This window comes from Nipponia nippon, unplaced genomic scaffold (genome assembly GCF_047370975.1).
Source record: "Nipponia nippon isolate SJK-2023a ecotype South Korea unplaced genomic scaffold, ASM4737097v1 scaffold_5, whole genome shotgun sequence".
NCBI classification, from domain to species: domain Eukaryota; kingdom Metazoa; phylum Chordata; class Aves; order Pelecaniformes; family Threskiornithidae; genus Nipponia; species Nipponia nippon.
The window spans coordinates 12259363-12480000 of NW_028262369.1; the positions used below are offsets into that span (position 1 = coordinate 12259363).

General features: G+C 41.2%; 8 protein-coding genes and 1 long non-coding RNA gene across 25 annotated transcripts; 5 read left to right on the top strand and 4 right to left on the bottom strand.

Annotated features, from left to right (window-relative positions):
• Positions 1 to 6669: 6669 nt before the first annotated feature.
• Positions 6670 to 14105, top strand: LOC104015209 (cytochrome P450 2K4). Its single transcript, XM_087734747.1, has 9 exons — positions 6670 to 6867; positions 9077 to 9239; positions 9437 to 9586; positions 9873 to 10033; positions 11292 to 11465; positions 12002 to 12140; positions 12696 to 12883; positions 13385 to 13526; positions 13918 to 14105. The coding sequence occupies exons 1-9, from the start codon at positions 6670 to 6672 to the stop codon at positions 14103 to 14105; spliced, it is 1503 nt and encodes a 500-aa protein (XP_087590873.1).
• Positions 14106 to 19704: 5599 nt separating this feature from the next.
• On the top strand, positions 19705 to 33040 carry LOC148052036 (cytochrome P450 2W1-like). Of its 2 annotated transcripts, XM_087730454.1 has the most exons (9): positions 19705 to 19981; positions 22450 to 22612; positions 24490 to 24639; positions 24733 to 24890; positions 25689 to 25862; positions 28466 to 28607; positions 28992 to 29176; positions 29668 to 29809; positions 31333 to 33040. In XM_087730454.1, the coding sequence occupies exons 1-9, from the start codon at positions 19784 to 19786 to the stop codon at positions 31521 to 31523; spliced, it is 1503 nt and encodes a 500-aa protein (XP_087586580.1). In that variant the 5' UTR covers positions 19705 to 19783; the 3' UTR covers positions 31524 to 33040. The 2 variants fall into 2 exon arrangements, with proteins under 2 accessions (XP_087586580.1, XP_087586579.1); XM_087730453.1 differs by having other exon boundaries at positions 24490 to 24890.
• On the bottom strand, positions 19812 to 24532 carry LOC148052037 (uncharacterized). The gene is made up of 4 exons (XR_015698589.1): positions 24213 to 24532; positions 23466 to 23637; positions 20571 to 20691; positions 19812 to 19951 (listed from the first exon to the last, which is right to left on the bottom strand). It is a non-coding gene; the product is annotated as an uncharacterized LOC148052037 (long non-coding RNA).
• On the bottom strand, positions 24826 to 46940 carry LOC104015074 (cytochrome P450 2W1). The gene is made up of 10 exons (XM_087730455.1): positions 45153 to 46940; positions 42663 to 42825; positions 41247 to 41396; positions 40981 to 41138; positions 38849 to 39019; positions 37671 to 37812; positions 37173 to 37357; positions 36414 to 36555; positions 34691 to 35923; positions 24826 to 24899 (listed from the first exon to the last, which is right to left on the bottom strand). The coding sequence occupies exons 1-9, from the start codon at positions 45333 to 45335 to the stop codon at positions 35736 to 35738; spliced, it is 1482 nt and encodes a 493-aa protein (XP_087586581.1). The 5' UTR covers positions 45336 to 46940; the 3' UTR covers positions 24826 to 24899; positions 34691 to 35735.
• Positions 46941 to 54940: 8000 nt separating this feature from the next.
• Positions 54941 to 196318, bottom strand: CHLSN (cholesin). Of its 12 annotated transcripts, none has more exons than XR_015698587.1 (7): positions 196205 to 196318; positions 194404 to 194549; positions 88248 to 88423; positions 68148 to 68229; positions 63559 to 63743; positions 56947 to 57046; positions 54941 to 54976 (listed from the first exon to the last, which is right to left on the bottom strand). XR_015698587.1 is itself a non-coding variant. In XM_087730465.1 (6 exons), the coding sequence occupies exons 2-5, from the start codon at positions 194530 to 194532 to the stop codon at positions 63561 to 63563; spliced, it is 570 nt and encodes a 189-aa protein (XP_087586591.1). In that variant the 5' UTR covers positions 194533 to 194549; positions 196205 to 196318; the 3' UTR covers positions 61418 to 61665; positions 63559 to 63560. The 12 variants fall into 12 exon arrangements, 10 of the variants coding, with proteins under 10 accessions (XP_087586591.1, XP_087586587.1, XP_087586588.1 ...); XR_015698588.1 differs by lacking the exon at positions 54941 to 54976 and adding an exon at positions 55031 to 55264; XM_087730465.1 differs by lacking the exons at positions 54941 to 54976; positions 56947 to 57046 and adding an exon at positions 61418 to 61665.
• GPR146 (G protein-coupled receptor 146) lies at positions 134324 to 148804 on the top strand. Of its 3 annotated transcripts, none has more exons than XM_087730460.1 (2): positions 134324 to 134455; positions 146857 to 148804. In XM_087730460.1, the coding sequence occupies exon 2, from the start codon at positions 146901 to 146903 to the stop codon at positions 147903 to 147905; it is 1005 nt and encodes a 334-aa protein (XP_087586586.1). In that variant the 5' UTR covers positions 134324 to 134455; positions 146857 to 146900; the 3' UTR covers positions 147906 to 148804. The 3 variants fall into 3 exon arrangements, with proteins under 3 accessions (XP_087586586.1, XP_009466048.1, XP_087586585.1); XM_009467773.2 differs by lacking the exon at positions 134324 to 134455 and adding an exon at positions 143920 to 144096; XM_087730459.1 differs by lacking the exon at positions 134324 to 134455 and adding an exon at positions 144248 to 144532.
• On the top strand, positions 151918 to 171995 carry LOC148052038 (uncharacterized). Its single transcript, XM_087730458.1, has 3 exons — positions 151918 to 154733; positions 160790 to 160834; positions 168529 to 171995. The coding sequence occupies exon 3, from the start codon at positions 168571 to 168573 to the stop codon at positions 169588 to 169590; it is 1020 nt and encodes a 339-aa protein (XP_087586584.1). The 5' UTR covers positions 151918 to 154733; positions 160790 to 160834; positions 168529 to 168570; the 3' UTR covers positions 169591 to 171995.
• Positions 179044 to 182365, top strand: GPER1 (G protein-coupled estrogen receptor 1). The gene has a single exon (XM_087730457.1). It carries the CDS (start codon positions 179044 to 179046, stop codon positions 180115 to 180117), a length of 1074 nt encoding a protein of 357 aa, XP_087586583.1. The 3' UTR covers positions 180118 to 182365.
• A 2769-nt stretch (positions 196319 to 199087) lies between the features above and the next one.
• On the bottom strand, positions 199088 to 202319 carry ZFAND2A (zinc finger AN1-type containing 2A). Of its 3 annotated transcripts, XM_009467775.2 has the most exons (6): positions 202153 to 202317; positions 201448 to 201542; positions 200670 to 200801; positions 200317 to 200468; positions 199676 to 199765; positions 199088 to 199238 (listed from the first exon to the last, which is right to left on the bottom strand). In XM_009467775.2, the coding sequence occupies exons 1-6, from the start codon at positions 202205 to 202207 to the stop codon at positions 199229 to 199231; spliced, it is 534 nt and encodes a 177-aa protein (XP_009466050.1). In that variant the 5' UTR covers positions 202208 to 202317; the 3' UTR covers positions 199088 to 199228. The 3 variants fall into 3 exon arrangements, with proteins under 3 accessions (XP_009466050.1, XP_087588366.1, XP_087588367.1); XM_087732240.1 differs by lacking the exon at positions 199088 to 199238 and having other exon boundaries at positions 199765 to 199902; positions 202153 to 202319; XM_087732241.1 differs by lacking the exons at positions 199088 to 199238; positions 199676 to 199765 and having other exon boundaries at positions 200313 to 200468; positions 202153 to 202318.
• Between the last annotated feature and the right edge of the window lie 18319 nt (positions 202320 to 220638).

Consider the following 220638-nt stretch of genomic DNA (forward strand, 5'->3'; position numbering starts at 1 on the left):
CAGGGAAAAATGGTTTGTCCTCTTGCGTTTGTTCGTTTGGAAAGGAAGGGAAAAAGAGCCAAACTCAGAGCCTGGTGTCAGCAAATCCGTGCGTACGGGATCCCGCCTCCCCCCGGTCTCCCCAGGAGCCGGCGATCAGGGCCCGGGCTGAGGCCGGGCTCCTCCATCCCCTTTGCCGCCAAGCAGAAGTTCCTCACCCGCCACAGCCGAGCGCCGCGTCTTGACTTAAAACCACATTTTTCAGGACGCGGCTCTGGCGGGTGGTGTGATCCGAGAGCCCTGGGGTCAGGCGGCAGAGCTGAGGCACCCCCGGCAGGCACTTCTCTGAGAAATCCAGCGGGATTTCGGAAGAGCCATCCCTGTCCCGCTGCAGTGACGTGAGTTCAGCCATCAGCTGCCCGCGGCGGCAGCGACGCGTTGCTCGTCCCTCGTTAATCCTCACGGTTTAATGCCCAAACCTGACGGACAGCACTGAGTTATTTTATGCCTCCTACAAGCGATGGGCAAGCGGGCGGCTTCCCGCCACGCGGCGCGAACGCCGATGAGGCCAGTAAAACCACGCGGTCGTCAGCAGATGCTTGGGCAATGGTGAACTTCCAGATCCTAAAGACAGCTAACCAAGGCAAGCAGCCCTTTTGCCCACGGGTTTACAGCACGCTCCCTGCAGCGCCTCAGATCTCATCCTGAAAGGAGGATGAGAAATGGCGTTAATTTAACCCACCCGAGTGTTAACCATGGATTATGCTGTTAGTCTTTTTTCTGCTTTGCCCATAGCTGCAATTGGTTTAAGATGGTCTTTCATCTGTTTTAAGTTGATTTTCTTTTAATTAAATGACTGAGATAAGTAGAAAGAATTCGAGACTGGGGAAAAAAAAAGGAAACAGCTGTAATTGTTAAGGACAGCCATTATGGAAATATTACCTGCAGCTCCATTTAAAGTGCGTTTTGTTTATGCTTTGATTGCTTTCTTATTACAGTATTGAAATTGTAAATGGAAAATTACACCATGTTCTATTACATAAGCAACTGGTTCACATAGCCTGAAATATAAGGTTTTATTTATTATTATGTTTTCAGGGCTATGAACAATAGATGTTTTTTATTACATGGCAAGTAACACTTTTCCACTTGACTTCATTATAACACTTAACAGTAAAAGGGAGATACTCCCCTTTCATAAATACATGGCAGCAAATTGTCTCCCAGATCTCGGAGGACTGAGCAGCAGAGAAGCAGCTTTGGTTTATCTGGACAAGTTTAACTGAAGTGTCAAGGCACTTGTTTTTAGCAGCTGCCCAAATTACGTTCCTTAGTTTCTGGCACAGTGGTTGACTTGCTGATTCCCCATGTGATGAAGGAAGAAATCAAAGGAAGAAGATATGCAGGAATCCCACAGTGGAATTATTCCCAAACAGACAGCCTATGCAAAGGCTATATCAACTTGCTGTATTATATTATATCCAAATGTTTTGATTGTTTATTAATTAACTCAGTGTCTTTTTTTGGAGTCTTAAATTTTGTAGTTACCCAAATTCAGGTCAGTAGCAGGTGTTTGGTTATGCTTAATGTTTTTATTGCAATTGCCAGTTGTATCTTCTAGAGTTTCCTTTAAAGGTACAGTTTGCCTTAGAATCTAATACACGTGCTTTAGCAGTTTACTATGTATTTTTCCCAAGGAGATCAAATGAAACCCCCATTAGATAATCAGTGTGAAGAAAAAAAAAAAATCTCATTTGCAGATTAAGCCAACCAGTTCCAAAAGAATTCAATAAAAACAGCACCACGAAGAGCAGTGCTGCTAACAGAGAATTAAATGCTTTTGACGTATTATCTTTCAAAGGAGTGAGAGACTTTCATGGCACCAGGGAAATCTGAAATAGCTGTTTCAGTAAAAAGATGCCCATTGTACAAAACAGATCAGATAATTTGTAAAGCATCCAGTGTTTTACAGTATCTCTAGTCTGGAGTCCTGAGCCCTTTCCAAAAATTAGAAGGCTGAAATTAGAAGGCTCCCCAAACTAGGGAAAATCTTGGACCTTCCCCTTTCAAAAGTTACACAACTTGACAGAGTAAAAACAAAAATTCCTTTGCTTGAGTCAGAGCTGTTAGTCATTAATTATGGACTTAAGAGTCATTAATTATGGACTAAAGGAATATTTGAAAAATGTTTGCTCTTTTACAGTGTTGTCAGATCACACTGAAAACTTACTCCACTATTGATGCTTATCTGTCAGTTGTACAAACGTACCTTCAGAAGGGTTTTTACACACTTAGTATTACTTATGGAAGGACCAAATTGAAGTACGACATCAGAGCAGAACCTTTATTCCTTGTTATGGGCAGGGTAAAGTCCAAGAATTTCATTATTTTCTATCTTTCACCATACTGCAATCTGAGCCTACAGATTCAAATTATCAGGTAGCTAATTTGAAAATAATTCATCGACAAGCCATGAAACGCTTTGAGTAAAGTACTAGGGGATTTTGTAGCTTGACTTGGGATAACTGTAAGAAATTAATCAGTTGAACAAGACCAAGCACATTCAGACGCTTGGAATTTGTGCCCTTGAGACTGCTGTTCCCAGCCCAGGCACAGAACACACCTCAGAGAAACATCCTTCCAGGATCACTCATTCCTATGCCTCACCCTCGCGCTGCGAGCACGCCGCCAGCTCTTACATAAGGTCTCTTGCTACATCACTGCCACAGGCTGTTGTAAACCATTTTTCTACCTTTTAATTCAGGTTCCTAGACAAGCAAAAATGCAGAATATTGCCAGAATAGTCTGGGGAACGGGGATTTCTGTTGTGGATGATTAATGAAATATTATTGTTTTGCACTTACAGGGAAATCATAGTTTCATGCCAGTAAGGTCAGGGCCTTAATACGTTATATGCTCTACAAAGATGTACAGAATGATAGCTCGTTTTCTGTTATGACTGAGGCAAAACCTCATCAGGTTACAGGGGAACGTGGTAGAAATAGCAACACTGTGCTGAAAGGCAAAGCAAACTTTTTTCTTACCTTGCTAGTTGCAGTTCTGGTCTATCTAAATCCACATTTCTATCTGCATCAAGATGGGGGTGGGGGGCAAAAGTAAGATGCTGGGACCCTGTCTCTGTAGATACCTACCATCCTTCGTGATTTGCCCCAAATTGCCCTTGGATTAATATAATTTCTGCAATACTGTGTGGAGATAGACTGAAGCTAGAGACCCAGAACAAAAAGATCCTTGGAGCTATGTTGAGGCATTTGATCTGTTCAGTCGTATTTTGAAAATAAATTCTTCATAACCTGACGTCCTTAATACTAACTTCCCAGGTCAGGCTGCCTTGGCTTGTTGGCATAAGTGTGGGGTCTGGAAGACCATGCTTCTGGTTATAGTCACAATGGATTTTTCTGCAAATATTTTTATAGCTATGCATATTATAAAGTACATTACCAGCACCAAATCCCAGGATCTCCCATGTATTTTGTCACTGAGTGAGACTGATGAGGGAATGACATCTATTCGGTCCAAGAACAAGGCTTTTAAAAGCAACAAAGTTCCTGAGAACGGTTAGTTGCTAGAAGGGGTAAATGCCTAACACGAGTGGGAAATACTGTCACCTTAGGCTCTGCACAGAGACAATGCACTAACCCCATGCACAGATTTTTTTTGTTTTCTTCTTCCAGTGACCAGACCCATCATATACAATCCTTCAGCTCAGAGTATGGGAAAAAAGCCAAGAATCTTTCATTGAAATTTTGCAGTAAAATAATGATTTGTAAAAGTATTTTTCAGGAGCCTTTCTTCCCGAAGTAGATGTGCAACACAGACTGATTTGAAAGATAAATGAAAAGAAATTCAGTACAAGTTAGTTGTATCAAAATGAGCATAGGGAACACTTGAGATACTAATCACTAGCCTGTACTGATCCTATAGAAATACCGATCTGCAGGATGGGAAGAAGCAGATGTAGTCCAATAAAACAATGCAGTAATTATGAAAAATGGAAAGAGGTCGAAGTGAGAAAGCTTTTGATTTCTTTTTTTCACTGGCATTTTTCAAGGTGAGCGAAATCCCTTAGCAAGGAGCAGCCTGCATTTTAACACATCTGAGTCTTTAAAAATGTTAATGTTTAATAGGGTGTGCTCATGCTTTATACATCCCTGATAACAATGCGTGGGCTGATAGACATCTCTTGAGGTTGTAAATCAGTTGCAGAGCCTTGCAAGGCACACTTGATGTTCACTCTCATGGTTTATTATGTTATCAGAACTCATTGACTGAATTATGGCCTTATAACAGCTCTTTCTCTGCATTATGCTACTGTTACTGTAGCATTATTAACCTATGTCCCATTAGAAGATTATATGTCCCTCTCCAGACGAGCACACAGAAGTTAGATGACTCTGTGGCTGTTTAATGTACAGGGTCATTTTCTAGGAGGAACTGATTATTTCCCTGAGCTATGCCCACAAAGTCTGCTTACCTGAAGATGGTATCGGTTCTGGCTTGGGCCGGTAGACAAAGACACATGAGCAGGGACCAGTGTTTTCTCCCCGGTCCTGTGTGGGATGCCTCACCTGCAAGCCAACAACTCAGTTGTAGGCTGTGTTCAGGATTGCATACTGTAAGCCAAGGTATGTGAGGAAGAAATGGAGGTGAGGACATCACGTTAGTTGTATTTTAAAACTGCAATGGTTCCCTCCCACTGGAGAACTTATCCGCCGTTTCCCACAGTGCATGCATCAGTCCAGCAGGTTGCAAGTTCATGGGCTCACTGCTCGAGAAAGGATTTCACCCTATATTATCACCAGGTCCAACTTGAAGCTTTAAACAGTGTGAAAGCCCTTGAGAAGGTGCTCTTGCTGTCTATGGCAGTAGCCAGCTCTACTCTAACAGAGCAGTAAATTCCCTCCATCGGTACCTAACTGCACCCATGTATGATTTTTTTCCTCCTTCTTACTGTATCTTATAAAGTCTCAACAGTCCCAGTGGTCACACCATTTGCTCAGAGAAGAATCTGGCAGAACAGGATATTCTTGGAAATGCCTGAGAGAAGAGGACACAGACCGAGACCCTCATAGCTGTGCAGCAAATCTTGAGATGGACATGGCCATCCATTGCCCTCCTTTCTTTGCCCGCCCTGCCTAGTCCTCTTCTGCACAGGGTAATTCCCCCTTGTGAAAAACTCCACTCCTGATTACAAGCCTTGGAGAACAGGCAGATGTGCGGGCATCTTTTTCATGTCAATCTAGTTAGAGTTTATTGATTCCCCTTGCCTTCAGCTAATGTACTTTTATTATTATTATTAATAAATAATCATCATTTTTCCATCAGTGGAGCCTGCACCTGGAAGCCTTGGAGGATTCTAGCAAACGTATTATTAAAACTAAAGGTTTCTAAAGGGTTGAACAGCAGCACAGCGCAGTAATCTGACAGAATCTGCAACTGGGGAACGAAATATCCCCACTTGAGACTATGTGATAGAGCATCAAATTGGCTCCTTCCCCCAGAGCCACCATTTAAAACTGTGGCCTCCTGTTCATGATCACTTCTGCTTTGTTGTCAGCCCCCAAGGATGCAAAGGGTGCAGGTGGCTCTTGGGGAGCTGTCGCCCGGGCACGCAGGCTCATGCAGGACCCTGCCCTGGCATGGTGCGTGACTCACTGCACCCGGAGTGCCAAAGCTGCTGCTGCGTGCTCCTCCTGGCTGGCACCCCCTTTGCAACAGCTGCCCAGGCAGCCTCCATCCTCTGCTTGGCCAGCTGCAGAGCTTGGTCCTCGCTCCTCCCAGGTTACAAAGATCCAGGATCTCTTTCCCACTCTAGGCAGAAGCATTGCCTGGAGGGGACGGTTTCTCCTAGAGGATTGCATGCATCTGCTCATAAACAGGCAGGACAGCCGGGAAGGAGCCATCACCAAACTCAGAGACGGAGATGGACATCCAGGCACACAGTCCTCTGGACAGTAAACTGCAAAACAGTGACTGAAGGGGTTTCAGGGGCATTTTGGGATTGCTGGTAGATTTTGGGGACAAAGATCAATAACGGTGTCAGGAATTAAAACACTGTGTTGCTCAAGGAGGCGATTTTACTGGGGTGGCAGGAAAGCAAAGAGAATCAGAGCTGTCACCTGTTAGTGGACCTACTCCCATCTGCAATCCTGAATTAGCACATCCTCATGCCACCACCATTCCAACTCTTCCTTGGTCAGCCTTGCCTTCCATGAGGACTTCCTTGCCAGCTGCACCATAGGCCATGCTTTATTGTGGGCTTTCCCTCCTGCGTCCTGCTTCCTCCATTGCATCACCCGTGGTCCAGCTGAGTCCTGTGACCTGGCACTATGACAGCAATCCAGCACATGTCCTGTCCCTCAATTCTGCCCCTGAAAAACACGTGGACCACAACATGCCCATAACAGAGATTTTCACTGGAAAACAAACACCTTGCCCCAGTGTTGTAGATGAAATAGGAGCTCCAGATTAAGATAATCCATGGTTCAGAATAAAATAGGGTGCTTTATTTGGTAGAAAAAAAAAATACATCTGGTCTAAATGGAAGTAAACAAGACCTCAGAGTCCTTTGCTCTGTGTAAAGCCACTTGCCCAGAAGGTGTGTTCAGGCAATGACAGAAGGGCTATAAAGGGACCCCAGGATGCTCATACCCACACTTTGATCTAGACATGGCCATGCAGAGTTTGCTGCAGTACATGGGCTCTAGCTCGCTGCTCTGTTGGGCAGCAGGGCTGGTCGCTCTCCTTTATTTCCTTACCAGCTTGAAGAAGCCGGTTTGCAGTTTGCCTCCTGGGCCACGACCTCTTCCTCTGATCGGAAACTTGAATGTGGTGGACCTGAAAAAGCCGTTCCAGTCGCTGACAGAGGTAGGGTCTGAAAATGTGCAATTCCTGAAGCGAGAAATGCAGCTAGGGAGATGGAGATGCAATTGTGTTTGCATTGTGTGGAGGGCAGAAATGAGATATTTGGCATATAGGCAGACTGGCAGAGTGACTTTACCTTCAGAGCTATACACACATATACATGTATTTATATAGATGAATATAATACACACACTCATTCCTTCATACACACACAAGCGTAGACCCCCACCCCTTGCAATGAGCAATATTGTTGGTATTTCAAGCCCCTCAGAGGCCGCAGGTAGAAGACTTGAGCTGGGCCAGTCTGCTGACAGATCAGTGCCATTTGCCATCAAGCCATGTCTCACTGCAGACAGACCTCTCCCACTGACAGTACAGAAGAAAGGACGGAAGGAAGAAGGAAGGAAGGAAGGAAGGAAGGAACGAACGAACGAACGAACGAAGGGTATCAGCCCCACAGCAGAGGAAATGGGGTCATATGCACATTTATTTCCAAAGCTAATTATATCCCTGCAATGGAAAGCTCAGCTCTGCCTCCCCAACCCTTCCCCTGCACACACACTGACCAGGGTTACTTAAGACTTGATGCATGGCTTTTATATGTCTAGGTAAACAGTTTTTTCTATGCAGCTCCATGGATAATTTTATTTCTAAAAGAGAGAAAAAAGACTTAAATATTCTAAAGCCAGGTGCAATGTTTGTTTCAGAAAGTATCTGCTGTGCTCCCGTAGGGAGGTGGGGACAATTCAGTGTGAATTCAGATTTCTTCTGGTTGCTGTAGAGATGGTTGAGGTGCCGTGAGTGACCTGTCCATACCCTGTGTGTGTGTTTACTGGACACTATGACAGGGGAAGCCCAGTCCCCAGTGAATTCCATCAGCCCACCTGAAAGGGCAGGGCGGACACCAAAATTCTCCAGTTAGTCGCAGAAGAAGGGCATCATGCACTGCAAAAGTACAGAATTCCTATGGCAGTGACACAGTGTTCATCTGGCTTGACTTACGGTGCAGAGGATTGTGCAGAGCACAGTTTTGATGGGCTTCTGGTCCTGAGCTCCCATCTGATCATAGGTATGTTTGAGGGTGCCAGTATGGAAGATCCACTGTTTTTGGTGGTACTGGGGCATTTTGTGATACAAATGTCACGCGAAGGCACGAGACTCATTTCCTATAAGCTGCCAAACAGCTTTCTTCAGGCTTTCAGGCCTGCCACATCCAATACTTGTGTTGCTGAGAAAAAACAGCATTGATGCCAAGAAGTACCAATGCAAACAAATGACCAAAGGAAGGCTGGGAGGAGGCTGTGATTCCCTGCCCCTGGCTCTGCCACGCACTCTGTGAGCTGCCAGGGAGGGAAGAACCAGTGTTAATGTTATCTCCCAAGCCGTCAAACCACCATTTGATGAAAACAAATTCAATTTGTCTGGTGTAATAACAGGAGCTGCTTCTAATCTGAAATTCAATTTTCGGTATGTATCTAATGCATAGCAAATGGTAACCCAGGCACATCGGAAACAAGAAGACATTTGGAGCGGATGGCTTGCAGTGTGTTTAAACGAAGTCTAAAACACCGAGTGAATGATTACATTGTCAAAGCCACCCTTCTGTGTAACAGATGATTCATACTTTATTTGCTATAAAAGCCTAGAGCTCCAGTGACATTATCTACAAGAATATGCTTCCTAGTTGGATTCAAGTTTCTGGTGGCCAACAAATAATTTTGCAATGACTGCAACACTACCCACCTTGCCGTAATTAGAGACAAGTGCTGTCCTGAAAGAAAGAGTTATTGTTGAGCTTTGTTTTTGTAGTGTTTGTGGCTTCAGCCTCAAAGATGTGTGCACGCGTGCTTGCCTCAGGTCAACAGCATTAAAATAAACAGGCCTGCCTGCTACAGCATTTTCTAAGCAGCCTCCGAATGGTGGTATCGCTACACTGACCTGTTACTGCAGAACACCACAGGAATGCAATGGAATTTTATTGACTTCTCCTCTGATAGGAGCAGTGATAGCAGACACCTTGTTGTGCAAACAGGGTGCAAGCAGAGATGCTGGCAGTTGATAGCTGTTGCTCATTAGTTGCATTACAGCAGCACCTGGGGACTTCAGGCAGGGCTGTGAGGCTCCTTTCGGGCTAGAAACCACCCAGGGTGGTTAGTGCTAGCATTTGGGTCCAGATCTGGTCTTGAATGAACATACTCATTCACCTTGACAGCTCTCCAAGATATATGGCAACGTCTTCACTGTGCATTTTGGACCCAGGAAAGCTGTGGTACTGGCTGGATATGAAACCATCAAAGAAGCTCTTTTAAATCACGCTGAAGAATTTGGAGAGAGGGCAGAAATACCCATATTTAGGAAAATGACACAAGGAAATGGTAAGTGGCCTTTTGGTTGGTTAGTTTTTGGAGTTTGTCTATGGTCATTATATTCTTACAGCAGGAGAATATCCTCTTACAGATTGCTTTTTGTTTATATAACAGCATATCAAGCAGCTTTGGTACCAGTGTGTAAGAAGGCCTTACAAACGTTTATTAACCACAGGTAACATAAGGATGTTACACCTTTATTTTAGGCATAGCATTCAGCCATGGAGAGCTATGGAAAACTATGAGAAGATTCACCTTGTCCACACTGCGAGATTTTGGAATGGGAAAGAGAACCATTGAGATCCGAATCCTGGAGGAAGTAAATTCCCTTATCAAATATTTTGAATCCTATCATGGTGAGTGTCAAGACTTTCATCCAGAGACGGAAAACATGTCTAGTGGAACAATAAAGATTAATGAAAGTTTAACTCTGAGCAAATGATATCTCATGGTTAAAGTTCAGCATATGCTGAAGTAGGTTATTAAACTGAGACCTTAAAACATTGAACCTAAGTTCCCTGCTATGCATTTTGGGTGGTGAATAAGTTTTGTCTTTGGGAGCTCAGGACTACATTTCCATAGGAAACCAGACCGACAGGGGCATACTCACATTATCATTTGTTTTCATTGCTTGAAATACAGGGAAACCATTTGATACAAAGATGATACTCAACAATGCTGTATCCAATGTCATCTGCTCGATATTGTTTGGAGAGAGGTTTGAATATGATGACCCTGTATTTCTAACTTTGCTGAAGCTGTTAAATGAAAATACTAAGCTGTTGGGCTCCCCTATGGTGCTGGTAAGAGCTTGATTTTACGTTTTGTCTTTTAGCTTTTTTGAGGATATCCGGTTCCCCGTGTTTGTCCTCCAGGCCTCCCACATCTTGCTTCTTGAGGCGAGAACATCAACATTATCAGCCAGCCAGCCTGTACGGAACACATCTGCGGTTCTGTATCCACAATGCACAGATTCCCAGGCCCCTGGGCTTAATCTGTGAAGCTTATTAACAAAGGAAAAAACCCAAAGTCTTTACAAAAGGAACCATTTTACCCTCTTTGAAGAGCAGAAGCACGATACATCTCTCATATCAGAGACTGGCCCTGAAATGCCATCTCAAATCTGCCTCCATGTATTATGCATTCAGTAACTATCTTAGTTCTGCCTCCCTAGAACCAGGTTTGACAAACTTCTTTTTCTTTTGTTTTGGCTGCTGAAACTCAATCTTAGCAAACTAACAGCTGATATAAGCCCATTCCTTCCTGACACAAAGCTTCTGCTTTGAATACCAGTGGAGTCATCTTTCTGAGCCGCACTGAGGTCTGTGGCTGGCTGTAATTCCAGACTAGCTAAACCCAAAAAACACCACCTGAGCACAGGTCAGAGTTACACACTGCGTACAGACAGTCTCCCAGGACGAGGCACCAGCTAACAGCTAACAGTGGGTGTTTGTTTAATTGTCTGGCAGGGCAGCTAGTGGTCTCCTTGAAGATGTGCACACCTCCCGTGGGATGATGGGGGTTAGACCCCTCCTTTCTCCTGGCAGCACATGTGTCCATATGACATACTGCAATGCTGTGCTCAGTCCAGCTCCTAAGAACAGGGTAGTTGGGTTAGCTCAGTGCTGTGCCTGAGATAATTGGCTTGGAAAGCACCGTGTTGACACAGCAATATTGTCTGTCTGTGGAGGTGGCCAGTTCAAGTCCCTTCTGCTGCCATAAGATGTGACACACGTGAGGGCTTTCCCTGCAATAAGTACAATGCTCACATTCCCATCTTTCACATTTGAGACCTTCTGTCCGACCACCTACACAGCTGGAAGCTCTGGAAGATTAAGCTGGTGAGTCTCCCAAAAGTCGTGGCAAGGACTCATGCAGGGGTATAACAGAGAGAATAGTCTATTTCTGCAGCAATTCATAGCTGCTTGGACTGTATGGGCGAATGTGGGGGAATTACAGCCTGAAATGTCAGGGCATGGGACAACGGACCAGCAGTGTGATTTGAGATACCAGTATGTGTTCAAAATGACAATTATCAGTAAGACTTCTCTTGCTCCACAGTTATATAATTTCTACCCATCCCTTGGATTTCTCTCTGGAGCTTCCAAGACTGTGCTACAAAATGTCAGTGAACTGAATGCATTTCTCCAGAAGCTCTTCCAGGAACACAAAGAAGAGTTTAATGAAAATAACTTAACAGGCTTTGTTGACGCCTTTCTGATGAAGCAACAACAGGTACTCTAAAGCTGAGTCTCAGAGTCTTTCTATTCTCTTAGCTCTGACTTATTATTAGGACTGACCATCTGTCAGGGACTGGGAGTGAATGGAAACAGAACTGCAGTGAGCAGAATGTATCAAAGCTCATACTCACAGTGAGCTGAGCTGTACTCATTCCATAGCTCCACTGAAACTGCTGGTTAGAGGGATCTAGTTGTCAAGATGTCCCATGCGGGTGAAGTAAGTTACCATCCAGCACACATAAGGTGGAGATCATCCCAAACCTTCCTGCAAGAATGGTAGAGTGATAAACTTCATTGCAGTAACTAAATTCCAACTAACCTAATATCTGGACCTGGGGATTGCACATACGCTTGGGACCAAACAAATTCCATATAGCTTAGGCCCTAATGCTAAAATACTAAACATGTAGTTTCCCAGAGCATATAGAGTCACAAAAAGCTAAAATGCAGATAAAAGTGGTGGCAACACAGTCACATATTGGTATCACTTGCTGTGGAACTTATGGCCATTACCTATATGTTTTGAAGGAGTCAAAGAAACCCCACACTATGTTCAACAATGAAAGCCTGTTGTTTTCAACCCTGGACCTCTTTGCCGCTGGGACTGAGACTACTTCTACAACTGTGCGCTGGGGTCTTCTTCTGATGATGAAATACCCAGAAATTCAGAGTAAGGCTGAGAAGTTCTCTTGTACAGTACGCTGTTGCATGCTTAAGGCTTTAGTTGTGGAAGGGAGTGGAACTCATTCAGTGTTGTCTAGAGTAATTATTCTGAGTACTCTGAGAGAGATAACAACCGTTGACTTTACAAAGGAATTTTATTCAGCTGGATTGCAATAAACCAGCCCAGCCAAGTGGGACAGGCTAAGGGCCAGGCTACAGTTACACTAAAGCTCCCCCATCGTTATTCTCCTGCAGGCTATGGGCTTACGTCAGTAAAGGTCTCCTCAGGAGCTGATTCTGATCTGGTTTCTGTTGAAGGCTATGGGGTTACAACAGTGTGTAATCAGAATCAGGCATGGGATGTACTGTAGTGACTCTGTTCAAGCTCCCTTGGCTCAACAACAAACCTGAAAGAACCATGCCATGCCCTGACTTACCCACTTCTGCTCTTCCCAAATACCCCCTCAAAGTTTTCCCTTTTCTTCATCCTGGCCAAACTGCAGGCCATTTCAATTGCAAGATAAGAGGGATATCAGCTTCTTAATCCTTTCCTCCCTCCAAGGAAAGATTCAGGAAGAAATGAACCAGGTCATTGAACCAGGAGAGCTGCCTAAGTTGGAGGACCGGAAAAAAATGCCTTATACAGATGCAGTGATACATGAAATACAAAGGTTTGCCAACATTGTCCCAATGGGTGTATCACGATCAACTCCTACTGATGTGAATTTCCAAGGCTATGTGATTCCTAAGGTGAGCTTTGAGGCTAGCAGCTTACACTGCGCGGATTCCTTACACTTTTGTTTAAAGCAGGCAAGAAGAAAAATATAAAAATCTGAAGACACCATGAGTGTGGTTTAATCTATGATGCAATCCTTTTTCTTGGATCCAGGATAGCTGTTATAAACATGTACTGGCCTGTGGTTTGTTACAGCTGTTTGAATCCAGAATAACCAGACAGTTTAATTAAATCACACTGGTTTGAATCTCTTATGCCAAATGTGGAACCTCTACTTCAGCATCTTTCTTGAAAGATCTGGTTCTGTAAGAAAGGAATGTTTTGTGGTCCAAAAAGAGAGCAGCAGCCATGGATAACAGGCAGAGCCACAGTGAGGCAGGGAAGCATCCCCCAGCTCTGTTTACCGTGGCTCAGTCTTACTTGCCTCTTCACATTAGAAAAAAGAAAGCAGCCCAGCTCAACTAGGAAGGTGGTCTGCTCCAAACACCTCCATGGCTTTCTTTGATCCCTTTCAGGGTACAGAGATTATTCCGCTGCTGACCTCCGCTCTGAATGACGAGTTACACTGGAAAACCCCGTATCAGTTCAACCCTTCGCACTTCCTGGATGCTGATGGGAACTTCATTAGGAGAGAGGCATTTATTCCATTCTCCATAGGTGAGAGGGGGGTGTGTGCGCCACCTGGGGCTAGGCTAATGGCACAGTTCCCCCTGATTCCAGGAAAGTATGAAAGTCAGGCACACAGAATACAGGAGAAGGGATTTCTGGTCATTTCTCCTGTCCACCATTGCTTTAGGAACCACCTCTTCTTTGGGAGATCTGGGAGACACTGATTTACCCACAGTCACTGAATAATTTCACATACCTGCAGGCTTCTGTGTGGCTTGAGACAAGTCAGTAGCACCTCTAATATACAGAGAGAAGGAAGGAAAAATTTTCTACCTCAGCAGCCTGCTCTTACAGACTGTACATCCAGTTTAGACGATCTCAGACATCAACAATAACAGTTACAATGCTGATCATTTACTTCTCTCCTGGTTGTTTTCAGGACGAAGGGCTTGTGTTGGAGAAGGACTGGCCAGAATGGAGCTGTTCCTCTTCTTTGCAGGCTTGCTCCGCAAATTTATTTTCCAAACCCCTCCAGGAGTGGACAAGTCAGACCTAGATCTCACTGCTGATGTTGGCTTTACCTTGAACCCCATGCCTCACCTGGTTTGTGCTGTGCCCTATGAATGATCAAGTGATGTAGAGTTAGAGTAGTGAACACTTCAAGCTTGAAAGCAAGTCTAGTTACAGGGGAAAAAAGCTGTCTATACCTGAGCTTTAGGGGAAGGAAGACACTGGATATTGCTATTTTTCTCTCGTTCATGCAATTCTTTCCAAGAGCTCTTGCGGTGTCTGCATAATGCAAACCCTTCAGTCACCCCTGAGTACTGCTCTCAGAAACAGTGTGCTTCATTCCTGGAACAGCACATCAGAGATGCAGCTTTCAGGGCTGTTTGAAAGCATGAAATGGTTTCAAGCCTCCTCTATAGACGTAACCCATCAGAGGCTCTCCTCTGAGAGCCTCCATGGAGAATTTCTCAGCCCAAAGTCCAAGCTCTATAGCAGAATTGATTAGCAATGGCCCAGCTGGAGACAACAGACACTTCATGGATCTAGAAATCTCCCCAGGACGGTTGTTGAGCTGAGCCTCAGACTGAGCTTCCATTGTGCGATACAACCTGCCTTATCTTTATTACAGAGTCCCAGACACTAGGGTGTAACATGGGCTGATGCCAAGAGTCAGGCATGGGACAGTTATCAGAAAACATCTAAGTGGTTTGGGAAGTGGGTTCATTCCAACTCACACTAGGCACTTTATGCTGAAAAGCCTATTTATGACAGGGCCAATCTAGCAGCTTCCTGCTGCTGCTAAGAAAGGCATTTCTACCACTCCCTCACCTCTCCTGGCTTCATGCTGGCTCTGGCACTTGTCCGATCCCTTACTGGGCCAGCTTAGACCCCTAAACTGGCAGAAAATGACCAGCCACAGAAAGTGAACAGTTTCTGAATCAGCGTGGCTAAAGCTGGAGACAAGCCTGAGGCAGCATGAGGGCGATGCAGCATGGGGCCAGGCAGCAGGACTGCCATGCTCCCATCAGAGAGCTGAGAGAGGCTCAGCCCTCTTCGCTTGCACCTTAGGAGCTGTAGTTGCTCTCTAGATCCTCTCTACCCTCCACAGAGAGAGAGAGGATCCTTCAGTGGATGATGATTCAACAGCCGTAAGGTCTGAATTGCTCACTCCCTCCATTGACTGCAGGGTGAACAGGCTCCTAATTCAAACTTCAGTCTCATGTATCAGGTGTGTTGGGATGAATAGGGACAATATTTTCCATTTGACTGAAAATGGGGCTTAAACTCTTTAGAAAATGTTTCTGTCTGTCTTCAGCTCTACACCAGATACATAGCCACTGGCATTTCAAACTGCCTTCCTCTCCAGACGTTCCTTGTGTCAGGGATAGGCAGCAAGGTCTCCTGGCAGGGTAACAGATCAGCCTGCACTGCTGAGCAAATACCACTGCCACCGCCTCCCATGGAAGTTGTATGTGCTCAGTACACAGCAGGCATAGGGCCATCACAGTAAGAACTGCAAGCAAAATTTTGGTGCTTGCAGAATTGCTTTGGCCACTTAGGTAGGAACTGAAGTTACAAATTCAGAGCTGATAATGCTCATGTTCTGCCGGCAGAGATCCTGCATCACTGTCAAGGCTAATAGGATTTTGAATGTAGTCGCTGTGAAAATAGATGTAAAACTGGTAATAGAGTCTGGAAGGAGAAGCAGGTTAGACTTTATTACCAAGTCGCTCACCTGTACCATTAACTTGTCATATGGGGGTCTCTGTAGAAAGCTGGTGACACCCCAGAGACTGCGGCTGTCCTAGAGCAGCTGTTTGATTACTACAAATAATGATTTATTTCATGTAGCAGCCATTTAGGAGTAGGAACAACTAACTGTACCTGCAAGGCTACACTCATTGAGGGAAGCGTGATACATGTGTGAAATCTGAATGGTGGTGCAGGTACAAGAGAGGAGGCTTCTTCATGTGCTGTGAAACAGGCAGTAAACCACATGTGACTTAGGGAGCAGTGAGTCACTGAAGATGCTTTTGTGTTGGGTTGGAGGCAGGAAAGGCAGGTTAGGATGAAGAAAAAAGGGAGAAACAGAAAATTACAGAGGCTGAGGGAGAGGTTATGGTAAATCTATAGCATAAAACTAAAGTTGGTGTCTTCTAAAGCTGATCTGTGCTGCAAATGGAAGGAAAGAAAGGAGGAAGAGAATACAAAGGGATGACAAAGTAGGGCAGTCTTTGTTTGGCCAAGACACCAGCTCTTCTCACTAGCTTTAGTTCATGCGACTAAAGGCAACACTCTAATAGTTGTACTGTGCCTTGTATTTGTACCAGTATTGCACTTGTATGCGCATTGTACCATGGGGCCAGCTCCAGCTTCTGGATATACCTCAAGGAGTCTGCTTAACAAGCTATGTAACAAGAAAGCCTTTGCTGCTACACTTGCTTACATTTGGTTCGCTGTTAATCTATTTGCAGTCTAACTACTGCAAGCCTGATATAAATAAATATTTTGCTCTGTTGCTGTTGATCTGGTGTTGCAGGATGAAACTGATTTTGGGTCAAAATTATAAAGTTGGGCTGCATCACCTTTAATACACCCACATTAGAGAGGTGAGCACAGGGATCCCTGGGCAACACGTGGCCTGAAGATGTTTAACAATGCAAAGAGTGAGCAATACTCATAGCCACAAACAGCTCAAAGGAAATGATTGAATTTCTAACTCCACAAAATCACAACTGAAAAGGTCTTTTTAATACTTAAATAATTGTCCCCTTCAGAAGTATCTCCTATCAAAATCATATGCACAGTCCATGTGTTGATGCGCGTTAATTTAATTATATAAGAAACCTGGGACCTTGGAGCTTTGTTAGCAAGTCTACACTTGGGGTTGTATCCTTGCTGACTTACAGGTCTTAGAGGAACAATTTTCAGAACTCACTATTTGGTGAATTAGGGATTCCCAGATTCCCAAAGCACTTAAGACATCATGCAAGGCTTTTTCTTGCATTGGTCCCAGGGAGACAGACAAGCAGTTGAGACAGTATTATGCTCCAGATACCACATTTCCAAAAGGATATGCTGACTTTAGGAGAAGTTAGGACAGGAGGAGAAAAAAATGATGATGGAGAAGGAAAACCCTTCACATGCATACTGGCTTGGAAGATTTGGTTATTTGCCTTAAAGTGGAGATGGAGAAAAGAAGTAGGAAGAGTAAGGCCATGCAATGTCCTTACATAGAAAATGAGTCATCTGTTTCCATCAACCTTTTCTCATCACAGAGGCAAAATGGAAAATTAAAGTGAATGGCAGTAAATTTAAACTAATAGAAGGAAATAGATTTTTATGCCTGCTACAGCCTTTTAACACTGGAGAAGGGATGCAACTCCATGTACTTCAACATAAACACTAGACTCCAAACAAGACCAGGAAAAAACATTTTCTTGGCCATGGAATACATTATCTTACAGTGCCCTCGGAGTTCCCATGGCACCTGGGTCTGGCTGCTGTCTGAGACAGGACGTGGCTCTGGATGCCTCTTTAATGTGGCCTCTTACAGTGATTCCTGTGGCTCCTGTCCTTGCTTAAAAGGAACTTGTCACAGTAAATGCCAGCAGGAGTTATCTGAGGCTGCAGTCCTGGATGTACTGCTGGTCAAGAATGGGACTGGCAGGGAAGGCACCGAGATTTTGGGGGATTTAAGTTCATTTAAAGGATGCAGGGCTGGTGCTTTACTGGCTGGCTCTCCCCAGGCTGGCTAACTGGCAGCACAGTGGCTGTGCTTGGGGGTTGTTGGATGATGCCCATGCTCCACATCCTCACCAACACCACCTGGTTCACATGCTGTGGCAGGGGATTGCCTCGTGGCCACGAGGGACCGAGGACAACCCGGCTGCACCCTGAGGAGCCTGGCTGCCCTAGGAATGCACCCGGAGCAGTGTCAGTGCCTGGCAGGTGTTTTGTGCTCAGCTCTGTGTGCTCAGGCAGGGGATCACGTAGCAGCGCGGCTCCGGAGCGAAACACGTACCAGACACATTACTGAGACAGGAATTTCTTGTCATCGCAAGAGGTTGACTTACCTTTGTCATTTTAATGCATTGCACTCAGAGCCTGGTTTAAAAAAACCCCATACACTCCCCCCCAGCTTTTCAGAGATAAATTAAGTCTTTTTCTGAAAGGCCTTTTTATGATTTCAGCAGCTCCCAGGGCAAGGATGAAATAAAAGGTGAGCGGCAGCAACATGTAACTGTTGCGCTGCAGGGTGCTGCCAGTCAAACAAAACCCTGCAGGAACAAACATTTTACACAGGGCACAGAGCACGTGCCATCACAAGTTCTCATCGCAGTGCCCACATTCGGCACCCTGTGCCAGCCCTCATCCTTCTTGCCTGTCTTTACAGCCCTTCTGCCTCTTTGCTCACTTGAGCAGGCAGGGTTGAGTCATCCTGGGCATGCTCTGGAGGAAACCGTTGCCTCCAGCCCATTTCTTGGAAACTAATAAAAAAAAATAATCCCAGAAATGTTGCAACACACTTGCTTCTGCTTCTGGGCAGCTGCTGTGCTGTAACATCTCCACACCACGCAGGCAGCTCCAGCATGCAACCAAGCAGCCATTTGCTTTGGGACCGTGCTAACCATAGCTGTGCCCTCCTTCACATTAGGTCCACTTCCTTCCCTGCCTTCTTTACATTTGCCAGGCTGAGGACCTATATTTGCTGACTAATAGCCTGTATATGATCTCACCTTTGGATAAATGTACCTTTAGCCTTGTGCTTCCTGATCATTTAAGACAGCTCTTTCTTCCCTGAACAATCTGATTCCATTGGCTGTTTATTCCCAATATCCTCCTGAAAGCCAGTATTCAACCAGGTAGATCTCAATTCCTTCTGTACAAGGTTTAAACCTTTGTGAGGGATGCAAGCTCCAGGTGTTTCATATCTTTGACTTAATTCATTCTCCTGTCTTGTTCCCCTTCTGAAGCCTGCCAGGTCAGCTGACTTCATTAACTTCATTAACTTCTTCCCTCTATCTCTTAGAAGCTGCTCTTGCAAAATGAAGAAAACTCCCAGAAGTTTCAAATCTAATTTTGTCTTTCCACTCCACCTATGAATCCACTCATGATCACTTGATCCAAGCTAATTTTCCATGGCTAGCTATTGCATGTCCTCTACTTCAGACACAAAGTCTGAAATCACATCCCTTCTGGGCAGTTCCGAGCCGACTTTATGAAGAAGTTTATGGGCTACAACCCCCAGGGATACATGGGCTTTACCATTATTAACAACCTTTGATCTCCGCTTGACATCAAGAAAGCTAAAGTCTCCCGTAGCAATACTATTTGTCTCTCTAGTAACACGGAGATCTCAAACCCTATCAAAATCTGAATCTGGAGCTTTCTAATAGGATTCAGAGAAATGTTTCTATTTCCCCGTGTCAGCAGAGTGTTTGGAGGGTCACAGTACTGCTAATAAAGGACCTTGAGGTCTCAGGGGGAGGAGGAGGTTATAGAGGAATGCCAAGCACCTTTTCCCATGTGTAAGTTCTTGCACACACATGCATGGGTTTGTAATTTGAAACTCTCTTTACTTCTGGACAGGCTTTGCAAACTGCTTAGACCACATTCTCTGAGGTGTTTAAAGAGGGTGGAGTATGCAATATTTATTTAGGTACTCTACAAACCTTAATAAGAATCGAGTGCTTGTAGCAGTCGCAGAGAGCAAACAGCCAGCTGGCAGAAACGGAACAGTGCCACTGCATTTTTATTGCTTCTAATCCCCCGAAAAATAGATTATTACTAAAAAAATGTCTTTTTTAATTTCATTTATTTCTGATCCTGCATTAATTTGTCTGCTATGTGCAGCAGTATTATTAGCTGGACTCTATTTTTCAACTGGCTATAAAAATTCAGCTTTTAAATTTCCTCCTGGTCCAACTCCTCTTCCGATCATTGGTAACCTGCACTTGGTGGATCTTAGAAGGCAAGATAAATCAATAATGAAGGTAGGACAAAAACCCCCAAACCCAGACCCTCACGCATTTTAAAGCTGCCTGGGGTATATCAGTGAGAACTTTTTGTCTTTTTTAATTCAAACTAAATTGTAAAGGTGTGAAAATTGCTTTATAATACTTTTCTGGGCTCCTTCTAGCCAATGTCTGTGTCGATGCAATGTCATTTATAAGCGATCGACCATTAAAAAAAGACCTGTGGGTAATATGGGATTTCTTCATGTAATTGTAATGATGTACATGAAGCATATAATGCTTGTGGGATTTGAAATATTAATTTGACAGTTCGGACACCCAGAAATCTTTTAAAGTAGTAGGACATAACTAACATGGAATGAAATTGCTTCCCTCCCCTCCGCCCTGGAGAACTGGCAAGGGGAATTCTACGATGCAGTGACCCCAAAACTGCTTCGAAGAGGGCCAAATCCAGATGCCCCACTGCAAAATCCACTTCCCTCTTGATGAATTGGATACGCATTAAAATCTAGACACCAGTACAAGAGAGGGTTGGAAAAGTTGCACTAAGGCACCAGAATGAATAGGCTGTAAGATATTCTATTAACCTGTAATTAAGAGAGCTTACCCCGCTTATGGTGGTAAACTGTTCTTCAGTGCAAGACGAGGCTGGCACAGCCCCGGGTGTTTATGTCAGGCTGCTGCGTGCTCACTCCTCCCCTTAGCAGACAGCACCCTCGAGGATCAACCTGCGCCAGGGTCAGGGACCAAGTGAGCAAACAGACAGCGGCAGTTCACAACCAGGCGTCGACACAGCTCCCGTAACACCGGTGCTCAGCAAACACCGGTGGTTCTCTGGGAGCAGCCGAGTGGTGGGTTAGCACCACCGTGGGGTGAGGCTCCCAGCACCTGGTGTTGTTATGGGCAGTGTCAGGGTTGGGGTCAGTTTACCCAGCAGGGCTGGGCAGATGTTGCTGCGGTCTCTGAACGGCAGTTTGGAATTACCCCCGCATGCTCTCATCACCTGCTGGGCTATATTTGGTGTTGCCTATGTTTGCCTTTACTTTGGGATTACTCCAGAGGGGTTATCCCTCCATCTCACCCCACAGAGAGCAAAAAATGGTGATTGCATTCAGCAGCAGGCACCAGCGTTTGCTGGCTGGGCACCCTGATGGGGGTGTTTGCAGGGCACGGGGGGATGCCCCCCTCTCCTCTGCAAAAGCTGCTGGTGGACCCGGCGCAGGTGAGGCTGCGCGCATACACCGTGTGTTTGCTTAGGGAGCAGATTTGGACTGTGGCTTCCCATCACCTTGCTCCAGCCCAGCCCACGCTCCTCTCGGCTGTCCCCGAGTGCTGTTTCCAAGCTGCTGGGGAGCAAGATGCAGCTGCAGCAGTGGGGCGGAGGTAGGCAGGAGTAGTCAGCCTCCCACGGTCCCCAATGCAGCGCCGAGGAGATATGTGGGCGGGGGGGGGCATGACAGTCTCACCCTTGTAAAATGCAGGGATGTAGCAGCAGGCACACACACGACAGTCCTTATAGAGCGTGGATTTCCCTGTCAGCCTGCCTTGCTCTGCACAGACCCCTTTCCTTGGCAAAGAGGAGCGGGGATCTGCGCAGAGCACAGCAGCTCCGGAGACATGTAATAGGACATGCCAGCAGGACTGCACGCTCCTGGAGGGATTTTCAGCCCCCTGAGGCACTGTGTTGCCTTTGTAAGCTGCCGGCAAGGCACAGCTTTGGCAGGGAGCTGTGAAGAATTTATCCTGGGGCATGTGGCAGTGAAAGAGTCTCTTTGCATCCTGGCAAAGATACCTCCAGAGCCTTCTCAGTGCAAAGTGAGCATGACTTTATGTACAAGCATGGGGACAGCCAGCAGTTCAGGCAGCCTTCTGCTCCTGCCATGGGTTTCCCTGCTGTGCCTGGCTGAGCTCTAGGTACCAAAGCCAGGTCTGAGCAGAGGGGCACGGATTTGCAATTTGTCGTCATCCAGGGCAAACTAAATGCCTGGTGCGGGAAAAACAGCTCCTCTGATCTAGTAGCAGGGATGCAGGAGTGCTTTGGTATGAGAGGAGCACCGTACCAAAGCTTTCCTGTGTGACAGCATCATTTTTTGCACTGAAATGTCTTCTCTGTTTTCATCTTTCACCAATTTGCCAACTTGTGTTGCCGTTTGAGGTCCGGTCCTTAACTCTAGGTGTTTTTTTTTTGTTTTTCATTTACTTTCTCCTTAACAACAAAACCAGATTAGTAATGCACTGATGGGGGTGGGGGTTCTTTTGTGGCAAGAAGCCTAAAATCCATACGGATGCCAGCCAGGCATCTGTACAAATTGCCTCGTGTTTGCCCGTGATGAGCTCTGGCTCACAGGCGCCGTTCTGCAGGTAGCGGCTCCACAGCCGTTCCCAGCAGGGCACCAGGAGGTAATATGTCCTTTCAGAAAGCGGCGGGCGCTTGCCCTGGGCACACTCCCTCTCTTCCTGACCATCACAGCTCGCCTCTTTTTCAGCTTGCGGAAAAATACGGCCCCATCTTCACCCTCCACTTTGGGTTCCAGAAAGTTGTGGTCCTGACCGGGTACGAAGTTGTGCGGGAGGCGCTTGTGAACTACACAGAGGAGTTTGTAGACAGACCATCCATCCCAATATTTGACCAAATTCAGAATGGAAACGGTACTAGAGAAATGAGCGGGAGCGGGCGGGAGGGGCGACACCGTCACTTAGTGCCAGCCTAACTGTACTTCCCCAGAGCCTGGCTTTTAAACATCCCCCTTGAACCCTTCTGAAGCCAAGCCAACGGAAAATATTTGGCTTTCCTCGCTTTCATGCAATGCATCCTGGCTTTTCACTACCATTATTTTTGGTAATGCACTTGCAGCCGATCCATATCCTAAACGTTCGAGGGTGAAGAGTGGGATTTTTAAAGGCACCGTGGTAATTCTGGGGTTAATTTCTGTAAGACATCAATGAGAGCGGCTCTCCACCACCACCACATTTACAAACCTTCCCCACGGTTTCAGGGGACTTTGAACTAACTGGTTTGGCTGTTTGGAGCTGTAGGGTTTTTCCCTTTCTCCCACTGCCAGGTGCCACAATTTTGGACATCATCAGCCCCCCCCCCCCCCATGACTTGCCTCCCCACAAAAGCTCTTGGGTGGACCACGTGAAACAGGTTCAGGCAGAAGCAATAGGCTGAGGCTGGAAATTTGCCCCCACAAACCACCTCATGGTTTTTCCAGGGCAACTGAATATTTCAGAGGACTTTTTGCCTTGTTTTTCCATCCTCTGCTTCAGCTGAGGCTTTAGCTCTGAGCATCCAAAAGGCAGCTTTATATGCTGGTCACAGGCTGAAGTTGGGATCACAATTAGGAATTAAATTACCCAGCCATAATATCAATAGATGAATTTATCGCTACATAAGGAAAAGGAATCGATGGGGAGAAAAGCATTTTTCAGAGCTAATTTACATGTAAAATATCCCTGTGGGAGACTGTCAGTATTGCACTATAAGTCCTTTCACACTTACCTTCTCAGCCCAAGTCTGAGCCACTTAGAGGTGACCCAAAGCTGCAAATTCACAGGGGCTATTAAGTAACAATGGTCACAAGTTTTCCAATGAAACATTTTTTTCTTCAGAAAATGCCAATTTGTTGACTCCGAAGCTGTTTGCAGAAAATGAATTATCCAGATGAAAGTACCTGAATTAAAGAAAAATTAAAGTTTAGAAATTTGCTTTGACATTTTTAGAGAAAGAAGTTTTGCTTTCCAAATTAAAACTACATGGCTCTAAAACACTGTTTATTCTAGAAAAAGCAAACACATTTTAAAAACCTTGCAGTGCTGGAATCCAGTTTTTCAATTGACACAATCTGAAATAGTCTTTGGATTACTGACAAATTTTTTTTTTCGCTGTTTCCAACACTCTGACAGGATGAAATACCCATCCCTGCTTGGTGGTGTTAGTGATCATCAAGGCATGAGCTCAGTGACCTCTACAAAATGACAGTATTTTTGCCACTGCTGAAAATACAGTGTTGTCATAAAACAATTCAGCACTGGCCAGGGTTGAGGAGATGATTGAATTATCCCATCTCACATAGATAAAATATCTTTATGACTGGAAGAGGACAAAGGGAGAAGCTTCAAAGACACAAGGTTGTTGCTTGAGGCCCTAGACTTGCAAGCAAACAGGGTCAGAAAGGTCGCGTGATTAACTTAGACCAACATCTCTCCCCAGCTCTACAGCCAACCAGTACTGGTCTGAAAGCCATACCTGCTTATCTTCCACTCAGGAGAGCACTGGGGCAGACAGGGTTGGGTGGGAGCTTGTTTTTCCCACACTACAGGCTCAGTGAGACTGGGAGAAAGGAGCTGAGAGGATACAGGGATGGGGCACACAAAAATGGGAGACCCATAGTCCCCAAATCCGTGGGAAACTGGGCAGCAGAAACACTTGTGGAGACCCCTCTTCATCCAGTCCCCTGTTTTGTTTCGCGTGGTGGGGCTCCTCCGTGCATGAGCCCAGCAGTGATGTCTCACGGCCTCCCCAGGTTTGTTCTTCTCTATTGGGGACCTGTGGAGAACAACTCGGAGGTTCACTGTATCCAGCATGCGCAACCTTGGCATGGGGAAAAAAATGATAGAAGGGAGAATTTTCGAGGAGCTTCACTTCCTTATTGAGATGATCAAATCCTTCAAAGGTGAGCTGGAGACCATCACGGTGCTGTACAGCCTCATATGTGTCACTGCTGCTGCAACATCTCACTCACATTTCCATCCTCCTCCCGTTGCAGGGGAACCTTTTAGCCTGACGTCCTTCAACTGTGCTCCAATCAACATCACCTTCATCATGCTGTTTGGGGACAGGTTTGACTATACGGACCCAACATTTCTCACTCTCTTAAGACTCATAGATGAAATTATGATTCTTCTGGGATCTCCATATTTGAGTGTAAGTAACCTGTTGACAGATTAACATTTTTTTTTACACTGGCACATTACATTTGTGAGCCACACAAACCACAGAATTTAGTTCAGCATTTTTCAAATATTCAGAACCAGCCATTACACCTAAAATGTGACAGTCTCCTGTCATACCACCTTGGTCACTACAAGTCTGCAGCCAGAATGACCTTTGCTACTCTCCTTTTGAACCACCTTGCACATCTCTGTGGAGCTAAAATGAGGACCGAACTATGGTTATTTTAGTTCCACACACATTTTTTTGTCTTCTTCAACATAATTGCACCATCTAGGCTTTCTTTGCCTTTGTTGCATTTTCTAAAAAGGGACATTCAGTGTTGATGTCCAGGTGAATAAGATTTTACAGACTGCATTAAAAATGCTTACTTGCAGAGTACCAGGAAAACTCTGCTTATCTTCAAACTATCACACCCTGTTCTTCATAACTGATGTTGGAAAAAACCAGCCTGTCTCATACTGATCTAAACAGACTGGTGGCCTGGCACACTGGAGCCCCAACTCTGTTGAGAGGCTGACCAGGCTGTCACTGGTAGAGGATCTGTCCCCACAGAACAGCATAAATGCTTAAAATTAGGTAGTACTAAAAAGAGGCTCAAAGGTTGCAAAGCACTCCCTTATGAAAACCTGCCCAGGAAGTCCCTGGGATGCTAAGATACTACTACAACAAGACAAAACTCAACTGATATGTCATGCCTTAGGAAGAAGCTGTTTCAGCATGCTGATATTTCTGCAGACTTAATGCTTCTCTTTTTTAATTCCTCATTAGTATTTCAATTTCTACCCGTTCCTTGGATTTCTTTTCAAAACCCACAAGATTATGCTTGGGAAAATAGAAGATGTGCGTGTCATTTTAAGGCAATACATGAAGGCAAGCAGGGAGGATATCAACGAGAACAGCGTGAGGAGCTACATTGATGCACTGATATTCAGGCAACAAGAGGTATTTAACTGCTTAGCTCTGTTGACTGTTTGCAATGTCTCCTTTGAATTTTCTAGCTAAAAGTGTTGCTAAGTCTTGATTTCAGTCATGTCATGTAAACCTATTGAACTCCATACTGTTATTCTAGTGGTATTGAAATCAGATGCCAGTCTCTTACAGTTGGTGTAATGTACTGCAGGGAATTTTCTATCAAAATTAAGATATGAAAGGCACTGTCTCAGTCCACTCCTGAAATAGCAGCGCTAATAATGCGAGATCAACTCCTTGTTCCTAGTAGAAAATGCATGAATTCACGTGAAAGCTGACTCTGCCTTTCTTTTTACAACAAATCAATTAATCATTGATAGTGTTGCTCCAAGATGAATGATACACTTAAAGTACTTGAATGATAAATCATCAGTACAAGTCCTAGCCCTGCCCTGCATCTTACTTTAGTAGAGACTCTGCAGTTTCACACATCAGTTGATTTCATTCAACACAAAATATGTGGGCCCTGAGTTTTTTCTTCTTTCCAACTGGATCTGGGCCAACTTTAGGCACTAAGTATTCTACATAGCTATGTGAAGGAAGGGTCAGTACAGTCCTAAAGCCCAGCAGAAATGGTCTGAAAGGTCATTTTGAACATTGTTGGGGATTGAAACCTGCCCTTGGGCAGGAAGAGTCCCTCGGAGCTAGGATTAGCTGAATCTCCTTCTGTACAGGGGAGAGACCAGGCAAGGAAGGAGAGGCGGTGGGGTAGCCCTGTATGTTAGGGAGTGTTTTGACTGTCTAGGTCTTGATGATGGTGATAATAGAGTCGAGTGTTTATGGGTAAGAATCAGTGGGAAGGCCAACAAGGCAGATATTATGGTGGGAGTCTGTTACAGACCACCCGACCAGGATGAAGAGGCAGATGAAATATTCTACAAGCAGCTGGGAGAAGTATCACAATTGCTAGCCCTTGTTCTTGTGGGAGACTTCAACTTGCCAGACGTCTCCTGGAAATACAATACAACCAAGATGAAACAGTCCAGGAGGTTCCTGGAGTGTGTGGAAGAGAACTTCCTGACACAGCTGGTGAGGGAGCCAGCTAGGGAAGGTGCCCGCTGGACCTGCTGTTTGTGAACAGAGGAGGACTGGTGGGTGATGTGATGGCTGGAGGCTGTCTTGGGCATAGTGATCATGAAACGATAAGAGTTTTTGATTCTTGGAGAAGTAAGGAGGGGTGTCAGCAGAACTGCCACCTTGGACTTTTGGAGGGCAGACTTTGGCCTGTTTAAGAGAGTCCCTTGGGAGGTAGGTCCTGCTTGACTAACCTGATCTCCTTCTATGACAAGGTGACCCACTTAGTGGATGAGGGAAAGGCTGTTGTCTACCTAGACTTTGACAGTGTTTCTGACAGCATTTTCCTGGAGAAACTGGCTGCTCATGGCTTGGATGGGTGTATGCTTCACTGTGTTAAAAACTGGCTGGCTGGCTGGGCCCAAAGAGTTCTGGTGAATGGAGTTAAATCCAGTTCGTGGCCGGTCACAAGTGGTGTTCCCCAGGGCTCAGTACTGGGGCCAGTTCTGTTTAATATCTTTATCGGTGATCTGGATGAGGGGATCGAGTGCACCCTCAGTAAGTTTGCAGATGACACCAAGTTGGGTGGGAGTGTTGATCTGCTGGAGGGTAGGAAGGCCCTGCAGAGGGATCTGGACAGGCTGGATGGATGGGCCGGGGCCAACTGCATGAGGTTCAACAAGGCTCAATGCCAGGTCACAACACTCCCCAGGATCCACTTGGGTCACAACAACCCCAGGCAATGCTACAGGCTTGGGGAGGACTGGCTGGAGAGCTGCCCGGTGGAAAAGGAATAGTGCGGCCAGCAGGACTAGGGAAGTGATCGTCCCCCTTGTACTCGGCACTGGTGAGGCCGCACCTTGAGTACTGTGCTCAGCTTTGGGCCCTTCACTACAAAGAAGATATTGAGGTGCTGGTGCTGGAGCATGTCCAAAGAAGGGCAACGAAGCTGGTGAAGGGTCTAGAGCACAAGTCCTATGAAGAGCAGCTGAGGGAACTGGGGTTGTTTAGTCTGGAGAAGAGGAGGCTGAGGAGAGACCTTCTTGCTCTCTACAACTACCTGAAAGGAGGCTGTAGCGAGGTGGGGGTTGGTCTCTTCTCCTCAGTAACAAGCGACAGGACGAGAGGGAATGGCCTCAAGTTGCACCAGAGGAAGTTTAGGTTGGATATTAGGAAAAACTTCTTCACCGAAAGGGTAGTCAGGCATTGGAACAGGCTGCCCAGAGAAGTGGTTGAGTCTCCATCCCTGGAGGTGTTGAAAAGACATGTAGATGTGGTGCTTGAGGACATGGTTTAGTGGTGGACTTGGCAGTGTTAGGTTAATGGTTGGAGTCGATGATCTTAAAGGTCCTTTCCAACCTAAATGAGTCTATGATTCTATGATTTTTTCTGAACCTGTGAGGCTGAGTCTGTGAACAGCATCTGGCTCTGGGCTTCAGCCTGCTATTTCACAAGCACAAGATTATAGCCAACAGTGTCGTAGGCTATGCAGTATTTCCCAAGCTTACTGAATACTAAGACTGATGGTTTTAAGACATTTCTTACCATTTGTGTTTTTCAAGGAGAAAAACAAGAAAGACAGCCTCTTCCATGATGACAACTTAATAGCATCCATACTCGACCTGGTCATGGCAGGAACAGAGACCATAGCCACAACACTCCAGTGGGCCATCCTGCTGATGATGAAATACCCAGAGATTCAAAGTGAGCTCCTTTCACCTACGCTCCATCCGTGGTGTGGCAGATACGGGGAGGGGAGAGGCCTGGCCTCACATCCACAGGAGCTCTTTTGCCTTAATAGCTAAATCCCATCTGTTTATTATTATGAACTCCTGATGTAATTAGATGCTGATCTAAGTCACAACCAAATAGTCCCCACACCTTGCTGGGAGAGAGGATGAGTGGAGATCAAAGTATGATGCTGGGGAAACAACCCATCCATGTGCCTGAACTAGAAATAGAGCGGGGAAACCCAGGCTGGCATTTTAAGAATCCTCTCCCTCCAGACTCTGGAAAAATATGTTTTTCCCAAAACTAGATCAGGAACTGGCTTCCTTGCTGGAATCCAACAGTGTTTGTTCCTTCCAGAAAAGGTGCAGGAGGAGATTGGGAGAACCGTCAAAGTTGGAAGCTGGGCTACATATGAGGATCGGAAGAACATGCCATTTACAAATGCAGTGCTACACGAAGTGCAGAGGTTTATCACCCTCCTGCCCCACGTTCCCCGTTGCACTGCTGTTGACACCCACTTCAGGGGCTACTTCCTTCCTAAGGTAGGTAACTGCACCACCTCGTTTTTGCCAGTGCCATTAAAGACTGGTTTCTTTAGAGGGAATTATAGGACTGAAGCCCAAAGTAAGCATCCAAACTCACCCCCAGAAGAGTTTCTTCCTCTCCAGTGACTATGTTGAGTCCAGAGAGACTGGCATTGTAGGATTCAACTCAGTCACTCTCATGCTCAGGTTTTGCTCACTGCACAAGTGACCCTGTTTTACCTCCTTGATGCCATCTGCCAGGGAATTTACAGGACCTGACCCTCTGCTTGAGGTTTTCACAGCACCCTGTGGGGCTTGGCTTCAATCCTTAGCACTGCTGGGAAAATCTCACTGACTTCTCTCTCTATTGGCTGATGGGATAAAACCCTCAGGGTCTCCAGTTACCCCAGGTGGAGCAAATCTCCTGGGACACCAAAGTCTGTGTCACAAAATTAAGCAAAACAGAGCACTTTTGCTATCTTTTGTGCCTTCATGTACTTTTCTTTCAGGGTATAATTGTAATCCCGTCGCTCACCTCAGTGCTGCTGGATAAGACGCAATGGGAGACACCACATCAGTTCAACCCCAACCACTTCCTTGATGCTGAAGGGAATTTTGTAAAGAGAGAAGCTTTCCTGCCCTTCTCCACAGGTAACTAAAGGGCTGGTCTGGACAGAGCTGAGGCTGTGGCAGGACCGTTTTATTACAGTATACACCAATGGGGTCTTCATGGCTGCCAGCATAGCTCAGCACGGGGTTTCGTGAGCTCTCCTGGAAGTGAGGGTACAATCCAGGTACCCTCAAGTCCTGTCTCGAGGCAAGTCCCACGTGTCAATGGGTCTCGACAAGGCCTCATCCATTGCTCACAGGGCCAAGGAAGAGAGTCCCAATAAACCCTGCACCTTGGCTGGGTATTGCAGCCAGCAGAGACCCAATATAGGACAGAGTACACCAAACCGTGTTACTCTCTCTGTGAAATCTTAAATCCAAGGCCCTGGATTGTTCCCAAAAATCACCTTGGACAGTGATTCTTCCAGTGGCACTTTTAAGAGCTCCCAAGGATTCCCAGCAAGACCTGTTCTTTTAGAGGAAGAAGCACAGGCCCGTGGTTAGGGGAGGTGATAGAGCACTTGGCATCCTGACACTACCTCCATCTGTCATTTTGGTCAAGTCACAGACTTTTTTTTATCTCAATTTCATCTGCAAAATATGATTAACATCCTTTCCCTGGAGTCTCATAAACCCAGCCCCCTTGGGACTTAAACTGACCTAATGGTAGGAACAGTTGTTAGATATCAGAAACTTTCCCCTGAGCCATCCTAAAAGAAGAAATATCACTTATGCATTGCCTTCCTGACAGCCATAAATGCTTCCAAAGGTTGTGCATTTCCAGAAATGCCTGCCCCCAACCCGTGCCCTCCATGGCTGCAGCAGCGTGCATTATGAGAGAGCACAGCTGGATGGAGCAGTCTTGGTGGGAGTTTAACAAATCCCAGCACTGCAGGAGCCCGTCAGTACTATAAAGGGAGATTTCCTGCAGAATCCTGCAAATCCTCCCATGCAACCTTACACTTTCCAGCTGTTCCTCTGAAAGGATGGCTTGAAGGGATTCCAGAACGTGCTCCAACCACAGCCCCGCAGCAGTGACTTCTGACGTTAGGTAGTCAGTTCTCACTGTCCACCAAGTGCTTCACCTGCACAGGGACCATCATGCAAGGGATGGGAATCTAACACAAAGAGGGGGCAGGAAAGAAGAAACGCAGTCTTTTGTAAAAGTGGGATGTTAGGATAAATTCCACAGGAAAAGTGAGTTTCAAACCATTCCGCTTTGGGAGGAGGTGACATTTTTCTATCAGGCTGCTTTTTAAAGAGAAAGGGTTATAGATGCTGAGAGGGTTGGAAGAGCTAAGGAGAGGAGAGGGTACATCATAAATGCATAATAACCCTGTAACATGGCAGGTAGCTGTGGGATAAAAGAGACCAGGCAGGCACGTTGGGCCAGTGTGACTGGGACAGCTACCTTTAGCAGCACAGGCTCCTCTGCTCTCAAACATTCTGGTGCATTTCAAGGTTTCACTCCTGCTTTCACTGCAACATCTCAGATGCTAACATGTTGATGGCAAATATTCTAGTTTGATCTTTCCATCAAGTAAACAGACTGCTTTCTTCTTCAGGGCGAAGGAACTGCATTGGAGAAAGCCTCGCCAAGATGGAACTGTTCGTCTTTTTCGTAGGGTTGCTGCAGACATTTACTTTTCAACCCCAGCCAGGAGTTTCAGAGTCTGACTTGGACCTTACCGTCCCCCAAACAACTTTCACATTAAGGCCTCAGCCTCAGGCAACCTGTGCTGTCCCGCGTGAATAACCACAGCCTCGCTGAAGAGCAACTCAACAAGTGGGGAAGCTGCTTAGACCAAACTTATCTATGCTAGGCCTCGCCACCCCCCATCCTGCCACATCACCCTCTTTCACATCCCCTTCCCACTGTCTCCATCCACTCCCACTCCACTGCTTTCCACCGCTACATCTGCCCCATAGTTTGCTGACCCCCTCTTTGCTCCCGTGCTGTGAGGAGGTGCATATGATCAATTAGAAACCATGATCGTGGTTGACAAACACACACTTCTTAAGACAGACTGTGCATGGAGCCAATGGAGGGGCCAAGGAGGTGGTCTGGTGAAGGGGGTGCAGCCCATGAGTAGGAGGTGTGACACCCTGGCTCCCATGGCAAAGCAGTGAGGTTCATAAAGTCACAGAAATCGGCCCAAAATGCTGAGGAAAGATGCACTGCTGCTTGCTGGAAGCCACAGAAATACACTGTGGGCCACACACTTGAACCATCCATAGGTACCTCCCAAACTTTTCCAAGTTCTCCAATTACCCATAGCTTCTAGCAAAATCCTACCAGCCTAGGCAGCCAAGTCAAACACTGAGAGTGAAAAAACAGATCGATTCATGTGATATGAGGACAAAGTTATTTCTGCCTTGGAACAGTGTCCTGAAAGATGCCCCAGAGTCTGCAAACCTGTTTAGATAAGCAAGTGCTGCTACCACCAAGTTCAACACTGCATCACAGTCCGAATGAAACAAGATCTACATTTCTAAGTTTGCAGTCTAAATCATAAGGCCACGTGAGATTTGTACCAGCAACCGATCATGAAAGGCTAATAAACTAGACCCATTTCTAGGTTTATGGATCTCTGTCTTTCCTGACCTTGTTAAATAGGAGCAAACACTGTTCCTCTCTTCAGACTTCCTAGATAATGCTAAGAGCCAACATCAGCAGTCAATCTGGTATTTGGGATGGTATGGCCATTGGAACCAGCCATGCAATTTCCTTGCAAATGATGTCAAATTTCACAGTGCTTGAATTGCACACACACACACACACACAGAACTGGGATCAGGGATTAGATGACACCTGGTTTTGGTTGTTTTTCTTTCCTCTGTAGCTTTGTCTGGCTGTTGTGCCTGTCTGTAGCACTCTTATCTGCCATCATATTCTGCAATCTTATTCCAGTTGATGTATAGCTGAGGCAATTTTTTATCCACTTATCTGCCTGTGAATTGCCACTTCTCCATATGCATTATCTCATCATGTGCTTTATCGTATTCTTTGTTTCCCCCTTCATGGGAACCCAATAAAGTTTTAATCCCATGTCTTCATTATATTTCATATACCTGCCACCCAACTTTGCATTACACAGAAATGCAAATGCCATGAAAGGTTGATCCTGAGCCCAGAGTGACAACGAATATTGTTAAGTTTTACTTGTATCTCACAGGTTCTGCATACCCTGATCCTACTTAAAAAACAGCTCAACAGGAGACCGTCCATATCTGCAGAGTGGTTTCTCCAGGGCAAAGAGCTTTCCCTTTGTGCTCAGCTCTGGGGATAGCCTTGGGTTTTCACTTTTTTTGTCTTTGCCTCTTGCCTGCAGAGGCTGAATGAAAGGTTCCCATCACAGCTTCACTGATGCTGTCCCTCTGCTTAGTGCCTTGGACCCTGAGCCTCTCACCTCTTGTTCTCCCAAAGCATCACCTGCTGGCAATGTCACTCTTGAGGAGTGGTGGCAGCAGATGGGGTCGTCTTCAGGGAAGGCAGAGAGAGACAGGTAAAACAACTGAGGAGCAAGCCACGTATCAACTCAATGAAGGAAGTCTTGGCCTGGCTGAAATAAGAAAAGACTTGCCTCTGGCTTCAGAAAGGCCAGGACTGTTCTTGCTCTAGCCCCCTCTAAAAGGAATATGAACTCAAAAGACAGATATGGCAACAATCTAGTGCTCCAGGGGACAAAACTGGGCTGGGTTCAAATCTGCATAAATTCATTGGTGGAGCCTCAGACCTGACCCCTTGCCATGGGCTTTCTGGGTCTTGACTTCAAAGGTGAGAGATGGATCCCTTCCTGCATGGCATAGCAGCCTTCAGAGCCTGTTCTTTTTGGACATCAACTTCTGCACTGGCACTCCCCGGCAGGCAGAGCAGGGCCTGCGGCAGTGCTGGCCGTGTACAGAAATCCAGCAGACTGCGCAATACCTGTGCCTTAACAAGAGCCATGAGCTGCCAGGTGCAAACATCAAAGGAAAACAGGTTTCTCTGATTCCTTTGAAAAGTGCATCCTACTTGTGCTTGTGTTAGCAGATAGATGGAAGTGATCACTCCCCAGCACACTGAATTAGACAGCTGAATATACCTCCGCAAAAGAAAGTGTCTGCCTCCCATTTATTTGTTCAGCCAAATGGTGGCAGAACATAGATTATGACTCAGCTACAGATTTATCTAGCAGAAAACATTGGCTCTCAGGGGTGGAAATACCATTTCCACATTCCTCAGTGGCCCTGAGGGTCTTCTCTCTAGCTGCAAAACATGTTTGTGCCTTGCAACACACTGACCTGAATTGCAGGCAAACATCTCGGGGCAGGACAGGTGGCTTGATTTTTAAAGTAAGATCTGAACAAGTCCAACTCACACCGTGTCTGTGGCTCATGCCACACACAGCTGGCTGGGCAGCATGTCCATAGCCCAGCCTGCCATCCCTAGCGCTGCATGATGCTGGGACCAGGGGCTTCTGCTCTCAGAGGAGCAATGATCAGGTGCAAGGATTGCAGCAACTGTAAAGATTTGTAAAACGAGGGCTGCCTTGTATCTGCAGCCCCTCTGCGCACTGGCGAGAGCAATAAGCATTGTACAGAATATAATTTCTGTTTTCTTTTTGCCACGAGATGGCACCACGATCCCTCGGAGTCACAAACAGCCCAGCCCTGCAGTCCTTACTGGGGTAAAACGCCCTGCCAGCCACAAATTAGGGTTGTATAAGGAGGGTTTCTGAACCCCCAGTCCAACTGCATTCACCTGCGAGCAAGGCTGGGAGCAAGGCTGGGACATACACACTATGTATTTACTATTAACCTGGAAGAATCAGGTAGTATGCAGGGAGCAGGAGGAGTCTTCTCCCCCATCCTGCAGCAGACTAAGATCCCTCCCGGGGGTTAACCAGCTCAAACACCTTGTGGACCAATGGCTCAACCCACCTCCCATTGCAGTCCTACCAGCTCCTTCACTCAGCATTTCAGACCAAGGAAGAAACCAGCTGCTGTAGAAGAGTCCTGTTGCCTTCACTGGCGAGGGGATGTGATGAGGCTCCATCTCTAGTCATCTCAGAAGAGGAGGAGAAGAGATGGGAATGCCGGGAAAAGACAGGGTCCTGAAAAATCTCACAGAAACCTGGGAGAAGTAAGAAAAGGGGAGATGGACAGGTTTCCTGTCACTTGCCCGGATCTGCCCAGCTTCTGTGCTGCTTAAGGAAAGAGCATTTTAGAAGCACCTTTTCAATGTTTGCGTGCTTGCTTGTTCACACATGGTGCTCTGAAAAGAAGTTGTGCTTATGTGTCTGAGCTACCCTTGTAAAAATGTAGTGGGGGGAATGTCTTCACTTGTCTGGGGAGAGGTGTTAAGTCCCACATCAGTGCAGACATAGCAGAGCCTGTACACAGAAGGGGCCAAAGACTCCCAAGGAGCTGTGCTGAGGTCCCTCAGAGCAAGGGGAACCTAAAAAGTCCAGGGTTTGGCATCTGGAATTCAAAACCAGAAGTCTGGAAAGTGTTGGAAGAGCATCCATCAGACACAGAAAGAGCAGGTATCTGGGAATAATTTATCCCGTCTGCATCAGGGAATGGGAAAAGAGCACTGATGAGACAATGATCAACATTTGTATCTAATATTGCTCTCCAAGTGCAGAAATGATCCACTTTGGCGAAGCGTCCTCTCCCAGAAGCTCAGAACTAGAATAACTTTCTTATGTTGTCTATTTGATGTGTAACGTAGTGGCTGTCCTGTCATTTCCAGTCATGTATCTGGCTGGGATTTTCCAGGTAACCTTACCCACTAGTCCTCCTCTGCTTCTTAGAAAAATATTTGTTCAACAGATATTTTAAGCATATAGCCAGTACTTGCAAGGCTTTGAGTAAGAAGACACAACTTATATCTACTGCATAAGGATCTGGTTTCTCCTTTGCGCATCTGCTAGGCTCCACACAAAACAATTACGTAGATTTTTCTCAGTTCAGAGCCTAGGGCTTATTGGCGTAGCACAGCACAGGCACACTGTGGATGGGGTCTCATGGTGAATCCAGCCTCTGCAGTCGTGTCCAGCTCAGATTCTAGGACCCCAGGTGGAGGCTTAAAAGTAAATTTCTGGATCAAGCCTGTGAAGAAGATGAAGAGCTCCATCGTGGCAAGACTTTCTCCAATGCAGTTTCTCCGCCCTGAAATGTCAAAAGCATGGCTGTTGGTGGAGTGATTGGGTAAGTGGTGGCTCAGCTCGACACCTCTTCCCTACTGCTTGGTAGCAATAGCCTGAGGGACAGTATAGGTCTCAGAAATGCAAAATAGCATGGCGTGATATTCAGCAGCCTTCACTGTTGGTCTCCTATAGGCATTTGAACAGGGCTGTTTCAGTCAGAGCCTGCAAGGAATTGATCTGGGACACCCTAGAAACTGGCCTTCCCAAGGCAGAGGGAAGGCTGAACTCTTGCTTGAAGGCATTGAGTCTTCTGTAGGTCCCAGTGGTGTCTTCAAACACCAGGACCCGCTGTGCCTCCCAGTGTGGGCTGAGGGGCTGTTTCTAAGTCATCAAAACCCAGGGCGGGTATTTCTAAACCATCCCCACCACTGATGGCTGTGGTGTTCCCAACAGAGGCTCGGATCCTGCACTGGGAACTTGGTGCCCTGTGCAGGATCAAACACTTCCATTACCTGTGGAGAAGGGCAGGAACGCTTTTTTCTTTATGAAGTTCCCATCCGCATCAAGGAAATGGCTGGGGTTGAACTCATCTGGTGTCTCCCATTGTGTTTTATCCAGCAGCACGGAGGTGAGCAGAGGAATCACTGTTGTTCCCTGCAGCACAACCACTCTCTGCTTTAGCATGTGCAGATGTAGCAAACTTCTGGCTTTGACGATTCAGCCACATAACCATTTCTCCCTTTGGGCTCTGTCTGCAAGCAAACTTCTACCTCTGAAGAACTAATTTCTGGGCTTGTACATGACCATATGACCCTTAGTTAGTGTGGATACCCAGTTCACTGGAATTACTGACTAATATGTGATTAAACAACAATGGATTTTGGCTACTCCTGAGTTCCGAAGCAGAAGACAGACATGGGCCAGGCTTCCTTTTCTGCCCAGCTGCTCTCTGCTTGGCTCAAGCAAGGCAATGAGACAATGTCATGGTACTCCGGAGGCAGAACTGCTCTAAAGGGCACGAATGGCAATGGGGAGTGATTAGAATAAAGAACAGACTCCAGATTACAAAGATGGAGTTATGGGAAATGGGAAGATGCGTGCATAACCCTGAAGTCGCACTGCCATCGGACGCGGAGCAGTCTGGCTATTAGGGAACTGGTTCTTCCCCACCAAAAGCCCTGTGCTTCAAGCTCCCCCACTCCTTGTGACATTTTGCCCTGTGGGTCACTGGTGTGCTGCACCCCACTCTTCATCTGGAGAGCAGCAAGTACCTTGGGGATGAAGTAGCCTTTAAAGTGGGTGTCAACAGAGGTGCACCGTGGAACATGTGGCAGGAGGGTGACAAATCTCTGCACCTCGTGGATCACCGCGTTGGTAAATGGCATGTTTTTCCGGTCCTCAAAGGTAGGCAAGGAGCCAGGGCCAAGAACTCGCTCAATCTCTGCGTGCACCTTTTCTGCAGGGCAAAGGAAAGGCATGAAGTGAGTTTCTCTCAGTGGTAAGGCACCTCCAAATCCCAGCCCGTGCTGACTGTTGGTTGGACTACCCCAGGGCAGGAGGTTGCCCAGCCCCTGGGAGCAGAGAGGGAACAACCCCTCAGATCCTTTGGTCCTGAATGGCAGCATACAACCCTTGGACAAGTTCCGGATGCTCAGATTTTGGATACATGAGAGGCTACGAAGGTTTTACAGGTGAGCAGCACTTATGAAGTCACTGCAGAGTACTTCAGTATCCTACATAAAAAAAGCAAAACCATAAAGGTGTCTTACCTTGAATCTCGGGGTATTTCAGCAGCAGCAGGATGGCCCATTGCAATGTTGTGGATGTGGTCTCAGTGCCAGCCATGAGCAGGTCAAGCACAGAGGCCAATACATTTGCATCATGAAAAACTGTATTGCTTTTATTTTCCTCCTTCAGGGAAATAAAAAGAAAAAAATCACTGCTGTTAGCATAGAAAGAGAGAACTAGGACAGGTAACCTAGTCTTCAGAGACATTACAGTGTGATGCACGTGAATTACAAATGCCAAGGTGCACCGCACTGACATACCATTACAGAAATTCTTCAGTTTTCAGCAGAAATATTTTCACACTTGAGATTTTTCCCCCCCAAAATGAACTAACTGGACAAATTCATTGGTTTTCCAACATCACATGACATTTATCTGCTCTGGGCAGTGGTTATGTGATGGACTCAGCACTTCCATCCCCTGCCTGTAGATCCTGAGAAGGTGGATAATTGTTGAGAGGTGCAGGACAGAGCCTTCCCGAGCCGGGGAGCTGGGGTTTGTCCGTGTGTGCACCAGCCCCTCTAGGAGCCGCAGGAAAGCCCAGGACACCACTGGTGCATCAACTCTGCTGCCCCTGCTTCATGCTTGCTGATGGGAAACACTTTGCCCACTCCTGTGTGCAATAGCTGAGGCACTCGCACAAGGCGTCAAGCCCAAGTGCCTGTCCTGCCCACCACCCATCTCAAGTATGAGGATACAAATGCTTGGAGAAAAAGGGCAAATACAGACTAATCCTTCCTTGCTATACTCCCACACTATCATTCCTGTTGGTAAATCCACTACGTGGGAGCTGGTGATACGTTTGCACAAACACAACAGGAACTTCTGCATCTCTGCAACTTGGAATCTGTCACCTCTTCCCATGCCCGCCTGGAGTGCGTTGGAAAAATGACATTACCTCTCTCTCTCTCACTCCAGCAAGGAAGGGACTGTAGCTGACACCTGAGGACAAGCTTTAGACATTCATGTGATATGGTCTAATTATTTATTTCTTGCTTTTCCTTCAGTAAGCAGTATTTAGCATACTAAAATAGGAGGATGTTTACCCAAAATTTAAATATTTTCATATAGACCATAGTAGAGCGTGTTCACTAGACAAGCAACACAGAGCATCTCTGTATAAGACACCACACTAGGAATCGTCATATTGTTAAAATACCTCTTGTTTGAATACCAATGCATCAATGTAGCTCGTCAGGTTTGTTTCATTAATACTTTCTTTGCTTTCCTTGATGCACTTCCTTAAGATCATACACACCTCTTCTACTTTTCTCAGTATCATCTTGTGAGGTTTGAGGAGAAATCCAAGGAATGGGTAGAAATTAAATAACTAAAAAGAAAAGAAAGGGGAAAAAAATCACAGGAAAAAAATTAAATTCACCCATTACCTTGTAAAACTGAAGTATCATAATGGAGAAATAATTTATGTGAGGAACCAAATGACATGTGATTGGAGTCTCTCTTTTTTGGTAACTAAAAAATTTTAAAGTATAAAAATGCTTCCTCTTATTAAAAATTCTCTACGGAAATGAATGGAGCCTCTCAGACTTGTCTAGACGGAGCCTATAAACATGAATTTAAAAAAAATACAATTAAGGGAAAGTGATAATAAACTCATGAAACAATGAAATTACATTTTTAAAGAGGTAATAAAACAAAAAGATAAAGCATTATGCATTACACAAAGAAAACTCCAAATGTTTAGCGAGACAAAATACTTATGTTTTAAAGTTGTTAGATCATCAATTTTAACTTTCACATGAATTATAAATCAATTACACTCAGTTCTCAGCATCGTTAAATTTCACAGCACAATAAACAGTTGCATTTTATGTGCAGGGGGGTTACTTACACCATTTCTCAATGTTATAAATAAACCAGCTGCAGAATAAGATTCACAAAGCTCTTGCTCTTGCTAACTGGTTATAATTTTTGCTGGTTTCTGCAAAAACTAAACCTGCCACAGAGATTAAAAGAAAAGGGATGTTGTACTATTGTAAATAGTTCTCATTCAGGTAATAAATCTATCAGCATCTTTTTTCACAGCTTTTGGATGACTGTTTCAATATTACCTTAAATAACTAGTAGTCTATTCTTTGTGATGGAGGATTAAGTTTAACAGGAGCTCTTGGCTTAGATGAGAGCCTCTTAGTTGGAATACTCTTTTCATGCAGTTCTGTTAAGCAAGTATTGATTTAATGCCACAATAGGAGGTATGAGAGGTCCGTATATAATGTCTGCAGCTCTGTACTTTGTACTACTACTCTGTAACTTCACTAGTTTCTTAAACTGTAGCAAGAGACCAAAACCTAGTAGCCCCTAAATACACATGCAATTGTCCTTAAGACAAGAGGTTACTTTTGGGGTGTTCACACAGCATCCAGCAGAAAATAACTGGAATGAGCCTGGGTATTTTTCTTTGTACATGTAAAAATAAAGTAATTATTTCAATAGTTTTATCACCAGTGTGTTTTTAAAGAAATAAACTCTGGCCATGCCCTCTAAGAGGCATCTGATTCCCTCCTGTCTCTTCCACCTGAGCCTTCTTTGGACCAAAAATACTAGGGAGTAGGAGATGCTGGCATTTTGTGTTTTATTCTGGGTACTGCTGGACAAATACTGACAAAAAAGCAAAAAATATCAAAAAACAGGTAAGCAGAGTCCTTCTGAACTCTCTGTCAAAAGTGGTACAAACATTTTTGAGACACACTCCAGGAACATTTTCCTGCAGTTATTGTGAAACACCGAAGACAGAAAGTCGCCCAGATCCCAGTCCTACATTAGGGTCTGTTTCCTCATGGGAGACTACAATTCACCATAAACCGTAAAGTTCACAAAATAATGTGACTAAAAATAATAACATAAAGGGCAGAGTCTATAGCGCTTCTGTGGATTTCCACTGATGCTCCTGGACACTTCCCGCCCCAGGTCCCACCACACTGGAAGCCTCAGTTATTGCACCTTCTGACTGTAGAATAATCAAGCACATCCCTTCTGCTGGCAAGGTCACATCAGCATCTCAGCCTAGTACCACCATGTGATGTTAGACCTCCTTTGCAAGAGGAGATTTCATAAAGGAAGAAAAACCCAAAACAAAGAATCTTGTCCCTGCCCATGGCAGGGGGGTTGGACCAGATGGTTGTTAAAGGTCCCCTTCCAACCCAAACCATTCTATGATTCTTATGTTTCAGTACCCTAAAGATTCTCCAGAACCATCCAGTAATAGTAAGTTGGCTTGATCTACCAACTCTGATGAGATACTGGAGCATCTCGGCACAGAGGGTAACTTACATGCAAGAATGGAGAGCCAAGAAGGTGCATAACTTCATCTATGAGTCTTAACAGAGTGAGAAACGTTGGGTCTTCATAATGAAACCTTCTCCCAAAGAGAACAGCAAAAGTGATGTTGGCGGGAGCCATGTTCAAAAATCGTAATTGGAAAGGTCTGCCTAGAAATGAACAAAATCATAACTGTATTGGTCATTTCTGGAGCAACCCAGAGGTCTTCACGGTGGCTTTGTAAAGTAGCATGAAACACTCGTCCATCTCCAGCTCACCTTTGAAGGATTTGATCAACTCAATGAGAAAGTGAAGCTCCTCAAGTATCATTTCTTCTCCAAGATGCTTCCCCATGCCGAGATCCCGCATGGTGGCTATGGTGAACCGCCGTGTCGTTTTCCAGAGCTCTTGAGAAGAAAAGAACACACCTACGGAGGGATTGCATGCCCTGTTTGCCAAGGCAGTACGGGATTTTCTCAGAAACACCAAAAGCACAGCCGGGGAGTGCAGGTATTTTGCAACCTGGTGGAGCCTGCTTGGGAGAGGACTGGGGTCTCTGTGGGGGGCTGGCTTGGAAAAGCACCACCCTAGGTAGGTTCAGGAGGGCATGAGGCAGTATTTTAAAGTTGGGTGCTGTTCACACCAATGGTCTGGGTTTGGCTTGTTTATAGCTTTGTCTCTTTGCAGCCATACACAGTAAAAAGCTCTATGCATGGTATTTGTCTAAGGCTGACTTGTTTTTTCTTAGAAAAATGACCCAGCTGTTTCAGAGAGCAAGGCTAGGAGCAGATGACACCGCTCCATCCCTGTCATGAACAGGACAAACGATTTCACTGAGCAGCTTGCGTTTTAGAGGATGAACTGTATACCGTGCAGGGGGACAAGGAGGCACCTTTGCTTACGGGTGGGGAATACCCTCTAGCTGGCTAAACCATTGGCCAAAAAAGGTGCTCAGCCAAGAGGGCACAGAGGTGTTTGGGTACAATTCAGAAGTCCTCCCTTCCCAGGAGGGCTTCCAGGGCTGAACATAGTCTACATCTTCATATGGTGGTTGGGAAAGTAGCGTTGTGTACCCTTCCTCACCCTGGGCCTCACTTTTAAAACAAGATGAAAAAAAACCCCACATGCTGTATGCATTATATACATATTAGGTCATCAAATCTTTTCCTTTCAGCCCTGGATTATTCCCTTCATTGTTTTTCAATGTCTAGTCTTGGGCAATGTATTACTTTATAACATGCAATTCAGAAACATGCCAAAAATCTGTTTACAGAAGTAATTGTTTGAGGTACAAACAGCCCGTGCTATTGCACTCTTGCCAGTTCTTGCAGTCTTTATCATGAGTCATGCATGATCCACGCTTTGTCTGAACTCCCAGTAACTGTAGAAAAGAGATTGCATAAGGGCCTCAGCCTTCATATTGTGAAAAATAATTTCCTTTCCTCTGTGCTGCAAAAAAAAAACACCTTGAAATGTGACCCAAGTGCCACTAAAAGCAAAAAACTGATAAGGCAAATAAGAAGATCTCCAGAAGTATTTTTCTTAAGAAAACAAATACTGTCCTCAAGCCCCACAAAATGTAGCCTGCAATGATAAGGACACAGCTCAAGACTCTTAAATAATGTTGCAATTGAAACAACACATTTGAGAAACAGCATAGCAAGCGCATCCTTATCTTTTCAACCTGCCAGTACCGTTTCCATGTTGGATGTGATGGAATATGGGTATAGCTGGTCTGTCCTCAAACACACCCGCCGTGTTCAGAAGGGCATCCTTTACTGCCTCGTAGCCAGTCAGCACCACCACCCTCTGAAACCCCAACTGGACAGTGAACACGGGGCCATATTTCTCTGAAATCTAGAAGGAGAGAAAAATCAGAGTGAGGAGGTCATCAGTGGTAGCGGTATGTCCTCTGGGGTGGATGAAGAGTTGCCTTCCCTCCTCCTTCTGTGGCCAGAAGGGCTGGAGGGATGCCAGAGATAAAGCTCTGAGACGCGTAAATGGAAGAGGAATCAAAACAAATAAACACTGGTCTGTTTAACCCAACAGCTTTCATAAAACCACTGTTTTTCTGAGCTGGTTGGGATCAGTTTGGTGCAGTGGATTAAAAGAGGCAGAAGGTAACAAGACATTTTGAGCATCACCAGCAGCATAAAATCATCACCAAGATCTGCCAGACAGCTACAGAGCAACTGCTGACCGGGCAGGCTGCAACGCTACCATCCACCACAAGAGGATGAAAGAGCAGAGGTGTCCTTATTTACTATAAAAAGTTAAATAAAAGCTTTGTTGCAATTAATGCGAAGAGGTATGTAATATGATTCACTAAGGATGGACATATTGAAGGCCTAAGAAACCATTGCTCTTTCAACTTGCCTTAGAAAATTACCACAATACCACACTCTACTTTTTATTTCTGCAGTTTCAAGCCAATGCACAGCAGGACTTTATCATGAGATCTGCGATACCGAGTAGCAGGAGCTTTCTGGGGGCTCACAAACATGGTCTTGCCAGGCCTTACAAGGAATTAAGACTTGACTGAGAGCAACGGACTTGAAACTGCATAAAGCTATCTTGAGATCAAGCCTGGTGTACCATAAAAGGAGACCCGTTCTGGCAATGTAAACCAGAGGAGGCTACAAAGCTTAGCAACCCCTCCTGCTGTAGCAAAGCAAACAGGTAGCCCAGGCAGAGTCTAATCAGTGCTTCAGCAATATAGCCAGACTCGTTGAATTTATGCAAAAAAAATAGTTCACAGGACATTGATTTCAATCATTTGTTCAAAACAATGTTTTGGTTGCTGCATCACCTACTGTGCACCTTTTATGGGGAAATCCTTTAGGGATTCTCCTTTCAGGGAGGATTTTCTACTCCAGGTCATTTTTTTGCTAATACCTTAAGTCTTCTGGCAAGCTTTCAGGTCATTACTGCAGGTCCACAAGCCCAATATAAAATCTCATCCCACCCGCAGCTGCAGTCTGGAGGACCCTCTTGCTGTCCTCTGCCCTTTGCAGTCAGGGCAGAGCAGACTGCAAAGGGCAGAGGACGGTGAGAGGGTCCCCCAAGCTGCAACCATAGACCCCTTTCCCAGTTGGCTTCTTGATGCTATAGTTCAATGGGGGAAAGAAGGCATCGGTGTGGCCAATATGCCCAATACCTTCCCCTGAGTCTGTGCTTCACCAAGATGCCATCACCTTGCTCCTGGGTCCTCAGGTCACCTCCTTTCCAGGCTCTGCTTTGCTTATTCTTCCCAGCACATCCATGCACCACCCCAAAACCCCTTCTCCCCTACCCTCCTCTGCAGAAGGATTTCTGGTCTTGCCAGAAACAGGAACCACAGTCCAAACCGTTTCCCACCTCTCAAGCTCTGGGTGTTGAGCCCACTGTAAGCTGGCTGGTGTAAGATGAAGATGCATCTCCACAGACATCTTGGAGGCCCCTCGCGTGGCATGGTGATGGGAATGAGACAGGGAAAGCCAGCTCCTCTTCCCTACCTAATGCTAAGCAGGTCAGAGGGCTGCTGGCAACCTGATGTTAAAAGGCTTGGTGCAAGGTGCAGGATATTCACACCCGATGTCCTGACATGGGGAATGCCTGCTGAGCCACATTTTCGCTCTGAGAGACTAAATACATTGAAATTTTCCCTTTTTTTCTGGAAGACAGATGCGAGGCAACTGTGACTCCTACAGAGAACCTTGTCTTGCATAAGTCCAAGTAATTCACTGTTTCAAATGATTTCTCCTACATCTCTTCTTCGGGCTGTGCTATATTAATTCCCATTCTCTTGAAAAACTGATAATACAAATAAGAAATACAAGCTATTTTGGCAACCACAATTAAGCATCCATCTTTCAATTTGGCTATGTGGACACTCAAAAGATTTTAAAGTATTTCACGACACAAGGAAGATGCCAACATTTAGGTCCACTGGTCTGATCTGATGCAGATACTCAGAGTTTTCAATGTGTGAGTAGTTCTCACGTAAGCACTGCTCATATTTAACATCACCCTCTGCAGATCTGGGATTTAATAGTTTCCTTGGTCATCCTGAAACCTTTAAAACGCCAGTTTTTTAAAAACGCATTGGGCACCAAAAATCATCTCAGAACTGTCACCAGAGGAGAATTTTAAATAGGTACGTGCTGACGTTCAACACCCTAGAAGCAAAGGACACTTGTTCTTACCTTCATTAATGACTTGTCTTGCCTTCTCAGGTCTAGCAAATGCAGGTTGCTGATGATCGGAAGAGGAAATGGACCAGGAGGCAAATTTAAAGCTGACTGCTTAAAAACTTTTAAAATATAGAGTGCAGCTGATAAAAGCAATGCGCAGACTCCATAGATGAAGAGGAGTGTGAAGGGAGCCATGTTTTGATGGAGCTTGCCTTTCTGGAAAGCCACTGAGACACCTTTATTAGAATGCTTGCATTATCACATTATATTTATTCAGAGTAAACGATGTCAAGGTTTTTGCTGCACTTTGCACCATCTTCCCCTCCACCCCCGCTCTCCACAAAAACTGGAATTTATGTCTGCAAAAGGCAAAGTCCAAGCACAACTTGTGGAGGTGCAGGCTTGCAGGCTCTCCGCTGAGTGCAGTGCAGCAGGTTTGCTTCATTTCCACAGCCTAGCTCAGATTCTTCTGCCTGCAATAATTTCCCAGCACCTGAGAGTCCCTTATCTGCTTTATTATTAGACATCGACCATGAAATTTCTCTTTAGATTTCCTCTTCATCCCTCTCTTCCATCCTTTTCATCTAACCTCTTCTCTGAACACAGACAGCTCTTTGCCTTCTGCTGTCAGCTCTTTACCTTACAAATGCCAATCCCAAAATAATCCTTCAGGGTAGACGAGCATTGCTCATCCCACGGTACAGTGAAGGAGATGCAGGTCCTGCAGGCAAAGAGACTTGCTCCAGGCCATGTGTGAAGCTGGGTGGACAGCATCCTCCCTCCTCTTCCACCTTCTTGTGTCCTTGCAGTGAAGCATTTTCTCCCAGTGATGGGAAACAAAACTGAGCAATCTTCATGTGCAAAAAAATCAGGATCCATTTGTTGCCTCTGCAGATTGCGAGTTCTGTTGCTTATCTGTGCACTCTTCCTATTTATTGACGCTTTGAATCTAGGCTGTCCTAAAGACCTATACGGTGTGCAGAGAGAAAGCTACTCCTCCTTACATTGTGTAGCCCTACAGCCTGGCTTGAATGATTCTCCAGCCCTGTGTAAAACACCTAACAAGGCACTTTTACAGTTCTTACTCTTCCTTACTGTGAGCTACATTATAGAAAGCTCAATAAAATGCAGAGTTGCTGACCTCCTCTTGTTTATTTCCCCATCAGAGGCCGGTGAAAAACTAATTCACTGCTGCAAACTCCAAAGTCATAATTCAGTCTCATGCCTCCCTCTCTCATGAGTGGGTCTTTTACTGAGGGGCATTTCTTCCTGCTCCCCATCCAGTGTTAACTGGTACCACTCTCACTCTATGCACAACAAAAGGAATACAGAAATCATGTCTTGGAGAGCTGGATTATTGAATCAATATGAATGTGGAGGTCTTTGTAAAAGATCTGCTGTTCCCACTGGTTTCTGGCAGCGTCTAACAGAGTGAGACCCATCAGACATTAGTGGAAACACTCATTACTTTTGTAAAATCACCTCAATCTCACAAACAATGCAATGGTCCTGTAGGCAGGAAAACAGCATTTGGTATCTTTTTTTTTTTTTTTTTTTTTGAGCGCTTTTAGGTCACAAGGATTTTGTACTGCTCCATAATGTGATATGAGATGGTATCAGCCTTGAGGATGCTTTGGGACTGTTCCAAGGTGCAGCAAGGTTCACACTTACACTGGACTCAACAGGCATTCAAACCTGGACTCTCCCATCCATCTCAGGCAGGCCATGGATGGACTGGAAAGGACGCGATCTCAGCTCATACCCAGTCCTCTCTCAAACTGCGCACCGCCCAGGAACCATCCATCCATCCCAAACCCACTTGTGTTACAAACAACAGCATCTGTGGTAAGAGCAGGAGACTGGGAGTCTGGATATGCGCGTTTGCGTCCTTGCTGGGACGATGACTTGCCTATGTGGCTTTGAGGAGTGCAGCACAGGGCTGTGCCCCGGGACGGCCCAGGAGCCTGTGTCAGGGCTGGGCTGTGAATGCAGCCCTTGTGCCCGCAGCCCCGCTCCCCTGGGGCTGAGTCAGCTCCTACCCTTTCTCTGTAGTCATTTCTGGGAGGTCTTTTGGGCTCCCTGCAGAAAGGAGGTAAGCAGGACACAGTGTAGGAAGACATTGTCTCACACTGTAAGAATTACCAAAAGCAAGAGGCAGAGAGATGTCACTCTGACATTAAAAATGTCTTTATGATTCCCAAAGAGAAGGGAGCAAGGAAGCAATCAGCCTACCTCTCCACGCACCCCCAGCCTGCCTGCCCAGGGGGAGAAAAGGTTACTTATTACCTGTGGGGTGAAGCAGTCCGTGAAAGAGGCAAAGCTGGGCAAAGATAACAGCATCTTAGATGGCCTGAAAAAACATTTTCACCTAAGAGATTTAAGTTAAAAATTAAAATGAAAATTAACCTTTCTCTAGGAGTAAATGATCTCTCTGAAAAAAATCAAACCTCCCCAGTCAGGGCAGGGTCATGTCACAAGTCACAGGAGAAATTACGGGAAGGAAAGCACAGAAAGAAAAGCCCTTACACAGAGTGCCCTGGGACCGAACCACCCATGGATTTGTAGTTGGGAAAGGAAGTCGTTCCTTGGGCCGTGTATAATTATTTGGAGGTCAAGCCCCTCCACATCAGCCACTCTTGGGCAGAGAGGACTAAAAAGCAGAAACGGAGGTCTCCTTCTTTGCATCTACCCTTGGAGTCAGCAATGGGCAGGTGGGGTTAAAATTCAGACTGTGATAATCACTATTTCTGGATGTGTCCTACTGTAACTTTGCACAGCAAAGTGCCTCAGGAATACCATGCTGCTCGAGTCCCACTCCTGCAGGAATCAGAAGCCGAGAGAGCCTTCAAAATCTTGCGCTGTGGTATTCAGGACTACATTTACGAGGCGGATAAATCTGTCTCTCAGAGCATCATCTGGCAATTTTGAGAAGCATCGTGTTATTCACCAGCACATACAGCAGTTGCACACAGAGGGCGTTGGGATGTGCTCTCCAGCCCTGCAGCAAAGTCCCTGTCACACGCAACTGTGTCCCCAGCCTCTCCCGTAGGTGGGCAGCACTAATGAATTAACGTCCCTTCTGGGCATCTGGTGCTTTGTGCAACAAACAGGAAAGAATTAAATTTCTGCTTTAGAGAAAAGGCCTCAGTCCCAAAGCAGGTTGCCCAATTCCTTTATTCTAGTATATTTTTCAAGGTGATTACAATGAAGTAACCTTGCAGCAGAGGCGAATGCTCTGTCCCCTCCTCTAGCACACTTGGCAGCTCCAGTCTGAAGCTGTTTTACCTGATGAGCACTGGGCCGAGACATTTAGTCTCTCCAGGGGCCAGCCTGGCAGAAACTCTGCTCTCAGACCTTTTACTTTTTTCTGAGGCTTCAAGGTTTGCTCTTCATTCTCACACGGGGCTCCTCCTTCCCCAGCACCACTGGAAAACCCAGCTGCAGCAAAGGATGATTTGCCATGTTTTTTAAGTTCTCCTTCCCTGGCATTCTCATCCCATCTGGCCGGTCTCTGATCCTTGAAGCTTCAATCCCGGGTTTTAGCTGGTGCTTAATTATGCATAAATGGGACATGTTTAAGATAAACACTTTTTCGCTCCTCTCTTTCAGCATGAAGTTTTCATGCATTTCTCCCCCTCCCTTTTCTCTCTGCAAAAAACTGCTTGCTGCCTGGGTCTGCTCCCTGATGGCACCCACGGGCAGCCCTGCCCTGCCTGCACTGCATTTGCCTGCACAGGTAGCTCTGCACATCCGAGCCTGTGCCTGGGTGGCAAAGCCACGCTGCCCTCCCCGGCGCTGCGGGAACAGCCACCTCTGCTGCCCACATCGTCCTGTGCCATCCCGGGACGCATCTTCACACCACCGCTTTCCTCCTGGCATTGACAGAGCCTGAGACCGGCAGCTCTTCCAAAGCAAACACGGAATCACGGGCAGGCAAAGCCTCCCACCTCCACAGTCCCACAGTGCTACACACCAAACAATAGCCAGCCTTGCCAAGACAAATAGGTCAGGCCTCCAGGTTGGGATTTCAGGTTGCAACTGTGAAAACACCATTCCCCCTCTCTCTTTCCTGCCCTGCCCACGAGTGGGCTTTTCCTCCCCATCTCCACGCAGCCCCCCTCAAGCAAGCACGAGAAGACCAGGGGGCTGGGCCCTGGGGTGCCGGTGGGATCAGCGGGAGGCAGCAGGACCCGCGCAGAGAGCAGATCAGCCGGGAAGGAGCCAGCAGCCCTCCGGCGTGGGTGGCCTCGGCAGCACTTTCTGTGCTCCACGGCCACAGCTTGCAGGCGGCCACAGGAAAAAACTAAGCCCTTCTCCATTTATTTTTCTTGCGAGCTCTGTTTTAAATGTTACCCTGAATGGCCCTTTGAAGCAGCACGAGCTGCCTCAGACCTTTCTCTTCAGCTAATTAACACGTGCCGACAACCGTGACAGCCAGGCGCAGCAAAGCCGGGACAGCCCCGAGCAAGCTGTGGCCCAAACCCCTCTGCGCCGTGCACAGCCAAAACGCTGTTGACCCTGAAACCAGCAAGTGCCTTTAAGTCATTAATCCACGCACAAGCGTTGTCTTCTAGGTTGGAGCTGCCTACCATGAACTTGTGTCTTCTAACAGAGCTCGGGAGCACCAGCTCTTACTGGGTTTGGAGCGGTTTGGGGTTTTCTGTTCAGAGCTGCAGGCCAGGCATTTGTCAGAGGAAGGCTAAAGTGCTTAAATGGTGTTAAGTGGAATACAAGCTTCTCCAGTCCTGTGTAGGTTGTCTGTTAAAAAGCCCCATCATATTTCTGCTGCACTCTCGGTTCCCGGGGTCCATCACTCATTTCAGGGATGTTAGCTGTTCTCCAGCGGCAGCACTTTACCCGTCACTTGAATGTGAAGTGCACTCCAGCAAAAGAATTGCCATTATCCCTGGTCTATAGAAGGAAAATCCAAATGGGAAAGGGAGAGAATTAGTTCAAAGGCCACATGAGACAGTGATAGAAACAAAAGCAGAATCGCAGTCACTAACCGGTGTACCCAAAAGGGTGACACAGTAAAGGTGCCCCCAGCAGATAACGAAGTAACTCAATCTATCACAATTAGGATATTTTATCACCCATGAAGCACTTGAAACATGATTTGCAGTTGTAAAATCCAGCCTGCGGTTTTCAACCTGTAGTCCCAGAAGTGGCAATACTTGAGAAATGAGCCCATCTCCATTTGGTCGAGAGCTGTTTTAAAGGAACCCAGACCTCCCATGGAAGCATTTTAGGGATTTGCAAATTGTGGGGTTCAGAAATGCTAATGTATCGCTGCACTGCACCACCAGCCAAAGGGGCACCGCGCTGCTTTGGAGGTTACAGATTAATATTTAATCCAATCAGTAATTTTAAGTTAAAATGTAGCAGCATTATCTGACCAGGTTAACCGTGTGGACGGTTATCAACCTGCAGTAAGGGAATGAGGCACTTAACCATTTTGAAGGAGGATTACAGCGCTAGCCAGCTTCATTTCCCTCTTGCTAGCGATTCTTCAGGAGCCAGGCAATAAATCCTTACAGGTTTGCTCCATAAACCGTTAGCCAGTAAAAGCCTAATTAGGTCAGAGACACAGGTCTTGAACCAGTAAAAAAATTCAACATTGGTGGCTACAATGTTATTAACCTCACAAAATGTGGCCGTATTTCAGAAGCTGCTGGCTGAGCACTGAAAATTGCATCACGTTCAGGCTTCATCAGTGAAACTTTTGCTCTCCTAAGCCAGTAAAAAAGGGAAAAGGCAACAGTTTTGCTAATGAAAACTGCTTTTTTCTTGCTATCATATCAACTATGAGCAAGAAGACGACACAAAAGATATTTTCTGAACAGGCTTTTCCCAGCCATTAAAATAGTCTTAGAGCTCCAAAGCCTTAGTGAAACAGGAAAGGTGGGAAGTAAAGCCAGAAATAGTCAGTACACCTTATGCATTGCAACTTTATAGTTATGATAATGTAAATCTAGTTGTTGAAATAAGATCTTCTAAATCACTGTGAAGTACTCGTAAGTATTCTCCTTTTTATAAAGAAGAGCCCACTGTAATCTCAAAAAATATTGCAAGAAGAAATTGCTAGGTCTTTATCTCAGCTGTTGACTAACACCACAACCAAAGCTGAGCACATCTGTGCAGGTTAGCTGGGCTGTTATCCCAGACCAGTGAACCATGAGGTGTCAATCCCACATCCCCCCATGTCCCCACTCTCTGGGCAGGTGAGTGGCCTGCAGGAAGCACCACTTGGTCCCAGAACTTGTTAGATCAAGGAGCTTCAGATTCAAGTTCCCTCCAGAGAACAGGGGATGTCCTCAAGCTTGCCACCATGGTTTAAATTTCGCCTCATCTCATTTACTTTGTGCTTCTGCCGAGTGGAAAGGGGTTCAGAAGGAGCTGAGCTCTGGGGTGAGATGTCTTAGGGAAGATGCATCAACTTCACCAAGGCCAACTCTTGTCCCTCTGACATCAGCTGAGTTTTAGCATTAGTTGATATTACAGCTTGCCATTAACAACAGCAGGAATTCGGGATGCACTGCAGGGGGGCTCAATCTCCTCCACAGGCTCCAGCAACACTCGCTTTCTGTTTCAGATGTCCCGATGACGATGTGTCCGTGATCCCTCTGTTCCATGTTCACAGTTTTGCTGGACACAATGGCGAGTCATGCACTACTGTCACCAGCTCCATGGGGGATTTCCGAACAAGTGCAGCTACATCTCACACCCTTCCCATACAAAGACATGTGCAAGAGTGACCCTGGCAGAATTTAGCCCTGATTTGCAGCATTATGGCCCTGTAATGAGTACAGGGAAGTGTCTTTAAAAGGAGACTGCTTTCAAATTGCTTCTTAAAAAAGCCTTTAACATGGACTCTCTTTGGCATGACTCAGGGATGCATTTCTAAATTCAGTTTCTCCCATGAAGTTTACTCTGTCTGTTTGGTTGGGTTGCATCCACATGATCAAAAAAATAAAAATAGCATCAAGCCTGTTTACAGCATAGAGGAACAATATGGGAACAGAAATAAAGCTGGGACAAACCCAAAGGAATGAGACCATTAATGGTATTGCCAGCATCTCTGGCTTGAAGAGCAAGAGGCCCTGCAGCTGTGCAGTACCTCAGTGAGACTCAGTTCACTACTCCCTTCTGGTTACGTATTGCAAACCTCAGTTGTGTTTGATTTACCCATCATCTGCAAACTTAATACCAAACAGTTAAAATGTCTCCATGTCCTTAAGCTGCCAGCTTCATATCTGCAGTACATTATAAGAGAGAATATTTTCTAGAATACAAAGGCTGAGGGACTGACTGTCACCACAGTATCACTTTTGGCTTCCTTAAATACAGTAATCAAAGTATTTTGAACAGTAGCCTACAGCTACTGAATACTTTTCTGTCTCAAAATAGACACAAGCCTCCTCCCACCTTCTGCCATGAGCTTTTTGGTCACTCTGAGGTTTTGGTGGTTCAGTCCAGCTTCCTTTGCTATACGCAGTGAGCGTAGCCCATCTGGTTGCTGAGTCTTTGATCCAAGTGCTACCAGCTTATTCTGTGAAGTAGAGACTCAAAAGGACACGAAATGTTAGCGGGGAAGGTTTCAAAAAGGAAATATTTTCTATATTTGCATTTACATTTTTAATATAGTCATGTTGTCTAGAGGCCAGATTTGGGGAATGGAAACCAGGAGCCTGGTTTCTATTTTCAGCACAGCCACTGATTGCTCTGTGTTGCTGGCAAATCTTTTAATCTCTTTCCCTCTGTTTTTCCCTTCTGTAATAAAGGAATGATCAGACCTCCCCAGCTATGCCTTGTGTGGCAGCATCCTCTGATGAAACACGGCAAGGACGGAGTATTAATAATCATCCCATATAGAAAAGCCAAGGGGTCACAGGTATTTAAGTACAGTTTAGCTATTCAGTGCTCCTTTATGCATGCACCATGCCTTGATGTTAATAGAAGTTATATATTAATATGGAATGGAAAAGTAGGCCCTTCAGGGCACAAAAATAACTATATCCAGAGCATCACTGAATAAATACAATATAAAGATGAAATCACTCCAAATACTGAACAAATTGAAAGGCAAGGAGATATTAAAGAGGAAAAACAAAGTCATCCAGCTCTCCTCCCAGCTGGCATCTAACCGCCCTCAGCACAAAAACATGCATGAAAAGGCCAGGCACCAAGAGGGGACCCAAGAAGTGGTCCCATAAAAGGTTAAGTGCTCCCAGCCCTCCGTTTCTTTACCCCTCTGGCATCTTTCTGAGGCGGTATCAAGGAGGTGGGTAAAGGACTGAGCTCCCTAATTGCGATATAGCAAAGCATGTGCTCAATCTCATGTGCAATCGACCCTATAAATTATCCCATCGGTCCATGCCTGCATCCTCCAGGTCTGCCACATTGCCACTTGTCCTTTCCTCCCACAAAACTACCCCGGGGCTCCTTCCACGCAGCCATCCTGCACCGCCAGGTACCAAACCCACTTTCTGAGCTGCTCTGCAAAGCCTTCTCCTTTCGGATCCCTACAAGTTCGTCACAGCTGGGCTACGGTTGCCTTGAATCTGCCAGATCTTCTCAGCCCCCTGCCTGCTTAATGGTACCTGCACCTCTGGCCAGATGTTACCCTCTCCTCACACCCACCGTCCCCATCACTTGTGTGAACGTTGTCTTGTATGAATGATCTCTGATGCTGCTGTCAGGACCAGGGGATGAGCAAAGCCCTGCTGTTCCTATCATCTAAGTCACCTTTGCTCATTTTATGTGCTTGAGCAGCTGCACAGGCAGATTTTGGGGAGGATTTGGGAGATCTTGGTGATGAGCAGTCTGCAGTAGATATCTCTCCACTGGACCATTGCAGCCACAGGAGTGTGTGTCTTTAAAACCTTGAACATCCTCATCTATTCCTTCAGTCCAGTTATTAAAATAATTTCCAAAAACATCAGTATTGCATGACGTTGTGGAACAGTCAAGCTGCTTATTCTTTGCACAGCCTCTTGGATCACGCTGAAACAACGTGCATATGCTTTTGGGGCAGAGACTAGTGTTTATTTTAAGAGGCGCTTTAGGACCAAGACAGTCACCACTAGCTCGTCACATTTACTATTCAGGATTATTGGACCACAAGTGACCTTTCAGATTCTTAAGACTTGGATTATGAAGGGCTTTATATACTAAGCCTAATGACTTGAATTATAGCTTTAGCATCCTGACAATCAGAACAGGACTATAAGCATTTTACTTTCTTCTATCCGCAAAACAGCTTGGGCTGGATTGTGAATCCATTTCAAGGGTATGTCAAGCTGGTGCCCATTATGATGATCTAGTTGAGTTGCAAGAAAGATAAGATGACCTAGGTAAAGGTCATGTCTGAAAGAAATGGCAGGATTTTCTAGATAAGCCAACTGAGACATCTGCCTTCCTTCCTCCGAGACAATTACTTTATCATTTCCAGATATTAAAAAATCACTCTGAAATGCTACAGCACATTTTAATCCACGAGGCTGCCGTAGCAGGACATGGTATTTTGTAATTTTCAAATCTCTGCAGCAAAAAGTTTCGTGGGACCGATAATTATCTTCCTGTAACTGGCTGAACTGGAAATACCTTTCAGCTCTCAAAAAAAAACCAAACCCAAGTATCAGCAACTTATATGGCACCTGATATCAAGGCACACATGCTGTAGTTGCCATTTTCAATCAGCATTTACACAGTTCCACGTTACAGTGAAATTAGCTTCCTGTTTAAACTGTCTGGAGCCTGTGTTCTCCATTACCTGCGTTCAGTTGCCCTTTGCCAGGACCGCCGCTGGAGTCCACAGAGCATCCTCCGACGCGTTCCTGCAGACAATTCAAAACACCAGTGGCTTGCAGCCATATAGCAGGTCGAAAGTTTAATTTGACTATTAAAGCAATTTTATGAGGTATACAAGACCCACAGCCATAGCAATGATGCAAATAAAGGTTGACCGATACATTCTACTGCTGAAACGCCATTCTATTAAGAAGGAAGGGGAACATCGGCACAAGCAGAGCAGAAAAGCATGCAGGACGTGCTGTTTGCAGAAGGACAGCATTTGTCACATTCCCTTCGTTCTTCTCTTGGAGTAGCAACCATCTGTAACACTCCTGTAGGGAACAGCATAAACCAAGACTCACCTGCCGTGCTTTCATCCTCTACTGGCACCCCCCCAGAAAAACCCAAACAAAATGAACTGAGACACTCTGTCTGCTCTGCATTTACAGGGTAATTCAACAAGAGTCAGTATTTTCTCATTAAACAACGTCAAATATGTACTCTTGATCTCTCTGTGGTCACTTTTTTTTCCCTCCCTTTGTCCAAAGACAGCTGAAATAATAAAAAAAGGATTTCGAAAACAAAGGGGGAACCCCTGGGTTTTTTTTAGAGAGCCAATGAATATTTTGTAGGACTGAACCAACCTCTGGAAGTAATTGTCAAGCTTGCTGTAGTTTTCCTTCCACATACTGTGTTCTACAGTTGGCAGTCTTGGCTGTTCAAAAGAAAACTAATACAATATCATAAAGTGCAGAGAGCTATTTCATGCCATATTGCTGCACAGGTGATCATTTTTGAATGAGTTTTATTTAAATATCACAGACTCAGAATCCAGATAGCTGTACCTGGCCTGTTTTGAAATAAAAGTTAACTTCTGCATTTCTTAACTTTGATGAGCTGTTTTCCTCCTCCTCTTCTTTGCTAATTCACTCAGCTGAACTTTTCCACGTATAAGTTAGTGCGAGTTATAATCTGCTCAGGAGCTCGTACAGGAAGGAAAGAAGGATGCTGGTGCAATATCCATAATGCAACCGTCTGCTCACTGCAGATTTTCCATCTCTGAGGAATTTCCATCACTGGTAATTAAAATTATCTAAAGGTTTTTCTTCTTTTTGACAATAGGCTGAGTTCTGGCTGAGGTGTGTGCCCTATACAAACTGTATGAGGAGATCATAATTTCAAAGAGCAGCATTTCACTGTGACTGTACCTTCACCCTGTTTATCCTTCAAACCGCTGTAGCCGATTGTACAAGGGGTGGAGCAGTCTCATCAGCAACTCAGTAATTTGGCCAGTAAGTGTTCATTTATATGAAGGGACAGCCTAGAGAACGGTCCTCCTGAAGGTGGTACTGCCTGGAAACCCGAATCAAGGAGCAAGGGGAAGTAAATGCATGGACTGAATGCTGGAAAGACCGACACATATTTCTCTACCCAAACAAAAGGCAGATGCTCACAAGCGTTATCAGAGCACTGATAACCTTTTGTTTGAAGGTTTCTTTTTAGTCATCTATGGCAGTTTTAAAAGTGCTTAAATAATCTCTGCCATCTCCCCCATTTCCTACGAGTCACACACAATCTGGGATGAGGCTCAGACTGGCATCATCTCTTCCAAGTAAAAGCACACTACACATCCAGATGTAAGGTCTGAATTTGCTTGATGGGACATCTCCCCAGGGAAGAGCTGATGGAGATTGAAATCCAGAGCCATCCTGGGAAAGAACCTGGGGTGAATTTTAAGGATAATTCAGTTCTTACAGACCATGATATATTGAGACCTTTAAACCCCAGTGACTTCTGCTATCCTAGCTGAAGTGACAAGCACCAGAGAGCACTTTCCCACAAAAAGATGGATAGTGGAAGCAGATCGCTGGGTGGACAGAGATGGTGTAGGTAGAGCTGAGGGCCTAGAAGGGAAGCATGAGGACCACCTGCTGATGAATGCTCCTGCTTACAACAGGCACTGGAAGCTTCCAAAAAATTTTGGTAAGGGTTACCAAGTAACAGATGTACTGACCTGAAAGGCATCATAGCCGACCAAGAGATGATGGGTACAGGCAGAGCTGTGCAGCTGAACTGGAAATAAGTGTTGCCTTCTGCAGTCCTCAAAGCTGCCACTGAAAAGGGAGAATTTGGCTTGGACACAGGCTGCAGATTCATCACAGACAGCATCTCACATTGAGCGTGAACAGAAGGAGGAGAAGGCGATTTGTAGGACTCAAAGGAAAACCTGAGCATTAGTATAATTTCTGATTAATTCTTTAACTGAAACCAAAGCAGGTGTTTCTGTCGTGGGACTGGAAGTGACCTGCACGCAGACGAGGTGGGGTGAAAACTGTACTTCTGGAGCGAATTTCAATTTCATCTGCAGTAACTTCAACAGCTTCTCCGTTATCCATTTTATTGCAATAAGCAGCAGATCGTGGCCAATGCACTGCAGCCATCCAGAGGGTTTGTAGGCTAGTTTGAATACAGAACTCTGTATTTGTGTTACAGTAACATGATCATCACAAGAAGGAACTAGAAGTCCTTCCCGAGGCTGTCACCAGTGCGGTGAACTGGTTTGACACTCAGACACTGGAATTTCACCCAGATTTCGCCTGTTTAACACTAGCAGCTTGTACGCAGGGCCCTCCTTACAATCAGCCCTGGTATTTTCAGCTCTTTTGGCCCCAAGCAGTAACCGCAAATAAGAGTTCAGAGAAGCTCCATGTTTAATCTTTCCGGTGTATCATAGTGCCCCATTAAACAAGAACAAAAGATTTCCTTATGTAATAGGGATACTATTTGTTATTTTTAACCTTATGGCAGCCAGGATACGTGCCAGGTGGCACTTTGCCTTAACCAAGCAACTTCAGGAGGTTACATTCCCGCCTGTCATCCTTGCCCTCTGGCATGTTTGATGCCCATACATGGTTTCTTGGCTGTCTGTCGTCGCGTCTATCTGCTAGCATGTATTTGTGACAGCTCACAGAAATATCGGTCTTATTTAACAAGGTAAATCAGGGTGCTGGGCAGTCATTTCCAGGATCCTGCAAGAGCTTCTCCTTCTAATAAAGGGTACTCTCTTTGTGGAATCCATAAAGTCTATTTATATGCGTCTATGCTACCAGAGAAACACTATGGCTGTAGCTTAAGCTTTCAATATGCCAAAATAGCTTTAAAAAAGTTTGTTTAGTCAAATTAAGCCCACAGAAAGTAGACAAATAAAATGGTTGTGACTCTCAGCAGCCCGAGACTGAAAACGGGCAGCAAGGCCAAGGAAGGCATTAAGCTGTGTGCTGAGCATCCCGAGCAGCTGAGATCCTGCAGCTTCACGTCTCAAAGCGCTCCACAGATGAACGCTGCTGCTCACTTGGCAAATTCCATAAGCAGCATCACTGTACCACATTCGGGCAATTTCATGGAGCTTAAGAAAGCCTGGTGGATACAAAGGATGGTGCCAAAGCCTGTTGTACCTCTAGACCAGTCCAAGGAAACACAGTGTCAACATCCTCCTTTGGGTCCAAAGGAGCTCAACAGCAAATGATGATTTTCACAGTGCCGTAGCTAGGTCTAGCTACTTATAAGCAAATGAGAGTGACAGATCCTGTGTCCCAGGGCTTTATAAAATACACGTAGGACCATGAGGAGAACAGATTTAAGTTGTCACAGCAAAATGCTACATGATATTTCAATTAGCAGCAAACCTTCTTTAAAAAATCTGAATAACTAAAGCTAATAGGAAATGCAATTCCACCTTCCTATGAATAGAAGGGTATCTGGTAATCTTTAACTATGTGCTCACATAATTTAGGGGGTTTTGCTTGTTTGCTTCTAACACAATCCTCCTTCATTCAGTCTCCAGGCTGGAGGCGCAGAGAGGTAGAATTTGAATTCTTCTGGCCATTCATATACATGTGGCATTTCTTGGCCTTTAAGTATTTGATTTTGAAACCTATTCAACTTTTTGACGTAGGTGTTTTCGTGGGTTTTGTTGGGGAATGCCAAAAATTTTCTGCAGGGCGGGGGGAGGAATCAATAGGAGCAACTGTATGACTGTTCTGTTTTTAACCGAAGGTCTCTCCCTCTGTGTCGGTAACACCAGCCAAACTTTCTTAGTAGCACAAGCTTCTTATTCAGCTTTGTTTTGACAAAGAAAGATAAACCACTGTTTTGCTTTGCCCTTCCCCCACCATCTACTCATTAGTTTTATTTAGTTTGGTATTCCCTGCTCCTTGTAGGGAAAAAAACATATTTTAAAAAAATTATTATTTTTTTACCATATTAAGTTGTTGACTATGAATTCTTATGAAGAATTTGAAATAGAATGTAATTATAAATCACTGCTAAAATGAGCTTGTCCTGCAAAGGCAAGGACATTTAGTTGTGTCCTTTTATGACTGGAATTACTGTAAACAACTAATATTCCTATTTGCAGGGACAGAAATAACCAGCTCATTCAGCTGTACAGAAAGGAAGACATAAAAGGAAACCAAAGACTAAACCAGAATAAGCCACTGGAAAATTTTATGTCAACAAAATTGGATTTAAATTAAGTAACATCAATTTAGTATTTTGACTGTAAATGAATCAGAACGTTAAAACATGTTTTAAAGGGAACATTTGTGATGAAACATCTATGACTAGTTCCTATACTAAATGAATAGGAAAGTTCCCACTTATTTCTTCTGTGCAGGACCATATCCACAGAGCAAAGTTCTTTCTCTAGCTTTAGTACTACTTCATAGACCTAAATTTTGAAAATGAGAATAGCAGCAGAACTTCAAGGAAAACACTGAATAAATGACTTATCAGTTATACACAACTGATGCCATAGAGGTTGCATCATACTACAAATGCATGAAGGAGTGAAATTAAAATTACACAGACGATTTCCATTCTTATGTTTTCTAATTTTCTGAGTGCTTGACTTTGCAACTTAAATCTCTTTTATGATTGTTTTTTCTGACACTGATTTGCAGAAATGTGAGTAGATTTTAACGTTCATTACTCAGTGGCAAAAAAAACCCAACAAACCCACAAACAGAAAAACTGAGCTCAAACCAAAGAAGTGCATTTCTAAGCTATTTGAAATGATGGGAGATGAGTCAAGAGTCACCTTGCTTTAAAATCAACAGAAACACAGCAGAGCTATTCTCCAGTGAGAGGAAACAAGGAAATAAACTACACATTCAACAGCTACGATACACCCTTTCCAAATAAGAACAGAGAATTAATTTACCCAGCAATTTTACAATGCTGATAACAAATTAAAATTGTGGGCAGACAGCAGAGAACCAAGAAGATATACAATCCATAGCAAGGATCAGCCAAATTAAAGGGAACTTTTTACATTGTCAAATTTTGAGTAATTAGTACTTCCATTAGAGGCACAGTTCCAGCTTTAAGCAATTCTAAGTAATTAATGTTCCTTTATTTTGCCTAGAAGTCCTGACTTCAGCATTCTCTTAGGATACAAATTCTTCTAGCCAGAGCTACGCAATACAGATTAACTCAACTAGAAGACAATTAGAGTAGGCAGATGAAGATGTAATTTGTCAGTCTGTACACGCTGTTACTTCTAGCCTTGGATGCAATTTTTATTAACACAGCAGTCCGATTTAAACAGAGGCAGAGACACGATTTTGTCCTATCTGTATCCATACCATTGCCTAAGCTACAAGCAATGTTGAGATTTGAAAATTCTATGTGACCAAATGACAAAACAAAGTGAATGAAGTGCCAGATTATATCTCCTGTACAGCTTTGACCAGCTACAGGAATTCAATAACTGATTATACACTTAATAATTTAAAATACATCATTCAAAATACATGATGGAGAAAATCTTGCTATACTTATTCATCATGCAATGTAAATCCCTAAATTAAAACACCAAGCTGAGCAGGAAGCAGAAGCTGGCCTGGTGGCTAGCATATGGAAAAAATGGAATTTGATTGCCAGAGGTGTTATTGCATTTGCACGCTGTGTTGGGTAAGTTGTCTGGGTCCTCATAATCTTGTCTTTAAAACGGGCCTAGCGATACATATCTCCCAAAAATGTGTTTGCTTTTGCATTTCCTGGGTGTTTTGAAGATTAGTTGTTTGCCAACCAGTTGAAGATTCTTTAAGAAAAGGGGCAAAGTAAAAAAGCAAAATGCAATTAAGTACAAATTTCCTATTTGTACTACAACATCAAGTATAAGACAACCCTTTCATACTGAGCTTTGAAACCCAAGACATATACAGTAACAATACAAAGCAGAAGTTTTACAAGCCTTTTACCCACTTTCCAGACACCACTGACCATTGAACAGCACCATACACCAAGAGACAGGTGGCAGAAAACATCATACTTCACTTTCTCTACCAAACCCAACCATAGCAACAATTACCTTAGTTTTTAGCTTCTGAATTTTCCATAACTGCAAGAAGTGGAGGCCAAAGACCATGTCCTTCACCCAGTAATTGGTAGCACTGAAGGGAAAGTTGGAACTGCAGCTGAGGAAGAGGAGTGCAGAGCAGGACCTCACTTGCAGAGGGCTATTACTGTACTGGTGAGAGGCTCTAGCTGTTCTTTTCCAAATGTTATTGTTCACATGGACTCCAGATTGGCAGGCCTTATGTGCTTTTAATATTAATTGATATAAAAAGAAATATGACATTCTTCATCTACAAAGCCTGTCTTCTCACAGAGTTGTCAACATCTGCATATGGCCAGAACCAAGGTCCAAGAAATACAAATCTTGCCAAATCTGTCAAAATCATCAAAGGTTCACATCTTTTTGCCTGGATCTTACCTTTGCAATCCTTTTTACAAGTCTCTTCCAAAATATGGTTGCAATGTGTTTGTGCTTTTAAGCTACAAGGTATATGAAGTACACAGTGAGGACCCACATTTTTGTGTGATAGAGTAATCAAAAGTGGTGATTTTCAAATATTTAAAGGAGAACACAAAATCTTCTCTGACACCTCAAATGCAACCATAAAGGTCACAAAAAGACACTGAAAATTTCATCCCTGAGAAATTGTTATTTTTCCCAATGGAAAGAAAAAAGTATCAACTTCTGCTTGGAGTCACAGTAGTTTTTCTCAGCTGCATATTCTCAGACATAAAATAGAAGATCCAAAGGTCTTTCACTAGTTCACTTAATGTCAGTATTACTTTTTATTACAGACTCTTTTCACCAACTTTTGCACTGGAAGTTCAGTTTTATATAGCTTTGGGCCTCAGAAAGGCTTCAACACTGCATGCATCTTCTGCAGCCCCCATCCAACTGTCACCCCATGGTATAGGACCAGCACCTGAGCTGCTGACGAACCATCGGCAGCTCAACAGAGAGCCTGCTGCTGTATTCTGCTCCCTGTTGTGTTAAACTCCATCACAGTTATTCTGTTAGAGCAGGGCATACTGGTCTCGAGTCTTTTTTGGCTGAAAACATCATCTTCAAGAAGTCAGAAAGCATAAGTTATTTGTTACTAGTAACATATTTCATACTTTTAAAGATTTTAGTAATCCATGACTGTGAAGGCTGTCAAATCCACTCAAATGCTTCTTATTGAAAAATTAGGCCTGCATATGCATAGATCCTCCCCTCCTTCACCCATCCAAATTAAAGCCGTAATTCTCAAAGACAGATACTCTTCTAAAACACCACACATTTCATATAGTTGTTATTAATAAAGCATGACCGATGTTCGCAGAAACATTAAAGAATCAGGTCAAGAACGCTATCTGAACACAAGTGTTATTATATAAGCCAATCATCCAACTTTTGAGTAATTAATGTCCTTGGTTTTTACTTGAAAGCCTCATTTTCAGCACATTCATAGGAGACAAATGTCCCATGTCAAAGCGAATGAACACAAATTAACTCTTTTGGATGCCAATTACAAGAGAAAGATGAAAATGCAGTATTGGCAGGCTAGATACAGCACTTCTCATCGTAGGGTTACTTTAGGTACCATCAGATGATTTCACTACATATGGTCAAAGGATTTGATTTGTTCCCATCTGTGCATTCTCTGAATATCTAAACAATTGCCATATAACATTTGAAAACCTTAAAACATAAAAGGAAAACTAACAAAGCTGATGGTATCTCCAGATCACCGCGTGAAGTACTAATAAGCAACTGTGTTATACAACCCATGTTCAACAGACTGAAAACGATCTCTCCCAAATCCAAATTACATACTTCTAAAGCTGAAAGTGATAGATTACAGCTGGCTAAGCAAGCACTGTACTGTATGCTCATTTTAAAAGTTGCCATTGTAAAAGAGCCTCCAGGCTTTTTGTTGGTTCCTTTGCTCTTCTTATTAAGAACTGCAAAGCTCTTCTTATTTAACAGTAATTACATGGGGAGGTAGAGAAAAACTAACAAGAAAGAGAGGTTTATTTTTCTAAAGATATGCAGTAAGATTACTTTCAATCAAAATAGCACATCTATGGAACAAATATGGTATTTTTATTTCATCATCTCAAAACATGATAAATATTTGCAATTGGAAACAATTATGAGTACAAAACCTGCAAATTTAATGTAAGGATTCTTATTAGAAAATATGTCTTTGCAACTAATTTGTAGTCTCTATATAACACATCCTATCCTTCTCTCCACCAGACAATCATTAAGACACAAAAATACCCTCAGGACAGCAGTTGCAGAACTTGTCGTATGCGCTCACACTTCTCCAGCAGGTTTGGGTCTTCTGCATCAGAACCATCAAATTCCTTCATAAAAGCTTCAGCTTTCTGCACAGTTATGTCTCGTGCACCACCTTGAAGCCCTTGCAGATAATCCAGTAGAATGGTGAAATACTTGTCTGGAACCTTTAAAGAAAAAAACAAGGAAGGAAAAAAAACCTGCTGTATTTTCTTCTCTCTCAATACTCATTCACAATTGTGTCAAACCATCACCTGAAAGATAATTAGGAGAACTGCACGGGCTTTTGTGTTTGCAAATGCCCACCTCTGAGTGTTTCTTGCCAAGCTTCAAGCTGCCAGGAGGGATGGACCGTGGTGAGAGGACCATCATGTGCTCAGATGGGCAAAGCATCTGAGAGGAAATTCTAAGCAGATGCGGAAATGCTGATCAGCAAACGCAAACACTCCCTGACAGTGAGCTCAAAGCTGTGAGGGTTGTTGGAAGAACAAAAACCACTAGCCAAATCCTACTTTTGGAAACATGTATGCAAACCTTACTAAATTCAGTGAGAATTGCATGCATGTCTGAGGAAAGAATTTTGCTGGAATTACCCTCGCCCCTACCCAAAACTATTTGTTTGCTGAGATGAGATACCACCCACTAGCAAGCACTTTGACAGAATGCTTATACAAAGGAATACAATTTAATTTGAAAAACAAATTGGATTCAGACATATGGAAATAATTTTTAAATCATGCTGACTAAAACTGATAGGCTCTACTAACATGTCTATCATTAAAAGCAGTTTAGTCATCTACAGTTGCATTACCCCCATTTCACTCCCTAACTAACTAGTCATAGGTTAAATTTTAGCTTATCTGGTATAATATACAATTTAAATTATCATTACGTTAAACAATCTTGGCAATAACCTAGCAAAGACTTTTGAATTATTTATTTAGTATTCCAAACCAATGTATTTTCAAAAGTCTTAGGTGAACAGACCTATGTTGAAGCATACCTTAACTTTATGTTGTGTATCTGTGGAACAGGTTTCAGCCAATAAAAAATATTTTTGCTGTGAATCAGGAGATGTTAAAATGACCTAATCCTGCAAATATTTTTCTCCATGTTTAACTTTACACGTATAACTTTAAAAGGCATAGTTGACATGATTCAAGTTAAACACATACGTAAGTATTTAAAGGATTGGAGACTAATTATTCGAGGGCTGTTTCAATTCTGCAAAGTATCAACATTTCAGAGAAGACAGAGCTTCAACAGATACTTAATTTACAACTTATTTCGCCATCGACATTTGGCAGCATAACTTTGATCACTAAAACTTCTATCACTCCAAAAGAAGAGGAAGAAAGAATATTCCAACACTGCCTTCATCAATCAGGGATATTACAAAGTAATAAATCAAAACTAAAGTCTGCATTCAGCCTCATAACTTACACGCTATGGAAAACCTTCTAATTCTTCACACAAACACTTGTGTTAAAGAAACAATACAGATACAAAAAAGTATTAATTTTACAGTGACTAACACTGAAATGGATGATATATGAAGTGTTGCTATAATATACAAATCAAACATATTTAAACATAATAATAAATGTCTGTATTTTTCAAACCTTTTTACTCACAGTAAACTGGTACTGATAACAGACAAAAACATTCAGACACAAACAATTTCAGCATGATAGTGCTCCTTTAATGCAGATGCTCAGTACTGGGTTTTTAAAGCTCAACAACATTTCTGTTTCAAACCTTAGCCAAATTATCGACATAATTTATACCTCTTGTTCTCAGACCTTGTGGTATAGTCATACCTCACTCTCTGGAATTACAGTTATTATTATATCATTTAAGCAAAGTGCTTGAAGGGGCAATTAAAAGCCTGCTCTAAACTTAAAAATACTAAGTGTGCAGACAGACACGTGGCTGCCTGAAGCCTAGAAAGCATTTAGCATTTGGCCCTAAAGAGAAGTGCTCGAGTGTGCAAAAAGTCTGATTTTTTTTTTTCTTTAACACAGCTATTAGGTTTATTTCAGCAAGAGCTTACAATACAGTACCATGTAGGCAAGATAATATATTTTTTCCTCCTAAGTTACACATACAATAGAGCCATAGCAATGACTGGACAAGAGAACATGGAAAGTGCCAGCAGAAAGTTAATGAAATCCAAATTTTAATTCTTAAAATACAGTAGTACAAGAGCTGAAATTTCAGAGGCTCTTGGCAAGGTTTTAGGGAAGGATCGTGTTCCTTCTTGTAAGATCAGCTTTTGGTCAGGCTTGAAATTGGATATCAAGATCTCCCACCACAGCTGTAGCAAGTGGAAGTGATGCTTATGGGATTTTATTATTATTCTTTTCTAAAACTGTTTTGACCTTTTTCTTGATTCTTATTCTCTTTCACACACCAACCTTGCCTGTGTTTTAACTAGCTAATATGCACTGGAGCTGACTAATATGGAAATATCCCAAAGTGAAATAATTACCGTCATCGGGAAAAGGGGAGAAACACTACAAAAATAGTAGCAGGAAAAGAACAGTTATCACTTTTAAATTATACTATGTAACTCAAGAGTTTCCAGACTTTTTATTGCAGATGCCCACAAATTTACAAAGCAAATACAGATATCTGCAGAGTGAACTTCAGCTTACTACTGCCAAGCTTGCTTTTCTTAGTTACCTTCTGAGGAAGCTTCAGAAACCTCTCCACAGGGCCTTGCAGTCCAGAAGCTGAAGACAGCTGATATAGTTACTTTCTAAAAATGCTTTGCCAGATTTCAAAGAGCAACAAATGATCTAGTGTTTATTTTATACTGGATCCTGAAGAAGTATATATACACCGTAGGTATACAGGCTTGGGTTGGAAGCTGTCAGCCAACCACCAGATGGATTTTAAAGAGACTTAAAAAAAACTCATGCTGTAAAAGACTTTAAAACATCTGCTTATTTCTTACAGAAAGAGGCCTATCAGTACAGGAAACTCAATTCACTCCTTTGCATGGCTGTTCAGTAGGCATCCAAGTGATACCATGAGATCAAAGATGTTGCTTAGGAAGGAAGGCAACTTATGTCTCCTTTTGTATTTTAGTCATGCTTGGATATCCAACGGATTTTATTCTGTAATGGACAGGAAGTTGAATTTGGGTATAAAAAAATATTCAGAAGAAGCTGGTCTGGCCTCCCTACAGTCCTGATGAAGAAAGAGACTTCATCACGTGTTTAATTATAAGCACTTGAGCAGTTCTACTAACTTTACCGAATCTGGATGTAGATGTTAATCATTACCTAAAGCTCATATTCAATGCATCTCTGATTATTAAACTACAAAATCTGTGAATTTAAATAAATCATAGCACTTTAATCAGATTAAAAAAAATAGAAAGGAAGTTTCATTTCAGTGTTGAGAAATAAGGAGTTAAGCTGTGTTTTGATACATAAAACAAATGTTACTTAGAGTTAATTATTTCCCAGTATATTTCAACACAAAACCCAAAGTAAACAGGTAAAAAAGTAAAAACATCATTTTGCTTGTAAAACAATTGCTAGGTAGCTTTAAAGAGCATACCTTGATTTTGAAAGGTTGATAAAGACTTTTAAAGGAGAAACTTAAAAATAGAAGACAGTGTAAACAACGTAGATACCTACAATCAAATTTGTATTCTGAAACTAATCTTTTTAAAGTATTACACTGTGTGCACATTTTTGCCTTTATGAAAATCTGCTTTTAATTATCTGGTTCTCTAAAAGTATTTTTAATCATAAAGGTAATACCCTATGTCAGGTGATTGGCTTCAGAGCTGCTGAGTAATTTGGGTCAGGAAGACTGGTATGCTTAAACGTTTAAGTGCACACAAAAAATCAGCAAAACCTAACTGAATGTGAACTAAATGAATCAATAAGTAAGGCACTGTGCAAGTGGCTAGATGTTTGTTCTACTGCACAACAAGATAAATGACCTGAAACCCCCATTCAATATCACGATGGTCAGATGCTTATTGGAAATTCATTCTATGTTGTTTTTTAAGTTATGAAATGAATGGATTTCAGTAATGATGCAAGCCTAGCTTCTGGTTATACTTTATGCTTTTTACAATCAACATCAGGTTTCACTTATATTTTAATGAGAAAGCTATTTTAACATCTTGGCAATATGGCTGTACATCTTATATGGAGCCAGAGATATCTGAAGCAATATGAGAATCGTGGTTTATGGTACTGGGTTCCACATTCAGAAATTCAAATTAAGGGTATGACTCAAATTCTCAGTAAGCTCCAGATTAATGTAAAACATGAACCTGCTCTAGTTATGCTTGACATATATCAAGTATAAAAATCTAGCATACACAGGAGAACGATCACCAACAAAATAAAAAGATTCATTACAAGCAATTAAAATGATTCAGCATTTTGGTTAAAAACAAAGTAATTGATTTATAAATTATTAAAAGATTATTGGAAAAGTGCATGTCTAGTACTAGCAACTTTTGGTTAATAAAGAATAGCTATAACTAATGTATAAAACTTTGTATCATATTTGTTCTGAGAAAAAGCAGCATTAATACAAACCTTCTCTTTATCATACATGTGCAAGAGAAGCCAGGTTTGTCTTGTCTTTTGAAACTTCCATTCTTCTGGGTTTTCAGACCAGCTGTAGTAAATTAAAAAAAAAAAAAAAATTGCTTAAATGAAATACTGTGTCATCAAAACATTCATTATTCATAAAATATTTCCTACAATGACTCCAAGTGACTTTGTATGCAGAGAGACTCATGCTACAACGGTCACCTCAGCAATGGCTGAAGCCCATCACAGATGACTGTTCTAGAACTGAGAAAATTAATTTTGCAGGGGCATATGTTTTAAGACTTGGATTTGTCTAAAGGTGTGACTTAAATATTGATGTTTACAGGATAGGAAAATGCTTTTTATGTCTCGCCCTCCCCAGGAATTCTGATTCCAATATTTAGTTCAAAACTTCAGACCGCTTTAATACTGTTAAAAGTGAGTGGGTAAAACAAATTATTAACATCTGCAAACGTTCTTTGACTGTTTAGCAAACACATTTTAAATAAACAAAATTTTAGCTAGGTTAAAACAGCACATTTACGTACATCTTGAACACGTTGTAAAGCTAGTATATTATATTTTAGATGAAGAAAGAGACATTTAAATGAGCAAATGAGCAAACTAGCAAATCTCACTATAAAACGAAGACTGCTTTTTAAAAGTATGTGCTTGAAAATTAGCATCTTAACATGTACAAAATCTGTCAGTACACTGAAATATCATTTAAAGATCCAGAAGAAAATATATGAGGAGAAAAACCAGAAAATTTTACACTTATCTGATTTTTCTCTAAAGAAAAACAAGTCTCCAGAGGGTAGCATGCAAGATGTCTTTAATGTTCCAGCTTGTTTTACACAGCAACAGAGAGCACAGAAATCAATAGAAAAGCCAGCTGGGTATGAGAATTAGTATTGTTTAAACACTGTCAAGTCTAATAAAGCAAAAGAGCCCTCATATTCGGTGAATGCTGCACCAGCAAATACATTGCTCAGTCAATTCAATGAAATAGAAAAAAACCAAGACCACAAATTTGCACAGAAGGGTTTCATGGAAGCTTCTGCAGAAAACCCAAAAGAAAAAAAATATTGTCTTGACTTTCAAATTCAGGATAAAGAAAAAGCAGGAACAACTCATTAGGGTTATCACTAGCTAAATTCAATAAAAATGTCTGTAACCAACATATACGGTAAAAATCAGACAAATAACAGTAAACTAGGAAGGACAGACAAAACACCAATAACCACAATATATCATGTTTTACATGCTCAAAATTAAATCCACAAATGAACTGATTTAGAGGTCTCTTTTGGGAAATTGTCACTAAACAGGCAAAAGTCTGCAGAACAAATACTGCACGTGCTCAGGAACCCAAAGGCTGACTGCCAAAAGTTATAGAATCAAATTAAAACATATTATTATGGGGAAACCATCCTTCTCCCATCATCACCAACCTAGAAACCAAAGTACTTGCAATATAAAGATCATTCAACCCTTGGTGTCACTTGCCTTCACAGCAAGGTGCTCAACAGGACGATGCCTGTCAGAACTACGACACCTGTGATGCAAGGAGCCAACAGAGAATGAAGGAAAAAAGGCTTTTCTTGTGGGTGTACTTTGTGGGGCAAGCTACTTGCTCATTTGTACCCAATTTCTCTGTTTACCAGACAAACACAGTAGCTTCTAACTGAGAAACTGGAACTTCGGCAGGAAGTGACTTAACTTCTGTTAGTCCTCTAAAAAAAAGACGACAATAATGGTGCTTGCTGTTAAAGAAACCCATTCTTTTATGAAATTCATCCTTCTGAACAATTACATGGAAGATGTTACAGGAAATATTGTGTATTTGCACAGCACGAAGAAGGAGGTAAGTTTAAAATTCTTTTTTAAATAAGCCTGGAAACAGTTTACGTTATAAGCTTTGCAAGGTGACAAGAACAAGCTGAATGACAGATCTGTGACCGCATCCTGTGAAAACAGTCCCTCTTCTAACGAAAACCTTTAACACATGTTTTTATTTCTTTAAACTATACTATGTATTTATACATTTGCGATTATATTCCTTGGTTAGACACACTACATAGTACTCTGAATATTTTATTCTCTGCTAATTTTATGTTTCTGTCGCTCACACTATCACCTGAGTAGTGTTAGGCATTATCTTGAAAAACACAGACTGATTTCACTAACCTTCTAAAGCTATAGGATGTTAAAATATCTTTATTACCTAGTTTATAAACAACTGAGACCAACAAATAAGTGCACTATAAGGTTAATTGCTCTTATTAGCCTATTACCAAAACCATATGCTCTCTTCTACATGCTAAGGCAAGCCATTATACTCCTGCATCTAAGATCCCACATTGACTTTCACTCTAGTAAATTCTCTTGTAGAAACAAACAAAAGTTTCAGTTAGTCTTCCTGAAAGGTTTCACTCTATATACACCATAATAATTCATATAAACAACAAATACTTTAACATAATCAACCACAGAAAGTACGTTTGTGCCCATTATAGCACCGGAGCCTTGCAAACTGTTTCTTTTGGTTTGCACTCTGTCCTATTAGAATCAAATGCTAAATGAGCATGGTAAAAAAAGTAGTATTTTCCTTAATAGACTATGGGTGTATTCCTATTTTCAGAAAATGCTCCCGTTTTTAACTGGTACTCTATCCATGGTTGCATCAATTCCTGCTTTGCCCCTTCAGGAAAACGGTCCTTCTCTTGACCTTAATCCCTATCAAACTGCAGGCAAAACACTCATGATAATGGATGCACAATCTTTAAGACAGATAACATGGCAGTTGCTCCCTATAATTGGACCCCCCCAAAAGTTATTAAAATAAAACTTTTCCACTGATTCCTATGATGGCTTTTTTCCTACTCCTATGACAGCTTTAAAACCTATGGAAAGTACCGCTTTGTGACAAAGTGAGAGGGGTATCTTCTTTTATTAGGATGACATAATTAGTACATTTTTAGAAATGCTCAGCTTCTAAACTACAAAAGTTAAAGTTTGTAACACAAGAGGTCTCATTTTGCTGTTTATACACAGATAAGCTTCCTTGACATACTACAGCAGTAGAAAAGGCTTTTCCTTTGAGTGATTAAATATACAGAGTAAGACCAACTACATTATAGTTTAAAAAACCCTTTTTATAGACAACCACAACCTCTTTCACAGTTTGAATTAATTTGGTAGCCTTTAGGAGTATCTATGTCCAGATCTAATACAAACTATGGAATTGAATGAAAAATATACATGCATAAAACACGTATTTTTCCAGTATGCCTAGGGCTAATTTTCAATATATTGTACAAACACTAATTGCCTTCTTTACACAGTTAATGTTTGAGGCTTTCTTATGAGCTCTAGCTCATTGAAAAAACACATTGGTTGACTTTAGTTAAAGAGAACTTTTATGTTTGTGCAAATGATCTTCCTAAATGCCTTTGAAATTGAAGATACAGAGGAAATGAATCAAATCAATCAAGCGGCTTAGGGAGTTTTACATTTGGGCTTTTGGTTTTTAGCATGAGAGTCTCATGCAGAAAAGCTGCCCAAGATTCTCACTGGTCTATCTCATAAATGACTTTTAGTCTCTACATTAAAGTAATCTCACACAAATCTATTCCCAAAACATGGCTGAGCTGTACCTTCCCAGCTGCTCATCACAGATGTAATTTGCCTTTAAAATGCTTAACCACGTCCCTTCTCAACACTGTGACAGAAAAATAGGGCATTTTCTGAGTATGGGCAACATAAATAGGCAAATAGAAGAAACAGGCAGGATGCAGGACAGAGCGCTCTCTGGGATGTCCTAACAGAAAGAGAAGGGGAAGGGAAAGTAGTCAAATTGCTTCCAGAAACACAGTAAGAGAAAAACATTATTGTTACAAATTGGATTCGGGAAGATAACACAATGCATCTCCTTAGACTACTGGCCAGGACAAAGAACTACAAAGCTGTCACAATTCCTAAATAATCTCCTATGTGTAGAAAAACACTACGCTGAGAACCAACCATTTTACTCATTCAACTGAAAAGATTATTGGGTAGGAGACAAGTCTTAAGAAACCAGGAAGAAATAAAGATATGTGACTGCTGATAACCTTCCAGAAGACAGGAGAGCACTGCTGCATATGAAATGCAAGGGCATCTGCACATAACTTTGGGCCATTGACTGTCCAGCCTACCTCTGATACACCTTCCAGCCTTGATATCTACCCATGGCAAAGCAGACTGTCACCAAATTTAGATTTCTCTAGCATACAGCCCAGGCTTAGCATCAGGGAATTAATTAGAGTGGTTTATCCAGCCCTGAGGACCAGGTCAACGTGGAGCCTCTTCTTGCTCTCCTGTGATTTACCCATGGGCACCCTTATGTCTTACTCTCTCAAGCTTCACTGAATCTCAAAAGAGGGACAGATCAACAGATCTGGTTGATTACACCATATTCAAGGCTACACTGAAAAGATCTATTGAAAACGCTAAATGCAGTGTACTGCCAACACTATATAGAAATTGTCACATTCTTCTCACCCCATTTAACTGAGTACTTTTCTGTTTTGATACACTCGGTTATTCATCACCCTGAAACCTGTCTTTAAGGATCACCTGTGTTCTTCTACATGCCCCACACAAAAGGCTGAACAGAAGTTACAGCACATGATTAAGGCTTGCAGGAATCAAGTTAAGCACTTTATTCCCCAAGCCCTCTGCAACCAGTGCAAAAGGTACCATTTCGGCACTCGCTGCCCTATCTGTAAAATGTGGATAACAGGTGCTTCCTCAATAAAGAACAACCATACTCTAAAAAATTCACTTAAAGATATTTAAAGCCTTGCTGAAACACTTGGCACTCAAGTGATTTGCTGTCATATTTCACAATGCAATACCTGCAATAGCAGCAACTTTAAAATACCACGCACTTATGTTTAAGGCAAGCTCACTGCCCTTATAAGGCCTGAATTTGGAAACTCCGAATACTGTTACCAAGTCAGTTCAGCGGCGACTGTAACACTACATATGGCCAACAGGTGAGCATGGGAACCCGGCACCTCAAAGAGGCTCCCTGGAACCACTGGAAGCAGCATGGAGGGAGCAGAAATTTGGCATAAGCTCGTTCCTGAGGGAGAAGAGCCATTTTATGGATGGAGGTTTTATATGAATATATAAAAAATCTATGGATGTGGATGGAAGTTTTATATATGCCCTATAGTGCACATAGTGAAGTAGGAATAATAATTTTTTGTCCAGTCATAACACATACAATTATTTAAAGGGAAGCGTAAAAGTCTTTATTTTTATTGGGGGTATTCAGAATTTCTTCTATTTCTCTCAGGGGCATTTAAAACAAATTTACTTTTTAAAAGACAGTTTTTTAATGTCTGTCTTTGTCAACACCTGCATGCCCAGAAAGCCACCTTGCGGTGCGCTTCAGTGCTCAATGCAAGATAAGTGGAAATCTCATTTCAAATGCGTGTGATGCTGATTTTCCTCATTTGGAAAAAATATCCAAAATTTAAATTCTAAACAGATTTTTCAAAGACTTGACCGGAATGGCTGTAGTTAAAATCTTAGATACACTGATCTGTGACAGGACTCAAGATATAGACGTAAGAGAGAGCCATAGCCTGTATTTTTAACTGGTTTTCTTGCATTATGGATGACTGTTTATCTCCCAACTCCAATTCCTGGAGATATTTAATATATTTATACCGATATTCTCAAATCCAGTTTGGAAGCTAATTAAATTATGACTGAGATAAAGGTTTTCTTTATTTTCCTGGAAGAGAAGAAGAGATGCTAATGGAGCTCTTTTGCTAGAAGAAAACTTTCTAAAATTGTCAACAGATTTTAGAATCAGTGCCATGTTTTAGGTTGAAAATCCTGGCACCATTTCTCAATCTGTGGTTTAAAAACAATTTTTAATATATTCTTCCATCTGGTTTAGACGCAGCATAATGACTAAAGACTTGTGAAAAGGCGAGGGGAGGAAGCTTTTTTTTTAATTTAGGAATCACACATGCAGGAAGAAACAAACATGCTTTTTACTGTCCCATTTTTGTCCTGATGTCCAATATAAAGACAGACTGTATCTGATTGTATCTGTACAGCAAACTACACAGGTCACACAATTTTCTTAGATAGTATTTATAAAGCCAAAGGTAAGGGCCTTTGTGCCTTAAAGCAAAACTTTGATTTAATCTACATAAAATGTTTATCACAGCATATCTTTTTATTGTACGCATTTTTATCACTTGCCATTATTTGTAACGTTTTATATTATGTTTGCATCCTGAAGCTTCAGCCAAGCTAGAAAACCCCTTCCTCCCTCACTGTAGGCACTGTTCAAACACAACATGAGACATTCCCTTGAAGAGCTTCGAGTATAAACAGATGAGACAGATGATAAGTGGAAAGGAGAGTTGACCCAGAAAATTGTAACAATGCCTCAAAATCATACAGCAGGTCATCAGCAGAGCTCACATCTCTCATATATGGTACAATACACGTAGGGTATCTTACTGTGATTCAACTTGTCAACTTTTCATAGACACCAACCTACCTGCAAATGCCACCAGCATTCCACGGGGGAAAAAACCTTTTCAATTTTTTTTTTTTTTTAATTCTTTTGCTAGTACAGTTATTTAGTTGCTGGTATCTGTATTAGCCTGCCTGCAGCAAAATTGCATTTTGATCTGAAAATATATATAGCAGTAATAATATGCTGAGAACCTTCTGTTGTTTTCAGTAATAACAAAAAGGTCAGCAGTAGGCTTGAAAGACGACAGCTAATATTACTATATTACTAAGCTAAATATGTTTTTTATTTTACATACACTCATAAAAAGAAAACAAAGCAGGAGTTGAATTATCACAGAAAAAGAATATAAACCAGAATTTGAGCCCTTCACAGCCAATCTGTTCTGCTCCTGCAAGGAATATACAACTACGTGCTATCCCAATGCTGTGCTGAAGTCCCATCTCCTCTCCAGATGTCCATCTTTCCTTGCACTTAATTATGGTCACACTGATGCCCAGACCAGAAATAAGGGAAAGGAAAAATGAAAACAACTGTTATGCTTCCCTCCCATGAAGAACATCCTGGGGGGTATGAGGAGATAAAGAGGGCCCCATAGTCTGTATGAAAATCATGTAAGAAACCAGCTGTGAGTAAAATCATTTTCAGAAGTTGGCAACAATCCATTTATATAAATGCTTTCTGATGATCAGATGATGGATGTGCTACCAGACCCAGGAAAAACAAATATGGTCACTTCTTTTCTGTCATACCATTACACCACATAACGTCCAACTGTGGTAGAGAACACTCCTGCCAAGGCACGGATTCAAGCTTAGCTGCAACCAGTAGCTCATTTTCATTGCTTTATAAACTTTAAATCAGCTTTTATAACTTTTAAAGATTTCTACCTTTGCAAAGACGTGATGGACTTCCATAGCCAACAAGATCAGAAGTGCTCTTCTGCAATTCCAAACTCCAGAGTAACATTCGACTATAATATCAAAAAGCAATGCTCTCTCATTATGTTAATGAGATGCCCTCATGCCAAATGCGTGCCTGCGCCAAGTTCCAGCACCATGCACGTTCTTCCTTTCTGACTCTCAGCATCCAAGACATCTAGCCCCAGTTGCAGGGAGCCCGACTGGCCTCCTTTCCTCTCCACAAGATTCAAATACTGTTCCTGCAGAATTCCCAAGAGGGCTTCCTCACATCCTTGAGGAACAGGAGCTGCTTAGACCATGGAGTGCGGTCTCAGTGAACTTGAGGGGTACAAGGGGTGCAACGCACTCTCTGCAATCTGGAGGGTGGCCAGGCAGGCTAGGTGCCAGTAGCATCTGTGAAGAAGTAGTTCCTGTGTCCTCTCCTTGCTTGACAAGCAGAGATACTCACACTGACCAATAGCTGGACTCAAATCAGTCCCATCTGTTGTGATGTCCAGGGGCTCTAGCTGAAGCCTCCAGGAAAGGAGAAATCCCCCCCTCAAAGGGAAGCTGAACCTTGAGCCTATGCTGTAGGACTGGCCCCTCACCTCTTCTGCAGTGCTGGCCCATTCTGGTGGTGACATTCTGTAGGCATATAGAAGCCATCCCGGGTTGTCAAATTCTTCCCTAGCCCCTTTACTTAACTGAGTTCTCTTAGGACAGTATTAAAGAACAGATAATTATTAATTTGGATGCCAGCCCTAGATGCACTGTTGCAGAAATTACATTTGCAGGCTTTTGTTTTTTAAATAAAATCCAAGTATTTTTATTGCTGGCTAATTAGACATAGCTCATCTTTGTTACAGGAAGCCCTGCGCAGCTCTTTTCAAATAACCCATCACACAGATGGCTTTTACAGTGCATCTGAGAGGACACCACATTTGGGGTTATTCTGGACCAACAGCACAAACATGTATAGAAGCTCTCAAAAAAAATGACCTGTCAACCACCATCGTCATTTTTTACACCCAAATTTGGACATCCCACGGCTGCATTCATTAGGAAGTACAGCAGAGGCGGAAGGAGTGACAGTGTTGTAGACCCGTGGCCATTTGAATCTTATAAGTTGTAACCTTACAGGATGATTTACTCTTCTTCTTGCAGAAGAGTTCTAAAAAGGGACAAGCCAATGAAAATATCAAGATCAACCTAAAACTGTACAGCAGTAGACAGCCCACTCACATTTTCTTGATTTAGCTGACATGTTCAGGTATCTCTCACTGCATAATAAAATCTGCCACTGCCTTTACGGTATCCAGGACAGTATCAGATTCTCCTCTTCTAATATCCTGTGATGTGCATTGCACTACTAAGATTAAGTAATCTACGCTTAGAGAAACTGATCTGCCAATTACTGCTTCCTGCAGATGGCTCTCATTCCAATTCAATTTTATTCATATAAAAGTAATTACTGATACATTTTTGGGCATCATCATATTAATAAATGTGTGAATCAGGAGATGAGTTTTATTAAGGATCCAGTTTTATTATTTCAAAAATATTGCTTGTTATTCTAACTCTGGCTAGGAAGCCTTGACGACTCCCTGGAGCTAATTGATTAATAATCATTGCCAACTGCATTTTAAATTTTAATTTTGGCTTTGGCTGACTAGACTAAATGATTCCCTAGAGCTACGAAACTACTCTCCACTGTTTTGAGTATTTGGGCATTGGATGAATAGTTTAAATGTGTTTGAGGAAGTGAGCAGCAGTGTTAATTCCCCCAGATCTAAATTTTATGACACAAAGAAAACATAAAACCTTCCTTTTGCATTTCTGCCATGTCAAGAACGTAGTGTGAATGGAAGAAGATGGGAGAGTAGAAAATGCCTTTCCTTGAATGCAGAAGACGGGTTAAGGATGGGATGCCTGGGCTCAGAGCCAGGCGCTAGGCAAGGGGTTCGGAGAGCCAGGGGAGAGCAGACTTCAGAGGCTGAGAAGAAGGAGCTATGCTTCATACTCCTTGAACAAACACTCACTGCAAATGGCATTTTGTTCAAATAAAGTAAATAATCCCTGCAACCTGCTTTTAGTTTAAAAATATCACGAGGTAGTTTGTTGTAATGCTTATATGTGAAATGGGTAATTTTAATTATTCTGGTTTTATTTGGCCTGAATAGTGCACAAGTTTTCCTCAAGACAAATGGAAAAGGTCAAAGTGATTGTGTGAAGGGTTGAGCACTCACAGCTTCAGTGGGCAATGAAGGTGTCTAGTTACTGTCAGGATACGGTCCTGAAGCAGACTGGCCTGTTATTACAGGTTTCTACTTCTGAATCTCCCTAATATATCTTACAAGGTTTCTGAAAGTTATTTCAGATTAAATAATATATTAAAGCTGCTTGGTTGTTCAATTAGATGCAACCTTTTTTGTATAATACCACGGACAGATGAAAGCTGGATCTGCACGAGAAATATCTAATGACTACATTTAATAAACTGTTAAGAAAATTAATTTATACTAAATTTTATTTTACTGGAAATGAGAGTAATTAAGAAAGGATGCATTAAATTTTCTTAACTAGGTTTGGAAATAAAGACGCTGTTTTACAGGAAAGAGAATCAGGCAAAGAAACCTTAACTATTTTTGCCCCAATATTTAACACACGTAATCTAGTTTTTCCCATCTGAGGAAGCTCTTTACAGCACAACGGTTAATTACTGCTAATACAATTTATAGCTGCAACAATATATGTGAAAATTTATGAGGAATCTTAAAAATCCTACTGAAAAAATTATAAATAAATAAAAGCAAGCTAAACTTTGAAAAAAATCAATTCACCAAGAATGCATGGGAAGCCTCCTTAGACACATGAGAACGAGCCACCATTCTCATCTGACACAAGATTGTATGCAGGAGAAAAATCTTGTATATGTGACTGAGAATAAAAATGCTGTCTGTAACCTCCAGCTGGCTAACTTAGGAATTTTTGTTCCTAGTTTTATCAGCAGCAATAAAGTGGAATAAAGCTGCTCTGGTCATTTGCAGCAATACTGCAAAGGACGACAACGACAAGGAGACCCCACCCATAGAAGACAGAAACCTCTCCCAAAGTAGCTAGAAGGATTTGGAATATTAATCCATGCATTGCATGCCCACCCAGAGATTAGTATAGGTGCTAGTGGCCTTTAGGATTGTCTTGAGACACCAGTACAGAAAAAAAAAAATCCATGCAAACTCCTCTTTCAAAATAAGGAATTGAGAAAAATCCTACAGGTCTGTTGGGACCAGACATTGGTATAGGGCCAAAGAAAACAGAGCCTGTGTTCAGATGAGAAGAAAGTTATGTTTAGTTTCCCTTGTGTCACTTGCTTGAAAGGAGACCTTTGGATAGTACAAGGACTTTGGTGAGTCACAAACTTCATCACTGTTTAATTTATCCATCTGAGAAATGGGGTAATATAACAATTTCTCAAAAGCTGTCATAACAAGAGTGAATAAATTAGTATCAAAATATTTTTCATTTATTTTGTCAAAATACAGTTATGATACGCTATCAGGAAAGGTATTATGGAAAAGCAAATTACCATTACTACGACAGCGAGAAGACAGAGAAAAAATTTAAAAAAAAACCAAAATAAAAATCCCTTTAAAGATGGGGATGGTTAGTTGGTAACATATTTTTCAGCTGATCCTGTAAATGATAGATGTCAGACGAAAGGATTTGTGAATTCATGTTAATGACACTATTAAACACAGTACTTCCCTATGAGAATGTTTGAACCAAATGCCCAAGTAAATATTTTGACAGCTTTGTTTCACACTGAAAAAATGGTAGAAGTGCAAAGAGACAGAAGGTTTCAAAGTAAATCACTCTGCAGCTTTTACTGAAATATGCTTTGAGATGTCTGCTTGTGACCTTCCATAAAATTAATTCAAAGATTTAGAAAGATGAATTATTTGATTTGGAGCTGTAAGGCAGGATTAGAGCTTCCTAATCTATTTCTCCATTTTGTTAAATTTAGTGACCATTTATGGTTATGGAAATTACAAGAAGAAATCTCCTTCCTCTGCCATAAACTAAATAGGACAATGAGCAGATTTAGAAAGACAGAACAGCTACCGACTCTGACCAAGAAAAATTTAGCATGGACATAAGCCTCCCTTGCTTCCTCCTCTTAAGCCATACATTAGCGCTAAGCAAAGGGGTAAGAAAGCTACTCCAAAACCATTCCCTATAGAAAGGAGTTTACCCAGAAAAATATTAATAGCTAACCCGGAAGAGGTTTGGTTCAGGGAAAGTAGCGTTAGTCCGGCGGCTTTTCCAAAGCTCAGTGGAATTAGTTGCATCACAAGCATTTACTAATTTGGCTGGAAAATCATGCAATCATTGATGTTTCTGCAACTTCCTACTTCTGAATGAGCTGAAAATACGACAGAAATATCTGCAACATCTGAGAACTTCCATGTATAACTAAGCTTAAAAGTCTTAAAACCCGACACAATCTTCAAAGCAATCATCTGTTTTCCCTCTAGAAACCAGAGTTGCTTACCCCGCAAGCTAGAAATGGCAAAATACACCAAAAAATATTTGTAAGTACCTAGGTTCTTCAAAACTTGATACACCAGTATGGAGAGGACTTGCTAGAAACAACTGAAATCATAAAAAAAAGTAATTCTGTCCATCTAGAACATTTCCAGGATAGTATTACAGATACTCAGAATGTATTACTATGGTTCATTTTCTTCCCAGAAATTCTTGGTAAAAATAGCAGAGATTGGCTCCAAGCTACTTAAAGTTGGTTTTTATCTTGTTGTTTCTTTTGGTCGCTGTTTTTAGAATTATGTAGTAAATAATACCATTATTTGTCAGCATTAGCTTAAACTGACAACAAGTTTACCTTCAGTAACAGCTAAAGAAGCCTCAGTGCCTGCTCTGGCACATAACTTATAAATCAGCTCCGTGCAGTGCCTGAGCATATTTGCCGAGAGCCATGACTTCTTAATTCAGGCTCATCTGGGTGTTAACCTGGTTACTCAGCTTCCAGACGCGAGCCAGTATTTCTGCACAGCACTGTGTCATGCAGGCACCTTCCTCTGTTCAGCGCCGGCGCAGGCATCTCTTTAACCAACTGCATTGCAAAGCTGGACTCGTGTGGAAGAGCTGCGGAGCAAAATTGTTGCCTTTGGTTTTTTGGTGAGCTTTCTTCAAGCAAAGCCTGGATCTCAGTCTGGATAGCTGTAATATGTATAGATGGGAAAAGAGACGAGATATGCGTAAGGGACAGTAAATTAAAAGTAAGATGTTAACGTGCTTCTTGCAAAGCAGCAAATTCTTGTATTAGAACCATAAAAAGCAGCCAACCCACCAAGAAGTTAATAACGGTTTAAAAGCAATTCCTGCACAATATGACATCCTGTGGGGGTTAGAAAAACACTGGCATGGCTCCAACGCAGTTCTGCGTATCACTTGCCACCAAGATACAGAGAAGTGAATCCAGAAGTCAATGAGTGTATCATAGGGACTGAAAATCATCAAGTCGGGCTGCTGTCAGACATCTTGATTAAACAGGCAAAAGTTGTATGGTGCTATTACCAAGAGTGTAACGTGACATTCACAGAATCCTAAATGCATAGTTTGAATAATCAGATGATAATGAGAACACTAACATCTGGAAATGTGTATCATAAAGCCAACTGTGAAATGGCAGGCTATCTGACTTGCTGCAGCACGGCTGAAGTAGCATGAGAAGCACTGTCCCTTTTACAGTCAGTGAAAAATTTATTATGGCTATAGTTGGCATGTTTGTACCAACACTGTCATTAACACAAAACTGAATAATATTTTGGGGGGAGGAAAAAAGCAAAGATTTTCAGTGTGCAGCAAATAAAATGTGAAATCTCAATGTGCTATGGCTCAAAGGTGAACACACCATTGTTGCCCATAAACCAAAGCCAGAGTGACAGGGAGCAGAAAGGAATCGGACGCTCAGTCCCTTCTGCGTGAAGCTGGAAGGCGGCTCCAGTAAAACAGCATGTTTGCTTCCAGGCCTTGCATTTCCAGGACAATCACAGACACAGAAGTTCAGAGAAGAGCAACAGAGCATATCAGTGTCTGGAAGGACTAGCAACAGATGAAGGATTACGGACGTGCTGCTTCACTGAAGGGGCAGTGAGATTGAGAAAACCGATACAGCCGTGTGAAGGATGTAAACACCAGGAAAGGGAGAAGTTATTCACAAAATGTGGGGCAATACAATGATTTAGAAAGCCTTGCTCAATAACAGGTCCAACACAGCAGAACAATTTTTCTGCTTCATACAGGCTAACAGCAAGCTTTGCCTTCTGCAGAATATAATATGCTTGAGTATGTTTACAGAATAGCCATAAGCAGCACCAAATCTGCAGAGTGAACATGCCCTCTCCACCTACCCCCACAAGAATAACTACCAGCATACCAGCACCCTAAAAATAGGAAAGGTGTGGGCATTGCAACAGAGAGCTTTGTAGAGTTTCTGAGTAATGCCGGGGCTGCTAGGGAACTGCAAACAAACTGAGGTGGTTTCATCAGATGCCATGGTGTACTTATCATTATCCTACACTCCCTTGTGTAATTCGCTCTTAATAAGATGAGACTATTTTTCTCTGCCCTGAACAGAGACAGTGGCTTCCTTTAAAACGAGGAAAATCTGTCCAACTATTAGCATCAATTGGAAAACACTCAGTTTTACAGACATGCTGATTTAGGCCAAGGAGAGGAATCTCACTTAAGAGGCAGGTCAGGCCCTGGTAGAAATTAAAAGTCAAGCAATATAGAAAGTTGGAGAAGTGCTTAAACAAATTCACTGATCTCTAGCGTATTAGGAAAAGTGCAAGCCTTTGAAATCAGATAGTAGCAAGTGCCTGCCCAAGTTCACATAAAACATAGGCACAGAACAGCGCCAAATGCAAATTTATCCTGTATCTGACTCTCTGGATTCATGAGGCTTCTTATGGAACTAATGAATGTGACAAAACGACTAAAAGCATGTATGAATAGATTAATTACATCTATAGTTAATGCTTGCCCCAGAACCTTTAAAAAATAGCCCTATGATTATTAAAGCAAAACTAGCTTCCATCGCTATTCCCCTAATCTCTGAGGAAAAGCTGCTCTTTCAAGACACCTTAAAGCCCCAGTTGTTGAAAGGAATTCAGCAACATTGCTGTGTCTAATTACAATAGCTTCTTTTAAGTTCACATACTATTTTTTCTACTGGCTAATTGAGATTCATCACTTGAGCAGTTCTCCAATAGTTTATGAAATCCAAGATGACGGGCGAGCTTCTACATATGCTGCACCTCCCTATCAGGAAGGAAACTCATTCTCTGTCCTGGAGGGTGGAGGAATGAGAAATGACACTAAACGCTCATGTTAGTTGCTATCAAACCCAAAGCGTCAGTCCCTGTGGGGAGAAAAAAAAATCTCTGTATATTTAGATTTCTAGTGCATCAGTTACTCTTAATATCTAAAAGCTTAAGCCATCAATGGTGAAACATCAACACCAGTGCCAAGTTTGAAATTAAGAAACATTAAGGCCAGCAGCAATGAGAACGACTTAAATAAGTTCAGAATCAAACATCAAAAGCCATCACTGACCGCAGCTAAAAAAAGTACTTAAACTGTGAAAAGAAAATCAGTTTCAAAATGTTACGGATCAACGAAGCAAATTAAATCTGACACAAGCCCACTCAATATAAATGTAGAAACTACTTTTCAACATTAGTGAGTGTGGTTGTATTTGTGCAGAAGCTCTCTCAATACAGTCACCTGGTCCCAAATGTGGTAGGATGAATGGTTTTGTGATTTCCTGAAGGGCCACCTTCATCTCAGCTGTTTGGCCACAAATCTCAAATGCTGCTGCCTTCTTTACAGCCCAGGACAAGCATCCACTGGTTCCTTCAAAAATCAGAAACTTCCCAGATGCTAACACTGAATGAACACTAAGCCACCTATTAATTCACTTCTTCAGATGGCGTCTGCTCCAGCAGGAGCAAACATCAACTTGATATAATTTACACATAAAATATATATAAACAAATAAATATATAAAAATATATATGATATATGATATATATGATGCTTACAGCAATGCCCCTCAGATTTCTATGTTCTTTGACAGGAAGAGCAATGTTTCAGCTTCAAAATCTCCCATGCTTGGCACTGTTTGTAATAAAGTTTGACCGAGGACTGGGATGTTTCCATTTTGCAAACACAGCAGATAAACAACCGCCCTGGGTTGTACACTGCTTTCAGCAGTATTGCCACTGTGCTCAGCAAAAACCACCTTGTGTTCTGCAGAGTCAGACTATTTGCCCAGTCGGTGGGAAATTCTGTGTCTCACTGTTGTGTTTCTGTAATGTGTCCTTGCTTTGTATTATTCTTATAAGCATCTTTTTTTTTTTCCCTAAAGAAGTCTCTGACATTCTCTGAATCTCACCTAAATTTAAGTTAGGGATGAGAAAAGTGATCTATAAAGGAAACTGAAAAGACAATGCCTTGGGAAACATTCTGGTGACACATATTACTAGTATAACATAAATCACTACAGAGAGAAAAGAAATATACTCCAGCAGCTTATTTTTGAAATTTTAACACATGATAAATAATATTGCAAGGCTTAGGTAATTCGCAGCAATATCCAGATAACGATATTATCTATTTCTCCTACTTCAGATGATATCAATCTTGTAATTCCACATACTTCTAGTGACAACTTTTCAGATCTCTGTCTATTCCTTTGATGGGTGATGGAGAAAACCATATGGGCAGATCCATACAGCAGTGAACTTTCTAAGCCAAACACAAGAACAGAAACATTTCTAGGAGAGAGCGGCTTGCCAAGACAAACAAGTTCTGCCAACATTTTAACACCACAGAAGGTCAGTTAGGTTATAATTAAGTCTAATTACCATTCTCATGAATTGCAACATCTTTTCACTTGAAGGCATTTAATACTCAGAAAAGGATGAATTTTTATTTTATATTTTCCAAGAATCAGAGTAAGGAGATATTCTAATCTTGGCTTTAAACTTGAATCATCACTTACCATCATAAAGAAAAAAGGCCTGTCATCATTAAAGGAAGAAATTTCTGCAGTTTATTCAACCACTGATATTTCCTTACTCTTGCTCTTCCCTATTCCTCTGCAGTAATTTTACAGGGTTTTTTTGTCTTCTGTTCAGTACCACTCTGGGTTTTTTTCATTATTCCACATTTTGTTTTTTCCTTCTCATAGTTTTATAACCTTTCTGCTTCCTTTTTCACTGTAGCTCCCTATTTTTAATCCTCTATATATCTTATATCTCTATATATCTCCCAGCAAGCTGGAGAATCTGACAGGGGTGACTTTCTTCCGTTTCCACAGGCATGCTGTGATTGCTGCGTTAGACAGAACTGTGCTGGGAAACCGCCTGAGCTTATCTCATCGAGGGAAAAGGTGAGATAAAAAAAATGGTGAAGCAAAGACATTTTTTCTCCCCCTTTCCTTTTCCCACAAGCAAACACAAAGTGAGAGAAGAAAAAAACCAGGAGCCATTTGGCTGCTTCTCCTCTATCAGGAGTGCAAAACCTGGTGAATGCCCGTCCTGGTCTCATTCAAATGAGAAAGCAGCTGAAAAGCCTGGGCTATCAATGTCACCCAGCTCACAGGGGAAACCCTTCAGCACCCTCAGGTCTAGCTAGGGACTGCAGTTTGCTAGTTGGCATCAGCTGCTGTTGCATGTGGCCATCCCATACGCATGGGGGAAAAAAGCCTCTCAATTGCTAGGATGGTTGTCCAATAAAACGATAATTTGACCTCTCTGGAGGCTGGTAAAGCATCAAGAATTATTTGTTTCTAGACTCTAATAACAAACCTGGAAAACGGGAAGAACTGGTCAGCTTGCAGTACACTGTACCCAGCAGTGCGGAGGTTTACAAAGACCCCCAGCAGCGGGGGCACATGGCAGCAGTGCTGTCACGGATGGCCACATGCCTTGGTCTAGCACTGCTCTTCGTGCGAAGCATCGCCGTGAATCTAGCCCCGTTGCTGCAGTGCTGGTCTCAAAGCCGTCAGGAAGGACAGGAGGAGATTAATGGTCCTGCCCCCTGCATGCTGCATGCCTCACTCCCTCTCATCAATGCTCTCTTCATTAACTCATTTTGACTAAAAGGATGAGGCACGTCCTTGTGAAAGTCACCTCACGCCTCAGAGGAGAGGAGCGCTGCCTGTCGGCTCCCTGCTACTTCCATTTTATTTTTAAAACGGAACATACAAAGCCATTGCAGAGGCAGGGCTTCCTAAGCACAGGACCCGCCACAAACAGTAACTGTTATTAACTATGTTTCATCTCCTCCAAGTAAAATTTTGCTACTTCTTCCTGACCTTACTGCTTGAAACAGAAATTTATTCTCCTGGTGAAGAATCCCGCATACCAGAAAAGATGATTGCACTCTGAGGGAACTACTACCTCTTAAAATATGTATGACCTACAAAATAAGTTGAATTTTCCCTTGCATGTCAAAAGTCTAGATGTGTAACAAGAATCTTTCACTGAATGCTTTCTAACATTTTTCTTTTAAACTTATCAAACAAAATTTCACTAAAACAAAGTCAGTATTTTCCTGTCATGGGCTAAAGCTTCACATGGTTGTGCTCTCATGCTGCGGATAGTCTCTTAGTAAATAAAAATGACAGTTTTAGTTATCATATGGTATTCAAGTTCCACCTGTCCTACAGGAGATTCACATTTCATCAGGGAATTAAGATGCCACTTCACTTAGCAACCCTTATGCCATGTAAGGCTTTTTATTGCAGGTGGGGCAAAACATAAATCCATAGCACCCTCTTGTTTAATTATATTAATCTCTTGCATCTATAAGATTAACTTATCCTCCCACATATTATTCACGTCTGTAGCCCTACAAGAACACGTAGACTGAAATCCTTGACCCACTGAAGTTGCTGGGGGTTTTTACAATGGACTTCCAGAGCTCAGATTTTAGTTTCCCTCCCCAGCTAATATATTACTTCTCCGATTACTTCAAATCTAGTTGTTTCTTTTTCCAGTCTTGCTGGGTTGAAAAAACATCTAAGGTGTAAAAGGATTAAGCTTTTTCTGCAATTTACAACGGTGCAAGATGGTCCTGGGACATTTGGGTCTTGAACACTGTCTATGGTTATGTTTGCTTGGCAGTTCAGCATCTTATGACTGTGCTTGTTAAGTCTAGAAAATGCAAATTGTCTGTTGCTGAAATAATCTCACACAACCTACTGCTGTACATATAGCCCTTGGACTCTGTGTATGACAAGACCAAATGACGTAGCAGGTTTACTATTTCAAGGTAATTTGGTACAGGTTAAGTGAAACTCTAGAGTCAAATTGGCTCAAGTATTAGTTCAAATATAGTTTCATATTCTCTCACCTAACAAGGCAAAAATCCATACAGATAACAGTGGAATATCAAACAAAAACCCATGGCTTGTTTCTTTGCTTTCCAAACCTGAAAACCATTATCTCTAGATCCACCACTTACTAGCACACATACCAGAGTATAGCCTGAGCAGATGGTTCAAAGCTAACTGTCAATCCGTTTGCAGTTCAAAACAGTGAACTACTCCAGCTGTTTTCCAGATCAAAAATATTATTGTCATTTTGCTATCGCTGCGTGCTGACGGTTATGTAACAAAAATGCACAAGTCCCTCTGCCTGGAATGCAATTAATTTCCTCCCGCCCCACTGAGAGTGGTAAGTAACAATGCAGACAGTCTGGATGCTTCAGTTTTGAGCATGGCCAGAGATGCAACCCTGGAATTATTCCATGTGGTAACCCACTATTTGTAACACGCCAGTCTTCTGGAGGTCTTACAGACAGGGTATATTTTGCAGTTTGGAAAAAAATAAACACTATCGTCCTGTTTATACATGACCTCTTACTGTCTGTAGGGTACTTTGAAAGCTTTGTTGTAGTTCTTTATTTCAACCATAGACTTTGCTTTATGTTGGAATTTTAAGTATTCTAAAAAAGCGCACTAACTAGATGAAGTAATTGCTTCTGATCTGAAATCAGCCACTATACTTGCTATATACTTTGGTACGCAAAAATAAGGCATTGTACACTATTAACTTTAAAATAGTGGCATAATCGCATCTTAATTTACAAATATCCAAATATTATGCAGGCAGTTAAATTCAGACTCCATGCTTAACCACTTCATGCAGTTTGCTTATACAAAGAGATTAACTGAAACTCCTCTGCTTAAAGCAGTGCACTCAAGAAACAAAACTAGTTTCCTCTATGCAATCTTTTCTGCAATATGCCTTTCATCTTTTTAAGCGCAGCTAACCCAGTGATATTTATATATCAACAATAAGATCTTCAGGACAGGAGCTGTCTTTCTATAAAATATTTGCACCATACTTCACATGCTTCAGTTGTTCCTGTGATATAAATACAATGGGGTGATCAACTGTATGCTAGGATGTTAACTGAGATGAAACATTAACTTAGTACTTAACTGCAGCAATTTCCTTTAATGAGTTATGACTTGGTTCAGCTTGTTCTGGATTTCTGGCACACTTTACAGATTACTTCTGTAGGGAGCACTTCCAGTGGTTTTAGTATTCTTACCTGGTTAAATAGGCCAGAGCCAGCTCAGATCCCGACTGCTTTTTGGGCTCCACCTTTTTAGTAGAGATTCCAGCTTCCCTCATCAGCTGTTTTTCTTTCTTCTTGCGCTCTTTTTTTAATTTTCTTTCCAGTTTCCTTCTTTCCTCTGGAGTAAGCTCTTCCTCTTCTTTTGTTGCCTGCAATAATCAACATTTAAATAAAGCGTTTATATTTCTATAGGAAAGTGAACAAAATATGCATAAATGCAATTGAAGGACACAGGTAATATTTAAAACCAGAAGCTTCAAGCTTCATAATTTTGCTGTTCAGTATACTTCCATCACCTCTCTACTTTGCTCAATTCACAGAACTGTAAATACTGGACTTGCAGAAATCTGCGGAATTGCCCTCTATAGATGATTATACTGTTCTCAGCAGTACAGTAATGTGAGCACCTTCTATCCATGTATTAAACATAATATCTAAGATTTGTTGTGCTGTTTGTTCTCATACTCAAACCTGAGGGGGGAACGTGAACAGCAGAGGCTGTTTCATAGCAGAGGGAAGGTACAGATTTTTTTTTTTTAACACACACATTCAAGTGGGAGAAGTAGGGTTTCCTTAAGATCCTTAGTTTCTGTTTGTTGTGTAACCTCACACTTCCCTGGACTGAGAAAATCTCTGTCTGCCACACAGGGGCTTCATCTCCATTATGCCAAAGGAGAAGATGTGACAACTGCCATCTTCATCCAAGTCCTCTTGGAGATCCTTTAGCAATCTTGGGTAAACATACGCACAATCTTGCATAAACATATACATGTATATCCCACAAAGGTTGAATTTTCCTTAGGTTTGCAGACAGAACAGTTAATTATTCATATTGAAAACCAAATTACTATAAATATATGCATAAGTATACCCCAAATGAAAATATTTATTTCACGTACAGATGAAGAGCATTAAATAGATACGCGGAGTTTATCATGGAAAAGCCAGTGTGAGATCACGCAGTGTAGGAATAAAAAGCTGTTCCACAGCAAGAAAAGACTGACATCAGGGACTCCTAGAAGTCTGTGAGAGGTTCATTCACATCTTTCCAGGCAATAGTCCCACTGAATTGTTAAGTATCAACTAGAAACCTAAAAAAAATTGCAGCTGGTCTAATATGAGATGGCTGTTTACTCAATGCCCTCCTCAAGATTTCTCTGAGAGAGAGATTTACTCATTACAGAACGCTAACTACTCTGATGATCATCGTACATAGACCTTCACAAAAGTGCAGACGAAGTAGCTTCTGGGTATCCAAACCCCTGTGTACCTCAGGAAGCAGGAGGGATTTGGACACTCGGAAGCCACCTCTTCTGTGCAACTTCCCAGGAACAACTGAGCAATGAAAAAAGTATGAAATTCTGCAAACAAGACTCGTACACCATATTGGTCTTGCTTTTAGATATTTCTAAGTCCAAGATTGAAGGCGTGGTGCTATTTCTTAGCTTATATGATAGTTACAGACCTCACACAGTCCCAAATAAAACTTTGATACCTTCATCGTGGTTTAAGGAACTACTGCTTCTTAGCCACCTCCATGGGTCAGGCACTGTGATAAAATGCAGGCTAAAGGTATGAACAAGGACTATTTAAATATCACCTTCTCTTCCAAGTTAAGAACAGAAATCCAGTAGCAAAACCACTAGAAGTGTTAGCTCTTGTGATGAGCTCAGGGTTTTTAGCTCCTGTTTGCTGTGCTGTACTACTCCCCTACTATCATTTGTAGCCAACTCAAGATTGCAAACATTGACACACTTCTAAATTATGGGCTCAGACAGGAATAGGTCGTCAGCCTCCCATTTTTTTGTCTAACCATATTCAGCACCTTCTGTCAAGACCACTTAAATGTCCTGCTCATGACATTTAACAAGAAGAGATGGGGCTGTGGGCAACACTGTGGAAACAGTGTTTGTAGTAACGTGAAATGTAACAGAGATGTTGCCCAAACAGTAATGATTTGCCAATGACTCCATTAATTCACTTCCTCAGCAACAGTTGTACCGGGTTTGTTACCGCAGCCTGAGCAAGGAACAGATTCCTGCAAGGCCAGGCTATATTTATAAGAAGGTGGGGTCTCTGGGTAGGGAAAAACCACCCACCAACAGCAGTGGAAATGGCACGAATGTAAGCTGGCCCATGAAATGTCTACCTTCTCTGTACACAAGTGGACTTTGAAGCAGACTCCTATATGACAAGGACAAGGGGAGATCGCACGCAAGTGTTTGTTGAGTTATTCAGATCCGTAATTCTTCTGCTCAAAATAAACACTTTCTGATGTTTCTTCCAAATCTGCTTGTCCCTCAGACACTCTTGCTACAAGCTAATGAAGGTGGAGTACACTGAGACAAGTAAGGCAGTCTGGAGGTTCACCCGTGCCTATGGCCCCTGCATTAGCCTCTCACATCCCAAGACAAAGGGAGAGTCTAACCACCAGGAACATTGCCAAGAACAAGAACTGCATTCATAGAGTGGGCTTGGTTCGGATCCAGCAGCTTTACCATCGTACTTGCCAGGTGGGGTGCTCTGCTAGAGCATCGGGAACCCACGGAGGCCAAGCTGGGGGCGAAAGGAACGTTCTTCCTCCTCAATCTGCTCCCTCCTCACCTGTTTGAGGAACCCATAAATGAAACCTGAATGCACAAGAAGATCAATCGCTTTATGGAGAGACTGATTAAAACCACTTTTTAAACTGACAAATCCTTGGTGTTATAACAATTAGTGTTTGTCAAGTGCTTTCAAACGAACGTCCAGACATGGTGCTAAATAACATCATTCTTGCTGACTTTCAAGCAAAGGCTGGTTAAACAAGACAATACCTGAACACAGTCTTATTTGCCAAAGACACCTGCTGAGGACTAAACATTTGTTCAGTGTCAATTCATGTATCATCTAAGTTTACTCTGACTCATCTTTTCAACTTTGTTTTCAAAGGCGAACAAAGGGCAAGAAAGCAGAAATCAGAATAAATGGAAGAGGGACAGTAAAGAGGATTTGCTTTTTTTGTTTAAAAAACTTTTTAGCTATAGTTTCGTTTTATAGAAAACCCAGCATCCATGTGCAAACACATGCAAAAAAGCAACATATGTTGCATTTGTATAGAAGAAATTTTATAACTCATGCTGAGAATAAAATAATATTTAGGGTGAAGGTAGGTACGTAATTGTTACACAGGAAACAACGTTTTCATTTGAAAAGCCACCCTGGTACTTACTAAAATAACAATCCAGCCACACAAAGCCCAGGAAAACACTGAGGGTGGTCATTTATAAAGTGTTTGGAAAAGAGTACTACAGCAGCTGTCCAACAGACGACACACTACAGTTAATCTTCTTTTAAAAATAATGTAATGAATTTGTTTACTTTTCTGTGAGCCATGAAGCTTTCAAATAAAGTGACTGTGGCACATCATTAGAGCCGGTCTGATAAAGAGGCCTCTGCTTCTCCATACTTACAGTAAACGCGTATCTCTGTACCTTCCCTTCCCCCCACATTCCTTGCATTATCAAAAAGCAAGGAATTTATCCCACTCCCCAACTGCTCCATTAAAAACAAAACAAGTTGTTCCCTCCTTGTAGGTCGCAACGTAAATACCGAGCCCTGACAACATTTGTTTCCAGCATCGCAACTGATGCACCACGGGCTGTCTGAAGCAAGAGCATTGTTCTCCCTGCAGGGCTGGTGCTGTCCCGGGCGTGAAGGAGTCGGGATTTACAGCGGGAGGTACCTTCTGCTAGCCCACAGCATCACCCGAGGAAAATCGGGTTCATCAGGCTTCTGTTTGGGACTCCCAGCACTCATACCGCGAAAGCATTCACAACTTTACAGCTCAAACAACTTTTCTAGTTGCAAATATACTTTTATCCATCCATGTCAACTTGAGTAATCTAGTAGTACGCATCACAATCTGTTCTTGACCGGTTTTTAATTTGAAAGCCTCAAGTTTTATTTGCTTCATAAAATAACCTACATTTGGTGGTATAGTCTCCACTGAAGCTGAGGGGAGTTTTATCGCAATTTAAAAAAAAACAACACAAGCAAAAGCAACCTTTCCCAAAACCTGGGACTCAAAGGAAAACAAAACCAAACCTTTCACTAGAATTTAAAGCCTACCTGTATTTATTTTAACTTGAATGATCTCTGTTATGTTACTCTACTGATGCATCTCTCCTTTCTTTAAATCAACAGCCTTATTTTTTAATTTCGCTTTCCCCACACCACTAGTGTGACTATTTTTCTGAAAGATGTGTCCAAAGTTTGTGAGCCATTTGGATTAAGAGTTTTAGTATTATGTCATTATTTAAATTTAAAAAAATCCAACCAACAGGACTTCATTGTTTTGAGGTCATAAATATTCCACGTTGTCTCCTTCTATATTTATAAAGTGACATCACAATTTGTAGTGCTACAATTTAGTCTTAACTACAACATTGTAAAGTCCATATTTGAGTGTGTGAGGCACTTGTTTATTGATGTGACAAATTTAAACCATATGCATACAGAAAAACACAACACTTGCTTATTTGCAAAGCCTGCTGAGAGCTACCACACCACCTTGGATCGCGGGCCCATTAGATCTCAATCTAAACAAGGTCAGGCTAGGTCAGTACACTTGAATGACTGACATTCAGAGGAGAGCCAGTGTTTTCTTGTGATTAAGGAGGCAGGAGTCTTCCACTTGGAAACTTTCCAGAAGACCCGAAAAGGTGCTAAAAGGGATATTGCCACTGGATGCCATATTTTGAGTAAAAGACAGACCCCCAAATCTTTAACACATATGCTCATAAAAACCCACGTCATCTTTGCAAGGGTATGGAGATGCGAGCTCAGACATCTTCACGCAAATTCCCGAAGTTCATACTACATGATGTCCATCTGCATGCAAAGGTCTTTTCCAGTTCTGTTCTGTTTTTCTCTGTTCTGAAAATACAGCACCTTTCATCAATGCCAGTCTCTAAATTTCTGAATCATATGTAAACATAGTAATATACTGTAAATAGCCCAAGACATCTGACTCAAAATATCTGGAGGCTTCAGCTGTGGCAGTTTTAGATACCAGTTAAAGTTTTCCATTATTCTTTGTGATCTGGAAGTATCGCACAAATTTAAAACATTTTGTAAGTCTTCAGAAATTAGTTTACCCATCATAAAAGGGGAGTCATCTCAAACTGAAGTAAAGCATTTAATAGTGTAAAGCAGCCCTGATAAGCAATTCAGAACAGAGAAAAATAACTCTAACTGCAAGAGAAACTGGAAAAGGCAGAAAGATGTACTCAAGACAGGATTTCTTGATGATATCTGACCCTTTTTTCTGCAGCAAGAGTGGCAAAACCAAACAAGAGTAGTTTTTCAGAGATTGCATCTGCATAAAAGCTTATACTGCCAGGGGACTACGAACCGTAATAGCTGGGCAACCAGTACTAAGATGGTATTAACAGTACACTAATTGTATTGTGTTTCAGCAAAGCAGTAAGTACATTTTAAAATTTGTTTCTAGATTTATAGTTACTCAGAGGTCCTTGAGTGCCTCACACTTGAGTAGAGCTGAAGACATCTTCTGAAGACTTCTGTTCCTCCTCCTCGCTCATCACCGTTTCAAAGACTCCTACATTTGCATCCCCAGTTGCCTGTTGCCAGCACAGAATAAGGCTGACAGAGTCAGAAACTCTGAAGAATTGCCACAATGAACCGAACACTCATTTATTACAAATTTGCCTTTGGGATTTGCCTGTGTAGGTCTGAACTTTCTGCCTGTTCAGGGGTTCAGCTTTGCTGCCAAACCTATAGCAGTAACCACAGCCCAAGCCACAACACCAAATTTACTATTTATCAGTACCAGTGAATACAGCTCCTCCAAAAGCCAATAGACTTTTATCCTTTTATACCAGCACAGCAACACAAGTCTGTGCAACGGCAAAGCAAGCAACATCAGAAATTCAGAGGCATAAATTATAACTTGACTAACAGTGACAAATGTATAAAGAGGGCACCAAATTTTTGAACTCCAAAGAGAAAGATGGGGAAATGGATGATACAGCTTGTTTCATAGTAGGAGCATTGTATCGCCTTGTTTGTTCGTTAAGCTCATGTTATTTCATAACTTTTAATATAAAGAAATGTCAAAAGGGGCTTTGTTCACTGACCAAGAACTGACGAGGAGGTGCCGACCTGTCACATAATGCCTTCTGCTTACAAGTAGCCTTTTGCCCCAAAAATGCTCTGTGCATGATATCAGCATGCAAAATGTCCTGTTTCTGTCTTACACAATACATATGAACCCAGATAAATAACTGGCCATCTGCCAGCTTAAAACCAAAAAGCAGAACCTATAAACACAGTTCAAAACCTACAAAGAAGAAAGACTGGCAAATCCTTAGATGCAAGGCTCATAAAAGAAAGATTGACAAATGATTTACTGTCTGAAGCTTGCCAAAGAACTGTGCTACAACTACAGCTATAGAATTTGCATAAAATAGTTCACAGCTATATTGAATTTAAATAACTATTTTCTATCATTTAGCACCTTATGAAAAGACGAAGTATGACCAGAGAGGGCATATGAAACTTCTTGGCCATGCAGAAAGCAAATTTTGAATGAAAAGTAACATTCGTAGTAGTATACCTCCTTAAATCATGTCTCTAGCACTTACAGAGGAAGATTTTTTTTTAAATTATACTTTGCTCGAAGAAAAAATTAAAAGTTTTCATAATAGCTAGGTGCTTCTAGAATCTCGACTCCTCACAACAAAAACACTGGGAATAACTTACATTAAATTGATTTGGAAAGGTTTCTGTAGATGCAACCCAGGCAGAAAAGCCTCAAACAAGTTCTGCAGGAAGCCAGATTTACATAAGAACAAGCTTTTTATCTTTCTGATCCAGGAAAGGATTTTTTTAGTGGTCATGTAAATGTTCAAAAAAAAAAAAAAAAAGTGTCCTTATGTACACAGCTATAGTATCTCACAAGCACAAGTGATCAGGTATCACCCTAAATTTGCAGCTGTAATTTAGAATAGATGCACCTTTATTAGCTTGAAACCAGGCTTAATTTACAACTATGGGATCTTTATATGTTTCATAGATTTACATCCAATTCTGAAGAGCACATAAAGTGTTATCATTAGGAACTCCTGAATAAGAAGAAATTGAACAATTTACTAAATTAAATGAAAGCATTTATAGGCACATAGAACAATACGATTTATAGAACCTAGCTTGTTGAATTCCACTTTATAGATTGTTTGCTCCTGTAAAATACATACTGTAGCAGATTAAGTTCTAAGGCATAAATTAATACCATATTTTATTTCTCATTTTTCTCCACCAGTATCACAGTCCTGAATACAACAGAAATATTTAAGACACCACCGCGACTGCAGGCTTGGGGAATGCAGTTTTGCTTCATTTGCAACTACAGCACTGCCAGGAATTTTCACGTATTTGTCAAAGGATGTTGCTTACTCTCTTACCCCTAATTAAACCATGTTAACCAATCAGAGGAAGATGGAATTAAAAAAAAAAAAAAAAAAAGAAAACCCTTGGAAACCGTTTGTATCCATATCCCTGTGGCTTACACACAGCCCTTTTAACCCTTCCCCAAAAACACACAGAGGTATTTTAATAGAAGGAGCATGAGACTGTCGCACACTCGGTGTTATCATCGCCACCAAAGTCATCCCCTTTAGGGATGCTGACAATTTATTCCGAAGTTTAAAAAAGCTTTGAGCTGCGAGACGAGGTAGAAGCAGAGCATAGGCTGTTTTGAAATCCTTGCTGGAGAATTTAAATAAATAAATAAATAAAGCAACCCCAAACCACGAGCTCCATCTCCTCCAATGAAAGAGGTACCACAGGGTGTAGGCAGGTTGCCAGGCGAGCTCGGCAGCGTGACCGCACTGCATTGAGTTTCTTTAATGAAAGCCAGGAAAGAACACATTACACAGTGTTTCTTCTGAGAGCCAGCTAGCCTCCAGTGATTGAAATCAATAAAAACAGTCGGCAAGGGGCCCAGTGGGGGAAGAGAGAAATCTCCCCTACAGCATTCAGTTTGCTTTCCACTTTCTCCCTCCCCCCTGAAGTTAAACTCTGAAGATCACCATGACAAGCTACTTCGCTTCCAGCGCAGGGAAGACGCTGGTGGGGATTTAAAGGAAGCAAGCGCTTTCCTTCGCCTCCCTGCCTTCGCTCTCCCCACTGCGTGAAGGAAATGAAAGGCTTGTTTGGAATTTGAATCCTGCCTGGAAAAACTTCATCGGACAAGTGCATCGTTCTGCATTTCAGGAAAGGGATGGATTTTACAGTCGGAGAATGCTAAAAGGTGAGAGGGGAAAGAAAAGCAGGGATCTGATTCACCCAGAGCCCACGTACAGGCTAGAATGTCCACCACGGCGGAGGGGACCTCTGAAGCTGCAGGAAGGACTGCAAGCAAGCGCCTGAGACCAGCACGATCCACATCCTAAAGTGGCCAAAACGTTAGGGAACACGTGACCGACGCGACGACCCAGGTAAGCAGAACCCGCTTTTAACAATTCTCTGCACCGCGTCCGAAACCTTTCCGCTTCAGCCTCTGCAGACCGCCCCACGTCCTCCCTCGTTAACCTCAGGCAAGCTAACACTAAGCTTGTCCTGTCTGAAAACGGTGTTGGGCCACTAATCCTCACTGAACTATAAAACACGCACAAAAGCCCTTTGTTTACTGTTTTGGTGTTGAATTTGCTGGTTGACAAGGTAGGAGGGGGCCATTGCGTAACTCCAGCCCCTCCAGAAGGAGCTCACGCTCCCAGTCCAGGAGGGCCCGCTTGGAGTAAGGGAACACAACTGACACCGCACGCTGGAGCTGACTGTGATCTGAGACAGTGCCAGTAATGAATTTCTAATATGGTCCATATTTATCTATTTTATTTATGTATTTTAATCACCATAGCAGCCACATACAGTACATACTTGCACTGAGTTCCATGTGCTGATCTGCACCACGAATTACAGCAACTTGCATGCATGGGGGCTAGCCTGATAGTTTTGTCGAAAAGAACTTTGCAATTACTTGTTAATACAGCCAAGGGGGATTTCTGGCACGTTGTTTAGGAATGACCAACACAGAGTTTACCCAGCACATGTATATTCTGCCATTACCCTAATGCATGCAGTTTTTATACAGATACCCCTATAAAAATGGGCAAGACACAGATCACAGCTGTAGATCACAACATCCTTCCCAAGTTTTTGGCCAACTTCAGATGATTTATCTAGACTTCAGTGAGACACGAAGGGTGAAATCAAAGCCTGCCTTTTGCAAGGCAAGCAAAAATGATGATAGCTACCTCTCTTTTCCAGCAATGGCAGGAATTCACTGGGACAGACAATAAATAGGTGCCTACGGAGCAAGAGCAACCATGCTTGCACCCTCTGTGCTGGTGTTGACAGCAACACACATGCTCGCTGCCGGAGAGAGCTGGGGAGGGACTGGATGCCTCCACTTCCACTCAGGACCCCTCACGGGGATGTTTTGGCACCTCATTATCCCCAACCTGTAGGGTGCAAACACAGGCTGGATGACTGATGGTGGAGAGAAGAGACTTCCCAGCGTCTCTTCCATTTCAGTACCACCAGACAGAATGCAAGAATTTAGTACAGCAAGTATGTGTATTTCTGCAGGTGCAAATGTTGCTCTTTCTTTGGAAAATGCAGCCTTTTAAGGGTGATTTTATTATTTTCTCATCACATGGAAATGGAAATGACCCACACACTTACAGAATTACCTGGAGAACACCTCCATGACCAAAAGTAAGGGACTGTTATTTTTTAATGTAAGTTTGAGCATTTTTAAAGCATGAACTGTTCTGATCAAGCTATGAAAATAACTGAGGCTATATTTAAATAGTAATAAGTTTTACGCTGATTTTATCAGTCCAATTTTGAACTCTTCCTACAGAACGGTCGTAAAATTCTAGCTGAAGATGTAATTAAAGAACAATAATTTACAGTAAAAAAAGGGCAAAGTTGTGATTCATAATAGAAGATGGCCCCATATGAGTTTTTGGGCATATCCACAGACCCAAGATTCACCTCACTTTCCACAGTTTTCAAAATCTGTTGCATGTTTTGCCTCCCCCCTGCACAGATCCTTTGCAGAAATGACAGCACCTTCACAGTTTAGGAATCACAGCAATCACTCCCACACCAATCAACAAGTCTGTTTTGCACTGTTCTTGGAGCTAAATTTATCCTTACACAGAGGAACTCATTGAAGTCTTCACTTAAAATTTCAAACAAGGAAAGGTTAGGTGAGACTTGGACCATGCATATCACTGGTACCGACATTCTCAAGCTCAGGTGATATTCCTCCTCATTACTCTCTCAGCAGAAAATATAAATATTATCTTTAAAGCAGAGTGCAGGGTATTTTTGTTTATAGCGATGTGTTTTTCAGAAGCTAAGTGGTATGAGTTTCCACAGCATTTACTGTTAATGGAATGTGTTCTTTTTCAAACACGCAGCATAAAAAAAAAGTATCATGTGTTTTCTTATTCAGAAGACGTTTTGACCAAATACAGATATTCTAGCAGTCATACCACAAGGCGAGACTTGTCAAAGTTTTTTAGTCATGCCAGTGTTATTAAAGCAGATTCCCTGAACAGTGACCCAGTCCTTCAGGGACTCTGCCTTTAGAGTATGGATATCTGGAAAAATCCCATGTTGCTTTGCCGAGTTGGATACAACAGAATAGAACTAATGGGAACCTACTTCTCACGTTTCTACTAGTCTTGATAGTCTCATATCATCAGGACTACTTTGTCCTCAACAAGAAATCACATCTTCGCCATAGTCAAGAGTTCCTAATAGTTCATTCCAATCGTCTTTACAGCAATATATGTTGGTAAAAGAGCTTTTTGAAAACAGCATATAAGGTTTTGTAACAGTCAGCAAAGTAGATGAAGTGCTTTCAAAGGTGGAAGGACAAACATTTTGTTTTAATCTCACCTATCTAAATCTTTATGAAGGGAAAGATCTGGGATTCTACAAAACAAGTTAAATGGCTATTCCAAAAATGCTGAAATTCAACAATAAAAGGGCAAATATCGGGGTCTGCTGAACACCTGGATAGCCCATCTGCGGCAAAACATAATACTTGTGTCTGCACTGGTGGAAAAAGAGTGTTGCCATCCCTTTCAAATGAACATGATCTGACACTTCTTGTATCTCCTTTCATATTTACACCAGTGGTTCATGCTCATAGTACTGAATTCACTCAGCTGAGTAGTTCACTCAGTCTCAAACTGACAGCTTCCCTGTAACGTACCCATTCCGACTCAAAAATGGAATATAATTAAACACACAGTTGAAGAAGGTACATTTTCCCTCATCTACGGGAAAGACTAGTGAAGCAGAAGACTAATTATTAAATGAAAAACTAAAGTGTTATCAATCCCTAGGAAAGGCAGTTTTCCTTATGATTCAAATAGGAATCCTTATGTTTTACTTAAGAAGAAATTTTTTGTTAAAAACAAAAAAAGCTATCAAAACCCCTAAAAAACCTCATACCTCTTTACCAACAAATTGTCATTAGCTTCAGCTCCAGAGTTCAACAGCATCTGTAGCTACAGGGAATTAATGTCCTGGTACATACCCTCTACTTCCAAACTCTCTGCGTTCTTCCATTCAATTAAAAGAAGAAAATAATACCTTAGCAAATTCCTATTCATTAATTTCTTATTTAACAAAACTAGTACCGCTGTACTTCGCTCTGCTAAGATCTTTTTTAAAAAAATAGTTAAATATACCAGAATGTATCTCATACATATATCTATCTAAATACTCAACTGCACACGCACACATATGCAGGAACATGCAATTTTCAATTTGTGATGAACGAGACCCAAAAGGAGACACTCAAGAAAACGGAGTGGGCAGGACTCATTTCTTTAGCAGAACATGTTCATTTCATGATTCAACAACCCTAAAATAGACACTCACAGCAACACCCACAACACAAGCAGCCCCTCAACTGTCCTGCACATTCATACCATGACAACTGAGCATAAGGGTGTCAACAACCTCTGCTCATGTCTTGCCACTTGATTTGCTTTACAATGGGATAAATGGTTTGGGAGACAGAGAATTGGACCCTAAGTTTGGTTATGAAGCGAGAGACGTCTTAACACAAAATAAGGAATGGATGTGATGGACATTACAGATTTTTGCATTTGACTTTATATCCTGTGATAACCAGAGATGGGTGACTGAGACTGTGACAATTACCTCCTATGAAATGACTATTCTTGTAAATATATATAATTTCTATGAATAGACCTTTGAACACCTGTATGCAGAATCTGAACCCGTTTAAAGAAACAAATACTATAAAGCTCCACTTGTATCTCATGTACAGTTCAGTTCCCACCGAACATCCCGTTTTCCCAAGTTTTGTCTGAAGGAGAAAGGTAAAGGAATAATGGTTCTAAGAGCTGGCATGAATTACACAATCTAGCTTTCCTCCAGGTCTGCTTGCTGCTCTTTCAATCACAATGATCAAGGGCAAATAGTACTGTCCCATTAAAAACGACTGGTAGGAAGAAAGAATTTGAATACGTTTGTCAGTCTGAAATGGTCTCCTGAAAGTGTCTTAAGAAAATTCCATCCATATTTTCAGCATTTTGAAAATCTCTGAAATTAAAGTGCAATCCATTCCCAAATCCTATTTATTTAGCAATGCTTTACGTGCTTTCTTGTGAGCTCGCTGATAACTATACGTCTATGATACTAACTCTTAAGCTCTCCAAAGTTATAACACAGTCCTGGAACACTGAAATGACATCTGGTTTTTATAGCATCAGGTGTGCCCTCATTATGCTTTTGTGAGGCAGAGCAGAAAATTGAAAAACAATTATGATTTAAGACCCTAAATTAAAACCTGTCGACTGTTTAGTAAAAAATGCTCCATAAAACCTGTTTGTATTTCAACAGACCACACTGAAAAACATCGTTGTAAAAGCAGCACAAAAAAGGTGTTGGTGGTGTTTGCTTATTTTGGAATTAAGGCACCTAGCAAGTTATCCTCAAATAAAATCGTATTAATCTACATTTCAATAATAAGTAGGTTATACATATTTATAAAAGAAATACTGTAATTTATGTGGGTTGAATTTAGAACTCATGTTAGTTTCAAAGTCAAGCTTTGCATGCAGAAGTTACATTTTACATTTTATTTTTGATAAACCAATTATAAACACAACAGAAAATGGCAGTTGCCCACATAATTTTAAAGTTAAGTATAAAATAGAGGGGATAATTACAGATGGAATAACATGTGAAATACAAGAAAACACAGACCAACCCACTAACAGAAGGATTACGTTTATCACATACCTGTTCTGTTATCTTGTATTTTTGTAGGGATCAAAAGAAAGGAAACTTTTAAGGTAGGAACAGCAAGCAACTTCTTCATTACACACAGGGCGGGCACAGCAAAAAGCACTGGAGATGGTCATTAGAAAGTGCAGATTGTCAAAGGTAAATGTTTCAATTGTTAGTGAAAGAAGAGTCAACATTTCCATAGCGCATATGGGATAACAGCTAGAGTGGGAATAGATTGCAGAGCTTTGAAAGTGAAGTAGTTTATGCTTGGCAGAAGAAAAGGAGAGCAAAGGAAGAGAGAGATTAATAGCAAATGGAAGGTCTATCTCAAGGGAAATTCTGATCTTCAAGAAATTTTTTAAAAAATGTAACTGGTCTGGAAAAAAGCCAAGGTGTCAGAATTCTTTTTTGAATAGCAACAAAAAAGCTTCATATTTCTTCTTACTTGCAAACAATACAACATACTTTAAAATAGAAAAATCAAACTAAAATAAAAATTAAAATAAAGATCCTACTTTAGCATGAGACATTCCAGTATTACAAATGTGACATGAGAAAGTAGATATCACACTTCTCTGCTGAAGATTAAATTAAAGGTCAAGATGTTTCGTAAAACACTTTAAATAAAATTGCAATCTCCAAACGGAAAAAAAAAAAAACAAAACCAAGTTTGACAAAGAGATCTTCTCATTTTTTCCTTTTATTTTTTAAAACTTTCTCTAGAAATGAGTACTTTCCCTTGGAATACTGAGAACTAAAATCATACTGGAAGGTCATATGGTAGAAATGGAGAGATAACCTCCTGCCAGTGATGCAGGCAGAATGGTTACTGACATGTGAAGTCAAGGTGAACAGGGAACACTGGAAAAGTTAGCGAAGCCAGAAAAGTCAACACCTAGTTTTCTTTCAAGATAGCAAAGACAAAAACATTATACTTCCTGCAAAGGATTCTTCCAGATTCTCTGAATGAACGCTGCCTTTATTTAATGCTTTCATAAAATCTGTCATTGACCTTTAAAAACTTCTATTAATTGACTCCAAAAATTCCAAACCAGTTTTGAAGCACTGACTTATCTCCCACTGGACATGACCAACCAGGCATCCAGTAACAATAAGAGGTGCAAATTCATGATAAATTCCGACTTTCAAGTTATAAACAGGAGCATGATTCATACTTTTCCTGGCTTTGAAAATATTTACAACATTTTTTTTGAACCTCTACACCCAGATCTTGCTACGATTAGACTTGGGATACAACTGGAAATGAAAGATAATAATCTGATTCATCAAATACTCTTGACAACTTTCATGACAGGAAGTATGGTTCATGTTGAGAGTTTTAAGCCAAACTTTGCTACTTGCCCAGAGTAACATAAATTTAAACCAATTGTGGAACTTCTCAGCTTAAAAATTCCTAACTTTCAGGCACATGTTCAGCACAACAATGTATCACAGAACTACATTTTCTCCTTTCATACAGCACGTATTCATTTTACATTTACATATATAAAATCGAAAAGGCTTATAGCTCCTAAAGCCTCCAACTGGATAAACATTCCCAAACTGTTTTGTTTTGTATACGTTTTTGCATGTCAGCTCTTTTGCACATTTGTGTCTGCCTGACTTAGCTGCAATTAGCATGGCCCAATGTGGCAAACAGAGCTGACAGCCATTGCTTTCTGCATCCCACCCAGGGCCTTTTGCACTCCCTGTCCCTTGCAGGGAGCCCTCAGCTCAGGAATTAGGGCAACAAAGCACAAAGCCCAATTGTGCTTGGCAAAACATACACGACAGAGAGAGTTCTTCACCAAGGTGGAAACGCTGCTCAGAGACCAACAAACAAAATCAAAGAACCTTAAAGAGTTAGCCATGATCCTGTTCAGTCCCCAAAGGTGATACAGCTCCTCTCTCATTCCAGATCTGTCACATCAACATTTATATAATTTGATTAAGTACTTGATATCTTAAATCCACCATGCCTTATGAAGAATAGGAAAAGAAAATCTGAAATAAATACATGAAACCACCTGGACAATACTCCAGAGTTTTCTGCACACAGAACCAGCAGGAGGGCCACGAGAGACGACCCTTGCGCAGAATGACGACAGACCTGGGCCCTGCAACTTCCGCGCAATGTAAAGCTGAGCTTAGCTGCCAGAGGAATTCTGCAGGAGAGAAACATAGTGAGCAAAACTCCAAGTAGTAGGTAATACAGTTTGCATAACATTTTTCAGCTCCCAGGTGGTAGTTATTTTAGGCAATTTGAGAGTTCAGAAAGGTACCAGACTGTGTTTTAACTACTGTTAATTAACGTAACTAACAGTTCTGGTCTATGCTTTCTAATGTTTAGATGTATGATTCAATTCTAGTTGCAGTCAGACCTTCTAAATTTCATGTGTTTTTAAGCATCAGCAGAGCCTTCTATTACTACACTGCTAGGCTAGGCTTGGCCAAGGGCAAGATATCGTGGTTAGCAGATCTTACACATTCGTTTATCTAATGACTAATCTGAGATGCAATTTTGCAATTACTTTGACGATTCCTGCTGCTCTAAAGGCGGCCATGGGACTTATTCTAATGACCAGCCCAAAGAAGAACAGTGATATATACTGGAGAATTCAAATGGCACACAAAATGGAGAGAAAAATATAAACTCTGCATACATGAGGCCCTCACTGGCAAAATATATAGAATGTTCTTAAGTTGACAGTTTTATAACTCTAAATGGTTTTGCAAATGAAATCCAAACAAAAGAGCAGAGATGTACTCTAAATCACTCAGCAATTGCTGCTTAGAAAAACCAGCAACCACTAACTCCAGCAAACAAAAAGAGTTGCTTTAAGTAAGCTTAATGAATGGAAAAAAAATGCCAGGATTTTTTGTTGTTGTATCTTTCAGCTTTATTTTTCTATATTCTTGAACCTAGACACATAATGATTCAGTTCACCCTGACAAATATTATATAACCAACTATCAATCACATCAACTTTTTATATGTTGAGAGAAGTCAGATACCAAGTGATAAAACGAGTTCAGGCAGAGGGCATATGTTAAGCAGCTGTGAGTCCGTTTAAGCTGTCTATACGGCTAAAAGCTTAATGTCATTACACAGAGCTCTGATTTCTTCCTTTCCCGCCTTACACTAGACTATCCACATTATATATAATAGAAATTATTAACTTACTGGAGGAAATATAGTCACACAGCGACTGCAGCAATACAAACAATATGCTTATAAATTAGATGTACTATATTTTGCTTACAGTGAAAGATTACACAACCAAATACTTCCGTTTAGGCTCTAAAGAAAGCTCTACTTATGAATAAAAGAATCTCAGGTAATAGTTTCAGGAACAATTTAAACCCGCATAAGTTAGTACTGCTGCCAAAAGACACACTCCGCATTTTCTCCCACCTCTTCCTTGGGTTGGCACAAGTGTTTGCACAGTCTTGTAAATTCATCTGAGTTAAAATTACCTCTCTATCCTCCCCCAAAGGTTACTTTAAAACCAAATCAGTTCCTTAATTTAATTCACTGTGAATATTTCTGCCAGCAAAAAGAGGAGGTGACGGAAAGGTGGAAGCAAGTGGCTGTGCAGCTTGTGAGATCCCATTTTTTGCGGGCTCTGGCTGAAGACACCATTCCTTAAAATAAATATAAGTGTAAAATATGTAATGTAATAAATATAAGTGTGAAATACGTAATGTTGCTATGTGTATCCTACCTTTTAAGTACAGGGATGATGAACTTCAGCTTGCCAACTCTGAAATTATCACAGATCTTTTGATATTTGCTGCTTTTTAGGAGTGCCATGCATCGCACAGTTTTGGACTTTCACTTATTTCCCTCTAATTTCAAAATGACAGTAGAGGCCTAGTAAAGGCAGAAAACATAATTTTGCTTCCAAGGGCCTGAACTCAGGCTGTTCCCGTGAAGCACAAGGGTACGTCAGTCACCAAGAGGCTGGTTCTATTATGAAGACCAGTGACAACATTTCCAATGACCTCAGTCAGAGGCTGCGAAAAACTAGACAAAGGAGGCAGCAGGGAGTGGGAAGTGTTTTAGTAAAAAGGAACAAGAAACTGAAGGAGTCAGAAGAATTAATTTTTACATGCAGGAGGGAACAGAAGGAGAACTGAAAGTACAAAGAGCAGGAGTATCTGGTAAGAGCACAGGCGGCCACTGCGGGGCAGGAAGGGGGACCCTGAGGAATAGATGGGGTAACGCAAGCAGCAAAACAAGGTTGACGGATGTGCTAAACCATGTGAAATACCACCAAAGGAGAGTGCAATGGAAGAAAGGGAAACAAAGGCAAAAGTTAACATGTAAGAAAAGTGGAGGACATAAAAACCTTTGGCATCTCCCCAAACAAAGCACAGGACAGAGCAGGTAAACAGAAACACCTCCAAATGGAGAACAGGCAGCTCTCCCTGTTCATTGCTCGGAGATGGATGCTTAACGCTGCGTACGGATCTGAGAACCTCACCCAGAAGGCAGCTACTATTTCTCAAAGTTAAGCAAATCAGAAAGCAAACAACAATGAGGTGGTATTATTAAATGTATCGTTTCCAATTTGTGATTTAACCCAAGACTGGCAATACTGTATACTTCATATTTTTATTATTCAAAATGAGTCAGGCAAGAATCAGTCAACAGGGAATCCAAGAAAACCATTTTCCTTCTACACAGAGGGTGAGCATTTGCAATAGGACCGTAACAACGTGGACCTAATACCTCCATAAGAACAACATTTTGAAAAAGCTGTTTTTCCTGCAGACACAAACAAGTAAATTCAAAAAACTTTAACAGATAACCAATACAGCAATATATAGATTTTTATAGCATACAGAATTCACATTTTCACAACACTGAAAGTATTCGTATAAAAGCCAAGTCCCTCTCTCCTCTTAGGTGAGCTATTTGTCCAATTATTTTCTCCCTTTAGATGATGCTCTCGGCTGCTATAGCTGTTGTTCCTTGAATGGCAGCGTTTAACCGTTCAGCATATACACTCACCTCCTGCCCGTCAAAAACTCTGAAGCACAGCCGGGAAGCAAACAGCCAGGCAAACAGACAGACTCCAACTGGAGTCGTCAGGTTTTCTAGCCTTCTCAAGTTATAACTGCAGTGAGAAGATGCTGGTTAGCTTCCTGCATTTTAGAATGAGCAACAAAATCCCCTTCACTTACTACCTACCTATCAGTGGTGAACAAAAACATCAGACGCAATTTTTCCCTTTGGTTGCAAAAATTCTTTTTTTTGCTTGCTAATTCTGGGATGGGTAATGGTAGCGGTCAATTATTAAACTGCTCCAGTAGTTTAACAGATGATGACCGAGTTCAAAACAAAATTTTGCTTTTATTATTAAGCTAATTAAATAAACAAATGCTATCATCTAATAATAACCCATACCCATAACTTCATTAAGGTATCTAATCTAATAAAGAAAATAAATTATCTTCACATACTATACAAATGCAAATATATGACAAGATGTGGTCTAGGCAGTTAAAGATAGAGGAGAAAACGGGCTTTGCCATCCTCTGTCCTACCCTTTGCATTTCCTCTTGGAGTTGCATCATGCCTGAAGACATCATTCAGTTCAGCAATTACTCAAAGCAAGCGGCAGTACCCTGTTAAAGGTTAAACTCTAGCAAACTTTTAAAAAGGGTCATAATTATGTAAACACAACATACAATAATCGCTGAAGTCTGTAACCTCACAGCGGATACACACTGTGATACGCTGTACAACCAGTAGTGCACCGCAGAGGAATCATAAGCACCAATGAAGAATTTGAAACGTCACTGCAAAAACTTTAATTTGATCTACTTACAACTCTTAGCCATAGGAAGCATGCAAAAATGTATTTTATATGCCTGTGTTTCTGAGTACACTCACGTCAGCTACTTAGTAGAAAATTTTACACTTACACTGAGAAAAAGGAGTTCACAGCCTCTACTTCAAGAATGGGAAGAGGAACGGTATCTCACCCAGCTTAAGTACATGCCACGCAATGGCACAGCCATTGAGATAGAAGGCAATCAGACACCTGCCTAAATCAAACACCCCTCCACACAGAGGGAGAATTTCCACCTGGGACTGGTTTTACTTAGTGTCAGGACAGAACACTCCTCTGCCTTTTCAACCTACCCACTTAGAAACATGTTTATCACAAAATTAAACTGATGTTCAACTATCAAGTCGTTTTTTTTACTAAAAATATATAGCTAATATAAAAGTAACCCAGTAAATCAGTGTATCTACAGTAGAACTAAAAACTTAAATTTGACACACTGGTGCACCTTTCTCATAAGCAAAAAGGTAAAAGAAAATGAGTAAGAACTTCCATGTTTTCCTTGGTTTATGCAGAACTTTACTGATTTAAAAAAAAAATTATAAACAAGGTAGCTTAGTAATTTTATTCAGCTTTGCTGTAAAATTGCTCCATCTTACAACTTTGTTTTCTCATTTAAATATTATGTATAGGCATATGAAACTGATTTCACCCAATACCAACAGACTAACAAAACACTGTAATTTTAACTGTTCTTTATATTTTCAGTTGCTTCAGAAAAAAAAAAAAATCCACATTATCAGTATTAAAGAGCAGTGCAATTTGGCTGGGCTTTCCCTAGTGGAAGTACTAGAATTTAAACATACAACTGCGCTAATTTAACAGGCGTCCACACAACAGTAAGAATTATCGAAGTTGCAGAAACGTTTGACTAATTTCATCAGAAGGGTCTTTCATTTTGACCAAAGTACTTGGGGTCATTGGTACAGAAGTAATGACACAGAAAAGTGTCCAGGTACAAAATGTCTAGTTCTTCAAACACTAGGTTAATTTGTTTTCTAAACCTAAACCAATATTTGATCAGTTGAACAAATATTTGAAAGGCATTTGGCTAGTTATCTATTCAGAAAGAGAACAAATTTATTTAAAAGGACTTTTCCCCCCTCAGGCACCACAGAATAAAATTTAGATTGAGCTCACAAGACTTCAAGATTTTTTTTTACCTGGTCTTGGATTAGACCCTTCCTAACAGATTATCGCTGTAAGGACATTAGTGCCTAATGGGAAATGCTTTAGGAATTAGGAGTGCTTTAATAGGAAAGAACAGATACACTCTAAGAACTGATACGGCAGAACACTTTTCATCTACTACTTAAATAAGGAGAGCCAGTTTAGGTAGCAGTTTTACCATTGAATCGGGTATTATTAAGTATGAGCTGCTTTTCATGATGGTTTTTACTGCAAAAGTAATGTCTGGAGGAAGCACAATGTCTTCCAGTTCTGTCTGCAAGTAAAATTTGTTCGTCTGTTTAAAAGAAATGCTCAGCCTCTGTTCTCCTTGTAATTCCCTCCAAGCACATCTATGATAGATGTGCTTGCACATAGACATATTTCAGGCTGTATCCACCTGTGCAGCTGATCACTTTCCCCTCGTGTCAGGGCAAAGTAGTTCAGCATCTGAAGAATAACAAATTAAATTTGGTCTCAGACCAAGTTTTGAGATCAACTTTTACAGCCCAACAAGATTTCATTAGAGACAGCTTTGATAGCAATCGCTGTATGAAGGTGAGACAATGTGTGGGGAATTTGAGCAAGCAAGGGGCACGCAGAAATCAGGATCTGCTCCCTGCTCCTGGTCCACCAGTGGTGGCTGCAGGCGAGGTGACTCGGGGCTTTCTCCAGCTGGGTGTGGAAAGCCTCCCACAGCAGAGATCCCACGTCCTCCCTGGGCAGTGTGCTCTGGTGCTTAATTGCAGTGAAAAATGTTTTCTTCATATTCAGCTATAATGCCCTGTTTCACTTTATGACCATTTCTCACATCTTCCCGCTCTGCGCCTCAGCAAGGAGCCTGGCTCCACCTTCTTGATGAGCTCCTCGCAGGGAGGGGATTTGGCCAAAGTAGAAAAGGAATTATACATCAGTTACTACGTTACTATTCTACTAGAATTTTTTTATCTCTAATATTTAAGTAAATATCCTTTTGAACAATACAGTACTCAACAAGTAAATATTTTAAGCGCAAACCTACAATGTTTCCATAAAAAATAAAGGTGCAATTAATAACATGCCACTCAGGTACTGCAGAAGCTATATTAAAGTGCAGGTATACGCTACTGCTTGCTAACTTTTGAACCAGAGAACACCTATCCTTACAGCAGTGGAATATGTCACTATACCATTTAGGTGAAAGGAATAAATATTTGACAGTCAAAACATTTGACAGTCAAAACATTCATATTAAAATCGATGCAAAATTTGTGACAGGCTGAAAAAGACAAAGTCTAAAGAAGCAAAAAGCATAATCATCTCAAGGTTTATCTTCAGTTTAAAACTGGAAGTATGATCAAAAGACTGAAAAAGAGTTGTTATTTGCAAATGAATAATTAACCTGGAACGCCTCCTAAACTCCTCAGCCTATAAATTTACTAGAAATAAAAGCAGAAAAATAACTTTCTAATACAGTTCCTCTTACAAGCAATTATCACGTTTTTTTAAGCATTTTTATCTATTCAAAGAGGAGATCTACTGCCAAACTGTTTGTTTATCTTCCCTTTCAAATAAAAAAACTGCTTTAAATCCCACATTGAGAGGTGTCAGAAACATAACCCATATAAAAGAGCACACAGACCTCTAGAGGCTTCTGAAATCCTTCACCCATCATAAAAGCCTTAAAACTTTCATTACTTTCTTTTTAGCTTTTTAGAAGAAGGTTTGTATTTGGATTTCAATCAAATTAGGCTTAATGTTCCTGGTACTGTAACAACTTAAAATATTAATAATTTTCATAATTCTGTCCAAAAACTTTTAAACAGTCGGTCTTCCTTACAAAGTTATGCAGTTACAATAGGACACCAACTGTACTTCAAAAGTTCCACTGAGGGAGATGCCATTTGTGAATTCTGCTTTAGCATATATTCAGTATATAAAGTTATTTAAGTGCTGTACAATAAATAATACAGCAACATACGCTTTCAACACATTTGGAAGTAAAGTCATAAAAACAGTCTTGTTTTGGCCAAAGTGCAAAAATTTACACACAACAAATGTTGCAAATAGGAAGCCGCAAAATCCACTACAAAGACAGAAAGTTTTGTAGCATTTTTGTGGCTCTTTCTCCAGACTCATAATCAGAATTAAAAAAACTAGACCATAAAACACCTAACTTGCTTGGTTAGCAGGGTCTTTTGTAGCTGTGTCTCCATCTCACATGCTTGTCTGTACATGACAGCCAGCAGCACGAGCAATAGGCCACAGCAGCACCACAGTACCTTCATTAACACAGAACCCGGAATACAAAGGTCTCCATAATAAGTGGAGAGGAAAGGGGATTTATGGTATCGATACAGGCAATACATTTTGAAGACCTGTAGTGGCTCCACAGTAATTAACAAATTCTTGGGATAACTGTTCACAGAGTATTTGGCTTGTGGTGACCCTCGGGCACTGATCTTGCAGAAATGAGTAATTAGAAACTATTATAATAAGACTAAGATTGCTTTCCCAGAACAAGTGCTAGACATAGCATCATCCTTCAGGGAGAAATGAGGGGTGAAGGTGTAAGCTGCACTCCCACCAGTTCTTTGCTAAACTCAGATGGAGACACCTTTGACAAAGCTGCAAATATTCTTTTAGTGGTCGTGGGGGCACTCTGGTCTACACACACGTGCTCGGTTGGTCCTGCAGTTGGTTGGTTGTTCAATGTCCATATCCAGCAGGGCAGGTACCATTGAGGGTGGGAAGATCTCCAGGGTTAGGACCAGGAACACTGCTCCTGGTACATGATGTAGCATAGGGCTTCTTGGTGTCCTTCACTAAGAGCACTACTGTTCGTTTTTGGTAGCGCTGAGTAGCTCCATACTGGCTGGTTTGATGCTAGCATTTTGTATGATGCCTGGATCATTTGGGAAGCTTTTGGTATGAGATGTCAGTCAGATCACTGGCTTAGGCTTTCCATTTTTGTCTACTGAAGGAAGAGAAATCTCTCTTCCTCGCTCAAGACCAGTGCTTCTTTCTTCTCACCTTTTCAGTGAAGTGAATTGAGGAGGGGGAAGAAGTAAAAATACAAGGAAAACTTGTAATGATAATTCAGTTCTGAATGCTCATACAGCTCACATGGCTGACACAAAATCACTCACAGTTGTAATTAGAAACTGTCACTCAACAGATAAAAAGTGTTTGTAGGCAAAACCACAATCAGATCCTCCCTTGCAGTTTGTAAAACTGTCTAGTAAGGTCTGAACTTCTATATTTGCTCATATTGTATCTGAAGGTATCTCAGTTCAAATGGTTTCCCCTCCTTGCTTGCTGGCTAAAGATAACATATGGGACGAGAAAGAAATGAGTCTCTCCAGAGCTGTAGAATCATTGCACATTCAGCACTGAATCACTAAGAACCCTTTAATAGGAAAGTTACTGAAATGCTATGTCTAATGCAGATACCAAAACTAAACTGAACTTGCTGTGCTGTGCCTAAGAACTGCAAGAAATTAAACAGAAGAATTCACATGCTCTACAAAGAGGATCTCTGAAGGGCACTTGTACCCTGGGAGCCAGCTTATCAAATACTGTTCCAGTCTAGAAGTTCAGAAAGGGAAGGAAACATTAGCATTTTTCTACTTTAAGAAGGAAGGAGAAAGGAAAAATCTTGAATACAACTCTCTTTCTCAGCACTGGATTCGTTATACCAAGTCACCATAAACCCATATATTCCTGGTTACTGAAACACTGGTGGGTTAGTAAAGGGGGAAAAAAAATGCACTAAGAAAGTCCAAGTTTATCTGTACTGTTCTTACAATGTGGATGACATAATGTAATAATTGGAATTTTTTCATTTTCAGTACTATCTCTGAAATAGTTTGTTCCTTCTGCTCTGATTTACAATATAAAAATCCCCAAAATTATAAAAATACATTTCTATTTCAGTCTTTTTGGTTTTGTTATATTTTTTTGTTAACTTTATCAGACCTTAAATCCTATGAATTCCCTTGCTCTGTCTCAAAGAAGAAAAATAAAATGCTGTTATGTACACATGCAAAAAGAACATTTAGTATTCAATCCTTTTAGCTGCAAAATCAAATGCACGCAATGGAACAGAAAAAGGAACCAACATCAGGCATACATTTCAAACACATTACACAAGTGATCAAAGAAAAAAGGGAAGAAATCTAAAGTAAAGCTACTTGCATAACAGACTGTGCATAAACCATTGAGTCTTTTGAGTGGGATAAATACGTTTCAGACTGTGCCACTAATGTGACGTTTTAATGGTGTGAGAACTATAAACAAAACTTCTTAAAGATAGATAATAAACTATGAAGTCTGCTATAACATTTAAAGGACCAAATAAACAAATATATATGTTTCTTTTCCTGCCAAAAGTGGACATCACACGAATCCTGGTGATGGATGCCACAGCGCTGAGAATGTTGTCACTTTTTCTGGACAATGAAACAAAACCACAGAAACCAGCAGGAGAAGCAGCCAAGTTTAGCCACCATATGTGGGCATCGCGATCCTATAAATACACACGCAGCATCTAGACAAGGCTACGATTGTCATTCCCCTTGTAAGAAAATGATTAGTTGTACTACGCTAATAATATACTCTGAAATACCGAGGAATCAGAATCAATTTTCATGTAATAATACCAGAATGTGACTCCACACTTCAGTAACAACATTCTGCTGTAAATGTGCAACAAAGATGTGTGCAGCGAAGGCTCGGTAATACAGATCCAGAGAATTATGCAGCATCTAGTCCAATCCAGTTACCAGTGAGGGCAGGGCAGGAGGACACAGGAGGACACATACTGAGCTACGATGGCTTACGCTGATAAAGGAGCTGGCTGGAACGACTCCTCATATGACCTCATTACATACTGTGAGCATGACGCTATCATAGAAGTGCTTAAAATCAAAGCTGACAACATAGATTCCTGTTATTTTGCTTGACTCGAAAAAAAAAATTTACACTGAAAGCTTTGTCTTCATTCATATCACGAAGAGTACAATATACAATATGTTATCACAAGAAAAGCATGTCACAAGAAAAACCTCTTCATTTCATTTAATTTAAAAAGAGACAGAACTGGGCCAGGTTGATATACCATCACGACTCTGCTTTGTTTACCAACAAATACCATGTACTACTGCCTATAATTCAATTTTAGGAGTATATTACCTAGCAGTTTTATAAGCAAGATCATTTTTACTACGGGAAATGATATAAACTTGGACAAGGATAACATTCAACATTATCAAATGGGAGGCATCAGAGTTATGATTTCTAGGCACAAGTGGTAATTGGATTGGAAGGCAAAGTTCAAGAAAACAGTAATACTCTTGTGTATCAACAGAAGGCCTGTTCTGCTCCGTAGTGCACTACCCAAGGCCATTTCCTTCCTTAATATTAAAATTCTAATCAGCCTTCATTTCATCTACAGAAATTTATGACCTAGTCCAAGTTCTGTGTATAGCTTTAGAAACAGACAGACTTGGAATATGAGACCCAGCATGTTATAAATTCTTAATTCAACTATAAAAATCTGTACATGCACAAGTGGAGAATGTTTAAAATATGCCGAGTTCCATGCTGTGCAACACAGTGAATTATTGCTATAAACACTGCAAATATCTTAGTCTCTAAATGCAGCTGCATTAATTACAGATTTGATGTTAAGATCCTAGATATCAAACACTGAGGAAACTGGGCCCACTGTAGGTGAAATGAAAACGGATAACTATAACCACAAAAAGAAATTCCTTAGAAATTTGTCTTAAGCAGTGCTTTCTAAACTGTGAGGCACTCTCTACATGCAATATGCCTGTTTTTTCTAAGTGGCTTGTAAGCACTGCCAGAAAACCTGAGCACGTTCTCCTGAGCACTGCTGCTGTTGAAGTCAGTGCCTTTGGCTGGACCTGTGTTTGAGGACTTGCAGAATACTGAAAAATAAGCTGTTGCTTATAAACAGAGAAAATAGTTAGCTCACTCAAATCCTTAGCTGTTTTTTTCTTTCACTGCCAAAGAGACACTTACCTCTCACTTGAATATCATATCTCAAAATTAAGCCAACAGCAAAGAGAAGGAAAAGGAAGTCTGGAAAACTGAATGAAAGCACGTTTACTCTGCAAGGTAAATCAGGGAAATGGCTAAAAGGGCAGAACTATAAATCTAAACGCTTAAGTCTCCAGACAAAATATTAAAACATCAAGCTTAAGCTTCAAAGAGTAATAACAAACCCTGAAGACCACACATCTGAAGGTATGTGTCTAGTCTTCATGCCTCCGCACAGCTTGAGAGTAGGTATTTATGTCAAAACAAATGGGTAGGCCACTGAGAACTGTCATGTAGCAATATCAACCACACCACTTTCTCCTCGTTGCAAAATCCCATTCTTTTCTTTGATAACAGCACATTCAACCCACGCCAGCTTCTCCATTCACGAGCACTACAGCACTCGCCGTCCTTTCTTCTGCCTCCCTTCTACAATCCTTACCCCTAATAATACCGACTACTAATAAAAGACACAAAGACGGCTCTCTTCTGTTGCTATCTGTCCCAGTAGCAGGTTAGCTGAGAAATAATCACATGCCATCAGGCATATACCAGAAAGGGAGGCAATGCAGCCATCCCAGCTGCAGCTTGTCAGGAGGTGGTCAGGTTCAGATGGGCCAGCTGCTTGGCAAGAAAATGCCCATGTTCAAATCAGCTGGCAAGCCAGGAGGCACACACGTTGCCTTCCGGGGAGCTGCTTGGCCAGCAACGGTGCCATTTAGCCCAACAGCACCCGCTGCCTCTCAGCTGCCAGGAGGTTAGAGAAAGCACTCTTCGAGCTGTGAGCTCTGCAGGTCTGACTTAAAGAGACATGAGAAATGTAAGCTCTGTGTGTGTGTATGTGTGTGAATATAAATAAAATCAGATCAGCCTACAAGGTTGCGACATTGCACAAAACAGAAAATGGGACGGGCTAAATCTCATGGCGCATAATTTTCAGCGGCCATGGTCAAAGAAGAATGGATGGTGAAGTGCAAGAAATTGCTCCAGCTGATCATGTAACCACTGCTAAGGAATTCAGATCATGCCCCTGGACCATAGCATTGCCTTCAGACACCAAAAACAGCTTTTAAATCTGGAATAGCTGCACTGGCTTACACCAAACTCAGAACCAGTATACTGCATTACCCCGGGAGAAAGGGGAAATAGAAGGAGGAAGAAAAAACTCACTCAGTCCATGCAGTTTGGCAGCAAGTAGAATTGCATAAATCCATCAAGTGAAATTGCATCTTAATTGTAAGGCCATTTTCAGTATTTGAATGCAATTTCCTCAATACTTTTCCACTCTGTAAGATACGTCTGACAATTAGAAGCAACTCTGCAAATGCCCTAAGACTGATCCACCTGCAGCTGAACAAAAATCTTGATTTGCCAGACTTAGCACCCTGTACATGCTGTACTAGCAGGTGCTGCTGGGGCTACTTATATTTCAGACTGCAGAAGCAGTTCACTGATTGATCAATGGCTCTAAAACACATTTGAGAAAGTATCCCAGCCCTCAAACTGTCTGTTTAGTCTCTCTGAGCATTTATGAATAAATAAATAAGAAAATTTACCAAATACCACTGCAAACTGGCAACTATAAAAAGTGAAAGTAAAGAATGTAATTAGATTATGAAGTTTATAAGCTTAATTGCAAAAGATTTCTACAAATTAGAGCTTGTAAATACATCTTTACTTTATGTAAGGAGTAATGACAAAAACCTCATAGGACATACTGGAGATTTAGACTGACCTTCAGTGTTGCAGTAAACACCCAGAGCCTCTTGGGTGATTTTTGATTTTTTAGCCTATGTCTCAATTGTTTTAATAAAAGTGGGGTTTTGCAGTTTGTTTTGGGTTTTTTGGTTTTGGCTTTTTTTGTTTGGTTTGGTTTTTTTTTTAAAAAAGCAAGCTACAGTCACAGCAAAGACTGTTTTTTCATGGTTTTGTTTTTTTTTTAATTTTATATTTTTAAAGCATGTCATCAAATATCTTCAGAAAGGATGTGGCACAGCATTCATTCTGCCTACTTACTCCGGATTAAGTTACTCTTAAAAAAAAAAAAAAATTAAAAACCAACAAATAATCCCCTGCTCAACTGATAAGCACATACGTTTCAACGGGAGACAGAATGCCGAAAAGAACAGGTAGTTGAGAGGAGCTGACACACATTGTACTAGAACTCTAAAGTTTAGTGCCATATTAAAGTTGTCTTGTCAGAGAAAACTCCGACACTAATATTTGCAGTGACTTTATTTGCGGAGAGCAGACATACATGGCTACGACACAGTGGCGAAGGCAGCAAGCATCTGCCACTTACATATACCGCCTAAGAGACCACAAATCTCACATTTGTGCATATCTCTGTGTACTGTAATCTAGCATAAAAATATTAGAGAAGCCTAAGTGACTACAAATCTCACATTTGTGCATATCTATGTGTACTGTAATCTAGCATAAAAATATTAATTGAGAAGCATATCAAGTTAGGCTTGTCAGCCCCAATATTTTCTGGTAATTTGAACAAGGCCAGAGAATAAGATAAGCATCCTTACAAATCCAGTTGGCTTTACTTCAAATCCAAAAGCTTGTTTCCAAGCTGCATAAGGACAGGATCCCACAGAAAATCAAATTTTGAATGCAAAGCCAACCAAGTTCTGCTCATCATCCTCCGTTCTGAAACCTGCCTGCAGCAACAGTTTTTTGGGAGCTCACTGTCCTTCACTGAAATACTGTACAACACGCAATTATTTTTGTAAGAAATTATTTTTGCATCAGAGTTACACTTATTTTAGGGACAATCTATCATTTTTTATTAAAAAAACACTTCCGTGTTTTTAAGTTTCTGCTAATGAAGTATTTTCATTGGCACTCATGAGTTAAAAATTACTTCAGCTTTCTTTGCAGGTTTTTTTTTCTTTTCAAATCAAGCTGGTAAGTACTCCCAATTTACCAGTGCAAATCAGCTTAATTTGCTTAGGAGCTAAACTTGGAGCAAACAACGGTATTTTCAAAACAAATACACCAAGTTAAAGCGAGGGCAGTTGTGGTTCATCTGAATCATATGGCTCCAGATTTCAAATCTAAGCTAAGGAAATAGAGGTTATGACATCCTGCAGCTGGGACAAGTAGTGTTCATAAAGCAGCGTTAAATTAAGACCACTTGGCCAGTTCAGGCAGTTGCTTGTGTGGAAGTGAAAGATCCCATGAGAGCATTAAAAAAAAGGAAAGGTTTTGGTGTCCTAGCCAAACCCCCCTTCCTTCACTTAATGCTACCAGGAACTAAGTTTCTTCAGAGCAAACGACTGTGGAAGGTTGCTGCCAAGTAATTGCTACTGATTTATTTACATCCAATCACAGAGAACAGGAATTAAACACTTTGCAGAATACATGGGCAAGTTAATTACAAAAGGTCTTCCCATGCTACGCAAGTGCCAAGTGACTGAGCCTGCCGCTTGGTAGGTTAGTTTTCAGACACATCAGTTTGGCGAGTTGATTCACCATAAGGCTATGCAAATGTTTAGGCCAACACAAAGACAGATACAGCGGCAGGGAGAAGTAGCTGGGAGCTTTAGCAAGGCAGCGGTACTCATGCTGGTGGCAGGGGCACAGGTGGATAAAAGTTTTCATTCAGTCTGGGAAACTCAGGACAGAAAAAGAACTGGATCTGGAAATGTTATTTTCCAGTCTCCCATTCAGTAGCATTTTAAGATCTACTTATTGATACATTAAGCATTGATAAAATACTTGAGAGTTGACGTTTTCATTTATAACAGATGAAAAAAGTTTGTTTTCTAAATTTTGTGAGACGATACTGGTGGCTGAAGCAGAGGGACCATTCACTGCTTCCCTGAACACGACAATAACTGCGCCTATAGCTTTTTTTTTTTTTTTTTAAGTAGGGAGGAAGCATGAAACAGTAGTACTGATTGGAGTCTTTGACGACACTATCTGGATGCCAATGTCACGCTGTGTAAACATGTGGATGCATTAGACAATTGTTGGAAGCAGTGAATTCTAAATTTGATCTAGTGATAGGACTCATGCTGTTTGGAAAAAAAAAAATATGGGGTTGCAAAACCACACAAGGAAAATGTTTCAGACTTGTTAAAAAAAAAACCAAACTACAATGTGAGCAAAGATGTATTGGATGGCCTGCAGATCTCAGCCTCTGGAGAGCCCTGACAGACAGAAAAGACGACCTGAACTCTTGGCTCTCAAACTGTTAAATAAGTTTATAAAATGTATTCCAACCTGAAAGGATAAAAACATTTTCATAGACAAAAATTTATATTCACATGCAGAATACAAAAGATTTTCCTTGCTAAAAGACAATCTGCAACGATGATTTACATCTTCTTCCACGTTTCTAGTGCACACTACTGCCTGAACTAATGAATCAATTTTAGTGAAGCCTGAGCTCTACAGTATCGCCAGCAATGCCGGTCCGGGGAAGGGAGTGGTAGTTAACTGCCTTCCTTTGGTTTGTGCTGGCAACACAATGCTTTTTGCTTTATAGTACTTAATGGTCTAAAACACAAGTTGAAATTAACTACTTCATTAGCTATACAGCTGCTACTCCTTATCTCTTTCATTTTTCTTAATTATAGCACTGCAAAATTTTATGTTGTGATTCAGAATTGTATATGATTAACATGATATATGATTTATATTTGTTAGAATATAAAATACGGGCCTCACGAATAAAATTATACATTACATATGACATTTGAAAACATACTCCATTCTTTAAGCTATCTTTCTAGATAGCTTACTATGCTCATTCTGTCCATGCTACAACTTCACTTCAAACTGATTAACCAGCTTGTTATTCCACTCAAGTTGCTTACATTAAAAGATGAAAAATAATGGGTTCAGCTCCCAGCAAAACTGCAAACCCACGTTAAGCCTGTCACTACAAAACTTGTTATTCATCTCCACATCATCCATAGATGTGAAGAGCAGTGTGTATAGCTCAGCATTTCAGTTACAATTCATGTTGTGATTTAATCATTCCTGGAACATTGTTTACTACAGAAAAGAAACTGTACTTCAACAAGGATCGGAAAGCAAGAAAATCAAATCAATCCAGAAGAGCTACTGAGTCACTAAGGAGGAAAGCAACGAGATACACATAATCCTTGTGAATGTGGAGTAGGTCAGCAGTAGCAAAGCTTCTCTTGGGTAACTGCTGGGTGACGACTGTGGACAGAACCTTTCTCCAGCCCACCCCTAAGAGCTCCACGAGCACACGACAGCAGTCCTCGGAACACAGATCTCAGTATTGCACCTTGCCGTGCATATAAATAAGTTTGTGCAACTTAGCCAGCTGAATTCACAACAATTCACATGTCTAATTCTAGTCATATCCATACATCCATGGATATGAGGCCACAGGCCACAACTAAGGCACTGAAGGACTGCATTAGTCAGGAGAAGTCATCTCCTATGGCCTGTCCCTACATGGCTGGAGCTCCCAGAGCTCCAGAAAGTATTACAGCTCTGCCACAGGTGGGACTTCAGCAATGAGAGCCAGGCCTTTTTACATCCACCACTAACTATTTAAATCCTCCTTCCCACCTAACAAACACAGAGGAAAAGAGCTCTCCACATACATTTTCTACCCTAACACACGGGGCAGCTGTCCTAGTAGGACCTTCAACGCGGCTTAAATTTGTGTGAAAGTATAAACAGAAGATCCGCTGTTTCTTCACATGAATTAGTGACACATTCATTTTTGTTCTTGAGAAGAGATGCCAGCCAGAGTCTGTGACCACACAGCCAGCCACTATAGCATAGTTCAAGGCCACTACAGTTGGTGTTAGGTGATTTCCACCTGTGCGACACATCACAAATACAAGTTAGCCATGGCAGATACACAGAAATCCCTTTCTCTTAAGATCAAGACCACGTAATAATAGCAGTTTGTGCTTCTATTTACTATTCTTCATCAAATTATGAAACTAAAATTGCAAGCAAAATACTGGTTGCACTACTTATTTTTCTTGGGTCCTTAAACGTCAGCCACAATATGTGAAGCAGAGGACAAAGAGAGGCCAAGCGGAGCAGGGGAGCTGGGTCGCTCTGACTGTAACACACGGTAGTAAAGACCAGAACCAGTGCTAACAGTTGAGAAAAGGGGAAGGAAAAACATGCGCCAGAAAGAGATCAGATCTTTTACAGACCATTACTGCATCTCTCAATAAAACTTTAACACAAGAAGAATGAAGTGGCACGGGCGGCTATCTTAAACCATTTTTTCCCAAATAAAGTATTCTGCTTACCACAAAATTCAGTCATAATTAAGTACCCTTGAACTAGTTAATGTTTCTTTTTAGGGGAAAACTCATCTATTTTTAAAAGTTATCTTGCTCTCCAAATATTGCTGTTCAATCATTATCTAAGCTAAAACACTTAAACCTCTTTAATGCCAATATATATGTGGTTTGGTTTTGGTTTGTTTTGTTTTACTGCAAGACATAGGGAAATTAGTGCTTTACTTCATTTTTCTTCTCCTTTGGATAAGTTACATCTGCATATTGAAATACTGGTTACGAATTTGGAGTGGTCAGATATATTATACTTTTCATTTTATAATTTAATAAAATATACTTGCTCTCCTTATTTTTTCCCCACAGTGTGCAAAGTAACAAATATATATTCAGTAACCAAAGCAAATTAGCGTAACACAGTATGCCAAAACCACTACTTTTTACAATAACAAACCAAACTGACATTTATCGTAGTATCATATTACGCGACAAGTATTTCAGATCAGGACTGTTACGTGTCAGTTTTAACCCACCAAGCATGACATCTTGCATGAGGAGAAGGAAGGTTTGTTTCTATTTTTAGATCGGTCTACAGCTTTTATTCAAGATCCTCAATTCACCTCACAAATGTAAATAAAACCATCAGCGCCACTGTAACACATTAATTCTGTTAACTTTTCAACTACAGTCAAGTCAGTACAGGCAGCAATTCAACACCAAACATCATGAACAATTATGTTACAGATGATCTAATCACTGGATGAAAACATTGTGTATTGTACATGCTACACAGAGCATGGTACAGTGTAAGACAAAAAGTAAGACAAAAAACATGAAAGTGATCTGTATTTATCAGAATTGATTAAATTTTCTTTTAATTTCTTTCAGCCACCTATGAACAATTTTTTCACTTTTTCTTTCTTTCTTTTTCTCCTCCCAGTGGCTCAGTCAGACTGACATTCTCCTGGGCTCCACCTCACGTAAGTACAGCTATAGCAATACAGTGTGACTATTATTGTATATGTTTATTTCCACAATGTACAACAGTGAAAATATTGACCAAAATTGGGACTTCTAGACCTGCTATTTACTTCTGTGAAAAGGTACTGGAAAAATTTACTAAGTCCTTACTGAAGAGTTAACCAAGGCAAGCAATATCTACTCCCAGATCATCCTCCTTCTCAAAGGCCACAAACCAGCCACCTAAGTAGTCTCATACAAAGACACATCCAATTTACTACGTCTTTATAGGTTTGTGACATCTGGACTTCATGAAGTGTCTCATGATCTTGAGGCACTCCAGGGCTCCTTGCCAGGCAGGGGAACCTCTGTCATCTGGGGGAACTGCAGAAACAGACCGGAGGAACATCAACACTCGGAAGGTTTAACTGGCGTTATTTCTGCAAGCTGCTTGCCAACCCATGTGAAGAAGGAATCGAGGCTGTGACGCTCTCCCCGCCACCTCTACCACCAGGTCGTCATGACAGTTAAAACTGCCTGAAAGCCCACATTAATGATTTTCATACAGTGACAAGGGCCGATCAGGGAGGAGGAGAAAGGCAAAGCCAATGCCTAGTCAATCAGCTTGGGCTAACTCTGCAGGAAAGATGCATCTTTAAGAAAGACAAACAGAGGAAAAGGAGACACAAAACTCAGTCTTCTCTAAGCGGCCAGTACCATTCATCTGAGCACTGATGGTACAAACACCATCAATACTCTGAGGGTGTATTTGCCTGCAGCCTGAAGAATGTGCTTGAGTGCGAGGGTTGGCACCTGCTCAGAGGGGCGGGGAGTAGGTGCGCTGTTCACCCCGCTCTAGTTAATGAGCAAAGGACTGGAAGCCAGGAATCATTTAATGTTAATACCAGCTCTGCCGGTACCCAGTGCTGCTCTGTTGCTCTCAGCAAGTCACTTCATCTTTTTCATTTTCTCCTATGTACAATGAAAGTAACATTTTTGCACCCAGTGCCCACCTCCCCAGTGTTTAATTCCCAGTTTAATATTCTAGTCATAAATGCACTGCCTCCCTTTTGCTTTGACAAAGTACAGTCAGTATCAATAGGTAACACTTTTTAAAAACTTATTTCCAACTATTGTGAAACAGGAGCTGAATGTTTATGGCGTAGTTATTTTTTATGTCAGTTTACCATAGGGCCTCTTTAGCCACAAGCTTACAGCCAGAGGCCCCAAGGCATTTTTGGGAATGGAAACTTTTTGAGTTCAGCTCTTAACAAATTTCCAGCCTGCAGTATGTTTTTCATTAGTCTACATGGTGTTATAATAAATGATGCACTTCCTCTTTCATTTTATGATTTTTTTTAAACATGCAACAATTTTTCTGTGTCTGTTTTCTGTTACTTTCAATATACTCAACTACACTAATCTCAGAGTCTATGTATAAAGACAGAAAGGATATATTGAGTGAGGTATCAGCCACAGCAAGACAAGCTTCTAGTTTAAATTCTTCTCCAAAGGCTCATCATAAACTCATTACATGTATGCAGCTCCACGGACAGCCTTCCTTTTAGGTGCCATTGTTAAAAAAAAAAATAAAAAGTCCATTATCCCAAAACCTAAAGTTGGCCTAGAAAAGACTCCTGTAAGGTATACACCTGCAAGACACTCAACAAAAATAGTTTGATCCCATCAGCCAGATACAAAACATATGAAAACCTCCCTAAGCCTCCACATAACAGAATTATAAAAAGGTCTTTTTTTGCATAAAGAGCAACCTGATACTCCTTTGTATAGTTTTGGGCCCCCCAATACAAGCAAGCGTTTGATAAACTGGAGCAAGTTGAACGGAGGGACACCAAGATAGCCAGGGGGCACGAACACCTGCCCTGTGAGGAGAGGTTGAAGGAACTGGGCTTGCTCAGTTGCTCTTCTTGGAGAAGAGAAGGGTTTGGGTGGATCTAACCACCACCATGTTGTACCTACAAGAGGCTTACTGAGAAGACTGATTGCAGCTCTTTATACCAATGCATGGTGGGATGAAAAAAGACAATGAGCTTAAGTTGAAAAACAGATGGATCCCAACATATAAGGGATTTTTTTTTTTTTTTAACCCATTAGGACAATCAAGCATTGAAACAGGTTATCCAGAGGTTGCACAGTCTCCGTTCTCAGAATTTTTAAGGATCTGGTCTGATTTCATAGCTGACTCTGCTTTGGGCAGGAATTTGGATAGATGACCTCCTGAGGACCCTTCCAACCTGAATTATTCTATGGTTGATTCAGTCCAGTAAAAAATAGTTAAGCTTTTAAATGCCAGAAACAGAATACATCCGGAATTTATTCAGACTGTCTTTTTATTTTTTCCCTGCCACCTATTATAATCATACACATATTGGTTTGCTAATACTGTGCTGCAATAACTTTTTTAAGTAATCATAGAAAAACAGCTGTGGAGAGCCTTTAACCTCAGACTCCCAATTTCTTAAGTGAAATCTTAATTGAAATCTTCCTCTGGTGGCTATAGATTTTTGAAGCAAAATTCAGACAGGAGAAAAGAGAGCAAATAAATATTTACCTTAATGAGTTTTGGACATGCAATGACAACAGCCATCAATAAACTTCATAGTGAAATACCTGTGCCATAGTTAAAAGACTTTTTTTTTTTTTTTTTTAAATTACCTCAGCTGTCTTTCCCTGAATGCAGCTTGCAGAGATGCTAGGTCTAATCTTTCCTAGGGTGAAGTACCATGATCCTTTGATTGCCACATTGGATTCTTTGTATCATGGTATAAATTGTCTCCAGCAAGCACAAAGGTACTTAGAAACAGCAGGTAACAGTGACCCAAACAATATCCCAAATATTTTAAAACTAGCAATATAAAGAAACCATAATAAGGTGAAAAGGAAGTTTCTAAAATAAAAAAAACCCAAACACCTAACATTTCAGAATTTAAGTCTCCATCCTAAAAGTTCAACTACCCACATTTAAATGAAGTCAAAGTTCTTTGTGCTGTCTTGTCTTACCCAAAACTAGTTTGGTGAGCTCTGCAGGAGGTCAAAAGAAATGCCTTTAACACTGCACTCTCAAACATCAGCTCTGAAATGTTTTCAAGGAATGTTCACCTCCTTTCCGGATGCATTTCCACACATCTTTGCTAGGAATATAACTCAACACATACACAACACAGACTCTGCAATGACTGAAGGTAGACAAGGTGAGCATGTCAAGAGGGTTACACACTTCTAAGTTCATGCAAGCCAAGCTCACTGCACGTACTAGGGATCCCCTCGCATCCCCCTGTTCCACACCATTGGCTTGGTACATGTGCCACCTTCCCATCCATAGCCATGCCAGGGGCTCCTTTCATTATCCATGTCTCCTTCATAATTTAGTCCTCTCCATTTATCACCATAGAGGTTTATGCCTCCAGCTTGCCCTCAATCTCCTTCCTGCTAAGAGCTATGTCCCCTTCACACTAATTTCTGTATTATTATAAACCTTCATTCTCTCTCTCCCTACCAGCACCCTTCCTCTCACAAATTAAGGGCTTTGTTCATCTTTCCCTTACAAAGTTTCAGTCTCCCTTCCTGGCAGAGGAGACCATGTTCATTGCAAAAAGAATCGTTACTAATATTTTCTATTTGGGAGAGAGGTTGCTGTTTCTCAAACAACATGTTAAAGTTGATTACAAGGATAGCAGAGGTGAGATCAGACATACTGTTATGCTGGAATTTGTTATAGATGCCACCAGTGGGTAAGGATAACTGAAACTGGATCTGCAAAAACTGAAGAGGCTGCTCTTCTTTCTTTTTTTCTTCAATAGTTAAAATTGATGCTTATTATCACTTATTGCCATTTACCACCCCAGCTGCCAATAAAAAAAATACAAGATTGTCTATACATTTGTTTCAAGAACACTGAGGAGGTCTTTTGGAGGAGGAAAGCTGATAGATCTGAGAAAGGCTATAAACTAACATTAATGAACATTAACTAAACTAAGATCAGTCCTTAAATTTAAGACATATTATCCCAGCAAAATTCACACAGTTGGGAAAAATACAGAAAATACATCTCTTTCTATAAGGTATATACATCTGGAAATACAAACAGTATTCCCTCTGCTGACCCTTCCAACAAGGAGCAATTCTCCACTACATGTCCCACTGCATATATTTGCCTATTTTAAATATGTTTTTTATATTGTTGATACACACACTTTTTTTAAGGTAGCCTTCTTTTTATATTTTCCCTCTATACATAATTTTTAATAAGAATGTATTCCCAGGGGCTGACAGCATCAGGTAAACTAGAATATGCCAACAAGAAGGGATTCCAGTCAAACATCATCATGTCTGGCATGCTGTGTTTCATTTACAAATCTTTGATTTCTAAATGAATGGCAGTTCAAAGTACACATTAAACACAGATACTTTCTGCTTATGTATGTAGAGATTGTTTGAGATTAAGCCACTTTTTAATTAAAGACTTAAGCAGGTGTCAGTTCGTGATACTCTTTGAATTTGGTTTAAACAGATACATGTTCCATGATTACCCAGCAGCGCACTTTAAATACAAACACAATCAAAGAGATCTTCCTAAACAAAGCAAAGGAAAGCTACTTTGTCGGATGGTTTGAAGTTCGGTACTACTCATCTGTCATATATGGAACATCATATATTTAGTTGGAAAAAGCATTCTAAAACACTTCAAAAATAAACAAAAGAACTGCAAACAGCCCTACAAGACAGAACCCCAGGCCACACCAGACCTATTAATTTCAGTGGGGTTTCGTCCTGCCTCTATATATGCATCTAACTATCCAAAGTTAATTTGCAGTATCAAGGCCTAAAACAGATAATTTAAAAGCATTCTGGACTCAAATAACCAGAGCTTTAAACACAGAAATGGAATTATTTCTAAGTAATTTTTCTCTCAGTGTCATACTTTAGCGTAATAGCAATATGAAGAGTACCCTGTTTCTCCATTACTCAAAGGTTCTTTATTTTCTTTTTTTAAAGGAAATCCAAAGATTAATTTAAAACCATCTGATGAAAATACCTTAATATTTACCTTCATATTTTGTTGTAATGTATACTGAATTCAAGTGAAGTGATTAAAAAATTATCCTGGATGCTTCTCATTTCAAGATGTTAAATATTGGCTCTTATAAATTTCCATTACACGTTGTCTGACAATATTTGCTGCTCTGGACTACATGAACTGACTTTTAATTCTTATAGAGGTAATGATAATAAAGTTTGTAGAAGTTGGGCACAGGCGACATATTTAGAATTTCATACTTATTACAAGTCCCTCCTTTCCAGGTCTGATTTCACATAAAGTAAGTGTAAAAAAATGGTTAGAACTGCCAAATGCATAAATTCTCTCGATCCTTTTTACCTATTATATCATCAGTAATAGCCACGCTCAAACAGGTCTCCTCATTGTCCTTTAAATGATGGCACTATACTTTAACATCTCTGCAGTGGTGTTACAGCTGACACCTGAAGACAATGAAAGAGCACACATGTAATTCCAGAATTTGGGAACTAGTAAATCACAAACTGGAGTCCCAAAGCCAAGGCCATTAGTAGACCTGTGGGAAGGCAATAACGAGGGAGATAGAGACAGCAATCCACCAGCTGACTAGGTCAATGCATAGGATGTAGCGTAGCGGGTAGCTGGGAGGATGGCTAACACGGACAGGGAGGCAAAGAGCACAAGGCCAAAAGAAAGGATGCTGAGCAGCTGGAGCTGTCACCTACAGGAACAAAGTACCAGCCTGCATCTCAGAGGCTGGTTAATGGAAGCTGCTACAGCGTGACTGCAAAGGCAAAGTTTAAAAATAGCATAGGATCATTACTAGCGTGAAAGCACAGTTCTTGGAGCTTCAATTGATCCTACAGGAAAGACTAAGCACTCTTGTAAAAATCAGGTTTCCGTTTTCAGATACTTTTTTCTACTTCTTTAGTATTAACTACAGCCATATTGCATGCAGAGGATTCGAAAAAGTAAAACGTGGTTGAAACCAAGATCTGTTTGACTGCTTCAGCAATAAGGTGTAAATCTGGAGTAACCGCAAAGGCTTGAATCTCAAACATGCGCCAATGCGACAGAGCGCTACAGCTGGCTCCTGAATTCTATCAGTTTCTTGTCTGGAGACAGCGTGAGGAATCGCCCTTATGCAGGAAGGGAAAACTACTGAAGTCAGGGAAGATTCTTCTAGCAGGAATGCCAGGCACAGGTTATTAAGTGGATCTTTGCATGGCTGCTCCACCTCTGGTTTTATCTGCTGGGAGCTGGTTATGTAACTAACACAAACTAAACCAGCCATTTCTGGGTTGTTTTCCTTTGCGAGCTCCAGGCTGCCAGGAGGAACTGGGAGAATTCAAAAGCAGCTTCCCTTCTGTTGCTCTTTTGGGCGTTTCTCTTTGAAGTGGCACCCTAAGTGGCTGCTCATCCACCAGTTTTGTAGGCAGTCTTTAAAGCGATACTTTCCACCCTTCAAGCTTAAGTACAGAAACATACAATTAATTAAAGCAAGCTAGTGGCGTTATTATTTCAGCCTTTTATTTCTACTTGGTGTCAGACTCTAAGATGCAAGTACTCTTTGTAGTAGGATTTCAGACACTCTGGAGAAAATACAGAACTTATAGACTGATCTGATATGGCTCGTGTAACACACAAACAATTTAAGAAAACCATTTAGCTATCGCTTAAAGGAAAAATTCATTCTAAAATCTAGAAAAAAAGAGTCAAACTCCACAGTGGCTCTAACTACTTTGCAGATTTAAAAGGAGAGTAAACCTAAAATTAAATTTTATGTGGAATGACTGCAAAGTAGACTGGCTAGGAAATCTTCATTTGTTAACAGACAAATGGACCACTTACCTGCCATGGCTGTAATGCAAGAAAAAATGCATCTAATGCTGCTTATAATAGTAGTGGCCAAATGCCACATTACTGGTTTCCAAATATTTTCCTGGTGTGGAATGTTTGTAAACCATCCTCTTGCACTTCTGCCAAACTCCAGAAACACTCTCCAGGACAGCTTTAGTCCTTAACTAAAAAAATATCCACACATTATTAAGTATTATTATGGAGAAAAGATTTCAGTGAATCTGTCCTAATGTAATGGCTCTCTCCCATTTCCACATAGCATGTGTGCTGTTTATTTTCATTCTTTGAGCACAGGATTTTATAGCCATAATTATCTCATTTTCTCATAGTACAAACAGTCCAATTTTTATTCACTGAGGTCATCATTTTTGTTGCATTCTTCCTCAGTTTTTTTCTTCCCTTTAAAATTTGCTATTAACAACAAATACAATGGATTTATGCTATCAAAATACCTGTTGGGGTAAAGATTTATTAATAAATTGTATTTTCAAACAAACATAGAACAAGATTGGCAACAGTAAAATGGACAGCTAGAGGAAATTATGTTTTAACTCCATTTCCATTCTCCACATCCTTTAAAAGAAATACTTCTTCAACCATGCAACCTCATCTTAGAAGATTTTTGTGCAAGACTTTTCACCAAAATCTGGAAGGCTTCAAGAAGTAATGTTCAGTCGAGCAGATTTTAGAAGCTAGGAGCGCTTCATGGTCAGCTAGCTATGAAATCCTGCTAGCTAGCCACAGTCTTGAGCATGCAATCTTGCTGCTTTACATCTTTTTTAGAGGGCTGAAGGGTGGGGAGACTGCACTCATGCATTTATTAAGGAAAACAGTAAGGCCCTGGGCTTTTTCCCTTCTTATACATCTCCTCTCCTGTCTTTCCTGTGCTGCAAAGTGAGTTGTAGTGCCTTCAGCCTGTCCTGTAGTCTTCACAAAATACATCCAGAGGGTTAAAGCCCTTCCTCCATCCCCGCCACCTGAGGTCTGCAAAGAAAAGAGCTGCTGAAAGCCTGGTAACAGGAAAAGGTCATGAGCAGTGTATTCTGTATGTTTGAATGAGCCCACAATAGCTAAATAAACTGATTTAATGTCTAATGACATTTTCAAACAATAGCTAATAAAATTATCCAAAGTATGCAGAGACAAAAGATGCACACAGACGCACCAGAATACGTCTCTAACACATCTACACAAGCAATGACCTAACAGTGAATTTCAGCAGTTTGGCCATTCAAATTACAGGTCAAATATAAAGGAGCCCAAGTTAAAAAGCCTACTGACTACAAAAGACACAAATACTCCTGCCTTGCCCATTATTATCAGTCCCATTTGTATGCAACTACCAGGTCTTGTCCTATGTTTTTAGCAGAGAACCATGCTTTTGAAACAGAATCATGGTCTTTTCAAAATAAATAAATAAAAGGCATGCTACTGAAGTGAATCACAAGCTCTGAATACTTTTGGAAAGCTTCTCTGCATTAGCTGGGTTACCAGGTCTGAGGGATTTTTGCCAAAACCACATGAGGATCCCGAGTCTTGTCAGCAGAGGAAGGAGCTGCAATGAATCCAGATGCCATCGCTCCTCTCCCAGACTGTTTGCCACTGGCCCAGTGGAGGTTTCCACTCCTGTAGTAATGGAGCCAGCACAAGGAAAATAACATTCATGCACCTGTCTCAGCAGCTTGAGTTCACTGCAACGCCCCTTAAAAGGGTGGACCGTTGCAGTCCGTTTTGGAAACCAGACTGTGAGAGTGCAGGCACACACGTCCCTCTGCTGAGGCTGCTGCGAGGCCGGTAACCCTCGGCAGAAGGGAGGCCGCGCCGTCCCATCAGCGCAGCGGCGCATCCAGCCACCGCAGCAAGTTTCACCAGAGCTCGTTTGCGAAGGGCCCTTAGGGAAAGCTGGTTCAATTTCTCAAACCAGAAACACTGGTTCTGAAGAATGAATGTATGATTGATAGGGTTGCAGCGCTGGTACAATTGTGGTCACCTTTTTAAAGTTTTCCATCAAAGTTCTTACAACCTGAAATTGTATCAGATTAAGTAATGAAAGGGACTAAAAGTTGCACTCATATAAAAGGCAGATTTAAAGCAACTAATCTAAAATTTGCAAATAAGTCTTGCTTACTTCAGCTGATTTACACATGCAATTTCAATTTTTTTGAAGTAATTACCAAAGCATTTTCAGACATGTTATGACCAAATATGAACTTGCTGAATACTTGCACTAAGAGAAAACACAAATGAACAGTCCTGAATGGATCCCATTAATATTACATCTTACTTCTACGCTTAAAACAACAGTACTGAAAAATAAGAAGAAATGTCAGTGGGGACTGGCCGCATTCTGTGCGATGAACGAGGAGATCTTTGCCCACACCACAGTCTCCTTATCATGTACCACCAACTGTTTGCGCTCCTCCGAAGGTACCATCATTTCAGCTTAAGATAAAAGTGTACTGAGGAATATTTCTGAAAATCCTTTTATATGAATAACTATTCTTTATAGACAATTTACACGTGGGTGTGAAGGGCCCAAATGTACACCCACTAGTTCACTAATGCCATAGTGATGCTTCAACAAAACCACTTCAGCTCATAAAAATGATGTTCTGGCAACCACAGTCCTAAATAACTACTTTCGCTTTAACGTTGTGATTTGTTTAATTCATCTGACTCACTAACTCTACTAAGTCTAAGTTACTGCATAGAGCACTCCCAAAAGATGAACTTTCTGAAAGTCATTATATTGCTGAACAAAATTGAACAGAACTACTCCGTTTTTGTCTTATTTAGCTCCTGTAGGTAAAAAATATTACCAAAATTGTCTATCAATTCATATCAGACGTAGCAGCGTGTCAGAAACATCAGCACCTCAAACGCATGGTGACTTTATCATCTGAACCACTACAAATTCTTCTGTAAATGAAAACCTGCACTGCTCAAACACAACTTTCATAGTAACAAAGTTACTTGTAATTATGAACTGTGCGTTAACTTCATAGAACCATCAGCAGTGAGAACTCTATTTGGGGGAGCATGGACAGGGAGCTGCCATATTTAATTCAGCATATTAATCAAGCCAATAGCAACAGTATACTGCATCTGAAAATTAAGCATGTGAGGAGACCTCCAAGGCTTCTGTGATCCCTGCTGCTTCGTGGCAGTAAAGAAAAAGTGCCTTAGGTTATGTATGTGTTGCACGCTCATACCAGACTCCTACCCAGCTGAACTTCTACCACATGCAAAGAAAAAAAAAAAAAATATCTGGCTTGTGTTTACAGGTGTTTTAAGTATGGGCTAATTTTCCTGGCAGGTCACAGAAGAGGCTCCACCTTCACTGAGGCTGGCACTTGCTTACTTTGCAATGAGGCAGAGTTAAAAAATAAGTCACCAAAGTAAACTTCAAACATCCTTGTTCACCATTTCACTCAGTCCCCTTGCAGCTGCCTGGCCAGGACCGAGTCTCAGCACAAAGCCCTGTGGGTCTGGCACAAGAAATACCTGGGCAAGTTCTAAAAGTGAGGATATTGTTAAAATTTGGACCTTTTTGGTCAAAGCATGACAGTCTCCTTTGCCCCACAGTTACTCCAGATGATCAGTGACAAGTGACAGTTACATAGCATAATTGTGTAGGACATTATGTATCTTTACATTCAAACAAGCCTTGGCGAAAGCATGCTAGACAAACCCAACCAGGATAATGTAAAAACTATCAGGTTGCGGGCACTGCAAACTGAAATAAGTGATGGACTGGCGGGGCCTGTAAGAGCAAACAGTCGCCTCTATAAAACCAAGAGAGCAACAGACTCGAAGGAGCCACGTTATTACCTTCTGCTCTCCCTAGAGACCGAAGGAGTATTATTCCGTCTCCCAGTCTCTGCATTTTTCTCCTGCAAAAAGCCTACGTTTATGAGGTCTGAATTGCAAAAGGAAAGCACGCTTCACCTTAAACTCTATGCCCAGCTGTCACTGGTATTTTATCAAATGTAAATCAACAAAGTTTGGGGGTTTTGCTCTGTGTTTCAAAACACAAACCATACATAATGGCTTAACCAAATGAGTGATAAGCGTAAAATATTACAAACCATTAAAAAAAAAAGAAAAAGCATAATCCTGGGCTGCCCCACGTTGTCTCTTCAGAAATATTACTTCTGAGATTAAAGAAGTGCTTGTTTATTTTACAATCTAACCAATCTCCAACAATAGAGCATTTAATGGAAAATATTAATGTGGGACCTACAAACAGAGCCGCTATGTTATAAAGATTGTAAATAGAGACTTGGGGTTTTTTTTACTTTAATATAAACAATAAAAGCTTAGCCAAAAGGAACAAAAAAATAACTGAGCTCGGCAAATACTTAGATCATTAAATACTAACAATCAAAAAAACCTCTCAGGTGTTAACCTTAGAGTCTGTCTTAGAGTCTTACTGTGAGGCTTTACCTTATAAGATACTGTAAGAATAAAAATAAGCAACTAAAGGTACAAAATAAGAAAACACATGCATGTTAAATACACTAAAGAAAACACGCATGCTACACATGCCTAACATGAATGACAAATTCTTCATTCATTTTAGGGGTCAACTCCTTTTTGGTTGATAAATAAAAGTATATATTACACCTTACTGCTTTGGGGAGGAAGGAAAACACATGAATTAATTCTTCATTACAGTTTAAAAAGGCAAATTATTTAAGTATTATTTGTATTCATGCTAAGTAGACAGAATCATAGTATTACACACTTTTTATTCAAATGGAAAGAATTTACATTTACCTACCATCTCATTAAAGTAAGAGGATATAGCAGTAGCATTTTCCTTACATGTTTTTTTTTTTCTTTTAATTAAAATGTTCTTTTTGAATGCTTAAAATAATTCTGAGGTTTACAGTAAAGTATTTTTCAAAGCATACATTGGCTCTTTTTCAGGTCTAATGTTGGTTACTGTCTGAACTCTCCCAAGTGGATGTTACAGGCTTTTGCTAAATAGTGTTGTTTTTCAAAGGCGGGAAGGGATATGACTCCCAACAAACACAGCTGTGATGAGTAGCTCTAAAGCAAACCCAATTTTACTAACATAATATTTTTGCCTGTTTGGCTTATTTTGCTCCGGGTTTATTACTCTGTTAACATGCACAGCTTTGCAGAATAGCTACTCCTATGGTAAGAATTCTTTTCTCGCACCAAAAAAGCTCTCCTGGTTCGATGCAGCCGCTATTTGTCTCCCATTATGTAACTACGCCAAAGGCTGAACTGTTCTCGGACCACAGTAATGTCCTTTCAGTTTGTCCTTTCCAAAATAAGACCCCTAAAAAACCCCTTTCACAATTATGAACACGGTACACAGAACAGTCCCTATGGCAGGATCGGGCCCCCTGTTTTTGCAACAGCCGTCCGCGCCAATAAGAGCGTGCAGCCGAAGCTTAAAGGATTATGTGTATGTATGTGCAGGGGAAGTCACATGTATACACAGAGTTCGGTGCCACGACCAAGGGCAGTGCAGCGGCGTCAGCGGTCCTTTTCTAAGCTCTCCCATTGTTTACTCCTACTAGAGAAGTCAGATATTGGAGTGCCTGCTGAGCTCACTTTGAAAAGGGCAAAATGTTTCTGGCGGCCATCAAGGAACAACAAGGCAGTGCCTACCAGGTGAGATTTTAAGTTCACCTTTTGGATTGCTTTTGGTTTTTAAGAGCCTAGAAACAATTTACATTAATGCATACAAGCCTCGGATCAGTGAAAATGAATAGTGCCATCGTTAGAAACCAATGTTGAGGCTTTAGATAACAGTTCTTTAGGAAAAATGTCATTGTTTAAATTTGTCACGCTCCTACTTTTATCTGGTTGTCCAAAAGAGAGGTGCAGTAGGCTTTTTCTTACGCATATCAATTTTCATGCTCTTGCACATTAGGCTGGACTTCTCATTTACTGTTTCTTTATGTACTGAGTATGTGCTTTTAAGTTCTTTATTAATAGTTCTGAATATACGAGATCTCAATTTTTCTGTATATTAAATCTAGAAGTATAACAGTATAGCAGAGGTATAGCAGAGGAATTGATCAAAAGTTAAATCTCATTAGTCTTTAATAAAGCAAAAAAGTTCTCAATGAAAGTGAGATACTTATGCATCATCTATTCACAGCATAACAATAAAACACACAGCAAACCATACCATGAAATATTACTGCAAAGCAGCTAAAAGACACAGCAGTAACTAATTAACTAATTAATCACAATTAAGCTGCATTTTCATTTATATTATAAAAGAAGGTAAGCCAAAGGCAAACTTCAAAGCACTAAAAATTACCTAACTGCTTTTAGCAGAAGCTTTGAATAAGCAGAATGACTGCTGTCCTTTTTAGCCTCCATAAGCATTTTTAACTATGCTAATCACCATGATATTTGCAAATCTGTTTTCTACTGTACTTAGCAGAAGACCTACTTTCCTTTAGGGCTCTGTCAGCTGAACTTTACAACTTTCTATATAAATGCTAAAGCAGCATAAAAAGGCAGCACCCTATTTCTCATGCCACCATCACATCCTTCACGTGTTTGGCCCCATCATTTAAGTCAAAGCGGTATCCCATGGATTTCAACAGAAGTTGGACTCATTCTGAAACAATGAAAAAAAGTTTATCAAATGTCTGGACAAAGTGATTCATGTGAACGTCTATGTTTGCGATCTGCACATCAGAATGATTCATTTGAACTTCAGCGTGCAGTATCTGAACATCAGATAAGAGCTTATCAGAATATTCTGCATATTTTCCACAACAGCTAAAACATATAGGGCCCATTTAAGTGAGGATAGGCTAGCAGGCTCCAGTGACCTCCCAACAAACTGTGGTTTACTGTTGGTATGCACCCTGTGTCTGTGTGGGCTGTGTAAAAACAACCATTTATCAATCATTACTAAGAAACTGGCTCCGTGACAAACTAATTACTCCTCAGGCTTCCACCCATTAGCACAGGAGGAAGCAGATTATAAATTTATTTTATATATCAAGGCTCTACACAGCTCCTGCAGTAACAAAGTCTGCTACAGAAGTTGTGCTTTCTTCCTGTGGTGTGCAAGATTTTTAAAAATGTATGTACCTATTGAGGACACTAAGAAATCTTTTAAAAAAAATCTGTTCAAATTAAAAAAAAAAAGACAGTAATTGCTGTATGACATGGAAATCAATACACTGCAATTAGTAAGCACTAGTATTTATTTCAGTGTCATTTATTTGGCTGTAGTCCCAGGAATTTGTACAAATCCTAACCACGGCTTCCCAAAATACCGTGGATTGGACAAAATGTGGGTAGCAGGTGGCTACAGGTAGTATACTCAAGGTTCACACATGTTTTTGTAATGGGAGACTTCAGGTTTAGAGAGTCCTAGTTTACAGAGGTCCCAGACTCTTTTGGACATTTCTTCCCCCCAAAATTACGTTTGTTTTTTTGCCCTTGGAAACATTTGCCCAGCCTTATACTGGGCTGGAAAAAACATCCATTATCTAAGGAAGCATCCCCACCCACACACCTGTGAAATATGGCCAAGGACTCAAATCAAATCATGAAATACTTAAACCTGTCAAACCCTTTGCCAGCATCTTAGAACAGAAAGTGCTAAAGGCTATTACTGGCTTCTTCAAGTTTGATGGAAGGGTCATTCCATACATATAGGTGCAACGGGGAGTCTTATAAGAAATCGAGATTATTAGTAGAAAATTTTGATGAATAAGGGGTAAAAACCCCTGTCACTGATAAAGCAGAGTGGGGAGTGGCACACAACAAGCAGTAGATGGACAAACCAGAACCCATTCATGTCAGTAAGATGCCTCTTAATTAATTTCAAGCCCTTGGTAAATGAAAATTCCTACTCCAAATCTTACAGTCTAATAATAGCCACCCTTAGATCAGCATTAATGTTACACGAGCCCTCCTAGAGTGTAAACTTAAAATATTTTATTCAGACATTACAAATAGAATAAGATGCAATCAGTAAATATGCAAGTTCATCCAAGCGGCAGTTAGAAAATGGTATTTCCTTCACCAAGCGATAGACATTAAAAGCCACAGAAGTGTCAAGAACAAGATGTCTCAGACTTGCTGACAATTATCAGAAAGATATCTGTTTATCTCCAACGGATGTGACACACTTTGAAGTCATTTCAGCTTTAGTGCAACTCTGCTGAGGGCCAATTTTCCCCTTCAAACTCTAAACTCAAACCAGTTTTATACTCATTCTTACAAACGTTATCTGAGAAAGAACTACGTCAATATTTTTGCATGTACTGGAAACCTGGTCCCTGCAGTCTGAGTCTGTTTCACATGAGTTTCCTATATGGTCAACATGATGTCTTGTTAATAAGTCAGCAGGTCAACTTTCACCAATGTTTCTAATAGGATATGGCATTATATTATAGTTTCCAGGAAAACTACCATCTGTGCCTCCCATCAGTCTTTGCAACTGGCAGCAAAATATCTGTGGGGAATGTTTTCATACTGCCAAATTTCAGCAGCGTTCCCTATCACAAGTCCTAAGCATGGGTGAGGCTAACAAACAGTTGGTTAAGATAAGAGCTGCTGTTTGCACCATGCCAACTCATTTACAGAGTAATTCCAGCAGAGTCGGTGTCCCTTTGACGCTCTGTCCCTGGGATAAATTCAGTCTGCAATATCTAGAATAGGGATAATTTGCCTTAATTTTGATTGGCAAGAATCTGTCCTTCTTTACTGGAGCGATGCTGATTTACATGGACCAGAAGCACAATGTTCAGTTCACGTACGTTCCTTACTGGAACCTGAGCAATTTCAAAATGCTGAAAATGCAGAGATCTAGCCACTTTCTATCTCGTAAGAGGTGCAAATGATCTGTTTGCACCTATGATCTAAACAAAGAAATTAGCTAAACAAAGTAATTTACCATAAAACTGTCTTGTAATTCTATATTTTCTCAAATATTAAAAAGGCCTCAGCAGAAAATTTTAAATTCATCTCCATGATCTGATGATCTTTACATAAAAAAAGGAATGTATAAGTTTCATAAACATTATTCCCCAAAACCAGTCTTAACTGACTTGCTGTTCTATACTTTAAGTGTCTGTAGGTACCGGGGGGAAAAAAACTATAATTAAACATTGATGATTATCATATAAGAAAGATCCTTTAATGAAATCTCCCACCTAGTGTATTCAATTCCTTAAGTCAGAAAAAGTGAACTAAATACTTTCATTAAAAACGGTGGAACAAAGTGTATCTACTATGTAAATCTACTAAGTCCCAGCTACTCTGAACATCAACATCACGATAGTAAGAATGCTTTCTGAAAGTGCGTGTAATCCTTGTTAGATCCATTCAGTTGAAGTAGTTCATATGAAAAGAAACTGCAACTTACATTCAGTTTTAAATTGAATGAAAATATTTGCTACAGTTAATGGGCTTGTGTGCTCTCCAAGAAACTGTAATTGTATGTTTTAATTAAGTCTTTTGGTTTCTGTGGCTCACCGGTTTTAAGCACAGTGGAAATTCTGCCATGGGTTAAATTTTTTAAAATATTTTTTCACTGAAGCAGTTAAAACACTGAATATATATAGCAACTTTAAATCATCTTGATACTGAATTTTGTTTAAGTTTGTTGCCACTTAGTTTTAAAGTAGGGTAGCTGCATCAAAATCAGCTTCCAAGCGCTCTGAAAACATGGACCAGGAACTGCAGTAGTACTAACGGGCTGCTCGTGTTCAACACTCTGAATGGTGCGGTCTACTCTGCCAATGCTTAAAAGCTGTCACTTCTTCTATGCCAATTAGTCAACTTTATAATATCCAGAACTTGAAGCATCTTATGAAGCCTATTTTCTAATACTATATTCATTCTAACTATTCCTGTTATTTAATACACCATAAGTTACTGGAAGTAAATATGAATACTAGGAAAATGACGGGATTTTTGTTTTGCATGTAACTCAGTGTTTTAAGAAAAGTACTACCTAGTGGATATTTAGGCATCTCGAAATTTTATCTCATTTCAGAAACCCAGGCAGCTAAGGCTTGTAGACAAATACACGTAACTGCTGCGTAAATTCATTCCGCCTGATGGAATATCCTATCTTTAGAACTGCACAAAAATAAGATCTTACAATTTTTGCAGTAATGAAATTTTAAGGTACAACACATCTATGATGTATTAAAAGCTGCACTGTTCACTCTATGGTGAATAAAAAAAGAAAAGATATGTCAGGTTTTCCATATAGAGGCTCTTTTGGAATTCAGTGATAAAGCTAAGTCAGGAAGAGGTGGAGCAGGAGACCAGTCACACTCATCTGATACTGGGACACTGAGAGAAGTTAACAAAACATGATCGAGTTTATGGAGTTAACCCATGCAGAGCCCCCAGTGCAGCTGTTCCTGAGCAGCTGCGAGGAGGGCACAGCCATCAGCAACGTAACTCCCGCAGAGGCTCTATTACAAAGAAATAAACAGCATAAAAAAGAAGGATTTATCTGGAGTGGCAGATGTGCCTGGCAGATAGCATCTGCGTCTGAACATGGGACTCCTTCCACACAAATCTTTAGGGGCCTTAATGTTGGACTATCTCTTCTCCACAGAACTTAGTCTCTTCATTTTGCAGGAATTTCATTTGTCTCTTCTACACCATAGTACTTGGTTATTACAACCTTCCAGACCACTACCACACTGCCACTCTAACAGATATAACATCTCTTTTAAAAACACCCTTTGGCAGTTTTTATTATGGTTTCCAGAGTAGTTGATCTTTTTTGTCTTTTTTTTATTGGAGTATTTATCTGTTCTCATAAGCTTTAAGCTGCTTAAAAACTGGGGGGGAGAAAAGAAAGCAAATACAGTTATCCGTTTCTGATGGATACACACGCTGTTTTGAGCAATCTTCTATGAACTCTGAAGACAGAAGAAAGTTCTTCAGTTCTAACCTAATATACCGAAGATGCGCATCTTGAAAAACAGTTGCCATAACCTAAAGTGAAGCTTTCCTCTCTTTCTTCCAAACCAAAGGAGCATCTGAACTCCTTTGTTGATGCTTACTGATCTGTGACAGCAATTTGCAGAGAGTTACTGCTGACATGGCCTTACGCGAACTGAGATTCCCAAAGAGATGAACAATCTAAATAGAAACAAAGGATGCAGCTGACATTGTTAATAGTTTTATACTATATGGAATTATACCTACTTATATAATAACAATAATAATAATGATGTAAACAAAAGGTTAAAACAGAAAAAAAAATTTTGCATCTGTTTAGTAGGTTGCCAAGAGGCCAGGGGCAGTAAGCAGGTTGTCATGGCACAAGTGGGATCCGAATGACCAGGTAGCTGCTATGCAGATGGTCTACCACAAAGATGGTGCCTTCAGAATGAAAGAATAAACACGGGACAGTGGTTGCCAATGTCCGTGGAACAATAAAAAAGGTCACCTAGCAAGTGAGAGAGGGGCCCACAGGAAGGAGCTAAGTTTTGAAGTGCTCTGAAGACAACATATATTCAGAACTTCTGAAAAGTAGAGAGTGAGCAGCCTCAAAGGACGACCAAAGCAAAATGCGAAGGCCAATTTCAGAAGCATGAGTACCTCTGTACTCGTTCCACATGTGACAGAAACACACCCTTATAGTTCTTGGGAGTTCAGTTTTTACTGTTGACTCAACATGCCTAAAACAGCCTGAGATGTCCCACAGGAAAGTAACAGAGAAGTAAGAAGTGAAAGAGTATCATACTTACAAACCCTGTGATAAGCCTGATATGATACCGTATGCGCGTCACATGAGCAAATGATGATGGGAGGTGCAGCGTTAACTGTAATGGAGTCATCAGGGAGAGACAACGAGGAAAAGAAGGGCCAGGCAGATGTAAAAAACAAGTTGTTGGGTTTTTTTTAAAAACAGGGGGAAATCTACATAAGCATTTCTGTCTGGAGAGAAGGAACACTTAAGGAATAACACTGGACCAAGGGGTGGCAATAAGCTATAAAGCTGGAAATGGACTCACAGCACTCAAATTGCGCAGAATTAAGCAGGAATAGGCAATAGTAGGGTGGTTGAGTCAAAGGTCTTTTTAAAAAGTTTTAATTATTGTTATGCTGCTACTGAAGCAAGTTCATACTGCAAAGGGAATCGGTTTAGAAAACCCAAAACTAAGCCTAATGATGAGGGTGAAATCAGCGGGACCAGGAGGCTGGGCACCTGTTCTTCCCATGAGTTCACTTGCCAGGGGTGGCAAACTCCTTGCTCCGTGCTCCCTCTCGCAGGACCGGGGACAAACAGTGCTACTGTAGAAAGAAAAACACACCCCTCTTCCAACTGTCCTACTCTTGCTTTTTTATTTGTACTTTTTTAAATATCCGGCAGGGTTATATTCAATGCTACTTTATATCAATTATTCTTGTTAATTTAGTCATGGCTTCTTTCACATTATATTGGGCTGGATTAACTACATTATAAAATGGAACTGATGTAAGTTATAAGCATACCACCCGTCAAACTCATCAATGATTGCACCACACAGACATAAATGATAGGGTTGGAAGCGGCCTGTTTTTCACCCAGCACCCAGTATCAAGCAGGATTTTCTTCTCCACTAATGTCAAAAGCATTTTATCTGAGCTGTATCATTATATTATAAACAGCAGCAACTCAGCAACTGTATAAGGAAAGTATATTCTGAAACCTACTTGCCTGCGCTGCTGCATTTTTCCCCCTCACATCTAACATGGGCAATCTAGTTTTACTTTTCTGTATAGCCAGCCAACAAGTCTTCTGCTAATCCCTGTGGCATGTATATAAGCTGGTAAGCCTAAAAATATGTCATGTTACCCAGACTGCGAGGTTAACAGCAGTGTGACACTTCATTGTCTTGCACTTGAGAGCGCAGAGTGTGTTCCTTGAGGTACCACAACTGCAGGTATGCTACTGTCCAGAAATACCAATCATCCATTATTCAGTTTTTTAAGAATTAAACCATAAATAATGATGAGCATGTCACTTTCAAAAAGCAGCTTGCAAACTGATAAGTTGCTGACGATCTAAGTCATGGTTTACACATATATTTAACACTTCTGGCCAAGCTTTTCTGTTTTCTCAGTCTTGATCAGAAGTAAACCTCTGCCATCCAGCAAAGCTCTACACAGCGCCCAGCCCCTCCTATGCAGTGCCCTTCGGCTTCAGTCTCTGTAGAAACTAAGAGATCCTGTGGCAATTCTAGCAAACGTGGTGAAGGTGGGAGTCTTAGGCCTCTTTGGAGACTTCCCTTCTTGGCAACAGCTTTATTAGCTATGTATGGTTTATAATGGTATTACAGCTTGTGAAAACACATGTTCAGAGGTTAGATAATCTAGATAAGAGCTATTTCACATATAGATGATAACAGAGCAAGTAGACAAACCATTTGTTGTCTGAACAAAAAAATCTGCAGAGCAAGAGATAGTGCTACAGCTGGATAAAGGTTTGGGTTTTTTTAAGTCAAATAAAACAATCAGAGTGTAGAGTGGTCATGCTTGAAACTGTTAACCAACCTGCTCTGCAACTTAGTGCTGCATTATGAATGAAAATGTCTGAAAAAACCCTGACTGCAGCTATGGACTGCATAATACAACTCAGCAGCACTTCATTTATTTTTTTTTTCCTCATTAATTGAAGATCATTTTATGCACCTTTTCTAAAATAATCTTTACCACCAACTGCTCTTAACTTTTTGTGCAGTGTTGTAAGAAGTTTTTCTTATGTACTTCATGCAAATTTTTAACTAAATAAAACCATATTCAACTTTTATGACATGTAAAGAAATTGGCTTTCAGCCAAGCATCAGGACTCTAAAAGTACTTCTACACTAATACCTTTCCTACTTTGCTGTTTCCCCGGTGAACTTACAATGATTAAAGTCCTTCTAAAGTTTTGAGGCAGGAAAGACTTGATGCCACAGTTCGTAACACAGAGCTGTCCATAGCACATACACAATTCTATCCATGGCCTATGTATCAAACAGGAACACAGGAATTTTCTGCCATTTGGGAGCTGCAGTGGTTTTACAATATTCATAATGAATTGTGAAATACAAACAAAGAAGCACAGACCTTGCCTAAAAAAACCAAACTGCAGTCAGAGAGAGTAACTCAACCCAACCTGAGTAACCATTTTTAGCGTTTCTCTGGTATTTATTCTGTAAACACTTACTTAATTTTTAATTAAGGGATTTTTCATTGGTGTTTATTTGCTATGGAGTAAAGCCTCACAGCTCTAAATATAAGACAAATTATTTCAAAAAAGTAAGGCAGCTCTTGGTTTTGGGTGACGGCATCAGTTAAAAACGTACTTCAAAGGTAGTAACTTTAGTTCATTAGTCTAAGGAGTTTCCATATAAACAACAGAACAACCACAGCACAAAATTCAGTTTGGGATAAACTATCAACACACAGTTCAAAAGTTTTTTTAAGAAATGATCCATTTTAAAGGAGTAGAGAATATACACTCCCATCCATTAATTGCGAGTGACATGCAAATACTCTGAGAACAATCATCTTTTCGACTTTTCAAAAAAGGAAACAGAATGGAATCCATAATACCATCATAAAAATGAGGCTCACGTCGTAACGCCTTTTCACAACCCCAAAACAATCTCCACATTCAAAGCTCAGAAACTTTTCTTCCTAGCTTGTATTACAAGCTAGCTCACTGTTGCAAGCAGCACAAGCACCTGTGCACTTCGTAATACAGTCATTTTTAAATACTCATTGTTTAGGATGTATGACCTATAAAAATGAAACCTCAAAGCTACATATACTCATCCCAGGTTAAAAATAAAACCCACGCTCTTGAAGGAGAGCTGTTGATCGCACTTGCAGGGAATGGAACAGCCTCTCCAACGTCTCTGTAGAACCCCAGCGCAGATGACAATACCATAACAAACCTGCGCGCTCCAGCAGCCGGTATATTTTAAGTAGTAAATCTGCAACCTAGAGACTAAACTGAGCTGGATCCAACAGCTCGCTCCCCTCCGAGAACAGCCTCTCACTTCTTGAAACTGGCTGTAAACAGGGAAAGGGAGGGGCCTGCTGCCTGCCAAGCCAAGCAGAAACTTGTGAGTAACTTATAGAGGAAAAACAAGTGCAGCGCAGGCAGGCACGCAGAGTAGCACGCTGCCTGGGCGCTGGCGAGAGGCCATCACCATGTTTCCAGAGAGAAACAAGACAGGGCTTTGCGGCCGGCTTCCCTCCTCGGAAATGCTGCTTATCAAACGCGTGCGGATCCGGCAGCGCGGAGGAATGTGAAACGTGAATTGAAGGTAAGAGGCTTTACACCGACGCTGCTGAAGTTGGGGCCGTGGGAAAGGCAGGCAGGAGAGCGAGCGGCGGCTGGCAGGACGCTCTTCCCTTCTACGTTTTAACTTCTGATTTTAATTTTCAATGTGATAAAAGTATAAAAGCAGACAAGACCAGGGGAAGCATGAGGGAAGGCTGAGTCAGCCCACAGTAAACAAGAAGACTGCAGCATTCACTTATGCAACAGAGTCAACCTGCGACTGCAAAACTACTTTTGACTGGAGAAGGGGTTAGTTTAGATTGATCGAGTAAAACTGCTGCATCCGAAGGATCATAAGGACGTACCCAGACATGGTCTGTGAAGACAAAACTGCCTTTAAAATGACGAAAGACATGGCTGGGTAAGAAATGCTGAGCTGGGCCTGTACAGCACAGCAAACAGGTTCAGTGCCTTCACAGGTAAGTGACAATTAAAAATGGGTGATTTCTACACTAGTGGCAAAAATACCTCATCTGGTAATTAAGAAGTCATCAAAAAAAAATTCTTCAGAAAATACTTTTATTTTGGATTTTATTTTTGCTCATTTCGAAGGTAAGTTTTGTAATTTTGTAAGATTACTATTTAACACAATGAATTGCCTGCCATTTCTACCATTCAAATAGAATTGCCTTATTTAACTGCATTTAGAGGATGTAAAGAAAAAAGGGGTAATTACTAAAAACACTTGTGAAACCAGACATGCCCCTGCTCTGTAAAATATAAAGCGTGGTAGCAAAGACTGTTGATCTTCTGAGACAATATACAGGCAAGTATTCTCTGGCTGATGTAATTCAGTCTGGAGTAATCAAAGCTACATGCTTAAGGATAAACCTACATAATGGAATTACTTGATTGTATCCATGCCTGTGCTTAGTCACCCTTGCACTCCCTGTAATGCATATATTTGCAATATCTAGTTCCAGTCTGCTGCTTTGGTTGAATCAAGTCATAACAGTTCAATGAGATGTAATTTTGCTTGCCTTCAACTGTGCAAAACAGCTTTTCTTTTTTTTTTTTTTTTAAAAAAAAAACAAACCAACTTTTTTAAAAACTTAAAACAGACACTTCCTGAAAATAAACTGGGTTGTTTTCAGTGCTCAAAAATAGTATGAGGATTGAAAAACAACGTAAAGATATCAAAGCTTGTATTCATACGCAATACTCCAGCTAGAGAACTGATTTGAAAACACAAACAAAGTAAGTTTTTCCACAAAGGTGAAAGAGAGCTTTGAAAACAACAGAACTGCATCTTGTGCTACTGCCACAGAAGCCACTTAGCTGAGGAAATCCAACACAGGACAGTGGAATAAAAATTTGTTTCCCCAGCTAAAATTACTGTATTTTTAGCCTGATACCTGGCACAGGCTATGGTATTTAGAAAAAAATGCACACAAAACAACTGTAATGGGAAATAAAAAATGGAAGTTGACATGATTCTGGAACAAATTCTGTGCTATGGCTGAAGTGTCAAAGGATTAGCGCTAGCGAAGCAACCACGTATCCGTATGCTTACAAAACCCATACTGTATAATTTAGCCATATGGTTCATGGAGTATAGCATGTTGTCTAGTAACATTCATTTTAATTGCACAATGTTTATTGTGGATTTGATTAAATCTTGTTCTCTCTCTGGAAGGAATACAGGGACGTGTACTTATACTTTCCTATACGTGCTAGATGGGAAGACCACAAAAGAGCGCAGAGTATCTGACAGTATCAGAGTACACGTGACGTGGGAAATCACCTGCTGCATAAATTCTACACTGGCCCAGAAATGGGCTGGCAGGAATAACAACCATGATTTTAAAGCTGTGAATGTTTTCAGTTGTACTTTAGAGATTACTTATTTCTGTATTTTGGAAAGAGACTTTGCTTTGATTGCTTTGAAGTTTACTGATCTCGGTTAAAATGTTATCTCTTTACTGACAATAAAGCAAAGATAGCTGGAGAACAGCTACTGATACTAGCATACTTTTTAAAGAATTCAAGCTATTTTGAAAGGAAATGAGAGCTGATTCTTGCCTTTTTGGAAAGTCAGGCTGCCCTGATATTAGGTTCCCTAGACTACAGAAGTCCATTGTTTTTTCACAACTAAATGGTTATAGTTTGGAAGTCTGAATATGAACTGACCTATAAAAAAACAAAACAAAACAAAACAACCCCTTCACCTCATTTCCCAGTTTCCTCTAGTCTTTGTCAGTTTTATCAGTGATCCAGTATACATCCACCATACTGCCTTGGATGTGCCTCCTAAGAAACTCTCTTTTCAAGAGAAGGCTTATTTAACACCTCAGAGAACTCTATTCTCCATCTTATCGCTAAGATTTGTGCTTCAGCTTTTATCTTTCAATTCTTCAGCAACTACCCTTACATATTATTAGCTATATAAAAGGTACTGTTTAACAATTTTGAAAAACATTGTACTAATCTTCATGTATATTACATTGGTACTTAAAGATGTACAGTTTATGATTTACTTCTGTTGTGTCCTGTATCAACTCATTTGCCACTAATTTCATTTAAATTAAAGCTTCAGAACATTTACTAGCCTCATGAAATTTTGAATCACAGATGACTTTCTTCTAGACTAACAAGATCAAAAGGCATTTCAGTCACTGACCTTAAATTGATCAGTTATGTAAAGTGTATAATCTCTATCTTTAAAATGCTTTCTTCATACTGCATTGCATTTCACTTACAATATAATGTTTCAAACATACTTTCACTATTTCTCTCTCTACAGAAAAGCTGGTAACCAGCGGAGAAGATACAAAAGCTAAAATCACTATGTGGAGCTGTGAAACCTTAAACAACAGTAACGAGAACAGTGAGGACCAGCATCTCTGCCATGACTTCCACCTTGTGCTTTCCATCTTTTCCCTACTCTACCTCATTGTATGTTTCCCAATTGGCCTTTGTTACAATGGCTTGCTGGTCCTAGTTAATCTCTACAACAAAGCTACTATGACTATGCCAGATGTTTACTTTGTCAACATTGCCATTGCTGGTCTCATCATCAATGCTCTGGCACCGGTGTACCTTCTAGGTCTTGCCAATACAAAATGGGCCATCTGGAATTCTAACAATGAAGTTTATATTACCTTACTTATTTTATTCAACGTCTCATCTTTAGTTACCATGTACTCTACTACATTACTCAGCCTGGACTACTACATTGAACGTGCTCTACCTAGAACTTACATGTCAAGCGTGTACAACACCAAACATGTTTGTGGATTCATATGGGGTGGTGCCATGCTTACAAGTTTTTCATCTCTCCTGTTCTACGTCTGCAATCACGTATCCACTAAAATAATTGAATGTTCCAAGATGCAGAACAAAGAAGCAGCAGATGCCATTATGGTCTTTATCGGGTATGTTGTACCAGCTATCGCTGTACTGTATGCACTTACATTAATCTTGCGAATACGCAAAGAGGCTACACCACTGGATCAAGACACTGGACGATTAGATCCGTCGGTACACAGGCTTTTGATTGCAACAGTCTGTACACAGTTCACATTATGGACACCCTATTATGTTATTCTCCTGGTAAGCACATTTACTAATGCACAAGGAAGGATTGCAGATGAAAATTACAGTAGAATATTACATTTTACCAAGATTTTATCAAAATTCTTGGCTTTCTCAAGCAGCTTTGTAATGCCTCTGCTCTACAGGTATATTAACAAAAACTTTCCCAACAAATTACGACGTTTGCTTAAAAAGATACACTGTGGGAATCAAGGGTGTTCTCATGAACGCACAGTAGTACAGCAAGTTATGACGTAGGTATGAAGAAACCCCTCTGGTGCTCTGTTACTGCAGTACTTAGCATACCAGTACTGGGACCGTGATATTGCTGTGTTGGCAGAGTCATTAATGGGAGAGCCTCAACCAAGAGGCTAGAAGGAGCTTTCCATTACAGTTAAATGAAACAGTCTTAATTTTCAAATAGTGAATTGCTGAAATCTTGTGAGACTCTGGCCTATGTGCTATAATACCTGTGATATCTAATACTTCCAGTGCACTGAATTAGTTACAAAGCATAAACTGTCTTCATCGTTCTAATATTCCTGTCTGAAGAAATCACTAAGCAGTTTATTGAAGTCTTGACTGAAGACATAGCACCTTGTATCTTGTATAGAAAAAGGTATTGCCTTATTTTCTGTAAAGTAACAGCGCTATCCTTGATGAAGTAAATAGCATTTTTCAATGAAGACAATATAGATGATCTTTACTAAAGATCACATTATCCAGTTATACATGTCCAAGTAGTAAATGTTAATTATAAATTAAATTATTTAATTTTTCTCCATCACTGAATCCCTCTAAAAGAAGCCTAATTTACCATTTTCAGAAACTATTTTCTTGCACAAACTAACCTAAGTTGTAATGTTTATAGTAAATTGATTTTTTTTTTCCTAGGTATAACAATTAACAAAAATGTGTTTTATTTTTCCAGTGCTTTGTTTGCATCCTAAAACATTTCAAGAATTCAGAAATATTTATTAACTAATTCTGAGGGAACTGAGCAATGTTTGTTCTGCATATTAAAATGAAGGACACAGTGGTTTACAAAGTTAAATCAAAATTTAACTAGTAAAGAATGTCTGGCTAAGTGTTATGGTCCACATATGTTCATGTAACAAGAGTAATTATCTTAAAAATAAATATGTTTATGATTAACATTTTGTATTTTCAAGGGATATGTTTGCAACAAATAAATTAAAATCTCTTTAATCTAGGGCATCATTGGAGGTTTGGAAACCATATAAAATCTCTCAATACATACGGGATTTTAAAATGGGAGTAATATATGAATCCCAGTCAGCATCAGCTTTTTGCTGTCCTCTCAGAAATGGAGTGCCTCCTAATGTGGTTCTAGAATACACAATAAAAGTACAGTTTCTGTATTTCACAGTGGGGATGAAGAAATCCAATCCAGATTGCCAAATTTTACTGAGTGTATGAAATACATAAGAAACACAAACATGCTGCAGGAAGCAAATTAACAGTTACCCACAACAGCAAATGATGAAATGTTGACCCAATAACTACCTGTTTTTATGCTGTTGTTACATTATTAATGAAGGAGGAGGGGTAGAAGTTAAACTGATATTCTCCCACTGATTTGGGGGCAGCAAGACATCCTTGTCACTCTCCCTGCCAACACAGCAGAATCATTTCGTTGCTTAATCTGTCACGACACAACTCAAATTCCACATGACTTTATTCATAAAATGTGGCTTTTCAAGCCTCTGATACAGGAAAAAAAACATGGAGCAAAACCAGAACTGAACCTTTTCCATTGCTTATAGCACAATCTCATCTGATAATTGGTCCTAATTTGTCAGCATAGAGACATGCTTCAGTTCTAAGTGGGAAGCAGGTGAGGAACAGCCTTACGGCCTTTTCAGTTCTTTTCCCTTCTCTTCAACGTTATTCAAGTAATTTTGTCTCATTGCCATCTTTGCTTATCTTCTTCATAAGCACCTCTTCTTCACAAGCACCTCTAAGTTATCACCATCCTGGTGGAAAACTCTCCATTAATCTTTACTTTTTTAATAGCTTTTCATATTTTACTGACTTTTTTTTTTTAACCCCTAGACCCTGTACAGTAAAGCATCTACTTCTATGGCATTTTCTCCACCCAAAAACTATGCAGTGCAACTACATCAATTTACTTCATAGTTTTAGCCTGTTGCTGAAAACCATGATAAGGAATTAAGCCTTTCTCTATCGTTGTGTCCGACTCACACACTAATTTATAGTGCTTCTATGCTGACATGATACCGGCTGCTTTGGTAAACCATTGAGTTGGTTGGGTTTTTTTTCCCCTTGAGAGGTTTTCTGTGAATTTCTACACATCTTGAGCATTCAAGTTCATGCCCGCACAGAATTACTTAAGAAAGAAATCTTTCCTTAAAACTGTCAAGCAAGTATGCTCCTCCTCTTCCCATCTGAGGAAAATTAGGTTTCCTAATGAACCATATTAAATCTCTCATGTAAAATCTGTTAAAGAAATTCCATCCCATTATGCAGAAAACATTCCAGCAGGGAGGAACTGGCTTATCTGGTGTGAACAGAGGCTTCCAGAACTGGGACACCGCCAGGACAGTGTGGCTGAACAGGCGGCATGAAGGGCAATTTTAACTTCCATGTTGCTTCCTTACTTCTATTTCCCCCCTCTCCCAAGACATCTTACTTTCTGTCTCTATCTATCAGGACTGTCGCATTTATTTCTGTTCCTTTCTCTCCATGTTGAACTCCCACTTTCAGATCATGGCTCTTTTATCAACTCTCTTTAGCTTCTTCTCTCATCTTTTACACTTTTCTATCTGAATGTGCTATTCTATTTAATTTTCATTTTGCTCCTCTGTTTCTGTCCATGCTTGTCACATTTACTTCACTAGACCGACTCCTTTACAATGACCCAAATCTTATTCAATGATTTGACATTACAAATGGGTTTATGTAGTAAAATGGAAGCTGCTATTTAAGGGATGGAGAAAGAACAAGTTTTTATATAATTTACCCTTGAAATTGCAATTTTTATTTTTTTCTGATCTTTTTTATTGCAGCAGAGTTCCATGATAATATACTAAATGTGATGGCAATCATATAGACAAACAAATTCCATAATTTAATGAACAAGACTGATACCCGCTCAACTTTTTTTAAGAGTTAATTTGATGTATTAGTTGCTTCAAAGAAACTGTGCCATGGAGCTGCCTGACTGCTATTCTCTTAAGGAAATTCTGAACTTAATTGCAGCACCCTCACATGGTATCTCTTAAAAAGCATTATCCCAAAAAGCGAGAACTTTGCAACATTTATATAAAAAACAGCAGATGAGCAAGTGCAGTAAAATACTTAAGGAAATACATAGTATCGTAAATATGGAAGAACTTTTATGGAAAAATCTTTAATATACAAAGTTCTCAAGAATAGGGCCTTTCCATTTCACATATCTGAAGGTTTCTAATGACTGTAAATAGGGGCTTATCTATTTCACATTTAAATAAATATGAGCAAAATTGTATATATGCAAGATAAAAATCAGCCTACTGATGTAAAAAGAATTTGCAAAGAATTTATTAAATTATTTCTTAAAGTATATCACTTAAATGTAAACCTCTGAACAGTAAGGTGTACTGTATGTTTCTGTATGTATATACTGTATAATAGAAAGTAAGCACTAGTTAAGTGCCACTATTAACAGTGTTATTTTCTCACAAAATTAAGTTTAATGTTTCAGTTGATCTATGGCTTATAGCCCTCTTGCTGAACCGCCAATTAAGTCAAATCAATGAACTAACAAAAAATGTTGCTCTCCGCTTCTGCTTAAATAATGAACATAGCTAGCTCAAGACAGGTCCTTGTTGACTCACCTAGTAGAGGTCCTAGTTTCAAAAGTTTTCATTTGAGAATCAAACTGAGTTGGTCTCTGAAGGCATAATTTCAGTTGATGAAAGAAAGCGATCAACCTCTAGAAAATTTCTGGTTCTATTAAAATGAAGAGATGTGGCCTTCAATATTATGTCAAAATACTATAGAAATGGACTTTCAGCAAAGCCCCACAAAGGAACTATTGACTCATAATAAATTCTCAATAAAAAGCGTTAAATTGTATCTGGTCAGTAAGATGTGTGGTTTTTTGTTGGTTTTTTTTTTGACTTCTTGATAAAAACCTATTGTAGACAAGGTTAAACCTGTATTCCTTCACTGAATCAAAACATAACAAATTGCATGACTTGGATGTCAAATCAGACATGTTAAGTTATCAGATTTTCCAGGCCATAATTCTGACATCATTAAAATCTCATTATTCATCAGCGTGAAGTTAGCTGGGAATGAAAGCAAAAAGGCATGCACCCTCCAACTCTTTTCAGCATAAAGAATCCTGCAAAAGAATCCTGCACCTAATAGGACAGGTAACATTGCCCTACAGAAATACAAGGCTGGTGATGAGTGCATACATCAACCACGTCCTTGTCACTTCCTCTCCTTTGTGCTGCCACAAATGAGATCTCGGAAATCAGCTCCCTACAGAAGTTCTCTTTGTTCCCAGAACAACATAATATAATAACCCATACCTTTGGTATCCCAAAGAAAATTTAGCTTTAAGAATATAATGTACCTCATAATACATTTCTTGCAGTAACCACTGCATATAACCAAAAGATCACTCACCATAGAACAGTTAGTTTACCCCACATGTATGAAAATATTTGCCTGGCTATACTTTTAAAATTATTAATTTTTCCCTTTAAATTTTCTGTAAAGTGTAGGAAGACAGCGAATAAAAGCAAACTCTACTTAAAATGGTTATTGATGAATTCGTAAAAATAAAAAAAAAAACAAAACCAACCAAACCTTAGACCAAGGCACTTCTGAGTGTTAAGTCTCAGTGAGAAATAAATGAAAATGGCAACTGTGAAAACGGAAGTTGCAATATTATATCATGTAGTCAAAGCTTAGTATCTGACAAGATGCCCTTACTTCCATACAATGGTTTAATGAGTATTTTCTATTACTCTAATTGGAGAGCCAGCATCTCTAAACAAACACAGAGTAGTGATTTTCTGATGCTTCATTCCTCAGAGCTTTATGATATAACCATTATACGTAAAAAGGCTATGTTTCTCATCTGGATTAGTAAAACTCCTTTTATACAACATAGACTTGAAGGATCTTAAATGAGAACAGAGCTAGTTAATAAGCAGCAAGTTAACAAGTTTGTGTAGGGTGAACTTCTACATAAATGCAAGTAAAAAGACTTCATCAGGTACAATGAAGTCAATAGGTTTACACCAGTACAAACCAGGCCAACGTGGCGTCAGAATCTGCCCTTTTCTGTCAATACAAAGAGATTTCACTGAAGACAACCACATTTTGGAGCAGTCACAGAAAATATGCATTTAACTATCATCTAGTAGCAAAATAGGCCCCAGGGTTGCCAAGACTCCTCTACCAGAACTCAAAGGGAAGTAACACCTTTTTTTTTTTTTTTTTAAACTAAGATTCAGTTGAATTGGTTTTGTGCTATGGATAAGTACATAGCTAAAACCCCAATTATCACTGCTCGTTAAAAATGAAAGCAGTACAGTGCTCAGGCTGAAGACCTTCTCATGAGCTTTACTGCAGCGGCACAGAACTGGTAAGAGAAAAGAAAAGCAGAACCCGGCCCAGTCCTGCTCTCAGTTCTGCTGTTAGCTGAGGACTTTGAGAAGTACCGACTTTTGCCTAAGTTTCTGCAGCTGTAAAGTGCTCAAGGCACTGATGAATCTGAAACATATGCTCTAAGATTATTTTTTGCAGTTTCTTAGTAAGCTAAACCTTCTGTATTTCTTAACTATCTCATGCAATACTTTCTCCAAGTGAAAGCAATCTAAACATACAAAACCAGCTGTGCAGACTGCCATGGCAACAAGTTTGAAGCGTGAAACATTTTCTCTGCTGTATTTCCTTTAGCTTTCCATTATATATCAAAACACTTTGACATATGCTGAATACATTCTTTTCCCATCAGGAGAGAAGAGGATTTATTATCTGCTTTGTCATTTCACTTTCTTCCCACCAAGTCCTTTCCTTACCTTGGAAGTCCACATGATTTCCTTATATTCCTTCCTGCTAAAGAACTGGCACTTCTAATTACATTCACAAGAACGGTCAAAATTATTCAGTCTACAGCAGGCAGAATTCTTGTACTATTACAAATCATGACAGTAAAAGATTTTTAAAACACCAGATTCTTAGCAAAGTATTTATGAATTAAATATACAAATATATTTTTAAAAAATACTTGGTCCCAAGAGTTCTTTAAAACAAACAAAATTTATAACCAGGGAGAGAATCAATTTTATCTAGTTTAAAAGTACTTTGATGCATTATATGAAAAGATAAATAAGCAGCAGCATAAATACTCCCAACTCAGAGACCTGGAGAGAGGACTAATAAGAAAAGAAAGAGGAACAGATTTCCAATTAGAGACATCTTTCAGGAACTGTACCTGCAAGTATGCCGCCCAACAATAGGATAAAAATACAGAGAAAGTGCTCAGCTCTCGATAAAGTTAACCTTCAAAAACACAGAATTAATCTCGTAAATTAAAGTGGTTTTATCACAAATCTCAGTGGTATCGATAGGAAGTTCTTCTGGTCATCATTTATATGTTAGCCTATGCATTATCAATTACAAAATGAATTGAAAAGCCTAATTTTAGCAACAACATTTGCAAATTTAAGCTGAAGTTTATCTTGAAGGTGGCAGAATTTCCACAACTGTTTCTTAACTCATTGCCAAAATCTTTAAAAGATCATTTTGAAATTAATTCTGGTATTAGGTTGTCAAAGCTGTTTTAAAAACTCCATCTGGTGGTCACTAGCAGAATACTCTTTCAGTTCCCCAAAGCAGTAACATCAGTAAAACTAATTAAAGGATTTCAGTTAATCATTAGGAAAAAAAATTAAAATAAGTCCCAGTTTCTGGTTAAACACAGATTTGTACTAGCTGCTCCTGTCTGCAAGCACTAAGGGAATTGCTGCAAGTATTTGTAAGAAGAAACAAAATTAACCATAACTTCTACAACAAACTGCTGCTGTGAGGATGAGGCAGGTAAGAGACAATTCTGTTGCAAGAAACAAATCTCAACAATGGTTAATTTTGGTTTTGAACCTAAGAGAAGGATATTTAACCAGGCTATTAGGTCTGATTATTCACAAGAAAGAAATATTTATAAAAAAGCATATGTTTCTTGTATTGTTTCATGAAACATCTGGTACTAGTCATTGTGGTTGACAAGATGCTCAAAGATCAAAGGAAGTGCCATTCCCATTCAGCTCCAGAGCATTGTAATTCTTTCTAATTAAGTTATGGTTTCACCAGTCCACAATGAAATAGATCTCATACTTAATTAATACAGAAGTTTCTGAAATTTTTCAGGTCAGCCTATGTGCAATTAAATAATCATTCTAGCACCTGCAGTGCTGTGCAGAGACCAGCTCTCTTATAAAACTTGCCATTAGAAAAAGCTTTTTTCCACCCTTTAATAGAATTAGAGTATTATTTGGAAATACAGGCAATTTTTGAGCTCTCATAGCTGAGTTATGTAGGTGATCTACCCGTACTGAGGAATTTATTTTGTGACCGATAGAAACATTACTGTATAGTAATAATAATAAAATACTGTTTATAAAACAACTTACATTACAAACAATGCCCAAATAAGCCAATATAAAATCACTAATACTGAATCATGGGCAAGCAACCCTGAGACGTGAAGGCAGCAATCACACAGAACAGAGCATGGCTGTTCTAGAATAAAAGGAACAAATGTTGATTTACAACCAGCCTCTAAGGCAGAGGTAATTATTAATACCAGTGCTTATGTATACACATCTCCAACTTGTGCTTTTTTAACCCTATCTAAGCAGAGAGTTCCAAGCACAGGCAGTAAGACTATCAAATTTTACAAATTCACATAGCTCCCTGTACCTTATAAATCAACATAAGCATCTGAATTCCATTGAAAAAAAACCCACACTAAAAAAAAAAAAAAATCCCCAAACCACACATGCAGAGAATACAATAAAGACATGCAGGTTTTTTATTCTAAAATTAATCCATAAACAAAATTCCTTTAACTTTCTTCAAGCTAGCAATTCTTGGTTTTGTGTACAACTTCCCTGCTTCCCTCCCCTCCTCCCTTTTTTATGTGAAAGGCCTAATGTTCCGTGGTCTTTTAACCAAGGACACAAATTTGCTTGCTGTCAAGTAAAAGAAGACTAAACATACATAAAATTAAAAGCCAGGCCTTTCACAAGAACAATTTTAGAGTGACTGGCAACTGTGCATCAATGTAACAAAAGCCTTAGAATAGATGCTCTTCTCAAAAATTATTTTTTTTCCAGGAATCTTGAGTTATTGCATTAATACAAGTAGCCTTAAGGTGCTAAAATGCCACCAAGAATTCCAATATGTAAGCTCAGCCCTTGAATAGAGACAATGCAATCTTTGACTAACTCTGTGGCTAATATCCCACGCTCTTTTTTTTGTTGTTGTTATATAACAACACTAGAGGAAAAGTTAAGATGGAAATACATGGTAGTTTATGAAAAATATCTTTGAAAAAAATTGTAGACTATTTCACAATTCAAAATTCTAGTAACACAGCAATTGTTTTTATTCATAATACACTGGGGACCAGGCAATAACAGCCATTTAATATTCTGAAACAATCCTATCGTACTACACAGGGACAGTTTTCTTAATAACGTTGCAACAAAAAGGCAAGAAAAGATATGTTAATCAAGAGCAGAGACAACAGCATAGTCTAAAAACAGACTTCAGGCTTCTCATGCAGGATTAGCTCCCTAACAATACATCATTACCCTGGAGCAATCCAGACCAATCCTTAGACTAACTGCAAGCTTACTGCAGCCTTTGGTCTCCCTCCTTCATGACTGTGGCTATTTGATGCTGCACAAAGCAAACAAGAGCTCTACCACTCAGCTGAGTGTTGCGACTCTGCCGAACAACTGACCACGAGGATTCAGAAGGAAGGTGAGCAAGACAGAATCACCATCTCCGTAATACTTTACTGGATGGATCTGCTTTAAGCCAGACAATAAAAAGACTGATATCTCCACAATTTCAGCATCTCACAAGCAGAAACATTGAATGGTGTTTGTTAGAGAAGACAGAAGAGAGTCTCTCATCTGGCATGCATATGAGAATACGTCTTATATGAGAGAAAGAGACCTAATTTCAAATTAAACCTACTGTCAGGGATCTGTACTCTGCTAAACACATCAGTAACAGGTCAATTAAGAGAAATTATTGGTTTTGGTCAAAAGAAAAGTGACTCACATCTGCTTTCTTTATAATAACATTTGTCACTCAGTAGTGGATATATTTATTTTGCCATAGGAACAATAAGATGTGTTAAAAAATGAACAAGAGTTTTGCCAACCGCAGCACACTGTAGGTGGCAAGTGGAATTGTATGTGTTATCAGCCAATCCTTAAGTATTGTCACAGGATCTCACAATTATTTAACTTCTGCAACTTCTGCCTTTTCTGCCTCCGCCCTATCTGGAACATCATTATCATACATCAACCTTTTCCATTGAGAGCATGTATACCAATACATACTAATCACCAAGAAATGACAAATCCATAAATCCCTAATAAAAATAATAGTAAAATTATGCATCATCCCCAACAGTCACAGAATCATCACAGAATCATAGAATACCAGGTTGGAAGGGACCTCAAGGATCATCTGGTCTAACCTTTCTAGGCTGGAACAGTCACTTAACAGTCACTTAACCACCATTTTTTGCAGTTTTATGAAAAGTTTATACAACTGAAAAATAGTCTGTTTGCCACTGTTCTTACATGACTTGCACCCTGTGATCATTTAAGCAATTTAAATAAACTGTTTTATTGTTTAAGGAAAGACACAGCTGGCCACACAACAGCAATATCTTGTTTTTCTTTTAGTAACGCATTAACTGTGACGATAACAGCACAGTGAGCTGCTGCCAACCACAAAACCATCATATAGCTGTTAAGATACCTCAGACTAAGTTTTATCCGTTTCCATAGATGAAGCAGAATTGCAGCTATCAAGGTGTGAATCAGCATGGTCTAAACAAAATCATAGAATCATAGAATGGTTTGGGTTAGAAGGGACATTAAAGACCATCTAGTTCGAACCCTCATGCCATGGCCAGGGACACCTTCTACTAGATCAGGTTGCTCAAAGCCCCATCCAGCCTGGCCTTGAACATTTCCAGGGATGGGGCATCCACATCTTCTCTGGACAACCTGTTCCAGTGCCTCACCACAAGATCGTCTTCCTTACATCTAATCTAAATGTACCCTCTTTCAGTTTAAAGCCATTACCCCTTTCCTATCGCTATGCTCCCTTTTAATAAGTCCCTCTCCAGCTTTCTTGTAGGCCCCCTTCAGGTACAGGAAGGCTGCTATGAGGTCTCCCCAGAGCCTTCTCCAGGATAAACAACCCCAACTCTCTCAGCCTGCCCTCAGAGGAGAGGGGCTCCAGCCCTCTGATCACCTTTATGGCCCTCCTCTGGACTCACTCCAACAGATCCATGTCCTTCTTATGTTGGGGGCCCCAGAGCTAAACGCAGTACTCCAGGTGGCGTCACACGAGAGCAGGGTAGAGGAGGAGAATCACCTCCCTCGACCTGGTCACACTTCTTTTGATGCAGCCCAGGATACGGTTGGCTTTCTGGGCTGCAAGCGCACATTGCCAGGTCATCAACCAACACCCCCAAGTCCTTCTCCTCAGAGCTGCTCTCAATTCATTCTCAGCCTGTATTTGTGCTTGCGATTGCCCCGACCCACATGCAGGACCTTGCAGTTGGCCTTGCTGAACTTCATGAGGTTCACACGGGCACACCTCTCCAGTCTGTCAAGGTCCCTCTGGATGGTGTCCCTTCCCTCCAGTGTGTCGACTGCACCACACAGCTTGGTGTCATCGGCAAACTTGCTGAGGGCGCACTCAATCCCACTGTCCATGTTACCAACAAAGATGTTAAACAGCACTGGTCCCAATACCAACCCCTGAGGAACACCACTCATCACTGATCTCCACTTGGACATCAAGCCATTGACCGCAACTCTTTTGAGTGCGACCATCCAGCCAATTCCTTATTCACCGAGCAGTCCATCTATCGAATCCATGTCTCTCCAATTTAGAGACAAAGATGTCATGCAGGACAGTTTCAAATGCTTTGCACAAGTCCCGAATAAAATAAAATAAAGAATACAGAGTTGGGAAACCTTGATTTTCTAACTTCTACTTCTTCTCTGGCTTTCAATTTATTCCATCAACTTAGAAGAATAAATTTCTATGTAGCCAAGTTTCTCCACCTGTAAAATGGGGATGCTTTCTGATGTGATTCCCTGAATCTATGTACACATTCTGAAATGGTAATGTGCTACTTGCTCCTGATTCAAAGTATGATAAATGTTGTTGCCCTCTAAATACCACTGAATAATGAGGCTTAATACAGGTTTCAATCAAAGCATGAAATAATGTTTGTAAATGTGAACATAATTTTGAAGATGGGAGCTTTCTCTTACATTATTTTTGCTTTTTAAAGATGAGAGACACAAGAAATAGCTTTTCTCTTTTTGCTTTTCTGGTTCTATTTATATAATTTTTCTCAGTAGATTGTAAGTTCCCCTGGAGTTCTGCTTTACTACGCCTTGCGTTGTCAGAAAAGCAGTTACTGAATAACAGGAAATGCAGTCTTAACACTGCTGTGTCAGGGCTTATCTTCGTTTGAGTTATTCCTTGCTCGCTGCTTGCTAATTAACTCAGAATAATTTAAACCTTTGCAAAGAGTGGTTTGAGTATTTGTTAAATTTTTGGTGCAGCCATTGATTTGAACATGAACTTTCAGCCTGAAAGCTGAAATGTCTCTGGGCCACTGCTGCAACCCAAGACCCTCCATATGCATCTCTAGTTTCAAAAAAGTATTTGGAGCAGTAGTGCTAACCTTCAGGTGGAAATGTAGCCCTAGTGCTGAAATATTTTCTCCAGGTAGCCCACAACTCTAATTTTGAAATCTATACTTGTACACATTTGTCCCATTTCATTTCTTTGAAGTGTTTTGGCTCTTCCCATGTGTTTTTTTTCAATAAAGCTTGTTAAAGTGCAGCAAGTAAGAGGCCATGAAAACAGGGAATGCTGATGAAACACTCGTCACAAATTATCTTCTCAACCTATGAAAGCCACTGCAAATTATTAAAAGATTACAATAAAAATGTTCTTCCCCATGTGCTGGTATGAAAACATGATGCTACCAATGCATTCCAGACAGAAAGGCTGCAAAAAAAAAAAAACAAACACAAAACACCATGAGCCAATCCTTTCTTTCTCATTTATATCTGAATTTTTTTAAGAACACTATTCAACATAGTCACTAAGATTACTGGTGCTGAGCCAGACCCAAAACATACTACAGACTCAAAAGCCTGTCTTTTAACACCTCATGGTCACTGCAGAGCATCTGGAAAAATAATTTATTGCATGTGTACAATACTGGGAGTGTTCCAAGAGCTAGGACCCATGGAAAATAGCAATACACCCTATTTTTAAGAAAGGATCTTAATATTTTTGACATGTACTACTTTTGTGTCGACTTTTTGTCTTGTTAAGCAAGGGGCATTGCTTGGTATTTATTCAACAGGCTTTTCCTTTTCTAGACCTCTAGCACTTAAAACAGCGCACTAGAAAAAAAATGTAATTGCAAAGGCTGGCCAATGCACGTAGGATTACTTCATGAACAGGAAAAAAAAATCCACTGGATGGCCTCACATACTTAGAAATGGCAGGGACAAACACTACTTTTCTGTTCTAAAATATCTCACTGCAGAGGATAATTTGAACTTTAAAGTCACATGATGAAACCATAGGTTTGCTAAACATGCAACGTGTATGGTTTGAATGACTTAAACTAAGTTCCTGTTTCCTTTACCGAACTGTATGTTTTTGTAGTCAGCGAGCGTCCGGATTTTTCATCGTGATGTACAGCAGCTAAAGAAGTTATTGTAATATATACACCCTGCTCTCTACATAAATAAAAAGGGCTATATGCTCCAAACAATAATTATATTTCATCTGACTATTCACAGTGAAAGTCTCAGCCCGTTGTATCTGTGGAGCATTTTCTTGAAAAGGTAAGTGCTTTATATTACTTTGAATATGCAATGTTTTATTCATCACAACAGGCTCAAATTGTGAAGCTAAGTTTTTAGTTTTCCCTTCTTTAACAACATTTGAACTACAGAAAGTAAAATACTGTATCTGGGAAATATCCTCAGAAAGCTGAAATTTATAATAAACCTGAAATTTATAACAAAGCTGAGCATTAAATAGAGTAAATGCGAAGACTGTTTTCCAGTAAGTGCTTAACTCCCACTGAACCAATGATAGTTAGATGAGGAAATATTGTTCAGTGGTCTGGACAAAAGACTCCAACCATTGCCTAAGAGCAGTCTTAAAGGATGGACATTGTTGGATAATCCTAACCACACTGCAGGAATCATATAGGACAGGAAACACGTCAGCGATGCTGCTTGGAAATTATGTTCAGTTACTGCTGATTCGTTTATAGTCTGGAAAAGTAAAAATAAAAGCTTTTGGTTTCTCAGAAACTGGTAATTTTTCGGAAGTAACGGGTAGGATTTCTTACATCTTTACAACCTCAAATACTTGCCCAAGTGTAGGAATTTTGACATTACATGAAAGATTAATACAGTATTTTACATTTCAGTCATTCATGTACTGCAAGCTGCCCCCATCTTTTAACTTAGCAGACGCAGTACAAACAGAATGGACAAATTCACCACCCAAATTATGTGCGGTGTTTTCATGGGTCGATGCAGGACATGCCCACCAAGAGCCAAGTTTCATAAGGAATATTATGCGTATTGCTTTATGACTGGATGAAAGAATATTTTCCTTCTAAAGGCTGGTGACAGAATGCAGAGAGACTGCCCTGCCAGACCTTTTATAGAGGAAGAGTTCTGGCTGCCAGGGAGAAACTCCCTGTTTTAGGAGCTCTTCTTTCTAGACTTTAAATAAACAAAAATTTCCTTGAAACCAAGCTCTCCGTTTGCAAGAGTTAACCATCAAAGCAGGGATGGGGGACCAAAAACAATGAAATCTTAGAGACTAGATCCTCTCAGTACTGAAAGTAGTCTTTTCACAACTTGCTATTTTTAAACTGCCTTCTGAACACTATGCTCGTTTGCTCAGCTCCATCTGTTGGAAGTGAAGGATAACGTATTCACTGTGCTTCAGAAAGTAAAAATCAAGCGTATTTACTTTAACTGCTGACACAAAAGGCAGAGTGGATGACAGTGGGGAAACAGGGCCGGGGGGGGGGGGGGGAGAAAAGTGAGAGCACGTGAAGGATTCACAACATGTGAATGATGGTCGATTAAAATGAGGGGGAGCAGAGGTAAAGAAGTGACAAAATATTGGAGCGTGACAATACAGGGAAAGATAATGCAAGTAGCATATTGCAAATTTCCCTCATTAATTAATCTTAGGAGAAACAGGAATAGGCCTGGGTTCTGCCATAGCTTCAATATACGTGAGCTTTGCCACGCTATATCTTACTCTCAGTTACCAGTAAACAGAAATAACAAAGTCAGTTTACGTCACAGTATGTTGTGAGAAAAAAAAATTCATTCAGGTCTCAAGGTGTTTGTGCTCTAAGCTGACAGATTCCACTGAAAGAGTAAAGGACTCGGGCCCCCCAGCAAGCAGAGCATAAACATTACATGCATTCTGAAATAAAATGTATGTCCCTGCAGTAATCCAAGAACTAGACAAGAACTGAGGGAATACCAGATCTTCTCACAGCAGAGGAAAATGACATAATAAATTCCTTTTTTTTTTTTTTTTTATGATGGAAACTCAAAGTATTTTGACAAAAAACATGGTCAGCTGCATGGAGATTCTGATGTAAAAAGATGTGAGAAATAAACCACCCTCCAGTGCTCTGCTGCTCCCATGGAACATATCTTTTTACTTTAAATTAAATTAGTATTACCAAAAGTCTATAAAAATTTTCAAATATGTTCATCTTACTACAGCAAAAGTTGTGAGCTCCTTCATCCCATTATTATTCTGAGCGTATATCTACTTTAGTGCAAGAAATGAACTTAACGCCTTGGGAATGTTTTAAAACTGTAAAGGCTTACAGAGTTAAAGAGTTGCTTTACATGGCAGATGAGCACCTTACAGTCCTAAGACTCTCTAAAACTATCCATTCTGATGTAAACAAATGCATAGAGAGGTTATGCCATCTGTGACTATATTCAGTCAGCTGGCTGCAAAGGAGTCAGACTTTTCTGATGGGCTCCAAATTATAATCTCAGCTAGAAAACCATAATACAGCAACTCCATTAGGTGATGAGCGTTACATCTTGTAAAGTGCTATAAAATTTCACTGAAATAGTTACAGAGACAAAATATCGCCAAAAAAAAGTTTGGCTGTAGGATAAGGTCTTAAGTCAGAAATATGTATCTAGGTGTGACCATGTTAGAGAGAACATCCGCGTTATCAGCTTGTATGAAGTATTAGGTATATTTGATTGCAGTCACCTCCATGCAGCCTTTCCTACCACAATCTGAACTCAAAATTGCCATTTGCTCCCTTTGAAATACTCGGTGAGACACCACAACTAAATAAGAAAATAGTCTGACATTATCATTGTGATTTTTTTTTTTTGAAGCAGAACAAAAACTTATAGGAATAATTTAGGAGGGGAAAAATTAGTGTCTACAGCGTTAACTTTAATCTTATTTACCAAACCAAAAATATTTCAGAATAAGCTACAAACTGCTAGCAGATATTTTTTCTTCTGCAATGAAGAATTTATTGAATTCAAGCAAGCATTATGGTCATGCCGACTAACCATAGCAAAGCTGCAAACAGCTTGTTGTTTTGGTAAAATTTTGTTTGTGTGGATAATCCTAAGGTGATTTTCTGAAGTTCCTTTAAAACATCACACCTAGAAATTTTTCCTTAAGTCAGAATTTTAATATTTACACTGATTAGAATTATACACATACAGTTGCACTGTTATTTCCCCTCAAGTCAGTATTTTAATTCCAGATTGAATAGATTACTTTTGTTTAGTGTAAATCCCTCCCTAGATGAGGTAAAAGACCCACACTTACATTAGAATAACAATGTCTAGGTGGAGAGTAAGAGTAATATTAACATCATTGCTATTATTTAACAGTAATATTAAATAATGGTTAGTGGTTATAAACAAGAGTTGCAGCCCAACAGAAACTATTTCAGGCATTCATCTTGACACCTAGAATCAAAGAATCATTTAGGTTGGAAAAGAACTTTAAGATCAAGTCCAACCATTAACCTAGCACTGCCAAGTCCACCACTAAACCATGTCCTCAAGCACCACATCTACATGTCTTTTCAACACCTCCAGGGATGGGGACTCAACCACTGCCCTGGGCAGCCTGTTCCAATGCCTGACTACCCTTTCGGTGAAGAAGTTTTTCCTAATATCCAACCTAAACCTCTTCTGGTGCAACTTGAGGCCATTTCCTCTTGCCCTACCACTTGTTACTTGGGAGAAGAGACCGACCCCCACCTCGCTACAGCCTCCTTTCAGGTAGTTGTAGAGAGAGATAAGGTCTCCCCTCAGCCTCCTCTTCTCCAGGCTACACAACCCCAGTTTCATCAGCCGCTACTCACAAGACTTGTGCTCTAGACCCTTCACCAGCTTCACTGCCCTTTGGACACCCTCCAGCACCTCGATGTCCTTATTGTGAAGGGCCCAAAACTGAACACAGGATTCAAGGTGCGGCCTCACCAGTGCCGAATACAGGGGCACGATCACCTCCCTAGTCCTGCTGGCCACACTATTCCTGATACAAGCCAGGATGCCATTGGCCCTCTTGGCCACCTGAGCACACTGCTGGCTCATGTTCAGGCAGCTGTCAACCAACACCCCCAGGTCCTTTTCCTCCAGGCAGCTCTCCAGCCACTCCTCCCCAAGCCCGTAGCATTGCATGGGGTTGTTGTGACCCAAGTGCAGGACCCAGCACTGAGCCTTGTTGAACCTCATACAGTTGGCCCCGGTCTAACGATCCAGCCTGTCCAGATCCCTCTGTAGGGCCCTTCTACCCTCCAGGAGATCAACACTCCTGCCCAACTTGGTGTCATCTGCAAACTTACTGAGAGTGCACTCAATCCCCTCATCCAGATCGTTGATAAAGATATTAAACAGAACTGTTTAACAAACTAACCTATAACAAATGAGGCCCAAACACATCAATAGCCTCTCTGTAACACTGCACTGGTCCATCATTAAAATATCACAACATGCAAACTGGTAGATAGAGAAAGAGAAACCAAGATGATGCACTTTCTTACACACTATGTTGCAACTACTGGAATATGCTGCATTAAGTCTAATGTTCCTTACTTTGTCTTAAATGGCCAAAGAGCAGCTAAATAAAATAAAAAAATACCTTGCTATGGTCAAAGATTAACCCAGTGTCAGTACCAAGGCTAGATCCTGAGCAAATTTAACCAAGTTCTGGCATCCTGTTTTTCCTGTAATTTGATGTAAGGCCATGTGATTTCCTGTGAAACCAAAAATATTTCCTTTGTTTCCGTTGCAATTATGCTACCATAAAAGTTGAATGTTGCTAAGCTATTCTGAGATTCTCTGCAAGGACAGTGAGTGTGGTTAGTTGGCCCATGGTATACAAGTTCTTGAGAAGATAATGGAAATCTTCACAGTACCAGAACTAAATTCAAGTGTTCAATCCTGCAAAACGCCTGATGGGACTAGAAGGTAGTCTCACTGGAGACTCTGGTGAAAGAGCTTCTCAAAATGTAAATATTTCTTAACCTCCTGAAACTACTGTGTGGGATGATAACAACAAGCTTTCTGCAGATGCTCAAGTGGTTCCACATTCTCTTTCTCTATCAGTCACAAAGTACCTATCCTTCGCCAGATGTAAGCTTCAAATCTCTTTTCTAATAGAAGGTCAAAATTTGACTTACACCGTTTCCTTCATTCTTGAGATTTCTCCTGAATATTTAAGAAGAGATTAATTGTAGAAGTTAGAATTTCATGGTCTTTATATTTCCAGGAAATAATAAAGAGAAATCAAAGCAGCAGAAGGAAGCCAAAAGAAGCAAGTCCATCAAGCTCCATGGCTGCAGCTGACTGAATAGCACAGTAGATCACTTTCAGCCATAGAGCCAAAGGGAAGTAGAGGGCACAGCAGCTATGTGATTAATAAGAAATTTTCTAGATCCACCCCCCCACCCCCAGTACTTCAGTATTAATTATGGAACATAATTCAGAAATCAGACTGATCAGCTTTATTTCAAAAGGGATACTTTAAAATTAAAATCTATATGGGGGAAATCACTAGTGTGAAGAAATACAAAAGGCCAACCAGTTGACTACAGTTGTGAGGTTTTGTGTGTGTCATTTGGGGTTTTTTTCTTTTTAACTATTCGCACTCTTCAGTTTGAGGACTTTAGCACAAACTTGAGTCCTTCTTGGTGGTTCATATTAAAAACCAGCTGAACAGAAACAAAAGCTCTACTGCAAGCATTTAAGATACATTTCCTCAATGAACAAGATAACAATATTTCCTCCCAACATCTATCATCTCTGAAAAGATTTTCACTCCATTTTTCTTAAGTTTGTTCATATTTCACAATCTATTTTTAAACTTCAAAGTTATATTGACTCTTAACTTGCTTAAGAGACTCCCGCCAGTTTTGCCCATCAATGCTTTCCCATGTGGTATACTCCAGCTCAGAGCTTAGAACACAGCCAGAGTCCAACCAGCCAATTTTTCCCCTCCTGCGAATATACCTGTAACACAAAAACTTCCTTGAGTGCATCAGTCCTTCCTGTAGTGGAACCTCTCCAAAAATAACCTTTTCTAGAAAGGAAGAAACTCTGTCTTTAAAAGGGGACAAAGAACACTGCTGAATCAAAACATAACTCCATGGTTTTATATAAATGAAATTATAATTATATAAGATTATATACATACTTAATCAAAGCCACTTTGATAAGTCAACTTTTCTAATTAAAACCAGTATTAAAATTCCAATTTTGAGGAGAGATTAGAAATATCAGAAATATGAAGTAGTGTCAGAGGTAACAACCATAAATGAACTGTCAAACAGTATTAAGACACTGACTTATCTATAATGAACACTGCTTAAAAACATGAATGTATCTTTATGAACTTTTACCAATTTAAAGTTACTTTCAGAGTTAACATCACTAAAATCCCTTTACGGAAAATGCGTTAGGTACAACTAAGGGTATCGCTCTTGTTACTAATATGACTGTACAGAAACTTCAATAAGGAGAACTCCTCTGTGCTGTCTTTGCCTGATGTACTGTCTGTGTACATTGCTTGTACAGACCAGCTTTGTGTACAACGGAACAAAGTAAAAACACCAAGCTCTAATGTAACACAAAATCGAAATCCTTGTGAATAAAGGATTTTTTTTCCAGAAAACAACATTCTACACTGTAAAAATGTCTATATGTTTAACTTTTTCCAGTACTAAGGACCATGCTTAATCAAACATTCAAAATTCATTAGGAATAGTGAGTTCATTATCTTATGTTTAAAAATATTTATCCTTTGTAACTACAACAGTATGCTGTTTTCTGCATCGATCAGTACAAGGTACACAGAAATTTTCTTTAGAAATTGAGTTAATTATGCTTTTAGATGGTCTATAAAATTTATATATACACCCAGTTTTTCTTGAGTACATATTATGGTCTCCTACAAAGCTTTTTGGCTTAAAAAAGGATCCTCCAAACATTTGTATGGTAGCAGAATTATTATATCAACATAGCATAGAGCCATTACAGTTAACAGCCTATCCATATTACTCTTAAAATTCCCTATTTTCAGGAATTTGTAACTCAGACGTAAAAAAATGTTCCTTGCTAAAACTTTATCAATAGGCTTATAATGCACTGGTAATAATTCTGTCAAATTCGAGCATGCAGAAAAGCACTTTTTTCTTTGCAGTTTTATGCAACAGCTACATCTAATAATGACAGCATTATTAATGTATAAAGATGTTTTAGTATGAAAGCAGTTTGTTCATAACGGTTCTTAAACATTCACATTAATTTTATATGGGCTCCTCAGTACAGACTGCAGTTATGAAAGGCTTTTTTTGTAACAGAAAGGAAGCAAAACTAAAACAAAGAAAGGAATGCGACTCTTGCCTCATATTGTGATTATCTTTGCATTTTCCTCAGCATGCGGTATGAGCGCTGAGACTGTCAGCTGGGTTCAAATTATACAAAATTCCCACCCTTGCAACAGTACAGTGAAGCTATTTCATGGCTGGAGCTATGAGCCACACGCTGGAGTTGCCCTGTGTACTGTCTTAGCCTTTTTTGGCAAGATGGTGAGGAAAAGCGGCTCCACCTAACCACGGAGCCAACTCCTTCCTCACCCACCAAACAGCCAGCTCTCCCATTTATTCCACAGGCGACACGAGCGTGCTGAATCCTGGCTGTTGTCTACAAAGCTGAGCTGCAGTAAAGTCCTGTCTGCATCAAGTGAGATAAAGGGAGGGAGCAGTGGTGAAAGCAGGAACCAGATAAAGAAATTAAAAGCCAAATTTCTCTGGGTAAAGATATTATGCAAGTTAGCTTGAAATGAACACAAGAATATAATATTCACCCAGAAAAATCACTACATTTATTTTGAACAAATCGTTCATACTCCTGACTGCACTTAATATTTAACACACAAATTAGAGACATTACAAACTGTACTTTAAAACCTGTTTCACCTTCCTTTTCCATTTCAGTTTCAAACTCCATTGAGCAGGAAATAAGCTCGGTACGGAAGGATGACTTCTCACAACATGACATGGATCAGCTACCCAAGCAAGAACTTGGCTTTCATCCCCTCAGAAGAAATCGAAGCCTTCATAGCTTCTCAAAACATCATATCAAGACTTATGCACTGTTACATCGCCTTTTTTGTACCAGCAGGATTAATAGCTGGCATATGTATTTTGGTCATTTTCATAAAGAATTATTTGCAGCACAGAGTCATAGAAAACTTAGACTTACTTCTTCTACACTTCACCATCAGCAACATTATAATGATTTTTTTATCATTTACTGTCATTACTAGACCTGACTATTTAAAAGTAACCCACTTCGCATGTAACGTACTGTCATTTTTTTCCAACTTCAGTTATTTCAATTCTCAGTATGTTTTGATTTTGATGCTTCTCATACTATTATTCAAGAGGTTTCTACCAGAGACTGCTCTCAGCAAAACAATCCGAAGACCCATATTGTGTGTTGGATTTGTACTTATATATGCCTTCTGTTTGTCACTGACTGAGGCAGTACTGGTTGGCACAGATAACTATCACTTGGAAACAGACTGCCAGTTAGATCCATTATTTGCATGGCCTGAATATGACATCGTTAAATTCACCTTTGGATTTGGAATCCCATCATTTCTTCAGATACTCTATTTTACTGTTCTCTTCGCTAAAAAAGCACCTGCTGAAGAGCCAGCCTTACAAGAGCACATTCGTACTTACCCTGCTGTGCACATTATAAGCATATCAATATTTATATGCCGTCTATTTTATAACGTTATGATTCTCTTCAGGACAACATTTAAATTACAGAAGAGCATTGGAACTCCAAAGGATGAGCTTATGATGAATATTGCAGAAATAGTGTTGTTCTGCGAGAGCTGTGCTAGTTTGGTATTTATACTTTGTTTTCATAAACCATGCAAGGATGAAATACTTAAAGTCATACAGAACTGCCGAAGGGGAAACGCTGCAAACAATCACCATGAAATACCAGTAACAACTATGACCCATGACAGTGGGTCTCAGTAATACCTGCTGTTCTGAAGAGCTGCCAACCCACTTTACTTTTTAGTTTGTTTGTGGGTTTTGCATTGGGTTTTGGTTTGGTCTTTTACTTCTTCAAAAAAGGATAATTGTTCCTTCTTTAAAACCCAAACTTGGACTATCTTACAGCTAGCAGTACTGGAAGGAAAAAAAAAAAAAAAAAAAAAGATATTTAGTTCTAGCATTTGCAGTGATCTCTGAGAAAGCATGTAGGGTCTGGAGTTGTTTGGGTTGGGTTTTTTGGGGTTTTTTTGGGGGTTTTGTTTTTTTTTTTTTAAATCGCCTATTTGCAAGTGTTACTTAAAGCCAAGTAGAAAGAAAAGTACTGTTGCCATAGAAGTGCGCTTTTCTAATATATCAATGCCCCGGCAAAGATCCAAACAAAAACATAGCAGAAAGCAACTTTGAACAAAGGTAAAAATCTGCAGCCAAAGCATTTTCTCAGGTGTGCTTCCTCTTTTGACTTCTTACCCTACCAACTACTTATTTTTATAACATTGGTAAATCCCAGTAGCAGCAGCAGAGAAGTATGGCTTAAGAATCCATTATAATCCTGAAATAGTTTGTGATACTACAAGGCTACTGTAACACTTGTTTATATTATATATATACACACACACACAGACACTGAGCATTTCTTCCCTTTTTCCATTTTTCTCTTACACTTTTGATGGAGCCCTTAAGGTTTTTGCCTGAATTCTTGTGCCAAAAGAAAAAAAAAAAAAATCAAATTAATGGAAACGCTGGTCCATAAAGGAAAGCTTCGGGTCCTTTGTGAGGCACTGAACTGGAAAGATCAACAGGATGGCTAATTAAAACTTTGTGCAAGAATGAAAGCTTTTTGTTAATGTACTCTCAGCTTCAACTTTGCATTAAGACTTCCAGCAATTATTGCTTTAAGCCATTCTTGATGAGTTCATTCATAAGTATGAAGTCGCATGCCGTGGTAGAGTCACATTCAATAATATACTAACTAAAAAAAAGAGAAAAGCCAGCCCAGAACAGTATAACTGAGGCATGTTTTTCAAAAGACAAACAAAAGCAGAGCCCCAGTTCCAAACTGAAATCAGGGCTCTGCTGGAGACAAGATAGGAGCATTATACATTTAGATGAGAACTGATGGGTAAATGATGCAAAACGGGAAAAATCTGATTCTGAGAATAACACAGCTGTGGTACAGGAGTTCACATGTAGCCCTGCAGAATCAGTAGCTTGAGATGTAAGTGCAAAGTTTTAAATGCTTGCTTTGAGCACATTGTTACTGTAACCAAATTTGGCCAGGAACCATCTATATGCATTTGGCTTCGGTTTCAGCTTTTCCTCTCATAGAGGTGGAGAGAACGAAAACAACAGCGAAGGCACAAAATTCTACTAGATCTGGGATAAAGACATAGACTTAGATTGCAAAGTTATAAAAATACAGTGATGTGATGAGGAAGGCTCAAATGACCTGAAAGGTTGTGAGAAAAGCCACTTCGATGCTTAAATATGCGTCTTTGCATGACACCTGGACGCTAACATAACTGATAAATTTTTTTGCAGTTGTATGCTTTGGAAGGTCTTCCTGACAGGGTCGAGATTTGCTTGGAGAGCTGGTGCAAATCAGCATGAGCTGCCTAGGACAGAGAAAAGCGAGCACTGATCGATCAAGACGAACATCTTCCACAAAACAACAGCCAAGTGCATAAATGGAAGAATAAAGGACATTTGTCAATAATAATAATACAGTATATAGATCTATTACCTAGATATATGGGTCTAGTCTTAGACATCCAAGTCCTGAAATTTATGGACCATGACTGTACCACATGCAAATAAAGCACAATACATAGTCTCGCTAACTGTGACCGTAAGGACCAACATTTCTGCCAGATGTAAAAAACAACTGGTAAGATGTCTGCGTTGTATTATGTCAGCCTGTTTTCCTGTTCAATTTTGTTCTGCCGCCAGCATGAACAGATGGATAATTAAAGCACATTACATATAAACAGACCATTATAGAACCTGGTCAGAAAGGAAGTACGTAGATAAGAATCATCTCTTTGAATACAAGAGCCAATTTTATACTTGTGAAAGGATTTCTCAGCTGGCATCAGAGGTTTTGTTTTGCACCTGAGAAGAGGGAGATAAAACAATATGGACCGAAGATCAGCCCTGCAGAAAACAGTTTGAAGAGATGAGCTGTACATCAGTGAAAAAGCTGACAGACTGAGTGAAAGAGTATGGCAGAAGATGCAAGCTGTTTATCCCAATTCAGACAGAATATCAGAGTTTCAGCTGCACCATGGATAAGTAGGTTATTTTCTAGTATGGGAATTATGCACAAATGATTCTACCTTATTCACTGCTTCTATATATGTTATATTTGAGGATGAAAGAATAAATATTGTGCTGTTTCTGAGTCCTGAGTTACTGTTAAAGGTGCCTAAAAGAAAGCCTAGTCAGTAAATGTTGGCTCTAGTTAACATTGGCTGGGACCTGGAAACTGGTCTGATGGTGAGTGAATCATGATAATGCACCTGTAAGGAGCCTGAAGGTTCAACATCGGCGGAAGGATGCTTCACGGTACTCTCAGCAAGGTACACAGCTAAAGCAGACCCATAACCAAATGTCTCAGAAATAAAACCTGTAGGGGCCTACTGTCAGATCTAGGATTTGGGAACGGGTACGTCTTGTCAAGAATGAACTACTGGGTATAGCTTCTGGGTGCCATCTGTGAGATGCAAGTGAAATGTACCCTGTCCATGGCTACTGTCGTGGGAAAAAACAGAGTATTTTCTGGATAGACAGTTATATTGTCATAAAGAAATCTCTATGTACAATGAACAGACTTTGTAACTGAATAGGAGAAAACAAAGGTAAACAGGAGAGAAGAGGTTGAAAAAATGGAGAACAATAATTCAAACAGTTATGAATATAACTTAGAGCAATACAGAAATGTTTGGTTAAATCATTCTTGATAAAAGTAATCAGAGCTTACATTAAAATTCAGGACAGTGAATGTGCAGTCCTAGAGAAAATCTGCTTGCATCCAGCTAGAATATGAGGGCAGACACCCCTATGTGCAACAGGGGAAGGAACAGAAACAGGCCCCAAAAGGCATTCTAAAATAGTCTGACATGAGGGAGAAAAGAGCAGCTTTGGCTAAGACTAAAAATAATAATTTTTAAATTATTAATAATTTGAAGTGTATTTTTAAGAACAAAATTAAATCTCCCTGCTCAGAGAGATTTTTTCACCCCTGTACCAGCAACAGATTTGTTGAACACTTACTTCTTCCAGGCTTCACCTAGTTTTGAACGGTATGTTCCAGAAGAAATAGAGCATATATTTTTATAGGCATGCTGTCAAAATTAACTAAAGGGACATACTGGAAAATTCAAAGAAGAATATTTTACTTCTGTACTGGTAATATTCATATCTTTCGAAGACTTTGGCTTGCTTTGGATAAAACCCTTCTGTTCAGTAAAAGAAGAGAAATGATCAGGCTGCTGAAGTTTAAGCATGAATTTCTGAGTTGGTAACATGTTTTGGAAAAGAACATGTAGAGACTAAGGACTTGTCTTTGCTGAACCAGCTGGCTCAAATTTGATCTGATCCCATTGCAAAACAACATCTGAGCTAAAGAGACTGGATTTGCACGCTTGAATCATAACTCAAACTGCTACATCCCTCCATGTATTACTAAGCCTGGCCTTAGTTACATTCTAATTTCAAACTTACATACCCTGAAAGGGCTACAGCATTATTTATCTTGATTTTGAGGTAGCTGCAGATTTGGGGTAGGGTGAAAGCTCAAGCAACTCAGCCAAAATAAGTACTCTATGTAATGCTTACACCATATATGTTGCACTACAAATTGATTCACTAATTGGCTAGAATGAAAGAATGCGTGTCACGTCCGTGGTACAAGTGTCCAGCAAAGGACTGCCAGACTCAACTATTAAAATAAAAGTGATTGATGCTTTGCAAATTTTATTTTTTAATTGCATTTGGATAGAGCCTGAAGTCCTATGATGAATCATCTTTCACTATACAACATTTTGTGGTCCAATTTTGTAAAATTTTTATATTATTCCCCAAGAGTTTTGCAATATACACTTTAAAAAAAAAGTTTTTACCAGAATAGTTTGAATGGGTGCAGGTGTTGCCCCTGCAGAAGAAAAGGCTGAAATTTTAAAAATTATTTTTAGGAAGAAAAATGCATTCTCAGAATTATTGGCAACTGAAAAGCCTAAACACACAAAATACACTCTATCTAAGGTTTTCTGCAGGCACAGAACACAATTAATTCCAACTCAAACTAAGTTTGATTATTTGCAAGAGAGAAAGTTACTGAGGCTGGACAGGATAAAGTATGAGGGTGCTCTGGAAGACAGTAATGGAGACAGACAGATGTCATTCAGTGGCTGAAAAAGGTCAGAGTCAGTATCCATGCTAACAGAAAGATGAGAGAGAATCTGGAGGAATAGATCAATCTGCTTGCAAAACCATGACTATTACAACAGCATCTGTATTTCCTCTAGAGATAATTTCAGTAGAGATTCTTATACAAATCTTATTTCTTCTGCATATGGTTATATTACACTATGTATTCCAACGCAATTTTAATTTATGCTTCCTTCCCCTTCCATGTGACACAGTACCTTACTTTTTTTCATCCTTATACACCCTGGCCCTGATCTAATTTCTCCAGGACTCAACAGCTTCATACCCAAAGCACTTCTACACTTCTGACAGAATCCAACAGCTCTTACATCCTACAGGGCTCATCCTGCTCATCATCCTGCTGGAGAGGCTGCTGTATAGCGGCGGCTCAAGAGCGGTCATACACCGGACCTCTTACGTTGTTCTCTCCTCTACTCACACCTCCCACTTTCTTCCTCCTCAGCTGTCACCTTTTTGCAATGCAACAGCAGGCACATATGTTGAAGTCTGCTAATTTACACAGAGTATCTTCTATTATACCCCACTTTAAGCCTCTTGGTGCATTTAAGTACACCATAGACAATTACACTAGTGTTCCTTAAAGACTATAGTGTTAAGACATATAGTTTATTGAGATATATACAATGTTTTAGAAGTTGACTACTACAGATTTAAAAATAAACTGCTAGAAAAACTTTAATGCTGGATTATTGAGGTCTGACATTATATGAATGCTATAGCACCAGTTGCTTTCATGCACGTTCTCAGCAACAATCAAGACAAGGTACAACAGGCAGAACTGTAATACTTAATACTGTCACAACTGTGACTATGTTTGGATCATTAAGGCACTCCCTATTAAGTCCCATGGAGTATCAGCAACTGATAGGGAAAGAGAAATGTTCAGCAGCTGCTAAAAGGAGTTTTAAGCATTTTATGGAATATGGAAGTGACAAACATTAATCAGTAACAATAGTTTGACCGCATAAACAAGAGCCTGAAGATGTTGTCGTCTGTTTTAGGAAATAGGATTCAGAGAATTCATATGATCAACTCAAAATATTTAGTGAAATACAGAACTCATTAATTACAATATAACAATACAATATAATACTACTAGATTTGGCCTCTTATGGTTCATAATTCTGCTGGCATGAAAAACAGCTACTTCATGGGTCTTTCAAAAGAGAAATTCCTAACAATTCTGAAAGTATGGCAAAGTGACATATTTCTTGTAATGAATTCAAACAAGAAAATTAGCACCCAAAATTATACATTTTAATAGCAAATCAGCTGATATTCACAGATAGAAAAACAAGGACAGACAGACCAGCTGATTATCAAATGCAGGCCCCCATAATTACAAACAACTAACACCCAGAAGCTAACATTATGCATAAGGGAAAGTAAAAAAATCCTTCTGGCCCTTACAAGATCAGTGAAAGCTCTGAGGGACAGAATTAAGTACAGCAAAACCACATGATCAACCAGCAACAATAAAGACTCTTTATAATCCTGTTCTTTAGGACAGCAAAAATTTAAGACCTTCAAAGCTGGTATCACAAGATTTTTCTAACATTACAATTATTCCAGTCCTATAACGCAATCATATTTGTATGCTTCTCAAAGCGAAACAGTTTTTAGGCTCTCTGTCCTCATAACCCTGTAGCAAGGCACTCCAGAAAGCCATTCCACACACAGTGGAAATCTTCTGTTCAGAAAATCTTTACCAGCACTAATCTGCACAAACTTTCTTTTAGGTTAAATAATAATAATTTATTCCAAAACTATTTATGAAGAACCATCATGTAAGAACATCTTAAAAAACATTTTTAGTAACACTGCCAAAATCCTGTGTTCCTATGCACAGTGTGTTACAAGAAATCAGCAAATACTATATTTGTCTCAATGGCACTAGAAGCCAAAGTGCCTTCTACTCCCAAAGCCACTTGTGGTAAAGAACTTTTGCTTCACTTTTCTACAGATGAGATCTTCTGTAATCTAAAAATATTTTACCATTGTAACAGACATAATACGTCCATTATAATCACGTTAATTGTTTGCTGCACACTTCTGAAACTGTAACATTGGCTTCTTGCAATCTTAAACGCTGAGATCCAATTCATCTTATTCCAGGAGCAGCAGAATGCTGTATCGATGTACAGCACGTTCATTTATGGCACTTAACATTCATGTATCAGATCAATATAATCATAAAAAGGAACTTACACAAATATTTCTCTCTTATGAGAAAGAAAGGTTTAACTTTCTTTCCATTCCAAGAACTCTGGCCACCAGTAGGTGGTGTTTCTGGAAACGGTTAAGTAGGTTTTTTTTCCCCCCTACAGATGAAATGCAAAACTCCACCTGCAATACTGGTGTTTTGATGCAAGACTGAGGCTCCACATTCTCTACAAAATAAGCTTATCTTATCCATGTGATTTTTGAGCTCTGCAATTCTAAGAAGTGTGAGGATGACGATGTATACCTGAACATTAAAATACAAACAGGCAAAATGGGATCGACTTGAAGGTAGGAAACTTGAAATTTATATTGTCAGTTTACCAAATGACCCTTCTCAGCTGCTAGATTTCCCTCAATCGAATATTCCTCTTTAGACTGTCCAGAGGCTTTTTAAAAATACCACGTATAACAGTAATCATTGCTTTATATCTATGCAAAATATGCTCAGTTATGATTTGCAAAGAAATCCCTTAATTATTGATCAGCTGAGCTGTAGGTTTGAATAGGCTATAATCTGAAAAAATGCTAGAGGCAGAAAGGAGGGTAAAATGAACATTAGGCAAAATAAAACTGACAAATATGAGAGAAAAGATGCTTGACTAGTTCTAAAGAAACCAGCAAAAACAGGGTTAATTCTAGCCTTATAAGGCTGTTCAGCAGCACTTCAACTGCACACAAATTAGAACAACCCTGGGAATCTATAAAGCTTGTTTTATTGCCAAGGACATGCAGCAAGATCTGCATTTTGCTGTTGTAAACTATCCTTTATTTAAGACGTTTTAAAACAGAATAGACTTTTATATGGGGTTTTTTTACTGCTGAATCGTCAACAGGTGGCATTCACTGCAGCTTTACACACCTAAATACAAGTTTTTACTGACACGACAGTGGAAGTTGACACATCCATTAAGCGTGTACCCGAGCAAGAACCAGCCTTCTGTTGTCTGGAGGAAAATCAGCTCTGGAGAAATGGAATTAAGGTAAAATAAAGTGTTTCACCATACATGGTTACCTGTAGTGCTTGTAATTGCTTGGCTTTTGGTGGCCTTTCAGATGTAATTAAAATCTGACCACAGACGGACCTTTTAAAATCAATTGCTTAGACTGTTAACTTACCTTTTATTGTATTTAAAGCAGTTTTACTGGCTTATTAAAAAACAAAAGGATGTCACATAAAAGACAACAGTTCATGTCTGACTTCCATAGCTGCTTGAAACAAACACCGAACCTTCTTCAAATAAGTGTAATTTCATATGGATATTTAAGCATAAAGATTTACATTATGAAAATGATTTAAAACATTGCAACAGCCATGTGTACTTATGCCTATTTCATTAAGAAATAAAAGCTTTGGAACAGATATCTGTAAGGATCTGCTAGCTACTTCTGATAACTTGAATACATTTAAGCAAACTCGGAGCTGTATTTCTGACTGAAAATATTCTGACACTCACACTCCATTAGTGGTCTGCTCCTTTTTCTCCCCCAGACTGTACATCAGCAGGATTTAAGTCATTAAAATGTGGAAAGATGCATGAATTTTACTAGTAAACCATTTATCTTTTTTCAATATGTTTTAGTGTAATTAAAACCAAGGTTTTGGCAGTAAGACGAAGATTAAAGCAATTCAAAAATATTTAAAATTTAAACACAAAATACCCTAGGTTATCATTTTCTTGCTGTTCTATTTGTTTGGGGTGTCTTTTGTTTATTTTTTCTTTTAAATAAACTTTGAGCAACGCTTCAGATCCATAGCATTCAACATTTGTAAGTAAACAAATCAGATAACTGATATTTTTCCATTCCTATCCGGAAGTCAGTGCAACATAATTAATCACAAAGAAAAGCAAATAATGTTGGTGAAAATCAATATGCTGCTTGTATTACCTTCATTTCTAAAATTTGCTTTTTCCTTGCCCCTGAAAGCAGAAGGAACCAACTGCTTTTCAACTCCATTGCCTTCTCAGCCACAGACTCTGCTACTTAATAGCCTTACAAGCTGATGATGAAATAAATATATATAATTTCTATATATCTATATATTAAAAAAATAAAGTTTTTCTTCATTAGGCTAAACTCACTCATCTGATTTTCTATATTTCTACATTTCCCAATACTGAATCCCTGAAGTGCACACAAAATTTTAACAGATCTGCACTCACAATATATTATCACCCAGAACAAATGTAAGTTCTTTTAACTGAACCTTTGTTTATATATTCAAACATGATGTTTCCTACAGACTCAGCTGTGTATATGAAGTTAGCAGAAGCGTGTGGTACATGGTACAATGCTGGAGTATGAGATTAATGGTTTTCCATTTGCAAATTGCAGGTCCAAGGATGTTCATTGATTATTAAAAGAAAACAAATGGAGCTAAAATTCTACTACCTTCCAACCTGCATGAAGAAACACTGTTGCTGAAAAGCTTTTATTAAAGAGATCCAAGTACCATAATGGTAAAGAGATTCCTACATGATCTTAAGGCATACAGGAACTGCAAATTCTCTCATTTGCAATGTATATAGTGTCCTGTAAAAAAAAAATTAAGAAATTTACTATTTGTGCTGTTATATTTCAGTCAATTTTAAGTCAAATTAATTTGACTTCTAAAGAATTTCATTTTCCTGTACAAAAGTGTACATCTTTTTCCATTCCAATCAAAATGCTTACTATGAACTTAGTTGAAAACAACCAAAAATCTGATTTTTTTTGCATTACCACCAAACTGTGAGCAGTAATACCTTTTCTGCAGATATTTTAACCATGGAAACTTATTCTGCCTCAATATCGCCTGTTATATGTAACAGCACAACTTTTAACCTAAATGGATCACATTTGTGTAATGAAAGCATATCTTCTAGATTAGCTGATAAATCAGAACACCAACAATATGTTATTGGTCTTTTCTTATCATGTCTTTATACAATATTTCTTTTTCCTATTGGTTTTGTAGGAAACATTCTGATACTGGTTGTCAACATAAGCTTTCGTGAAAAAATGACTATTCCAGACCTTTACTTCATAAATCTTGCAGTAGCTGATCTCATTTTAGTTGCTGATTCTCTCATTGAGGTTTTTAATCTTGATGAAAAGTATTATGATATCACTATTATTTGTACCTTTATGTCTTTGTTCCTTCAGATCAACATGTATAGCAGCATTTTCTTTCTGACATGGATGAGTTTTGACAGATACATAGCACTGGCAAAAGTAATGAGGTCCAACATATTTCGCACTATGCAACACGCTAGATTAAGCTGTGGTCTCATATGGATGGCGTCTATTTCTGCAGCACTAGTTCCATTTACAGCTGTGCATTTACAACACACCGGAGAGGTCTATTTTTGTTTTGCAGATGTAAAAGAAATCCAGTGGCTAGAAATAACCTTGGGGTTTATTATCCCCTTTGTGATCATCGGTCTTTGTTACTCATTAATTGTTCGAGTTCTTATAAAAGCACACAAGCATAGGAGTCTTCGTCTGCGGCGACAAAAGGCTCTTCGAATGATTTTTGTCGTTGTCTTGGTTTTCTTTATCTGCTGGCTACCTGAAAACGTCTTCATTAGTGTTCAACTTCTTCAAAAGAAAAGCGAGCCTGTCTCTTCAAGCAGCCCATCCTTCAGACATGATTATCCTTTAACAGGACATATTGTGAACCTAGCAGCTTTTTCTAATAGCTGTTTGAACCCCTTAATTTACAGTTTTCTAGGGGAAACCTTCAGAGACAAACTGCGACTGTACATTGAACAGAAAACAAAAATGTCAACATTACATCGCTTTTGTCAGGCTGCCTTAACGTCTGTCATTCCTGACAGTAATGAGCAATCGGAAGTCTGATTTAGTAGTGGTTGTATAAAACGTATGACTGAAGTTGTGCAAATAGTGAACAAAATGCTTGCTACTAACAGAAAAAAGTGCGTTTGTGTATGTGTATATATATATATTGTATCGCTCTACTGAGTATTGAAGGTTTATATTCAAGTATTTTTATGACGACTTTAATGTAGAAGAATGTTTTAGTCAAATTTATATTTAATTATTAACAGGATTATTAAAAGCTGAGCACTGAAGGAGCTTTATTTTGTATTATACATGTATGAATGACAAGATAGAAGAAAGTTTTATCAAGTTAGGAAGACTCTAGATGTAACCTGATTATCAGAGATGCTAGTTTGCTGGTGTATATAAGCTACTTCCACTGAAATAACAAAGCTGCCGTAACAGTGGGGAAAAATCATTACAGTGTATTGATGTGGAGATGCAGTAAACATTGATTTTTTTTTTTTAATGACTTTGCTTAGAAGAACTACATAGTACTATCGTCACTGTATTCTAGCATGTCTTCCATGATTAACTTTTTTTTAATCTTAATATAATCTAGCACGGCGGTGAGTTTTCGTCTCATAAATGTAATCTACTGTTTACATCAGTACTTGATCAAAACTGAAATCATCTGTAACTATATTGCTCATCTCGAAGAACTTCACTGAAGCAAAATGTAATGCTTCGTTCTGTCTTCTAAGGATTGCCCAAGACAATCTTTCCCAGGACAGACATAATTGGGCCTTTTGTCAAAAATGCCGTGCATATATATGTACATTCGTATCTGCCTTCAGATTTAAATGAAAGTTGCATGACATCTCTTCACATTTAGCAGGCCTATTTTGATGGCCAGAACAAAATGCTATGGCTTTAAAAAAAAGTCTGTTTCTGCAAAAAGAGTATAAGAATTGCTTATGAAAATGACAGAAGCCTCGGTTTTTAGAAAGGAATAACTTACACAAGGGGGAATGTGATTAGCTATCATCAGATTTGCACTTTGTGCACCATCTATCCCACCTCCAGAAACCACTGGCCTTGCAAGATTAAGATGCACATCGGTTGCTTTGTTCATTTGAAGATTAATTATACTAAGAAAACAAGTGTTAGCACCATGTACTTGAAAACAGTAATTTTTAACTTCCACTAGAAAATGATTGGGTTTGAAATCTGATTCATGTTTAGCACAGGTTACTGCTGAACTTGTTAAAAGAAAGCTATGACGTTCCCAGAGATTAGTGTGCAAGATCATTAAAACATGACTTGCTGCACCTCTGAAGTGAACAAACTCATTTCACCTCTGTGCTCATTGACTTAAGCACCAGAACTCTGCAGAATAAGATGCTTTGTCCATTTCCAAATGTCATATATGAATTAATTAGCACATGAACAGATTTTAAAGGATTTTTAAACGTAGACACTTAAAACAATGACTGAAGTTACTAAGCAATAAAGAAAACAGTGAAAACAATGATTCCACTCATATTTCTCACGAAATATTTAGTTTCCTAGTGGAAGCTTTGGCCACAAAAGACTTGACCTATAAACAGAAAGGCCACAAGACGATGGCTGAATTTGAGACAGATAGCTAAATATTCCTGCAACTGAAACAGGAACTGCAGGGTGGCGTTTGCAGCAACTGCTGATTATTTGCAAGTGACTGCTAATCACAGGCTAAAGAAAAATGTCATTTAGTCACATCTTCCCTGTAGAACACCAAATACATCTTCTCTCAAGAAAGATGCCAGCATTGCCATGCCTTCCCTGCATAGAACAAGTTGCTAAACAACACTTTGCAAGAAATCTCACACCACTGTGCTACATCACACATAGCCCTTTTTCCTCATTATTTTCACTTTTGGAATTAGCCACAATTACTCATATCCTATTGACTGCCAAAGTACATTAATCACACCTTGAAAGACGGCTATTTCAGACAACACAGAACTGACGGAATGCATAATTCTCGGCGATGCACTTCCATGAAGTAAGACACATCTTCTGAGCTTACAGACATATTAGGTTTGTGTCATCTTGACACTTGCCATGTATAACTAACTTATTTGGGGTTACAGAAACACACTTTCCCAATTGTAGTTGTTGCTTATTTTGTTTTTACAGGAGTAAACTCCTTTCCCCTCCTCCTCCCTTCCAATATAGGAATCTGGTTTTTGATCAAGGCAATGGCAGAAGCCCTTTCATCACCACTGTAGATAACAAATCAAGAAAGTGTCTTTGCTCAGAAGCTTATAATAATAAACAGACAGTAATAGCAAATGCCTGCTCATACATACTGTGAAATAGTTGGTTTCTACATGATCGTATTCAGTAACGTCCTGATATCACTGTGAAATCTAGGAAAGATCAGATTACTGTAGTATGAAGAAAACAGTATTTACTCAACCTGAAAAAACCTATTGCACATTTAAAACGAAATTACAAATCTAAACTACCTGATGAGTTTCCTACTGTTGATATTTTGGTACAGGCTTATGAACTGTGCCTGAAATGACTAAGTTTAAACATACTACTTACTTTAAATAAATAACAAGTCCTCTCCCAGGTGAAAAAATGGCACTCTTCTTCCCAAAACTTTTTTTTTAAACAGCAACTATGGACAAAGTAATATTTACAGAAATGCCATACAACTTTCATCTATTTATATATACACAACGTGCTTTCTGCAGCCCATCAGCTTGCAATAACTCGTTACCATGGCTTGTCCATGAAACAAGACCTGTGCTTTATGTAGTTTTAATTTTAAAGAGCATGATCATCAGTAAACAAAACCTTTTCTGGAGTGTATGAGAAAGGGGAAATCAGAGTAAGAATTTTGATATGACTACTTCACTTAACTTTTCTCTCTGGTCTCTCACAAATTGTTTAATTTAAGGAAAGGATTCCATATGCCTTTCTAAAACGCTGGACTGATGACAACTGTGAGATTTTAAAACCTGTTTAGCACAGATGCTTACAATCTTGGCTATGATATTCTATATCAAGTTTGCAGACAAGAAAAGTCTAGTATTAGAAAAAGCACACAAAAAAAAAAAAAGGAAAAAAAATCAAGGAATCCCTGAAACCATTAACTGCTTTGGAAAAGAATACCTTAATACCAAAATGTCTTGAATGCACAGAGTATTGCTGAGTATCTAGAAACAAAATAAATCCAAACAGCACAAAGTAGCACCAGTCTGAACCTGATGCGACTGAAAGCAACAGTCTTCCCTCAGCTGTGTAGAAAGATATGAGAAAAATAGATATCTGAGACCATTTTAACATGTAAAAGAAATGCTGTAACTTTGCATCCTTTTAACAATTTTAGGAGATACACTAAATACCAACTGCACAGACACAACACATCCACATCTAGAAAAAGCAAAGTCAGTCAGCCAAAAGATGAAGCTTGATTAATTTATGAAAAGCATTACATGATGTGAGGGCATGTGACAGGGAATTTGAATCAATGTCAGGCAATCCCAGATTCTATGCAAGACTGACATAATACAGGCAAGATGCAAGAGAAGTCACCCCTCCCTTCCCCTTTCTGCTCCACAGAAAATCGAAGACTAGCATTCAGAATAGTCAATCCACCAATTCCAAAAGGCAACATACACTATAAATTTTAAAAAAAGAAAAAAACAGAATTCTTAAAACATGGTTTTCTTCAATATAGTTTCTACCAAAAAGATACAGGTTCATCTTACATTCCGCCAATGTAATCTGATGTATATATTCTTAATTGAAAATTGCTTATCCAGCATATGAAATCCATTCTACTAAACTTGCAAATCATAGAATGGTTTGGGTTGGAAGGGACCTTAAAGATAATCTGGTTCCAACCCCCCTGCCATGGGCAGAGACACAAATAGGCAAGCTTTAAAAAAAAATAGAACACAAAGTTTTAACAAGAAAATGCTTTTAGAATTTCAGGCTAAGTATCTGTTTTTTAAACAAAATTCACTGGCTGTACAGTGCAGGCTCTCATCTTTTTTCCAGCCATCAAGTTATGTTAGAAGCTAACTGATTTTTTTTCCCGTATAAGGGTTTTGCTGTATTCTCTCAGCTGTTTAGTAAGATTGCAAAAGGGAAAAGGTTGTCTGGACAATTTTGAATGGTTAGGATTGTCACATAGGAAATGTGTTAAAAAGTGGTTTACAGTAAGTAAGCACCTATCAGGTTCAAACCTGATTATCATTTAATTCCATTTGAACTTGTTTCTGCATAAGTAGGAAAAACAAGTGAGTGTGTGAAGAAGGCAGGTTTGAATTTTAATAGCTACTCATGAAGGTGAACCAATGAATTCATTTGATTTTGATTGAAGACAACAAAGTTAAGGGTTTGATTTTAATTTAAGAGACAGAATCCTTCCCTTCCACTCCAAAATTCTTACCTTACCCATTCAGGCCATCAGACAAGTATTTAAAATTTTTGTCATAGAAGAGCACAGGGCCAAGTTCATTGTTTAATTCAGTTGATTGAATTATATCTTTGCAACAGAAGTTTACACTTACATTACCAATTATGTCTACAGTAGCCCATCGGTACACAGCTAGACCTCACCATTCCTCGTTCAGAGACTGTTTACGTTAAGAAACTATTATTATTTTTACATTCTGTTTAATAAATATGCCACCAATAAACCATTTCCACCTGGGAATTGCACTTTATCTTTTTTATGTTAAATCTGCAACAACAGATGATAGGGAACAAGTCATTTTTAAGAGAGGCATACAGACCATCTTTTCCGTATACTCTTAAGCTCTGCTGTCGGGGAGGTATATCATGGTACATGCCTGGCACTGTGTTTTAAAGAGAGACATGCTGGATTTGAAAATCTGAACACCCTCGATTCATATTTATAATTTAGGTGTCCTTTCTTCAACGGTGTTGTCCAAACTATTTATTCCACATTGACATATGATACACCAAACTTTCAACCCTTGGCTTTTGGCTTCCTTTTAGGCTTCCATTCCATCATATGGCAGCATGACACAGCCAGGAGCTAAGAATAAACAGTTGCATACTGAGCCAGCCACCCAAGATGACAACAAAAAAGCAGTGCCTTCTCAGGACTTCAGGCAGTGCAGGATCAGCTCATTACTTTCAACTCAGTCTCTTACATGCTACTTCAGTTATTTTACATACATCCAGTGAATTCCATTACAAAATTTAAAGACGATTGGCTGAGTCTCACAAAGTAACCTGTGTGTTTAGAATGGCTTTTGAAGTTGTTCAACCACGGTGATTCAGGTTTCCAACTTATTTTCTCAAATTGTCCAAACAGTCTGCTACAAGTATATACAGAAGTTCTTAAATTCTAAATTAACAAAAAAATAACAAATTACTGAACTATTTACTACCAAAAAGTAGTACCTATCTTTTTAAATATACCTACTCTAAATAAATATTTAATGCAGCAGGGTAAGCTTTTCCAAAGCAGCAACTTTGCTTACAAGTCCCAACTCACTTGACCCGCAAGCAAAATCATTGAAAAGGCTTAAAACCTTTTCAAATTGCATGGAATGTGTTTCCTGGAAGGACTTCAGAAAAACTGTGGGGAAAAAAAAAAAAAAGGACACACTAAAGAAACAGGAAAATTATTGGAATATTGTTAAATTATCCTTAGAAATTGGAGTTACAGCTATTTTTACAGAGAGAGCTCAGTGGTACAAGTGCCTAATAGTGGTGGAGATAGATTTGTTTTCTGCTTCAGCAGCAGAAACATTTCCTTTCCCTGGCTTTCTCTCAATAGAAACAGTAATATAATGGCAAATAAGTTTTTCTTCCCTTCATTCTCTCTCCATTCAGAACTACAAAAGAGAAATAGCCTTTACCTGACAATAGAAACCTTTTAACTCTTGTGTTCCAGTACTTAGTTATGAGTGACGTGCACACAGCAAATTGAGAGAGGAACCAAGGGAAGAGCTCACTTAAACGTTGTGATGATATTCCAAACATCCATCTGATGACTGAGTAGCACGACAGGAAGAAGATACAGATAGACAGTGATGCCTGTGGGAACTTAGTTTATAAACTTGCTTGGCTTGACCCTTGAAAGTCAGCAGAACTACTTCTGATATTGAAAGCTTAATACTCTTAGAACGGTGAGAAAACATGACATGTTATTTTCTTATTCTAATGTAAAGATGGCTGATGAGGCATGTCACTGTCGAAGCGCAAACGTGCTGGCAGAGATGCTGCTCAAGTTGACATCAGATCACACAGAACCTAATGCTGGGCATGCTCAGCCCATAACAAGGGGTCCATGAGGATCCATGGAAAACTGTCCCTGTCCCCTGCTAGATTCATGCTCTTCTTGACTCTAACTGATATTGAGTGAGACCTTTTGGGTCTTGGCCAGCAGATTTTATTAGAAGACATACAGGATCAGGACAGTTGGCCACTCCTATTCTAAGCCCACACTAGACCATGACTTAATCTAGACAAACCTTTGTGAAGAAAATACCATGTTTTAAACAAAGCATGGTAAACTTTTATCATGAAAACAAACAACCAAAAAAAACCCCACGAGTTTATTAAAAATGCCTTTAGAAAATCATGGAGCTACAGACTTGGATGTAAGAATAGTCATGAAAGATGGGGACTTTCGTAATAAAATAGGAAAAACTTGTCTATTCCAACGGTAACTAGAAAAGAAGAACCAGCCGATGAGGTACATGCAGGCTCCAAAGTCTATTCTGAGTCCACAAAAAGGCCACGACTGATTTCAATGAGCTTTGTATTACAGTTCAGTATAACAGTTCTGTAACCACCTAGTTATTTTGCAAGTGCGTAAATATGAATAACTGCCATTTATGATTCAGTACATAATGTAAAGGTAGGATAGAATGACAGTTATTAAAAGCATGTATTTTCCCAGCATACTTAAGCCTTTCTGTTCTCTTTTATATAACCTTTCTGCTCCTTTTTAAGCAATGCAGCTCTAAGTCTTCAGTACATTCTCTGAACAGTTTTGACATGTTTCAAACTGAGATAGTAGGAGCAGAGCTTTGTCTTCCCTTGTGTATACATGCTGTTTGCAAAAGCCTGGTTTACAGATGCAAATTACTAAGATAATGCTGAGAAATTTAATAAAACTTTGGTTGATGATCTTCTGTTTGATGTCCTACAGAACTCTCGTGGGATTCAATTAGAAATAGGTAAATGCATTCAAAGGAGTCTGGTTCTTTAAGCAAGAGGTTCCCCTGTCAAATACCTTCATGCTTGTATCCTCTTTATTTTAGGCAGCTTCTAAAAGTCAAAAAGATTAATTTTCTGTTCTAATTACCTGTTGGATGTAACAGACAAGCACTTTCCAAGTATTTATTAATCTGTGTGGCTTTGATTTAATACCCAAGAGCCATTTTATCTATGCTGTAATTTATTAATTAACATACATAAATATACACTAATTTTTCATGTGGTTCACAATATTGCATCTAAACACAAAAGGTATTTTGGAAGAAGAAACTTCTGGTGAAATAATTTTAGTTTCTTATTCATACTGTGGAAGCAGCCATCATCCCCCTTTTATCTGCTCCAAAATGATGTTTGGTTTTTGTTTTGGTTTGTTGTTGTTGGGGTTTTTTTTAATTATTTTAAAATCTATTCCATCAATACACAATAATTTGTATCTTATAAAAATCCTTATACCAAACTCCAATGTTGTTTAAAAAAGCAGTAGCATTCTGTCAAGGACAGGGAAAAATGCTGCTTTTTAGAATAAACATATTTTAAATATCCACATCTGTCCCATTTTAGGTTTTTTTGAACAACATTAAAATAATACCAAGAGCAATAAAGAGAAAGTAACAAATCCACAAGAATCAGACTTGCATTAATATGTTATACTGTACACACTTCCAAGTTTCAAGCCCTGTCAAGAGCAATTGCCTTTGAATGCCCATTTCTCTGTTCTTTATCCTATATCAGAATGTAGCAAACATTTATCCTTTCAAGCTTACAACTTAATTTCTTGCCAAGTGGAATGTGTTCTGTGAATTCAAACATGTAATGGGACTTTTCGGTTTTTTAAATTAAGTTATACATATTTGGAGGTTTTGTGCCAAATTTTCTATGTTCAGCAATTTGGGCCTTTTCCAGCAATTTTCATTTATGATGCCTCTCTCTATGATGAGTTAGAAGTCATTAACATAGAACCAGAAAAAAACCATAATTGACAAAGGACAGAAAACAGTGTTCTCACTGGACCAGTGCTGGTTGACACGTAGTCAGACAGACCTAGCCTCTGCTCCTTACTTCAACAACTGCCAACTGCTCAAAGACCATTACTCCACAAATTCAACCCACAAGTGGGAATCCTGTGCTGAATTTCAATTTTGTGAAGATATTTGCAGCTAAGTCATGAAAGCAAGGATTTATACTGGAAACCTAACAAGAACCATCAAGGAAGGTCTCACCACTACGTAAAGACTGGGAGCCAAGAGGAAACGTCAAGTACGTGCTGCAAGAAGAGAAGGAAGAATTTCCCCTCTTAATAGCAAAGGAGGGACAGTTGTGTTTCACCACGTAACTCCCCATCACTTTAATACCCTGGCTATATTATTAAAAGTAAGGAATTAACTTTGAATGTATACAGATTAAGGCAAATACCCAGAATTAGCATGAAACTCTTGCTTGTTAATATGTAATGAAGAACGCACAATTCCTTTAAACAGAAGTAAGAAATACACCACATATTGTTTATACCAAACACAGTTGGGGACGTGAGCCTTTTGCCTGGGAAAACCATCTTCAAAGTAGCAACTGTTTTCCCAGCTGTGAATACTCTTTCCTGGGAAATCTATTCCTACCATTACAAAAATAATTTTCAAAGGAATGTAAAATTATTCAGCCTAATCTATGCATATCCGTATTTCAGACACAATTTTGTACCTTCTTAGACATATCTGTTTACAAAAGGCCTACTATTCTCTATAAACACTATATGGTGTCACAATCAAATTTACCTCAAAAAATAAATAAATGTATGGTTAATTTAATAAAATAATTTAAAGCAACTCTATCAATATTCTGATGAAAAAGTGTTAGCAGGAAAAAGAAATTTCAGTCCCATAAGCAGCTGCCCTCAAAGTTTGGGTTTTTTTTTTATTTTCTGTTTCCTAATTTGAGAAATAATGCATAGATAATAAAGCAGACAAACTGAGTAAGATAGAATCATAGAACTGTTTAGGTTGGAAAAGACCTTTAAGATCATCAAGTCCACAGTAAGTGTCACACAGTAAGTCATAAATACCAAATGCGTTTATGGCTTCGTAATTTTTTTTCAACTGTCAAAAGGCCATCATGCAGCGAGGCAATCGGAAGCCAATGGGCCAGCAAACCTGTCTCTTTGTGCAAGTAAACCAAATAAAACAAGAATAAACATTGAACTGAAAGGTAGCCCAAAGAAAAGAGAAACAGGCCAAACATTTCAATTACAGACTGACCAAACCCAGAAGACTAACAAGAGCGCACTAATATCCACACTGACATTTAACTTCACCATTTTGAGAAACAGCTATCACACACACACCCCTTTATCACCAGAAAACTGCTAACTGCTGATGTATCCTTACATCAAGGCATGGGGGGAGACGGAGGGATGGGGGCAAGATGAAAGATTGTGTCATCTTCTCTTCATAACATGGACAAAACTCTATTTGCATGTTAGAGATACTTTAAAAATGGTCCAAAAAAACAGTACAAGACAAGATTCTTATTTTAGGAGGTTATGCTAAATAAAATGAACTTTTAGGAATTTATTTTCCTTTTTTCAATATTTAAGATTGGGTTTTTACATATTTCTTAAACAAAAATTAATAAACATGAATAACACTAACACATACAACAGAGGATTAAGCTAGTAAAGCAAAACTAAACAAATGCAAGAAGAGTTGATAGTGGAATTGCAATGCAAGCAGTTTCCAAAATATGTTTTAATGTATATAAGATACAGCTAGTACCAGTAGCCTGGTAATCAGAAGAAAATCTGTCAACATCAAACTAAGTTGTAACTTCACGGCATTTTTTAGGACGGGAAAATACAAAACAAGTTATTTCGATGGTTACAAGATAAGCTTCCCATTAATTAAAAAAAAATAAATTAATGGAACAATAAAGGATTACTGAGTTTGACAGAGAATCATCTATAACTCATTATTCCAACAATAGGCTTTGGTATGAATTAGTGCATTGTCAAATAAATAAATACACTTTCCTATGATAGCTTTACAGTATCTGCTTGATAGGTTTTGTAGCATGAACGTCTGGTTTGCATTCATTAAACATTCAAATTACTACCCCAGTTACCTGATTACAAGCAGCATTAGAGATTGTATCAAAGTAGCGCTCCTAGCTGTTCCACCAAGCTCATGCCAAAATGTATATCTCCACAGCTTAAACATAATTTTATGGGGTTTTCCACCACTACAAGCAAACAATGATTTTAGAGGATCATTTTTTGTGGTTTGCTTTGCTGTAGTACTAGCTTAATAACTTCTTATTGGCCTTTATGATAACCTCCAAAAAGCTGAACAGAAAAACCCTTTCCCTACTAATTTTGCCATTTTCCATTTAGTAAACAGATCTTACTGTTTGGGCACCTGCACACTAGCCCTCTGATTAAAGAAACACCATGAGCTACTTGTTTATTTGCCATTGTTTGTACTATCTGTATGGAATCTCAAAAATTAAATTCCTTTCCCACTGATTTTGCCTTTATCTGAGGAAAATGTTGATTCTTCCTCCTCCAACCATTTGCAATGCTGAAGATAACAAGGAACATACAATGAAACACCCACTGACTCTATCAGCATTACCTAAAGTACCCTTCAACCATGAACAACTGGATTTGATTTATAAAGACTGATTGCCTCTTAGTCATTGTAATTTTACTTAAAGTTACAATGTTTGCAAGACTAAATTGGGAAGGAACAGGAAATTAATATTGTTTTCTATGGATTATGAATTTTAAGTCCTGCCTAATAGATGTTCAACTCTGGATTAATTTCTTACTGTTCTGTAGAAAGCCTGCAGCTCTGAAAACAGCACTGGAGAAACAAGATCTATCCTTAAATTACAAGGTTAAAAGATCCTTTGATACAGTAAGGTCATTCTGGGTAGAATTCAAATAGCCTTCATAAACAAAGCACCCACAACATGTTGTTCCCAACCTACAGTGTTGTAAGTGTCAGTACTGCTGTTTCGATAAGCTTCGTGGCACTAAGACAGCTGAAATTTTGAAGGGTGAAGAAATCCATGAACAGAAGCAAGACACAGGTAATTGCAAACAAGCACTTCTAATGCTTCTGTTATTTCAAGATGACAGTTAACAGTATTGTAAATATTTTTTTCAAAGAACTGCAACAAAATTAATTTGTCTCAGACAAGGTCCATCAGAAAGTTTTTAGGAAGCCAGTATTTAACTTCAGACCACCAGTCTAGATGGCACATTTTAAATCTCTTTTCTGTATACCTATGTTATGTGACAATTCAAAAGAATAATCTCCAACTATAGGAAGGTTTAACATACGAGTATGTAGTAAACTACAAAAATCATTAAAAAACAAGTAAAAGTAATATCCAGTCATTAAAAAAAAAAAACCAACGTTTAAAATGTGAGGTTTATTGCCAAGTTGCTAAATAAACCAGTAACATTATGAAAATCTGTCAGAAAAAAAACCAAGGCTGAATTAAGTTTAAAAACTTGTATTGCTCAGCTCCACTAGAGGTGTGTCATTTAGAGCTGTGTGGTTCTAAGATCATTCATGAAAACATTTATATTGGTCTTGAATTGCTCATTGCTATTTAATGTAAACAGAAGAAACTGAGCAGATGAAAATCAATAAAACATCAAGATTACTCTGAAAGGTCAAGTTGTTCCAAGCAAAAATGCTTTAGTCTTAGGCTGGCAAGAATTTTTGAAACAAAATTCATGAAGCAATGATCAATGTACACTAAATCCAGTCACTTAAGACACATTTCAGCTTGCCTGCCTGCCGCTCTATAACAAAATCAATTAGAGATTTACATTTTCCACTTTGGAGACTAAAATCAGTGTACTAGAATAGAAAAAAAGTAAATCACGAGAAAGTGACTTAATGAACCACTGCAACCTCTCCCACCAAAAGCAATGTATGTTATATGTATATAGCTATTATATAGCTATCTTTTGACTTCTTTCCATCACATATGAGACTCCTTAGGAGAAACTCGAGTCTACCCATCCTTACTTTAAGAATGCCAAAAAAAGTTGTCTTTAATTCAGTTACTGCATTAAAAGTCAATCAAAGCTGATCAGAATCCAGTCATCATGCTTCAGGAATTTCTGTAGATCTATCAAGGTTCCGGCTTATTTTAAAGTAACAGAATTAAAATTAAAGAAAATAAGGCTGCAGAATAAACACTCTCAGCAGTTGCCTTAATTTTTCTTCCAAATTTCTTCTTTGGAACCATCCAGACTATCTGAGCACATCACTGCAGCCTCAGAGTTCCTCCTGATCTTCCTGTACACACAAAGCAATTTTACCTTGTTTTCTACTACATTTTCCATGCTGACAAGGTTTGATGACCAAAAGCATTTTAAAGCATAACTGCCATTGTGACTTAACTGAGTATTTCACACAATGCTGTGAGTACACATGCTGAGTAACAATTAAAAAAAGTGGTAAACAGCTAACTTCCATTAACCATTTCTGAAGTAAAAATTGTTTAAGACCTGCCTAACATTTTTCATTCTCAACAGCCATTTCAAACAAAAAGAATGTGGTCTACTAACTTAGGCTTTCCTACTATCAACAGTTTTAGTTTATAAAGCTGATGCCAAAAAATGGCTTGTCATAGACCTTATAAGGTATTCCCTAAAACTAACACTATATACATGTTTAAGCCATCCACTGACACCAACTTTTATAATGCTAAGAACTGCTGTGCCTAGTGGTGTTCCCTAATAGTATTAAGGATTCTGCATGGCCAACAAGAACTAATTTGGGGGTTCTAAGAACTTATCAGTTGACATCAGATGGTCCAAAAAGGCCCCGCTTGCTAGGGGTTTGAAGCCCACTTGGGACTTCTTCCACTTTTACATGAAATTATACAGATTGTCACAGGCAACAGAATTTTAATTTTGACATTTCAATTTCACACTGTTTTAGCCTGGAAAATTATTTTCACTCAAATTGCATTATAGTACTGTGAATCTGAAGTCTGTAATACACACCCTACAAAGGAAAGGAGAAACATTCCCTCTTATTAAGCTATTAATACCAGATTTTCTATTTTTGCTTGATATTGACAAAGATGCAATCTTTCCCTACTTTACTTAGCAACATTTCTGCTGAGTTCAAAACTGCAAGAATTTATAGACCTCTGAATAGCTATTGCCAATAGGTTGGCTTTTCTTATGCTTCACAAACTCTAAATGTAATAGCTAGAGACACTTATGCATGCAAAAGCTCTCAAAAAATATTCTTGCCAATGAGCTTAAATAAAGTCTGTTAACAAAAGAAGAAGTACTACTTTTTAGTTATATGTTTTCCATTGAGCTATACCTCTCATGATAAATGAAGTAACAAGCAGCTTGCACATCTATTTTATGTTAGGCCAGGATAAGAGAGTTTTTAAGACCATGGCTTAACATCACCTCAAGAATTCCTGAGGAAAAAACCTTTGCCTTTCCTTCTCCACTTCTCAACAGTAACAAACTGCTTCATATTTCTTTGATCCACTTTCTACAGTAACCAGTCAGAACAGCAGAATTGAATCGCCCTTTTTATGTATCATTTCCATCACAAAAAACTTACAGCTCTAAGTTTCCACTTAAATAACATCTCAATATTGCTAATTTCATTCTCATTAAATGTTCAGTAATACAAAGAGACTGCTGACACCTTCTGGCCACTCTGTCCAAAAATCAAGAGGATTTCAAGAAAACATCTTTCATGTTTTTCCAACCGCTCAGGATCACATGAAGACTTAAGCTACGCCTATATTGCCATATGACAGTTGCTTAAAGCCATTTGGTTCGCCTTTCACCCACGTTCTCTCACCCATTCTCGGTCTTTCACAGAAGCATCCAAAACAAACAGAGATCATGTACTCTGACTGCTACAATCGTATCCAGATTTGGCTTAGTTTATCTTCTTTTAACTTTCACTCTAGGTATATCGCATCCAAGGAATCATTGCAACCAAAGCAAATAGTACATTCAGATTCAGTACTTAATCTCTAAAGCCATCACATCACAGGTAACAGTATATCCACATTTTATTGAATTAAACAGTCAAAACTGGCAGAACCTACCTGCAGATTTTGTTTCTTTTTCTTTGGTTCAGTTTCCGATTCCACTTCTCCCTTCTGGGCCACACGTTGCTTTAGCTTTTTTCTTTTTTCTGGCTTCTTTTCTTTTTTTTCCACATTCATTTTCGGCATTCTAAAATAGAACTAATCTGTAATAGAAACCACCAAACTGCAATTAGAACCCTTTTTTATATTAAGCACCAGTCTCATAGAGAGACCGAGTTATATTGTAATTATACTGGTACAAGAATTATTTGTGACTACTTAACTACGAAATGTACATCTGCACTGATTTTTGATCCATTTTGGAGAATTTTCATCATGTTTCCTTTAGGAACACATTGTAGTTAAGCTACTGTAAAACTAGAATGCCATTCTCCTGTAGAAAACTCAACGCTTAATGTCCTCACAGGCTCCATTGTGGAAAACGCTTCGCTGACCCTCCTGGTAGTAATCCCCCATAACGATGCTGTGCTGTCTGCAGGTTGTAACGCACCACATTGAACTGTTTGATCAATTGTCTACCTCAGATAACACTAATCAGACCTCTCTCTTCTCAAAATACATTAATGTGACTGTTAGTCATCTCATTAATATATATATGTGTGCATACACACATACTCACAAGCAAAAAGCCTACTTTATTACTAAGCAGATAGTTTTAAACCACCAGTTCTGTTTATAGTGCAAGTTTTTCTATTTTCATATACAATGTGGAAAAACTATGCTTAAAGAATTATGCATCACGAGTTTTATCTTTCATTTTACACTGACATAAGGGCAAAGGCAAACAGGAGTTGCAGAAAACCCGGTTCTGAAACCACGTCTAGTTGTAACCGTGCATTATTTCTGCGAGAGAAAACGTGATTTAAGTGGCTTTCAACAGCTGCCCCAACACAGTCACTTTCTCAGTAACAGCACAAATGCAGCAGTTGACTCCATCACAAATATTTAGCTTGAAACACACTCCAAAGGATAAAACAACCCACAAACCTGGTTTGGTAGGCACCCATACAGCTGAACTCGCACAACCGACGGGTAGGAACCACCCAAGCCGCCTGACAGAGCAACAGGGACCCAAGTCCTCGACAGACACCTCAGCCACAACGGCACCTCAGCCGGCGACCCTGCTGCCAGGCCAGGCCCAGCCCCGGACCGACCAGGCCCTGGCACCGGCAGGCAGCCCTCGGGGGGCACCCAGCCACTGGCTTCCCCGCACAGGACCCCTGGGTTTGCTTTTCCTTTTATTAAGGTTTCGTGACGAGAAAGTTTTTAAACACGAGTAATACACTGTCAGGAGCAGCCACCAGACCATCTTTCACGGGAAAAGCAACGGTACTGTCCCGTCTCCAGCACCCGCCACCAGCTCCTCCGCGGCGCACACCCGGCACCGAGCTCCCGCCCTCCGCGGGGGTCGGGGGACGAGGGAGGGAAGCTGCACCGGGGCGGGGCGGGGCGGGAAGCGACCCCCTCAGTCACCGCCGCCGCGCCTGTGGCGTGGCCGGGCCGACCCTCCCACCGCCCTCGGCCGGACCCGGCGGGGCAGGAGACCCCCGGGGCTCCCGCCGCCCCCGCTGGGCGCCCAAGGGTGACACAGAGCACACGGCCTCCCTCGCCCCCTCCCCGTACGCACCTCTCACACCCGCCTCCTCCGCACATTTAACTGAGCCCCACGCTTGGCGCCGCAGCCCGCCCCCTCCCTCTCACTGGCTACAAGGCGAGAACGGAGGCGTCTGGTTGGCCCCCGGCATGCCAATCTCCCGGGTGGCCAATAGAAAGCCACACTCGGACTTAAAGCGCCCACCTGGAACACGCGTGCTGAGGCGAGCTCGGCCGGCTTTTGGAGGCGCGCTTGACGTCACCTTTCCGCGCCGAGATCCGCCGCGGAAGACGTTCCCGCCTCCCGCGTAGGGGCGGGGCCACAGGGCTTGCCCCGCCCCTCGTTGCCTAGGTGATCCCCGCGAGCCTCGGGCTGCCCCCCCACGCCGGGCCCGACAGGGACCCACCCGCGCCCTGACAGGGACCCCGCCAGGTTCTGACAGGGATCCTCCTGCGCCCTGACGGGGACCCTGCCAGGTTTTGAGAGGGATCCTCCCGCACCCTGACAGGGACCCGGCCAGGTTCTGCCAGGGATCCTCCCGTGCCCTGACAGGGATCCTCCTGCGCCCTGACAGGGACACCCCCCCAGGGCCCAACAGGGATCCCCTCAAGGCCTGGCAGCACCCACCCCTGCACTGCCCACGCAGGGCACCCGGTGGGGGGCCAGCCCCAGCGCTCCCCACATAAGACAGGTGCTACTGGCCACAGCGGACTCGCCCGTCACCCCGTGGGTGCCATGCCAGCTGCTAATGCAGTGAGGTGCGGTGATTCCTTTTTGCCACCAGGTCCTAGAGGCTCCATGTCTGAAACAGCGTTATCTGCTGTCCCGATCGGGCCTGAGGGAATGCACTGGGAAGAGGCAGATGCTGTGGTTTGAGGGGACGAGAAAACATCTCCAAGGACAAGGTTTCCAGGGAACAAATTGGTTTCCATGTTTTCATTTTCTATAAATACCACATGCACAAACATTTCCATTTCTCCTTAGTAATTTAAGGGCAAAAATATTTACTGAAAACAAACATGTAGATGGAGCATTTTTTTCATGACAACCTGAAATAGGGTTTTTGTTTCCATTTGCTTTGATCCCAGTAAGGGCTGAAATGCTGGCTGTGGTAGCAGAGGCTGGTGGCAGCAGCTCCCCATACCATTATATGCACCGATGGGAAGAGGTAAGCCTTACACCTCTGTTTCCTTCCCCTGCCCAAACCAGGGTCACACCTTCTGCTGTTCCTCTCCTCCCCACATTGCAGGGTGCCAATCCTGTCCCCCACCCATTGCTGCTGGGCTGGGCAGAGCCACTTGGCTCTGGTCCATGCTGATGCTCTCCACCAGAAACCCCTTCCCATACCACCAGTGGGGTGCACAGCCTTGTCTGGGAACCTGTGGCCGGTTATGTATTATACAGAGAGATTACAAAAGTCCTACTACTGTAGCAACGCACTAGGGCTGAGTTATAGTGTTAGAGCACACAGGATAATCAGTAGATAGTGGTACCTAAAATTAGTTGTAATTTAAGCTTTTGTTCCAATGTGAATAGGGAAAGCATGTTTTCTATGTTTAGACTTCCTAAAATAATGATTGTTTTACTACATATCCTGTTGTGACATCCTGTGGTTAAACACAGTATTACAGATACTGTCAAATCACAACTTTGGCCACAATTGCTTAAAAGTAGACTATATGGAATTAGCAGTGGTAACTCATACCTACATTACATATTCAGTTTGGCCAACTACGGCCTTCCATATAGCTCTGATCTTCTCCAAAAACTTCTCCTGGATGAGAAGTTGGGCCAAACATGAATATGGGATAGCACAGGTATTTTGTTCTGTGTTGGCCAGAAATTACATTACCTTTGCCCTTTCTGATAAAAGGCCTACAACTCAGTATGTTCATTGTTTACATGCTGCCCCTGTGAAGGACCATAAATCCACATTTCCTCTAAGAATTAAGCCTCTTCAAAGAGAAACAAGAGGCACACAACAGTCTTTGCACAACTGCAGTACACCTCAAGGTTGTATAAAGCATATGCATTAACTGCACTTATGCTCACATCTCTTACAGTATTATCAAAGACTATTGTTCCCAGGTCAAGGAACACAGCATTCTCTGCTATGCAAGCTGCTCATCCTCCCACCTCAGCAGAACAGCTTTGGGCACTCATAGCTGCAGGTGATTCCAGGGACTGCAATTACCCTTCAGTTAGTCCTAAGCTAACACTCCATCCCACCAGCCCCAGCATGCAGAGGATGGCTCCAACGACACATGAAATTGAGGTCTTGACCCCCTGACATCATCAGTAAGCCTTGGCATTTTTCTCACAATTAGCTGGATGAGAGGTCTACTTAGATCCCAGCTGGGGAATTAGCATTGTTCATTAACAGCACATTTCCATTTCATCAACCTACAATATTTCAGGCCCCAAGCTAAGCAGCTGGATATTCATGCAGTTTTAAAGAAGCAAGATAACTGGCCAAGATAATAGATGGAACATGTCTGTTATGTCTTTACTTGTTTAAGCTTTTCAGGAAGACAGCAAGGGTAGCCTCCCTAGACAATGCTGTATTTTGGCCTCATTCTCATTACACAGGACACAGTTAACAATACTTCCCCGGCTTCCTTTTTACCCCAACTGCAAAAAAATACCCATGCAAATCTAGGTTTCTATCTAAGGTAGAATAAAATTAAGAGTTATACTGTTCACACCTCTGTAAGCACTAGCCTTCAGTGAATTGCTTAGGGAGGGCTTAGAAAAACTAGGCATGGCTTTATAAATCAAGTACTTCCAGTGACATTCAGAAACCAAGAGGCAGCTTATATAAAACTGGCTTCATGTTGATGTATGCTGTTTGTCAAGCAGAATGCTTGTGTGCCAGTTCATTTCCAAAAGGATTGAGATTATGACAGTAGCCTGTATTTCAGAATTTCATCTTAGGAAACTCATAGTTTAGACTTAGCATGACCTAAGCAAAGCTGGCTATGTTGCATACTAATTTTAGTCGTCTTCCTACCACCACTCCCCAGTTTCCTCCACCAAGTATTTTTCATAGGATTACAGCTCTTATTCCAAATATAGGAACAAATAAAGTTGGCTTGGAAAGGGTGACAGTTTATTGAATGCACAAAACAATACAAAAATAAGTTAATTGCATAGAAAATTTTTAAAGACCTATAGACAAGATTAACTTTAAAGTAGTCAGAGGTTTGATCCAGATGTGAAGTGCCTCTACTATCTGCATCTGAAAGACATAAGAATGCACTGTAAGAGTTACACAACTAAAGCTTTCAGTCACAAGGAGACACACCATGGCAGGGAAGGGCTGGGGCCATTTATTTTAATTCAGATGCTTGCTATACTTTCTTCAGCATTCTGATGACACACTATTTTTCCAGAACTTGACCAAGCCTCACACTGAGCAGGTGGGAGACCAGCCTGCTGTTACAACAATTTGATGTCCTAATGCTTGTGTCTATATAGCTATTTTAATCACAACAGTACAGACAAGTAAAGATTGACTTCTGCTGTCAGAACCCCTCTACCACATGCCCAACACCGACTGAAGGTCAACTACCAGCTCTAGAGCAGTTAGTGGTATGACAGTCACACTCCTACACCATATTGACACAACTATTTTTAAACAATCTTCTTTGTTTTTTCTCATTCTGCAGCTTTTACCTGTTGTGCTGAAGACTCCCATTAGATGGCACTCCAATTTCTCCCGTTGACTTGAAGGCAGTTTGAGAGGCTCTCATCAGAGCTGCATATCTACAAAGAAATACAACCAGGCTGAGCACCTCTTATGCACACTGCCAGTAGTGTCACTCTTCCATCCAGTTTAATTATCTGCATCTGTCACACAAATCTTACAGTCCTATTGCACAAAACAAGGAAGGTACATCGGCCTGCAAGAGACAGATTTTTTTACTAAAACTAAGTTTAAACTTTGCTAAGCAAGGTATTCATTTTGTTCTTCATTACTTCACAGTGCTGGGAAAAACTAGGATTCTAGTATTTAGATCCAGACCCCAAAGGGTACTTGAGATGGCCAGAGTCTATTCACAGTTAGGAGACACTGAGAGTCATGCTATCAAGATAGGAAAGCTTAGAAGAATTTTAGGAAGGCATTTGACAAGAAGCTTTTATCTTGGCTCACAAACTTTCAGAAATTAGGCCCAAAATACAAAGAGGAAGTAGTGGCTATTTTACTGAAGCGACCAGTAGTTTACAAAATTCCCTGTTTGTCTGAACTCCCCACCAACCACAATACTAGCTCTGAAATTTCAGCTTCAGCTCAAAGTATCATAAATACAGCTTACCCTGCCTTGGAGGTGGAATGGCTGCTCCCTTTGCAGTCATGATCCAGGGGATGCCGATGTTTTATGCAGAAGTTGCCACCACACTGTTCACAAACTACCTTCATCATCTCTTTCCTTTTGCAGCCTGGCTTTAAGCACTTGTTTATGAAGATCTAAATAACAGAGGACATGAAGTTGGCAATGCTTGCTTTCTGTGATCAGCTTCCCAAGTAATGACCAAGCTGAAGCACAAATGCTCAAGTGCCCTTAGAATTAAGATGAAACAGAGCAAGCTTCTACACATTCTGCTGTCAGCAGACCTAACTTCACAAGCATTAGGCAGGCAATTCAGACTCCACCAGCAGTTTCCTCACCCTCTGCTTTTGCTGTGCCGGATTGTATTTGCAGTCCTTATCCATGTGGGCTCCAACCACAATATCTGGTATTTCCCCCTTCTGAACCGGGACAGGTGCATTACAGAGCGGACAGACTGGAACCTGCACATTCTAAGAACATACAACACAGATCAGAAGTCCCACCCAATTATTCTTCTCCCCTTCCCCCTTCTCTTATCCATGGGTGACAGAAGTATATTCACAGGCGTTTTATGTTGTACTCATTTACTAATGCTCTTAAAGGTATATTTCACAAAGGTAACTGCAAATCATTATAAAAAAATACTCAGGCATGCTTGCCAAATCAATTTGTAGCAACATATTTGGTAAGTTGACTTTAAATATGCTTCTAGGCTTTCTGGAATTACAGCCTTTGAACACTTCAAAGCCCAAGTATGGGCCACAGATCAAAGTTTGGCCTCACTTATTCTATTTATTTCTTCTGCAGTTTCATGTTTGCTGTCCTTCACCTTAAAGGATTGGGGCTGTAGAAAGTTTTAGGCCACAATACATTACTTAAAATATAAAGCATTCCTCTCGGAAAACACGGTGTAAGTGAAAGAAACTAGAATCTAGCAGTACTGACCTCTGAAATGTTACGTTTCTATATATTTGAAATTCAGGTCTATCATTAACTTACATCTTGTGATTCTCCCATCCACTTTTATTGAAACCACAGGCCAAGCTTCAGAGCAGCCTTTATACGTGACTTAGCAATTCTGCAGTGCAAATTACTGACTCATGTATAGGAACTTACTTTCTTGTAGGCAGAGCTACACTTGTGGTCATCATAACGGATGTGATCTTTGCAGAAGACTTCCCCACACGCATCGCATTTCAGAGGGAGGAAGTCTGCGAGAAAAATAAGGAAAGAAAACCAGATTCTCATGGAGGAGAGCTAACAGCTGTCAGAGTGCTTGCCAAAGAGCACAAATAAATTCTAAAGCAAGTTTTTGTCTAGTGACAATCCAATTATCTCTAGAGAAAGCATATTACTCTTCATGAATATTAAAGCTAAAGAATTAAGAGCAATAGGTTTTGCCTCTTTTTACCCAGCGTGAGACTAACACAAGCCATAGGAGCTCCTTGAACTTAGAAACTTTTAGCGAGGCATCAGTCAAGAGCTAGGCGCTGAAGTACAAATCCAAAGCCCAGACCCAAAAGTCTTTTCATTCTTTAAAAGACATCCCCAAGCAGGTTAACAACGTAGGCGAACAAAACACACCGGGCTCCGCTGTGGCTCTCTCCCTAGACCTATCGAGGGGGGCTACAGGAGCAGCGCCGGTACCTGCTCCTAACCGGAGCACCCCTGCACGGGCTCGGCGTTCAGGACTCGGCCCCCCCAGGACACAAGCCACCCACCCCGGACGGGCGCTGCTCGGGGGGAGCCAGCCCGCCCCGCAGAGCGGCCCCCCGGGCAGCCGGTCCCCGCCCTCCGCCGCGCCCCGAGGCCGCTCCTCACCCAGCTGCTTGCAGGTGCGCTCCGAGCAGTGCTCGCCCAGCCCCGGCAGCTCCATACCGGCAGGGCCGCGGGACCCTCGCCCCGGGGACGCGCCGATGCCGATGATGCCGCCGCCGCCGCCTTTATGCTCCTCCCGCTGACTCAGCCCGGGCTGAGTCACGCGACCGACCGCCCGCCCCGGCCACCGCGGATGACGTCACGGCGGGCCGAGCCAATGGCGGGCCCCGCCCTCCGTCGCCGTCTGAGGTGCGTTCCAGGCGGGCGGCCAATCGACGGCCGGGGGGCGTGCTGAGTCATGCGCCGGGGGCGGGGCCGTGACGAGCCAGATCTGGGAGGGGTCCGGGGAAGCGGCGCGGAATGGGCGTGGGGATGAGGATAGGGATGGGCACGGGGATGAGGGAGCAGGCAACAGGGGATGGGGAAGGGCACGGGGAGGGGCATGGAGATGAGTTCAGGCTGAGGGTGAGAGAGGGGGTGATGACGAAGACAAGGGCCCCTCGGGCTTCCCCAGGGGATGGCGCCCACCTGGCGCGAGCAGCCCCGCTGCTGTGAACACCCTGCCGTACAGGCGCTTGACGGGATGAGCGTGCAGGAGCGTCCTGGCCGTGGGACACGTGTCTCAAACAGGGACGTGGGAGAGTGCCCTGGAAAAGCCCGTGTTGGGAGGGTTTGCTCCGGAGGACGCGGGAGTGTCCCAGCCCTTTGCCTCTTCCATTTGCATTTCAGTTTTTCATCAGGGCTTATGCTGCTGCGCCGTCCCTCTGTATTGCAATGCTTAACGCGTGTTACTTCCAAACTTTAAAATAAATCCAGCGAGCTCGGTGAGAGAGTGTGTTTTCATCACAGCAGGCTGATGCTCAGGGCCCCGCTGCAGGACTTCAGCATGCGCTAACTGGTTTGGGCGGACGAGCCTCAGTGGACTGCAACTGGTTTGAGTGGACTGTGCTAACCAGTTTGGGTGGACAAGCCTCAGCTGCAGCTGCGGGTTTGCACAGGTCAACTGGATAAAAAGTTTCCCGGTGGGTCCCTGTTTTTAAATGCTTATCTCACTTTAACGAGGCACCTCGAGATCCAAGTGTAGTTTATAAATGTTGATCTTTGAATGCGTGTAACAATAGTGGCTTCGCACGGAGGAGGTGAGGACTATTGATTTAATGACATTTGTTACGGGATTGAGAAATGACAAAATGTTGTTCTGCCCCTGCTCCCCCCAGAAAACACCTGACTTTCTCCTGTAGTACATGACTCAGATGCAGAGTGGAGCCATGAGATCGAAGAGGAGCTTTAGGAAGGCATGTGGTGACTGATGGCAAAGGCCAATTTGTGCTGTCAAAGTCTGGGAATGGCATGTGGCACTCATCCGTCTTCCACGTCACTCTGCCACGCGGCGTTCGCATGACTCCTGCTGTGTGTGCCAGCTTACAGCCAGCCACACCGGCATTACGGTCTTCCCAACAGCACAGTCCTGCTGGATTAAATGATACCGTGTCATCAGCCAAACGCTCTTCCCAGGCCTTCTCACGCATATTAATTTTCCCACATGGACCCATAAAATTACCCAAGATCCTAATTTTAAAGCCCTTCCTCCAAATAACAACTGCGATGACAGAGCACTGCAGTCTGCTGCAGGTCCTTGGTTTGCGAAGGGCAAACTCCGATTTCATCTCCTCTGCTGCGGCGCTTGCTGCATGGGGTCTTCTCGGACAGCCGTGCCACGTCCATGCTGGGAGCACCCACAGCCCTCCCCAGGGACACCCTGGGGGTGGGATGTAGCCCCACAGGGAGGCACCAGCTCAGCTCTGGGAGCAGTGTGAAAGGCGGTGCTGTGCCAAGCGGCCCGAGTCCTGCCCCTCTGCCCGGCATGGCCATAGACACATAGACTTTGGAGACTGATGTGAGAAGAGACCTTCTGGGTCATTCAATTCAAGCTTCTATTAATCATATAACTACTTCATGTAATTCCCTTCGTAAACCCAAGGTTAAAAGCAGTTTATTCCCATCAGAAGGCTGTCCCACAACTTCACTGCTCTCATGATTAAAAGACAGCTTCAAGTTTCTAGTGTACAAGTTTCTGGTGTAAAGGAGCCAGGCTGACGCTGCTTTGAATGTGTAAGTTAGAGCCATTGTTGTCCAGCTGTGTCCTAGAAGAGTGTTCTGCAGCGGTGGTAGATGTTTCCATCAGAAGTTGCGCTGTTTGTCTGCTGATGGTCCCATCCTTGGGCTGAGGCTGCCCTTCTCCCTGCCAGCAGAACCTGCCTCTCGAGTCGCATTCGATGCAAACCCTGGTGGTCTCAAGTCCAGGGAGAGCCTTAGCAGTCAGTGCGCCTTTTAGTGCACAGAGGTGCCCGGTACCTGACAATACAGTCATGCAGCATCTTCCACCAGATTCCTTTGGCCAATGGATGTGATTAAAAGGATTTCCCTGGCCTGAGCTGAGCCAGCTACCTGGTGTCTACCAGGGCAGTGGGGGGCAGCCAGAGCATGGCACTAACCCTCGCTTTGTTCTTCTGACCTGGTTGGTTTTGACAGCTGGGGACGAGGGAGTGTTAAAAAGACGGAGGAAACGGCAAAAAATATCCAAATACAAACAGTAATAGAAAGTCCAGTTATATGAGGCGCTTCAAGAACTTCACTCTGTTATGCATCTGTACATCAGCTCTGTTACACTATTTACCCAACACTCGAGAACTTGGGAAATGCAAAGAAAATCACTTGCCCTGCTGAGCTCGCAGGCTGATTTTTCTCATACAAAGCACCTACCCAGTGCCCAAGAGGACCAGGACCCCAGTGATCTCCCCAGGAAGGCTTGCCAAAAAGCGGCGGGGTGAGCTAGGCGGAGAGGAAGAGGCTGGTGTCTTCGCTGGCTGGCTGATGCTGCCCTGCAGACTGGAGAGCCACTGCCAAAGGGATCATGTTTTATGGTGGGGAAGGGAGGAGTTTGCGTACGGATAACAACAGAAATGGCTCTGCACAGATTAGACGCTCTTAAGGAAGACTGTAAATCCCAAGTCTGGAAACCCACATAGTACAGGCAGCCGTCTTAATAGAAACGAGGATTAGAAATTAGCCGAGGTCTTTAGTGATATTTTTAGAAGGTTGCTCCTGACAGGTTAGGCTGCTGAGAACCGGAGGAAAGTGCCAAACCCCGTATTACTCGGGAAAAGATCACACAGTGCAGCGTGTGATTAGAGGCTGGCTAGCTTAGCGACAAGGGGGATAGGTGGGTTAGAACTGATTCGGGAGGAATTAGCAAGGGAAATTGCTTGAGAAGCAGAATTTGATTAGGGGCAGCCAACAAGGATTTATGGAAGGAAAGCTACGTGTAACTAACTTGCTGGAGTCTGGGGGAGGTATCCTTCCCCGGCAGCCCACGGCGTGTGGGCTTTATATAACCTGATCTGCAAAGAGAAGGCCTGGCCTTTGCCACCAGAGTGGTGATGCTGGGTGGGATGGATGGGGGTCACCTCCCTCCCTTGACTCTGCAAGGTCTCTCTGCCTCCTCTTTTTCCCTCCATCTGTTTTACTCCTATTCTAGTTTTTTTGGGGGGAGGAGGGCTATTACTTTTTCCTTTGTTCTGTGGTTCTGCTCTTTGTCCTTTCCTTCCTCTCCCATGGGACCTGGGATTGCATCTTGGTGGCTCTGCAGGGGGTTAAACGCCATCATCCACCCCACTTCCCCAGCATGGTCTGCCTTAGGACCCACATTGCATCCTAAAGGGGGAACAAAACACCTCTGAAGAGGATGACAGCTTTCCTCAGCTTCACAGATGTTTGGTACTTCAAACAGGGCCCCCAAGAGTCATTATTTTGGAGAAGGCTAGAATTGCTCTGCAGGAAACAGAAAATCCTCTGACAGCCTCAGACCTGCACACCACTGTCTTCCAGTATGGCCAGTCCAGCTTGATGGAGGCCAAGCATGGAGGAGAAATGGCCAAGGGAGACTTGACGCAGCTGAAGGGACTGTCATGCTGTCCAGAAGAGAGAGAAGAAGGTCTTCAAAGGCCTTCCCTGTCCCCTCTGTCATGGCAGCTCTAATCGCATGGCTGGAGAAAGTCCTTGCTGCTTTTGAATGCCATGGCAGACATAATGAAAAACCCAAATGGGACAGCCCAAGGGTGGCTTCGTTTCCTCCTGTGCTGCCAGCCTGTGAGGGCAGGGAGACATTTGTAGGATGGCAGGGAGATGACTGTCCCACATCACTGCCAGCTACAGACATGGCATGGATGGGGAGCCAGGGATGTGGCTGGATCCATCCTGTCTCTTGGTGCAGGGTCTGTCCCCTTCCCACCCAGGCGTGTTATGACGGGCAGCACAGCACAGAGATTCCTGTGGCCGAGACAGCTGGGTCCATCCACCTCCTCTCCACGTTGTGTGCCCCAAACTCCTCCCAGTACCGTCCAGAAGACATGGACAAGTCCCCTGTCCCCAGGGTCCCCAGAGCCACCCCATCACCTGTGGTCCTCCTGTGCCATCCAGGAGCATCCTGCTTGCTCCAGCTGCGGAGCCACCACTGCAGCATTAACATTCAGGTGACTCCAGCTCACATTTGCCTTTTCCAGGTCTCTGAACTCCAATCCCATCGTCCTGCTTTTTGGCTCATAATTTTGTACCAGGCTTTTAAAACTGAATTTTATTTTTATTGCAATGACCCTGTGGTGCTGCCAGATCCCTCTGTGGAGGAGAAGTGACATCTCCATTACATAGCTCAGATAAGTGTCTTAAAGAGACCACACACAAAGGAACCTAATGGTACCTATTTTTATTAGGTTTATTACAGGAGGGGAAGTAAAGCAGTCCGATCTCCCCACAGGATACTCCGTTAACAGCAGCAGACAGAGAGGAGAGATCTGTGGAGGCGGATCAGTTTTCCAAGAATATTAGCTACTGCTGCTCTAAAATTAGAGTCTAGGGAGAGCAGACAGGTTGACATAATTGAAAGGGCTGTCTTATGGGATGACATAGTTAAACGAGCCCATGATCAGCTTTAGAGTGACAGCTCAGCGACTTCTTCTAATCCCCAAAGGAGCACTGAGTTGCGAGGCTGTGATTTATCTAGTCCTGGATCTTATCTTGTGATGATGTCAATGTTATTAGAACCCATTTCTGAAGAGATGCCTCCAAAATCACTGTACATGAACTGACTGCTTTTACAGGCACGATTCTCCTGCAGCTTCACCCTGCAAAGCCCATAGTTGATGCAAACACTCCTCTGTTGCCCTTCTTACATACCCAATGCTGTCCCCGTGGGCTGGGCTACAGGGGCAGACCCAGAAACAGGATTAAGAACCTCATTTCGGGATGAAGCTGAAAAATGTCCTTGAGCTGCCCATTTTATTCAACATAATTTAATATCAAACACAAACTAACAAAGTTAGAGGTGAAATATAATAGCAGGATCCCCATAAAAAGTAACCTAATCTGTAAGATAAATAGACAACACTTTAGCCTGGGGAGATAGCAAATAAAACAGAAATATGAGCAGAGCCGTTCTCAATTCGTAAGTAACTTTAAAGAGAAATAATGAAGATGAGCTCTCCAACTTTTGATGTCCTAAGATTCTTCTCAATGAAAAAAAGACATTTTTAATGTTTTCCTCATACACTCTCACAAGGTGGATGTCCCCAGCCAAATGCTGTGGATCATTCCCACACAAGCAGACACCCATTGGAAGTGGAAATGCTTCGGAAGGGACATCCTGCTATTCCTGATGGGGCGGGAGACAGCAGGAATGGAGCTCTTCTGAACCCTCACGCTGGTGGAGCCTCTCGATTGCCTTTGGTGGCCACCTCCCGCTGCCTTGTTTTGGGTGCAAAACTCAGAGCACCCACTGCCTTCACAGCAGCGTTAGCCTGACTTTTACTATTTTAAATTTTTTTAGCCATTTTTTGTTAGTGCCTACTTTAACTTCAAAGGCCGGGATTTTCCAAGCAGCCTAATGCATTTAGGCACCTAAATCCCATTGAATTTCAAGTGTGTATCAGCCCTTAGGCTCCTTGGCAAATCCTTGCTAAGCGCCTAAGGGCTCATCGCCGCAGCCACTGTTACACTGCCGGATTTACACAGATACCATTATACCAGCATGAGCTCGCTTCTTCGATAGAAGAGTCTCTTTTTTAAAACCCCCTTCCTAAATAATGAAGTAAACTGGAAAGGGCCTCCTCTGATGGTTAATTTTTGGTGATATATACCTGTACGAGAATGTTAAATTCTCTCCTTGGGTTATACTTAAAAAAAGCTTTGCTTTGTAGACTGAACTTCAATTAGATACCAAGTGCTCCTAATCCCCAGCTCTTCGTCCTCCAGGAGGAACCTCAGACTTGGTGTTTTAGAGGTAAAACCCACCATACCTCCCACTGCCTCTGATAGTTGGATACTATGTCTCCAACCCCCTTGTAGAATATCCAGGCAGGATGCTCTAAAAGGAGCATCCTTTTAGAAAGAAGAGGCTTTTCCTTCTTCAGTATCACTGTGTACTGTATAGGAGGAACAACAAATCAGCAGAATCGAGCCATTTGCTTTGCTGTTTGGGAATGTCCCAACCCAAAAGGAAAGAGCACAGACAGCAGCCGAGCTGGCAGCGGGACAGGTACAGAGGGCACGTAGCTCCAAAAAGGCTGTCTTAAAGGGTGGGAAAGGTTGCACCAGCCTTTCTAATAGTAGTGGAAAAATAAATCCCTTATCAGGTGATTTCTGGTCACAGATCAAACACTAATGTCTTATAACGTCAGCTGCCGATACCTGGCAGAAAACAGATTAGGTGTCTCCGTGGCAGACTTCCCTGGGATAACAGCTGTCTTATTGTTGGGTCCGTACTGCAAATGGCACAACAGGACCCAGTCCATGACTACTGAGCCCCAGATTTCCTAGGCACTAGCATGATGCTATCGATCAGTAAGGGAACTTGGACCCCAAACCCTCCTTATTTATGGCATTGGTGGTTTTGAATTAAAGCATTTCACTGAAAACTGAAACTCTGTCCTTAAGTACTTCAACTGATGATGATTTAATAGCAGTGCCAAACCTCAGCATTGTTTTTATTTTTCTTTTTTTTACTGTAGATAAACGGAGCCATTCTTCCTTCCCATTTTGTAGCACTAAGAAATAAACCTGAACCCTCGTAAGTGGGGTTTGGTTTATGCCGTGGGTACAGAATGGAAACAAATCCATCTCTGGTGCAGATGAGTGGGTCTCCTGTGGATTAGCAGGGGAGGGTGGTCAGGGGAGTCCTGGCAGAGCTTGGGAGCCAGAGGGAAAAAGGATAGATCCTGAGCGGGGAATAGCTGAGCAGGGGAGGAGACCCCTTTAACGCGTGGATCCCCTAGTGGGCAGACAGCCCTAAAGAATTTGTCTCCAAAAGCCATGGCTCTGAGCCGGACAGCATAAGTTTGAGTCATACCCTCCTTTGCAGCCACTACTCAAACTAGGTCTTGTTTTCCAGAGAGTAGTCCCTCACCCGTCGGTCCCAACCACCCATTTACTGGTGGCCTTTACCAGCCCCACGGTGCAGCCACGTCCTTGGAGGCACCAGGCAGCCCTGGGAGGTGGCGGAGCACCCGCAGGGTGATGCTCCCCTTGGAAAGATGTCCATCCCACAAGGACAAGGCCGTGTGACACTCGGAGCCGCGTGCCACGAGGTGGCACCATGTCACTGCTAACCCACACGGCAGGGTCACCTCTGCGGCCAAGGAGCTTCTGCAGGACCCTGCTCACCTGGCAGGCTTGGACCTCCGAGCAGCCCCATCGTTAAAATCCCCCCACGGACCTTTTTTTTTTTTTTTTTTTAATAACTGGGCAGGCCCTCCATTCTGTAAGACCTGGCTGAGGGAGGAGGTGGTGCCACTGCCCTGTCCCATGGAGCATCCTCCCAGCAGGACCACTCGCCTGTGAGATCCCTCTGCATCTCCTGCAGAAATCTGGTCAACCTACAGCAGAGGGCACAAGGTTTGCAGGGCTGTGGTGCCATCTCCCACTGCTTACAGCAGTCCTGAGGGGGGTCCTGGGCTCCTGTCCCTGCTGCCACAGTCGTTTGTTGGCAGTGGGAGAGATGTCAGTGTCATGGTGGTGACTGTGCCTGGCTGGTGCGTGCTGACCTGCTGGCGTGTGCTGGCTGTTCCCCCACCCTCCAGGGACCTACATGCAGCTTGTTTCTCCCATAGAGCTTGATCACGTCAAGGTAGGGAGGATTCAGGTGAGCCTATATCCCTGAGGAACTTTAAACTTCATGCCTTGGCACATTCAGATCACCTCCATCTTGGGACCACTGGTGCAGAAAAGAAATGCAGCAGGTGGCAGTCCCCAACCCAAAGAACTTGCCCAGCACCTGGTTAGTGCCTTAATTAGGCTCCTGAGCTCCCGATTGCTGAGTTTCCACAGCCTAGCCCAGTCCTTGGGGTCCTTCAGCAAAGTCCTACAGCTGAATGCCCCGTTCTGCTCAGGGAGCACAGCCTGAGGACCTGCCTGTCCCCACCACTCTGCCCTGAGCTCTACTAACACAGACCTAACGCTGGCATCGGTGGGACTGACTGCTTAGATACTCTGTGGAAAACAAGGTGACTGCTGCACCCAAGTCTCACCTAGTGAAGGAAACACAAGTACAAGCCATAGGAAACTATTAGCAGAAAATTCCCCGGTGGAGGAGAGTTTCTGCAGACACCGCGTAAGCTCCAAGTAGCTGCTTCAGCTCTTGCTTTAGAGCATGGAGCTACCAGCCAAAAACACGTGCACTTCTTTCTGAAGAGGAAACGGAGGGAGCGGCTCAAAGGGAGCTCTCCTGCATCGGTTCGCTGTCCCTGGCAGTGCGCTCAGCGCTGTAATAGAGAGACTGGTAATACCTACATTATTCCTGACACAACGCTTTGTGGCTGAACAATACATTTGCCAATTCAATTTATTCAAACAAGTTCCTTGGGAAGACAGCAAAGGAAATCCAGGTGGCAATTACCGAATTCAGGCTCTGCCCTGGACTCTGGGAAACAAAGGGGCAAGATATGAGAGAAATAGCAAGTTTTGCTGGAAATCCCACAACCACAGAATCCTAAGAGCTTTTAATCATGTGCTTGCTGGTATTCAGCTGAAAAAACCCTGTGTCATTGGGCAAGGAGACAGAGCAGCTCTGCAATTGCTCTGCTGTAGCACTTAGCGCTGTGGAATATCTTTACTACTAAAACGAAATGCTTTTTTGTTTTCTTTTGAAAGCACAGCAGCATTTGGGCTCCACGGCCCATTGCAATGACATGTAATTGAAGAATAAGTACATTCAATAGCTACCAAGACTGACAGTGTTGCAAGTCCCGCTGTGTTGCATACTGTCTAACCGTACTGTAGACAGGAGGTTGCCTACAAGCTTAGATGAACTGTCTAACCAGTTCAAAGCTTGGTTAGACACCTTCAGCCGTGTGCTGAGTCTCATCAGATCCCAGACTGTCTTTTCCAGCACATCAGCATGGACAGAAGCCCGCAGCCCAGTGCTGGTCCCTGTGCCCAGGATGCAGCTCCAGAAACAGCCTCCCGGGCGGCCGGAGGGAGAGAAGAACCTGCTGGGAACCTCCACTTTGACTCTGGATGGACAAGAAGGAAACTCCAGTTGCAGAAGCACAGCTATGGAAAATTGCCTCTTGCTAGAGCCTGCAAACCCCACAGCATCAGCTTCCCATACCCCGTTCACAGTCACGGGGCGAGCCCCCCAGGTCATGCTTCATCTCCCCATCCCCCTCCATCCCTCACAGCCAGCCTCAGGGCAGCTGTAGCTCCTCTCCCAGCAAAGCAGTTACACCAGGGATGAATTTGGCCCCAGATGTAGAATTAGGTTAAGCCAAAAGGTGGCAGCATCTTATTCAGTATCGATTTTGCATGAATATTTCTCCTATTAGCCATTTTTCTTTCTAATCATAGAATGTACGTTTGTAAATTACAGAGGTGGAGAGTAAATGTATTGCAACCTCTGGCAAATTGATATTTTTGCAGCAACAGTAAACTTTTTCTGATGGCAGATAATTGAAGGGAGCAAGCATCAGATAAAATTCATAAAGATTTGGACCTACTAGAATAAGACAAATGATATTTAATGTTCAGAGTTGTAAAGTAATTACCCTGGGCTCCAATATAATAAATACAGAGACACAGTAAATGGAGTTTGGCTGACCAGGTGCCTTTGACGTGGCGCTGCACAGGGCCCTGCAGCAGCCAGGGGGGTGGAGAGGGGACAGCCCCCTCGGTACAGGGGGGACGCCTTGGGTTGGTGTCAGCCCCAGAAATGCCCTTCCTTAGGAGAGAAGGAGCTGCCCCCCATGCCGACAGCAGAGCCCTGCAGCCCCGAGCGCTGCTGCTGGGTGCGCAGCCAGGGAGCCATCATCACCCACGGCCCTCCTACGTTTCCAAAGGCACAAGAAGCCTTTGGGTGCCCAGTTTCATCTGTACCTCTCAGCAGTCATCAGCTGCTGCAGGTTCTCCAGCAAACCCGCAGCCTCCTGTTCTCATGCTCCAGGCAATGGACGTCACCGCCTCACATCGATCTCTTCCCCCTGGCACCCAAGAGAGGAGCTGGCAGCTAACAAGGAGGGTGACCCGCTCCCTGGGGTGGTCACTGCCCTTTACCCAGAGGGGACTGACCCCTGTGGGGATGGGCATCCCAAACAGAGCTTGATGCCACTGCCATGGAACAGTAGCACACCTCCCACCTCAGAGGGAAGTTGCAGAGAGACTGTGACACTCAAAACCAGAAGGTACTAGCCCCCACTTAGCTGCAACTCCATTTCCACCACCTAGGAAAGAGCAGGAGATCCTTCTCTTATACTGAGGAACCAGTTCGTCTCCCCTTTTATCGCCCTGCCTTGATGAGCCCTGTGACGGGCCCTTCACCTGCCAGGTCATCTTCATTGCACATAACATCTCACTGTGCTTCTAGGCACACCCAGACCTCACCAAAAAAAAAAAAAAAATGCTGACAATGCCCTATCCCACTTTTCAAAGCAGAATGTCGGTGCAAGCTCCCCTGGCAAGATATGTGCAGTGCTAAAATGCTTTTAATGCAGGCACCTAGCATCGGCGTCTGCTTGGCAAGCACGTCCCAGCCGCCCCACTGTCAGGAAGAAAACGCGCTCAAACACACGCCAAGCTGGGAGGTCCCAACCCAGCCCTTCTTCAGAGCTCCTCAAACACCATCTCTGAGCAGCTGCTGGGAAACCATAAGCCAACAACAGGCCTTGTTCCTGCTCTGCCACCAGTACTCCTACTGCTAACGCATCTCTGTCCCTTTGAAGAAGTTGCTTAGAAATTCAGCAGCAATTATGCAAGCTTTAGTATTAAAAAATGCACGTGGATCTGAAAGCAAATATGAAGCTGCTGCTGTAACGCTAGCTTTAAGCTGTCTACAGTCCCTAGAAATTCTCAGTGGGATGTTTGAGAAGGATGTATATGTGTTGACAACATTAAATGATCCATGGCTCAAGGACAGAATTGAAACCATACATCTACTTCATACAGGCACTGATCACTGGGAGAGTGTTTTTCTTAAACTAACCACGGAAGGCCGGGCACCTCATCCTCCCCAGAAAGGCAAGGATGGCTCGGGGAACAGAAGGTGCACACACGCTCGTACCACATCCTGGTGTGTAACAGAGCTCCAGTGAAAAGGGAGAGACACATGGACGCCATCAGCAGAAAAAATGTTATTGTGGCTGCACCATCTTTGAGGGAAATTGAGCATGTCACTTCAGTGCATCACCCTCTTCTCATCACCTCCCAAAGAGGCAGTGCCGCTCACACACATCCGTGCAACATCTGGTGAGAAGGGGCAGGATGCTGAGAGATTCGCTGGGGTGAAAATTTGCCTATTCTGCGTTACGTGCCCCAGAGCGCAGCCTCAGATGCCCGTGTGCCTCAGTGCCACCCGCGGCACTGCAGCAAGCTGCGAGAGCTGCCAGTGAGTCCCTCGCTCTCGAAAGCTATAGCCTTTTATAGAAAAGGCTACATGAAATTCCCAAGGACAAGGAAAAACTGGCAGACAACAAGGAGGATTAGGTGATTCCCCAAGGAACACAAGAAACGCTGCAAGATTGTATCGTTGCCCATTTCAGTGGGGTGATTAGGCAGTATTTGATGCTGGGAGGATGATTTCTGTTAGGCTGTTTTGCGAGCGTTAGCCCAGCTATTAACAGTAGGTGGTAGGAAGTCATGTTTCCCCAAATGCAATAAAGCCAGACTCCTTGAGACTGCAGGCTAGTTGCCCCAAAATCCAGGCCTGTCGTGGCCAGCACCCTGCCCCAGGGAAGCTGTCTCCTTGCTCTCCCTCCAAAACCTGGTTGCTGATGCTTTCTGGTTCTTGCTGCTTTGAGCTGCCTGGGAGAAACCTCCCTCTCTGGCTCTCCTGCTACTCCAACCCCATCAACCCAGTCCCTGACTCAAGTACTGGTTTCCATCATTTCAACTATTACCAAACTAAAGGGTATTTCTTTGCTCCCTCGTTTACGCTGAATGTTTATTTAATAGGCTGGCCAGCTTCAATTAGGTCTGTGATTACTCACAGATGACAGCTCCAGCATAACAATGTTTACTCTCAAACTCTATCTCCAAGTGTAGCCTGTGATATATTTAAGGAGAAGGTATAAAACCATTAATGTTGAAATAGCTCTACCTATGGGAGTGAAGTTTCTTTTTAAACCCAAACAGCTGGCAACTGGGTAAAAACGTACGAGGGGTATCAAACCCCTTCACCTGGAGATTTAGTTACCCCAGTGAAAACCTCACATGACTGAGTTCTCCAGATGCCTTTGCCTTATCACTGACACGTGGAACTCCTTGCTACAGGATCTGTAGTGTCTAAAATAAAGTTTAACATCTGTAAGTGCATTTTCTGGTCTGTGTTTGGATGAAACCCCAGGATGATTTGTTCATGAAGCACCATGGTGGGTGGCTGGAAGAGAAATGCAGCACGTTTGGGTCAGATGTGTCCCTAAGATGTTCGGGGTGCATTGGCAGGAGGATGTATTGCAAAAGGAATAACCAAAGCCATCGCCTCAACATGGTTTTACTTCTCGGGAAATGTCAATGGGAGTTCCTGGTCTCCACTGCTCTGAAAATTAAGTTTTTAGACCCCAGAGTCTCTTCCCTGGTAGGGGGCCTGGCCTGGCTCCCCCTACAAGCTTGACACCCAAACCATTAGCTGGGGGAGAGCTGCAGTACTGGGGAGTGGGGAGAGGTGGCTTCGGGGTGGCTCAGAGGCAGAGGTTGGCTCTCTTCCCTCCCACCACCCACTGCCCTTCCAAGGGGGCTGGACTGGCTCTGCAAAAGGGTCCCAAGGAGAGAGTCCTGCCTCTCTTGTAGTATCTTATAGCGAAAACAGCTTCCATACATCCCTGCAGGTTAACCAGCTGCTTGGAGTCTAATTAGCACCAAACGCTCTTATCCAGAAGACGTGGCTGGGTGTGAAGCCAGGCATGCCAATGGCCAGGCACACCAGCTGGCATGTCCATCTCCTGCCCAGGGCACAGCCTGGTCCTTTTCTGAGCCCTCCAGACCAACTGCGGTGACCCCAGTCTGGCCATCGCCCAGGAGAGAGAGTTGAAAGTGAAGGTTTAGGAGGGATAGAAAACTTCCTGGCTTTAATTCACTGAACTCTTTTCTTTCAGCCACATTTAATATCTTAGAAATTATGAGTCGCAGGGACCTGGGTGAGCCGAAGGAGAAGGTGTGATCTGTGAGGCCAATTAAGAGGCCGATGGCACATAGTGAAACGGGAGCCCCTCGGGGGAGGCCAAGGTTACATAAATAAGTGTGTGAAGGAGCTGCACTGAATCTGCAGACACTCAGCCACTAGTGATGCCCCTTTGAATCTGGGAAAATTAAATATAAATAATAAATGTTTAACCACACAGCAAATAAATACAATGAGGCACCTTTAAAAATTATACTAATAAACAGCAAGCTGTTGTCCTTCTGCCCAGGGTGGCTGAACATCTTCTGCATATTGGAGACAAAGAGCACAATGGAGAGGCTGTGTCTGGGGGGCTCTGCTCAGCCGGGTTGTCTTCACCCCCAATCTGCCATCCTTGTGATGAACCCCAGGACAGCACAGAATAAAACACCCAGCAAAACTGGAAATAAAATAGTGCCAAGCTCACCCAGTGAATGTCAGGGCCGCCGGACCAGATGCAGCTCACCTCTGCCTGCATGATCCCAATAGGCTTCTTCTGGGAACCTGGAAGCAGGATTAGGGCTTGAGTCTCAGAGGAGAAGCCCAGAGGCTCCTTGTGATGATACAAATGTTCAACGTGAGCTGCAAGGTCCCCAGAATTGCTCTGTGTCAGCACTCACTTTACAATAAGAGCTCTGCTTCTCGGCTTCCCTGTTTTACTGCTTCCTTGGAAGAAGGGGAAAAATGAAATGGAGATATAAAAAATAAAGGGGTCATTTATCGTTAAGCACATTAGGATGGGAGTGAGAGAATAAAGCTGTGGGAATGGCTCAACCGGGGGCCTACGGGGACTTGTTCTCTGGTACTGGCACGGTCTTTACTAGGTCGCTTGAACCTTTTGCGCTCTGCTGCAGAGCTCAGACCTGGGCTATATATCACCAGACTTGCCGTGGCGTGCTGCGGATAAGCCCCTAACTATCCCCAAACCCAGGCTTCTCCCATTTGTGCCGGAAGTTATAGTTTATGGGTGACTTTTATAGGTGGCCAAAGCAACCGGTCCAAAACTGAGGGATGCTGGGTGGTGCAGCAGAGAGCGCGGGATTAAACGCCTATCAAGTCCCTTTCCTGTGATGTAATTTCATTTCTCTCCAAATTCTACAGGGAAAGAGCAGGGCAAAAGACCTTCCTTGCTGTGATTATACATTCCCGGGCAGTTTAATTATAGTCTTTAGCTTCTTAAACACTTGCGCAATAAACCCACAGAGAGCTGCCATCCCACTATAGTTAGTTATCAGTTTCTTTCCTTCCCAGCCCCTGAGATTTGGATCCACATTTACTAGAGGTCACTGGAGCAAAACTCTCCATGGGCCTATGCTGGCTGTCACTGGGGAACTTGTGCTGGGGCTAAATGTGTCCCTCAAGTTGGGTTGACTCAGTGGCAGCTGACACTGGTGTCTGGGTTTCTTTAGACCCATGGCCTCTGACCACCTCTGGTTTTGATGAGCCCCTGTTCCCGCACTGAGCCCCCACATTTCACCAGTCTCTAATGGCTTCAGATTCCCACTTGCAAGCAACTGTAACCTGCTCTTAGCAAAACCCAGGTCCTGGACATGCCGCCACATGTAGGAAACATCTGATTCTGGTGACAAATGTAGCATCCAGAGCTCAGTGCTGGTTTTGACACTTGAGCACAGACACAAATATTCTCCAGCCTTTACATCCTTTCTCCGTTTTAACTCATGGCTTCATTAGACTAATTTGTTTCCAGGTTGGAGGATGAATAATGAGCCTCAGCCTGTGGATGCATAATTAAGTTTTGATAGTGAATGTTTTTATCTAACCTTGTTTTCATTTTTATCCTCAGTTACCTGAATTACAAGTTAGAGATTTAGGGCTGCATGTTTGCCTTCGCATTAAACCCAGACCTGTACACCTACACGAGGTGCAACAGTGCTCTGTCACCTCCCAGGACAGTGCCCAACGGTGACACCATCATGGGGTGTCGTTTCAGTCAGGTCTAGTCATCAGGGATGTTAAGGGGAAGAGAAATAGTTAATAACAAAATGGCTTTTCCCCTGCCGCACTCAGTACAACACTCCCCACCCGGTCCCTACTCCGCGCGGGGTCTGTACGCTGATAAATCGTCCCCAGTGGGATGGCACATCCTAACGGGAAAGGTCACCTGGAGCATCTTGGTGGGTCCCACAATCCTGCTGCATTTCCTAACGTGGTAGCCAAACTCCATCTGGCTTTTTTTGGTTCCCTCAGATGTACTTGGCTTTGTTTCTACGATTATAATACATGCCTGTGAATTCCCCAGATTGTCCCCCGTCCCCCTACACCCTGCGAGTGTGTCCTTGGCATTACATAGCCATTAAGGTCTCCGTGCCCTAGGTCTCTCCTCTTGCCAGTGATTTTCTCCAGCCTTCACGTTGTTGTTCTTTTCAGCTCTGCAGGGTTTCCATCAGGCTTTTCCGCTGATCTTTTTGGCCTCTCGGTGCTCCTACCATTGTCACGAGGGTTTTCCGTAATTCCCTGTCTACAGGGGTGGTGTTAGGAGAAGAAACCAGATCAATTGCTTGGGACCTAAAGGATGCTTTCTGGGCTAAGGTAGGGAGCAGAGCACATCTTGCAGCCTCTGCTCCTGCTCCGGGTGGGAGCTGAAGCGCTGCAGTGGCGGGTGAGGAGCCCGAGCAGGTACTTAGTACAAACGTTAATAGCGTCATTGTTTATACTGTAGGATTGGAAAGGGTCTCCTGGGTCATCTGGGGCATTGCCCTTCAGTAACTCAGTCCGTGCTCAAACTATCCCAAGGGTATTTTTAGTCGATTCATGAATTCTTTTAGGAATTCGGCCCGGCGACCTCCGTCAGCAAACGATTCTTTTGCCTAATTGACTTCACTTTCTGCATGCCCTGTTTTAATACCGCCTTTAAAGTTTGAAGCTTTTTCTTCCTCTCGCAGTGTCATCCACTGCTCAATTTCAGTAGTTTTTTTTCCTATTCCTACTTTTTTATCTACTTTACGGTTGCTTCCGCAGCACTCTCTGACGAAGCCCCCTCTCCTGCAGGGCTGAGCCCCTCTGTGCATAGTGAGATGGGCTCCACCAGGAGATGTTGTTCGTGGAATAGACAAGGGGACAAGGGTGGGAGATGACCCAAAGGGTCACCTTAACCCACATAAACCTCCAGCAGCAGAGCTGGGAACAGAGTGGCAGGGGCAGGTTACCTCCCGTCATGCTGACTGCAGCCGAGCAGCTGTTTGGAGGGTCCCCGTTTTCCTTGATGTCTTCAACTTTGACTACTGTCAAAATAGCAACAGACGGTGAAGGAGAAGAAAGAGAATTAAATAGGGGGTTTTGTTATCCATTTTTTCTTGGTTGTTAATATTCTTCTATTTAGATCCACTGCTCTGTGCTGTGTCATCACTGCATTATTATTATTTGCAACAGAGCCAATTTTGAGCATGTTGTAAAGACATTTTTCTTGAGACAAGGTTGTGAGAAAGGCAATAAAGACACAAGTCAAGGGGCTGCTACCAACATGCATCACCCAGTTGAAGAGGTTGCATGCCTACACCCACCCTCGCTGCCCAGGGTCACTGGCCCTGCAGACCTGGCTGCTGTTTGCTTGTGTGGTTGCTCCCTAATCAGCTTCATCAGAATGAGCTGAAGTTAAACATGAAGCTTTTGGTAATCTGACTTGATCCGTTTGGTGTAGGTTATGGAGTATCCTCAGCAGCACACACAGAGATGTAACCTCCAACGTGGGGTAGCACAGGGCAGTAGTGCTTCTGCTGGCATCGGCCCCTCATTGACCTATTCTCCATCCATTTTCCTTTCCATCTTCTCCAGTTTTGGTGAAAGGGCAATAATTCACATCTCACTGTGATGCACGATCTTGATTCAGCTGCGAACTTAGCAGAGGATTTACCCTGGGAATAGCTTTGTGCGTGCAACTTTTCTGTATGAAGAGACAAGGAAGGAGGAAGCCTGGAGCATGGAACCTGGGCTAGCTGGTCAGACTGGAGCTTGAATGACCTACAGGAATCCTTGGGATCAGCCAAGCAGAATTTCTTTTAAATAAACTATGCAAAAGTGCAAGCTTCAGAGGACAATTTCTTTTTTCTCAGGAATGCCACATTTTAGAGAAAAAATAACTGTAAAATGAAGATGGTCTAATTTGATGAAGTCAGCAAAGCTGTAGGCAGGATGAAGACCATGCTCTCCACATCAGTCTCCAATTCATCATCAGAGCCAGCTGGTAAATATTTGCTGCTTCTAGTGATCAGCTGAAAGGTTCCTCCATTCCCACAATAGTATTATCTTTGCAAATTACTTTTATTCTAGTGAAAAGCAAAAACCTAAATCCTGACTGTTTTTAATTGAAAACGAAGGGAAAAAAGGAAAAGGTTTTACAATAATAAAAGCGTGGACTGTAGTTTAAATAAGTACTTTCTAATTTTCTCCCAGATAGTTTGATACTTAAAAAACTCTGCTAACAGAATATTTTTGCGTAACAGTATCTATCCTCTGCTAGGCAAATTGATCATACCAAGTGGATTCACAGGGCAGAGGTGAGCAGGTCTTAACCTCTCCTCCTCTGGCAGAAACTGGAGGCTTTGCTGTGTCCCACAATACAACCATGATTTGGGGTGTTCTCAAGGCAAACGAGGGAGTGCATGGGTAGACCAAAGTGGTGCAACCAACTGACAACATTTGGGAAAACAAACCAGGATGATCATGGTGCAGCACCAGGACAGAGCTGAGAGGTCCTGGGACCTCCATCCTCGGGGGATGCTCAGCTCCACTGCATGAGGCCATAGCCTGGCTTGACTCTGAACTTAGCCTTGCCTGGA

Coding starts and splice junctions, on each gene's coding strand:
- LOC104015209 (XM_087734747.1), top strand. CDS start 6,670: ATGGCCATGCAGAGTTTGCTGCAGTACATGGGCTCTAGCTCGCTGCTC. Junction 10,034..11,291: donor TGGGCTCCCCTATGGTGCTG/GTAAGAGCTTGA, acceptor CTTGCTCCACAG/TTATATAATTTCTACCCATC. Junction 13,527..13,917: donor ATTTATTCCATTCTCCATAG/GTGAGAGGGGGG, acceptor GGTTGTTTTCAG/GACGAAGGGCTTGTGTTGGA.
- LOC148052036 (XM_087730453.1), top strand. CDS start 19,784: ATGTCTTTTTTAATTTCATTTATTTCTGATCCTGCATTAATTTGTCTG. Junction 25,863..28,465: donor TGATATTCAGGCAACAAGAG/GTATTTAACTGC, acceptor GTGTTTTTCAAG/GAGAAAAACAAGAAAGACAG. Junction 29,810..31,332: donor TTTCCTGCCCTTCTCCACAG/GTAACTAAAGGG, acceptor TTTCTTCTTCAG/GGCGAAGGAACTGCATTGGA.
- LOC104015074 (XM_087730455.1), bottom strand. CDS start 45,335: ATGGCTCCCTTCACACTCCTCTTCATCTATGGAGTCTGCGCATTGCTT. Junction 41,139..41,246: donor GTTGATCAAATCCTTCAAAG/GTGAGCTGGAGA, acceptor GTTCATTTCTAG/GCAGACCTTTCCAATTACGA. Junction 36,556..37,172: donor AAGGCTACTTCATCCCCAAG/GTACTTGCTGCT, acceptor GTTGTGCTGCAG/GGAACAACAGTGATTCCTCT.
- GPR146 (XM_087730460.1), top strand. CDS start 146,901: ATGTGGAGCTGTGAAACCTTAAACAACAGTAACGAGAACAGTGAGGAC.
- LOC148052038 (XM_087730458.1), top strand. CDS start 168,571: ATGACTTCTCACAACATGACATGGATCAGCTACCCAAGCAAGAACTTG.
- GPER1 (XM_087730457.1), top strand. CDS start 179,044: ATGGAAACTTATTCTGCCTCAATATCGCCTGTTATATGTAACAGCACA.
- CHLSN (XM_087730465.1), bottom strand. CDS start 194,532: ATGCCGAAAATGAATGTGGAAAAAAAAGAAAAGAAGCCAGAAAAAAGA. Junction 68,230..88,247: donor GCTCTGGCCTATTTAACCAG/GTAAGAATACTA, acceptor AATTTACTACAG/CTGGTCTGAAAACCCAGAAG. Junction 63,744..68,147: donor ACATGTATGATAAAGAGAAG/GTTTGTATTAAT, acceptor TTTTCTTTAAAG/GTTCCAGACAAGTATTTCAC.
- ZFAND2A (XM_009467775.2), bottom strand. CDS start 202,207: ATGGAGCTGCCGGGGCTGGGCGAGCACTGCTCGGAGCGCACCTGCAAG. Junction 201,543..202,152: donor GCGCACCTGCAAGCAGCTGG/GTGAGGAGCGGC, acceptor TTTTTCTCGCAG/ACTTCCTCCCTCTGAAATGC. Junction 199,766..200,316: donor CATTCCACCTCCAAGGCAGG/GTAAGCTGTATT, acceptor ATTTCTTTGTAG/ATATGCAGCTCTGATGAGAG.